At 39.5% G+C, this 260,899-nt stretch overlaps 9 protein-coding genes and 1 non-coding gene across 23 annotated transcripts; 4 read left to right on the top strand and 6 right to left on the bottom strand.

The window, feature by feature from the left end:
* Window positions 1-3,214: 3,214 nt before the first annotated feature.
* On the bottom strand, window positions 3,215-27,127 carry ddhd1a (DDHD domain containing 1a). 2 transcript variants are annotated; one of them, XM_017690917.2, is made up of 14 exons: window positions 25,972-27,127; window positions 24,826-25,002; window positions 17,122-17,217; window positions 13,308-13,436; window positions 12,695-12,842; window positions 10,044-10,153; window positions 9,730-9,836; window positions 9,333-9,592; window positions 9,161-9,236; window positions 8,568-8,717; window positions 8,405-8,469; window positions 7,995-8,167; window positions 6,482-6,655; window positions 3,215-6,290 (listed from the first exon to the last, which is right to left on the bottom strand). In XM_017690917.2, exons 1-14 carry the CDS (start codon window positions 26,792-26,794, stop codon window positions 6,106-6,108), a joined length of 2,673 nt encoding a protein of 890 aa, XP_017546406.1. In that variant the 5' UTR covers window positions 26,795-27,127; the 3' UTR covers window positions 3,215-6,105. The 2 variants fall into 2 exon arrangements, with proteins under 2 accessions (XP_017546406.1, XP_017546407.1); XM_017690918.2 differs by lacking the exon at window positions 17,122-17,217.
* Window positions 27,128-91,185: 64,058 nt separating this feature from the next.
* On the bottom strand, window positions 91,186-194,000 carry bmp4 (bone morphogenetic protein 4). 4 transcript variants are annotated; one of them, XM_017690923.2, is made up of 9 exons: window positions 193,917-194,000; window positions 192,757-192,900; window positions 192,356-192,441; window positions 192,064-192,101; window positions 142,465-142,557; window positions 123,198-123,310; window positions 96,082-96,204; window positions 95,072-95,427; window positions 91,186-92,651 (listed from the first exon to the last, which is right to left on the bottom strand). In XM_017690923.2, the coding sequence occupies exons 8-9, from the start codon at window positions 95,418-95,420 to the stop codon at window positions 91,798-91,800; spliced, it is 1,203 nt and encodes a 400-aa protein (XP_017546412.1). In that variant the 5' UTR covers window positions 95,421-95,427; window positions 96,082-96,204; window positions 123,198-123,310; window positions 142,465-142,557; window positions 192,064-192,101; window positions 192,356-192,441; window positions 192,757-192,900; window positions 193,917-194,000; the 3' UTR covers window positions 91,186-91,797. The 4 variants fall into 4 exon arrangements, with proteins under 4 accessions (XP_017546412.1, XP_017546414.1, XP_017546413.1 ...); XM_017690925.2 differs by lacking the exons at window positions 192,064-192,101; window positions 192,356-192,441; window positions 192,757-192,900; window positions 193,917-194,000 and adding an exon at window positions 158,862-158,922; XM_017690924.2 differs by lacking the exons at window positions 192,064-192,101; window positions 192,356-192,441; window positions 192,757-192,900; window positions 193,917-194,000 and adding an exon at window positions 158,323-158,539.
* On the top strand, window positions 168,023-193,134 carry LOC108423539 (otoferlin). Of its 3 annotated transcripts, none has more exons than XM_017690920.2 (43): window positions 168,023-168,127; window positions 168,536-168,604; window positions 169,856-169,929; window positions 170,084-170,201; window positions 170,300-170,354; window positions 170,553-170,684; window positions 170,857-170,919; window positions 171,004-171,088; window positions 171,225-171,384; window positions 171,492-171,678; window positions 171,767-171,953; window positions 172,644-172,867; window positions 173,753-173,861; window positions 173,945-174,128; window positions 174,261-174,381; window positions 174,621-174,721; window positions 174,851-174,941; window positions 175,047-175,163; window positions 175,276-175,428; window positions 175,515-175,704; window positions 175,794-175,918; window positions 176,028-176,162; window positions 176,263-176,424; window positions 176,522-176,641; window positions 176,728-176,889; window positions 177,044-177,206; window positions 177,852-177,922; window positions 178,025-178,054; window positions 178,366-178,500; window positions 178,649-178,718; window positions 180,212-180,339; window positions 180,447-180,584; window positions 180,673-180,810; window positions 181,464-181,591; window positions 181,732-181,902; window positions 182,452-182,612; window positions 183,225-183,367; window positions 183,546-183,634; window positions 185,644-185,742; window positions 185,858-186,099; window positions 187,608-187,786; window positions 187,887-187,987; window positions 192,724-193,134. In XM_017690920.2, exons 3-43 carry the CDS (start codon window positions 169,881-169,883, stop codon window positions 192,902-192,904), a joined length of 5,397 nt encoding a protein of 1,798 aa, XP_017546409.1. In that variant the 5' UTR covers window positions 168,023-168,127; window positions 168,536-168,604; window positions 169,856-169,880; the 3' UTR covers window positions 192,905-193,134. The 3 variants fall into 3 exon arrangements, with proteins under 3 accessions (XP_017546409.1, XP_017546410.1, XP_017546408.1); XM_017690921.1 differs by lacking the exon at window positions 192,724-193,134 and adding an exon at window positions 189,642-192,008 and having other exon boundaries at window positions 180,242-180,339; XM_017690919.1 differs by lacking the exon at window positions 192,724-193,134 and adding an exon at window positions 189,642-192,008.
* Window positions 193,323-193,408, bottom strand: trnay-gua. The gene is given in 2 exon segments: window positions 193,323-193,358; window positions 193,372-193,408. It is a non-coding gene; the product is annotated as a tRNA-Tyr (tRNA).
* Window positions 194,001-195,225: 1,225 nt separating the features above from the next.
* LOC108423542 (sorting nexin-14) lies at window positions 195,226-210,913 on the bottom strand. Of its 4 annotated transcripts, XM_017690926.2 has the most exons (30): window positions 210,677-210,913; window positions 210,401-210,539; window positions 208,405-208,525; window positions 208,089-208,162; window positions 207,896-207,974; window positions 207,772-207,815; window positions 207,591-207,678; window positions 207,313-207,397; window positions 207,055-207,211; window positions 206,887-206,962; window positions 206,747-206,791; window positions 206,507-206,587; window positions 206,004-206,118; window positions 205,743-205,898; window positions 204,876-205,000; window positions 204,502-204,560; window positions 204,040-204,066; window positions 201,115-201,247; window positions 199,212-199,398; window positions 198,961-199,044; window positions 198,766-198,866; window positions 198,522-198,633; window positions 198,366-198,406; window positions 198,128-198,247; window positions 197,880-198,003; window positions 197,572-197,736; window positions 197,215-197,310; window positions 196,302-196,393; window positions 196,146-196,202; window positions 195,226-196,029 (listed from the first exon to the last, which is right to left on the bottom strand). In XM_017690926.2, the coding sequence occupies exons 2-30, from the start codon at window positions 210,529-210,531 to the stop codon at window positions 195,991-195,993; spliced, it is 2,814 nt and encodes a 937-aa protein (XP_017546415.1). In that variant the 5' UTR covers window positions 210,532-210,539; window positions 210,677-210,913; the 3' UTR covers window positions 195,226-195,990. The 4 variants fall into 4 exon arrangements, with proteins under 4 accessions (XP_017546415.1, XP_017546416.1, XP_017546417.1 ...); XM_017690927.2 differs by lacking the exon at window positions 204,040-204,066; XM_017690928.2 differs by lacking the exons at window positions 208,405-208,525; window positions 210,401-210,539; window positions 210,677-210,913 and having other exon boundaries at window positions 207,591-207,667; window positions 208,089-208,165.
* Window positions 210,914-212,051: 1,138 nt separating this feature from the next.
* syncripl (synaptotagmin binding, cytoplasmic RNA interacting protein, like) lies at window positions 212,052-220,825 on the bottom strand. 5 transcript variants are annotated; one of them, XM_017690929.2, is made up of 13 exons: window positions 220,663-220,825; window positions 219,061-219,219; window positions 218,329-218,447; window positions 217,203-217,310; window positions 216,768-216,881; window positions 215,642-215,818; window positions 215,368-215,503; window positions 215,029-215,234; window positions 214,756-214,905; window positions 214,550-214,671; window positions 214,059-214,443; window positions 213,804-213,830; window positions 212,052-213,511 (listed from the first exon to the last, which is right to left on the bottom strand). In XM_017690929.2, the coding sequence occupies exons 2-13, from the start codon at window positions 219,206-219,208 to the stop codon at window positions 213,470-213,472; spliced, it is 1,734 nt and encodes a 577-aa protein (XP_017546418.1). In that variant the 5' UTR covers window positions 219,209-219,219; window positions 220,663-220,825; the 3' UTR covers window positions 212,052-213,469. The 5 variants fall into 5 exon arrangements, with proteins under 5 accessions (XP_017546418.1, XP_017546420.1, XP_017546421.1 ...); XM_017690931.2 differs by having other exon boundaries at window positions 214,059-214,422; XM_017690932.2 differs by lacking the exon at window positions 213,804-213,830 and having other exon boundaries at window positions 220,663-220,824.
* A 4,351-nt stretch (window positions 220,826-225,176) lies between these two features.
* Window positions 225,177-226,371, top strand: cga (glycoprotein hormones, alpha polypeptide). Its single transcript, XM_017690727.2, has 4 exons — window positions 225,177-225,285; window positions 225,444-225,545; window positions 225,711-225,898; window positions 225,994-226,371. The coding sequence occupies exons 2-4, from the start codon at window positions 225,449-225,451 to the stop codon at window positions 226,066-226,068; spliced, it is 360 nt and encodes a 119-aa protein (XP_017546216.1). The 5' UTR covers window positions 225,177-225,285; window positions 225,444-225,448; the 3' UTR covers window positions 226,069-226,371.
* A 1,332-nt stretch (window positions 226,372-227,703) lies between these two features.
* On the top strand, window positions 227,704-240,908 carry znf292a (zinc finger protein 292a). The gene is made up of 8 exons (XM_017690936.2): window positions 227,704-227,857; window positions 231,339-231,493; window positions 231,625-231,703; window positions 232,063-232,198; window positions 232,392-232,594; window positions 233,332-233,468; window positions 233,908-234,046; window positions 234,192-240,908. Exons 1-8 carry the CDS (start codon window positions 227,705-227,707, stop codon window positions 240,462-240,464), a joined length of 7,275 nt encoding a protein of 2,424 aa, XP_017546425.1. The 5' UTR covers window position 227,704; the 3' UTR covers window positions 240,465-240,908.
* Window positions 240,909-241,931: 1,023 nt separating this feature from the next.
* Window positions 241,932-254,362, top strand: orc3 (origin recognition complex, subunit 3). The gene is made up of 20 exons (XM_017690729.2): window positions 241,932-242,028; window positions 247,500-247,554; window positions 247,651-247,748; window positions 247,848-247,992; window positions 248,126-248,230; window positions 248,325-248,479; window positions 249,442-249,575; window positions 249,664-249,823; window positions 249,926-250,039; window positions 250,188-250,321; window positions 250,663-250,726; window positions 250,868-250,984; window positions 251,096-251,175; window positions 251,389-251,522; window positions 251,880-251,968; window positions 252,076-252,173; window positions 252,590-252,731; window positions 252,846-252,962; window positions 253,062-253,141; window positions 254,203-254,362. Exons 1-20 carry the CDS (start codon window positions 242,005-242,007, stop codon window positions 254,306-254,308), a joined length of 2,151 nt encoding a protein of 716 aa, XP_017546218.1. The 5' UTR covers window positions 241,932-242,004; the 3' UTR covers window positions 254,309-254,362.
* Window positions 254,363-257,175: 2,813 nt separating this feature from the next.
* Window positions 257,176-260,463, bottom strand: LOC108423545 (akirin-2). Its single transcript, XM_017690937.2, has 5 exons — window positions 259,769-260,463; window positions 258,914-259,057; window positions 258,464-258,613; window positions 257,975-258,046; window positions 257,176-257,846 (listed from the first exon to the last, which is right to left on the bottom strand). Exons 1-5 carry the CDS (start codon window positions 259,938-259,940, stop codon window positions 257,836-257,838), a joined length of 549 nt encoding a protein of 182 aa, XP_017546426.1. The 5' UTR covers window positions 259,941-260,463; the 3' UTR covers window positions 257,176-257,835.
* Window positions 260,464-260,899: the final 436 nt, after the last annotated feature.

Raw genomic sequence — 260,899 nt, 5'->3', positions numbered from 1 at the left:
CAGTCAAAACTGCTTAAACTGCTGTGTGAAAATAATAGCCATAAGGTATAAGAAGGCCAGTGTAAAGGACACTAAAACACACAAGTTTTAATGAATTCAATTTCAGAAAAAAAAGTAAAATAGAACAGCTCTGACAACTGACGTGAATAAGAAATGTATTGAACATTTCTTAGATCGCTTGTTGGTCCATTAACTGTTCTCTCGCCTACACAGGACTACATTAGCAGGCCTTCTCAGATGGGACAGTACAACATGAATCATCAGGACTGTTGGCTGCTCCAGTGCAGGGCCAGCTTCAGCTCAAGAATGCGGGCTGCAGCCTTGGACTGCATCAAAGCGATTTATAACCTCTCTCCCTGCTGCTCTGACCCCCTCCGCAGCGTCTGGCAACACAGCCATTGCCTTTTATAGGCCCTGTTTTAATTACAGTGTAAACAGTGAGTGAGACACAGCACAGGAAAGTGAAATGGGGGCTGTGGACGAGGAAAGGCCTGCAGGAGGAGCCCAAAGAGTCAGTCTCTGAATCACACCGAAGTGGAAAGACTGCCACATAGAGGAACACTGATGTCACACACTGGACAGAGAAAATGCATCATAAAAGTATTTTGTTCTTCAAACCAAAATATGTGCTTTGTGTGGTAACAAGCAGTTCAACTAGAATCATTCCAATCAAGTAAATAATTTCATTAATGAAGCGAAATGTCAGTTCAAATCTCAGAAGATTTCAGATCAGCTTTCACTCTTTTCTGATGTTTAAAATTTGGGATAAACCTTTGAGGATGAGAAAAGTTCACTAATCTTCTGACTGTCTAACATTTCACAGTACAAAACATACAAAGAAAGTAAAGAGATTATGAATCAAACAGGGAGGTGTTAGTAATAAGTAGTACAAAATTCATACATGGACTCAGCAGTGAGCAGGAGCAGAAAACTGAAACAGCTCACATTTTGGGCTGGGCTAATGGAAAGTTCAGTGCGAGTATCTTTAAAGAGACCGAAGAAAAACATGGAGCGTCTTGCCATCTGCTGGCCAGTGGACTGATGTAGTCAACTCTGTGCTAATGCTACTACACCAGTGTTTGCTTTGGACTGCAATTTGTTGTTTCAAGCATGTGACATTGGTGATATCCACATGATGATGCAGTTTCAGCAAATGAGGTTCACTATGCTCCAATTCATCCCCTCCTACAGCATGAACTTTAGCCCTCGGTCACAGGAGCTCCAGAAAGTCATTGTTACAGGGCTTTCTCTTCATCATGTGGCAGCTGTATGAAACGTCGTGAAACAGATGAAACAGCAGGAACATCTTCAGAAAAAAACAAAATGTACAAATACCATGTGCAAAAAAGCAAAACCTTGGCTATAGCATCTCTTATATTTGAGGACTGAATAAAACAACATGCAAGATTAAAGGTGCAGCATGTAAGACTTAGTGGCATCTAGGAGTCAAGCTGGAGATTGAAACCAACTGAATACTCTTCCCTTTCTAAGTGTGTAGCAGAATCTATGGTGGTCGTTTCGTTTCTTTGATGACAAGGATGTACCTTGTCTTGCTTTTTCTTGTGCTAAATAACAGGTATGTTCCTTCATTTGTCAAGATTGGCAGCCTCTGTTGAAAGAGGACGCGCTTTTTATGTAGATAATTATGAAAGGCTCATTCTAAGCTAACAACAACACAATTTGGTTATTACTATTAATGGTAGCATGTTTTTTATACTATATTGCATTTAGAGACAAAAAGTCTAAACCTGAGTCCTTCAATACACTGTCTGATGCAAATGGCTGATATGTTAGCATTTACTAATTGGCCTATTGCACAATTCTAAGTCCCACCTCTCATAGCTACTGTGGCTATGGTAAAACTTTCAGCTCCAGACGCCTGATTGTATTCTCATCATCTGTGCAAACAGGCTTAAAAGTTCAGAAGCACAAAAGAAAATTTAGATGCATGATTCTGAAAACTATGTTAACATTAATCAAAAAGTTTCAGTCAATGCAAATTTTCATGTCTAATATGGAGGAAGTTTGAATAACTGCGGCTGCCCCTTCAGATGAGCTAGTGCTAAGTCTAAGAAAATCTTGACATCATTCTGTAGTGTTATTTCTCACTAGACATTATATTAAAATGTGTTAGCAAATGCATTAACCCAAATAAAGTTTACCTTACCTTAATAGTCTTCACACGGAGCAGTGAGTGAATAGTTTATTCAAAAACTTTTTTATATTTAGGAATGAAACCTTTCAGCAGGATAACATATGTCTGAATACAATGTTCCTAAGTAGCTTTTCACCTCTCTTAGCTTAATGACTAATTTACTACCACCACCATTCTCACTGCAGGTTTGTTCTGATAAGTTATGTTAAAACGTTTTTTCACTTGATAGAGAATGTTGCATATTAATGAGATTGTGATTGGCTGAGAGGCATGTCAATTATTGTTTTGTAAACAGCCAATTGCCAGAAACATTTTATAACTTAATGAAGTACAGTTCTTTTTAATTAGTCTATAAAAATGGGACAGCTTGTTTCCAATTCAGCAGGATGAGCTGATAAGCTGTCAGAGACGTTAAGGAGACACAGGAGTACATCAAGTATGGTGTGCTAGTCACTTAGGATCTGCTTTCATTTTATATGAAAGACTCAAACATGACACATGAAAGTGTAGCAGTGTAGTTTGGTTTCTATTACGGTAACAGCTCTATTTATCTCTCCAGGCATTTTGAAGCCCTGAGATCAGAATTTTTAATCAGTTTAATGAGCTTCTGCTACTAATTGCTGAAGGTTGTTGTTTATATTCTTCATGTTAATGGCCACACTGAGCTTTCAAAAGTATCCTTCAGTAGCTTCTGGAGGCATGAACAATCTATTCATAACCTGAACGACCACAGTATTTTGAAAGACTACCAAGACACCGTGGCTCATTATCAGAAATTGCAGGCAGTGGTGCATGTCTAGTTCATTGGCTTTTATCATCATGAAATGCACAGGAGGCCTATCTGAGTAGCCTCAGTTTAGACAGTCTCCTAAATATTTTGAAAATATCTTTCACTGTGGAATTCTGTTCATCCCACACACATTTCAACACTCCTCACTTACACTACTCAGACAACTTTTTTCTATTTATAATCATTGCTGAAATGAAAAAATGGGGTTCAAGCAAAGGACAACAGCACAGTATGAAGAAATGTATGAAGAAAAAGAAGCAGATGCTGTATTCAAAAAGGTAATGCTTTAATAAACTGAAATAAATACAGTGTTATTCGGATGGCAGTTTGAATCCATTACAGGCATGGGTTATTGCACAGCTCTCTCTTCCAAGCTCAATGCCTCAATTGTGTTTAAATAACAGTCGTTTGGGACGCTTCCCGTGTTTCTGGTTAATCAGTAACCAGTTGTGGAGGACAGCTGCTGGACTTTTTGACTGAACTGTACAGAAGATGATGGAGAACAGTATATCTAGGAGACCAGCCACCAGCCTCACCATGGACAAATCATAGACAAACACGATTCATCAACATTCAGAGATGACCTGCTAAAAGGTAAAGGAACAATAAAATGGACTGAAGTGATAAACATGTAGCATAGATACCACGATTCAAAAATCTCAGACAATGTATTTTCAAACATCTCCCAAAAATCCAAAACTCAGGCATGCATCAGAGCAAAGTGCACATCTTACAGATGTTGTGTTGAAGCAGAACCCCCTACTATGTTGGCCTTAAACGTCAGTGTGCTCATATTAGTTGTCTGGAGGAATCATTTGGCTCTGTGCTTTGTGTAGGCTTAGCTCAGAGTGGAAAAAAGATCATTGAGGCAAAAAGCTTACTGTGAAACTACAAAGAAGTTATTGTTTCAAATTATTCCATTAGCCAGTTGGCATCGCTGGATCATGCAAAGATTCCGAGGTACAGTGCAGGGAAATTGCAGCAATATGGCCAGAAGAACAATACATTCAAAACAGATTCTGACATTTAAATGGAAAACAACCACAATACAAGTGACTCAGCAAAAGTGTATTCTCTTCATGTCAACATAATGCTATATATAAACTATTAAAAACAGCAAAGCATATCTAGGGGGTCATTAAATCAGCTCTGTGCAATTTATAGAGTACAGTACGTGCAAAGTCCGGTGCTTCATTAATTTCTGTATCTGCCAACAACAACAACAGTGAGTAATAAATAGCTCTGCTTCATCCAGAGCAGGAGAAAAGCCACGTCAGCCTCCCAGTAGTGTACTGGCTCTGTGGTCCTCAGAGGCAGCCTGGCCATTTCAACATATCGACACAGGATTAGTACCTCCCTAACACTAATAACTAAGTGCGCACAATGACAAAACCAAAATGGGTGTTGTCTTGACATCACATAGGATGCATACTGCAGCCCTTGTCTTGAAATGTTCCAACTGTGCAAGAGGGTAACAGATGGTTGACCATGATGAATGTAAGGAATGGTACAGCTCAAAGTTCTCTGGAATTTCAAAGACAATGTGGAAACAATGCAGACTAAACAGAATAGACAATGCCTGTTAAAAGTTAGTTCCATTTCATTCTTTACTGCTATGGTGAAATCACCTGGGTCATTCTTTTCTCTGTGCATATCTAACTTCAACATGTCAAAAGGTGCTTAAAAATGGGTGACTGAAAACTTTAACGTGAACTAAGACTAGCTCTATGAGCAGCAGGTTTTTTAGACAGCAGAAATGTTTGGCCTCCAATTAGAGTATCACAATGACGAAGGGGTATCACTATCAATCCCACAGTCAATAACTAAATAGATATAAAATATATATATCTCTCTTTTTATTACTATGGGTTTCAATGTAAACAAAATAGTGCCTGAATATCACACTTTCAGCATGAGGGAAAGGGACATGAGAAAGCACTGACAAATCTCTGAACCCAGTTATATAGTATACACACAATCTCACATGACCTAAAGACTTTTACACTGCGTGAAGCATTTCTGCAAATCAGTTCCTTTAACTCCACTCTGCATTTGGCTCGGTTTAAAAAGATTATGTACAATGAAAGAGGAGGGGGTACTTATTAGAGCTACATAGTAGTTCTAATTCCTCAAAGTAACAATGCACCAGCACACAGTAGGCTTAATTCATCAACACATGGTGTGATTCATTACTCAACATACTGTAGGCAGATGGCAACAGGTTAGATTTGGCTACAAAAAATAGGACAGCAGCAATTTCCTCTTCAACCTCCAAGCAAGGCAGAATTACACAAGACCTTAAGCACTACTTGGACTTGAAAATGCCATGTTAAATTTTGTTTCACTACAGCACCATCTGTAGGATATGAAAAATGCTTATTATTATTTATCTCTTTATAGAAAAAGGTCATTGCTTTTTTGTTGATGGGTCACACCAAGGCAAGTTCATTCTTCTCCACTTTGCAATTGGTTTCAGAGTTAGTGAATAAAGACATCCAGTATTCTCCAGGAATATTACAGTAAAAATAAACATTTTAGTCTTCATGTACTTTTCCAAAAAAGAACACACAAGACTTTCCAAAAAAACATTCAGAGATATATCTGTTTAAGTAAATATGCCCATGCTGAATGTTGCACTGAATATTTGCTCTGTAACTGTCTTTATAGGTGAATACATTAGATGTTCCTCCTCAAAAATCAATAACTTGAAGTGTCCTGAAACTTAAAAATACAAATAGAACCAGACAAAAGGAACAGATACTGATGGGAGAATGTGGTCCAGTCTTTCTGTTAGGGTCTGCTTTGTAACTACAAGGCCTTGAACTAGGTTATGTCACTGGTGCTACTCAAGCTTTGTGAGCTGGACTGAGGATCAGGGGTAGCAGAGATAAATAACTTGTACATTGGTCCTGCACAGCCCAGTCCACTCTAAGCTGAGCAAAGCACAGCAACAGTTACAAAATGTTCATAGAGCTATAAGTATATGCCATGCATCTAGTGTTTCTCCCAGTTAATGGGTTAATAGGAAGGGTTGCTGCATGAAGCAAGAGGGAGTTGGGATCAGTCTTTGTATGACAAAGAAGCATTTGCATCAGAGGCAAAGTGAAAGGAGGCGTGTGCTTGAGTGCTTCCATGCTCTGCGAGTGGACATATCACAGCGTTACTCAGGGTCAGGATTGTCTTCAGATGTCTGAGATGAGCTCTGTGATTTATAAATGAAGGTCAGCAGGAACAGAGCAACGTCATGAGAGGTCCAGTAGGCTGTGTGAGAGGTGACCGCAGACCAGTAACGGCTCTCGACCAAGCCCTCTCGCAACTCAAAGTCAATACGATGCTCCATCTCCACTGTAACAACAAAAAAACACATTGTTATTGCTATAGAACAAAACATCATCAAGCTGACTTTTACTACTGAATTCTTGGCTGATAACCAATGCTATCACATAATGATGATGGATCCTTTTATCAGCAAACCATCCCATTTAACCAATACGCTCTCACGTGTGAATATTTCACATGCAAATGTATGCACAGACCTGCAGTGTCAATGATGGTGGATGTAGACTGGGACATGGTGGACAGACCATATGCAGACTGGCTCTTCTCTTCACTTTCCACTGCCCCAGAATCCACTCCTGATGGTTGGCTACTGGAGCGTGAGAAACGGGAGAACAACATTCCTCCAATGCCTTTTCCAATGCTGGCTGCACCTAGACATATAGCAACAATAAAATTTCAGAGACAAGTCACGTTAATATTAACTAATATTAAAACATGTTAACACTTTAATATTAAGCAGTTTATAACAAGGCATTTACCTGTATTTTCACAAAATTCTTCACTTTTAATATAATGTCCAGCATTTCTCTTTTGGCTTATGCTTGAATGGCAAAGAAATTAGCTATGGTTATCTTATGCTGACTATGTTTATCTCACTGCAGAATTTGTGCATTATATTCTTATATCACATACATCACAGTAAGTCACAGGTTTCTGATGTTCTTCTGTTAACATTTGCTCATACAATGCCACTTATAAATGGACCAATAAAAAGATGCAAAGGCTATTTTTCCATCATTCACCACTAGATGGCTCTGTTTCCATCTGCCCATCTAATTCCTATGTAGCTCTGAAGAGAAACAGGGAAGCAAATGTTCTGACATTCACCACAAGATGGCGATAGAAATTGATTTAGACATAAATTTTATGACACCAAACGTGCAAGTGCCATAGCTTTTCTTTGTATATTCAATAACATAATAAATAACAAAGGCTGGAATGTGAATTCTTATCATCTTGTTAGAATGTGGATTCTTATCCTCTAGTGACAAAGTCCTCTAGTGACAAAGTCCTTGGTGTTGCAGGCGTTGATGCTGCAAATTGCAGCAATACACACCTTTATAAAACTATACATAACTCAAAAGGTTTATAGATTTTATATTTCATTTCCCAGTTTACTAAAATTCTCACATTCTTTCTGACAGAGTTTCCGCTCTTTCCTCTTTATCATGCAAAATTTTATGTTTTTTTGTTTTTGTGTAAATGGGAAGCTCAGGCTGCGTAATACCAGGGCATCAGAACTCTTGGCAACATACTCATTCACACACACCAGTGTTTAAAGGTTTGGAATCACTTAATAATTACTGTTATTTTATTCAATAATTATGTATACTGTGCAGATTAAAATACTATATCCTAGACATCAAAGTATTTCAAGCTGTTTTATTCAATACTTAAGACTTTTGTTTGAAACATCAAGGCATTATTAAATAACCCCACTTTTCAAATATGATGTATTCAGGAGGTTTGCTTAAATTTCTAAGCTTTCTTATTTTAGAATTAATTGCAGCTTTGTTCGTAACTGTGGATACATCTAAAAATGTATGTGAGTAGGACCATCATTATGGAATCCTTTCATACATTTATTTGAAACCATTTTTAAAAATATTTTTTATTTACTGAAAATTTCTGAATTGTAATTCCAAACATTTGAACACTAGTTTATGTAAACTATACATGTGTAGAACAAGTTAACAAGTTCTATTATACCCAGTATGCTGGCCTTGCCGAGGTTGGTAATGGACTCGCCATAGTGTCTCCGGGTCATTACAGGTGACGTGCTGGGGCTAGGAAGGCTCTCGGTGTCTGAAACTGGGTCCTTCACTGGGTTCAGAAATGTTGGTTTCATTTCATCATATGGTGTGGGGTTAGTGGTGTTGCACCTACAGAGACAATTTAAACATATTTCTATTTATTCAGCAATATATCACTGCTGAAATTGGACATCATAACAAAATGAGGAGCAATCAGCATGATGATGTGTGCAGCTTTACCAGATTTTTTGGACAATTAAAATGAAAAGCATTTAAATCATAGTCTGGCAAGTAAACAATTAAATGATCTAATGCAAAAATGGCAAATAAAATCCTTGTTCAATACCTTCAGCAGGTAACACTCACCAGTGTATTTGTACAGGTGTAATATTGCTATAGTGCTTCAAGACAAGAGGTTCCAGTCGATAGGCCTGCCAAACAATAAACAGATGAATAAAAACACAAGTGAAATCACTGTCCCTCACCACACAAAACAGTGCTAATATTTCATATTAAGAAGCTCTCTCACCACTGGGTCTGTGGGATGGAAAATGTTGAAAAGGCGCTGGCAGATAGATTTGGGCATGATGTGGTCCTGGTATCCAGTGTTGCCGGGCCGAATGCCTCGCAATGCCAAGAACACAGCCAGAGGAGAGCCCATGCAGAAGTAGTTCTCTACCTGTGGGATGGAGATATACGGATACTGAGAGCTGAACAATGAGCTCCACTAAAGTTTTAGGGCAGGTAATATTTTAATTTTACTATAAAAAATGTCTGAAGTATAGACTTTAGACTTTGTTTGAGACTAACACTGCTTGGAGAAGCCTGCAGTATTGATAATCCTGTTGGTACCACTGTCTTGGCCAAAAGTTGTACCATCATCACCACTATAACATCAACAAAGAATCCATTTACATATAATATTGTCAATACTTTTCAGAAACGAATGACCTAGATAAGGTATGCCCAATCTTATCCACAAAGGGCCAGGTTTCATTCCAAACAAGCAGGAGCTCACCTGCTTCCACTTGTTTAATCAGTTGGTCAGGCTTCAAACAACTGGTCAGGTGAGCTCCTGCTTTGTTAGAATGAAAACCTGCAGTCACAGCGGATCTGTTATACCTTAAACTTCAGTGCAGGGGGGGCTAGAGGTTTAGAAGCCTCCAAACCCTGAAGCTGATCCTCCAGTTCTCGCAACCTGACACAACAGTAAATACAGTACAAGAATAAGAATCTTAAATTGACTTAGACATGCATTTTGTAGAATTGTCAGCATATTGCGATCACACAATACCTTTGTCGGGTAAGGTGCACTTGCTCCAGCAGGTGCCGCTCCTCATAGCTCATCCAGCGCAACTCCTCCTCATCAGGCTCCTGCTGCTCTTGCAGGCAGAAACGCACAGGGTCCCAGCCCGTCATAATGTCATATGCGATCACGCAGCCCAGTGAGTGGGAGATGATGGACACTTTGCCCCCCTTTTCCTCAAACTCAGGGTTCCGAGAGCAGAACAGCGAGTACAGGCGGTTGAGTTCCTGGGTTAGCCCTTTAGTTATCTAGACAGGAGAGAAATTTGGATTGGAGCATGGTAAACAGGCTAGAGGATCTTTAGGACTTTGCCCTTTAACGTGTACCAGTGACAGTGTATCAAAACACTTCAGTATTTGACAATGACACAGAGGGTAAAATGTACCTCATCTCTGTAGAGAGGACTAGTGTAGTACATGATGTCCATGGCACTGCTGTTCAACAGATCTCTTAGCCCTCTCACCTTATCTGGGGTGATGGAATCGACTGTATCTATAAGAAAAGCCCAACATGTCACTAAACACTTCTCAAACACCTCTCTCTGAGAACCGCTGTTACAGACACTAGCTGTATCACCACATACCAAGTAAAGATTGATAGTGAGGAGCAAGCAGATCATAAATTAGCATGTATGTGCAGGTGTTAGTGACAGACAGCCAAGTGCAGTTGCTGTGGATAAGAGCTGTTTGTGAAATATACCTCCATCCAGCACCAGCTTGGAGCGCCATTCTACTGGCAAAAACTCAACATGCTCATCTGTGTGTTCTGCGAAGTGTTTTTCCTCCATTTTCCTCACAGCCTCTCGCAACCTGCAGACACACACACACCATAAAAATGCATGCTCAGTAACAAGAGCAGACATATACATTGGATTTACAGTTAACAGAAATGCTTCAGAGAAAAAGCAGCTGTTACTTTGAAAAAATATGTATTTACTAATATCTTTACATTAATAAGAATGTTGCCGTTAAGATGACAGTGATGGTGCCCCTGCTGACACTTTTGTTACAAGCAAAAAAATAGAACACAAAAAATCTCCAAATCAAGTGGTCACCCAGGCCACATAGTCTGCATTTTCAGTGGCCAAAATGTGATATGGTGTGGCTGGGTGCACCGCACCTTAGCCAACATCTACCTCAGTAAGATTCATTTTCAGCCTTACTAAAACATGGTTTCCTTCATTCTTTATGGGTAGCCTGCTGAGCGTAATATACATGGGAGAAACATGGCAGTTCCAAGAAAGGCTTTCATACAGCCATTGCCAAGTCTAATCACGCACAAGCGACAAGAGAGGAAAAGACAACAGAAGGGGATTGGGTGTACGGTACTGGACTGGAGTCTTAACAAGCCTCTGCACAAAGACATAGTCACTGGGGCTTAGGGCTGGAAGAAGAGACAGAGAAGTGGACGGAAGCGAAAAAAAGAGGAGAAAGAGGGGAAAGGCTATGACAATAATGATCTTTGCTCTTTCTTGCAGTAAAACGAGTAATCTGAGTCCCCCCTCCCACCAGGGAAAGAGAGCTTAGAGCCTGGATTGGTCTACTTTACCTTCTTAACACCCTAATCTCTAAGCAGAGAGCAGACATTAAAACCCACTGACCAGCAAACATCACCTTCTGCCTGGCTCCCAGACAGCACAGCAACAACAACCAGCAGTACTGACAATAACTGCAGTACATTTGTGTTCTTCTTTGCTAACACTAGAATGCTAATGCATAATACTCTTAATAAATAAAAACCAACTGGCACTGTATTGTAGAGAGTACCAGGCTTTCAGGTTTACTCGTCCAACTTCAAATTTAAATTACAGGCCATGTCCCCTCATTTTTTAATATTGGTGTTTTGATCTCTACATTTCTATAGGGAAAACATGTCTTGTCCTGTTCAAAGACATCGGCATGGTACACATCTCACAGAAAAGGTCTGTTATTATGTGCTGCCGGGAACCGCCTGGACTCCTAATGAAAAACAAGTCAATTATCCTCACCTGAAAAGACTTCATTTCAAAGGTCAGCTTTGGGGAAACTAACGAAACACACCAACAAAAAGGGAGAGGAGACACAAAGCAGAGCTGCAGGTGGCTATAACAAAGTACACATAGGAGAGAAATGTTTAGAATGGCTCAGACCAAAAACCAATAGCCTCAGGTGAAGGGCAGCTACACTGTTGTTTTGGGTAAAAAGGATTAGAAAGTGAACGACCATAAAGAAGCAATGGTAAATTACTGTTACCAAGCTCACCAAAAATGTTCTTGTTGTATGGTTAAACATTCCACATATAATGTGGTCAGTTTAAGCTTCCAAGCTTTGTATAAGAAAAGCATATGTCTGGACTAGTTTGAACCAACACGTTGTTACCTCCACCTGTTCATGAAATCATCACAGATGTACATCTTAGGAATGGCTGGAAACAAGCACATTCCAAACAAATGTTCTCTCACTAAAACCTGCCAGACAGGTCCCACACATCTAAATACAAGACTTTACAAGCAAGCTGTTCATGACTCATAAGTAAAAAAAAAAATGCATAAAATGTAATGCCAATACTGACTGATCAAGTGGAGGGTGCACTTATCTACCAGCAAAGATTTGTAGTTACAAAAGAACACAATAAGATAATAATTCAATATCATAAACACAAAAATCAGCAGTGTATATAAGGTGCTATGCACCAGATTAACTTGTTTGAAATCAGTGTTTGAAATCAGTAAACACTACATAACATTGGAAAAAACAAAACAAGCACAATACAGTAAACAAAAGAATTTCTTGTTTTCAAAAAAGTAGGTGATATAAGCTGGTTAGAAAAATACTTTGATACCTCTCTGATGCACCTAGCCACTGAAAGAATGTTAAATTTCATCAGCATCACCTCATTTAACTTAATGGAGCACTGATCAGTCAAACTATGTTAAACTATAATATTGGGCTGCCACGAGGAGCAGTTTGAAAATGGTTAAACAAGCACACTGATACAAATAAAATCACTACTTATTGTATTGAATGTTATTAGTATTTGTTCTAAGCATATTTGGAGCTTTTTAAAACAAAACAGATCGAGAAAGTGATACTTTTTATCCTAATTTATGAGCAACTGGCTACTGGCTGCACTCACTTTTTTTGCAGAGCTGCTTCATCTTAATGTCACTCCAGTCAATCACATCACAGTCTCGACCCAATATGAACAAAGTGCAGTCACTCTTTTACATTTTACTACCGTGTTTCACTTAAACATACTGAGAACAGCCTAAACATAACCCTCAGTCTATGTCTTCTGTGAGGACAGATTACGTACAACACTGGTGTATAAACATAAACTGCACACTTCTCTGTCAAGTCATGACTACTTACATTCCTGTGTTCTTGATTATGCGATCTTTATCCATTTTCTGTCCAATGCCATGCACCACAAATACAATATGTGTTGTCTGAGGGGGCTTATCTTCCAGAGAGGCCTCTTCCACATATCCACGATGGAGTCTGGTGCCACTGCTAGAGGCTTCAACAACAGCAAAAAAAAAAAAATTTTATTTAAAAAATTTTTTTAAAAATTAAAAAAAAAAAAATAATTACAATTCAAAAGCTGCTCCATGGGAGACAACTACCTATGTTTCTAAATTGGCCTGGGAATCGAACTTCACCATGTGAATGTTACTCCTACTAAAAGCTTATATGAGGACATTTTGTATTACACTGTAAGCATGTTGATCACAAAAATGGCACCTCAATTCTGCGCTTTACGTCTATGGTCTAACTGGTGTACCACATTACTACACTATCCTAAGTCACAGCAAGCCAACAAAGGGATTTGGTGGCCATCTGGGGATTGGTTTGTGTGTCAGCAGCATAGACAGTTAAAAGCTGCCAGATCCCTGAATAGAATAGAGCAGTGGGTTACAGGATGTGTTGTTGAGTGGAGAGATGAGCTCAATTAGAACATGGTGGTGCATGTGTAAACACTGACCTTTTGAGAAGCCTAGCTTCTGAGTGACAGTGCGGGCGATCTTTGAGGTGGTGGCATCACTGTACAGATACACCTCATCGACGCTGTGCCAGTCAACGTGGCTACGACTCAGTTTCAGGCTGTGTATAGCTGTGGCACACAGAGCAACAGAGGGAATACACAAGGTAGAAGGAGAGTAAGAGCCAGACAAATGGAGAGTGGCAAAGGGAAATGGAAAGGAAAATAATAGATCACAGCCCACTGAACTCATGTAACATGCACTATTGTAATACAGTCATTACCCAGCAAAAGAAACTTGGACATTGGAGTAGAAGAAGCGGCTTTGGCCTACTCAATGTCCTGATATTTCAATTCATACTTGCACTGCACACATAAGGGGAAATGCTTCGTTCTTAGATGATTCACAGTGACTTAGACTCAGTACCAGATGCCTTGAGTTCCATAAAGATATGTGGTTATCTTTTAATCTGGAGCTGAATATAATAATAACTGGTTTGTTGCAGAGACTCTCATCACTTCACTGTCTTCTTCTTTTTAAACTTTATGACCACCCCTCTAGTTGGTCCCTCAAATAAGATCCTGTAACAAGTCCCTGTAGGTAGACAGTGAAGCATTTAGAAGTGCCAACAAAATATACATTTCATACATTTCTGAATGGTGGCTATTACAATGAACAATATTATTATGGATTAACTTAGTAAAGCCATTCAACATACTTTGTTTAAGCTTGCTGATTTCAAAACAAGGCATACTCAAGTTAGCTAAAAGGTTTGATGCTACACTGAGGTCGCACCAACAAGTTGTGCACTGGGGAGCAGTTTTTACCCAATGCACAGGCATCTCTATTTGAATAATTTATCACTGATGTCCTATGTGGCTTTGAATAGCTGGGCAAAAAAAAAAAGCATGGATGTCTCTCAAGAAGGATGGCTGATTCCACAGCCATGGCTCTTATTTACTCAGGCCTGGAATTCAAGGCTAATAGAAATCTGACTGGATCCAATTTCAGCTATAGTGTACCAAGAGGCAGGAACAACGCACGTAGGAACTGAAATATCACACGAGAGGGAACTGAAAAGCAGTCATCCACTCTCTCTCAGAAAACAGAGAGACATTAATAATAAACAAAATGACACTGGAGGAGTAAATAGCATGAAAAGCACTTGAGGTGTGAAGGTGACACTGGGTCCTCAGCTCACCGCCACGGGAAGAAAGCATAGTCACCAGACGGCCTGCACTCTGAGTCACTCAACCGGGATTAAACTTGAAAACTAGAGCTCATGCCAAAGACACACTACGAGGACAGATGTTTTAGTTTCCACGTGACTACGCTAGACTCACCACACTGAACAAGTAAAATTGACCTTGAGAAATCAGTCTACTGCATATACATCTGTGATCTGTTCCATGAAATTAAAAGATACAGCAAATGCACAGCATTATGGAGAAGTCTCAAAGACAAAATAAGAATGGCTATTTTTGTATTCTAATGGTTTTGCATGTCAGCATTTCTACAGAACACGCTGTTCTAATTATGTCCTTCATTACAGGTGAGCAGGGTAGACCAGGATGATATGGGAGTGTGTGTTGCTACTCAAGTCTCTCAGTGCTGTTATCCCTGGCTCTCTGCCTCACAGGAGAAGGAACTGAATCGAATGGGCCCTGCATGTTATTTAGCATGGGTGTCACGTCGGTGTCAGATACTCTTTTCTTGTTGGTGTGGAAATTAGCTGTGGGCCCTGAGCAGTGAAGGCCATGGACAGTAAAAAGGAGTGCTACTGAGTGAGAACTTAGTTCAGAGAATTTGTCTCTCTTAACAAAGGCATCTAAGCAAAGGAATGTGGCACTTCTTTGGGAGAGTCACATGGTTTGCTACATAGCAGACTTCTTTGTATGCCTGATTCTTTTGGACTGGAGCTTTCAACCTACACAAACCCAGCCAACTAAACCCAAATCATGAGCTATTAACCCTTTGGAGGACTAACTTTTTTCTCTTTTCCAGTTCCAAGCGTTGACTAGAAAAGGTTACAAGGACATTTAGAGTTTTAACTGAAAACAATAACAATCCATTTCATCTTCATTTGTCAAACTAGAATATATTGAAGACAAATCAGACATGACAGAATCTAGAATTTACTAATAAACATACAGGATACTAAACACAATCCACCACACATCTAGAAGTACGCTGTAAAACAGGATGTTCTTAGGGAATAGTGAGGCTAAATTGCTGCATATGCTCTAGCAGTCTCAGCATTAATAATGGGGGAATGTACGAATGTATACTAATATACTAATAAGAACTAATCCCATTTTACAGCACAACAGGGCACATCAAGGTCAAACATGAGACTGAAAATCTGAGTTTTCAGAATACAATTTAACAGAATCATCTGCTTTATCAGATATATAGATATATACAGATGTATCGTTTTCCAGTATTCCTGAATGCATGTTTGACTCTGTTACGTGCCAGGCAGTGAGAAGAATAAATCTAGACTATAAGCACAGAATCAAAGCATAGAGGAGAAGCAGCAGTGATCTGCAGAGGTAAGAGGCTTAGCAGGGGCTTCCCCAGCACGACCAGGAAGTGTAGGGAATCGGAGGTCTTGCTTTGTTTCTGATGAGAGTATTACCCTACTAAACCAGGGCAAAGCTCCTTTGCACCAATTAATGCTGGGAGCATAACAGAACGGGCTATTGTTTGAATCCTCTGAGCTACGTTGTCTTCTTTGTTCACATGGGAAAATTACAGTACATCAATTACACGGAAAAAACTCAGGGGGCCTATGAAAAATCTCAGCAATGTAATTCAAGCAAAAGTCCCAGCCCACTGTGAGATCCCCCCCCCCCCAGTACACAGTGTTTGAAGGAAGGATGAGGGGCCCAAATGTTGCTTCTCTTGACTTACATACTCAATACTTTGTGCTGTTGGGTGCCACAATTTATTCACTGATACAGAATAGACCTCTGAAGTCATGTGTCATTCAGCTGTCCGTCATTGTCAAAACATGTCACCATGATTCCCTGTGGTAACAATAACGTTCCAAGGCCAGTAAGTTTTGTCCCATGAACATTGTTCTTCTGAGTTATAAGGCCGTTTGGCAGTCAAAATGTGAATACTGCTACATCCATGTTTAAAGTGGACGTACTGGACATACTGGATAACATACTGGATTTAGATTTTTTTTTTTTTTTGCACAGGGTATGACAGCTGTGTTCTGGATCTCCGGAGGCCAAATACAGAATGATGAACTTCAGAAGTCTATGTGCCATCTGACAGACAAATCACTTTAACATGGTAGCACCGCACTCTTCCTGGTTTAAGAAGAACAAACCTACAAAATCGGTTGTATGCAGAGCATAAGGGCTTCCTCATAAACCCAAGAGAGCAGCCAACAAACCAAAGTGACAAACCTAAATCAGAGGAAACTAAACCTACAGTAATAAAACTGCCTAGGTCTTAGATCTACAACTAGGCCAAACTTAAAAGGAGAACAGGGCCAGTGCTTTAGAAGTCTACAAGTAGCGCTACAACTTCTAGGATTAGAAATTTACTTGGAGATTAAAGGCCTGCAATAATTTTGACCAAGTACTACAAATGTTGAGTTCTTCTATTCAGAAAAACAAAAACACTTAGCTCAATCCCAATGTATGGTGGACCTCTAAGCACCAGGCCATGATGTAGCGGAAAATAAGTATACGTGGGCCTCGTTCTAGAGCTAGCAGGCACAGCTAAAGGGCAAAGGAGAAAGTCCAAACAAAAGATAGGATCCAAGGGGAGTTGTAGGCAAAGACGCTGGAATTACAATACCTTGGCAACGCTTTCGCTTGTGACTTTTAGCACTCGTCTGATATCCACTCCATTTGAACAGAAAGGGTAGGTAGAAAGGAGGGAAGTGGGAGAGAGCTAACAAACCAAAAACAGTAAGTGGTCATGGTAGTGCCAGGTGTCACCACTGTAACACTATAAGCTTCTGCAATCTAATTCCTGGTAACTCTCTGTACACTTGGCTCTACAAGAACAATCTTTCATTTAAACTTCAGCAGAGCTATTATTTATTATCTAAATTTGTTACAGGTGTGTTTTTCCATAAGACTACAGCTCTTGTTAGGTGAGGTAACAGCCATTTCAAGACTAAATGCTTGCTGTTGTCCATGATAGCAGCACAGAATACAGGGTATTCCTCTACGTGTTAAGTGTATGTTAATAATGAGCACAGAGCACAGAGCAGGACCTGGTGTAATAAAGAAATTAATGGTATTATATATTGTAGCCCTTTAATGAATGAAAGGGCCTTTTGTACTGACATTTATTTTCAGTTCTTCTGATATTAAGATGATTTAATATTAAGACAGCAATGAAACAATGAAAACACACAACACAGTATTCAAAACTCTGTGAATGACAGTCATCTGAAAACAAATACAATTCCCACATCACATTTTCATTGTTCTAAAATAGTCATTGTTCTCAGATATTTCAAGAATCTACTATTTAATATTTCAAAGGTTTAAAAAAAAGCTTTCTTGTCTAACATCAAACCAATATCCTTTAATGTCAACCACGTGTTCAGCCTAGAGATGCATGATGATATCAGAATATTCAGTATCTGCAGATATTTGCTTACAAAATATAGTGTAAATGTAAATGAAAATGATCAGAAATATGCATCAGCATATAATCATCAATAAACACTTTATTTCATGACTTAATGAAATACTTCACACAAAATGCTGACATACTTCAATACTGAAGTAAACCTAATAGGGTTCAGTAAGCATTCTTTAAAGAGAGCAATCCCTTGCTGTGCAGTTGTTTTAGGAACTATTATCACACACACACACACACACATACACACACACACACACACTCTGATCCTTATTGAATGTGGAAGTGTAACAGTCATTTACATCACAGTCATTGCAACAATTACCCTAAAACTGACCTGTGTATAAGGGAAGCAGAGCTTCCAGTGTGTCCCTAACAGACAAGTCACCCCTGCCACATGAGCTCAGATCACACCAGGCCTCTAGTCTCTCAGCTCCAGGCTGTTATACGAATGTGACAAGTTAGCTAGTGCAGTATCATGACCATTAATTCATAACCTATGTGATGAATGCAACAGCTAAATAAACAGACTTCCCACAAAGATGTGCAAGCTGATTTTAGTTACTTGACTACTACTAAATTCTAAAATCCAAATAACCTATCAGACATTATTTTACTGTACAGTCAGCTGTAACTGTAAATAGACTACATTAGTAACATAATGAGAGTAATCAGCCGAGCAAAGACAAGGCACCACTGCCATCATTCTGAAAAGGTATGTGATAGTGTCTAGAAACTACATTCCTGACAAGCTACTATTATTGTCCATTAGATGCTGCCTTCGAAGAAGCTTTCAGACTTGCAAATTACAACAGTGCTTCTCTCATCAGAAAAAGGAGACAAAGTAGCTGAGAGTATCAATGGAGGCTTCAGCCTCAGGAGAGCCAGAGTGTTTGGGATATTTAGCAGATCAATGTCAATATCTCAACTGCACAACCCAAGCAAACATAGAGGTGTACAGTTTGGCTAAAAGTAAGGGTAAGATTACTGCAGTCTACTACAACATTTCAATTGCTTGAATTTACTACATACTGAATATACTCTAGTGTATACTGATTATGGCATTTAAAAGGGATGTAGCTTCACCACTATATTGACACCAGCTTCACCAGGTTTTCAAAAACACAGTATCTCCAAAAAAACCCAGACACCCCTTCTAATTAGTAAATTCAGCTACTCCAAGTTGTACCCACTGCTGACACATTAGTTCAATTGTGCACACACAGCATATATTAATCACCATAGAAAAACACTGCCAATAGGACTGGACATGATTCCAAATTCAACATGCTCAATGTCAAGTGTCAGCTAGAGGGGTACAAAGATCCTTAGCACTGGGCTTTCAAGCAGTGGGATTTCAATCTCTAGAATGACGGAGCACCATCGAATACATCTGGGATGAATTTTAGAGTCATTTGTGATCCGTAACTAATCATCCAACATGAACACTTGACCTCCCTAATGCAAGACACCTAACCCCCAACTGCTCCCCGGGAGCAGCGGATTGGGCTGCCCACCGCTCCGGGCAAGTGTGCTCACTGCCCCCTAGTGTGTGTGTGCTCACTAGTGTGTATGTGGTGTTTCACTTCACGGATGGGTTAAATGCGGAGGTGAAATTTCCCCATTGTGGGACTACTAAGGGTCACTTAATCTTAATCTTCTGGCTGAATACAATCAAATTATCAGAGCAATGTTCCAACATTTAGTATGAAGCCTTCACAGAAGAATAGAGGCTGTGATTGCAGCAAAAGGGGAATAAACTCCCTATTAAAACGGTTGATTTCAGACCAAATGTTGGATAAACCTCTGGACATGATGTGTAAAAAAAGAATATTTATGTAGGTGGTGGAATATCTGTTTTATTTTTTTTGAGGTGGTTGATCCCCTGGAAACCGCAATGCTGATTGTTAGCATTCGTGGTTTTTGCACATTTTCCTGTGAACTTTATACTAAGTCATGAAGCTACTCAGGCAAACACCAGCTATATAAGCTAATAACAAAATGGCCAATCAAATGTTTCATATTGCCTCTCAGTCAGTAAACCGCTATGGCAAGCAGTGCTACCCAGAGGGTTCAACTGATTACACACTATGTATGCGTATAAGTGTTGTAAATATTACATAATGTAAATATGTATAATAAAAATTACAAGCAATACAAAAACTATAGCACAGAAGTTGAAACAAGTCTGCTAAATAGAGGCTAAACTGACTGGAGCACAGGTTACATTGCTAATCTTACAGTTTTCTTATTGCAGCATAAAAGCAAGTTGTATGTAAAAGGGAGTTTGTAGGTATAAATGTTATCATGACAAATATTCTGTTTCTCCAAATGTCTTTTCTTTTCTCCTCTCTGTTAGTCTGTCTTATTTATCAATTAAAATCGATTCCCATATGAGTTGAAGTCCTACCCAAGCACTAACCATCTATAAAAAGGGGTCACTCTTGGAGTTATTTTGTTCAAATATATGGTTAATTTATGGGCCTACAACATAATGAGCAATGATTATTTTTGTATATGTATAAGCAAGGACATTAGGTGAGAAAAGAACATGTGGCCAAACAACACCCACCAGGTACACTAAGCTTAACAGTAAGCATGGACAAAATTAACTTTTTTTCCGTGCAAGATAATGTAGAATACTGGATTGTTTAGTTTCTATTACTTCATTTGTTTCTATAATACATACATGCTTACAATAAAGACATACTATTCTGTTTTTTAAAATGTCTCTGATGCAATGATTGGTTCGTCACTTTACCCTAAAAATATTTCATGTAGCAATTTAAGTGGTTTATATAACTCAAATAAATACTTTCAATGGAACAATGTAAAGTAAAATATTTGTTTAGATGTACAAAAATCAATATTTTACATCAATTCATACCTAAAAACACTTCAAATCAACTTCTCCAATGTTCCACTTTTTAGTGTTGTTTACTGATCAGCCAAAGAATAACAAACCAATAACAATAAGGAACACTTTGTGGGGAACACTATGCGGGGGCATTCTCCTGAACACAGACAGATGTCCCCCTTCATGTACATATAAATGAATACAAACATGTATAAACATACGTGAATGAAGCAGTTTATTAGGAAATTTTATGGGCAGCAATTATCTGGAACTGCTGCTGCCAGTGCGGTAGATCCAGGTGAGTAGCAAGTAGGCCACAGATGTGTTAGATGATAAATCTATAATGATACACATTGCCAACATTCTTTCCTGTGTCAACAAAAATATTTCAGATGTAAATACAACCTTGTCAACCTTCCCATGATCGATGTAATGAATGTTTTCAAGGCTCAGCCCACAGCTTAACGTGGGAGAATGTAGGGCACATGCTCAAATGTTCTTAAACACATTAACCAAAAAGTGTTACAGGAAAGTATAAAGGCTACATAAGGAAAAGTTATACACAACATACTGTCTGCAGAAACTTCCTACTCCCCCAAAATCAGATGACACATACAAGTTTAGTGCTGATTTAATTTTAAATTTCCTTTTCATTACTTTTTGATCAACAGTTCCAGTATACTACCACTGCTGTTTCTCCAGTTCTGTTAGACTACACAACAATGCGTTAATATCTGTAAAATTAGTAAGAAAAATATTAGGATAAAAGGCAGACCCAGCATCAGGACATTTTCACAGTAGAATTAATCTGTTAAATCATTTGAATACTTTAAACTACACAGTGGCACCTTTGCTAAATAAAAAGTTTGTGATGCTCACATATACAAAAAACATACACATAGATAGAATGCCTGGTTGAGCATCAATTTGCTACTTAGGCAGATTCCCAATTTGAAGAAACTGGATTTGCAATTTAGAAAATGCTGGCAAGGTCAGTCAATGCAAAGCACTGTGTTGCCAAAGAGTTCCCATTTTAAAACAGCAGCTTACAAAGTTGTGAAATGGCAGGAAGTAAGAAGACTACATCCATCACATCTCCATTAGATCTGCTGACATTAGCACTATCCCCAAAACAATACAGGTAATAATATCCAAAACACTTCTTGCCACCCTGTAAAATGTGAGACAATATAAAAAACTACATTTACTGTTACTTCATTTAGTGAGCATAGCATCATAAAATGAATAATGCTTCAATTTCAGTAAGGTTTAAAACTTGTCAGCTAGGAGATTTAGGCCTACAGTATCACAGGGGACAGCACAGCACACTGCTGAGCACTAGTCAAGTACATTAAATCCTGGACATTAACAAAAGATTGTGACATACTGGGTTTTATGGATCAAATAAGCACAAAGGCTTTTTCAAAAGAACCCAGGCATACTATAGTACCTATACTACAATCAGGAAAAAGGCCTACATCAGCTGTGTCTAAAAGTCTGTCATTCTAGACAATGAGTTTTGCCATATTCTCCTGTGTTCCATGTGTAATCAAGTTATTGCAAAATTTACTACAGAGCATTATTACAAAAAAAACCAGAACAGAACTTTTACTGCAATGAGTAATGCAATGGGCAGTCTTTTTTTATTCATTCTACAGCATTCATAATAATTCATAAACAAAAATAAATGTTATATATTTCTCTGCAATGCTAGTCCAGGTACATTTAGTCCCAATTTCTATATTTTGTAAGTGTTTAGGTAACGACATCTGCAACTGTGCACATGAAAACACTGAGTATGAGCCCATGATTCCCATATTGGTGCATTCCTACTTTTAGACTGCACGACACTGTCACGAAACCAGCAGTTATGTAGTTCTTTGGCTAACCTAATGACTTATACAAGCTCTTGTTACAGACACACCCATCTGCTTTACCCCAGTGCTAGAAAATTGACAGACTGGAACAGATGAACAACACTGCAGGTCTGTATGTGGGCTGGTAACAAACATGGCCCCAGTGTGAGCCCGAGAGATGGTGAAAAATGCTCAGACAAAGTAACCAAGGCACTCCTTGAGAGGCCCAATGAAGCCGTTAGCTGACCCTTTCTTGTGATTAAGCTTGCAGACATCAAGAGTAATTACTGCTATGGAATTAGGTGAGTGAGATTTAATAGAAAAGGTCCCCGGGTACCTCCAGGCACTGTTTAAATAAATGAATCATGTGAGACTATGAATACTCACTGGGTGCATGTAATAAAGAAAGAGTGACAAAAATAGGGAGTTTCCACACACACATGCACTTCTCCATAGCTTCTACCACCCTGACTTCCCTTAACAGAAGAAAAAAAAAAAACGAGTTACTTTGCTGAAGTGCTGCTCTTTAGAAAACACAGCTTAAAATAGCTGAGTATGACAGCGTACTCACAACAGGAGAAGGCCCATTTTAGACCCTGTGAAATGACCCGTCAATTTAATGACAGATTTTTAAGCTTATATGCTTCCTGCATCCATTTCTTGTCTAGACAGAAAGCTTAATCTTGCTCCATATGTCTGAGATCCACACGGCATGCCTATATTATGACAATAGTACTTATATCCTGGATAAGTCCTCCTTAAAAAGAATACAGCACCTATACCTAGGTCTTAGTGCTTCACTGGTCCCACTGTGTGCACTGCAGCAGTGATGCATTAGCGCAGCAACGTACCAGCCATATGTCTTCTGCTACATTAGTCCCTTGTTGGCCAACGGAGAGGCTTTGTTCAAGCACAGCTAGCTCTATTCTCTGCTGCTCAAATAGCTCTAGGTGCTGGTCAGCACATCCATGTTACACTCTTTAACAGTCCATGAGATACACTAAACAATTTTCAGACATACTGGAATATTAAATCTTTTCAATTCACTTCAATTAACAGATGACTGGAAGTAATGCTGTCAACTGCCTGCATTAAAGTATGTTTCAATAATTGAAATGGACTATTTTTATACGACCTTGGAGGAAATTAATCATAGCAGAAAGGAATACATGTGCATGAGACTGGATCTGTATATAAAACATGCCTACAATGGTCACAGCAACACATAATTGCCCCCTGCACAATCTTCTTACAGTGGAAAAAGGATCATGTCTATGAAATACCATGCGAAGGCAACTACATATATGACATAAACATTCACCCACACTTCCTTATTTAAAGTACTCAATAGCTTCAGGGTGAGTAGATATGACCTTGCACTGCAGAGGTCTCAGACAGCTTACAATGATCCACAATAGAAACCTTACCAGCCTAGAGTGAAGTGTTACTCCATGATTTTATTCACATAAAGGACACCACATTTTTGTTTTTAACATTCAACAAGATTTTACTGCAGTAAAAATAAAGAGGAAGAACATATCTGACTCATTTTAGCAAATCTCAAGTTTCACTTGAGAAGAAATTCATTGTTTTCATTCAAAGACCAGCTACCACTTCAGTTACTAACATGATTGCTGGTGTTATTGTTGACAATACTTTCATTTCAGCAATATTTTTAACATTTTGACAAAATACCCCTGAATGAGCCCATGGCACAATAAAATACTAAATAAAGATCCGACACAATTAAAATGGCCACAAACAACTTCAGGTTTTAGGATCCAACTTCTGCTTGGTTGCAGCATTCACCATATAAACTCCCCCCATTCAAAGGGGGCACTGTGAAGTACACTGTCGAGTAAATTAACTAATGTCTGCATCAACCTTTTAATGGAGTGCACAACTAATCCAGACAGTATCTACCCAAATCTCATTTAACAGCTGCCATCCCATCACGGCATAATACATTTGATTCACATAAAAAACCACCTAGCTTTACATATAATCAGGTTTGAGAATGTGATATGGGAGAAATGGGAATTTTCTTATACTATCGCGCACACACACACACACACACACACACACACACACACACACACACACACACACACACATACACAGAATGGAATGCTCTCTTTCCCTTAATATCAACCTCCTTTAATGTGCTAACACATCAACTATGCATTTTCTTACCATCTTTGGTGTCCACTGTCTTGACCACTACATCATTTTCAAAACTATCCTGCATCTGTTGGCCCCGGAAACAGGTTAGGTGCTCTTTCTCAATGAGGTCACTTTCGTCCTCCTCCATGGGCATCCATGTGCCATCTATAAACCACTGGCCCCTCATCACTGGGATGTGATCCTGCTCTGTGGGGATGAGACACAACTTCACTTAACAGAACATCAACAGAGAAGTCCTATTATATCTCATTAGAAATGCATAGAGATGATGGTTTAAATTAAAGGTGTTTCATCCAAATGCCTACTAACTAGGGCACTACAAAAAAAATCACAATTTCTAACCTTTCATAAACAGAAATTGAGTTTTCTTACCACTGGAAAGTCATTCAAAATGCAAGAAAAGTTTTACCACTATGTTGACAATTCATTACTGTCCTAATAAGGTCCCAGGTACTGTGGATAAGGCCTGTGTAACCACACTTGTAAGCTCTGAAAGCCCTTCATGTTATTACAATGTCATTATTTATTAATATAGACCTTGCTTTTAGCATGCTCAAGTGTGTAATGATGGACATCAATGAACGCTTGTGACCTTTTAAACTTGATCCTAGAATTGCCCACTAATCTCAATGGTCAGTATGTCAGCGAAGCCAAGCTGTTAAACCCAGAGATTACAGACACCATACAGCATCTGGCAGAAGAGCATCCTGCCAAAACACTCCAACACTAGGGTGTTTTATGTATATATTCACACCTATATTTTTTAACTACAATGGCCATTTGTGCAGCCTTTGTAATGTTCTATACTGCCAGAACAAATATTTACAGGAAGGTCAAAAAAGCTGAGATCATTACCAACAACTAACTTGTTTTCAGAAATTATCAAGAACTATTACAATTTACTAAACTGATACTTATTATTAATGCCACTTTAGTTAAACTGAGATTAATATTTATTGAGAAAAATGTCACCAGAACACTGATTACCTTCAAGAACATCTGCAAAGTGAAAAATTGATATGAAAGGCTCTGCTCTAAAAAAGACCTGGAGTACTGTGCATCCTCCAGGTCTGCAGAAACTTGCATAATCAGTGCCAGACGGAATTCAAGTTGTAATTAAGGCAAATTTTAAGACATTATGACTTAAGTACTTACGGTTCCAGTACACAGGATAACACTCTTTCTCCCTCACATCCACCTGGTAAAGCCCTCCTCTGACACACACAGCACCAACACTAATGCGGATATCCTCATCTCTTTCCTCGACTGATTCAGGTCTCTCCACCGAGGCCCCTTCGCTTTGCCCCATGGCTGGCTCTGGCCCACATGTTCCCACCTCACCCAGCACATTGGTCATGTCCGTTTCCTCACTTCCAACAGCGGAAGAGCCTTCCTGATCGAGCTCTACAGGATTTAGTTCACAGAACTTGCGGTACATGAGCTCGATGTTGAGAGAATCGTGGCCCACAAACGGCTTCCACGTCTTCTTGTCTTCCTTATAAAACCACCGGACCTCCTCTGGCCCGAGCTCCGTGACAACCTCCAAACGGTGCCTGGAAGAAGCGCATCCGGAGCGGTTTCTCTTCCTGCTTTCGAGTGGACTGACGTTCCCGTCACTCTCGCTGTAAAGCAGGTGATTGGAGGCATCGGCGTTGGTTATGTAGTCGGTGGCGGCGACGGGTGCGTCGGCATCGGCGTTAGTGGAGCTCCGGCTAGGACAGCCAGGGTAAGGCTCCTCCAGGCCTGGGGTCACGCCGTCCGCAGTAGCTGCAGCGCGGTGGCGGCTACGCAGAAGCGGCGGCAGGTGTCTCTCCACGCCCGCCTGCACAGCTTGCATCCCTCTGCCAATGGATTCGTCATAGCAGCAGACGAACACATCATTGCCAAGGTCCCAGTCACTGCTGCCAAGAGAGGAGCCTCTGTTCTCAGGACTCTGCGGCGGGCTGATGAAAGGGGTCTTGCTCGTAAAACTGCTCATTACTAGCTAATGTTAACACTACTCACTATCCCGTCGAAGAGACCCAGCCTTTTAGCTGCGAACGCTAAAGGACGGTATGTTGTCATAAGCACTAAGTAGCACTACGCACCTATAATTTATACAAAGCTATCAATCAAGCTCTCAACAGCGCGGTAACACTGTAACTAAACTTATTTCAGTGTGAAAATGTAAAATATGTGCCATGCTAGCAGGCTAACATAAGCTTTTTAACGCAGCGTCAACTAGCGACCGTTCAAATCTGTCAGACTGACAATCTGCTTCTCTTCCTCTCACTGTACCTCTCCCTGTCTCTCTCCCCCCGCAGTGACCACCTCCACCTACAGCTGTGACACTGGAACCTTCTCTGACGGAACTTTCTTGATTTTGCCCCACTCCGGTCCTTTTATTTGCCCTCATTGAGAGTTCTTGCCCCGCTGTCTGTCGGACTTTATTCGCGAATTTCGTTCGTTTCCAAACAGCTCGCCGGCTCGTGCGGGCACGAGCGCGTAATCCCTCCCGCCTACGTCATGGCGCACGCAAGCCCAGTTTTCATTTTCCGACGGGAGCGCGCAGCGCGCTTCCTAGCTGCCACAGGTGGGAAAGGTATGGGAGTCTGTTTATGGACGGGATTTTTACAAGCTTAACCACACTGGATTTATTTCCACTCAAGTTCTCTTACTATCAAGCCACAACTCAATCATATAATACCAACCTTTGATTAAATGGAGACTTTTAAGAAGTGGTTTAGGGGAAATATAAAGCAGGTGGAGAATTAGGCTACTCTTAGGGTCTCCAAAGACCAACGGATATTTATATGAAGGAAAGCACATCGCCTTTTGAGTGTTTAGGTATTCTACCGATCAATCTCTGCTTTCTCACTGCGGATATACTTACATGTCCTCATGAGGGCGCTGTTGGCCTTGTTTTGATGCCGTGCCCCTACAGCTTTGGTGGCGGCGGAGGATGGAACGATTGACTTAAACCAGAGGTGCACAGCTCCGGTCCTGGAGGGCTGGTGTCCAGCACAGTTTGGTAATTTACCTGCCCAAGCACATCTCATTACACTCATCTGTTAGTTTTCAGGTTTAGTAGTTGTGTTTGAGCATGGGGACCACCAAACTGTGCTGAATACTGGCCCCCAGGAGTTCTGCACCCTGTCTTAAACCGTAGGGGTCCAAATTTGAACATGCACATCAATTCCTCACTTTTATATCTGTGTAACTTATGTATTAGTTTCACAATAGCTACTGAATAATGAATAACATTGAAATAAGAATTCTTAATAATAATAATAAGAATAAGAATAAGAATAAGAATAATAATAAGAAGAAGCTTAAGTGGGTTCAAATAGGCGGCTTTGTTGTAGAAGGCAACACAAACTGGAACTCATATTGTATTATCATTTGTTTGCTGAATGAATGACTGGACATATTTATTCTGAATCAATATGATATGACATTACTTTCTGTGCACCAGACTTCTCAAATCTAGAGCTCTTTGTGCAAGGCCCCCACTTTTGGGCTGCTAAGCTGAGTTAGCTGTGTCAGATGTATCCCCCTGCTGGGGGGGATACATGAGCTGAGCATTAACAAGCAGTCTGTCACACATCCCGCTCTACTTAAACAGGCATACATCTGGGCAGACAGGTACTCGTGGCAAATTATGCTCTAGAAGGTCAGTGTGAAGCATCTTATCAGCCATATTTTAAGCAAAACTGGGTACTGAACTTTGGAGAAAAGCTTTTAATGTTCCTTTTCTATTTCAAAGTTCCTTGTCTCAACTCAACCAGCCTTTGAGTGCATACATACACATCTCAGTCTCTAGAACTATTGGGTTCATATGGGTTGCATGCAGAGAAACGAACGGATGTATCTGGTTAAAGTGTTTACATGATCTGAAGGCTTGGTGTGGGTTGCAGATGCTATGCATCCAGTCTGCAACTTCACTCCATATGTAGACCAGCAGTCCGATTATATCCATCCATCACTAATACTCCAACGGTGAAGCAAGTTCCATGTTTATGCAGTAATAGTGAAATTAATCATCAGTGTCTACATTCAGATGTCTCATAATCCCGCTAAACAAAAAATCTGTGTTGATTGATTTATGACAGAAATCTAAGGTTACAATACAGTACATGTGTCCTTTGCATTCTAAATGTACAGGCTTTCTGCCAATAGCAGACAGCAGATATCCGGATAGCTAGCTAGATAGATAGATAGACAGCCTCTGCAGGCAACTTCAGCACAAGAACTTCATAGATTGTGTTTTTTTCATGGCTTAGCAGACACACACACAGGTCTAAGATCACCACGCACTTTGCAACCCACTGGCTGGCATGATAAATAGCACACCAGCATTGGACACTGGAGCAGTGAAGGCTCTCTGGAGTGATCTTGATGACTGAAGGATGAATCTGGTTTTGGCAAATGCTAGGAGAATGTGACCTGAGTGGGTGCAAAGTACCAGTTATAAAATTTAGTGAAATAGGAATAATGGTCTGGGCTGATTTTCAGGGTTTGGACTAAGCCCCGCAGAGTTTGGTGCGGAGGAACTTGATTGGCCTGCACAGAGTCCTGACCTCAACTCCATGCAACACTGTCAGGAAGAACTGGAACACCGAGTGTGGACCAGGCCTGAATGGAAGTGAATCCCCACAGCTGAGTCACAAAATCTAGTGAAAACGTTCCCAGAAGAATGGAGGCTGTTAGAGCAGCAAAGCGAGATAAAATTCATATTTCCACCCATGGTTTTGGAATAAGGTCTTCAACAACCACACATGGTTATGATATTTAATTTGGATATGATTTTCATTGGGCCATGTAGTGTAGATGGGTGGAAATGTTCTATCCTCTTCCTGCAGCAGCAACAAAAAAAGACTGGACAAAATGTATTAAAAAAGTATTAAATATTACATAATTTACAAGACTCTGGATTTACTAATGTGTGCTTGAACTCAAGGGAATCTTCACATATAGCTTACATATAACTTGACTTAATTCTCAATGATGCTTTGATAATGAATCTTATACAACTGAACATACATAGATGTATACAACTTTATATTAATCTGTATTTATATCTGAAATAGAGCACATTTAGTGTTTGTGTATGCTTGATGTCTGTGAGTTGACCAGGTCTGTGTGTATACTACATGTACTTGTGGGACTGTGTTTGTGCATGTGTGTGCGTGTGTATGTGCGTGTGTGTGCTTGAGTGGGTGCTTAGATGTGTGCTGGGACATCCGATCTCTCACTCGCCGCACGCCACACTTGCTCGCAGGTGGTCCATCCACGCTCGGGGGCTGGCTGCAGATTTAATATTTCATAGGAACGCAGCATGCCCTGGACGCTGTCATTGAGTCCACATGGCCAGCCGGAAAGCACCTCTGTGAACACTTGGCTGAAATATGCTGCCTGCCAGCAGCCCCTCCAACAGCGTCCTCACTAGCTGGGCCTCACAATTATAAGCTAGCCATGCAACTACAGATGTTGGCAGATGTTTTTAACTCTTTGGCTTCCAGCTATCTTCTTCACTGTCCTGCTTACAGTGGTACCTTCACTGTTTGCAGTTTCTGGGAGCAGTCCAAAAAAGGGCTGAGGTTTGTGCAAATATTGCAGTTTCATTAAAAAGGATCCTTGCTTAGCTGGCAAAGCTATTTTTAAAAGTAGGTGGTGATGACTTTCTTGTCCATTGCTTAGTGTGCAGATGTCCTATAGTGCACCCGGTCCTTGTTAACTTTGAATTTTAGAAGTGTCATCTTAACATCAAAACATTAAAATCTCCAGCAATATACCATCTTTTTTTGGGTAAACGAAATGCTGTTTGGATGCTAGAGTTAGGTGCTTTATTGGACATTTTATAAAAACAGCTCTAAGTCAAGATAAGCACTCAAGAGGCAAGAAAGGAGCATCGGCACAATCCAAATAGTGGTGTAGTGATATCAGTTGGAGGTTAATTTTTAATTAATAGTCATCATGCTTGCTGTATTTAAACTCTGCAAGTATTCTAGTACTATTTGTATTTCATTGTTACATTGTAGTTAGAAACAAAAGGGCCAAATTCTTGAACCACCCGATGGAAAATTGTCCAATCAAGATTATTTTTTCTGTGGTATTTAGGTAGATACAGCTATGCAAGCTCTTCTACTGGTTAGACCTTCAGAAGCTGGACTGAAAGCCTGACAGATTAACCACTAACCTCATTAGGAAGTGACAGTGTAATCAAACAATCATAGTTTGATTTGGAACCAATTTTGTGAATAATTCACTCTAGGCCTTCTGGAAGTCTAGATACATCAATGACAGGTGGAACCTGACCAATGCATTTCAGTCAGACGTTAGAAATGAAAAACAGCGGCAGTTCTATACCGGTGCTCTTTTTTGATCTTTACTGTACTTTAGTACAGTAGCAGACTAAAACAGCTAATACAATGTAAAGTAGATTTTAATATATATGTTAAAACACTGAGTGTATGAGCTTCAAATGTACAATTATTCTTAAATGAGTAAAAATGTTCATGTGAATTGGTGTTAGCTTTGTGCTAACATCCTACTAGGATACCATAGGAGCACTAGCAGAAATTAGAAGTATTTTAGACATGTCTTTTCCTTGTTTATGGCCCTAAGGCCTAGCTCTAATACTGTCTCTAAAATGGTTCATCCCTGAGTTACACTGATTACTATCCAGCATCCTATAAAAAGTAATATTTGCAAACAGTAAGTGTGTTTCAGAGTTAATGGTTGGTTAGTGTAGTGGTTAACACCTCTGCCTTCTATGCTGTAGACTGAAGTTCAATCCCCACCTGGGTCAGCACACTACACTATACCAATAAGGGTCCTTGGGCAAGACTCCTAACACCGCTTTTGCCTACCTGTGTAAAAAATAATCAAATTGTAAGTCACTCTGGATAAGAGCGTCAGTCAAATGCCATAAATGTAAATGTAAAATGTGAGGGAGATGTCAGGCACAATTTGAGGGGTTCCAGGCTGTGTGTACAGCTCCATGCATTCCAACAGACATGCACACTCTACTTATGATACACAATATAAACAGGAAACATAGACCAAATGCATTTACAGCACAGAAGTCTGAAGGATTAGATGAAGTTCAGTACCATAAAGAGTCTCTAGCCCACAGTTCCATCAATGCACTGTATATAATGTGCTGAAAGCAATGTCTCAGCTCTGTCTGAATGCATGTTCTAAACCTGCACATTGAGTGTATTTGGCAGTGGATAGAGTGGATTTGGCGGACAGGCTTAGTTGAAACGCACACCCTCAACATGGTCAGACCTAGTTTGCATGCATATGTTAGGAAACTATTCAGGATCTGAAGCAGATCTGGGGTCTGTAGCCCTAATTACTTGTACACGTTTATGTACAAACGTAGGGTTTAGTCAAGCTCTTTCACAGTCGATCATGTGCTGACCAGACTGCTCAGCTGCCGCACTCCACACTCACAAAGTGTGGTGTACTAATTTTGATGTGATTTGGAGAAACATCTGGAGCACACTGTCTCTCTCTCACTCTCTTGCTCTCTCTATCTTTCTTCACTGTTACTTAATGTTACAGACCTGTAATCACATTAGCACACACGTTTTTCAAAATGTTTGCATAATTCAGTTGATAAGATGTGAACAAAGTCATTCAGACTGGTTTGATATGAAATGCGTAATTCAAGAGAAACATACAGAAAACAGTTCACAATGGGAACCGGACGTGTGAAGTGGTTAATGCCTCTAGAACCTTAACAAAGTTTTTACATAAAATGGTTATGAACACATTGCCTGTTGCACATCATTTCCAATAATCTTGAAACAAGCTTTTGTCAGGTTTGAACATAACTCAGATGCTTGCAGGCCACACTTAAGTAAAATGGGTTTATTAACAAAGGGAGGATCCAAAATCAAGGTCAGCCAGTCCAAAGTCAAAAGCAGAAAACAAAAACAGCAACCATATGGGAAGTCCAAAAAGCAATGTCCAAAATCCAGAAACAAGGTCACACCAGAAAGAACAACAATTCTGAAAGGGCAAGGTCGAAAAATAAAAAAGGCAATAGTCATACACAATAAGGCAAACAGACAGACAGAAGGCTCAGTAAAGGAACAAGGACAGTACTTCACACCAAGACTGAGCTAAAGCCTGGGCTTATGTATTAAACTAACAAGCACATGGAACAAGGAACAGGTGTAGGTAATCAGTAGTCAGGTGAGGCAGACTGGTGTAGAGTCATATAAGGGAAGTCAGAGATCATGTTATCTAGTGTGGGGTTCTGGGAAATGGAGTCCAGAGGTTGGGAGGCAGAGACAGTGGGAACGGAGGGAACTGTGACATTTTTGACCAAAAACATATTTTTTTAGTTGTATGTTGGAGAAGAGGTACATAAAGGGTGTTGTAGGGCAAAATAGAACCAAAATAAAACTTACTTCCCAGTATTTGACTATTATCAACATTACATAAAAGTTTATCTGCAGTTTTTTTATAGCAAATACACTTTTGTAGCAAATTCTGGCTTAGTACATTTCTCAGTGGTGTGCCTTTTCATAGCGAACCACTCCAAATTATTACTTTCGCAACAACTGAATTATGCAGGATTTTTTCTTTACATCAATATGTAAGATTTTTTTTAATGCAGTCAAACTCTAAGATAAAACACGCTTGATAGAGTTCCCTGTGTAAACAGTCTTCACTATCTTTGATGTGTGTAGTGCGTTTTTGTGTTTTTTGTGTTTTTTTCTGTAATGAAAAACTTGTTATTTGAAGCCATATTGAACCAGATGCCGCTGGGAGCTGCAGAAAAATACCAGTGCAGTAAATGACTGCATGACTGTAGCAACACTGACAGGCAAATTCACAAATGTAAGGCTGGAAATTAAATGCTTTGTTCAGTTTCAGCATTGATGGTTTTAATTAAATCAGTTTTGTTTGTGTTTTTTGACTTTTTAACTTTTTAAGTCTTCAGTCAAAGTCAAGTCGACCTTAGCCGAGTCATTGACATGAGTCCCCACTACTCAAGTGTAGCTGTGAGTTTCCACAGGCTCCACCTGTCATTAATCCTTTCATTAAGCAACATATAAACTATGTTTAGTCCTTTGAAAGCACATCAAAGATTGCATGACATGATTATTGCTATTATTATAGTAAACAGGCTTATTTTTTGGAGGAAACAAATGGCCTAATAATGTGCAGTTGTCTTACATTTCATATGTAAGAGATAATTTGTTTATAATTTGGTTTGGTTTTATGTTTTTATTCTGCAGAAAAGCTTCCTTTACATCATATTTTGCCAAGATGCTCTACAATGTCATTTGTGTGATGTAGAGTATTAATTCCTCACTAGTGTTCCACCAATCTCTCAAACAGCCCTTAACAGCTCATATGAGCAATGAAATCTGGGTGGAAATAGAGTGGTGTCAAAGAGACCCGTATATCATAGAGGTGTAACGTGTGCACACTGACCCACAAGCTACACTGTGCACTGCACTGAACATGACCCTTCATTGTACAGGAACCAGGCACAGCATCTGAAATACTGAAGTCGGATAGTACATGACATTATAATTCCTTTTTTCATGGGAGAGAGCTTTGAGTAAACAGCACACTTGTTGCTGTAGGATGGAGGGGTGTTTTTTTGTGTCACACTTGTTGAGTGAACTCTCAACACTGACCCCCACTGGCTCATTAACACTATTGGACTCTACTACTGACATGGCTAACCCCTTAAACTCTAGGCTGACCACTGAGTTATTAATCTTAAAGCAATTTTCCAGCATTTTTCACCTAATCTTTATCTGATCAGCTTGTAGAGTACTGTTGCTTATGATGCACAATCATTTTGATGCATTTTCTTAGATTTCCAGAGGAAAGACATTACTTATAAGATTCTTAGTGAAGTCTTGAATCTCTGGGGTGTGAGTCAAAGTTAAGTCTCAAGTCCCAAGGGAACGAGTCCCAATAGAGCCTCTGGGATGTCATTCCAAGTCAAACCTCTGGGCCGCTTGTCCGATTTGGGTCTCTGGGCTGCTAGTCCGAGTCAACTGGATGGGATGTCAGTCAAGCCTCTGGGCTGCTAGTCCAAGTTGGATCTCTGTGATGCTAGGCTGAGTCAAGTGTCTGGGGTGCTAGTCCAAGTTGTCTACAATATCATGTCTCTGGGTTTCAAGTTGAGTCCAAGTCTCAGGGGTACCAGTACAGCCTCTGGGATGTCAATCCGAGTCAAGCCTCTGGGTTGCTGGTCCAAGTTGGGTCTCTGGGATGCTAGTCGAAGTTGGGTCCTTGGGGTTAATTTTTGAGTCTCTGGGTTGTGAGTCCAAGTTGCGTTTCGGGTCTCTGTGGTATGAGTCCTATTTGAGTTAGAGCAGAGAAGGTATAAAGGAGAAGATTGGTCACTGGCTGAAATATGAATGGGAAAGCTCACAATGCTCAACATGGTGTCTGTTTACAAGGAAAGTCCTGACCTTCAATAAAATGATTCAATCAGCTTACTGTTCAGCCCACAATCAACAAAATCTCCCACTTATTGCGGAGATTTGCACAAATGCAGTAGCCAGAAAAGGAGAAAACATCTAATGTTTTGTGTGTTATTTGATAAAAAACAGTACAAACAGTTTATTATTTTAAAACATTAATATGCTTTTGGTTTCATGAATATCTCCCCATTCTAACAGACAGGAACCTGCTCTTCTATGAATGGAAATAACTGCAAGTTTTGTTTGTGTTTTTTCTCAAGCTGAAATTTGACAAGTGCTCAGTCTTGTGTCAGATCAAGTCATAAGTAAGTCAATTTGCCACTACTGAGTCTCCAGCCATGTCACTGACTTGAATCCCCACCATATGAGTGTAGTGGTGCATTTTCATGGGCTATGCTTGATTGCCATGGATACCAGAAAACCTTAGGGAAAGTAAAAGAAAACTGTAATTGTTTTTTGTCGCTGTATTTTTTAACGAAACAGGTGTAGTTTCAGTGTAAGTATAAACAGATATTACATTTACCTTAAATTTACCTTAAAAGGCATATTTCAAGCATTTATTCATGGTTGATAGCAACTGCCCAGTAGCTAGAGATTAGGTTGAAAACGTTGGAGTATTCCTTCTCCAATAGCTGCTATGGATTATTCAGTAAACACTGCTAAACTAAAATGTACAGCACCAACTAATATGTAAGACAGCTCCTTATAGCTTAAGGGGTTAAGTCCAGCCTGCAGACCCCATCCTCCCCCTCTCTGGGCCCGGGCCGCGTGCTGGGAGGTTGTGCAAGTTCCCTCTCGACATACACACGCTCCGTAGAGGCGCCGCGGCCAAAACAAGCAGGTGTCTGCTGATCCCGTGGCTCCCTTCTCTACTCCTTCCAGGGAACCCTCCACGTTCATGTGATTTTTTAATTAGGGAAGTCATTGCAGTTCTGGCAATGGCTGGCTTCTCTGAGTTGAGGCCTAGCAGCTGTGCTTTCTTCTTCTTTACTCTCTCTCTTTCTCTCACTCTCTTTCTCTCTCTCTTCCTTTTTCACCCTCTTTTTTTCTCTCCCCCTCTCTTTCTGCCACATGTGGGTCAGCGAGCATGCCCTCTTCAGTGTGGCATGAGGCCCATGGGAAGTTGTTGTCCTGTTCAATACCTGGGTTTCAAACTGATCTACTCACACTGAATGACCTTTCCACTCACAGAAACGCCAGGGTCAAAATAGATGGTAAGAATATCATATCACAGCCTATAGTGTCCGTTTTATCTTAGATTATGATTATAGATCAGTTACACTTTATTGTCATTAACTGACATTTTATTAAATATCCATAAAATAAATAGTTGGGTGGAAAATCAAGTTTACACAATTTTCCACTTAGCCCGATGTAATCAATTAACTAAGACATGCCTAGAGTCCAAATTGTGCTTCTTTAGTTTAGAATGGGATCTGAGAGTTTAACATAACACTGGAACTCAGTAGTCACCCAAGTAGCCCAAACTGTTTCTGTAAAAATGCATCACACTTAAACCCCATCCAGGTCTGAATTAAGGCTGCACTGATTTGTTGGTGTGGTCTAGGAGACAATATGACCTACTGTGAACTTTAAAAATGAACAGAACCTCACTGCTATAGGCAGCCGTCTCACACAACGCCAGGGCTGGTATTTAAAAAGTCATTCAGTCATAAATTAGAGCGCTGATCAGATTCCTCCATATTTATGATGGCAATTGTCACAAGAAACGATTTGCGTTATTTGGGTGACTATTGAGTTGTAGAGTTTATTAGCAAAGATAGCTTTGGAGCTCCAGTTTTAAACTTAAGAAGCAAAATTTGGACTTCAAGCATGTGTGTATTGCTTGCTTGTTCACAGTAATCTAGTGAACAAGCAAGTTTTATTTCTTTATTTTAACTCTTAATTCTTGCGTTTCCCAAGTAAAGGACCTATGAGCCATGGTTTGAGTATCCTCTTTAAGAATTCTTCTGAACAGAGATGTTTCTCCACAAGAGGGCATCATGTTCAAGGAAGTTGAGAGTTCTTCTTACGATGCCATTGCCCAGCCACCTCCTTTGTACGATGGCAGAAGCCATAACTATGCTTTAGAGGTGTACATCCATGCTACACAATAGGATGTCAGACAGGTGAGCTTATAATGATGTTTAAAAGCAAAAAGCAAAATATCTCAAAGCTCCTTCTTATACAAATGTGCACATGCATTCAAATACATACGAACACACACATGCAGGCATACATGCTTATACGTACACACACACACACACACACACACACACACACACACACACACACAAACACACACATACACAGACATAGAGACATGTTTGTTCATGCAGTGGGACGCTGTGTTTTCAGAAGAACAGCAGGAGAGATGGAGAGGAAGAGAGAGAAAGGGGGGAACAGAGGTTTTGGATGTAGGGGTCTGCAGATCTGGTGACCACATGTCTCTGCTTTTTGCTCTTTTGCTCCATGTGTAGTTATTGCTGGGTTGGGTTTCATGCTAAACATCCACGTAGAGGCTGAAAATAAACCCTGCGAAAAGCCGGGGGGAGAGCAGGGGCGGCAAGGACAGGAGCAAGCCTGGAGACCCCCCGGACCTCATAATTCATCTGATATCAGCCCCCTACATGCATATACACAAAGGCATGCAAACATAAACACATGGCTGTAGGAACATGAACACCTCACAAACACAAATTCAGTGCTAATGCTGGCTTCTCTTTAATGACTGACAGCTTGTTTGTTATTTTGTCTGTATTGTGGTGAGCTTTGCAAATGGCCACTATCCTGCAACTTCAAATTCCTAATTTGTCAATTTAACCAGGAAAAGGGGTTAATTTCTTCATAGTGAGGAGAGACGGACTCATCTGTAATGGTGTGTATGCTGGAAGTAGTAAAATATAGTTTCATCAGGCAGTAAAACATGTAAAGAGACAGTTAATTACCTTCCTAACACCATGTCTTCTATAACAGAAAAAGAGCCCTTTCCAAAAAAAGAGGTCAATCTTTTAACTGGGGAGGAGCAGAGAACCACATCAAACGCTGCACACATATGAATCTGTCAGCAATGAATAACCATCACTACAGTAGCAACCTGCAGCCTGAGGGAGGCCTGTCAATTGACTCATAAAAGGCTTTACCTGCCCAGAGAAAGCACAGCACAGCAGAGCTCACAGCCTTTTATATTACACAGAGTGCATGGCTCATGTGTGAATCACATTGTAATAGGAAAGAACAAGAAATAAAGAAAAAAGACTGACTCCTTTAAAAAAAGCACTCTCTAAAAGAAAAAGAGCTAATCCCCCCATGGAGTTATCATGACTGTGTTTTTACCATTTTATTTCTTTAAGAGTGTATTACGGTCATCATAGGATCTGCAGGTGTTATTTGTCTTTTGTTGCAAATGTATGTGCACATGGTCGCTAGATGTTAGGGTACAAAAAGATGACCAAATTCACATTATTCATATTCAGCATGGCTGCATCTTTGCCATTTTACTTTAATTAAACGGGCCTGTTTAATGGAAAACTGGATTTTCCCGGCTTTTTTTTTTAAATAATCAAGTTTAATGCAATATGTTAACATTGTTATAGTTTCAAAATGTACTGTTTGCAGTCCAAATGTGAAAACAATGCTGCAAAAAAGCCTGTTTGGAATAAATGTTTCTGTGATGTCACAAAAATCAGTGTGACAGAACTGTGGATAACTCAAAGACCTAAGAATACCAGCAGCTTCTTTAATTGATTTGCAGATGTTCTTCTTTTCATGTATTTTTCTCAGTAAAGGCTTCTTGACAGCTTCACATCCCTTCCAGTGTTGGAAAAAACATTTTGCACTTATTGTCCTTTGACTTTCTCCTTCCTGACTTTCAGGAATCTAATCTCCTCTGAAATATCCCCTGAAACATGAAATTTAACAGATGAAGGTGGCACAATGAATTTTGCACAATACTAAATATCTGCTTACTCAGTCTGCAGTTCTTTAGTCCCACCCATTCACACTGAAGTTATAAAGCGCATTTCAGCCCATACAGTTTTACAGTGAGGCAAAATACAGAGCCAATCAGAAGAGGTCATTTACATCTGTCAGTCTTAAAGGAACACAAACTCGTACAAATGGCATAAGTGGACCATAGAGAAAAAAATAATAAAAGAAACTGTAGAATATGGGCTCTTTAAGACTGAGAACATGCTGAAATCATAGGGCATAGGACCTCCACGTGTGTGTGTTCATTTGTGCTTATGTACGTGTACTTGGCCACTACATGTGAATGAGTGTACATAAGGCTTTGGGCCACTGTGGGGTAATGAACCTGTCTGTCTCATGTCAGGCAGCTGTCAGAGGCACATCTAGCCCCATCAATATTGTCCATATGCCTGGACCGAACACACATGTTTTGATTACTGACGGGAATGTCAGGAGTCAAGTAGAACCTCTTAAAATGTGGCCTGGAGGCCAGAGGTCACCCACTAATGAGTAAAAGCTTTTTCTTTTAGAGTGAGGAGTTTGGTGGGGTATGTTGGAGGGGAGGAAGTGGCCCTCTGCGTGGGGTGTGAGGGATGAGAGGGGGGCACCCATGTCCAAAAGAATGTGCAAAAGAACAACTGTTGGCGGGAGAGGACGAGGTGATCAGCGAAAGAACGAAAGAAGTGGAACAAACAAATCAAGCAGAGCCGAATGATCACGTGAAGCAGGAGTGACTTTAAAGGGGGCACTCCTACCTAAAACTAGCGTGTAATATGTTATTTGTTGTGTGGGTCCCTTAGCCTCATCAGTTTTAAAAAATTCACTGTTTTATATCCTTTTTGTGCTTTCATCTATCAGTGTTCACTCAGTATAATACCTAGCATGCATTATGGAAATTCATAATACAACCATTAGTGATGTCTCAGACATCCAGTGATGTACCACTGATGTGGAGGCTGATAAACATAGACATGATAATCAGCTTTGTAGCAGTAATGTCAGCTGGAAAAAAAAATGTTTACCTCATATTATTCCTCCTGCCTTGAAGATACATCATCAGAAGGGAGTTTCTCTAGGTCTTAAACTGGACAATCTCACTCCCAAGACTATTGTGGCACCACTGTAGGAGGTGAGTAAGCATGTTTACAACATATGTCGCAATGTTTACATTTTTCATTTTGGCTGGAATGTCCCTTTAGGAAAGTGAACAAAGAAATATCTTCCAAATGATCTCATCATGGCTACATTGTAAATGTTTATATATGTGAAGACTGACTTGAACCAACATTTCTTCTCTTTTTCATTTAAATCAAACTGAAACACAGAAACCCAAATATTCCGTCATGTAAAAAAGGGTACAACATCCCATTTGAGTGACAGCAACAAAATCAATGATAATATAAAACCTGAGAGGCCTGAGAATACATAAAATTCATTAATTCATTCATTAAATGTTCATACAAAGCCAATTCCAAAAATGTTAGCACAAAGGATAGAATGCGTATAAAAACAATGGTAATCTGTAAATCCTTTTGTAGTGTTCAACTGAGAACAGTACAAAGACTAGATATTTGTTTCAACCAGTTGATTTCAATGTTTTGTGTATATACAGTATATGTCATTTGGGAACTGAGGACACCAATTGTTGTAGCTGTGAAAGTGGAATTATTTTCCTCTATTCTTGCTTGATATAACACATATTTCAATGTATATCAAGGGTTTCCGTTGTCAATATTGTGCTTACAATGTGCCACACATTTGCAGTGAGAGACAGGTCTAGACTGCAGACAGGCCAGTCTGTCTCCTACACTCCCTTACTACAAAACCACACTGTTGTAACACATGCAGAATGTGGCTTGGCATTGTCAAGCTAAAACAAGCAGGGACATCACTTAAAAAGACGTCATCTAGATGGCAGCATACATTACTTCAAAATGCGGATGTACATCTCAGCATCAATGGTGCCTTCACAGATATGCAAGTTACCTGCTGATCCACCCCCATAGCATGACAAATGCTTGCTTTTGAACTTTATGATGGTAACAATCAGGAGAGCTCTTTTTTCTTTGGCCCAGAGAACACAACACAGGTTTCCACTTTGCGTTAGTCCATCTCAGATGAGTTTTAGTTTGAGAAGTTGCCAGCTACTCTGGAGGTTGTTGACATATGGCTTCCACTTTGCATAGTAGAGTCTTAACTTGTATTTGTTGATGCAGCAACAAACTGTGTTTACTGACAAGGGTTTTCCAAAGTACTCCTGAGCCCATGTGGTTATAATCATTATTTCATCAGTATTTTCATCAGTATATCATCAGTATTTTTGTTTTTAATGAGAGATTGATGGTTACGGGCATTCATTTCTTGTTTTTGACCTTGCCCTTTGTGCACAGAATTTTCTCTGGATTCTCTAAATCTTTTGATGATTTTATCCAGGTTTAGTGTATGTTTAAAAATAAATTAATTTTTAAAGGTAAAACACTATTTTTTGTCTTATTATATTTTATTGTATCAGCTTTTTTGGAATTTGGTTTGTATCTGCAATGAATTGCCCCAAGTATTTGAATTTTCTGGACCTTGGGGTCTGAGGCCCCCTAAGGGCCCTGGCAGTCAGAGGCCCCTGGGCATTGACCTAGTCAGTAATCCATCCCTGGCTATACCTAGTGTTTAATGCGCATGTGAACACGTTTCCCAGTCACTGCAACTATCTGTCTCTGCCTGTACTGTTAATAGTGTAGCACTGCCAGCACAATATTGCAGTATTTCCTTCATGTGACTCTCTCTCTCATCTTTGACTCACAGTAGCTCCTTGCAGTGAGAGGAGCTAGTCTATGTACCTTGCATATTTGATTTTACATGGAAACCCCAATCTGAGGCACTCTTGATTCAATCACACCTAATTAAATTTTCCCTCTCTCCTTCTCCCTCTCTCTTTTTCTATCTCTTACTCTCTATCTCCATGTCTCTCTCTCTCTCTTTCACTCTCCAAGACTATCTCTCTGTCTTTCGAAGTCTTAAAGCTTCTTTTTTAGCAACACATTTCTTTTGAACGTCCTCACTTTCTTCTCCCTCTCTTGCCTCTCTCTCTTGATCTCTCTCTCCAAAAGTTTGTGAAATCTTCCCCTCTTTTGCTCTCTCTCTCTCACTCTCTCTGTCTTTCTCTCTCTCTTTCTCCCCCTCTCTTTTCTCTCCCTCTCTCTGTCTTTCAAAGCCTCAAAAGCCTTCTTTTTTTAACAAAATGCTCGTCTGCATGTCTTTTGGGCTTTCTCTCTCTCTCTCTTTCTCTCTCTCTTTCTCTCTCTCTCTCCCTCTTTCCCTCCCTCCTTGCCAGACGCCTTGACCCTGACATGCTGAAATTGATTCACAAGAAGCTCCCAGCGCCCCTCTCTTCTGTCTTGGTGGGTCTGAGGCAGTATATTACAGTGGCTGGGGAAAAGGAAAAGAAAGCGGCTCTTGTGTTGGGGAGTTAACCTTTAGCGCCGCACCACTGAGGAACACTCTGAGACTCGCTTTGTTCCCCGGTGTCTGGTCCTGGTCTGCCAGAGCTGTCTCGGCCCGACCGAAGCCCTGCTGACCGTCCCTCAGATGCACATGAGGAAAATTTCACCCCTGTCTTGGGACACTTCCTCCAGATGTTGCGTTCCTAGGTTTTCCTGGATGTCCATGTGAGCTTGTTGTAATTAGACAGGGATAAACAGGTCTGTAAAAAGAGATGATGATCATTTAAGTAGGAATGTGTCTCAGCTTCATGAGCCTGCAGCCCGTAGACTCGATTCAGTGACTGGGACTCAAGTTGCATGTTGACTTGCTTGACTCAGACTCTTGAATACCTTACAGTTCAACTCAGACTCGAGTCTTACGGTTCTTGAAACTTCGGCCTGAGAAAGAAGCACGAACAAAACTGATTAAATTAGGACAATCAACCTTAGTGAATGCAACCTTTCTTCTCTAGCCGCATGTTTGACTTTACAAGTTAGTTTTGCTATTTCATTCCATGCTGTTCCCCTGTTCTCCTGTTTGCAGTGATGTCAGATTCAATGCAGCTTCAAATAATGAGACTTTCATTATAGAAAATCTTCTAGTCTGAACAGAACAAATGCTACATGCAGTAAATGCTGTGTGAGGCTTTGAAGTGGAAAACAGGATGAAATGGATGGCTAGCATGTAGTTTGGATAGCAAGGATGCTATCAAGAGCAACAGCGATGACACTTTATTTTGTGTGGTCTTGTTTTTTAAATAGAACAAACACTCAATGGATGCTTATTAACATGTCAAAAGCATAAGTTTTAGAATTTGGTTTTGGGTTGAGTTTATGCTTAGGATTTGAGCCAGGATTAGGGTTTTAAGTAAGGTTGGGTAAGATTAGGTTTTGCATGATGAAAGTAACATATTAACGTTACATCTATTTAATGTGAGTAATGTATCAACAGAGCATCTACAAGATATTTACTTCAGTGTATTGAGATGCTTCACTCCTGCTACTTCACTGATATGTTGTTGATGTGTTACTGATATTTGTTAAGAGTTTATTAATCATCTACAAAGGACCACTCCAAATCAAGTGTTAGTGGATCAGTTACTAGATTATGCATATGCGCTATTTAAATTACAGACTAGCAAACAGCACTGTCCTTTAAGATTTTTCTATAATAGAAGGCTCATTATTTGAACTCACATGAAACTTGACAGGTTTTTAGTAGGGTCTGCTTTTGTGCAGTGGAATGCCTGCTGCTAATAATGCATTTAAACTTAAATTCTGTGCTAAAGAGCTTTAGCACAGAATCAGTTAGAATGAACAAGTCAATTAGTGAACATCTCTACCATGAAAAAGCTGTGAAGGTTTAGGACCTAAAGCACCTTTTAGTAGTAACAGTGAAATTGTTGTTGGCTGGGCCAGAGGATAACCTTCAGTAGTCTATAGACGCAGTCTCCATGGGAAAGGCTTTGAGGCTTGTTTTTTTAGGCGTTTTCATGCCCACGTGTACAGGCCAGCTCACTGCTACTGAGACGTGAATATACCCTTTTCAAAAAGCAGCTAATTGGCAACGGAAGGGCATAAAGTTACAACAACAGGAAGCAGTTCTCTCCACAGTCTCAATATTGCACCTGACCCTCAAATCCATGTTTCCTCAAGCAGAGGCCAGCCTCCAGCCGAGTGCAGAAAAACTCTGACATTCAACCCACTAGTGTAAAAATCACTTTTTTAAACCCTGTGGGACATCATACAAGAGATCTCTTTTCTTTCACCCCCCTCCCCCTTTTCCCTGCTACTAATCTTCTGAGGGAGAAGAAGGGAAAAAACACATCAGATGCGTTTTTGAAAATAAATGCCCTACCTGTGTAGAACATCAAGGGATTTCCTCTGGCCTTTCTTTCACTTTACTGACACAATGAACAGGCAGAGGGCACCGGACATTTCTGAAGAAAAATACCTGCATAGATTCTCATGTAAGCAGGACGTAGCAATAGAGGCGGTCTTTGTGTGTGAGCACATGTATGTGTTTGTGCGTGCTGCCTGTGTGTGGGAGGCTTCAGGTGTTTCAGATGTTAACAGTTCTCATCAGGTCTATTATCCTAAGGACACTGCCACAGTTTCTCTCTCTAAATTTTAGCCTAAGGCCTCACTTCCCTCAGAGTGGAGCTGGGAGATTGAAAGCGCACATTTAAACTGACACTGTGATCAAAGCTGATGAAAATCTTTTTAATTTTGCCTTCTGCCTCTCCATTTATCCCACTTGTCCCTTGACCTCACTTTACCATGAAAAAATCTAATACATAAAGTGATTAAAGGGCCCATATCACGAAATAAAAACTTTATTTAATAAGATTCCTTTTTAAAATAGAAAGAATTTGAATTACTGTGTAAAGATTCGTACAATATATCCTGTCTGCCCATGTATTTAAGCAAAGCTGCAAAAAACATCCTGTTTTGAATTTATCATGGTTGTGATGTCACAACCATCAATTAATTTAAAGGATCACTCATTCAGGCTACATCTTGTAGGCTGGCCAAAGTAATAAGGAATGTTCTGATGGGGGCAGGTAGGAGGTGTGGCTGTTGTGTAGGAGAGCTAACATCTGTAGTAGAACGAAGTGTAAAGAAACCATATGTTTGACTCTCTAAGCTTGTTTGTGCTGAGAGCAAGATACAGTCACTAAACCATTAGTATGTGCCAGCCAAGCATGCAAATGCATGGTAATGTTAAATGCAAAAAATCTTACAAATCACTCATAAGCTTTTGTTTACCAGTTGCATTCCTCTAACCTGCTAATATATATATATATATATATATATATATATATATATATATATATATATATATATATAATTTGTATAGCAGCTGATTAACACTTTAACACCTAAAGCTAAAAGTGGCTGACTTTATGTGTTTGACTGTAACATAGTGATTAAGTACACTATTGATCTGCTGTGATTCAGCTATTTCAGTAATATTAGATATTTACACAATTTCCCAATGTTTAAGGTGAAAGGTTTGCAAATGCATAAAAATATATAGACTGAAACAATAAGAATAAATAATAATTAAGAAACATAAACAATCAACCACTATAACAAAGTCACTGGAAACCTCTACAGTCTGTGTATATAGGCCTGTGACCATTTTTCTCAGGACTGTCAAGTACATTTACAGCATTTTGCTGACGCTCTTATCCAGAGCGACTTTCAATTTGATCATTTTTACACAGGTAGACCAAGGTGGTGTTAGTAGTCTTGCCCAAGGACTCTTATTGGTATAGTGTAGGGTGCTTGCCCTGGTGGGGGATTGAACCCCAGTCTACAGCATAGAAGGCAAAGGTGTTAACCACTACACTAACCAACCACAAGTAGGTGTTTTTGTTTATGCTCTTATTGGTCATGTATTAATATTTAGCTGTACCAGGCCACACCACAGTCTAAAGTGTGAAGTTTTCAAATGTGCTAAAATTCACTAATAGACTTTGAACCCTCTACAGCTATATCAGGAGTCAGGTTTTAAAAACAAAGCGATATTGAAGGGTCTCAAGTCAGATCTTTGCCTCAGTTGGATCTACTGGATGATGCATTTGATGATGTAAGACTCTTATTATCTGGCAAGTGATGAAAACAATAATGAAATGAAAAATTATGAAAAAATGGCCACTAAACACTGATCTGATAATATACTTAGTAAGCAATACTCCAGATGACTCCACAAATGTAGTATTGATTAGGTCTGAGATTTCAGAGGATTATACAACACACAGTACTGCATATGGTATATGGTTAGAAAGCTAGTTTAATGCAGAATTCTATATTAGATTGTTGATATGCCACATAGTTCTAAAGGTATTTAAGCTTAAACTGTAAATATAAAAAAGACTACTGAATCATTCACTAACACAGAACACTGTCACTAACACAGGTCCTTTAAGGTCTCAAAAGCACTCTAAGCTCCACTTCATGTTCTGAGGGCATTTATGTGGGCCAAGCATAGGCAGGTGTGTGTATCCGTGCACATGTGAGTGTGTGCGTATTTGTGCATTACGCCCGTCTGCCAGGACTCAGAGGAATTCCAATCTCTCCAAGCTCCTGAAGAGCCACACTTGAGCTGTGACCTCATTTGTGAGGTGAGCACCTGCAGAGTGCAAACAATTATCCTATTAGTGTGGAGAGGTGGCCGCCCCAGTCCCCCTGTCCCACCTCAGCCCTGCCTCTCCTCCTCCGCCCCCTCCTTCCACCACATCAGAAGGCAGGCTGGAGAGCAGGAGGCTGGTTTTGGAGATCAATGGCCTTCTCTCGGTTGACGGCGCTCAGACAAAAAAAGCTTCTCTCAGACGGGCCGGCCCTTCCACACCTGGACGGCAAGAGGAATCACAGGGAAGCAGCTCAGGCTTCAAAGAAGAGACTACCACCTGGGCCCTGAGAATGCCCAGCCATAATCACCCACCCTCATATACACACTCACACACACACACACACACACACATACCCATATATGTACACATATACATGCTCAAGAACCCAAACACATACATTAGAGGTGGCTGACAGTCAAGGTTGGGTATTAAGCGCCATTGCTACATATATAGTAAACTTGATAATGTTTAAAGTTAAGCTTACCTTAAAGCTGACATCTTCTACTAGTTTATTCCAAAAATAAGATGAATTAAATGTTCCTCAGTAACACATTTCTTATCACTTAGATGGCCTAACATTGTAGTGCTTTGAAAGAGGAGAGTCTAAAGTGTCAACTGTCCATGCAAAGTCTCCAAACATAGTGTGACAAATAAATTACACAACTAACTAAGTCCATCTTTTCCATTTAAGTAGGTGGGCTTAATGTAGTTATTAAGATGGCACTAAATGTATCTGCTTGTTAGTTTAGTAGTTTACTTATCATAACCTATGATCATAGAACTGTAGCAATAAAGCAGATGAGTTAGCCTATGTCAGCATTCCAGGTGTATAGTTGATAACATTTAAGCCATCAAAAGGTACTCTCTGAAAGTTGCAAGTTAACATTAGTGTAACAAGTTACAGTACTGATGTGTGTCATGATTGAATTGTTGAAAAATATGAAAACAGATTATCACTACGATATTAAAAAGAAACAACTAGGCATAAATATGTGGACTTTTCAGTTGCACAATTTAATTTTCAGTGGTTTATCTACAGATAAACAGCCTATGTTACTTCTTGTTTTGTTGTAGCACATACAGTGTATAGCATAAAAAGCAGCTTTAGAAGCTATAAATCACAAAAAAACATGATTTAATCAGATATTGGTAAGTTATTTCACGCTCGTAAGAGATTCTGGCATAGTGCCGACTGTACAATTTCAGTCAATATCAGAGTTACGTTTGTAAATACCTAAACAGTCTTTCTGATGCAACTCATATTAAAACACATTGTTAGCAGCAGCAGTGTTCGGGACCTAACTGGGCCCTCTTTAGGCTAGCCCAAGCTTTCTAAGAGTCTGACCATAAATGACCAGTGCCACACTGATGAACAAATCTCAACTGGCCCAAAGTGGGTTGTACAAAATGGGCCAAGGCCATACCACTGAGCAAATTTCCAATGGTCTAATGTAGGATGCCCACAATGGGTCATTGGCATAGGGCCAATGCCATGGGGCCAATGCCACAGCAAAAAAAAGAAAATCCCCACTCGCCTGATATGGGCTGTGTACAATGGGCCTGTGCCATGAGACTGATTGACTATGGCATATGTGTAAATCCCCAATGGATCAATGTTGTTGCCCACATTGAGCTCTCACTAGTCCAATGTAGGTATGTTTGCTGGGAGAAGAGATATTGTATAATGAATTTAACGAAAAGTTAATATACCTACAGTATTGTTTTGAGGATAGAAATAACCTTTACATTTTTCCCATGTTTCTGTCATTGGTTGACATTGAAACAAATGTTTGAAGTGCAGACTTCAAGCTGCTGAAACAAAACGTCAGCTGAAGGTAATTACATAACTCACTATGTAATTAAATATATATTTACATATTTATATTTTAATGCTATAGCACAATAAAAATAATAAGTCTTGACTTCTAAGGGTTAAAGATATTCCTCAAGTAAATCCTCCCTCTTTTCGGCCTAGTAGATACACTTTCCCTCCCTCACACATACTCCCTGACACACACGAACACTTGTTCATCAGTTTTTGGTGTATGTTTATGAGTCAGTGAAATACATTGTGTATACACACCAACATACTTCCACAGAAACACTGGCTCAAGCTCACCTCACAGATAAGTATGTTTAATCACACACACACACACACACACACACACACACACACACACACACACACACACACACACACACACACACACACACACACACACACACACACACACCAGACATTGGTGTGGCTGGGAACTTCACTGTAACAGTGCAGTAGGAGCTGTTTGAAGCCAGCTGTCACAACCTGACAGGCTGTTGTTTTAGAGGCCTTTGGTATGGCCAAGGGGCCGAGGGGAGAAAAACAGCACTAGGAATGTGTACAAGTCAGGACCCAACAGTAAATCCGTCGTCCGCTTCCTTTCCCCCGCTACAGACGAGAGCCAGTGAGCTCGCCCAGAGGCGGGTGGGGGGGTGAAGGGGGACGGGTTTGTGGGAGCGGCCCGCTGTTCTACGCACTGGACGCACCAGCTGAATGTTTACCACGGCCCAGTGCAAATCTGTACCCAAAAGAAACACAGCATTCTGGAGAACAGGGCTAACTTAACTGTACATAACACATTATCTTCTTATGATAATGCATTTTATGTAGTAATTAAGGAATTTATAATGATACCTGTACAGTGACAGGTTCCTTGTACACCATATTCCTGGCAAATAAAATAGACACTCTCATTGTTATACTGTTTTTAGCTAGCCTATAGAGCAGGGGTGCCCCCTGAGATCTATTACCCTTTGAGTTGATAATGATTTTGGGCTGCATTAAGTATTAAGTATTGAGATGAGTATTAAGGGGACCTGTTGGCTGCAGACATGTTTTTCATGTATACCTTATATTTATAGATTTTTGATAACTCAAAATACTTTTTCTTGTTGATACATTCACAAACAGTACTCACACTGTTATAAAATCACAGCTGATTTCTTTATTTGTATCATTTTTCCTTGCACCCTTGCATTTATAATGTACGGGTCATATGTACTCTTATGTGAACCAACAGGTCTCTGATCACCTTCAGTTTCATTAAATTATGTAGCACAATGTAAAGATGAAGGCAATCTATCTAGCTAGCGTCCACTAGCAAATATTTACCCATTTACTGTTACATAGTAAAGAAAAAGATCATACAGTTTTATTCAACTGCAAAATATAGTTTATCACACCTTTAACTGAACATCACATTACAGCAGTTACATGTATTTATATCAGTCGTTAAGGCCACACAGATGGCAAATATCTTTCAATTCTAACATTACATAATGAACTAGATAACTGAAATACAGAACACCATCATGGTGGGGAAAAAATAATTGTGTAAAATGAAATCAAATATATCTTTGGGGTGCAAACAAAAAATTATAGATGAAACTGCAAAACTCCAAGGACTGCTGGGAAGCCCCACCTCCATCACAACAATATTCAGGGATAAAGTCAGCAATGTCATTTCTTCTTATCACAGAGTAATGAAATGCAGTTTCTTCTACATTATACACAGAACTGCAGCAAACAGTGCAGACAGACAATGAATACAATAAATATAGACAAACTAACCTAACCCTGTACAACAAATCATTCTCTACAATATACACTAACTACAACTATACAGCCACTGAGCAAGGAAAACAGACACAATAGACCAGCTGTTTATCCACAGCAGCAATAATAGTTAATAGTGCATGAATCTTTTTGTCAGTGCACTGGCTGCTTAAGATTGCACAAAGTACCGTGCACTTACCCAGCATGCTCTGCAAATAAAAGTCAATTACTGAAAAATCAGACATTTTAACCAGTGAGGGCTGGTAATATTATTGAATAGGAGGACTTAATGCAACATTAAGTAATAGACAATAGTAAATTTTGGACTGCCTTTTTTCATTGGTCAGAACTGAAACAAATAAAAGGATGCAAGGCCATCTCACAGCTATTGGGAAACAACAAAAATCTGACAGCAGAGTGTGCATCCCTGCCAATATTATTTATCAAATATTGAGACATAGGCTTTAACCTTGTTAGTGTCATCCCTGTCTCATGGAGTTTTGTAGTTTTTCCAGATGCCAGAAGTCCCCTAGCCTCAGTCCTGGTTTAGGCTAGCATGCAAAGAAGTAAATTCATCTCACACCAAATAAACCTTGAAAGTTTGCAACCTGTAATAAAATCATGTAATATTATTCTACCTTGTAAGTCAACATTGTTCTTCCGCTTCTGATGTTGCCTTCGTCAGCGTTATGCCGAATTCTGACTCACCGGTAGAATCCATCTCCCCCTTGCACTCATCATGCAGGCATATGGACTCCACAGAGCACACATAGAAACAACTGAATCATAAGTGTTATCTGTAGGGTCCATAAGTCTGCATGACGTGAGGTCGGATTCTGTGTCCTTCAACTCATCAACAAAGGCACATGTACAGCTGTCTATGAGGGGCTCAAAGCACGATTTGTAGTTATGGCAGCGGTGTAAAGGTAAAATATACTCTGTGTTTGTAGGGGGACCCCAAGAGCAAAAAGTACCAGTTCTCACATAATGCTGCTTTTAAAAAACACTAGTCAATAGTACACACACTGCAGCATTAAATTTGAAAGCCCCCTACTAGCTACAGTGATGAATCAATGAAATGAGGCTAAATGCTTAAATGTTGATAATAAGTGAAATTTTTTAATCCCACAAATGGGGAAATTTCACCTCTGCATTTAATCCATCAGTGAAGTGAGACACCACATACGCACTAGTGAGTGCATACACACACTAGGGGGCAGTGAGCACACTTCCCTGGAGCAGTGGGCAGCCCTATCCATGACTCCCAGGGAGCAATTGTGGGTTAGGAGCCTTGCTCAAGGACACCTCAGTCATAGACTGCTGGCACTGGGGATTGAACCGGCAACCTTCCAGTCACAGGGCCAGGTCCCTAACCTCCAGCCCACAACTGCCCCCCATGGGTGCCATTAGGTAATTGCTACAACAAACCAACAGAACAATCACACTAATACACTTTTTATCAACTACAACATTAACAGAACAAGATTCAAATATTACCATACCTCTGTGAAAAAGTGATATACAAACAAAAAACATCTTTTCAAGTGGCTGTAAGCTCCATATATCTGTGCACAGCTGCTTTGGCACCTCCGTTAGCATGGTGCTAGCCTACTACTGTGGCTCCTATGAGGTGCCTTTTGGAAATTAGCATTATTGCAGTGGCCAATTTATGTTTATCTTATGACCTATTGGTGGGGCATTTGTTCTTAGGTCCACAGAAGTCCAAAATAACCAACTTATTTATGATCATTTCTTAACTGCTATTAAAATGATGTATGTGTCAAAAATGAAAACTTATTGTGATGCAATTTTTTCTTTAAAACAGCTGGAGAGCTTAGCCCCACTAACCCTTTTTATACCAGGTGAACCTGAATGACCTGTCTACATCACACAATTTTTTGTTACAGCAGTCGGCTGCATGTAAGGAACACAGTATATTACTGCAGTGTTTCTGCTGTTAACTTCTGTACTTTTACTCAAGTACAAATACAGATAGAATACTTGTACTTCTACACTGTTAGAAATAAAGGTTCTGTGCAGGTACATTTTAGTTCATCAAGGTAAGGAGGTTTAGTTCAACAGTTATGTTCCCTGACTAAAGGTACTGAGATGTACCTTTGAGGGTACCACCCCAGTGACAAGAGGGGTACAGCCCCAGCAACAGTTTACTACCTTTATTCCTGTATGCATTCTTAAAAGCTAAAGTGCAGAAGTAAACAATAAGTTGAAAAACACAGTATGAGAAACACAAGACTTTGCTAATGTGCTAGAAGATTCTAGTTCCCAACTGCCTTGAGCCTCTACTTTCCTAACAACTGCCCACACCCACAGGCTCCTCTCAGAAGAGAAACAAAACCATGTGTAATTACCCAGGTCAGAGAAGACGCTGGAGGCATGGAAAGTGTCTATGTGTGTGTGTGAGAGAGACTGTGCACACGTGTGTGTGTGTGTGTGTGTGTGTGTGTGTGTGTGTGTGTGTGTGTGTGTGCGCGTGCATGTGTGTGATGAGAGCAGTCTCTCTCTGCTACATCACTGACAGGCTCTACACACACCAAAGCTGCGCCTGTGTGACCCCGGTGGTCTGGGAAGAGCTGGGCGCTCGTATATCACCTCCTTTAACACGGCGAACACTTCTGTGCAGGCTTTGAACTGAACACGGTTCACTGAGGAAACTACTGGTGCCCTATAGGGACAGAGCCAGAACCACTGAAAATCACCAGAAACTATGTGTTGAAACTTTATGAGGCTCTCAGTGGAAAATTCAACAGATGTTAACACATTTTTTTCCTCTGAATTGCAGTTTTCAATCTACTGTATGCTACATGGATTTAGGTCCCAACCATTACAAATTATGATTATGATTTATGAGGTATAATGAACAGCAGAAGATGGTCTTGGTTAGGTTTCCTATATATGTAAAAGGAGTTCTAGTTTTAAAACACAACAGGTGTCCTCAAGTGAATGTCAAATACTCTAAACACACACTCTTTTAAAAATAGAAATGATCTCTTCTACATTGAGCACTGCTGCTGCCCTTTAGATTGTGTGAAAAGTTCATGATGAATGGACCAACAGAAATGGCTGAAAATGACTTGAAATAAAACCTCTTTACTCTTTAACTTGCATTAAGGCTAAGAACATTTTCCCCATCTCCTTACAATTTTGGAGATACAATGGGGTTTTTTGTAGAGTGACAACACAAGAGTGCACCAATTAACTAAATTCAATGAATGAACTATTTATTGTACTAATGCGCTATTAATCCACCAAGTAAGAAAGCAAAGAGTTATAACAGTAATGTTCTGGTTTAATTTTAAGATGTAGCCTCACACTTTGGAATATTCAAAAGAATAGTGTCTCATATCTAAGCCAAATGAATGTCACATGTACATTGAGGGCATAGAGGGGAAGCACTGCCCTCTCAGAAAGATCTTTCAGGACATAATGATTTAGATCATTTTAGTTAACTTACACCATTATAAATAGCTATATTAGTTCTCCCAAGGATTTTTGTGTTTTAACTCTGTCAGTGATCAGCTATCTCTAGGTATATACTGGTGTACATCACACCACCATCCCCTCTTTCATAAATACTAACTTGCAGTTCTGCTGAAGCACTGGGGAATTAATATGTTATATAATATGTGTATATATATATATATATATATATGTGTGTGTGTGTGTGTGTGTGTGTGTGTGTGTGTGTGTGTGTGAGAGAGAGAGAGAGAGAGAGAGAGAGAGAGAAAGAGACAGAGAGAGAGAGAGAGAGAGAGACAGAGAGAGAGAGAGAGAGAGAGAGAGAGAGAGAGAGAGAGAGAGAGAAAGAGACAGAGAGAGAGAGAGAGACAGAGAGATACTCGAATGATCAAATTTTACTAATTTTCTTAACCAAAGACAAGAGTAAATGAGCTTTAGTGTGAAATGTTTGCTGAAATTTTGGATGTATTGCTCCAAATATTACTATGAATTTCAAAGGTTAAATTATGTACCTTCACTACTGAAAACAGGTGACATGACAGACTTGAAAGCTTGCTGATGGAGCAACAGTAGCCAAGAAGGATGGAGTTCATGTATTTTGTTATGATTTTGCTTTATGTCAGTGTGATAATGCTGAGCCATGCCACTGTTGCAGCACTCATTAGATTGTATAATTTCACTCAGGGCACCTGGATAGTTGCAAAGTAAGGTACTTCAATTTTAACCTCAGAATTCTATATGCTCTATACATTCTGCTCTGGCACTGGCCCTGTTGTTGCCACTTCTTGCCTGACAACGCCCCTTAATAAACCCCACAGAACCACCAGTGCTTCTAGACTTACTCACTCTTACAACTTGCCAGTACTGTTTATGTAATTGCTGAACAATAATCGTTAGGATGTAATAAACGTTTAAGAGTAGTAAGACGTAATGCACTGTAAAAATAACTATTTTACGTGTTGGTTGCCTTAAAACCTCAAGTTCATTGATCAAGTTCAATGAAAAGTTTATTTTCACCTGTGAGCTCCACTTACAACATTCATGTGGTTTTATTTGCCAAAATTGGTCAAAGTTCACTTTCATATCACTATATTCCAACTGCTGTTTATCCCTTAGAATTAAACGGGGTGTTTTTGTTACTGTGATACAAAAACAGAATGATAAACAAGCTCATTTCTGATGGGCTGTTGTACCTCATTCAAAAAGGAATTCTAAGAGCTTAAACATTCCTTAGAACTTCAAAATGAATAGGCAGAACTGCCGGCTGAATAAACGTAAATGTGCCGGGTCTGGTGACGTCAAAGAAACAATGGATGTAAAATGAGTTGCTTTTGCAGCTTTTTTGCTTGTACAGACTGGGTAGTGAATGAAATGTTTAGAAACTTTAACATTTAACAATGTTTATTTCAGAAAAGTGAGGGAAATTTGGTTGTTTATGATATGGGCTCTTTAAAGGTATTGTTCTGTTAACTTACTATTCGAGGTTCAATACACTGAATTTTAGGTCAACCAGATTACTTACTTTTTAAGTGAACATTGGATCATTTTTTCAGGGTGAGTTGTTTTTGTCAGCAGTGCAGGAAAAATGTCTGGAGGGCACGGCGCAGGCATGTAAATGCAGGGCAGCTAATTGAAAGCGGGAGAATGAGAGGAGGTCGGAGTTCAGCGGCCGAGTTCTGACTCCCCTCCTCTGTCCAAAACTCATTAACACTGACAGGCGCTATGTGTGAGCAAGCACAGGGAGAAAAGCAAAATGTAAACATACAGGCCCATGGCCCTTGCCACTCCACAGTACAGAAGACAGTGTAAACACACCCCACACACATGCACACACACACATATGCATACACATGCGCACTTAAGTTGCTCTAATGAGATATAATTTGGATTTGCTGTCAAAATCCATTAGTAAACACATTCCTGATCAACTTGCCGTATGTGGAAAAACAGGGGTTGAATAATAGTCTGTTAGCTCAGTGCACAGCCTACAGCAGAAATGGTACTAAACGTTCCTGGCAACCCTTTTGGGGGGGTGGGAGTAGTAGATGCTAATGTGCTAGTCATTCAACAGCAGAGTGATGATGCACTGCCTTTTGGCTTGAGCGTTCATAATGCAAAGTCCACTGGCCCATAAATCTAAAACACTAAGAGAGCCAGAACCAGCGGGGACTGGCTGTGTGGGGCCCCCTGCAGCTCTGGCCTGGAAAGGGGACTCTGGGGATCAGAGAAGGCCCTCCACTCGCTCTCCCCTCCAGGAAGCAGGGCCCTATTTCTGCCATTCTCCCCACAGTGCCTGACAGATAATATTTTTCTGCTGAATCCGTGTCTATAATCTGCACTTCCACGCAGGGATCCCGTTACGGCTTGACTTGAGTGGCCCAGCTGTTCAAACAGAGTGATTAATTAAAGGAATTCTGTTTGTAAAACAATCCTCACACTCCCTCCTCCTTCTTTCGCTCCTCTCCTCACAGAAACACTTGGTGCTGGCCAGCTTACAGCATTATTAAGGTCCTGGACAGGCCGCTCTCCTCGCATTAAGGCCCATTCTCCCAGAGGTATCCCACATTAGCAAGACAAACACTTGAGTGGGGAATGGTGGAGGGGGGAGAGTTCGGTGAGGGGAGGAACAGAATTGTTTTATTGCTCAGCACTGAGGCAGGTGAGATCTCATGTTGCAGACTGTGAGCAGGGGTCATTCTCTCTCTCTCGCTCTCTCTCACTCTCTCTCTCTCACCCTCCCTCCCTCTCTCTTTCCTCCTGTCGTGAGCAGTGCAGGTGCTTGCTATTCATCACTCGGAGACACATGCTTAAAATCCCATTAGACCTGGGCGCGCGGTGACCCGGCTCCTTAACACTGGTCTTCAGCACGAGGGCCAGGGGTCGCCCCACCCCATCCCGCCATCAGTCCGGCTTGATCCAGCTGTCCCGTCGAGGGAATGAGAAGACAGAGGCACTAAAGAGACCAAAGCAGCACACCAGAGCCACCCTCGCCGATGCACGCGCTTTAACTTGCAGCGAGCCTCCCCTGGCAGGCGCTCTATTGTCATATAAAAAGTCTGGGATTTTGTGCTGAAAACATCTGCAGCCCCAGGAATCAGCAGCGTTAAGACAGCTGCACCATTAAGACCTGTGCAAAGAGCTGAGGGTGCTAAGAGCATGCACTTAGGTGATGGGTTAGCTTGCCTGACCAAGGACAAGCCCATCACCTGGTCAGCAGGGTTCACACTTCAAACGGTCTCTCTGCTCCTTAATCCTGCAGCAGATCTTGAATAGGACAGGACAGGAACAGAAGTAAAAGAAGGTGCCAAGTGCCCTCTGTTAAACCTGGCTCTTTCCACCCCCACCCCTTCATGATTAGGGACCAGGACAGCCAAGTCTCAAGTTAACACAATGGAAGCAATTGTGAGAAAAAAAAGAATAAATGAAGTGGGGTGGGGGGGAATCAGAGCTTTGCTGATTATTATTTTTCAGACATTTACTCGATCTTCTCAGGCTTGTCTGAAATCCACTCTTACTTCCACAGCCCAAGCAAGGAGAGAGAGTGAGAGAAGCAGGCCAGGTGAGCATGGGCTAGTGCTAAGCTGACAGACGTTAATGGAGGAAGGTGGACCTTACAGTGGAATTACCGCACACTAGAGCGGCTTACTATGGCCCTGGCTCCCCTCCTCCGGATTCTGGGATTTCTGGGCGGTGTTAGATGACTTGGACCGGATATCCCTCTCTCTGTGGCCAACGGCATTTGTTTTCCTTTCTTTGGCTTCTGAGATGGGTGGCATTCCGGCAGACCTTTCAGGTAAAGTGCTGAGAGCAGGTTGGCACAGACACCTGGGAACCCAATTGGCACAATTGGTGGCATATTTATAAAGGCTTGTATCAACACTCTGGCACTCTCCATCTTGGCTAGAGCTCCGCCTGGTGCTGAGAGGTACCATGCCCACCGGAGAGTGGAGAGGGGCCGGGAGGCCTTCCTATGCTGTCATGGACTCATGCTAGGCAACTGTCCCATATTACGGTAACCCCAACTCCAGTTTTCTTACACCCACACCTCCAGCAGTGGAAGGCCTCATCTCTCAGCTGCACTCGTTAAAAGCAGGGCATTAAAGGAAACTAAAATAATAATAATAAAAAGCATTGACACAGCAGTCTCTAGAGTAAGATTTCACAGTTTGAATACAGAGAATACCCTCCCCTGCTAACATATCTCGATGATGGGATACTTGAAGGTGAGCTGTTAGATTTTTTAAAAATAGTTAGGTCACTAGCTAATACCTTTAGGCTAAATGCAGATAGAAGCCAGAAAGCTGCTACCAAGCAGAAATCATACCGCAACCTTATAACTTTGCTGTCAGCTTGCACACTTACAACACTCAGAATGGATTATCTAGCAAAAATGAGCAGGTCAAGTGAGGATTTTTTTATTTATTATTGCACAGCAAAGTCCAGCCATACAGGTTAAGAGTTTATAGAACTACAGAGCTAGGGAAGGCAAAGAGAGCTCAAGCTCTTTATTTAGGTTACAGCTGCTAAACCTAACTAGCTGCAGTGCTGTGAAAAAGTATTTGCACCTTAACTGACATCTATTTTTGCTCATTTGTCTTTTAAATATGTCAATCATCTTTTCCTACCCTCTAACCACTCAACATCAGTTTGACATCTGAGAGAAAACAAAATAATATCTTTAGCTTTTGTCTCTTCATATTTCCCAGCAGGCATTCCTCAATAATGACTATATGGGTGGGATTATTTTTTAAACTGGGAGGTGGGGTTATGTCATTTTACCCCAGGATGTCTGTAATGTTTATGGTCCAATTACACAGGATAAAGAATCTTGTTATAAATTACAGAAGTGGGAGTGGCTTCTCAATTTACTCGTCATCATCAAAAAATTTCTATACACAATACAGTCATCTGCTCACAGGTATAAAGCACGTCCAAACATTTAGGCATTTAGGAACACTCTGGCATTTACAGCCAGCAGACAACTTTGCTACATAAAATCAATCTCTGTCTTTTTTACATGTTTTAATGTACTCAAACACTTGTGGTAGGACAGTACATATCAGCTTAATTTGGGCCACAGAGAATACAAGCAAACGGGTCATTCTACAGAACCATTCACTTTTCTTATCTACCCATAGTAGTCATTGGTGTTACTGAGCATCACTAGTGTTACACATAAGAAAGGTAACACCAGAGACGGTAACACCAGTGACATTTTTAATGAAAAATGAATTTTATAAAATGGCTGCCACAGAGCATCAAACCACATGTCAATCATGGAATATCCAATAGAATATGCAATTCAATCCATTTGTGTACAAATTTTTCCCCAGTTTCCTAAGAATAAAGTAGGTCACACCCAACTTCAACTAAAAGATTTGTAACAGGGAGGGAGGAGGCGAACGCATACGCGGAGACAAGCAAGATTTATTAAGGGCAAATCCAAAATCATAGTCTAAAAGGTCCAGGTTCACATAGCCAACACGGACAGATTGGGGGGCAGACATGACAAACCAGAACACAGCAGAACAGAACAAACAGAACATCCAACACAGACAACAAAACAACAACAAAAATCAGCACAAAGACCAGCAACCGCAAGGGGCAAACACAGGGCTTAAATACACATGGAAAACGAGGGACAGGTGGAGACAATCAGGGGCGGAGTCACGAAATGAGGGGGCTAAACCAAAACATGAACACATGGACAGGACTGGGAGGGGCCAATCGTGGCAAGATTCATATGAAATCATGACACAGTGCACTTTCCATGTGCTTTTCTTCATATATCCTCAGAAAATAGCTGAAAGGAAGTCATCTGTTTGATGACGAAACATGTTTGTTTGTTTTTTTTTCAAAATATGGCCTCACCCTTTATACATGACTGTAAGGATGAGCACTTCTGTGGTGCTTGAAATTCAATATAATTGATTTATAAACCAATAGTGCCACACTGATGGCTCAAGAAGGTGTAATTGTTAAAATAACTAATTGTTTTATTTTAAAATGTAAATAAATTGTAACCCTAACATGTTTTTCAAGTGTAATATATCTGTAAATGCTAGGGACACAAAAAAGGACGTTTCTATGGAATCACTCAAACACTTCTTCCAGCGCTTTCATCCTTTTCATCACACGGTTGAATGTTTACAAAGACAACAATCCACATGGGATTGATGTAACCTGGGGTTATTTCTACAATTTGATTTGCATGCAGTGAGTAAAAGCCACCCTAATCTTTACTCACAAGGGAGGATGCAAATGACTGACATATAGATTGGACTAAAATCAGAGAGAAACATCAGTAATAATTACATAAACCCATCTCATCATGTAAAAATAATCCATCTCTCTGTGATATCCAGGTAGATACAGCCAACAGAGCTCTTCCATTGGTTAGAACTTCAGGAGTTGAACTGGTTACAAGGGGGTTGTAATTGGGAATTGATAGGAGGATCAACCAATCATGCTACACTTCCACTGGGTGTGACCAGTTTTGCGAGGCAGTCCTAGATATGTCACTGACTGTACAAGTATTAGCCTGGCCAATGCTTTTCAGCTCTATGAAGGAGTCACTGTGAAACTGTTACAGATAAAATATATGTTCATGTTTTTTACAAGCTTTAGATTTCCACAATTAATCTAGAATGTCCAAAAAATCGGAATCACTGTTAGCTTACATGCCATTGAAAGCCATTAAAGGTGCTAGCAGAAATCATCGTTAATGCAGAGGTGTTTTATTCTGCATTTTTGACTGAGTTTTGACCTTTACAGCCTGAACTGAAGGCCCATCTCTAATAGTCACAGTGCACCACTAACTATACGACAAGCAACATATTAAACATTATTTTAATATTTTATATATGATATGCTGGAACACTCCTGTAAGACAGCACTGTTTTTAAGGGTATAGTGTATGCTAATAAAAGTTCTTCTGGCAAACAAGGGCCCAAGTCTGAACGTGTGTGCGCTGTTGATTCGGACCTGCTGTTCTCTCCGCCGAGGCCTCCCTGGAAACAGCTCAGAGAGTGTTAGAGAGAGAGAGAGAGAGAGAGAGAGAGAGAGAGAGAGAGAGAGAGAGAAAAAAAAAGAGAAGAATGAGAAATAAAAAACATCTTGAGCTGGAAGCCTTCCTCCACCCTGTTGAATCTCGGCTGCACCTGTGATGACAACCCCTCGAATGCTGTGCATGGATTGTGTAACGTGTAAATGGTGGGGGTGTGGGGGGTGTCGCAGCATTTGAATCTGGGAGAGAAGAACTCAAAGGTTTCCACTAACCCATAAAACCTAGACGAGATGCGCACAGCCGGTCAGCGGTGCGCCTATCCCTACAGTCCCAGAGGACTGTGTGCATCAGCGGTGCTCCACTCTCTGCACCCCACACCCCCACCCTCACTCTCTTTCAGCTGTGCTTCACCTCCACACAGCACGCTGGCTTAAGTCATAACAGTAACCGCGCCATAATCACATTATTGCACACATGGTGATTTTGACAAGTGGGGCGAGTCATGTGCCGGGGATTTGGCTGCACTTGTGGACACACGCACACCGGCACTCAGACACTGACACACACACGCACAGTATTTCCAGCTGTGAGCTCACCCTCCACACACACGTTAGAGCTGGGCCTCGACATGGCAGGCCTGGACGGCATGTTCGTATGCATATGTCTGTGTAACGTGCTTGCTGTCTATATGTCAACTCCTGACCTGCCTTACACTATTGTCCTTACTCAGCATTAGATGAGAAAAGCACAGCACTTCAAAGATATGGACGGCCCTCCAAGCTGTTTTTCTTTTTTTGGCAAAACACTTGAAGCTTTTCATAGCAGCAGACGTTCAGAGGAAGTGGAGAGCAAAAACAAGCAAATGCAAAGCTCATCGCACTGAAGTGGTTATTTATGACCCAAACATTTCCAGTCTTTTTTCACAATGGGGCCAAACTCCTGATATGAATTGCAGTATTTCTCTCTAATCTACAGTTCTGTGCAAAAGTCAGTGACCCATCTTGAATGGCCATTAAATACAAGTTAATTATTTGTCAGCATCGGGAAACAAAGCAGAGTAGAAAAATACACAGAAGACTCATCAACTACATGAAAAAAATGTTGTTAAATACTTACTATGTCCACCTTTTGCCTTTTGTAACAAAGGCAAAAGCTTCCATTCTTTTCAGGAGACTTGCTTTCAGTTTAAAAAAAAAACTGCAGGAATATTTCTCCATACCTCCAAAGTTCACTAATAGAATTATTTTTTCGGCTTCTCACAATCCTAATAATGCCAAACACATTCATTGATGTTGAGATCTGGTCTCCTTTATTTTGCAAATGTACTTTTTTGTCTATTTCCTTTTCATAGTAAGAGCTTCTTGACAGCTACACAGCCTTTCAGACCCACAGTGTTGAGTAGTTCTCTCAGTGGAAGGATGGACAAAAACACCTGTGGATTCTTTCAGGTCTTAAGCACGAGTGCAGCTCGACTTTCATGGGACCAAGGGATTACTTAGTTCACACGTACTGTCCATTTCTCTGTTTTCCAGTAAGAGCTGTGCACATGTGCGTAAGAAAGTGTGTGTATGTGTCGTGACAGGGCCTCAGACAGGGATAGTGTGATGACCATTCCGTCAGGCGAGTTAAGTGAAGGCAGAGACTCTGAGGATACCGTGTGAGCGGGAAGAGGTCGGCCGAAAGCAAAAATCTCAACTCTCGCTTTTTTCTCCCAAGGTGTGGCCGCGCTTACGGCCGCTCTGCTAACAAGATCAGGCTGCAGGGCGGGCCGCCGCCTGCCAGCTGTGTGTGCACATCTGTGTGCATCTGTGTGTAGCACTGTGTGTGTATAATTACTCTGGTTGTAGGAATAAAGGGCTGAAACAAGTGTGACAGCCATATTCATAATGATTTATAATCAGCCACCAGAGAGTGGTGTGTTTTTGTTTGTGCATGTGTGTGAATGTTTTTTTCCTGACTATGATAAAAAAAAGCAGAGTAAAACAGGGCTAACCTCAGGTGTGGCATCAGGGTACTCTTAGTCAAAACATTAACTGACACCCTAAAATGCTGATCTTCAGTCTGTCACTATATATGTATTCAATACTCTCACCAGGTTCTCACAAGGGATTGTTTTTGGTAAGCCATGTAAACATGGACCACTTCTTATTCCAACCAAAAGACAACAAGAGAGTTCAGAACTAAACAGCAAAAGTATCAACTTCTCCCACCAGTTCTATAATCAGTTACAGCACTGCTTCAGTACATGTTTATCGCCATAGCCTGGTTATAGTCTTAAGATCTGCAGGGAGCACAGCAATGAATGATCACAGGCCACCCTATTAAATAGGGGCATAATATTTATTAAGCTGCATTTTTTAAATAATGAAATACAATTTGTTTTCCATTAGTGCTGTCACTGTATTATGGCCACTCCAATCATTATGCTCTCCACCAAGCTCCACCTGATTTTCTCAGCCATATAATCAGTGCTTAGCAACTGTTAATGGCTATCTGCCATTATCTGAGCACCAGTGTTTGAATTTGGAGCTCCAGTTGTTGTTAAAAGAGGTACCTGGAGGATCATCCTTCCATCCATTTTCTAAGCCGCTTCTCCCCCAGGGTCGCGGGGGGGTGCTGAAGCCTATCCCAGTGGTCATCAGGCGGAAGGCAGGATACACCCTGGACAGGTCACCAATCCATCACAGGGCAGACCTGGAGGATCAGTAAAAGTGAAATGCCCCCTCACAAGATGTCCCCCGTAGAGTATGTCATTCTCTACCCATCCAAATCCTAAACAAAGTTTCATAATGTTGTTATCGTCAGTGGTCTTTAACTAGCTTCAAATGCTAAAATGCACTGCCAAAATGCCCAAGCAAAAGTGAACTGAAATACTTTGAGTCATCAAAGGTCGGATATACTTTGTCATGCCTGCTGTAGTAGTGTATCATGACCAAGAATGACTGTGTTTAGGTTTGCTGTGTTCCCTTGTCTTTGTACATTACAACTATCTGACTAATTTTAACGCAGTTGCATGCTTTCAGTGAAGGCTGCTGCTGGCTAGTGAAGTGAAGTGTTGGTTGTGTTTAGGTTAATCCTGCATTCTGTTTGATTGCTATTGTTTTGTATCACCGTGAGGTGGAAGCATTGGAATAGGTAGAGTTATGACTTCATAACTGTGACTAAACATGCAGTTTCTGTGCCATGTCCATGTAAAAACACTAAATGCCCTTCTCCCCTTCATGCGTATGCATTTGAACAGGATGCAGATGCAAAAGAAGAGGCAGAAATTTGTTCAATATGGTTATGTAAAAATTTACTTGAGAAATTACAGAAATTAACTGCCAGTGATTAAACTGTTTATCAAGCACAACTTATACACGAGACATTATAACAGTTACTTGCACTTATGCCTATCTTAGATCACAATGCTGTCAGTAAATTAATGATTGTCTTAGTATATGTCACGATTGGCCCCTCCCAGTCCTGTCCATGTGTTCATGTTGTGTTTTGGTTTAGCTCACGTGTTTTCTTTGTTTTGGTTTTTAGTCCAGCCCCCTTGTTTAGTGACTCAGCCCCTGATTGTTTTCACCTGTCCCTCATCATCCCTGTGTTGTATTTAAGCCCTGTGCTTTGCCCTTTGTTTTGTTGGTCTTTGTTTGATGTTTTGGGTTTTTGTTTGATGTTAGATGTACTGATTGTTTGTATGTTTGAGTTTGTTTGAAATGATTTGGATTTCTGTATTTTGTGTATCATTCGTCATGTCTGCCTATCAATCTATGCATGTTGGATATATGAACCTGGACTGTTCTAACTGTGACCCTGGATTTGCCCTCAATAAAAGGAGGTGGACACACATGCTGAGATAAGCGACTTTTATTGTGGGCAAATCCCAAATCAGGGTCCATGGTCAGAGAGCCAACGTGAACAGATCGGGGTGCATACATAACCAACTACAAAGCAGACAAAACACAGAACAAATTATAACAGGGGCTAGAATAACAGCAGGTGATACATCCAAACAGCACAAACAAACCTCAAACAAAGACCAACAAGAAACTCAGGAAAGCACAGGGCTTAAATACAAGGGTTAACAAGGGACAGGCGGAAACACAGGTGAGAACAATCAGGGGTGGAGTCACAAAAAAAGAGGCTGGACTAAAAACCAAAACAAAGAACATATGGACAGGACTGGGAAGTAAACCCAACAGGAGCACATGGACAGGACAGGGAGGGGCCAATCGTGACACACATTCATGGGTGGCATACCAAAAAATGTAAGGAGTAATCCAGGAGTAAGATGATAAAACAAAAAGCTTATTAACAGACACTAAGAAAACCATAAGAAATGCTACAAAGCTCTGCCCCCATCACTACAATATGCAGGGACAGGCTGCTCAAGACTGCATAAATTAAATCATCATCATCATCATCATCGTCGTCATTAACCGCTCAATCTAGATAGGGTCGCGGTCACAAATTAAATATGCAAAAAATTGTAAAATCTGACATTTTAGCTTCTTTGACAAGAAACTTTTTTTTTATCTTCCAGGATGCATGTTTTTAGCAAACTGCCATATTTAAGGAATACGGTAGAGCACTGCAATGTTTCTGGCCACAACTTAGTAAGGCAGAGGAATGAGATAATTAAGTCTTGACCACAGCCTATTAAGGTATGATCTCATTCTCATACCTTACTAAATTGTGGCCATGGCTCAATTATCTGTGGCTACGCATTAGGATCCTGTTCTTATGCATTAATACGTTATAGCCACGTTATTTTTATTTATATGGGATGTCACGAGCAAGGCTCTGTATCATTCACTGTAGAGGATGTTTCAACTTATTTTTACTTAAAAAACAACAAAACATGAAATTTGATAAGGGGCACAAACTCTTGCTTACAGCTGTGTAGGTGCTTACATGTATGAGTAAAACACATGGCACATGTAAGGTCCTACATTCTGACAAGGTATAAAAATAAGTCTGTGTGTGTGTGTATATATATATATATATATATATATATATGTGTGTGTGTGTGTGTGTGTGTGTGTGTGTGTGTGTGTGTTTGCATCATTCACTGTAGAGGATGTGTCAACTTATTTTTTACTTAAAAAACAACAAAACATGAAATTTGATAAGGGGCACAAACTCTTGCTTACAGCTGTGTAGGTGCTTACATGTATGAGTAATACATATGGGACATGTAAGGTCCTACATTCTGACAAGGTATAAAAATAAGTCTGTGTGAGTGTGTGTGTGTGTGTGTGTGTGTGTCTGTGTGTGTGTCTGTGTGTGTGTGTCTGTGTCTGTGTGTGTGTGTGTGTTTGTCTGTGTGTGTCTGTATGTGGTGGGGGAAACAGTGATATTGGTTTACTGGTTAAAATCCACATGCAGACAAAGAACATGATCAGACAGACTAATGACCAGACAATCAGACTGAGCCTTGGTCCAAATACCAAGAGGGACTGAAAAACAGGCAAATTCAGCATTCTGTGGCCTCACAGTCAGACACACACTCACTCAGACAGACAGACCTGGAGCTGCAGAGGTCCTGAGTGTTTTCAGTGTGTTTAGCAGGGTCCTGATTTATTTCAGAGACTGAGAGCTTTGGGTTTCCCCTTCCTTCCCCAGAGCCCAGCTGCTCTACACAGTGCCGTCTGGAGCAGAGCAGGGCGCAGAGAGCTGATACACACACGCGCACACACACACACACACACACACATAGGAATACCTACCAAATAAAGAAAGCAGATGTACTCCAATCCCCAAATCTGCAAAAACAGAACATTCAGACTTTCCATGCAAAATTACAGCCGACATACATCTTTCTGCTCAGAAAACGCTGACCAAGAAAATAGGAAATGGCAATTACACCCGTGTTACAATAGTCAAATCGATGGGTTTCAGCAAGAAATGCTTGTGCAAGGCCATTGATTTGCATTTTCTAATATGAGTGTTAATATCACTTGTGGTTATTTCTCTATGTTGGGCAATTTCAACATTTTGAGAATCATAAAACAAGTGTAACTGTTATTTCAGATTTTTTTTGCACAAACATACACTTACTGAGCAAAAGTCAGAGACCTTTATATATTTAATTTAATAGGCAAAATGGTCAGTTAGGACAAGTTATTCATTTTTTAGTGTCAGGATAAAGGTAGAATACATATCATGGATAGACATCTACACAGAGGCCTCAACAACTACAACTAATATCACATTTCCACCATTTGTACAACTTCCATTCTTTTCAGGAGGCTGGCTTTTCTTAGAAATCTACAGCAATATTTCTATACCTTCACATTTCATTTTTAGAAGTTGGTTGCATTTTCTGCTGCTCTCAATCCGAGTAATCCCAAACACATTCAGTGATGTTGAAGTGTGGCAGCATCTTCATTTGATTTGCAAACTTTCTTCTCACTGCCTTTTCTCAATAATGGCTTCTTGACAGCCACACATTCTTTCAGACCCATAACTGTTGGACAGAAATGGCTCTGGATTTTGTGCAGATCTGAAGCAAGTGTGAGGCTTGATTTACCCCTCTGTCTCAAAGATGAAAGCTTTTAGTATTGTTTATCTGATGGGGACAGTTTTGATGGTTTGCCAGGTTTTACATAGCAGTTAGGTTGTCTTTTAACCATTTTTTTTCACAAATTTCTTTTGACATTCCCCTTATTTAAGCAGGTGAATTCTATTATATCTAATCTCCCCAGAAATATCTCCTGAAAAAATGAATAACTTGTACTTAATTGCTGTTTTGAATGGAAATAAATGAAGGATGGATATCTGACCTTTGCACATTATTATGTCTTACCATTGCATTACTGACACTATTGTTAGTTTTTGTCCTTGTGAATTTGCACCTTATAGCACCAATATAGCCATCAAAGCTGCTTTCACCTTGACAGATCTTACTCTAATGAAAATCACGTGTGATCACTACATACACTGAACGTGTGCTATAACAAAGCCTCAGAGCTAAACCTTTCTATCGGAGGATTTCAGGGATCATGCTGGGCACGCTTTCTGCATATTGCAATGTCTCGACATCCTGCCCAATTTTTGCTTTATAGTGTGGTGGTCAAAACATGAGATAAGCCTCACACCCCAGGAATCTGTGGAATGGCTTTGTTTGACTTGCCTTCAGAGAGAAATATATTGTGACGAAGGTTAGAAATATGATGCCCATATTTGTCTCCTATCTCTCAGGATGTCAAAAGAGCCGAAACCATCAGATGCGCTTCCCTGTAATAGCTGGGCAGATAAGGTAGCTCGCGGACTGTGAAAGACTTGCCTCTTCTTTAGCTTCAGAGACCGTTATCTTGTCCCCGCCACGCAGGGCTCCTGCTCCTTCCAACACTAATCTTTGATAAGACATGAAATAAAAATGTGATGTGTAACGATAAAGACCTTGAGGCGGTCCTTATCAGGTTTTAGGAGGAGCATGAGGGTCTCGCCACCCTAAACCACAGAGCAGTACACAGTACGTACACAGGCAGGGAAGGGAGCTGCTTTCATGGTGACTGAGGATTCCTCTGTCTCTGCTGGTTTGTATGAAATCTAGCCAGAGACTGTTTTGGACACAAGCTGTAATTTCTGCTCCTTTTGAAGTGTGTGTGTGAGCTCAGATGAGTGCGTATGTGCTTGTGTTTGTGTGTACGCGCATGTGAAACACATAAACACGCAGCAGGCCACAGAGCCCTGGACTGGATGTGTATTCCAGCTCTGTGTCCTTGAGGCCACACTGGAGCCCAGCATTACTGCTTTTCCTGAGCTGGCCTATTCTAGGCTTACAGGTGGCTGTGAGGAGAGTACTTGTTGATCTTTTGCCAGACCTCAGATCCCCTAGTTTCCATTTAACCATTTTCTCATTTTCCTACAGGACCAACTGCTCTGCTGGGTATCACGCACCTGCAACAACGAGCCATGTGATGGTAAAAGCACTGAAACACAGCACAAGCTGTTTTAAAAATGTTTTGATTATTAGATCATAGCTAAATGACTACTACTGTCACTACTACTGATTATCATCATTATGTTTCCTGTAGTATTGTTTTTATAGCAACAACAACTATAAAAATAACTTTAAATAAACTGTTACAATATTTATTGTGTAATTAATAACTTTAATGTACTGACCTTTCAGATATTTAACATGCAACGAAAACTGCTGTAGCAACTTTTTTATTTGTACGAGGAAAAAAGCAGAAACATGTATTTATAAAAATGCCTCAACAACTAAATATATCATATTTTTCATTATTTTCTGTGTTCATTCTCTCTTAGAAACGTTTTTTGCATTTGCTGCCTCTCACAGTCCAAGTAGTCCCAAACACATTCAATTATGTTGAGGTCTGGACTCTGGGGTGGTCAGTCTATCTTTCTGAGAACACCAGCAGCATCTTGATTTGCAAATGTTCTTCTATTGCATCTATTTGCTTTTTTCAGTAATGGCTTCTGGACAGCTACACATCCTTTCAGACTCATGGTGCTGAGTTGTCTTCTCACATTAGAAGTATGGACAGAAACACCTGTGGATTTGTAGAGACCTACAGCCACAGTGGAGCTTGATTTTCTTCTATCTCTCAAAGATGAAAGTTTTAAGTACAGTTTATTTGCTAGTTTCAGTCTTGGTTGTCTAGGAGGTCTTGTATGGTTGATGGAAGTCCCATTTTCTCAATATCAGGGGTGCACAACTCCAGCCCTGGGGGGCTGGTATCCAGCAAAGTTTGGTGGTCTTGCTGCTCAAACATACCTAATTCAACTCCTCTGTTAATAGGCAGCTTTAGTGGGTGTGTTTGAATAGGTAAGCTACCAAACTGTGCAAGACTTTGGCCCTCCAGGACTGGAGTCGTACACCCCTGCTCTACATATAAATCTTTTAATGCATTTTTGAACTGCAGTTCTGGAAACTCCTGTTTTTTTACTTATTGTCACAGTCCAAAGATAAACAAGTATCTCCAAAATAGTAACTTTAAAGGATAGGGCAAAAACACTTTATTTTCAGAGTATAAGATATATTCAGAGATATATTTTCTTATAAGTAATTTTGGAGCATTTCTATTGGTCAAATTTTCACATAGTGTAAAGGACAGCCACCATGCTGCCATGCAGAAAAGAAAAAATATGATACATGTTTGCCTGTGGACAGTGATGTTATTTTCCAGTTCCTTATGTCCTTGGATTATCTAATCTTTTTGGAAATATCTCTTGAAAAACATACTGATACTTATTTCAACTGAAAAATAAAGGGTGGTCTTTGACATTTGCATAGTAGAGTGTATGCAAGCAGAGCCCAAATGTTAACAGATGTAATCCTAAGGGTGGTTTATGTGCCATAACTTTGTAACTTATATATTAATTCATAGCATAGTGATTCATTTATAGTAGTTTTAAGATTATTTATTGAATAAGCCAAGGGTTCAAGGGTTACATTGTTTACACCAGGTCATCCAAAAATTGCAATCACCAAGTAAATGCTGTTTTTCTCTACATCAGTACGATGTCATACGTTTTATGAATACCTCTGCCTCTGCTTGAAACCTCTCAATACTAATAACTATTCCAAATTTGTCACTGGTCGCTTCTACAGATTGTTGTGAACCCAATATTCATTGGTTATTTGGCCAACAGAACAGCTTCCCAGCCCTTAACTATACTTACTAAAGCATAGCTCTTTGAAAGTGCTACCAGTAATCTTTGAGATCTTTCAGTATGTTTTGCAACAGCAGCCAGGCTTTGGTGCAGTGTGTGATGGCGTGGCAGTCACTGCTGGGCCTCCGCAACCTGATAAGAGTGTGTGTGTCACGCCACAGAGAGTGCCCCTGGAGCTGTGAAACCTCACGCTTTGCTAGATGGACGGCTGTCAAGATACCACACCTCTGTGCTGAAGGAGAAGCATGATGTCCAAATATGATTAAAGCAAGCGTGATTTCAAAACATGATGCTTTGCCTCATCTGAATGAAAACATTGAGAGAAGGCTGGGGCAGGTGGGATGTAAAAATGTGTTTGTTGTGGCCTTGAGTTATTGCATGGAAATTATGAGCGTGTCAAGGAACGCCAGTGTGCTTTCAAATTTCACTCAGATATGGGGTGTATATCAGTATCAAATTACCTCAGCAACATAGCGGTGATAGTGATGGTGATGAGGAAGCTCCTGTGAGAAAGCTCAGCTCCATCTGATGGAAGACAAGGAGAAAAGCTCAGATGTTAATCTCCTTCCTCCTGCTTAGGTTTCACAGCTTCGTTTTTCCACCCGCTGCAGGAGATGGCCTGTTGTCACGTAATGAGCCTCATGGTCTGCTGGCAAAAATGTCATCTCAGATGGTTTTATCGGCCAAAAAGTGAACAGCTACAAGATCTGCTGCCTTGATCTCTCACCACAAACTAACAGGATTGGGTTTATCGTCATGAGTGTGGGTTGATGTGCCGAGTGTTTGTACATTTCTTACAGCAGATTAAGGCCAGGTGCTGAGCTTGAGATAAAGCGCTCCGTTCCTTTGGACTTCTCTGTCACACTGACACTTTGCTGCTAACTCAAAGCTGATGACGTGGGAACTCTTTTCAAAAGTGCACAAACCAAACTGCAATATAATTTTAATTCATTTCGCAACACATTATGTTTTGATTTAAGTTTGGCAATGGAAAAGTGCAGGCATAACTACTGAGAGCCAGGCTGCTGATAGGCGTGAGTTGAACTGAGAAGTATTTCATATTGAGCTTCCTGACGCAGATCTAAGGCCGCCAGGGTTTGAGGGCAGATTGAGTGCCATGAGGTCACTATATGATTTACAGAACACTGGGCCCCTCCAGCACTGTTGACATTAGCAACAAGATGAACACATATGAAGAGAAAAAAAGCTGTTTATTTGTGATTTACGTTACATCGTAATAGTGTTTCATATTACAAGCCGTACGGTAATGACCCTCCCAGGTACACTATCCCCCAAGTGGGTCGACTAAGGAGAGTAACATTTTCACATTTCCAGAAATCTAAAACCTTTGAGTGCTTGGCCCCACTCCACCAAGTGCTGCATCTGAGAATGTTTATGGAGTGACTCTAAGTGGGAGTCATTACTGGCCATTTGTGCCTACTTCTGTCGATAGATCCTGAACTCTGGTCCAGGATCCTGACGGGACCTAAGATGCTGGTGGTCCCAGCAGAGAGAGAAAGGGCGGGGGGGGGGGGGAGGCCTCCACCCTTTTTATTTGCTTCCACACATGTAGTCACAGAAAGAGAGAAATGCTATAAAGTATTGATTGTAAACAGAAATGACCAAACATGGAAAAAAAATCTGCAGAATTTACACTCTCTTACATTTCACACCCCTCCATTTGTCCACAGTATCCTGGACTTTGGGCTGTCAATTCTGGTTAGTGAAATGCATATAAAAACAAAAAAACATGATTTCTAAATTCATATACATTCTTATTTACATGAAAATGGCAGAAAGGTAGTTTATGATTTATTTTATAAACTACATCTTTTTTTCTAAATACATTGAAATTGATGTTTATATTATGTAAAAAAAAAAGGGCAATAATAATAAAAAAATCAGCAGATGCAATCCTGTTTGGGTATAAAAGTAACATCTAAGATAGAACTAGTCCTGCAACCCTTTAGAACTGGCTGTCTCGCCAGTGAGACAAAATACCATCACAGCTCCTTAGTGGTGTGAGCTAAAGAGTGTTCCCACCTGAATTTAGAGAAATAGCGCTAATTGCAAGCCCAAGTTTGTTGTTGTGGGTCATTTCCTTCCTATGTAGACTTACAGTTTAAATTTATCAAGAACATGCATACCCTTTTCATACATTTGACACAATGCCTATTCATTCATTTTGTATACATTTTGTTTAATCATCTTTTTGTGACGTGTCATGTGGTTTAGTCCACATTCTGCATTTGATTGGCTTTGCTTGTTGCACCTACAAATGCAAGCTAAGACTGTACTATGCACAGTGGAAGCTATAAGGCAACAACATTCAGAAATGTCGATTCTCTAGACTTCTCTGGGTTCGAGCTCTGATTAATGCACTGTAGAAACATGCAATGTGGTCTGATGAGTCAACTTGTCAGACTGTTTACTGTTTATGGACTTTGTGTTCTCTGGGGCAAGAAGAAAAATTCAGATTATTACCAGCATAAATTTCAAAAGCTAGAGTCTTATCTAGCAGATATAAATTAACTGTGTTAAATAGCGTTTAAGACTAGTTAGTGTAAAACTGTGTTAGAACAATCAGAGCATTATTTTACTGCAAAGAAGGATTATTTTATTTTTACCTAAAAATCAGTAAAAGAGCCATATGTGGCTCCTGTTGAAAACCCAGTGTATTATGAAGTGCAAAATACAATAATAAAGGCCCTACATGGTTGTACAGCTGAAAACCTGTATAATATGTATTCAGCTCCAAAAAATCCAAAACTCCAAAAGGAACGGTGAAGTTATAATACTGCTCCTGTCCCAATTTTTTTGGGACACGTTACAGGCATTGAATTTGAAATCAGCATTTGTTTATTACAAATAAATGAATTAATTGATAATAATGAATAATTATCAACAAAAAATATTTACAAATGTTACTTATTAATACAACATTAATAATAATTTATTAATAAACAAAGTTAAAGGTAAAACATCAAATAATGTGTTTTGTATTGTTTTCAGTTTAAGAATTTGGTCTATATTAAATCACTGCTTTTTGTTTTTATTATCATTTCACGTGCTGTCTGAACTTCTCTGAGATTAAAGTTTGTATGTTACCTGCCGGACTTCTATGGAAAAAGCAGTTCACATTACGAGAGCATGTTCTTTTAACATTGCAGGGAAGTGCTCTCGACAGGCTGCAGACGTTTCACGAGGGGCTCAAATGTGTTTACTATTGCCTTGCCCACAACTGGTTTGTATCAGCTAAGTTTACTTAACAGTATATTTCTCTTCAGGACATTGTGAGAGATAACCAAATAAACCTTTCAAGCCAGGAATGTTCCCTGGAGCTGACAGGTTCAAAGCCAGCAAAGGGCCCTCACTCACTGCCCTAGCCTGTTTGGGGTGCCTCTGCATTTCAGGTGAACATGTTTTACTGAGCTCCCCTTGCTCAGGGAGAGACGGGGCTCAACAGGGAGGGGATTCAGGAAGAGATTTAAGATTTTAAGAGAGCAAGAAAGAGAGAGAGAGAGAGAGAGAGAGAGAGAGAGAGAGAGAGAGAGAGAGATAGAGAGAGAGAGTCAGGCGCCCGCCCCAGCTTTGACACTTTGACACACCCCAAAGAGCACCGAGAGAATTCAAACATCATCCCTCAGATGTTCCACTTCCTCTTGTAAAGCAGGAGGAATTCTTTCATGTTACAAGTGCTTTGTTTTATTGCTATGGCCCAACAAGTGGCTCAGAGGCCTGATGCTATAGGCCTACAGCTCATACAGCTGTACAGGCCAAAGAGAGAGAGAGAGAGAGAGAGAGAGAGAGAGAGAGAGAAAACAGAGAGAGAGAATAAGAGACTGCAAGTGAGAGAGAGATAAAGGAATGAGAGAGAGAGAGAGAGAGAGAGAAAGAGAAATAAGAAAGAGAGTGAGATAGAGATAGATAGAGAAAATGGAATGAGAAAGAAAGGAATGAGACAGAGAGAAAAAAAGAGAAACATATGAAAAAGAAAGAGGAATGAGAGAGGAAAAGCAAAGAATGATTGATAGAATGAATGAAAGAGAGATAAAGAGAGTAAGATAAAGGAGAATGAGGGAGAAGAAAGAGAAAAAGAGTAAGAGGAACAGGAAAGAGGGAGGCAGAGAGAAGTGGGGAGAGACTGAGAGAGAATATAAGAGAGACTGCAAGAGAGAGACAGAAAGAGAGAGAGAGAGGGGGGAGAAAGAGAGGAAGAAAGAGAGAGAGGGGAAAAATGTAAGTAGAAACTGTAAGGGAGTGAAAGAGAGATGGGAGAAAAATAGAGAAAGTGAAGGAGAGACAGAGCGGAAAAGCAGAGAATGAAGGATTGAGAGAAATGAAAGAGATAACGAGAGTAAGACAAAAAGGAATGAGAGGTGGAAGGAAGAGGAAGAAAGAAGAAAATAAGAAAAAAACAAGAAAGTAAGAGCAAAGAGAGAGAGAGAGAGAGAGAGAGAGAGAGAGGCACAGGCTAAAGAGGGCAGCTACATCTCAGCCTGGCAGCCACTTCATCAATCCTGTTGTTATCCCAGCTGCAGCAGACCGCACTGTGGTCCTGCACTTTCAAAAAGAAATAACATGATGAGCATTCCAGCGTTAAGTGGCATGGCCCATAGTTTATGGCATCCCCTATTCTTCCTTATTAGGGCCTGATAGCAGCCCAGACCTTTCTTCTAGACATAATACACACAAGCCTCCTGTGCTCACAGACCTAACACAGGTTATTGAAATGATGACCAAGCGTCCAGATCGTGACGCCAGCAAGGTGATGACTCCAGTATGTTGTACACACATTCTGATTCACAGTCTGATTCACTTTCAGATTTAGGGGTTTGCTCCTTCTGCTGTTGATTCACTGTAAATTTGCTCCTTTTGCTTTAGGGTTGACTAAAAGCGAACATGGTGAGAGGTGTACCAAAGGACATAATAAGGCATATAGGCTGACTAAGAGGATGTACTGCTTACTATCACAGTGCTACAAACCTCATAACTGCTCCACAAAATGCCACCTAAACAACTCATGTCTTAAAGGAACCCACATCCTGCATTTTCTTATGTTTTAGCCTTTACCCTGAGGCTTATGACATTAGTGTGAACATTTGTACGAAAACAGAATCTGTCTACCTACAAAGCTTTTCCATTTTCCCTTTCTTTTAGTGTGTTATATAGGTTTTTGTGCATGTGACCATCATGCAAAGTTGCAAGGGCTCAAAGTTCACACCAGAGGGAGTAACTGTCTCCCATAGAAACTCTTTTTCTCAGCTGCCTGAAACACCTCTTTGGAATTCCAGCCCTTTCCCTTTGTTACAAGATGACGCAATCTTGTAAGACAATCCTATTTGCCCACCTGCAGGCAAGCTTGGTACACCATCATAAAAGAGCTACAAAGTAAAAACGTACCACTCTGAAACAGCATGCTTCAGTCTAGCTTGCAGAGGTAGATCGGGTCTACCAACATGTTCTACCTGGCTTTCAGGAATGGACTCTGGCTCAAACTGAAACAGCAGGACTGACACCATTGTAAGAATAACCACAGCGGTATAGGGGCAGAACTTGTAGCAGGACGCTGCTCTGGCACTTGACCAATCAGAACAGAATAGGCAAGATGACTAATCAGAGCACACTGTGCTTGATGAGAGGGGTGCATACAGACACAGATAGTAGACCCCAAAAACAAAATAATGAGTGTTCAAAATTAGCATAGTAGATCCCCTTTACACAGGCTGTTTGTGTTACTGTGCCTTTGATAGTTGTACATTTCAGAGTATATTGCCTCACTGCTTCACAATCCTGAGAGTTAGCCTATTCATTTGATAATTTGATTGATGTCCACATTGACCAAAATACGACTTAATGAAAACATGAAGGTTCATACTGTAACTGATATTTTTTATTAAAACTATCCTGGCAAGCTATTTTGTGACCTAAACATTTTTTTAATGTAAATAAGGATAAAATTACAAAATGCAGACTTTTTAAGCTTTAATATGACACCTCATTTGTCCATATTGGATCTGTACTGCTTCAGATATAGTCTTGAATTTACAATATGATTGATTTCAGGCCTGCCGGCATTAAAATGGCAGGCATTTTAAGAGGTAAGGACCGCAATTTTAACTTGCCTGTTTTCCTTTACATTATATGTAAATTTCATGAAGAATGGACCAAAGGAAATGGAAAAAAATGACTTGGACAAAGGTCTGGTTCCATTGACTTACATTAAAAGTAAAGAAGGTTTTTCCCTTATCCTGTAAAACTACCATTTTGGAGATCTGACAACAGTGATATGTACATAATCTCTGTTCTGACTGGTTCCCTACATTATACCATGATCAAAAAGCAGCCTGGGCTCAACAGTCCTTCTAACTTAAATATATATGGGCAGAGCTGAACGTCTGTGGCCTGAAAAGGCAGATGTTTGTAAAATACAGCAAATGCAAAACTGCCAAATATGCATAAAAAAGTTGGCTTTCCATTATATGGTCCCTTTAAACAAAAAGCTTGAAACTGCTCAAATGAAAAGATGTAGGTAAGTACATCAGTACTTAGGTAAAGTAACGGAGTCTTTAAAAGGCAAAAGCTTCAATCCTGGGCTCTGTATAAAGAAGACATGCTTCTCTCATATGGGCTTTTTATCTGATCCACTTGCTGCAGTCTGATAGTGGGATTTAGGGTGAGAACACCTTGGCAGCTCACTGCAAACTATTGCCTCTTGCTTTTGTTGTCTGTTCCAAGAATCTCACAACGTTAAGAGAGAGCTGAGCTGAGTCCAACATAAACGTTCCTATGGATTCCATCATTTTGTGGTCCCACTCTCTGAAGCCGCTCTTTGCAGGCAGTGCGTCAGGGTCCACAGAGGCAGAAGAGAAGAGCCTTGAGTACCTAAAGGCTTATTAAGGTGAATAGAGTGCAAAAGCTCTGAGCATTCTCTCAGTCTGTCTCTGTGCCAGCGGAGGCTTGAGTGCACCTGTGCCTGGCAGGAGTCTTGTGAGTGGGAATGGTATTAACCTGGACTTCCAGCACCTGCAGGCTGCTCCAGAGCACCGCTGCTTTTAACGTTGATTTACAGAACGTCTTCTTGCTTGATTCATTTATAATGTGCTGGGCAAGGAGGTAAAGGTTGTGTTTGCCTGTGTGCGCGCATGTGGGAGAGTGCCTGCATGTGTGTGTGTGTGTGTGTGTGTGTGTGTGTGTGTGTGTGTGTGTGTGTGTGTGTGTGTGTGTGTGTGTGAAAGAGTGCGTTAGCTTAAAGTGCTGTTAAGGCTTTCTGTTCACAGCCAAGTCTTCAAACACCATAAATTAAAACAGGTGTGTGGTTTGTTACATTTGGGCCTAATGTGTGCAATTTTGCAGCGCCAAGCCATTTCTCTTCTGCCCTGCATCATAAAGCAAGCCTCAGTGAGATGAGGAGTTTCAAAAAGAGCCTTGAAAGTGGTCATTTGAAAGCCAGCTACATGCTGCTTCTGCACAGTGGGGCTAAGATGTTGAATTCTGTTGAACTGCTGAGTCCAGTCTCTTCTCACAACACTGCCAAAGACTCTCTCCACTCTGGCTGGACTAAGCAAAAGCACTTCTATCATTTTCTCAAACACCTCCAACTGAACTATCTAGCTTGTGGCCCAGGTGAAGAACAGACATGCCACAGAAGAACACGCTGAAAAAAGGGTTACTTGATTCAGTTCAGTAATATTCACATGAATGAAATATATCACATCAACACAACTACTGTTGTTCACCTTACTTATTTTGGCAAGAATTCTGTGGATGCATTTTATTCATGTGGCAATGCATTTGAATCAAGTAAATTCAAAGCAGTACTTTATTCTGTAGTTTTTTCAAGGGTTCTTTAGTAAAGGGAATAGTTGTATTTAGAACTATTCAACCATTTTGACCTATATTCAACCATTACATGCTTAAATGTTTTTTTGCATGGTACAATCATTCTTCAGATTGATGGAGAATGCCTTATATATATATATATATATATATATATATATATATATATATATATTCTATGCAGAACCACAATGGATTCATCTATTGTCACTAGCATGACATCGTAACAATAGAATAACCCTTTTAGGTGCTATACAGACATCATAAAAAGCAATTGAAAGTGTCTTAACTATTTAAAACAGCTGATTAAGATGCTGCTAAAGTATCATGTGGTCACATCAAAAACTGTCATTTCAATCAACAGGTAATCATGCAGCTGTGATTGGTAATCACATACACATACAGACATATTTTCTATGCTGCTTATCCCTCTAGGTCGCAAGGTTATTGGCACGCAATAAGCTTTAAAAAAGTTTTGCCTAGTTTTCTAGCTTTCTACTGTTCAGTTGAAATGTGTTTAATGTCCAAATCTTGCTTCCATAGTTCAGCGCTGACACTATGAGGCTAACACTGCTAAAAAACACTAGAAAACAAGAGACACTGAAATTATCTGGTTACAGACACAATATGACGTAACAAGTTAGCTAGCCAGTCAGCTAATGTTAACATGACAGCCACTGGGACATTGGCTTATGTATGGCTAGATCTTTCTGCTTTCTTAGCATCGTTAATTCATCATTAATTTTCCTCTTAACATTTAACGGCAAAAAAGAGGCAAATGTAGGCTAAATAACAAGGTACGGATGATTTTACGAAGCTAGAACAATGTAATATTTGAAACATTAGCTACTAGACTTGCTAACTAATGGAATAATGAATGTGTTGCTGTTGATTCTTTTTGAATTGCTTTGTGTAAGATAAGCAGGAATCATGTTTCATGCAACTTGCACCCTGCAACTAGAGGGCATGAGTTTTAAGCACGTAAAGCATTTGTCATGAAATGAACTGTGTGCTACATTTTCTTTTTTTTGCTAGCTTTCTGTAAAGCTTGTCCAACCTCGCAACAGTTACCATAAAAAAATATGAGCAGGTCAGTGCACCACAACCGAAAACAATCCCTGCAACCGTGCTTTTTGGTGGTGCTCACACCACTATATCACTTAATCAAGAGGAGAATTCAGCTTGTGCCACCAACTGTAGTTAAGAAATATTTATCTGAAATGTTCGGTCTAAAACGCTCATTACTTTTGTCTCATGCTCACACAGGGTCCTGCAGAAGTGTGGACGCAGGGAGCTGGAATGTGGGAATCGTCTCGTGTCTCCCTCTCCATCCTGCTGTCCGGAGTGAATCATGCTCGTTTGATGAAACTCAAACAGAGCCAATGTAAGCAGTGCCTTGACGAGAAACACCGAAAACTGTCAAACTGTTGAGGTCCGCAGTCAAAACTGCAGCTGTGTATAACATTTTAGCGCTGTCATTTTCTGGACATTCTCTCGCTCCCCTTTCTCCTCCTCCGAAAGAAATCTTTCTTTTTTTACTCTTTTTCCCCCCCAAGCTCTCTCTCTGTCTCTCTCTCTCTTTCTCTCTTTCTCTCCCTGGAATTGATACCAGCCCATGCTTGTAAGAGTTACAGTACCCGGGCCCTAATGCACTCCAGACATCTTCACTTCCTAATGACTCGCTGTGCTCCGAGCCTTTCCGGGCATGGCTGTGGCCGCCAGCCACCCTCACACACATGGTGTCCAGACAGAAAACACACATACACACACACATATGCATACACAAGCAGGCACCTGATAATACCAATCAGCCAGGAGAAGCTTCAGGTCAGTGATTCACCCCAATGGCACAAGCCCATAACCAAGTAAAAGCATCCAGTGCAAATCCCTCATACTAAATAAAACCGCTGATAATCCCCAGAGAGCCTGTACGCTTTGTTCAGGTATCTGGTCTTCATTAAGCTTGCATCCCTCTGCACTCCTCCTATTACTGCTAAAGAGCGTTAGGACACGGTAGACTGGCGTAAAAACATTGCAGAGTAAACTTTCAGTGCAAACAAAGACTGAGAGAAGAGCAAAGAGGTGTAACGAACCTCCCTCACTAGAAGTCTTCAACACAAACACTTACCCACCATTCTGTTTCAGTCCAGCCTCTCTGCCAGCTGTGGGACGCTACCTGCTCTACTCCAGTCTGTCCTCGGGGCCTTCCTCAGCAGGACTTACTCAGCATCATGGCAACAGCATTGTTTGTTAGTGGAATCTTTCCCTCATTTCTTAATCAGTGTTAATGTGGATCATTATGTTGCCCTGTACTCACTGCAGGCTTCTAGTGGAATTTGCTCCCAGTGCATTCTCGTTGAGAAATAAAACCATGTCAAAATAAGCATCTCTGAGCAGGCTGTGAAAAAACTGGACTAAGGGTCAGAAAGCATTACCCAGCCAGATCCCTGTTTCTGGATTTTTAGCAATTTGGCTTTTTAGCTCTGGGCTATAGAGCAGGAAAAACACATCCTGGAAAATGAAAATGAAAAAATGAAGTTGTTTGGTGCAACTTTATCACAGTTTTCATAATTTGCAGCAGCGTTGCAGATGAATTGCCACATGCATCCCTTTTGAAAAGAACTTACAAATCTGTCGCAGCTTCCTCCAAGTAGTCTGGTCAAACACTCACACGGTCATTACATTACTTGGCCATTAGACAAGAAAACATTTGGAGTGACAGATTTGAGAGCTCCTTTGACACGTCATGTTTCTTCTAGTTTGTGGGAGCTTTTTCTACGGTTGTTCAAGTGTACAATGCATCATGTGAATGTGCAGATGTGAGGAACATAAATACCGGCCATGTGAGAGGTGACTAAAAACCCAAACCTACACCAGAGTCTATGTACACACAGTCAAACAACACAACGTCATGCTTTGTTTTGATGTGCTGCTTGGGAGAAAATGTACAGGCGTTGTGAAAGGCCTTCAGCCTAGGAATCACAGTTTAGCTGACTGTGACAGGTCTTGCAGTCTGGAAGGTATGAAATGAACTTGAACCTGCAACATGTGAAAGAAATCTCTACTAAATTTCACTGACTTTTCCAAGTTACTGCATGATTCAACTGTTAAAATTTAAATGTCATTCAGAGTGGTTTAATGAGAAACATTCTAATTCTAGAGAAAATGACTCAGAGAATTATTCTCAGAGAATTATTCACAATAGTGACAGGAACCAAACATCTAAGACACTAAAGTAAGCGTCTAAGTAACTACATTATTCTACAAAATTGTTATAAATATGCCAAATCATGCCTAATACATTGTTTTATATAGTTCTGCAATAAGCTTTTAGCCTAAATCATATTTATATATATATATAATACATATATAATCCTTGCTATATAACATTGACATAACTATATCATAAACATGTCATGGCAGATAACATGCTGTCAGGAAATGTCATGATAGATGTTCAGTAATATCATGTTAGTGGTGTCATGTTACCATTACCAGAAATTGTTATGACAGATACCATGATGTTTAATGTCACGACAGCTTAAGTTGCATGCTATTTTTTGTGTACTCTAGCCATCATAACATCATAACATCAAACATTATCTGTCATGACAATTAACAGTATGATACTGTTATGTTCCAGGACATAATCTGTAGTGACAACTCATGACAGCTTATGACAGGACATGTTTACAGTAGAGTAATGTCAATGTTATGCAGGAGGATTGTTCATTACTGATAGTACAAATAAAAACACAGAAGACGTGTACGCTCACTAGTTGTTTTGGATAGTAAATAAAACGGCCATATTTGTGTTGTAAACATTGTGATCTGTGGTTCCTGTCACAACCACTGTAAGGAGTCAGTAAGAGGCTGCCTGTTCCTCTACAATGCAGCATTTCCCATCAATTGACTTCATGGACACTACAACAATCAAGTTGTGCAGGAATCTTTTAACTCTATTGTCGAAGTATGAAGTGCCTGGTAACAGTGAAGCTGCACTCAACTTCACCGTGAAAGGGTGCATAGGGTCCCCAACTCTATGTTATGTCTTACCATAAATATTATGTTCTTTCCCATATAAATTTTTATATGTGAATTACAAATACAGCGTTGCCAATATAATGTAAATATTAAATAATATAATAATAACAGCTAATGTTTACAAAGTAACACCATCTCAAAATGGTAGAGGGCCTTCATTAGTCAGGCCATAATTCAATGACCTCACTTTCATGTCCTTATGTTGATGTCAAATGTATACAGCTGTGTTGTAAACTTGTGCCAAATTTGTCCTGATGCCTGTTAGTAAGTCTTACGACAGAGGGAGTGGCCATTTTGACTTGGATCTGAAAGTAGGGAAAAGTGCAAATGTATTTTCCCTGTGGGACAAATGCATCATACCAGTGTACGGATGTGAGGAACATAAATACTGGCCATGTGATTTTAGAGAGATGACTAAAGACCCAAACCTACACCGGAGTCTGTGTACATGCAGTCAAACAACACCCTGATATGATGTTTTTGGTCACTATCCTGGTACACAGATGTAATCATTTTTGAGTTATTTTACATGAACGTTTTTCTTATTTGAAGTCTAACAATAATAGATACTGTAAACAGATTACACTCAGACAAAAGGGACCGGACAAAAGTCTTTGATTCGATTTCAGTCCAGTAGCCTTCAAAATAACTATACAAAGCTAGTTCCAGTTCCGTCTCCAACCCAGGCCTTTTACTGTCTGCACGCATAAACTGACATCTGATGTCCTACCAGCAGAGGGTGCACACAATAAACCCCTATCCTACCTGGTCATTTTTAGTGCTATTGTTATTGCCACAGAACATGTCCTGTTTGCTTCAGACCAAACTTCCACATACATCCCTGTTTTTGTCCTTTGTTCTTTCATACCTTCTTCATTCTCTCATCGCTCCATGCACAATAAACACACACAGACTTGTAGTCATGCTCACGCAAACCTTGGTGCCACCACCATCAGTGGCTGTTGAGAAATAGTCTGGCAAGGAATGAAATTTACGCTGTTTTCTGCTCAAATGTAGCCAGCAAAAACATTTAGCCTTGGAAATGTACATCTTTCATCATGCACTGGAGCCACATGGCTAAGCTTATACATTTAGCATCATACCAACTAAATAATCACACACTAGCCTCAACCCGTGATAAGTACACTGTATCTCAAATTGACTTGATTATGTGATTTCCCACACTGTATGTTATCTGTAACACCAACTAATACATCACATAGCTTAAAACAGCAGTGTAGCTATACAGGGGTTTTTCTTGTACTTTTGCCCTTTCTTATAGACAATAGTAACTATTTTTACACAGCTATTTCTTTAATGGAACTCTGGCCATTACAGCTGTCCACTACAGCTGAAGCACACAGTGAGGGTGTCTAAATGCCTGCCCTGCGTCCTCCCTTCCACCGCACCATCCATCCCGAGGCAGACCCCATCTGTAGTTCACGGCTGGTGGGGCTCCCTTCCCTGCTCCAATTGTTATTTTGCTCTATATCCATCTTTACTTGTGTTAAATTCCTGACATTGATATCATTTTTGGCTGGCTCCCACACCGAAGGGAACATCTGTTTGTGGCCCTGATTGGGGACTGAGCTGCAGTCAGTACTTTTCAACTGCCTGCCTGACTTTAAACTTACTTGTCATGCATAGTGTACACAAAGTCAGACATTACACAGTATAGCAGCCCATTGAATTTTAGGTTGGCCTACAGTTAACAAAGACCATGACATGAAGAACATGAAAGAATGAAGTTAACCCCTAAAACCCCAAGGGCCCATATGTACACATCAGTTACACACTGAATCATAACTGCATATGAACTCATATTACACTATTACAAATAGAAGTGCCAGAAAGGGGTCTTTGAAGCAATGCCATAGAACAGGGGTGGAGAACTTCAGTCCTGGAGGGCTGGATTCTTGCACAGTTTGGTGATTTTCCTGCTCAAACACACCTGATTCAACTCAGCAGTTAATTACCAGGTTTGGTTGTGTCAGATCAGAGAAATCAGCAAACTGTGCTGGACCCCGGCCCTCAGTTCTCCACCCACGCCATCACAGAAGGACCTCAGCTCCCTAACGAACCTTTCTATGAATAATACTTTGAAGAACCCATTTGGTAAATGAAATGTATGCATGTGAAAAGACATTCAAATGGCCCATTTTGTAACTGAAACTGAAAACTGAGCATGTATTATGTAAGCATTTCAAACATATTGTTCACTCCCCAGTCTAGAAATGGAAAACCCAGTGGTTTTGTGACATCACAAAAACCAATTCATTTTCATATATGCCTTTTCAGTCTACACCAGTTAACATCCCCACACCCTGCAAACTCATATTAAGTTTTTCAGCCTGGACTGCTTTTTGAATCAGGCATAATACAGGACAGCCATTCAGAAAAGAGCTTATATACATGTATTGGCCTTAAGATACATTAACAGAACAGCTTGTTTAATTCTGGGGGATTTAGAGAGGTTGGAACACAATCAGGTAAAAATGAATTATGATCATAAAACCGCACAAATATTAAATATGTATGATATAATTGAGTGGACCTCGAAAGTATAACAAAAGAAAAATGTATCATATGGACCTTTTAAAGAACCTCCACATAATGTAAACATTCTATACCAGCCATGAACCATTTAGGAACTTTATTTGTACTGTGTATTGTACTGTTTACTATGCCACACAAGTAGATCCACTTTAAACATTCGAGTGTTTTTCCCTTACCTCCCATCAGCCGTAATAGAATCTATCTTTTAATTTCTCAGTTGCATTCGGGCCAGAAGACCACCTGCATGACAAATGGTTAGGTCATCTGGGGTAATAGACTGACAAGCATGGGCACACTCTGTCACTAACATCTGGCATTGCTCTTCCTGCATGGCTCTGATTCATCACCTGAAGCAGTCAGGCTGAGGCCGTCCACTAGAAGCCCTTTAGCAACCCCAAACACAGCCTGTATCCCTAACCTCCTTTGACACTTCAAAGCCTAGTCTGCCCAGAGAGGCAAAGGCAGGGCCTGGGGAATCATGGGAGACAAAGGAAGCGATTAAGAGATAAAGATCAGTCTGAGATATGACATTTCATCCCAGGCAGATCCGGTGGACACACTCCATTCAGAGAAGAATACTGCGGAGGAAAGGGAAAAGGGGTGGGCAGTTCCCCTCCCTGCTGCCCTTGCTGTCTGTCTGCAAACATGGGAAAGGGTCGACTGCTCTCCAACAAACAATCGCCTCCAGCCCGTGCTCCCAACCAGCCCCCTTCAAAAAAACAGGAGCAACAAGGTGACACGACTTCAAAGTAAGGTACGGCCTAAAAGGCACATTAAGGGGGAGGACTGCACCACCAGAGAGCGTCCGGAAAGAAACACTCGCCACGCACTGAAAGAACGACGCACACTAACCCCATGTTAACTTTAATGTTCTTTCAAAGAAAGATATAATGTTCATCTTGCCTTTAATTTTCTTTCAAATGTCATTATCAATACAAAAGAAGTGGGAGTGAAAGAAAAAAAAAACGTTCCATTGTGGACCTAATTGCCACAAGGTCAAGTTACAGATCTGGTTTCACATCCGTGCTTTCAAACGGCAGCCTGCAAAACCTAGAGCACAATCCACCTGTCTCTATCAGGTGAGCTCAGTGGCAATATATTAACAGAGGACCTTTGAGAAAACAAGTGGGCTGATTCATAGCAGGTATCAGAAACCGTCGCCTTGTTCTTTCACTTGCAGGTAAACAAAAGCTGCCGGGCGAAGCACTTCTGGTTCAACTGAACGCAAAGTATTTATTGTCTTGCTCTTTAAATCTTACAGAGGACCTGTCTCTAAAGGCAGGTTATGAGTGTCTATTTCTTTTTAGAACGTGTTTACAATGCACAATTAGGGCTTTGTTGGAATCATCTAATAGTTTAAAAAGGTTGGGAAGGATCCCATCATAGGCCCTGGAATGATTTGGCTCCTGGTGAAATTCCAGTCACACAGAGAAGGGAGGCAGATGCAGGACCTGAGAGCTGCACACCTGTTGGAAAGGTTACGAGGGAACGCTGGGGAAAAAAGGGAGAGGCCAGTGGACAGTTAGAGGGCAGGCAGAGCCAAGGGCCATATTTTCATTAGCTGTACCTAATGAAACTGCACGGCAACTGGGAAGAAAGCCCTACTGCTGGGACTCACTACCCGCTCCGAAATTACACTGCCACTCCAACAACAAAAGGGGCATTCCGTCCTCGCAGCGACATCAGCACTTAACACCCAGTTTCAACTCTCAGCATTTCCTCTCCACATGGAAATTTCCACTCTGCCAGCTCACAGGTAGCATGTGTCTGTGTTGAGCAATCGAGAGCAAAGTACAGGAAATGCTGGCCTAAGTTGGTGCTTGTATAAAGATAGTAGAGGATGATGCTAATTTAGATCTTTGAACTATTATTTTTATTGGTTACTGCTGGAGCTGGTTTTCTATGCCAGCTTTAAAATGCCAAATAGAACTTCTTTAGGCCAGTACAAGTAAGGGTCACCCTTTATTTTTATAGTTTCCTGTATAGCTACAAATACTTGATTGTTAATAACTGTCTGGTTTAGCTTAGTTGATTTTAACACGGGTGGGGTTAGAAGTTCAGAACATTTACCAAGCATCTAGAGTGGCCCACCAAAATAAAGTGTAAAAGAAAGAAAGCTTTTCTAAATGATTCTTGACTTATATTTTAAAGAAAAAGGAAAAGTTCATATAGATCTCAACATTATGTGCTTTAAAATGTTTCTCCACTCTCTCTCGACTCATATTCAGAATGATTCTTTGAAACACTATTCACTGAAAGGGCCTGACTGATATGTGGCAATAATTTGTGCCTTTTGTTTTTTTGCTCATCCCTTTGAGGCGATAACAAGACAAAACATTTCACAGAGTTTCACAGGACAGCTCGATATGAGGCATTCTTTGTTTACCTATACAGCAATAGAGGCTAAACTGGTGATGCTGGACACAAAACACCATCATGATGAGCATTACAAAACTATATAAAATGAATCTACATCTAACCTTGAGCGGCATGTTATCACAAAAATATGGTTGTTTTAAGGAATAGAACTAATTAAACATTATAAAAATAAGAGGTGATAAACAGAACACAAAACCAACCCACTTTACAAATATATTATTAAAAACTGTTAATTTATGTTGTTTAACTTAATAACTGACCATTGAAAAGTGACAATAATATTAGTCAGCAAAACACAATCAAAGCAAAACTATTGGAGTACAAAGTCAGACTATATTAATGATAACCAGAATTGTATATTCCAGTAGTTTTACTTATACAGTATTTTACTGACTGATATAATTGTCTATTTTTGATGGTCAATTTGGGACCTATAATTGGTATCAGCAACGGTTGGGCTCTAATTGAAAAGATCTTTAAGAAACCAAATGCGGTTTTTAAGGGCAGACATCTTCAAAGCCTCACATTGAATCCAGCTTTCAGTCCTGTATTTTGTTACCACTGGTAGTTAAGGAGGAATTTCACCAATTTTTCAAAATGTCTGTATAACAAATGCTTAAGACATAAACAGTCATTCTGCCTCTAAAGCTTTGTCACAGAAAGTTATTACAAGCTGCCTGACACATAGTTTTGATGTAAGATTTTGGTCTAAAATATGTATTTTTAACATCCATTCATAGCAGAGAGACACATGCAGGGTGTTGTAAGGCAAAATAGAAGAAAGCTGTTTTTAGATTTAGCACTATTTTCAGAGGACACATCTGCTGGTTATTTTGAATAGTAAACAAAATGGCTATATTGGCACTGTACACATTAACTAAACATATAGACATATTGTAGACATCACCACCATTGCAAAAACCATTGCACATTAAAGCACTCTACAGACTTTGTTTACATCTCAATGTGAATTGTACAGAAATTTAATTTAGACTTTTTAAAATTAATTTTTAGCAAATTTAGCACTTTTTTATGTAACTGATTGGCCATTTAGTGTCATATCTGACTGCAAAGTTCTGCACTAAAAACTGCATAACATCCAGAATTGAAGATCTTTATTCTATGGCAGTGCTTTATACTTTCATGTTTAATGATTTCAGAGGGATTGAAACTTCTCACAGACCTACAGGTGTCACAAATCCATTGAGAGTTGCAGCAAAGCTAATAGATATCCTCTTACTGATCTGGCTTTGATTTGCCAGGCTGAAAATAAGTCCTCCTGACCAGGTATTGTCATTGCATATGACCGAAATATGCCTCTGGCCATGACCCCTTCACCTGGATAAGTCTTGGAGGGTTAGCAGAGCTACTGAGATTAGATGGACTGTCCTCTTGTGAGCTAACTGCAGCAAGGCCATGTTCTCTCTTGCATGACGGCTCACAGCTCCCCACGCTGAGTGTGTGTGTGTGTGTGTGTGTGTGTGTGTGTATGTGTGCGTGTGTGTCTCAGGTACAATGCTGAAGCACAGAGGTGTCTCTCAGGAGCAGAGGTGCAAGCGAGGGTGAGAGTGTGTGACACGGATAACCCCCACAGATGGAAAGCGGCCGCTTCTAATGTTTCACCCCCCTTGGCTCGCACTCCACACACTTGGGACCATGTGTGAAAGCGGCACAGTGAGTGGGAGACTGAAACAAGAGGCTTTGACCTCCAGCTGCACTGACATCGCCTGTCAGCACCCAACTCACCCCCTCCCCAACCCCTCCACCTCCAAATAAACCCCCATCCAATACCTAGCAAGGAGCGGCTCAAGGGTGCACGAAGAAACAGGTTTTGAGCTGCGGACCGCACAGAGCGACGCCCCCTTTCTCAACAACAGGGGCTTTTGAGTGCCCAATCTAGCATAGGAAAGCACTCTTTTATCTGAAGCGACCGCTTTCAAACAAATCGAGCGACTTACTAAGCTGAACCAAGTCAGGTGCACTGGTGATATTACAGAAAAGAGTGAATAGGGGGAAAAGAATAAGGAAATATTGGAAGTTAGAGAAATGGTTGGATTGGTTAGAGAACTTCAGCTACACAAAGGGCAGTTTTTTAGTTACAACTAGTACAAACTAACAAAAAGCTTTTTTAAAAGCCTAGCAAAAGCCTTAGGTGGGATAAGTTCATCCAAACACAAGTGATGTCATTTTTCATTCTTAGGAGGGGGTTAATTGTTTATAAACTGCTAAGCTTTAAAGCTGAATGTTTGGTTAAAGGCCTCAATTGGGGTCAGTTAGTCTAGTAATGTCAACAGACAATAATGAGCTTATTGTGAGTGTGTGAAAACAATACAAGACAAAAAGTCATTGTGATCACAATGGGCCATCCAGTTACAATAATAGAAATGGGGTAAGCCATGAAAAAATATCTGTATCTTATATAAACAGGGAGTTTAAGGAATCACTGAAATTAGCCAGGTGTTCTGGAAGCTTTTTAAATGTTTTTAAACCTTATAACGTTCACCAATTCCCTTAAACGATTGAGCAAGTACCAAAAAGATGGACAGAAAATGTCCTTTCAATCCAAACTTAAAAGCATTACATACGACTCTGTGGTTTAACTTACATAAATGTTTAGATTACAGCAAGTCGTGGTGGCTCTCACCATTTTAACTAATGCGTGCCCTCTTCATGAAGGCAAGGTGGGATAATGAACTGCCCCACAATTACCATAACTTGCCGATGTTATCTTCAAGCAGTAGAGCAGTTGAGATGTGTGTAATTGCTCTGTCAGCCGGCTTTAAAGTGCTCCCCTCTGCCCTCAGCCACTTCAAAATGAAATTCTTCTCTATGCTTCTCATCTATGGAGAGAGAGAAGCCTGTGTCTGACTGGGAATCTTCAGAGAGAAAGCTTACACTTTACTGAGGGGCGCAAAGGAAGAAAAACTCTTACAACGATGTGGTAACAGAACTCTAAAACATTTTCTACTACAGATTTGAGATGACAGACCGGTGTTAAATCCGCTACAAACTGAGGAGACAATGAGTAACCTCCAACAAGATGTGAAAAATGGGAACTGTAGGTGTTGGATTAGTTATTTATAAAGGGTATTTAGGCAATTTAAGGCTATCAGTCTGCCTTCAAATGGCATTTTAACACAAGGAGAACACAGCACTACTGTTTCAGTAGTAGTGTTGTTTTCAGCTTTTCAGAGGAAGCATGACTTCACAGTCAAATCAGTGTAAACCAGACTTTCTTTGCCTTTTTATAACCAAAATTAAATTAAATGAGCTAAAAAAAAACGTAAAAAACTGCTCACATTGTTTTAAGAACATAATTTCTACACAAGTATGTTAAGCTCCTCCTCAATCTAACACCATGTTCAAAGCTCTGCCGTTGGCTCTATGGTGGAGGATGGCCTAGTCGTCAAGTTGTAAATAAGTGAAGTAGAAATCTATTGTCTGATAGCTGTAGGTTGGAGACAGGCGTCTCATTCAGCTGGAGACAAAGGCAGGAGACAGACGGTCTAACCTTTGATTCCTTCCAGGGAGAGGTGGCAGTGTCTCGGCACATGTCTGCCATGATCACAACGCAGCACTATGTCCACAGACTTGTAAAGAAGTCTATCTTAATCAGTTTCTCTAATGGCTGTGGAGAGCCATAGACTACAGCCTGCTGAAGGAGATTATACTCCAAACTCGCTGGTATTTGTGTGCTACAAACAATGCTGTTTAAATTTCAGACGAGCTCCTCCCATTTTTCATGACCCATTTGTTAAAGCCCAAAGTGTTTTGGCCTTGACTATATTAATCTCACGTTGTCTTGTAGCGTTTCACAATTTATTTAAAAAAAAGGAACAAATTATGGGGACATCTAAAATCACATGTCTAAAAGTTGATGCAAAAATGTGAATTAAAATCAAAGTACATTTATGATTTCTTCAACTGATTTCTCACACAAACCAGTTAATCATCTCACACAGTGCTCTATTTCCGTACACAAATGAAGCATATTGCTTTTGTTCATCTGCTCAAATAGGAAGTTGGCTGGGAGGTTATGCATTTCCCATTTTTTCTGTAAATGTATATAGTATGAAAGAAATAAATATTACCAGTATATATACTTTACATTTTTGGTGATTTTTTTGTATTATTTTCTCATTTAAAACCCTTATACAATCTAATATACATTATGAAAAGTTGTACAGCTTCTTATTAATGTTTAAAATAGGGTCTCACTTTTATTTTTTAATATGTAGATATAAATATATATATTTTGTCAAAATATATGATCATATGGTCAAGGAAACAAAAAGGAGACAAACATACATCTCAACATAAACGTTATAAATAAGCGTCCAAGTGATGATATTTGGGTGTACAATGGGGCTGTTAGACATCGTGTTCATTGCACGAGTGTTTCTTAATTCATAATGGACTAGCGACAGCCACAACCCTCTACTACCATTTCTTGGTAGTTTTTCAGGACCACCCTGTCAGTCTCATCCAAGTAGAGCATTGAGATGGCACTGAGCTCAGTGGGCACGCAGCAGGCCTTGGGGATATTGCTGTTCACCGAGTTGACCAGTGTTTGTACAATAGCGTGGTTAGTGGAGTTCAGATGGTCTGCCAGAGGGAAAGGGCATTCCCCATGACAGTAGTAGGCCTGGTAGCCGGGAGGGGCCACTATCCAGTCATTCCAGCCTACTTCACTGAAGTCCACATAGAGCGCGTGTCTCCGGCAGTTGCGGTTGCGCTTGCGGCCTCGCTGCTTGGGGCTGCGTTTGGTCCTGCGCGTCAGCGGGTGGCCTTTGCCATCATGGCCAAAAGTCACCAACAGAGGGCGCAGCTGGTCCCAGTCTTCGCCTGGAGCCTGGTGCAGGGAGCGGCTGATGCGTACATGCTTGTCCTGGTGCCTCAGCGTTCGGTTCAGGTGCAGCACCTCAACGGCCAGTCCATGATTTGGCAAGCGGTCACGGGTCCAGCGCAGCACAGCCGGACTCACATCAAAACTCTCCCAGTTGGAGGTATTGTGGTGCACCAGCCGTGTGTCCAGGAGCCGCGTGATCAACTGCCCAGGCCGCGGCGGCTTTAGCACCTCATAGACATTTATCCGGTGGAGCCCCTCATTTCCAGCGTCCTCTGAGCTGGCCTCTTCGATTTGTTTTCTGTACAAGCGCAGCTCTGCTGTGGACAGCAGCTCGTCCTCCGGGATGCTGCTCAGGTTGAAGAGGAAGCGAAGTGGAGTACCAGTGGTATATGGCCCATCCGATTGCACCTGCTCCATATGCTCTGAGGGAAGAGACACAGAGGATACACAGGTTACCTCTACAAGCTTTGAAGCTGTGTTCAAAATGATCAGTAGCACTATACAGGAGAAGCACTATATAGGACAATATTACAAAAAACTAAATTCATGATTCAGTTAATGAGACGAATTAGCTGATCAGTTAATTAGTTAAAAAAGCCTTCATGAGTCTTAGAGCCTTTTCACAGTAGCCATAATATGCTATTTCCAACTGTTTTGGAAGTCCCTCAGTTTTCATAAGTCAGCAAGCAAGTTAATATTTTAAAAACATTTATCTGTCAACAGTTATCTGTTCTAGGTGAGAAATGTAGTTGTGGAGTGGTGGGAACTGCACCACCCCCCCCCCCTCCTTTGGGCTCAATAGCAGGAGAACAACATCAGAACATTTCAGTTCAATCTCCAGAAGAAGGTTAGACACCCCTAAATTATGCCTGGTTATGTGTGGTGACTAGCTATCCTCAGAGATAACATACCAAATGACACAGTCCAGTATGAGTGTTCTGTATTTGCCAAAGTAGCTATAATCTGTACACTTATTGAAATGCACCGTGGGTCTGTAAGAAAGCCATGTCATACTTCATTATGTTTTAAACACCATTATAAAATGGTAGACTTCCAAAACAGCACATTATATATTTAAGCTGCCATATTTTGGACTATAGTTCAGTCAGGCCAAGACAGACTCTTTCAACTAATAGTGCTCCTGTCTTTCTTTTATAGCAGGGGTACACAGTTCCAGTCCTGGGGGTCTGGTGTCCAGCACAGTTTGATGATTTCTCTACATAAACACTTCCCCTAAACTTCAATCAGAGGAGTTGAATGAGACATACTTGAGCAGGAAAATCATCAAACTGTGTTGGACACTGGTAGTACTGGAGTTGTGTACCCCTGCTCTATAGACATCAGTGACTTTCCCTAAATCCTATACATCAGAATATGCTGTTTCTCCACTTGGGCACACCTGGGGGACCATTTAAATTCAAGTGAACTACATTTGCATATGTGACCAAAGACCACTTAATGGATACAAAGTATGTACACATTCACCTTCAGCAGTCACAAGGGTTTATTTAGCTTACATACATGCTTCCCTATCTGTGGCCTAGATCACAAGAATCCACACTGTCTGTTCTCCCCTGGCTGTGCTGAGAAGTGCATTACTGAGACAGGCCTTGATTACTGCGCCGTGGCTGCAGTGCAAACAAAGCGGAGGGTAACTGTTCCGTGCTCAGTCTGCAGATTTCTGGCACGATCACTATTGTTGGAAAACGAATGTTGTGTCTGCCATGTTCCTGCTCAATTTGGCCCTGTTATTTCACACCCAGGACCTAATCTCGACCAGGTGGTTCTTGTTATTGGAACAATCTGTGTTTTTGATTAGATCTGCAGTTTGTTAACTGGAGACATTTATCATTTTCATCATGAATAATCATTAGCTGTTCACTCAGACAGTCTTTGGTGGCAGCGAAAGTCTGGCTGCTCCATGCTAATACTTGAGTTTTAATAAGTGTGTTTATTGAAATGCCCTTAAAACTTGAGACCTTTCCTGCACTTTATCACATGCAGTAGTCTAGAATTTTGCACTTTGTACAGTGTTTAACTGGCCATAATAAAAACATAAGCAAACCAGAGGAACCTTTTTATCATTTTTCAATCTTTTCAACCATAGAGTTAGGAAATTCTTCAACACGAAGGCCAGTTTAGAGAATTTTGCTTTCCTCTTTGTGTTCTCTGGGAGCCAAACAGGCCACATTAAGACTGGCTCCTCCCTTCCCAATGGCAGACATCTTCTCTACTCTTTCTTTTTCCTTTACTGCGCTCTGTATGCCTGTCCCTATCACTACAATCTTATATAGGAACACATATGCCCAACAAAATAAATAAAAGACAAAATAACAGGAATGCTCTGCTTGCCGTGCTGGTGCCCCTCTATCACCTTGGCACTGAAAGTTTGTTTTTCCAAGGCTCCTGGGCACTCTGTCTGCCTAAGTGCCCACATTGTTGGCAGCAGGACTTTATTTAGAAGTCTGCAGAGTAGCATTAAAGATAATTGCATGTTAAGGAAGGTCCCTCAAAAAGATCTCCATAACTGAAGGCAGAGACACACTGCTGCACAGTCTTTACCCATACTTGTTTTAGTGTTTTGAGCATATGCAATGATAAAAAGATGCATTTTATCTTTTCTTCAGAGAGGGACATTTTTTATCATTTTCATCAATATTGATTAGCAATTGAGTTAGATAATCTTAGTTGTCAAGAACTGTGGTATCTTTATAATCTCTTTATAATACAGTCAAAAATGTACAAACATGAAAATAATTTTAAGATTTTATGTCAAGCAAATTTTGACTATTTCTATTGGTCCATTTAACATGACAAACATAAGTATTTACATGAATCTTACCTTCATGATGGAATGCTCTTACAGTGTTGGCTCGGCTCGTGGACCTCTCAGGATACTCAAAGCTGACCTCCTGAGCTCCGGCCTCGTCTGCCTCGCCCGACTGCAGCCGGTAGAGGTCCAGCAGATACTGGGGCACCACCGCTGAGCGGCTGGGCCGCGGCCGCCTCTGTAGGCCAAACATGTGCAGCAGCGTGGCCTCAAAGTCCCGGAGCAGTTCATGACTCTGACCCGGGTGATGACCCGACACTTTCTTCTTTCCTTCCTCAGGTATCAAACTAGCATGGTTGCTCTCTCCCAATACGACTTGGCATAATAAAATGACCATCAGCATTCGATTACCAGGAATCATGATGTCTCTGGTGGACAATTGGTGACAAGACAAGTGGTGGAAGGTGGGGGAGGTTAGAGTAGCAGAAAAGTGGAAAAAGAAAGAGAAAAAGAGAGAGCACTATGTTTAAAGAGGTGTTTAACTCCCCACAACACAACCCCCAATTCAACAGACCCGAAGTTGCCTTATACTTCCTAATGAAAACATTTTTAATGGGTAATAATTGCTCAGTCTGGCTTGTTTAAAGGCTGATGATCAGATATCTCCATCCTTTTTTATCTACAACATCCTAAACGAATAAACAGCTAGTGAAAAAGCTTGAAAAAAAACTCTTGAATGGAATCTAGTGGAGCCATACACCACCCCCTCCTCCCCAGCAGGATGATTAGACAAATAAGACAAGAGCAGCCTCAGGGTCAAAGCAAACTCTAACTCGATAAGGAGCAGGATCCCTACAAGCCTGACCCAACTGAGGCCAAACAAAGGAGCGCGTGCCACACATTTCGGAAACCTTTAGAGCAAAAGTCAAAAAGATCCCTTTCTTTTGCCACTGTTTGGTAAGAATAACTAAGGCATAAATTTGCTCCTAGAAATCATATACCAGAGCAAGTCCAAGAAAACAGGCCCAAAAATGCAGTGTCCCTGTCACATGGCATAAATTGGAAAGGCGTGGTCCACTTACCGACAGAAAATAAAGCATGGGAAAACAGTCCATGTTTGTTGGGAGCCGACACTGGACGAGTTCTTTGAGGAAATGTTACGTGGTGCTGGGAGGCTGCTTGAGAACTTTGGAGAGAGTCTTGTCCTGAAAAAAAGAAGATAAAAGCAGAAAATTGTCACTGATTCTCATATTCAATTAATAAACAAACGCACAAAATGGAATTAAGAAAAATGAACATATTGTCGACAAAGCATTACATTAGCAGTTCCATGACCAACAGGGCAGACAGTTAATCCCCCCTCTGCTCTCCAGCACACCAGAGCTATCTGTGCTCATTAGACGTGCTATCAGATAGCACATGACAGTTCAGAGATGATAGCAGTGTCTAATTAGCATGAAAATAGAGGTGAGGCTTGTCAACAAAGGCATCCCACAACTGCTTCTCTTAACGGCTCCTGAAAGCAGTCCAGTCATCATCAATTTAACCCCTCCCTAAGAGGTCACCCAAACTGAGCAGAGAGGTGGAGTCTTCCTCATCACCTTCCTCATCACTGTCAGCACCACTAAAGTTCATCCTTCTGAGGCTATACATCCATGAGATGGAAATTACTGAACTGTGAATTATCTTTTTTTAAACTCTATATTGAAATTTTACTGAATAATAATAAGCCTATAGTTGTAAGAGTAAGTATAACTAGCACAGCGAAATTCAAATACAAAGCAAAGCAAACACACAAACTAAGGCATTAAGGGGAAAAACATTAAAGATGGCACATTGGTGGCAATATAACACAATAACAAAGTGTATCTGATAGACCGGACACTTCCAGTTATGCAGTTTTTGAGACTTTTGCATGGTTAATCTCTGTCAGTACAGTGAGGAAGTGTACTAATAATATTAGGAGTGTTGGTCAAACAAGGCCTCAACAAACAACGGCACCACTGAGAGGACAGCCCAACTCAATGGGTGAGAGCAGCAACGCGTGCATTTTGTCATCTTTTGGATTGGGTTCCGCTGGAGTGAGCCCAAGCATTACAACAGAAATGATGCATATTAACAAGAACGCTGGGTGAGTGAGTGTATGTATGAGTGTGTTTCATGAGCGCACAATTGTTAGTGTATTTTATTGCTCCATTTGGTCATTCTTCAAGCAATCAAGGAATGATTCTGGCACCAGATCATGGTGGTGACCCTTGTCTGACCCTGTATGCTCCGTTGTTATAGTGTGCGGTTTGGACAGGACTCACATACGTTCAATCGCAGAGCTCAGCTTTCCAGTGACAAGTTCAACAGAAGTGTGGGGATACAGTTTGGGAGGTAATGGACTTTTATGTCTGGAAGTGTGTGTTTGGGGGGGGGGGGGGGGGGGGGGGATGTGAGGATCATGCTTTCTTTTCTAAGTTTTGTGGATTTAGGCCCCTTAATGCAGTAACAGCTAAAATGGATTTTAATATATTTTATGTGGTAACTTGTAGTTCAACATTGTAATCAGCACAACTATAAAGATTAATATCATTAAAAGGCCACTGAACATACTCAAAACACACACATATGGAGCATATATGGACCCTTATTTAAAACCACTGTCCAAAATGTTTACAATTTTTTTGATGTGCTCAAGAATGAAGACGAGTAATGCAGGCTCTTTTGCAATGAGTGCAGAATATGGTGCAATTTGGCCTGGGCTGCTTGCTTCCTCTGGTTTGGCAGAGCGCTGTGGGCCTCACGGCGTTTGACTTCACTCTCCCTAACCCGACTTAATGAGAGCCGACTATGCACATGGCCCTTTAGATGTGTTTCCTGAGGAATTTGACAGGGAATGAGGGGGGGGAGCAGGTTACCGCAGGAACAGACAATAGTAAGGACCCAATTTTAGCATTTTATCTCTGTCACGCTTCATTCACATCTCACCAGAACGTCTTTAGAAGTCGCCGCTCCCCGAGCTGAGAAGTCTGCCTTGTGTTGTTGTCTTCTGTTTTGGGAGCTTTAGTGTGCAGATGTATGGCTTATATAATGTCTAACAGGCCTGGAGTTGTTATGGTCAGTTGTAGATTTAAAATTCCAGAATGTGCATAAGGATGAAAAGAGGGAATTCATTAAGCGAAGGGAACATTAAAGAGATTCTCTCTTGTGCAACGCATGTTGACTATAAGCAGTCAGCGCACACCTAACTTTTCACTCTATTTACATTTTATGCCTCTTTACACAGGGTGACACCTCATTTTGCCGGTGCTCCGCTATACTCACAGCTTCAAATGACCTGCTATTTAAACAGCAAAGAACAAAACTGCTCCGTATCCGTTTCCCCTTTTTTTTCATGGAAAGCTGCCTGAACAACACATTTGCAGGTGTTTCTTTTAAACCTCTCATTCACTACAAGACCCTTTTCACATGATTCTGAGTTCTGAGTGTATACTAATCAGTGTATCAAAATAGAAAGGCGGAGGAATATGTGGTCTGAGTCTGCTAACTCTTTTGCTATTTGTGCAAATAAAACTCTAGGTGACCATATTTAACTTTTTTCACCCCACCCATTGTTCCATTGCACTATCGCAGCCATACGTTTCTTAAAATACAAGAAGCGAAAATACACAAAGCCAAACATCTAGGTTTGGCAACGTCAAGTTCTCTGGAGTTGATTTATTACTGAGACGGCACTCCCCGCAGTTTGCTCTGATATGTGGAACCACTTTTAAAATGTGCTTAGTCCTTACTTTCGCCCCCCCCCCCGCAAAGAGTTTATTGCGGCCGGGGCCCAGGGCCCATCTGTACTGTGCTCTGAGGCCAGAATGGCCAATTTTCTGAAGGGCAGAAGACACAGAGCACCACAGTAAGGGACAGAAGTAAGAAAATAAGCTCTGTGTGGCCAAAATTAGATGAACAGAAAAAAATTGAAATTCTCTACAGATAAACTTTTGAAACCTTTCTGTTTCTCCAACAATGCAATCCATTATACTGTTTGATTTGGTTTCCACACAACACTAGTCTGTTTATTCTCTAAACAGTTGATTATACTGCACCATACTATGTACATTACGGTCTGTACTCTTTATATTCTTTCTAATAGTTTCATGCTCCTCAGTAAGGTATGTCTGGACCAAACCAGAAAACCACTGGCACTGCGAAATCAACACCACTTTACCCAGTTTAGCTTTTCAGCAGAAACAACCATCTTCCACATGACTCTATCTCAGTGTACCTCGTTCTCTTTATGACCTGTATGCGCTAACAGCTCAACTACAACCCGGTCAGAGCAGCATTAGCCCTCCTGCCTCCACACAGAGCAGAGGAGATCAGCAGGAGACTCGGGAAGCGCGCGCAGGTGCGCAGCCCCTCGGCCCATCTGGAAACGGGACAGAACGCGCTGCGCTTTCCAGTGAAGCTTGCACGGAGCGCAGAGACAGAGGCAGAACTGTTCTACCCTCAGCCTCCCTGCCGTCCCTCTGACTTCTCCACTCTATGCAGCTTCACCTACAGCTAAATTACGCTTCATACAGCTGCGCGAACGGGATCGAGCGCGCGCAGCCATAAGAAGCCACAAGCGTCCAGCCCCGAGAACGCGCGCAGCTCCTAAACATCCATCCCATCCATCTCCATCACACCGTCCAGAACGGAGCGGAGAGCACTCACCATGGGTAGAGGCGCGAGCTGTATCCTCAGGGCGAAGGCAAAACGGGACGGATGGGGTCCTCTAAAGAGCTTCAAAAGCCACGCGACAGAGGTCCGCTAAAAGAGGGCCGAAGCTCGCGCGGCTCATTAGGTCCGAAGTGTCCCGGGACAGAGCGCAGGCTGGTAGCTCCAGAGCAGGGCGCGCGACTCACACACTCACTCACAGACTGATCCGCTGCTCCAGCGCTGCTGCACTCTTTATGAGTCCCGCCCAGTTCAGGCCTGCGCTCTCCTCCTCCTCCACTCCCACCCTCCTCTCCCTCCCTCACCCCCCCCCCCCTCCACCGGCCTGTCCGGCACCTAAGATAAACCACCTCCCCCTCGCGCTCCCCAGAGAACACACACCGAAAATCAGAGCGTTTTATTTTTACAACTGTTACATGGCCCTCTTTTCTGACTCTCTCTCTCTCTCTCTCTCTCTCTCTCTCTCTCTCTCAGTCTCTCGCTCTCTCCCCCTTTCTCTTTGAAAGAACACACTGTGTTCTGAGTGTGTCATATTTTTTGGAATACATGGTGTAGTGCACCAGCACCCCTTTGGCCACCACATGTATCCTATTAAAATGCCTGCTTGGGTTTTTGTCGTACAGGTTCAATGCACACACATTCACACCATTCACATACCCACACATATGCATGTTCACACATGGGTACACACATACACGTGCATATACACATGCACGCTCATACACAGGCAGTGGCATGTAATGTACACATGTTGGTGTGTGTATATATATATATATATATACACACACCAACACAGGATGCTGCCCACATGACGCTGTTGGCTGGATATTTTTGGTTGTCAGACTATTCTCAGTCCAGCAGTGACACTGAGGTGTTTAATATCTCCAGCAGCACTGTTGTTTCTGATCCACTTGTACCAGCACAACACACACTAACACACCACCACCACTTCAGTGTCACTGCAGTGCTGAAAATGATTCTCCGCCCAAATAATACCTGCTCAGTGGTGGTCCTGTGAGGATTCTGACCATTGAAGAACAGATGGAAGGGGGCTTATAAAGTAATCATGTGAATTAAGGACAAAATAATAACAGCAGAGTTTTCCTCATATATCTTATTAAGATGTATTCTCGGTATATTCTGAATACAGAATATGTTACTGAACATATGGGATAGCGTTATCCTTCCATTTATATAATGACTTCTGTTTTGGCATTAAAACTTGGCTTGGCTAGAAAGACAAAGTGCAGAGATGTTTATAAACTCACTATTATGAACTATTATGATGTAGACGCAATATGATTTTGTACATTAATACAACAGTATAACACAATATATATGCACAACATTGGATAATTTTTCCATTTAAAGTATTGGACTGTGTGAGGTCTTCAAATACTCTTGTGCGCATCACAAAATCACAGTCCATCCCTGCTGATTATATATGATTTAGAATTGACAGTATTACACTTGTTACACCTAATGTAATTATTTTATTAACCAATCAAATGCGGTGCTCCTGGTCTAGTAATAGATGCACCCCCTTATCTTGCAAAACAATTTTAAACCAGACCTGTTATGACTTGTCACAAAATAAACACACAAAAATATATGTGTGTATATATATATATATATATATATATATATATATATATATATATATATATATATATATATATATATATATATATACACACATATATATATATATTCTCTTTATTGTACAATTACATTGATCTGAAGGGGCCACTATAAGTATGTAAATAAATATATATAATATATTATATATAATATATACAATATATAAGTATTGTAAATAAATATGGAATGAAATGTAATTTATTAAATCTATTATATCCCTCCACCCCACAACCCAGAAAGATAAGCGGTTTAGTAAATATGTGTGTGTATGTTTGTGTGTAGATCCCTCCATCTCCTTGGTGAGGGTCTTTAAACTAAACTCACAAACATAGTGGGGGTGACCCTAGTCAAATTACACTGTTTTGTTTTTTTTTTTGGAAAAAAGTCAATTTAACCTATTGGAAAATGTAAAATGTGATGTAAAACCTTATGTAAAACCTTATGTAAAAGTTCGGGTGCCTCTGGTCAAATGACGCTTTGTTGACTTTCATCAGCATTCAGAAGACACTTAATGCAAATGACTGGGGCTGCTGCTTGTTACACCTCATGTATGCCAGTTAATTTAAGTGTTCATTGACATACCTAAACAACCCCATGAGGCGGAGGATTACCACTGATAGCCGGGCTGTTTCACGTATATGAAACATAATCCCTTATAAATTTTACACAATGTTACTTCTTCACCATCTAATTACACCAGTGGTCCCACCAAGCCTCTTTATCAGCTCTCAGCTCCCATGGAAAGTCATCTGCACTGAGGAGCAATTAAACAGGATTTGCAGCGCTTGCATTGTTGCATGACCTTTACAGTAGAAAAGGGAGATCAGTGAACGTCCCTTATCACCAGGATCACTACGATTCTCCTTTCTGCCCACTAAAGGCCCTGTGTGTGAATGAGCCCTCACAGACACTCGCTCATTAGCATATAGCTTCCCTGTCTGCTTGACAGAGGGTCATAAGGTAACACTCACCTTTAATTCATCACCACCCTCTCCGAATCTACAATAAAGAAAAAACTGGTCACATGTCACACGTAGAGGGACAGAAGTCGACCTGGGGCAGATGGGCAAATACCATTACAGGCCTGTCATTACATTTGTTATGTAAATGAGATCAAGCAACTGCTCGCTCAGCACTATACACAGACCGTTATCAGCCAATGAGCAGCCTATAAAGTACACACACTTGATATTCATGACAAATCTTTGTTTATTAGAATCCTTGTGTTTATCATATAGATGTCTCTGTGAGTCAATGACCTGTAGGATAACAGGGAGCATTAGGACTACCGAGGACCCCCCCACATCTGGCCAGTCCAGGATGCTGAGCTTTTGCACCCTATGGCTCTGCTCATGCAGCAGCTGTTCACTTGCACTGTCTCAGCACAGGGTGCATTGCACTCAAGACACCCTGTCCACACATTTGCCCTGGCCGTGAGCCCAACTGTAAGATGGTGACCGGTTCTGACTCCCCAGTGGATCCCAGTGTTAAGAGGTTATGTATCTTCATTGGATTACTGGACATCTCTGCACTTTAGATTTTCTCTGTACAACTTTGTCAAACTGATTCTGTCACTGTTCTTCCACCATTACCACCTTCTTTATGAGTGTTTATGACGTGCCACAGGCCTACATGTAAAAGGGCTATTATAATCTTTTTTGTGTCATGTCAGCTTTTAAATCAACTCAACTTAATGTAGTCAGTGCAATATTGGTGTATATGTATTGAATATTGTGTATATGTGTATATATTTAGAGTCTAATGTGCTTATACATTTCAAATGCCTGTTGGCCTTTACATTGTCTGCAAATTTCATGATGAATGAACAAAAATAAATGGTCGAAAATGACTTGGACAAAAAAGTCTGGTTCCATTGACTTTCATTAAAAGTAAAGTACGTTATTTCCTTCTCCTGTAAAGTTACTGTTCTGGAGATACAAGGTTTTGTTCTGACAGCAGCAACATATATATATACATATCTAGATTTATAGATAGATAGATAGATAGATAGATAGATAGATAGATAGATAGATAGATAGATAGATAGATAGATAGATAGATAGATAGATAGATATAGTATTCAAGTACTACAAGGGGGCACCTAAGATTTTCACTCACCTTTGCACCTGTGTAATGTGACAATAAATGTGATTTGATTTGATTCAATTTGATTCTTACTTTTCATTGACAATGCTCATTGACATTAATGAAGAAATTTTATTAAACAGATTCTTTGACGTCAAAGTAAACCAAAAAAGCCTGAATTGTAAAAAAACAATGTAAATTGAATCTATATGTGATTCAACACACACACACACACACACACACACACACACACACACACACACACACACACACACACACACACACACACACACACACACACACACACACACACACACACACATTGCTTATCCCTCAGGGTCGCAAAGTGATTCAACACATAACTCATTATACAACTTACCTTATAATTGTGTAATTACATTTTTATAATACATTAAAATACATAATAGCATAATAATCACATAATAATGTTCAGATTTTTAAATGAGACGTAATATTTTCTTTTAGCATAAAAAAGTGTTTTCATGATCCAGTAACAAAAGTAACAGATTTCTCCAAAGTTGAGCAGCTACTACCACTGACCAAGGGTGTAAAAAATATAAAAAATATACAAAAAAGAAAGTATGAGCACTTACTCAATTACAAAACAGAAATGTGGAGTCAAAAATTTACTTGAATGAAAGTAAAGAAATATCAACATTTAAACATATTCAAGTTTATGAAAGTCAATTTAGAAGTTTTCTTTATTTGGTGGTGTAATTCAGAGGCATTTGTAGAATATGTATGAGCAGTTTCATTATGCACTATGAATTTGGTTGGATATTCTAATAAAACAATAAACTCATATGCATGCGAACTTAAATGTGCAGGTATTTGTAACGAGTACTTTGAAGGTCTGAATGAAAATATAAGGAATAAAGTATGTTTTTTTTCTCTCTTGGAAATGTAATTGAGTAAAAATACAAGTATTCAATTTCAATACTCCAGTGAAGTACATTTCCTCAAAAATAATAAAGAACAATCATTCAAGTGTTCAATGACTGCTCAATGCCATATAGGTACATGCAGATCCCATAATGGCTGTAGACCCACTGTTCCCAGCTGCACACTCGGGTATGCCTGACTAGAGGCAGTCATAGGCGACATTTATCTCAGCTGAATCTCAGCTGTTGGGTGCACTTCTGTGCACCTCAGGCACTGGTAGTCACTGCCTGCTTTTCAATCGCAGTTTGAATTGGCCTGAATTATAGGCTATGCATTTATATTTGAAAATAATGTCACAATCCAAGACGTCCCCTGTAATCATTTTACAGTGTATTTTTGCTTCTATAAGCATACATACTGAATGGCTAAACTGTGTATTTAGTTTCTATACATTTCCACACCGAAAATGACACAGACAGGATTTACACATCTGAATGATGACCACAGCAGGAAGTAAAAACACGTGAGTTTGGAGACGTAGGTGAGAGTAATGTTGATCATGCCTAGAGGTGAGGGCTTTCCTGATTTTTTTCAGTCTGTTGTTATAGCACCAGAGAGAGAGAGAGAGAGAGAGAGAAAGAGAGTGTGTGTGTGTGTGTGTGTGTGTGTGTGTGTGTGTGTGTGTGTGTGTGTGTGTGTGTGTGTGTGTGTGTGTGTGTGTGTGTAATTGAGGTGCGCTCTGAGGCGTTGACCAGGCTTAGCCTCCTGAGATCACAGAGAGATTGCGTCCCGTGGGTGGTTGCGCTGCAGGCATTGTGTGCTGGATCCCACAGCCTGGGAGGGACACTTTAGCTCCTCTCACAGTCAAATGAGCCCCATCTCTACTATTTAACTGCCAAAAGCAACCTCAATGCAAATGTCCACTACAAATACAGCAGTAGTAATATCAATCTGGAAGTGAAGTGTTTCAAACTGTATAAGCATTAGTTTTCTTATCGATTTATTGCACACTTTTAAAAACAGTTCTCCAAGGGATTCTTCAGTGAAGACAGTGGCCTGAGATCTCATGAATACTCAAAGAACCATATGAGTGCGTAAATGGTTCTTTGTCTTATCTGTAATGGAAGACCAGTTGTACACACTTGTTTAAAGAACACTTTCAAAAATAGTTTGATAGAGCACCAAAAAGGGTTCCACAATTGTTATGAGTCTTTAGATTAATAACTGAAAAATAAGTCTGAGGTGGCCATACATAAAGCAAATGCTATTTTCATTTGGCTATACTTTTTTATTATTATTTTGCTCTACTTTTCAAAAGTCATGATATAATTACATTGGAAGTGTTTCACTCTAAAAAAGCTCTATATGCATTTGTGACACCGTGGGATATAAAGAGTTTTTGAAACGAATAGCAGCTGATTTATAAAGTAAAATGGTTTTCATCCTCTAATAAAAGCATTATTAATCACAATACAGCACTGACATGTCTTGTATGCATAAAGCATACATGACTCCAAACAACCTCTATCAGAAAAAAAGAAAATTCTTGAAAGTGATCTATAATGTGTTGCAACAAACTCCTTCATATTTAATAAAATAATAAGTAATGCAATCAATTGCATTTATATTCAATCTCAAATCTGTATTAACAGTTTTAAATCTGCATTTCTAATGTTTTACGCTTGTTACAATGTCAAAAAACATTACCAAATTTGGCACAATTCTGAAAGGCTTTTCATGAGAACTAAGACTGCATGCAAAAACTTTTCAACAAACTCAAACTGTAATAAAAACCTGTTCTTCTGCTTTAGAGCACAAATGTGGTACTGAAGATTTAAATTGTTCGAGACAATTTCAACAGAATTTCCCTGGTTGTTTCAGAGAGCTACAGGCAGGCAACAGATTAGAGGAAAACACAACACAAAGTGTCTTAATAAGGCCACCACGAGCCACCAGAACAGCTTCAGTGCACCCAAGTCTCTGAAAATGTACTGCAGAGATAGAACTCCATACTTCCACAATATATTTCTTCAACTGGTGTTGCTCAGCCTTTATACATGTCAAAGCAGCACTCTGTTAACTGTTTAAATGGATCATACAGCACACCAGTCTGGAAGCACCCACGCTAATTATGTTTTTCCCTTAATTTATTGCATTTTTTGTCTTAATAAAATCTAGCAAACCCACTTTGTAACTTTGCATTTTTTCCCTTCAAACTTCTTTCATCCAGTTTTGTTTAGTATTCTATTCTGAACAAGGTTTGGGTATCATCACAGGTCTGGTGCTTTGTGCTGTAATCCAGAAACTATTCCATCGCTCTCCTGATGTCATATGACTGAACAGGCTAACTGTGTGACATCTGTTCTCGGGCAATTGTAGAGGTCATCTGAAGGCCTGTGAGTAGTAGGCAAGAGGGCAGAGAGTGAGACAAAACCGATAAATCAGACTCAGAAGTCTCTCACCTGTGAACACTTGTCCATAATCAATGACTTCAACAGCACCTCAAAGCCCACCTGAGAGAGCAGACCTCCTGCGCAATGTCATAACACACCTTACTCTTCTCTCTGTTCTCCTCTCCCCTTTGCAAGTGTGGTAAGGCACTCACTAGTGAAGACACGCGCCCCACTCATTGATCAAACGCAGCTTTCGCTGTGCCTTCTGGCCTCACTAGAACATTCTTCAGGCCTGGCTTCCTCTCAGCCACCCATAATAGCCTGAGCCGTAGTCAGAATGGCCCTAATCCCCCCAACTCAACTCATGGCCCTCAAAGCCTGTAAGTGGCAAGAGGTTTAGGTGTTCAGGAGGGAGGAGAGCAGGAATCGGCCAAACTATTTTAATCCTTTTGATGGAAATGGCAGGTGGAGTGGAGAGGTAAATGCTAAGCAAACGAAGAGGAGATTTTTAACCTTTTCCGGGTTGTTGAGTTTTTCCCAGCGCACTCAAACTCCTGTCACATCCCCCCTGTGTCAGAACAAAGAGAAGTGGCAGCTATTCCCACCTCGACGTCATAGTTTAACAAATACAATTAATTTGCTTTTAGTGGGTATGTTTCGGCCACGGCTAAGTATTTGTGTTGTCAGTGTTGTGCTTTTGTATGTTTGCTCAGTAGGAAGATTATTATCTTTAATCTAAAATACTTGGAACAAGGCACAAGATTGGATTTACATGGCCTCACTGAATTGTAACAAACATATCTCAAACATTTTGACTTGTTGGCAATTACCAAGAAAAACAAAGACCTTCCAAAGATGACTGCGATAACTGAACAAATAAATTTGTCAGGCCCTTTATCCTAATATTATTTTTTTGAAATAAATCTTAGAATTGTACCAAAAAGTAAGTCAGTTGTAGACCAAACATGTGAAACTGTGAAAAGCACAAGGTTACCTTACATAGTTACCTTAAATAGTCAGACTATATCGGCTCCATAATGACACAAGTCATGAATAGTAAGAATGTAATTTGTTATAAAGTGGCAACTGAATATAATAAGTATTTCAAATGTCTCTGATACTGTTGCTTTTGCAAAAAATTAGTATATAATAACTTCTCCAGAGACATAAAAGACAGTCCTAAGTGTTAATATAATTTAATGTAACAATGGACCTTTCCAAGTCATTTTAGACCATTTTTATTGGTCCATTCATCTTCAAAATGTAAAGGACAGCTGGCTTTATCAAATGACAGAACAAGGTTTTGATCTCATATCAATATATTGGTCACTTACAGACTTTGATATGATCCATTAGAGACTTTCATTCAACTACTCTCAGTTCTCCTTCAGCTGTCTCACTAATGGAAATGACCATATCAAAGTCTCTCTTTGGAGATAAGCATGATGCTGGTATTTCTTTGTTCTCCTCATTTACAGTTGGCAGATAGGTGGCTGAATGGATGGATTCGGCTGGGCTCCATTTGACTAAGTGACTGACAGTCTTCTAATGTCCCTCCATCTCCTGCTGTCACTGGTGCTAAGCAGCTCCTGGCAGATGTTATCAGAGCTGTCTGCTGAGGAGTGAGGTGGCCTGGGCCTTTTTTTAGTCCCCCTTCTAGGTGCAGGGAGACACTCACTGCCACAACACTGTCCAGACCTTTTCATGGAGTGCAGCAATACTGGCTATACTTGTCTGCTCTCCTCATGGGGGGTTATAGAGGGGACATTTCTCAATGGATTAAAAAGCTTTTTTATCAGGGGCTGGCCTGCCACTTGAAGACACTCCTTTAATCTGAGAGAGCAGATAGACAAGAGACAAGCAGCAGTCAGTGGAACTGCACAGAGCTGCAGTGCTGTATTTTGGTTGCTGACTTGATGATAGCCTGTCATTCAAGCCACAAGTACGCTGCAGAGATCTCAGACAGAGGTTAGGACTCTATTTGCTGCTTATAGAGACATTTTTTTCATTACTTTGGAGCAAAAAGAGGCCAGTTACAAAGATATTCAATGAAAATGGTTCAGCATAAATCTTATTTTTAGAAAGGAAACTGTCCAATTTTAGTGGGATGCTTCAGACTCTGGCTCAGCTGTAGAATTAATTGGGTTTCTCTGCACTTTTTCATCCATCAACTCTCTTTTTCTCTGATGTTCTTTCATTCTCCTAGCTTTCCTTCCTTCTCTTTGTCTTAGCCAAGCATTTTCCTTACATACCGACTTTTTGGTCTTGTCTGATCCCAAAAAGAATAGAACAGAATAGAATAGAACATGCTCCACGTCTAAAATGCTCCCTCTGAGTTAGACTACATGTGCATATGACAAGAAAAGTCCTTAAATAACATGTTCCAAATTACTGTGCTGTAAATCAACATAAAAAGCTCCTTTTTTCACATATTAATGCTGTTCCATCAGCAGTCATCTGCACTAAGCCAAAGCTTCCTAATATCATTACATGAAGCCCATAGAAAGATCAGCAAATTTAAATATTTTATACAGAAATCTCAGACCACGAATGAACTCAGGACAGTGGTGTAGCCAGAATTTCAGTTCAGAAGGGCCAATATATCCTACTGTAAGGAGAATGACAACCAACAACTAGTCTATTTCACTGTAGCTACCATAAGCAAAGAGAAAAGCTTTTGTTCAATATAAGAAATGACTGCTTAGTCCACATTCAATGCCCAGTCACTATAACAACTAATAACACATTACATTTTGTAACATTTTCATGGGCATTTTATCAGACTTTTTCTGAGGACATGTGTTGGAGCGATACTGGCTTCCAAATGGGAGAGCCTAGACCCCCTTAGGCCCCCCCATAGCTCCCCCTGCATTATGCAGGTAAAACCTTTCAAAAAACCTACTTTTTGAGGATTTATTGCACAATTAGAGAAATATTACTTAGAATGAGCCTATCAGAATCAAACTGAGTGACCTTCAGAGGCCTGAACAGTGAAATGTCATCGTGCTGACCAAATACAGATGATGTCTCCAACAAAGGTAAGAATCTGCAAAGACATTTCCTGTAAAGCCCTTTCTCATCTCTCTTTCTCGCCTCTCTCTCTCTCTCTCCCTCATTCTTTCTTTCTCAGCATATTTATTTTTACTGCGCATCCATGTCCTGAAGCGCTCTTAGCATTGCAGGCCACTGAGAGGCTCTTAAGTGGATGAGCGAGTGTTAACTGTGTCTTTTCAAACCTTGACATTTAATACTCAATATAAATCACTCCAGGGACCTGTTATTCCTTCAAGAATGTAATTACATACTTTCAAATAAAACTTGAAAGGGCCCAACAAGTTTTAAAACGCAGTGTGCACTCTCTGGACGGCAGGAAGGAATTCCAAGCAGTCAGAATATGCTAACATCCCAATGTGGGTGAACCATGGGCTTTTGGCAGGACAGCGCAGAGATCAGCACAGTGGCCAGACCCTCAGCTTCTTCTGAGAAGACAAGAAACTCAAAGGGTTTTGGAGAGGTTAAACTCAAACCGATTGAAGTATGGCCATGTAGCCCTGGAGAGCACTCTGCTGGAATGGCCACAAAACAAGTAGCAAGAAAATTTAGGGCAGTTATACTTTCAAATCTTCTCAGTTAAATGCAGCAATAAAAAAAATGAGAAGCCCTGTGTATTGGAAAAAAATCTTTGCAATAAGCATATTTATGGGGATTAACTTGTGTTCAAAGCTCCTTTCAACTGTCTATGGCTGTCAGACTGTGAGAGCAAATGAAACGTCTTCAGCAACAGAACTTTATTTCATCGTTTGTCAGTGGACGGATGTTGTGAAAGCAGCTCTTGGTGATTGATGGAGTGCTCTGCCAATATATGAAAACAGCAATAAAAAAGCTGCATTTATTAAATTACAAGGAGCGAGGAAGATGTTTATTAAGCTTTCTGTCTACTGCATGGATGTTTATTTAATCAAATTTGTTTGTAATGTCAACTGTACAGCAGTGCAATCTGAGACACACAAGCAAATACAACGCACAATCTGTGACAGGAAAGAGTTTTTGGGTGGAGAAGTACCCAGACGTCCTGCAGCACTTCTCTTATGGCAAAATCACAAATGATGCTGTAAAAAAAACAACTTATATTTGCTGGTCTGTGTAGCATTTTTTTGTTACTTTAACCTGAACAAAAAACTTGAAAAACACTTGATTAAAATGTTACATGTCCCCCAATTCTAAGAACACATAAAATTTTATTTAAATTTAATTTCAAATTATTTTTGGCAAACCAAAACCTTTAAGTTAACTGAACATTAAATAGTAACTTAACAAACAGAACAACAATCTGTGTCTTAGATTGTTATGTAACTTTACAATTGGATATTCAATCAGCTTAAAAGTTTACTTTTTAAAGTTAAAACTACTTTGTAAAGTTAAAATAAAAAAATCTAAGTAATTCCATGGCCCCCAGGGGATTTGATCATCAGGGGATCATGAGTTTGAACCCCAGGGATGTCATAGCTATCCATAACTGACAGCCCAAGAAGATGCACTAAATAATGTGAGTGAGGAGAACTTTGAGTAAACTACGAAGTTTGAGTTGAGTGGACCCTAGTGTCCTCAAGTTAACTCAAAAAAGCTTTGTGATAAGTTCCTTATTATTTTGAACTGTTCATTTTTTTACACTGTGGTGTATATTCATGTATTCATGTAACAAAAAGGCAGTAGGATGAATAAAATATATTTACTCCACTTTATTTCATATTAAAATATGAGCACTACTTAGCTCATTCCTGTCCATGTGTCTAGCTCACTGATGCTATGCTCTCACCCAGTGAGGTCACAGATTTAGGATAAATGCTATAGTGAGTATAGTGAGTGACCCAACGTCACCCGTGCTGCTAGGTAGAGCAGTGAGCAGTGTGTGGTCAGGCAGTTAGGTCATTCTGCGGCTGCCAGATTAAAAACCACCAGTTTAACCCCCCAGCATTTCCAGTCTCTCTGTGGGATACGACATATTGCATGTGAAGGCCTATGGAAAAAGAGCAACAGCAAAAGCCGAAGCCTTCTGGTCCAACCTGAGAAACATAATTAAACAAGGAGGATATTTTACTCGCTTTAAAGAGAGTCCCTCTCGGCTTCTTTCCGGACGGCATGTAATTACCAGGGCAAGTGCTGCTGAAGCTCTGGGAGTGGTCAGGATGTCTTGGCAGAACTGGGGGCAACATAGCTTTCTGTGTAAGTATGGGTCTTGGCCTTTTCTTTCTTTCTTTCTTTCTTTCTGTCTCTTTTTTTTTTTGAAGAGACACTTACTGATACTTGCTCACACAGAAATACACACAATACACACCACACCACAAATGGCCAGCTGAATCCAAGATTTTCCACCTCAAACTAAACACATAAGCCTTGACTGCAACACTCCATTACAGAGTAATGCCCTCTACAACAAGCAAAACCTGCCATCAGCTGCTGGACATGTAAACATCATCCCTACCTTGGAGAGAGAGCAAAGCCTATTGAGTAGATATAATGGGCTTTTGAAGAAGTTAGTGCAGGGGGTTTCACAAGAATTCTCATTTGTAGCAGGCCTGCATCCTATGATCTTTTTCTGGATGGCTGACTGAAAAGTTAATTTCTAGCTGGGCTTGTAATTGCAGGTCATTTTGCCTATGAGTGCAATTTCAGTTTTGATAAACGAGTTCCTTTTGCTGAACAGTGTTTATTTTCCATGCTTTGATTTGTGAGCTCCACTCAGAGGAGGGGCACAGTGCTGCATGCCCGTGTGGCCGGTCTGTGTCCAGTTTATCGGGCTGCTGCTGCATTAGCCACACAGGTTTAAGTCCTGACCTGAAGTTGCACCCTAGCAGAACCTCATGCAGAACCTGCATCTTCTACAGATGTGATGTGTAATACTGAAATCATGACTGCCTGAATCAAAGCCTAACAAAGTGGCCTAGTGAAAGATGCTGATTATACTGTAAAATGATAACTGCAGAGAAATTTGGGGGACACTATTGGAGGAAATTATTAAGGGGCATTAAACACTGTACGAGGCCTGCTTCTGGGAAAACTCCAAGCATCTTAAACAACAGCATAAAACACATCTTACAACATTCAGTGAGTTAGACTTTGGCTCTATTTGTTAAACAAATAAAACAAACTCAGTGGCAATGAGTCCTGCTAATTCAGCCCACATTGGTGCCCTCCTCCACTCAATCCAGGTCCAAGGGGCACGTTGACATGACACAAATTTTCCGCTGTCAATAAAGCAAATAAATAAAAAGGGGTGATCCTGAAATGAGTCACATGCATTAGGAGCAGTCTGTTAACAGTAAGAGTCTAAAGAGGGCTGCAGCTGTAGATCACACAGTGTTTTACAATGGCAGGACCACCGAGTCCTGGAAAGTGAGGTGGGTTGTGGGGGGAGGCACAGGGAGGAGGGCAGCACTGGGAACATTCCTAATGGCGGATACAAATTAAACCAACATTAACAACCGCAAAGTCCTGCTCAAGGGGAGACCTGTTCCCCATGCCAAACTTTTGCTGACTTTCAATCTCACCATGTATAAAAGATACTCCACCCCACCACTGTTTCCACTTAACGATGGTAGCCAAATCTGCCTGTCCTCAGGCATTTGGAAAAATCTCAAGGGCAAAGATTTAAAGGGGGGATCTACTTGACATGTTACTTTTAAACAATTGAAAAGGCATGGGATTGTAAATGGTATTGTAAACAGATTAATAATTTCGAATTGTGGACAAACAAATTCGTCTTTTCTAGACTGTTATGGCATTGGCAATAATCCTATAAAGCCATCTCATTCACTTACACAGAGTTCAAGGGGTTGACTTTGAACCTAAAGACTGTTCTGAATCCAGGCCTCACAAACATCCAGAGCAAAACAGTAATTAATACTACTTTAATTAGCTTTGACTAGGTTGAAAATGTCACAGGTGAAGCACAGGCACAGACCTAATTCTCTGCTCAACAAAAACATAGTCAAAGAAATATTCCTTCTACCATTACTCTTTAGGGTCATTGTTAGGATACACTACGGTCAGCTTTTTAGGCGTTGACATTTTGTAGAGTGGCACTTGTAAATCCTCAAAACCCAATAGAGATTGATTAATATCCACATAAATCAGTTGTGGGAAAGGCTTATTTCCACATAGATTAGTTTCATATCTTGTTGGCTAGCCCTTCAATCTGCAACTACAATCGAGTCAATGTGGTTTATTCTTGTCATTGACATCTTCCTACACAGCAGCGAGATCAGCAGGTGAGCAGAATGAAATCATCCATGAGTAAAAGCATCCACAGCTCAGGCTTCCTGCTCTGCTTTCTTTTTTTGCCACCACAAATGACTTGCTTTACAAGCGGGTGTAAGATATTATGGATGAACTTGATTTTCTGGAAGCTATAATGAAGCAGTTAATCCCCCCAGCTCCCCTCACTCCCCCCACAGTTTGGTGAGCAACACCTCCCTGCTCTCCTGCCGTTTCCCCCCGGAGCAGGGGCAAAGAAAAAAAAAGGGAAGCACCAACCAGACACAGGGGCCTAGCGGTTGCCATGCCGACAGATCAAACATGGCAGCGGTTGGCGCTGGGTTAGATGCCAAATTTGTTGCATTACTCAATCGGTTTTGCCCCCGGTGCCTCGCTTCATCTGCAGGGAGCCTTCCCTCCACCTCAGCAGGGAAGAGGAGGTGAGAAGAGGAGGATGGGGGGGTGCAATCTCTGGACCTTCACCGAGCTCTTTAACCACACGCCGGTTTTAGCCAGCTCACCGCTGTTCCCCACAGTGAGTCTCCCAGCAGGGCTTCAACTGTTAGCAGCCTATAAAAGAGGCTTTTTTATTACACCGTATCTGTTATTTATTTATCACCCTGAGTAAGAGAATCACAAGCAGTTGGCCTATGCAGCCGGCTTTTGCCAGGTCCAACCACAAGATGATTTGCCGCCTGTTCCTGGCCCATTCGTCAGAGAGAGGCTGCTAATTAGCTCTGGCTCAGTCATTGGTGGGAAGGGAGCCAAGGAGACACCTGGGTATTGACTGAGCAAAGCTGCCGCCTCCCCTCATCCAAACCCCACCAGTCTCCACTGACTGCAGAAAACATGATTAAAGCTCCAGCCTCTTGGGGTTGTTGATGATAGAACAACAAACATTTACACAGGCACCCTTGTTTCAGCAGCAGAAAGCAGAGAGCGAGTTGACGTCAGAGGAAAGCAAAGTACTGTCATGTTTACGTGGCCATTTTCATCTTGATTTTGGGTTAAAATCCCACAGTGTTTTGCCCTCGAAGCAAAGACACCTCCATCAGTTCAGCCCATAGCCTTTGTTATTATTGCTCGCATCTGCTGGAAACCAAATAATGGCGGGTGGTCACATTTCATCAAGCTGCAGGAATCAGGTTTTGTAATACGAACCATGCACCATCTTTGAAAATGTGACATCATTGCTTTTAGACTCACTTTCTGTATATTTGCCAGGGGTGAAAGGAGACATCTGGGCAGGGTTGGAGGGGTGTTGTGGAAGTTTGGGGGGCGGGGCGATGGGGGGGTGTGCTGGGGCATAGTTAAACTGAGTTTTATTTACATGCCTGTGTTTTGTTTGGGTTCGAGCATCATTTTTCAGGCCGTTTTTTTTGCATGACAGACCCATTTCACAGTAATTGCTGGGCTTAAATGGGAACACTGAAGGATGATCTGCACAATCTGATGGAATGTTGGGTTCACCGAGAGACGTGTGGATAATTTAAAGCCGCAGTCACTCCTGCTAATACGTCAAACCCTTCAGCTATTCCAAACTTGGCCCCAGGCACGACGCGGCCCCCGCCTCGTCACTAAAACCACCAGTATTACCACATCCTAATTGCAGCCCAGTCCGGAGGCCACACGCTCACCTCTCGGTGCCGAGCTGGTCCAGTCTGGTCCAGAGCAGGCCATCGAAGGCTAGCACTATCTCCCAGCTGTTAGCTGAGGACGCTGCTGTCTCGCCGCATAAATTTCACTGATATCACCTCCATCAGAGGCCCATAAAGCTGATTTATTATAAATACAGCTCTCCTGTGTTTACTGCGCGCATTCTTGCGCCTGCAACATCTTTCGAAGTGAGCACTTGCAGGTGCTCAGTGTCTGTCTTAGCGGGGCAGACTGCGGAAGAGAGGCATGCAAATGAGAAAAAAAGAGTAAAGGAAGGGAAAGGAGAGTGAATGAGAAAGAGATGAAAGTTAAAAACTGTGAGGAGGAGAGAGATAATGAAGTACAGATGAAAAAGACAGAGAGAAAGAGAGAGAGAAAGAGAGAGAGAGATAAATGAAGGCAATGGGGTAAGAAAACATGGCAGCCTTCACAGTGGTGATTAAGATGAGGCAGAGGTGATAAGGATAATGTGCTAAGTGTTAAGTTACTCGGATCACCCCATGTACAGGTCCTGCAGAATTAATCTGGGGGGGGGGGCTTGGTTACACTTGACTTGACTTACGTTGCTACAAGCAAAAGATATAAACATTCAGCCTTCCACAAGTTCAAGGATACAACACTACTACTTAGATTACTAAAAGCAAATGCAGCAGCTGTGCCTGCTACTTCACATAAATGGAAGTATTTTTTATTATTGTAGTTTATGATTGCTATTATTTAGCAATACTGTAATTACTGTATCCTAATTATTTTATTCAGCCAAATCAAAGCAGCAGAGCCTGACTGTCCCTATTTCAGCTGCATCTCGTTTGGCAGAGAAGCAGAAACCAAAGTATGAGCCCAACCTCACTGGGCTTGCTTCACCAAAAGGCAATAAAGGACGCCTGACCGCATAGTCACATATCAAAAGAGTGTCAATTTATTTCGACTTGCTATCATTTCTTTTGCGGATAACGATGCCACAGGCAAACTGAGAGCGGAGGGAAAAAAAGAGGCCTTGGAATGGTGTTGGAAACCCTTAGTAGTTTAGCAATAACAAAGGAGAGAACAGAAAAAAGGGGAAGTGCAGACATTCCAGAAATGCAAGAGAGCTGGTTGGTGTGCGGATACAGCAAGAGCTTAACCAAACCATAACCCCACAACAGACCAGAGCTGATGATGCTTATGAGAGAGAGAAAGAGAGTCTGTACTGTCCTATTAGACTCAAAACTCATAGATGCAACTACTATACTGGGTATATGAGGCATATAAAGACAAGAAAGCAGAAGAATAAGAGAAGCTCTGGCACTGTGACACAGGGCTTTGAGCTCTGATACAGGGCTTTAAGAAAATATTCAACTTTAGACCAGTATCTCTTAAACACTGCAGACTCCACATTCCATCTAAAGAATCAAGTCGTTTCCTCACTGAATTGCACTCACTATACACACAATGTGGAAAGATTGAGCCATGATGAGGTATTAATTCGAAGGGAAGGCTAAGTTTAGTTTGTTCTCATAAAAAGATCTTTAACAGCACCTAGCGTAATCTAGATCCTCTCTCTACACACTGTAGCCATGAAACCAGCCTGGATTTGCGTTGGTTAAGACAAATGATCCATGATTCCATCTCTGTGGTTGTCTCACTCATTGCTTGCATTAAATTAGTCTGCACTCTTAGAGGCACTCTTGCAGGGTGCAGTGCAGTTCAGTGCAGCACATCAAGTGTTTTGATTACGTGCACAAAAACGTGATATTTCATCAAAAAATGCAGTTTTCTCTTGCCAAAAATTTGTACTGTCCAAAATTTGCAACTTCCAATTTTTCAAGATGCAACTTCTTTTTGAGCCAGAAAAACTGCTGTGAAATCTGACCCTGACTTTTAAATTAGTATTCCAGGTTTTACACTGTGACAAGCAGCAGCGCACAGAACAATATTTTAGTGTATTTTTTCTCCTGACTCAGTAATGCTACTCATTTCAACTTTATATAAAAAGAGTAGCTTTAAATCAACACATAATTTCCTAAACCATGCAAACTTAGTCAAATAATAATCATATGGTTATTGACACTGTATGACATATTGTTGTCCACTAACATGAATGAAATTGAAAGCATTGAAAGCATTGCTAAAAGCAATTTGATTGGCTAAGCCATGTTCACATTACGAAAAATGCTTACGCTGTTAGCGGAATAATCTTTGACTGTTAGGATGCTGGCACGGAGCACTGAGTGTACTGAAAAAAATAAACATTTATGTAAAACAGCAATATAAAAGTCTAAAGAATGTTACCTTAATGGCTTACATGCCTCAAATGTCTATGTTTCAGTCAGAAGTAACTTAGCGTCAAACCTAGGCTGAATCTCAAACGGCTCTGTACTCCCTAAATAACGAGCTAACTATGGACGTTTACAAAGGCTAGCCTCTACAGCCAAATAGTGCACTATTTATCAAATAAGGATGTGGCTTCATCCTAAACAACAATTATTACACCATATTATGCACTGTTAGGGTGCATGATCCAGTATTTAAATCCTATGTACTGCACTGTGTAGGGAGCAGGGAGCCATTTGAGATTCAGCCCCAGAGTGACAAGAGGGATTTTATATTTATACTGACTATATATATATAAATATATATATATATATATATAAAGATGGATATATAAGACTCACAGTGACAATTTGGTGAGCAAAAAGTACATATAAATGAAAAACTTCATGAAATTACCCCAATATACAGCAATTGGCAATTGAATGTTCTCTTCATTCAGCACTCCATGGTTGCTTGGTAATGATACCACACTCTAAAGGAAGTGCATCTCTTGGTGGACTTGTTAATGTTGATTATTATCCATCCATCCATCCATCCATTTTCTAAGCCGCTTCTCCGTCAGGGTCGCGGGGGGGTGCTGGTTGATTATTATTAATAATACATTATTTTCTGTGTGTATTTTATCATATATATATATATATATATATATATATATATATATATATATATATATATATATATATATATATATATATATATATATATATATATATATAAGTTGATGTTGTTTTATAAAACCAATAAGCTTCCTCACTTGTTAGTAACATTAGTGTCATAGCTCCCGTGCAAAACTGAAGAAGCAAACTTCAGACACAAAAATATCAGTTTAAGAAAGATACATTGCAAATATAGTAGTAGGTACATCCACTGACTGCTTCAGTGACCAAGCCAAGGATGACTAGACACAAAAGCTGGACGTTCCCAGTGTGATACCTGGCTACTAGTGAGCATGTAGGTTGTTTTTTTCTGACCACGGTCTGGGTCAATCCACAGGATCTCTAGGGGACGGGATGACTGGAGGCCCTGACGGAGACTCCAGGGGAACGGGCATCCCTCATCGCCGTTCCACACCCAGCCTGCTGGAGTGCAAAACAATTAGGTAGTGTGTGAACAAGGCCTTGTTTATTGACTTACTGGGGAGACTTTATTAACCCAGGCTGCGTTGAATGGAAGACACCTGCTGTTCACACTCAGGCCATCATTGCGAGCAGGGCTGGAGACGGGAGGGCTCTTACGATGCCCACTAAAGCCTGCTGTTCCTTTGTCCAGGCCAACCTCAGCCTGCAATAGAACGGTTTGGCCTGCATAGCAACATGGCCTTTCTTCTCCAGCATTGTGGGAGAGACAGTCGCATTCACTTGTCAACGATGCAATTACACTAGCTGTCACCAACGTCTGTTAAAACTACATTGTGAAATTGGCACTTCTTTACTGTGATTGGCTGGGGAAGGCCCTAATTGCTTCTCTTACATGCTCTAACCAGATCCAGAACTGCCACACACATGAACCATATGCAGTCCAAGATGTACAATATAGGTAAAGCTGACTTTGATGGAAACATGTTCCACTACTGCTTTTAAGTGATTTTTTCTCATTGCGCCACACAACAGTGAAAGGCAGATTCTTCTTCAATTTTATTCCAAGTAATTCTTGACCATTTAAACCGGTCCATTCATGAAATTTACACAAATAAGCAGTAAAATAAGCAGAAAAGATGGATACAAATATGCAAAAAAAGAACAAAGAAGCAGTTATGAGAACTGATATGTTCATTAAACATTTATAAATAATTTTCTTTGACAATGTTATTTGTATATAGCCCACAAATGTTTTATACAACATTAACAGCTTGGAGAATGCAGTTCCATAGCTCCATAGCCCAATGCTGGGGGCCTTTATACCTCTCTAACTGGCACTTGGCATTGGGCATGATGATCTTAGGCTTCTATGCAGCTAATGCTCCAGAATGTCCTATTCTACTGCCAGTGCTTTTCTATGATGATTGTACAAGCTATGTGTGCAAAGTTGGACACCTGTATACAGAGAGAGAATTAGATGAGAATGAAAGAGTTGGACAGCAGCATGGCCAGGGCAGGGACGGATTTGAGACTCATCCCAGTGAGTGAGACTTCCTCTAAAGTGCATGGTGTCAATAGCTGACTTTCAGCACAACAGATAAAAACACAACGGCCTGGTTTTTATCAGCCTCGCAGGGACTAAAGGCTGTAGATAGAAGCTATTACACCGACAAGCAGGAGGCGTGTGGAGATGCGTGGGCTTATCTGTGGCTGCCGGTAAACTCTCTCTCTCTCTCTCTCTCTCTCTCTCTCTCTGTCTCTCTCTCTCTCTCATTCTGTGTGTGCATGCATGTGTGTGACCTATTATGTAGCTTCTTTGCATGCAACAATGTTTCACCATGTCTGTGTGTATTTATTTGGACATGAACAGGAAATTGGGTAATTGGAAACCAAGAAAAGACTTAGCCAAACATTCACAAATATACTTGCTTGGGACATCTATCCCTTAACCTGGTTTAAACTGAGTTCAGCTGTTCAATCTAAACGATGTTGTCTCCTTTGGCAAACATTTTGTTTTCACTCAATAAAATAATGTAATATCCAGTATCAACTTGTTCTTCCGTGCTCACAATCTAGTAACGTACAATTCACTGACATGTTCCTGGTACATGTAAGCTCAAAAGGAACATTCAATTTCCTGATTTTGTTTCTTTGTACAGATCTGAAAGGTTTGCTCCTATGAACAGTAGCTGGGAAGAAGAACAGTTGTTGCAAGTTGAGCTGCATCCTTTTCTTCCTTTGTTTCCTGTAATGTAGCATCAACATTACATTAGATCAGTAGATCAAAGGCTTGAAAATGTTACTGTTAGTGGTATAAAGTAACAGTTGTACTTTAAAAGATCACTTTAAAAAGTTTGTAGTTTCTTTAGAATTGGTGTTTTTTTTACACTTTTATCATGAAGAAAATGCGTATGTTTGAATCAGCGACCCTTTCTCAGATTGAAAAAAAAAACTGCAAACCCTTTCATCTCCATTAGCACAGTTCTAGCCCCTACTAACCAAATTAAACATTGAAATGTACAAAATTGGTAATATAGCTGTTTCTTGAAACAAATGGGACCTCTAACAACCATGCAAGACCCAGTAAACCACCAAAACTGTCTCCATCAGATAAACAGTACTTAAAGCTTTCATCTTTGAGAGAGAGGAGAAAATCAAGCTCCACTCTCACTTCAGATCTGAAACAATACACAGGTGTTTCTGTCCATCCTTCTACTGTGAGAAGGCAACTGCTACAGGTCTGAAAGCATAAGTAGCTGTGAAAACGCTGTTACAGTGGAAAGGAAACTGACAAAAATAGAGGAAACGTTGCAAATCAAACAACAAAGCAGAAAGTGTTCTAAGAACAATGGACTGACCACCCCAGAGTCTAAACTTCAACATTACTGAATGGAATTACTCAGAAGCAGAAAATACTACCAACATATAAGTCTGAACTTTGGAGGTGTGTAAAAATAGATTTCCTGCAAAACAAACAAAAACAAACAAACAAAAAAAACTGAAGGCAAGTCTATTGAAAAGTATGGCAGCTGTAATAAACACAAAGAGTGGACACATTAGATACTGGGAAAAAATAATATTAAGTCCTTGAAACTTGTTGAAACTGCATAATTTAACATTTATATGTTTTTTCCTAACACTGAAAAATGAATAACTTGTACTTGACGGCTGTTTTGACTGGTCAGTAGTCATGGCACTAAAATTAGCTCCTGTTAGCAACTGAGTCGCAAGTAATAGTAACTTTTAATAATGAGTGTATATACAGTACAAAATGGCGTGGGCCCGGACATGTTATTGAGAGCGGTCAGATAGGCAGTCCATCTCTCCCTGTGTTTAGCCCTCCGCTCTCCTCCTACACATACAGTAATTGTGGCAAAACTCCACAAAAAGTCGTTTGAGTAAAAAGCCAGGCTTGAGATGGTGTAGCACTGTGGTATTATTATCGGAACCTTCACCGCTTTCTCCTCTCTGATTTGTTTAATCTAAAAAGAGAGAGAGCAAAAGAGAGAGAGAGAAAAGAGTTTCTGTGGTGCCTTTTGAAGAGAAAGGCCTTTGAGAATGAACTGGACTAGGCCAGGGGACAGGCAACAGGCCAGATTCCAGAGCTAACGTATAATCAGCCTAGGACGTGTATAATTATATCTGAGACGTGAAAGAACAGAAGGGAGTGAGAGGGGAGGAAGCGAGGGATGAGGTACACAGTAGCAGAGGAGCCTGAGCGGCTTAATATTTGTTTTCTGCTTCAAATGTGAAGAATGTTCACGAGGGTTAAAGTCCTCTTGGTGCAGGATGTTTCTTCTTTTTACACGAATGAAGTCAAACCAAGTTCTTCATTATTCAAATAGGAAATTCAGTTATTGTACCAAGAGGATTGTTTACAAACTGAAAATATGTTGGCATTAAATACATTGCATTATACATTGAGGTAACAAATCACATATATGTAATCCTTTGATTACACCAAATTGTCTGGCAAAAGTTCATTAATACATCCATGTGCAAAAGTTTGAGTGCTCATGGTTAAATGACATGGTTTGTTGATTTTTTTGCTTGTTGATTTAAGCAAAAATGAACTAACACATCCTTTACAGGGAAAACATTTACTGTTTATTTGCTATATTTATACTGTGGCCTGTGTAGAAATTATGGCATATTCAACTGTATTTAAGTGTAGTCAAGTATGTTCTCTGTACAGGATGTGTTACCTTATTTCACTTTGAAAAAGTGGGGGTGCCCAAACTGCATACGACTGTAACTTATTTCTACTTCCTTCACATAAACACGTGCACTTTCCCATAGAAGGTACACACACCTTGACTCTGTCCTCCCACACACCAACGCACTGAAAGTTCTCAGTGGTTAAGCAGCCACCACAGTGGCCTTTAATCCAGCACTCCTGCCTGCTGCCTGTTAGAAGGCTGTGCAGCGTTTTACTGTGGCGGACTAACAAACCAGGCCTGTGGTCACCAACGACTCCAGTGGCCTTCCCTGAAGAGAAATTGATTACAGCTCCTGTTTGGAAAACCAAACGACTCTCAGGACCTCTTATCTGTAATTGGAAACGAACCCCGCTCCCTTTGTGAACGGTTGCACACCAGCAATCGGCCACAAGCCATGAATACCTGTTTTCCTTCTCATCACCTGGTAGAGTTTAAAACTGGCCAAGCCTCTGTTTCTCACCTGATGCACTCCCTCTAATTTTCCTTGCCTCTGGTGGGGGAGGGCCACGAGAGCTGAGCTGATGTCACACCATTTACGCCAACTGTCGCGAGAAAAATTCTCCAAAACAGCAACTGTAAGAAGCAAAAAGCAAGAAGGAAAAATGTTCGTTTACCTTTAATGTACATTCATGTAACAAGATTTTGTTCCAATTCATTTTGGTAATGTACACAGAGTAAAAGGAAGCTAGTGTTTTCAAACTTTTCAAAAGCTTTTCGGAGCATATCGTGGTACTTCTAGAACACTAAACAAGAAGGTACAGATTAAGATTAATTGTAGAGAGCTTGGAAACGGTTAATTGAGGTAACATATTAGTTATATGATTAGTTTTGTCCTGTAATAAAGTAACGTAACACGTTGTCTGCCCTGCGATGGCTTGGCGACCTTGTCCAGGGTGTGTCATGCCTTCCGCCCGAAGACTGCTGGGATAGGCTCCAGCACCCCCCCGCGACCCTGACGGAGAAGCGGATTAGAAAATGGATGGATGGATGGATGGATGGACACGTTACAGTTGAAATTCTTGTAATCACATTACAGTTACTGACATGTGTTACTCTTGTGTCTCCAAGAGAACAACGTTAATGATGTGCACTGCAATGAAAATGCAATATCTCTGTACAGATAGTCCTGCTTGGCATGTGATTTGCACATGTATGTGCTACCTGCATCACCTGACTGCGTGATCGATTGATTTTAAGCAGTTCAGCATCTGACACACTCGCATAAAACTGATGGTTAAAGATGCATCTGCTGATCAAGAAAAGCCCCAATCTTATCTAAACAGACCAGACTCAGTTCTCATTCAGAAACAGCTCTGTAAGCTTTACACTTTATCCTTAAAGATTTCAAGGTAGCTGTTTTTGGACAGTGTCCACTGGCTAGTTTCTCAGATTTCAAAATAGCATCAGCTGGTCATCATTTTAGCCAGCTCTGTCTTGTTTAAAGACAAGAACAGTGACATGTGACATTTATAAATAAAGTGCCGAAAGGACTTTTTTTCTTGTGTTCTCTTGTGTTGGAAGAAATTTGTATGGGTTTTAGAGAAACAGAAGTAAGGAGTAATGAAATCACTTTGTCCAGAAAGTAATAAGTAATCCTATTACAGATTGGTAGACGTACTTAGTAATTTGTAATGGATTATTTTTTTAGAGTAACTACCCCAACACTGCATGTAAACAACAAACAGTGCATGCAAACTACATGGCTGAATAGAGGCCTATAGTGCCATTATCTTCATGTATTGATTTTTTTTCTCTTGTTCCTTATTATGCTTACATAGTTTATTTGTACAAAATCATATAAGAAAATCACTGTACTCAGTTTCTTTTAGCTCTCTTAAATGTGACACTGCTGTTTTGCAGGTACATTTACATTGTTACATGTAACAATATTAGATTTTTCTGAGCTTTGATAAGTTGGATCTGATACTTGTTCAGTGTTCACCAAAGAAACTCCTTGTGTGCTCTCCTTGTAGTGAAGCAGTGTTGTTTAAGTGCTGACCGTATCCATGATATGCTTAAAAAAGCGAGTTGTGACGTAATTTATCCTGACAACGATAAAATATCGTCATACTGCCCTCCCCTATATTACGCTACATTTTGCCATATTGCCAAGACTTACTCTGTTGCATTATAAATGTATTATGTAACAATCCAGGTAGCCCCTCTAAATCTGCTCAAGACAGGCTTTTTCTCCACACTGGGCTGTCATCGGAGGCTGATGGATCACATGTAGGGACTGTTTAGTGTAGTGGTGTGTGTGTGTGTGTGTGTGTGTGTGTGTGTAGTGTGTGCGTGTATAGGCCACAGACGGGGTCGGCGGCAGGAACGTTAATCACACCTCTCCTGTCAACAACAAAGAGTCAGCCTCCTCCAGCAGCAGAGCCATTAAAAAATTCTCTGCGAAGGTGTCAAAGGAAAATGCGCCAAAAACTGATGATGCAATTTAGGAAAGAAGGGGTGGGGAGAGAAGCAGCACTCAGAAATAAAGCACACTAATTACATAGCAGGGTCATAGGCCAGCACCATGTCACTTTTAGTAAGCTTTTAGTAAGAGGCAAGAATAAAAAAAACATTTTCATCCTATCCATCCTCCAGGGAACAGTGTTCCTCCAGGACCTCAGAACAACATAAAGACAGGACCAGTGTTTACTGGTTCCCACAATAAACTCACCAAGACAGTGCAGCACCATACACTAAATCACAACACAATAAATACAGGTTAACAATAGATTTGGATGCAGGGCAAGAACAATGAGTATTGGAAAAGAGTAAGACTTGAGTAGATAACAGCAGCAAAGGCTAGTGCAAGTGATGGGTAGAACACTCCAGATAGCAGTATAATAATAGCAGCATAATAATATACACTACTGTGCAAAAATACAGTCCACCCTTCCTTTACTTTCATTTCAAGTCAAAACAGCTGTTAAGTACAAGTTATTCAGCATCAGCGGGGAAAAAAGCAAACGCATAAAAAACAAGCAAACAGATAAAAAAAAACAAAAAAAATAAACACAATTTTCAATTTTGTCAGTATTTAATGTGTTCACTCTTTTTTATCCATTTTGGCAGACTTCCTTTCAGTTTTTCAAAGAAATCTTTAGAGACATTTTTCCACACCTCCAAAGACTTCCTTCAGTCAGGTTACATAACCCCAGACACTTTCAGTGAGGTTAAGGCCTGGACTCTGGGACTCTTTGTTTATTTTGCAGATTGTTTCATCTTATGTCTGTTTCCTTTTCTCAATAACAGCTTCTTGACAGCTACACATCCTTTCAGACCCATAGCACTGAGTTGTCTCCTCACAGCAGAAGGACGGACAGAAACATCTGCAGATTTTTTTAAATCTGAAGCAAGACTGGACCTTGCTTTTCTCCTCTCTTTCAAAGATGAAAGCTGTAAGTACTGTTTATCTGATAGTGATGGTTGTGGTAGTCTACCAGCTCTTATGTGGTTGTTAGGAGTTTCATTTTCTTGATATCTTTATCTTATTCTTCATCTTATTTCTCTGTATCAATCTTTTGTATAACTCCTTTTTTCAATTGTTATCCTTTGACTTTCATCTTCCTTAGGGCAAGTGGTTTATTATCTAATCTTCTCAGAAATGAATAACTGAAATGAATATGAATGAATGAGAATGAATAACTTGTGGTTATGACTGTTTTGGTTGGAAAATAAATGAAGGATGGTCTCTGATTTTTGTATAATATTGTATAATACCAGCAACCTAACTAGGTGGGAACGTAAATCTTGTCAAATGTCCGGTAGTTCAACCAACCACTCTCTTCATGAGGTGTTTTGATCCTTCATTAACCACTAGATGTTGCTATTTTTGCCAATGATTGCAAAAACATGATGAAATTCAATGTAAGATTCTACAGATTCTAAACTTTTTAATAAACACACATTCTAAATTTTCAATCCACACCACATTTGCAATTGTAAACAGAAGATATTTTGCTGATTTTGTATTTTATGAAAAGTTATGGTTAACCTTTTTTTAACATTTTTGACATTGCATGATATCAAAACAGAAACAAGTCAGTGCTGTTTATACAGAATGTAAATTAAAACATAATTCATCACATAGCTCACTGTGTTATAAATATTTAATTACATAACTGCATTTGACTAGTTAGTAATATCTTACAATGTAACAACTGTGATAAGATCTGAAAATGTTGTATTGTCTGTGAACCCGTAGCACATTAACCAGTATAGGAATGAGTGTGGTGCATGTGAAGGGGCAGATGGAAGCTGGTTTAGTTTAGCGGAGAGCTATAATAATAGCAAGCTGCTGCATTGCTGCTGGGAGACTGGGCAGTATCACTGAGTTCATTTACCCTCAGTGGCTGCTCCAGCCAGTGAGATGTTCTCCCGCCCTCTTCTTTCTGCTTGTGTTTGGCCCGTACAAATGTGTTGTTTCAAGCTTCAGTGACAGAAACTCAAGACTTTCACTGAGTGACCAGACCATGACCTTTTCCTGGGTTGTGTTTCGAAGGAAGGAACACATTTAGATGTTTTCCTGCAAAAGAAAACATCGTTGGGATTTGAGGTTGTTGTGTACCATTCCCTAATGTCCACACAGCAACAGATCACAAGTGCATTCCTCAGCCATTCAGACTGTATTCCTGACCTACAGTCCCCAGGCCTGCAACCTCTGTAACTTCTCTCGTTATCTCTCTCAGACAAACCTATTTTTTAATTTTTTTTTTGCTCTGTCCAAGGCTAATATCAAGGTCTCATTTAAAGTAAAAACCATAGATAATTTATTTGACTCTCCACTGTGATTCCATTTCTAAAAGCCATGTCTCTCCCTTCTCTCTTTTCACTTCTCTTTGAATCAGATGCCAAGAATTAAAAGGCATGTCTTCTTCAGACACAGTTACACAAAGCAGCTGGTCAGTTACTTTGCCTCTTTAACAAATATGTCCAGATTTACATCTCTACTCATAATCAGAGACCGCAGGTCCTCCCACTTTACCCTTAAGCTAAACAGATCCCTCTAACGGCTTATTGGTGCAGTGTTTCACAGCACTTTACTGGCATGGAATGAATAAGAGAGGAAGCTGATGGGCTGTAGTAAGCCTGGGGCAGGAAGTGACATAAAGGGAACGACTCCGCACAGCAGTTGTTTTGAATCTGGCAAATTCTTCTCAGGAACAAAAAAAAATGAGAGAGCAAGAGAGGGGGAAAAATGTAATTTGATTAAGGTAATTGCCCACAGCAGCATTTGCAATTCTAAACAAGTTTCATCCATCCCCCAGCCTCAGATGTAAACACTGTGTGCCCTTCGACCTGTGGTGTAAACATCTGGTAAGAGATAAGTTTTCACCCTCACTGGCAGAGCGGCTGACATGACATTCATAAACACAATTTGATCTTAAAAGCAACATCCGGTAAATGACCTCCCCACCCACCCCTACACCCCCACCCCCCCTCGATCTCTCTCCCCCTTCAGTAAGCGCTATGTGTGACACAGCACTGCCAAAACATGCGCAACTTCAACAATCCCAATCAGATTCTGGTTTATTTCACCTAAGATGTTATGTTACATTGTTCTCGGTGAGTGCACACGTTCGACACGTTTAAACAGACTAAGCAAACACATCAGTTTTTTTTCTCCAATTTTTCCCCCAACTCCCACCCACTAGCTAGGTCTCCCAAATTATCCCACCAAGCTGGTAGAGTGAAGGCCGGCATGTGCTTCCTCTGAGTCAGTGTGAAGCAGCACCACATCTTTTTGAATTTCTGCTAATTTAACATCATCGGACAAACACAACACACTTGGAAATGAATGTCAATGCTAGCAGTTCTATGACATAAGTGAACTAGCAGCATCCTGCCCACCGAGAGAGCGAGCACTCTTGAACAGATGGCTGTGGCATCGCTAGGGATCAAACTCATGACTTCCCAAAAACATGGCTAATCCTGAGATGGTTGCACTACTCTAAACCTCTAAGCATGCTAGACTATTAACTGTAAGATGTTTGGAGAATTATATTAACTTTCTGCAAAAAGTTACTGGAAATCAGTGCTTTAATGGTACTGCTAAATGAAACATCTGTGCAGTAGAAGGTTCTTGAGCAGTTGGTTTCATCTTCTTAAATACACTACATGACAAACGTATTGGGACACCTACACTTTACACTTACAGGAGCTTTAATGACATCCCATTCTAATCCATAGGCATTTATATGGACTTGATCCCCCCTTTGCAGCTATAACAGCTTCCACTCTTCTGGGGAGACTTTCTGCAAGATTTTGGAGTGTGTCTGTGGGAACTTTTACTTATTCATCTAGAAAACAATTTGTGAGGTCAGATGTTGGATGAGAAGGCCTGGCTTGCAATCTCCATTCTAGTTCATCCTAAAGGTCATTCCATGGGGTTGAGGTCAGGGTTCTGTGTGAGCCAGTCAAGTTCTTCCTCACCAAACTCACCCAACCATGACTTTATGGGCCTTGCTTTGCGCACTGGGGCTCAGTCATGCTGGAACAGAGGAGGGCCTTTCCCAAACTGTTCAATGTACAATGTTGAAAGCATAGAACTGTCCAAAATGTCTTGGTTTGCTGAAGCATTATGAGGGGCTAGGCCAACCCCTAAAAAAACAATCTCATAGCATTATCCCTCCCCGAACATTACAATTGGCACAATGCAGCCAGGCAGGTAATGTTCTCCTGGCAAACCCAGACTCATCCATTACACTGCCAGATAAAGAAGCATGATGTGTCACCCCACCTGCGCCTCTCTATCCAGCACATTGTCATTGTGCTTGGTGATGTAAGACTGCCTGCAGCTGCTCGGCCATCAAAATCCATGTCATTAAGCTCTCGGTGCACAGTTTTTGTGCTGATGTTGATGCCAGAGGAGGTTTGGAACTCTGTAGTTCAGCAAAGCATTGGTGACTTTTGATCCACTCTACGACCCTGCTCTGTAACTTTACATGGTCTGCCACTTTGTGGCTGACATTCCTAAACACTTCTAATTTTCAATAAAATAAACTCATCTGATAGTGAAATATCAAGGAGGGAATATATTAGCAAACTGACTTGTTGCCATGGTGACATCCTATTACAGTACCACACTCAAATTCAGTGAGCACTTTAGAATCACTCGTTCTTCCACAAATGTTTGTAAAGGCAGACTGTATGACTAGGTGCTTAATTTTATGCATGCGTGGCAATGGGACGGAATGAAACACCTGAATTCAGTGATTAAGAGGTGTGTCCCAATACTTTTGCCCATTTAGTGTATGATATCTCGTAAATAGCTTTAGAATGGTGGGTGCAAAAAGGCTAGAATGAGGAAATTATCATTGTTTACAACTAAAACAGTCTGGTACCACTTTGTTTTTGTCTGAAATTGATGTAGAACCTATTGATTTCTGAGGACTGTTCTCCATATAAGAGCTAAACGATCATCTGCACATCACAACACATGTGGTGATCAAAGGGATCCAAGCGCTTCATGCCTTTTAGCACCTGTATAGGCCTTTTAGCACATAGAACACAAACGACAGTGAGTTTTTATTGTTCAAAATACCCGGAAAGCAGTACAATTTTTGACATGACTTCAATTGCAATAGTTGTTGAAATCTTTCTACAATCTTCATCTTTCAAGGGTTCTCAATCCTGGTCCTGGAAATCTATCAGCCTATTTGTCATACATGTGAATATACAAATACATTACATTCTGAGTAATTATGTAGCTCTTAGAATCTGAAGGCATTTATTTGGCCCCTGAAGCAGAACTGTGGCCCCATTAGTGCCCAACCTAAAAAAGCTCCAATAACTAAATAGCAGGTTGTTTGGGGCTGCTGATTCACAGAATCATTCGACTGGGTTTGTCTTTCATTTGCACATTATATTACACATCCTCCATTAAAGCTATTAACACATTGAAAGGCTTAACGCTAGGACAGAGTGGATTAATGTTAATGTTAAATGTATCCATTCCTGATGTGGCCATTTGAGAATCGATCCACTCATAAAAATAATAATACAAATGTGCTGTTTTGGCATTAGCATATTATTTCCTGGGCTTATTACATGTTAAATGAAAGTATTATATGTACTATATCCTATCCCACACAAGAAAAAGTATTATAAATAGTGCTGTGCAGAAATCAGAGACCACCCATCATTCATTTTTAGGTGATTTCTGGTCAAAATTGCCATTAATTACAGGTTATTCATTTGTACAGAGTCAGGAAAAAGCAGAAAATATGTTTAACAGAGAATCACATAGAGTACTCAATAGTTTAATAAAGCACGACTTGTTTCTGTATTTAGTGTTTCCACCCTCAAGCTTTATCAGTTACTTTCAAGAAACCTGTTATCAGTTCTTCAAAAAAATCTGCAGGATATTTTTCCAAGTTCAGACTGAGAAGTTGGTAATACATTTTCTTTTCTCAGTAAGGGCTTTTTGACAGCTATCTTTTGAGTCCCTTAGCTTTGAGCTGTCTTCTTACAGTGGAAGGATGGACAGAAACACTTGTGGATTTTCAGATCTGAAACAAGAGTGGAGCTTCATTTTCTCCCATCTCTCAAAGATGAAAGCTTTAAGTGTTCAAGTGTTTAATTAGAGTTTTGCCCTGCCTCACACAAGTGGATTATCTTCTAACAATTCTCCTCAGAAATATCTTCTGAAAAAGGAATCACTTGTACTTGTAGGCTGTTCAAATTGGAAATTAAACAAAGTGTAGCCTCTGACCTTTGCACTGTAAGTCTGCACAAAATCTGTGTCACATTTGGGCATGAAGACATTTAAACCTGTAGACATGGTGGAGTTCAGCTACAGGCCCAATCCACCGAGAAGCCCACCCCCCTGCTGATCCTCTTACACCTATGCAGCAAACAAACTAACACAGACCCCCTGATGGGAAGACGACCCAGGAGGAGCACATCTGGAGCCCTGCCTCATAAAAGCCACCGAGTGATGGAGACAGAGAGAAGGAGAAGTGAAGAAGGTGGGGCAGCCAAGGAAGAAGGTAATTAAGATGCACAAGTTCGTGGGCGGCTCCAGCTGACTCTTATCATGTCAGAGAGGAAGTAAACACAGAGCCATTCAAACAAGCCAGAGAGGTGACTGGGGCGTGGCAAGCGGGCAGACGAAGAGAGAGAGAGAAAGAGAGAGGCAGGCGATGGGCTGTAGAGGGAGGGCCTCCCTCACTGACCGGACCACCGCTGAGTAAAGGGGCAGGCTGTCAAGACAGATGACTTCCTATTTCACTCTGATTATCCCCCTGAGGCTCTCCAAAAACCCTATAAAAACCTCCTCATTAAGAAGAGTCGCTTTATAGGATCTTAATGAGTCTAGGCCACAGAAATAAGAGCGGGGGAGAGAGAGAGAGAGAGATCTCTTTAGCATGTGTTCTAGTTTACTGCTCCACCTACCTGTGCACTCTGTGTCTCAGGTTTTTGGCAATTGGGTGTAAACTTTCTTCTCAAGGACATTTCATTTGGTCAATGCAGGATCACATGAATACATGACCTTCAACTACCCCAAAAATTCTTATGAACCATTTTATACTGATGTTTATCATAGTAATAATAATAATAATTAGTAACACGTAATATTATTATTATTATTATTATTATTATCATCATCACAGAAAGTAGAAAACAGTTCTATCTAATATACATAAAAGGTCCACCTCACATGTATGGAGAGCATAAAGCATGAATGCAGTATGAGAAAGCACACTTTACCAAATTATTAATCGTAAAACTTGTTAAAGATATTTTTTGTAGTGTTTTTTCTTTCTTGTTTTTGCAAAGTCCCGGTTTGGTTATCCTTTTTAAAATGTAAAGCCCACCAAACCTGCCAATCATTTAGTTACATCAAGCATATAAAAGTAATATATAATCTATTAACGTGTAAATTAATAATATATAAATAACACAAATTGTCATAGACTTTAAACTACTGGTAAAACAGTAGAAAGTTCTGATGATGAGCTATAGATGATTCCAGCTATAGATGATTCCAGAATAATTAAGAATGCTGTACAGCATTGAAAACAAGCTTACAGTAAACTCAATATCCAGAATGTCTCATATTCAAAATGTGGAGGCCAAGTCTCACTGATCAAATAGCTATTCATAGTAATTTTTTGACAAGAAATTACAATATAGACAATTTCTGTTTATTTTTTAAAAACATTTGTTATTTTTCCAGTGTCATAACTTCTCATTGCTTCCAAAGTACAACACCATTTCTAGTTGTGACACTGTACAGAATGTAAATAAAAATAGAATGCAATGATGTGCAAATCATGTAAACCATATTTTTAAAGACAACAAATTAAATGTTGAAACTAATAAATGTTATTCATTTTTTTGCCCATTTTGAATTTGATGCCAACAGCACACTGTGCGCTGAATGGTTTTTAGCATGGAGGACACGGTGTCCATGGTTTCCAAAAAGAATTTCAAATGTTGATTTGTCAGACCACAGGACACTTTTCCACTTCAGTCCATTTTAAATGAGCTTGGGCCCAGAGAAGGCGACAGCATTTCTGGATCCTGTTTATATATGGTTTCTTCTTTGTGTTTTAACTTGCATTTGTGGATGCAGCGACAAACTGTTATGACAGACAGTATTTTTCAGAAGTGTTCCTTAGCCCATGCAGTGATTTCCACTCATGTTAAGAGGCTTCCACTCCAGAATCATGTCTGTCTTTAATACAGTGCCGTCTGAGGGCCCAACGATCATGGCCACCAAATATTGTTTTTTGGCCTTTTCCCTTGCATACAGAGATTTCTCCAGATTGCCTGAATCTGAATGATATTATGTACCATAGATGATGAAAAGCAAATGTTCTTTGCTATTTTATGTTAAGAAATTTTATTCTTGAATTGTTGCACAACTGAAGCCTTTCGTTGCCCCATCCCTACTTTTTTGGAACATCTTGTGGACCATTTAAAATGTGCATATTTTTTCAAAAACCAATCAAATTTCTCAGTTTCAACATTTTATGTGGTGTCTTTGTACCATTTTCAATTAAATGCAGGGTTTTAAATGATTTGCATATCACTGCATTTTGTTTTTATTTAACTTTTGCACAGTGTCCTAACTTTTTTGGAAATGGGGTTGTACTTTAAATTGTGAATAAACCAATGATTTACATTTTGGTGGCTGGTTTATAACATTTCAATCTACACTGTAAGTTATTATTAAATTACAGTTATGTAATATCACCAGTGATCACAAATATGTTAATGGTGGTATATGTTTAACTTTAATAATATCTAAAATGATCAATTTTAAAACTTCAAACTATCACATAACAAGCCCAGACATTCTCATTCTCGGGTAGGTATGAGGATTGTGCAGGGGAAATTATGAAGAGTTTGAGAGTTGCAGACTCCTAAACATTCAAGTAACTGGGGTTTCTAAATGCATGTTACATGTGTACAACTCAAATCCAAATCACAGAAATTACACACTTCCCTGTGCTCATGTTAATCAAGACTAAGCACTGTTTATTTCCTGCCTTTGGAGCTTTTTCATCATCACGTAATTGATACCCACAAAAGAAGCTTTTCCTGACAAGCAGCACTCAAACATTTGCTAAGAAGAAAAAATGGGGTCTGTAATGCTGAAAATCTTAAACTTCAGCTTTATTCATCAGCCTTAAGACTCATTATTCAGTAACTATTATTAATTGTTATGTATTTAAGAAAGCAGGGAACTGAGGCCCACATATTGGTCTATGAAGTAAAATAAAACTGTTATAAGTAATGGGGTGATGTTTGAAGCAGCACTACAAATCCCAGAATTCTGCATTCTATGAATAGAGTTAATGTTACTTACATTATTCTCATATGCCACTCATCAAGTGAAAACCAATAAACATAAATTGCTATTTGCTCACTGCTGACTCTCTCAATAGATTATTTAAATGCTTATGCATGTCTACAATGTCTTATTCCTCAATCGCATCCTATATTTTCCACATTTCTGATGTTCAACACATGCCAACAGCCTTTACCTTCAGCTGATAAGATTGCACAGCTATGTTCTTACATTCACCTTTAAAACCTCTTGCCTATAACATGATACCAATTACATTGCCGTCCAAAGGAAAACATGCATCTCCGAAATAGTCACTTTCCAGAAAAAGGCAAACACATTCTTTACTTTCATGCAAGTTAACTCCGGCTACTACTCCGGGCCATCCAATCTCTGTACTCCCGGAGTGAGAGCTGTGTCCGTACACTCGACATTAAGTCAGACTCTTTCAGTGTTAGTGTTGGACTCCGCCAGGGTTGTGCCTTGTCTCCACTCTTGTTTGTTATATTCATGGACAGAGTGTCAGGGCGTAGCCGAGGTCAGGAGGGCATTATGTGTGGAGGCCGGAGGGTGGCGTCTCTGCTATTTGCAGATGATGTTGTTCTTTTGGCCGAATCACATGGATGCCTGGGCAGCATGGTGGCGTGGTGGGTAGCGCTGTCGCCTCACAGCAAGGAGGGCCTGGGTTCGATTCCCCGGCTTTTTGTTGAGTTTGCATGTTCTCCCCGTGTCTGCGTGGGTTTCCTCCGGGTTCTCCGGTTTCCTCCCACGGTCCAAAGACATGCAGTCAGGCCAATTGGACATGCTAAAGTTGCCCCTAGGTGTGAGTGTGTGAGTGACTGTCTGTGTCTGTCTGTCTGCCCTGCGATGGACTGGCGACCTGTCCAGGGTGTATCCTGCCTTCCGCCCGAAGACTGCTGGGATAGGCTCCAGCACCCCCCCGCGACCCTGACGGAGAAGCGGCTTAGAAAATGGATGGATGGATGGACATGGATGCCTCCAGCGCTCGCTGGAGCAGCTGAGTGTGAAGTGGTTGGTATGCGGATCAGCACCTCCAAGTCTGAGTCCATGTTCTTGGCCCGGAAAAGGATGGCATGCCCACTCCAGGTAAGGGGAAAGGAGCTGCCCCAGATGGAGGAGTTTAAGTATCTTGGGGTCTTGTTCACGAGTGACGGGAGGAGGGATCGTGAGGGGTCAGTCCTGGGACAGGCGGCAGCAGTAATGCGGTCACTGTACCAGACTGTAGTGGTGAAGAGGGAGTTGAGCCAAAAGGCAAAGCTCTCTGTTTACTGGTCAATCTACATCCCAATCCTCACCTATGGTCATGAGCTGTTGGTAATGACCGAAAGAATGAGATCGCGAATACAAGCGGCAGAAATTAGCTTTCTTCATCGGGTGGCGGGCTACACGCTATGTGATAGAGTGAGGAGCTTGGTCATCCAGGAGGAGCTCAGAGTAAAGCCGCTACTCCTCCGCATTGAGAGGAGCCAGCTGAGGTGGTTCGGGCATCTGATCTGGATGCCCCTTGGACGCCTCCCAGTGGGGGTGTTCCAGGCACGGCCTACCGGGAAAAGACCCCGGGGTCATCCTAGGACCCGCTGTAGGGATTATATGTCCGAGTTGGCCTGGGAGCGGCTTGGGGTACCCAGGAATGAGCTGGAGGAAGTTGCTGATTCCCAGAGAATCTGGGATTCTCTGCACTCCCAACTGCTACCGTGACCCTATCTGGACTAGTGGTCAACGATGATGATGATGATGATGATGATGATGATGATTTGATTAAAAGCAAGTTTGAAGCACTTCTTTTGGTCCAATCATTATTAAATTTACAGACAATGGGAAGAACAGCTGCCATACTCAAATGATATAGAAAAGAAAAAATCACAAAAAATGGAGAGGCATGCTTTTCTTTGGATAGTAATGATATGTTTCATGCTTTGTTATCTTTGTCACTTCTTCCCAAAACCACTGCAGCAACTTCAGTGGCTATGAACTCTTTGCATGATATTTCACATGCGTCTCCAATGTTGATTCAAAGAAGAATTAATGGTTTTCCGGTGTGACGGGTTAGTCCTTAGTGATTACCTGAGTGTAAACATGAAATGTAGATGGACGCATGAATCCATCAATCACACACTGTGACAGGCAAGTAACATGTATTTCAACCCCTCTTCCTAGCCTCATAACCCCAGATGTGAGTCATGCATGATCTCGTAATGAGATGCAATGGAAAGGAAAATGTTTTAGGAATTCAGGAAATGTTTGAACCACATTTTTGCACGGAAGTATTGCAAAGATAGGGAAACATTTTGTCGCTGTCCAAAGAAAAGCAAGTATTTCCAAAATAATAAGTTAACAAAACATTTTACATAGTTTTCTTTCAACAATGATGATATATAGAAACATCAAATTTGATGTGTCAGCAAGTTCGTGGACCCATCCATCCATCCATTTTCTAAGCCGCTTCTCCGTCAGGGTCGCGGGGGGGTGCTGGAGCCTATCCCAGCAGTCTTCGGGCGGAAGGCACGATACACCCTGGACAGGTCGCCAGTCCATCGCAGGGCAAGTTCGTGGACCCCAGAGGGTTAATTTAGGAGCCATATCTGCAGACATGAATAACTATTGCAAACAGGAAGAAAAGTTGAAGAGCCTGAACAGCCTGAATGGAAAATACAATAGAAGTCTTCTTGCATGACTACTGCTTAAGTGTTTGATGGCTTATTTGTTACTGTTGCAACAAGTAAGCATTCTAGTAAGAGAGTCAGCAGTGAGCAAACACTACCTTAAATTTAGCAATTTTCTGAACTGAACTTACCTTACCTTTTTTATAGTGTGCAGAATTATGGGGCTTTTAGTATTGATTCAATAATCACCCTATTTGTGCTTTCACAGAGCTCAGATGGACTTATTAAGAAGCAGCAACCACTTTCTCACCTGCAGTAAAAAGCCCATCCTGCTTTGGCCCAGATCTGGAGTTGATGCCAAAGCTGCGGATTATAGCAGGAGAGGGGCTTAAGGCAGCTGCTATGAGTCCAGAAACTAAATCATGAAGTGCCCCTTGTTTTCCATCCAACAGAGGCCTGGCCAACAATGCATTGTAACAAGCCCTGCTGATTACGATCGGAGCTCAAAAAAGAGTCATCACAATAGGCTTCATTTAGATGGGCCGCAATAGAGACAGAGCGAGTCAGTATTTTTCAATTAGTGGAGAATGTGTTAAAGTTTATAAACTCCTACAGCAGTAAGTTAAGACCTGACTGCTTTGTTGGATCCAATTGTTCATGTCTGTGTCCAGTTGTTGAGCAGGAGCTGGGCTGGGTTGGCAGGCTGCAGGCTGGAGGGCCACAGGGATGCTGAGTGGAGAATGCTTGGAATGTCCAGCCCTGTTTACAGCCTGGGTTGCTTCACACCTGCAGGTCAGGGGGCTATCACCAGCCCCCCCACCCCTTTCCCCTCTACAACTAAACTCCCCAGCCCCCCTCATTACACCAGGGTCAAGCTCAGAGGTGACCTAATTAAAAGCTCATTACATCACAGACAATCTCCATTAGCATGCCAGGTCGGGCTGTTAATCCATTAGAGCTTCAGAGGCTCCTGGACCAAACTTCACATTCCAGCAGTCCTGCATTCACCACCTCAACTCACATATACACACACACACGCTGTCTCAGTAACAGATTTACACACACATACATTACCAACACCCCTACATCACCCATCACCTGCCTGACCACTCAAGGAATCCTTCAAAGCACAAATGCGCTATGCATGCATGCACACTCATTACCTGCTCTTCACTGTTCAGGTCAGTTGCCTTAGCTAATCACAAGGGCTGTGAGAAGTTCTACATGGGGCTTAGCCTCACCAGATGTGATCTCGGTACTACAACATCTGAGGACAGCTATGAGAAATTTTGGAAATTCAGGCATGTGCACAGATAGACCCCAAGGGGGCTTGAGCTCCTGCCTTCTTGCCTTTAGACTGAATAAGCACCCGCTTTGTCAGTGTGTATAATAATTGTGTTTTACATGGCCAATCTTATTTTAGAGGAAACCAAACATAGTTTAAGAGAGTTTACCCAAGGCAGCCAAAAACCTAGCTTTATTACCAAAACAGGGACTTGAACTTCAATCTGAACCCTAATCAGACGTGCAACTCTAATTAAGAGCTCCACAAAGCTTACAGCCCCAGGTTGTTACAATAACAAACATTTTGTTTAATGAGATATTAGTGCTCTTTATTGTCAATGTTATGTTTGGTTATTGTTCAAAATGACCACATTATGCAATGTGAAACTTGCTTAAAGGGATTTTTAGTGGTTTATCAGAGAGATTTCAAGTGCTGTGGTGATGCAAAATAAAGGTACTGTGTATGTACATTTTTAATTCATCAAGGTAAACAGAATACCTGTACCCTCAAAGGTATAACAAGTGGTTTAAAGGTCCAATTGCGCACCTTAAATAAGTTTTTCTCAGGAGAAAATTATTTGTGCATGTTCTAAAACAGAACAATAAAATAAAAAGCCTGTAAACGAGATGGGGTGTGGAGTTAATACAGCTAAGAAAATATTGTTTTAATGGATTATGGTACAATTATGTTCCCTGACTAAAGATATTGAGATGTAGCCTTGAGGGTATAACCTCAGTGACAACTATGGTACTGCAAAAGTAACAGTTTTGTATCTTTATTTCTGAGAGTGTATAGGTGCTGGTACTGCACCAAAAGGCCACTCAAGAGAAATGCTGCTCATGCTTGGCCAACCACACCTGCCTACTGATGGCTAAATCAATTTTCTAAATAATACATATTCTAGGTAATTAACTGAGAAAAGTAGTCAATACCATACAAAGTGCAGCTATACTACATAAGCTCAAAGTTCAAGTTCATTTTTACACTGTTTATGTATGTCTAATGGAATACATTTTAACATAATTCATGAATTTATAACATTTGGCATCAGCTAACTCCTCAAAAACTGGCTACTTTGAACTGTAAGATGAAGAATACAAGTTAAATTACATAATTTAAACATAGTTTTGATGTTGATGTAACATATTTCAATTATGTTGAGCCAATGGACACATATGAATTATACATTATATATGTAAAACAACCTTTAAGCAACTTTTTTTTCAGGGTAGCGACACTATAGAGGTAAACCTACCAAAACATATTGGGAAAATAGTATGTTTCAATACATAGCCTACATCTTAGTCATAATTATATGACAGTCAGAAATGAGGAAGTATCCTATGCTTTATTTTATGATAGTGTGTAATCAGAGCACCTTCACAGCTTCAGTGTTTATCCTTAACAATATGAAATAGTTCAAACATTTGAAAAGCAAAAATAGTTAAAATGCTCATTCATAGTGATAAAACATTGCTACTTATACTGCCATTGAAAAATCAAGCTCTTGTGTTGTGGCCTTTTTAGAGTGCTGTTTTTTGGCATTGTTTCGTTTTGCTTCTTGTGCACTGATTTCCAGTTCTGTCTCAGGGGCAACTGCAGAAACAGATTCAAAATGCTCAATCAGTGAAAACAGTGTTAATGAGCCAACGAGAGCCAATGCTGCAGTTCACACTGTACAAACTACTCACTGGCATCGAATGGCCTGATCATGTCCAGGTGGCTAGGTGTATCATGGTCCTTATTGATTGTACTAAGCATGGAGTAGTGGAATTTGGGGTCAGGTTTTAGAGGGAGACTTATTTTGTTGCAAATAAAGTTTTGAAGTTACGAGATCACATCTGGCCCTGCAAGACTACATGAGGCAAAAAGGGGCACCCCAAACACCCCTCCCCGCCAACTGTTTCACATGTGTAACAAAAAATGGACTAACCCCATCATACTTGGCCACCATCATTGTCTGCGTTCAGTCATGAGTGTAAACCTACCATCTGTATTGCTATTCTAAATCCGGAGCATCATATGGCTTTGCGTTTGAGTGATGTCAGTGAACGGCAAATCTAAAACACACTGATCAAACAGGTTATGGTTTTCTGACATAAACCATCTCATGGCACTCTAACTCCAGACCATCATAACTCTCCACATGCAGGAATGCACTGTTGCAAATATTAAGGGTTAAGGTTCACTAACGCAGGTGCTGCAGAAGAGAGGAAGAATGACAAGTGGTGAAATATTGACCGTATTCAATCCAGCTGGAGAACTGTTACATTTTCAAACCACACACAAACACACACGAAGCGGTTTGCCTATTGGCAGTCGGACATGGACAGAAGCAAGGATGTTAGCTAACTATAAAGCCAGCGAGAAGCTTCCCTCCTCTCTTCCTAGCATGAAAGGGAGCATTCAAATGAAATGTATTTCCTATCAGGGGAGCCAACACACAAATCTTCAGCGTCAACGAGGTTTGGGCTGGTCCCACACATTGGGCCCCTTTTGAAGACTTATGGAGAGAAACAGTGTCAGGTGCCTCAGGGTTTTATATGAGCAGGCCTCTGTAAAAACTTTACCTGTGTGTGTTTGGACTGCTGCGTTTAGTGTGAGGCAAACTCAAACCATGTTTGTTCTTCTATTTCTAACTACACCTGCAAAAGATGCCATTTGGATCCAAAACAAATTCTTTTCCCCACAGAGAGCACTGCGGGGAAAAAACATGAAGATGAAAGCCATATATCTTACTGCACTTTCTTTGGCATGAGCTGCATAAAATTATAACCTTAAATACTTTGGGTGTTTTTTTTTCAGCAAGCTGCTCTGATTTAAAGGTACTCTTTAAGGAGAAAAAGGAAAGGCTAAACAGTAAAAATGTGAAAAATCTTCCTTTTTTTTTGCAGTCAGGAGACCGTCGTACTCACTTCTGAGCGCACAGCAGGCAGCCCCTGTCCCTAACCTGTCCTGCTGAGACTGTTGAGGTTTTGTTAAAGTGGAGGGCTGTGCACCTGTGTGTTGAATGCGTGTGTATTTATCTCCTGGCTGGGGACTTGGCCATACAGATCCACTCTGCCATCTCTTTGAACCTGTTTCCCCTGGTGGCTCCCCGACCATACAGCACTCAATGCTTTGTAAGTGACTCCATTGTCAGGGGTAGATTGACTAGAAAAGGGGGTCGGCCCAGGGAAGAAAGGCATGATAAAACAAAAAGAGAGCGAGAGAGAGAGCAAGGGAGAGAGAGAGGGAGAGACTGGGAAAAAATTCTTTGAGGTCTGATGAGGGCAGGAATGGATCAAAGTGCCCTGTGGTGACCTGCGGCCTTTGTCCTTCAGAGTGGCATAGCTTTGCTGAGCCCATCTCTGGAGGCCGACTCAAGCCACTGCCATATCCAGCTACAGGAACCTATCGGCCTTAGGGAATGCACAGTTGCCACCAATACCTCCAAACAGCCATGACCCTCCACTCCTACACTTTCTGTCCCAACTCCAAAGGTTAAAATGGAAAAAGGTGGACCAGCTGCAGACCAGCCTGTTATGCTGAAACCAGCGAGGAATAAAGCTTTGATTCAGGATACCTAGCAAAAAATGACATCTTGGCAGGTGAAAGCATTTTAAATATAAGCAATATATCTAACATTTCTCATTATGACATTTTTGTAAGATTATTATAAGATTATTTGACTTATTTATTGGCCTTTATTTGCCTTCATGAAATGATTTTATCATCTTACCAAACTGGTCGATCATTTTATTTCTTTCAGGCCAAGTTATCTGCCAGTACAATAAGATCTTTTCAAAATTACTCAAGCCAAAATGTCTAGAAAAAAAAGTTGAATAGCCTTAACATTTTCCAACAAGTCTTATAATGAAAAGTAGTAGATATATTGTCTATATCTAAGATAATTTCACCGGCCATGTAAAGACAAAAAACACTGAAGAAGCACTGAACAAGTGTTCAGATAAACTTCAATAAAATTTGGTTTATTTTGCAATAGAGAGAGAAATTTATTTTGCTTTTATTTATAAGGTCTCACCTTGAATCCATAATTCAACTGAATGAATCCCCCTTTTTTCTTCCCCAGTATACTCCAGGGTCCTGAGCATTCACTGCTGGGAGATCCACTCACCTGTAGCAGAAGAAGAGCATATTAAACCCAATAAACTGGCAAGTGACTATAAGAACATGTTCCAAGGAACCTTGATATGACCTTGCATTGTCAGAACAATCTGTAGACATAATGAGGCCATAAATGTTATAATGATATGTTTTGTGAAATAGTAATAAGACTGGGACTCTATTCTGAACTGATATAATAATATCTAACAATACATAATACCTAATGTGAGTTTGATGACAAATTACTGGACCAGCTATTCAATAAATGGTTCCATTTGTTGATCAGAGTATAAATAGACTTATATCCTTTCATCAAGAGTAATGCACAATATACAATTCGCATATTTTGTCTAAATCTAAATCAAACAAAATTAAATTTTGCTCCACAGGCAGAAGTGATGTTTATCATACTCTGGGTTTTTTTCCTCAGACTAGAAAAACTCAGCAGCTGTTTAGGGCCTGGAAAGTCTTAAAGCTTAGACAAATACACAGTTTTGACACATGGTAATGATGTATGCAGATGTTATACGCTAACAGTAGTATTACCTCCTCCAGCACAGTCATGTGACTCGGTGTCTGTTAATGATGCATTATTTTATTGATTGAGATACCAGGTGTAACAGAGGTCTATGATAACATTGCTCTAAAAATGAAATGGAAGGATCTTTTTAAAGCTGGTTAAAGAGAACCACTAAGAACCTGAAAAATACAATTTTCAGAAAATGAAAACCATTTTGGAGAGGCTACGATCTGATTGGGAAATAATGGATGCACCACAAGCCTCTGGTTGCTGATGAATGAACAATAAATTGTGTTTAATAAACACCACTTGCTTTGAAGCCCTCACCGGGGTATAATGAATGGGCCGGAATATAAGTACTGTTTGGGGGGAGAGAGAGGGAGAGGTGGGATATATGTGGAGGAGAAGGAGGGAGTTGGGGAGGAGAAGGAGGAGGAGGAGGAGGACCAGGGATGGGGGTTTTAAGTATGTTGGGAACGAAAGCACACAAATTGTCCAGCTTTCATTAGTGTGGTGAGTGAAGACTCTGCAGAGGGCTTGATTCCCAAGACTCTCAGATAACAAGTGGCTTCTCACACTGGGGCTTTCTGTTTCCTCCTAATAAAACCAAAAAAGAAAAAGAGAAGGAGAGAAAGAGAGAGGGAGATGGAGAGGGTGACTGGCCACGGAGAGAGAAAGGGGAAAGGGACCCCCACAGCCAACTGTTATCTGCCTAACACTCAGTCATTGTGGAGGTATTTTGGTTTATTTTCTCTAAGCCCAATGAATGGCTGCCGACAAGGCATTTCTGATGGCTTTGATAAGGGCTCCCTCCCTCTACCAATGCCCCCCTTCCTTTAAGTTAACCTTGCCTCCAAGAGCCATTAGTGAAAGACATAAAACCGAGGGGCAGCAGAGAAGTCCTCGCTAATGCACGCAGGGGTTAACTGGCACTTCCTCTAAAGCAAACACAGCGAGAAGAAACAGGCCAGTCTGAAATGCAGAGAAATATTCACACACCAGCTCTAAACACAGAGCTCGACAGTTTAACTTAAACCCTTTCATCTGCGCACTGTAACAGGCTCTTCCCCTTAAACGCTTATTTTTGACGAATGTTTTAGGGAGCTACCAAACAGCCATAGCAGTGATGGTATATGGGGCCCTACAGGCATTTAATAAACACTTTTTGCCCGAGGCCACCTGATAATTTACCTACATGTGATGCAGCAAAAGGTTTCACAAGAGCATTTATTTTGCATCTTCAAAGGAGTCGAAGAGCCGCTGGGCAGGTGCACTACCGAAACAGGGCCAGATTCTCAAGGCCCTACCTCCTCTGGTCCTGGAGAATGACTGTTTAACGCTACATAAAAGCAGGAGTGAGGGCAGCACCAGTCCCCAAACCCTTACTGCCGCCTCTTCCTTCCCCATGAGCCCAGCCACAGTGCAGCCTCTCTCTCTGAATGGCCCTACCTGACTCTAACTGGCTACAGTGAAGAAGATGGCCAGATGGCACTAAACGGTAGGGGTCGAATTCTGACAGAGTAGTTCTTTAGGAAATGATGATTCAATTTTAGTAGATTTTTTATGCTAAAGCCAGATTCAAAGCAGCCATTAAGTACAGTGTTGTTGATGTCTGGACCCTGGGGTGGTCAGTCCACGGTTATGAGAACAACAGCAGTTTCTTTTTGTTTCTCAGTAACAACTTTTTGGCAGCTACACATCCTTTCGGACCCACAGCCATAGAGTTGTCTTCTCACAGTGAAAGGATGGAAAGAAACACCTGTAGATTTTTCTGATCTGAAGCAAGAGTGGAGCTTGATTTGCTCCTCTCTCTCAAAAATGAAAGCTTTAAATACTGTTTATCTAATGGTGACAGTTTGATAGTCTTCCAGGTCTTACACAGTTGATAGGAGTTCCATTTCCTCTGTATCTTTTAATACATTTTCTATTGTAGTTTGGGAAAAATCATGTTTCATGTCTTTAGACTTTCCCCTTAATGCAAGTGGATTATCTTATATCTAATCTCTTCAGAAGTATCTCCTGTTAACAGATATGTACTTAATGACCGCTTTGTCTGGAAATGGAATAAGTAAGCTTTGCAGAGAACTGTATGTTGTAAAAATATGCATAGATGCATAAATATATATGCATAGAATGTGACTGAAAAAGTTACTTACATAGTAATGGATACAGACAACAACACACTAAGCTTATTTTAGTTTTACACTTGGAAGATGTCGGAGAATTTCATTTTGGCCACATAATGCATGCATAATTTACTGAATATTATTCTAATAAATTATCATCAATGCTGACATTCCAAAGTTGTTGCAGTTGAATCACCACCTTCAGTGCTGATACACTGCTGATACGTGTTTACACCACTGCTGAACAGCAAGGACTTCTTGCTCAAGCTGCTTCTCATTTGGGCTCCATTAGCAAGCACTCAAACACATACCACCAAACTCACCGCACTCACAGGGGCTGTCTGTCCACGTCAGATAGCGGCAGACAGCCTGAGAGCAGGGAGATGGAGCTGAGTGCTACAGCTGTTGGGGGGGAAATGCTGGAGAAGTGATAAACTGTGACCTTTCCCAATTCCGCTGCATGTCTAATGGCTGCCTTCACTGGCCCTGTGCGAGGTGTCTGTGTCTGGAGAGGGGGTATTTTTATCTGCTGCACAGTGCCCAGCGTCCAGCCGGATGGTGTGGAGAGTTAGAGCTGGCCGGCTGGCACGCAGCGCTGGCAGTGCTCAGGTTCCTGATAGCTCTCAGAGTTCTTTGATGTGCTCTGCCCCCACCCTCAGCCTCCCCCTCTCAGGAAATTGCATTCTGTCCGCTGCCACAGCAGATAAATGAGGCAGGAGAGGGGCTGCACACTGTCACCAGCCGACCCGGCCTGTCGAACAGCACGGCCTGCAGTGTGTTAGCCGCATGCGGCTTCATCCGGCAGCATCGCCCAGCAAGATCAGACCTACACAAACACTCGCACATATGTACACATACCCACATTGAGTTTTAGCTTAATTAAATGCACATTACATAACACATATTCCATGAATGAACAATTCATGCTTGCATTCCTCCACAACATCAGAAACTAAGTTTAGTAGAAAAATGTGAGACTAGCAAGAGCTTTTAAAGTTTTGTGATTGTAATCACTCTGCTGTATTCAGTAAGAGGACTTGCTCAGGCCTTAGGATAAGAGAGCAGTGAAAATGATGCATGAAATATTTTAAAGGAAGTATGTGTGACATCTTTGCGAGATTAACAAGCAATTTTGATTAGTGTTTAATGTACAAGAGTTTAGGTAATTAATGAGTAATGAGCCTCAGTGACATACATCCACTTCAGCCAGTGACTATTTATTGTCAGTTGTCATTTTTTTCATCTACATTGTTTAAGGCTCCTGTCAGTAATAACAGCAACACTTTATTGCTGCAACAACAGAAATTCCAAAATAGTAACAACAACAATAAGGAAGGCACATTTACCAACTTCTCTGTTCGTCAACACATATCCAACAGTCATGCTAAACATATGAAGTGTGTTGAATACTTTCTTTCCTTTCAACCTTTTACACTCTGACCCTTTTTTCTTACATCCTAAGGACTATTATTTGGCAAGTGCATGTTCAACTATTTAAACTGGCTGATGAAAACAATTATTGTGAAGTTAGAAAAGTGACAAATTCAAGTCTGAAACTGCAAACTCTAAAAGTTTCAATGGAATTTAAGAAGTTAGTCTAACTAGTAACTTACCGGAGTTTTGATTTTGCTAAACGTCAGGTTTAGATGCGTTTTTCAGGTATTTATTGTTTTATTTTTTATGTTTACAAGGTCAGCTTGCATTAAAAGTTATTCAAATATTGATACAATAAAAGTAAAAATTACATAAGGGCAGCCTCTAACCAGCATCCAGAGAAGGACGATGACACCAACTTTCTGATAACAAGTAATACCAAGGCTAATATCCTGATACCTACATTGATACAGTTCAAAAATACTGATGTACATTCAGTTCACTGCTTAAAGAAAATATCTAGTATTAATACTGTCATATGAAGATCGATTTGCAAAAATATTTGTGTTGATTCACCTGTCAGCTTCTGATTTAGACTGGTACAAGTACACAAAACCAAATAAATCTCCTGAAATGTGTGATACTAACTGATTTGAAGCTAATTGCCTGTTGCTTATGGAGTAGTCTGTGATAGACAGACAGACAGACAGACAGACAGACAGACAGACAGACAGACAGATAGATAGATAGATAGATAGTTTATTGATCCCAAAGGAAATTTAGCCATGTCTAGCAATTTAGCAATGCAGTGTCCACTGACACCAATGTTCATGTAGAGCTATTACAGCAAAAGACAGAAGTTAATACAGCTCAGATATTTAGAGCATGCAGTTGGATGTCCACAAAATCTAGTTGCTTAGTTACTTGTGTATTTTTTAGTTGTAATTACTTTTTGGGGTCAATCACATTTATTTACTTACATTGAGTGATGTTAAAAAGCAGTTCCATTAACTGAAAACATTTGCATTTAGGTTTTATATAATCAGAATATGCATATGCTCATGTATCTGAACCTGAACCAGTAACTTCTACAAACTTGGAAAGTCAAGGAAACACACGCACACACACACACACATACACACACACACTCCTTCTGGGTCGCGAGGGGTGCCGGAGCCTACCCCAGTGGTCATCGAGCAGTAGGCAGGAGGATACACCCTGGACAGGTTGCCAGTCCATCGCAGGGCAATGTCTGGGAAACTGATTATATTAATTATTGTGGTGTAGAGCAATGTGTAGAGCTAATCTGGAATGGATCTTTAAAGCTTTTGTTTTTTTTTCTATATTTCTCATGCTAACTTTATGAAGGCACCTCTCCAGCTTCATGATGCATGATAAGGCATTAACTAAGGTCAGCAAGCTGCCAAATAAGAATGAAAATTAAGAAATATAGTGTGGTCAGTTGTCATTGGTTCTTCGACTCCTGCCCTTGCTGGCCCAGGAAAGTGTAGCTGTTGATTTAAGAATTATTCTAAGTGGTGATTGAAGAGAGTAAGGCCACCAGCATCCCCCTGTTCCACTCTAGACAACCCCCCTCCACCACCACCACCACCCAAAGCATGACTGGGTCTCTGATTGACAGGCCATGAAGATACACTGACATGGTCCTCATTTCCTTCAAGTGCTATGCCCCCCCTCCCTGCTCCCAACACCCCTGAAAAAACACACTTGAGCCTGAGTGTTGCAGAGCAGGAAGTGTCCTGGGGAGAGAAAGTTTGGTTTCGGGTCAGTGTGCTCCGCTGGGAGAGAAGGTGCGTTGGGGGAGGTGGCAGCTGGGAATTTGGGATTTGGAGTTTAGAGAGAGAGAGAGAGAGAGAGAGAGAGACAGAGAGAGAGAAAGAGAAAGAGAGAGAGGTGGCGGGAGCAGCAGAGGGCTGACCTGAAGGAATGTTGGAAGATTTTTTTGGGGAATGGTGATGGCGGGGTGGGTGCTGCTGCTGTTTGGTCCTGAGAGGAAATATTAGCAAAGCGAGGAGGAAAAGCTGGCAAATTAACTTCTCACCCTTTCAATCACACCCAGGAGAGTTCCTGTCCCACTTCACTTCTGCCGATGTGGGTCCAATTTTTCTTCCCCTCATTTGGTCCCACATGACGTAAAAGACCCTGCACCCTCCCACTGACCCCACAGAGCTCAGACGTACTCCCCAGTGACCAGAAACTCCAACACAGTTTACAAATGGCTAGTTTTCACAAGTCATCCTCCCTGAGAGAAGAACTTTACATTTATTTTAAAAAACTGCAAAATCACATTCATACTTTGTCAAAGATTCAGTACCAATTACGGTTACAGAAACATAAATTCTGCAGGGATACATATATGATCACACAATATGGTCAATACTTTCCAGGGAACAAAAGACATCATTTTAGAAGACGAGGTGAAAATGACAGCAGATGGTCCGTTATAGCTGCTGTTTGCACTGAACCATCCATGTGGTTCTGTATCATGACATGCTAAGCAAGAACGACTTGGCGTGGTAACACATTCAAAGCTCTGTCCTCCACTAGGCCGCTGCATCGCTTGTTGGTATCTACCCTTTGTTGCCACCATCCTCCTGACTCTCCCTTTCTACGTGTAAAAGATTAAAGGGGCACTAGCTCCTTCTCAGGTTGCCTTCCTTGAAAATAGATGATGAGAGTCATTCTCCAAGACAAATGTAACTTTTCGGAACGTTCTAAATCTGTTTAGGCACATTTAATAGTGTCAATTATTGTGGGGCCAGACGAAGGACTCGGGGCTTTCTTTAGCCAGGACCCTTAATAACATTCGATTCAATGAGAAGCAGATGCTGACCTGCTTGGTCCCTTTGAAAAAAGACATTTGAGTAGCTCTGCTTCTAATTTATGAGCCTCCTTCCACATCTGGAATTCTTTATAATTAAAACATAAACCCCAAAGTTCTACTTCCACCTGTCAAATGTTGAGAAGATGAACACAGTAATGGGCTTCTCCAACCTGGTGGAGAGTCAGAGATTTTTTCCCCCTTACTCTTTTCCAGGTTGAAGAGGTGTGACCTGGCTGTTGTAGTTTGTTTTGATTGTTTTCCTTTAACCGCTCCTGATTTGAGACTGTTGATCTTGACATGCTGACAAGATTAAGAACGTCTCTGATTCCACGCCCTTTCTATCGGCAGCATAGCACCGCTGTGATCCAGTGTGCCACTTTGAATCTAAACGCTCTTAATTGTTCTTGAAGGGCCCTGTTAGTTATGTTGCAAACGTTTTCAGTGGAGAGTTAAATCCTGTTTTATGGTTCAGAAAGTAAATGCCCCGTGGAAAGGAAGTCTTTTCTTTTTTCCTCTCCTTTGAAAGCGTATTGTCTCAGAAGTTCGCTCAGTGGTGTGAGAAAAACTGATTGAGCCAAAAGTATAAAGGAACTCATGACTCATAACATGATGGAAACATCCGAAAACAGATTTCAGATTTAAAGGTCCCACACTGGAATATCCGGAAACATCACGCTTAAGCTTAAACGATTTGCTAACCCCTTTATTAGCTAATACGAAGAAAGGGGATGGATTTGCTATGGCCAGTGGATAACGTAATTGGTCATAATAGGGTTTGTTCTCTCAACAGATCACTAAGGACCTACAGGAGTTTGAATTTCCGCCTGCGTATGTATGTGTGTGAAAGGCTCTCAAATACAAGCCCCCTTCATTAAATCGAATTAAGATCCAGCACCCAGCAGATTAATTTTCTTTGTCTCTCTCTTTTTTTCTCCCTCTCTCTTTCTTCTCCTTCCCCGAACATGGGACAAAAGCAGCTGTGAGAGCGCTCAGAGATTGCGGGGCTTGCAGAGAGCAGCTCGTGCAGTTAATCCTGCTGTGAGCGTGGCCATGTGGACAGCATTCCTGCCATTTTCTCCTCTATTACGAGATCACCGTAATTAAGTCTTCAGCATTAACTCGGCAGTCCAGTCTGGACAAGAGAGAGTGCTAATCTACAGCAGCTTCCTGTGGCTACTGGAGCTGGTGGGCGCTCAACAGACTGATCCTTACGCTCAGCGCTGAATAGAACCTGGAGCTGGTTGAATTTCTCACACTTACAGGACGGAGGAGGTGGGGTCGGTTGGCACAGTCTTCACTCTGTGCTGTATATCACAGAGATGCCATACTTCAGGATAACCCAACTAGCAGAAAACGAAAGATGAACAACTTACCTACAAAACAGACCCTTTCAATGTTTGTAAATATTTCCTATTTGGGCATTCTTGACTAAATTCATGCCATGCACTGCCCCAATATGAAGTACACTGTATTTGAGTGAATGTACCCTTTGTAAAATATTACTCAAATATTACTCTATTTATTTATGTAAATTTAACAGAAATAACTTATATTTTCATCTGAAGGGAGGTCAGAGGTAAGAAAAAGTGTATTTAAAGCTATAAGTAATAAAAATATGCTTGTGACTATAGCTTTACATTCGAGCACACATGCCAACCAACCCGATACTAATCAGAAAACATAAAACTGTATTAGTTTCATGTTCACTAGCTAGCGTTATATATCCTTCACTTTCAAATAATATATCAAAATATAGCCATGTCTACTAACTCAACATCTCTGATTAGCACATCCCTATGACATTTTTACTCAGGCAGGCTGTTTGCACAAAAGCTGTGTCCCAATTCAGGGGCTGCATCCTCGAAAGGATGTGGTCTATGAAGGAGTGACTTCAAATGCTGCCACAGCACTGGTGGGCCACAGCACTGGTGTTCCCACCCCTACAGTTGCATCATGAAATGCTGCTCCTGTCAAATTCTTTTAAAGTTCTTTAAAGATCTTACAAATCTTTATGCCTGCTCCTTGCTTCCTAAAACAAAACGAAATGTTGGCATGAGTTTTGCTTCAGTCCACATTGGCGTATTTAGCATTTGTACTGTTAGCTATTTGGCTCAGTTTAAACCCAATACATACATTTAAAAGTGAACTCCTAAGCTGCTGTACGCTCCTCTGCTGACTTTGCGTGTTCTTGAATCTTCTCCGGCTAGCAATGAACCTCAGGACATGTTGGCTGGTGAAGGATCCACACCATTGGAAAAGAAGGACATATTTCTTGGCTGCATCTGAAGGAGCCTTCGCAAAGGAACAGTCTAGTTGTGCAGCTTAGTTGTTCAGCCTTCAATAGCAGCCTCCGAAGGATGCAGCCGCTCAATTGGGATGCAGCTAATAAAATTATCCCCACTTTAACAGACTGTAATATTCAGAATCTCTTGATAGATGAATATTGGTCACATTTTAGTGAGAGCGCCGCCTACCGACCTGGAAGTCCACACTCTAAGTAATCACAAATAAGGCATTAACAACATATACCCTCTAGAAAGCCATGCCTTACAATGCTTCTTCTGTCCACCCTGCCAAAGGACACATATAATTATAAAGATGACCAATCCAGCAGGTCATCCAGAATTGTGGATAACATGAACCTGACCTAGACCAGCATAAATAAGCGCAAAAAGTAAAACAAGCAAGAAAAACGATTACAAAACTATACAACAATATAGGTTAGGCTGAATGACAATAACCAAGACTTTTTCTTTTTTATTCATCATAAATGCAGACTGGATGAGTCTGCACTCAGTAATATTTCCAGCAGCACTCTCCACAAATCGTCTGAAGTGCTATTCAGAGACATTTCATCCAGAGGCTTGGGAGACATTATTTCCTGTGAGTCTGAAATCCCATCATCTTTAAGATGAACGGTCAGGCCCCGGCTGTGAACTTTTTTGTATTCGTTTTGGCAAATGATCTGACTGTCTTCCAACTTTCTTTAGTGTTCGAAAGAGAAGTGTGTGAGGTCTCCAAATTTTGTAACACTTTAAAATCAAATAGAGTGCGTGATGGGAAAAATGTGCGAAACAAATGTCGGAGAAATGGACTGTCCAAAAGATCTGCTTTTCGTCATTACCTGTGAAACAGTGATTGAACAAAAATGCACACAATGCAGATCCACCTATCTAACTATTAAATGAGCTGCATGTACAGCTGTTGTGTTTAGGTGTGTCAGAGTTTATGCAAAGGTCAGTATGACTTCAATCACAGTGAGGTGAAAGCACTGTTATTCAATGTATTATATTTTCTGTTATTTAGAACCCAAAGTAAACATGACTGCACAGACAGCAATTTCTGCTCTTCAAACAGTTGTTATAGTTACATTTACATTAAGCTGCCTTCAAGGACTTTAAATAGAAGGCTATTTTCAAAAGTATACACACTGATGTGCAGAGATTCTGCTCCAGCTTCAACTGGTACTTATACTGTATGACTGACTGAAAATTTCCTGTGCAATCTGACCAGACACTACCGCTTATTTAAAAAAGCAATACCGAGTCTTCCTGTTCAGCTCAGTGCACCTGTCTGGGATAAAGATTGGCCTGAATATCTGTGCCTGAAATGTTTGTTAGTCAAACAGACCCACAGTGGACACTAAGCTGGTGTGCTGTGCTGAATGATGATAAGTAGACGAAGACAGATCATGGCTGCCCAAAGCGAGGCCTGTGGGCTAAAGTTGGCCAGCAAGGACATTTGAGTTGGCCCGGCAGAAGGTTGCCCCATCTCCCCCAATGAGAGAGCAAACATTTTTATATAACTTCTTATTTTTATTTTAGGATTTGATTTCTTCAAATACCTTTCATAACAGAACAACAGTCTAAAGTTATATAATAAAAAAATCTATGACCCTTAACACCACAAAGTGGTCACTAACTAGAGGAGATTCAGGGACCACTGGAATGAAAGGACCAGTTGAATTTTTATGGGAATATAAAGACAACAGTCTTTCACATCGTCACTGTCCAAAGAAAAGCATGCAACAAAATAGTAACTTTGTGAGAGAAAAAAAAGTTCTCAACTTTAAATCTAAGTTAATGTTAAGAAAATTTCTTACAAGTAATTATGGAACATTTCTATCTGACCACTCATCATTAAATTTGTATACAATGGCACAGACACTGTCCTGCCATGTTCAAATGATGAAGAAAAATAACAACAGACAAAATTGGAGATATGTGTTTTTCTGGGGACAAACAGAATATTTAAGTAATCAGTATTTAAAAAATACAAAATCTTCAACATTATGAAAGTACACATGCTCCAAAGTGTCTGAATAGGTTGACAATTCTCTGAAAATGTAAGCCAAACAAACTAGCAAGCTCTTTTGTCTTTTTGGCCCTCAGCCCATCATGAGAAACTTTGGTGAAAGCCAACTTTAGTTCAGATGATGATTCACACAAGCAGTTTATTGAACTTTATATACAATTAAAGGAAAAGAAGAAAGTGAATTCAGTGGCTGTGCTCGTCATATGTTACAATGTTAAGAGGCTATTTATACTTAATTTAAGAACTGCATTGATTCAGCTGGAACTTGTGAATTATTTGGAACTGTTTTAACATTCTGACCTGTCCAGGGTGTATCCTGCCTTCCAACCAATGACTGCTGGGATAGGCTCCAGCTCCCCCCGTGACCCAGAAGGATAAGCAGCTTAGAAGATTTTACTCTAAGTAATTTGGGATCATTTCTCTTGGTACATTTGTCATGAACTGTATTTCTAATGTAAAGGACAGGGTTTTTGTACTGTGTAAAAATTGTAGAGAAAAAAAAAAGTTTTTAAAGGTTTTGATATAATGTGTGAGCCCACAGAAGATTTGCATTGTATAAACAACAAAAGGCTAGGTAAGTTTATATGGCAGGCTTTATACACAAAGGCAATGCAAAGTGTATTACATAAATGAAAGCAAATGAAAAACAGCATAAAATCATACAAAGAAAATATATACATGCAAAGTGTGGTTATTAAATAAGACCAATAATTTGTTTGTAACCTCCTCAAAATAAGGAACTTCTTAAAGACATAATGTGTGATGGAAAAGAGCAGAGAGAAAGCGACAGAGGGAGGAGAAAGAAAGAGAAATGAGGCCGAGTGTGTACAGTGGCTGGGACAGATGGAGTGAGAAAGAGAAGGAGAAAGAGGAGAAAGAGAGAGACCCCTCATACAGAGGGGCAAGGGAGGGAGGCGGGCCCCCTTTGTGGATCATTGGCAGATAATGGACTCATTAGTGCGAATGTAGTTTAAAAGGCTCTCGCTCTCTAAACAAACAGAGCAGGCACTGAGGAGATGGACTTAAGGGCCCAACATGGTGGGAGAGATAATGAGCCCCCACCTCCTGCAGGCCACTCTGTTTAGAGGCCTACCAACGGGCAGCCTTTTTCAACCCAACTATTATTCCACCCCCATCAAGGCCAACTCGGAGGACCGCCCAACTGGCAGCTCATTTCAACCTCAACCTTCTCACTACACTTCTCATGTCTTCTGACAGCCGTGTACAGCTTAGAGTAGGTGCTGGACTTAATATTGCCAAACAGGGAACAGGCAGCCATTTTGTGGGGATACATAGCACCTAGCACCTGTAGTCTACCTTCTGGAAAAAAGTAGTCCTAGTTAGGTATTGCTGAAGCACATTTACAGTGGATTTGGAAATAGTATCCAGCCACACTGCTAGAGGCCACGGAGGAGAAACCCTTGAAATGTGGCATTAGCTCAGAGTCACTCAAGCAGTTGAGTAAAAATCAAAGTCGTGCTCTTCCCTGCTATCATATAGCAACATGTGCAGCTGAAGTCCTTGACCATGAACACGGAGCGATCATATAAGTAGGAACAGACAGAAAATTCCTTTTTAATCAGCAAGAGTTACCACAGGGCCCAGCCATACAACAATTGAGACCGCCACAAGATTTACTGTGAGAAGGACGAAGGAGCTACTCCCATTACAGAATGTTTTCCTTTGTTTGCCTTTATTAATGCCAATATATTACTTTAAAAAGCAGGGGTGCATTACAACCAGAGCTGTACCCGGGGATAATAAATGGAAGCATTGTGAGGGCCTGAACGTTTTTGTTCATCTCCAGCTGCTTCCCTGCTCATCACGCAGCGAGCTAACATGAAACACACTCACGCTACAGCCTCATTTCAGAGACATCTGTCATCCATTAAGGACACCGGCCTCAGCCTCTGAGGGATGGGGTCCGATCTTTTAAGTCTTCCAGAGTGTGTGTGTGTATATATGTGTGTATATATGTTGTGGTTTGGGGGGGAGCGGTGCTGAGGGGGTGCGCCTTGAACCAGACATAATTCCTTTAGGAGGCAAATGCCAGCACTGAAGTTCTGCAGGTCAGGGCTAAGGAGGAATTCAGCCAGAGAGCACCTAGGCCACTGGGGAACAACATTCCATGGCCAATTCTAAGTGTGCCCTTTTTCCCAAGAGAAATGTTTATGCCTTCAGTGAGTCAGATCCATTAATACAAAACACTTCCTACCTCACTGATATCTGCAGGTAAGTGGTGAAGACCCTGAGGTTAGGGCAGAGCATGTTAGTAACTACACTGTTAGAAATAAAGGTACTATATAGGTACATGATTCCTTCATCAAGGTACAAACAATGTAAGTGTACCCTCAAAGGTACAACAGTGGTTTTAAGGTCCAAGGGTGTACCTTACATGAGTTTTTCCTAGTGGACAAGTAGATATTTGTACCTTTTCATAACCAAACGTTTTAAATCAGAACAATAAAATAAAAGGCCTGGAGACGAGACGGGGTGTGTGGAGACAGTACAGTTTAGAAATTATAATTTCAATGGATTCTTGTGCAATTATGTTCCCTGAATAAAGGTACTGGGATGTACCCCTGAGGGTACCACCACAGTGACAAGAGGGGTACTGCCCCAGTGACAGTGTCGTACCTTTTTTTCTGAGAGTGTACAGCCATATAAAAAGCGCATCCCATACAAAAAATCATTAAAGCAAATATCATTAAAGCAAATGGGGGACATACTAAATACTAGGAGATGCTAAAATTCATGTTTAAATTTCCAAATATTCAACATTTCACTCAAATTATTTAGCTGCTAATGTCATTCATGATGAAAAACTTACTATTTAATTTTAAAAAAAGGAACAATAGAAGCCTGTTCAGTCGTCTCAGACTTGTGTGTGTGTGTGATGTGTGTGAAAATATACATAAAGACATAGATATTTGTTATTGATGCACTATGTAACAAAATTACTTTTGTAATTTTGTTATACTTTCCATTCTTTCCATACTTTCCTACTTTTGTCATACTTTCCATTTGTCTTATGTATTTTTTCATGTACAGTTACGCTACACATAAAATAATAATTCTTCTAATTTGTCCTGTCTCAACTCAGTTCTTGTTTTAAGACAAGCTTACCATAGCAACTCATAAGTCATGAGTGCAAATATACTGTATATAAGTGTAAAATAAAGACATTAGGGCAGTGTTAATCCAACCAATGAAATTACTGCGAAAATGCTCATTTGGGTTTTTTAGTTTCTTCAATGACAATGAGAATTTATTGATGACAACATAATAAAAATAACATTATAAACAAAAATTACATTATCAGTGTTTTTTTATTTCTTTTTTTAATTATTTAGGCTAAATATATTGCCCAATCAAAGCCGTGTGTGTTAAATCACACAATGCATAGCAAATAATAATACAAATTGTAAAAACACCATTTTATTGTTATACTCCTTTACAGAATTATAACTAAGCTAGCGTTGGTTTTGATTCTCACACTGGGTTTAATGCTACATATGGAGATCAAACTTGCCATGTATGTTGCAGTTTTATGTGATCCCTTCAGTAAACTCAAAGCATGTCTCCTAACACTTTTGGAGGAACTTGTTAGCCTGTTAACTTCCTGGCTCAAACACGGTTTATCCAAAAAGAAGTGCCAGACAGACTCTGCAATGTCAGCACAGCTGCTGTGCTGCTTAATGCTGTATTTATTGAGCTACAGTTTGTTCCAGTACTGTTAGACAAATGTCCAAATCTTTTCACAGGCTACAGCTATTTGTCATTATAGTTCATAAAATGGAGTTCAAAGGACATAAGTTTGTCAAAATTATTTACCTGAAAATCCCCCATGCCCCCCCCCTGCAGTGCAACCGCTCAGTCTGCGGTGTTGTCGTTGTAGTGACAGACAAAGTGTGAATACTAGGCAGTTTCAACACACAATGGTTCTTAGCCTAGCTTTTGCACACAGTTAGTGAGAAAGTGTTGGGTGGTATCCCACTGCATATCAGACAACACACAGAAGCATGAAACCCTGTAAGCTAAAGGGATAACGGTAGTCCAACTTTAGCCTGAGAAGCTAATCAGTAGGTGCTGCTTTGGCTAGGGCATGACTAGCCACTCATATCTAAAACACCATGTACCAGCTCTGCTGAAGTTTAAACCACTCATAAAACATGATAACAGAAGCATACGAACCAGGCTGAGCTCATACAACCATACAATGTTTCTTTTTACTGTCTACCATAGACAGATTTCAGATCAGAGTACGCTAGCATTAAAGCTGCCAAAGAATAAGCTGGATGGTTGATATATAGAGTGTATGATCCAAGTGCACTGTGCTGATGTTCTTACTCAAACATACCCCTCTCTCTCTCTCTCTCTCTCTCTCCTCATAACACACATGCATACATACACAACAGACATGCACAAGAGACACTTCATTAATCTCTGACACTTAAACTGCGCCACAGTCTGTTGTAGCAACACGTTTACTTTTATGTCAGGTGAAAGTGACTAATACTGAGACTAAGCACCCAAAATCCAAAATGTTCATCATCACCCACAAGTAATAATTTACATGGCTTGTAATTTTCATACCGTCTTCTTTGCTTCTGACCCCTCCATCCACCTCATTCCTGTCTCGTAAAATGGAATTCCCAGTATGTTGGAACACATCCTTCGTATCTGGCTCAATTTTGACTTGCAAACATCAAAACTTACATGAATGTTACTAAACATGTTCTGTTTAAAAGTCTTCTTCTGATGAAAGCTGCTTCAGATTCACTCACAGTTAAAACATTTCCAAGGAGAGGTCTCAAAAGAGATAAAAACCAGGCGGTGGCCTGCCCGTCTTATATAAGGGTGTGGTTTACTGGTGAATGAATGTAAAAGAGCTAGAAGAGAAATGTCACAAATGTAAACAGAAACTTGATTTGAATCTGGATTCATATCAGATTCTTAGAAACTGGACATACTGAAAGCAAACAAGCAAGCATTACTTTTTCTTTTTTTTTTTACTTTTTACGTTTTCTTTTGGTCCTCAGCTGACAAACAACACCTCAGCAACATCAAAGCTACTTCTTTTAATAGGACAAATACAAACTGTGAGTCATGAAGACAATTACAGCAATACTTACTAAATAAAACAGTAGAGCTGGAACATTGCATAAAAGCTGTCTCATCCAAATTCATGTTGTCAGCTTCTAGTCTGCTGTGCGGAGTATTTATAGAGCTGATAAATATCGACGTGGGAGTGTTTACAGTACTTAATAACGTTCTAGGAATGACTCAGCAACTATCCTTCCCTCAATGTGGTCTACTTCAAGCAACCAAATGGACAACCCCCCCCCCCCCCACCCCCCCACCACCAACACACACTAATATTGCGCTCAGGCTCCGGTGAGGTGGGATATCAGACGTGAATTGTGGAGATTGAGGGGGGTGACTGAATCACAATGGGCAGGCAGCCCTGGAGGAGGTCATTAAGGCCAAGCACAGGCAGCACAGCACAGGAGTCAACAGTCCAATGACCCACCTGGCACCTGGATCCCAGACGGCCAGGAGGAAATGGAGCCATTGGGTGGGAGACAATCCAAAGGTTTGCTGCTAGGGACTGGTGCCCCTCCACTTATCACCCCTGTCTGCTATGGTAAGCATGTCTAGGCCATCTTCTTGCTATGACATCAACACCAGATCTATATCCACTCCCCACCCCTGACCCCAGTGCCTGGCTTTAGAGTTAGAACAGTATAAAATCATTCATTCTATTGGATATCATTTATTCTGAAGGTTTAGGTTAGTTTGTGTGGTGGTGGCATACAAACAATATATTTTATAACACTTATCTTATTCCAATCAGTTTAATTTTGTGAATTTAACCCTTTGTTGTATGTAAAACTTTGTACAGCATGGTTCAAATGATGTTTTATTGATTTTCTACGTGAAAATAAGTACACATGTTCAATGGAGAACACACTTCTGCATTTTATAATTATCTTTTTTCAGTAGGTTAAATTCTACACTACAATTTGTACAAAAATGCCATTTTGAATGGCTCCATGTAAAAGTAGTTTTACATATGTTGAAAGTTATGAAAATCAATAAAAATGTCATTTGACTGGAGGTGTCCAAACTTTTGCATGCCACCTTAACTGTAATCATAAAATTAATTATGAAGTGATTTACTTTGAGTGACACTGATATTTGATTACATTCTGTATCTACACATTTGAGCTTGTATTTCTGACATTTTTCTGTTTCGATGTACAAAAAATACAAAAACATGACAAAATATAAAGTTTTTTTCTTCTGAAGAAGAACAAGACTGTACACACAATGGCAAATTTAAACAATTAAAAACCACTCTTCTATTTGAAACACTCTTCTATTTGAACTGCTCTCCTACTCGCTGACTGTTGCATGGATTGAAAGTTTAGAATCCAGGCTTTTGGCAAAATTCCTCCGCTGGTTTCAGTGAGCTATGAGCGAGAAATAAACAGTCTAATATTACAGTATGCTTTTGTTATCAACGGCAATAATTGCAGTTCTAAGAGTTACACACGACATTGTTACTGAGCTAATGCTGAACTAATGAGCTAATGGACTCTGGCCATAGTCTCCTTTCAGAGTATACATATTTTCCTCGGGGCAGAGTGAGAACAGTGTCTGGAAGGAACATCCACGCTAAAGCACCGCTGCGTTCAGGCATGGCGGACAGGACTGTTCAGTTTGTCACTGCAATTGGGTCTTATTTCTGTTGGGGCCCTGCACTGTCGTGCCGAGATCGATGAGAGGGATTTCCACTCCATCTCCCAGCATCCCTGCCGGTGCAGTAATGGCCATGCGGAGACATCAAGCACATTCCAAGGCCTGGCCCAATTACGGGCAGATGAGGGGCAGATCTCTTTGTTTAAGAACAAAGCCAGGAGTGACAAAACTGGTCTTTAAATGGAGCTCGCAGCCATGGAGGTAGAGGACTCAGCAGGAGGGGGAGGTGACCAGCTGGTTATAAATATCTATTTGGTCAGTTACTGGAAGGAAAATTTGCAGGTTCTTCATGGTAGAGTAATCCAGGTGGTGGGCCATTGCAACACACTCCATAGAGAGAGAGGGAAAGAGAGAGAGAGAGAGAGAGAGAGCGAGAGAGAGAGAGAGAGAGAGAGAGAGAGATTGAGAGAGAGAGAGGGGAAGGAAAACAACACAACCTGTTTAAGGTAGACTTTGCCAGGAAGAAAGAATCTGACAAATTTTACATATGAAAGCCACGTATCAGCTTCAATTGAAAAGGCAAAGCGTGAGAGCCAGTGGTCTGTTTATCACAAAAATTATGTAATTTATCTTTCTTAAATTGCTTTTATAAATTTGCCATCACATCAATTAACTTCTCTTTTTGCTCTTTCATCATGACCTCAGGGCTGTGATGCTTCGAAAAACATCCCAGATTAGATGACCTCATCCAACTCTTTTTTCTCTTAGAATCTTAGATCCTAGATTACACCATGTCTATTTCATCTTATGTATTATATTTCCTTTTATGTATTTCATTTTTTGTTTATTTTTACCTGTCTTTTTTTGTACACACATGGTAAGTTCAGTTTTGGAAGACCAATGAATTTCAGATGGAAAGAACATACAGTAACATTTCCTGGAACAACCTTTTCACAATGGACACTTTAACACTTCAGTTACTGACTATGACTGAACTTAGTGGGTTTTAAAGCTCAAACATGCTGGTGAGGTTGAACTGTTAGAGCTGCTAGTTTATGAGCTCTTGATGCAATGAGTCTTGTGGAGAGCAAAATTAAGTCACAGTAACATAAAGATGTTTGCTGCCATCTAGTGTCAGTAGCACATTATATCTTTACACGTGCCAGACAGCAGGCATTCATTTTAAATACCTTGCACTGTTACGGACAAGGAGCTAAATTGTAGTCCTGTTCTGGTTATGTATGAGATGAATATAGCTGTTTGAGCAGCAGTATTAACTGTAACAGGACAGTTTCTGAATGTTTCAGGGCCCTAAGCAACATCCTACCTGAGGCCTCTTAACCTACCCTAACAGGTGGTTCATACATTTTAATCAGCAATAAAATGTAATACATGCAAAGGCAGACATAATAAAACAGTAATTAGCTATAAAAACAGGAAAAATAATATTTAAAGTACCTGCTTAAAAAAAATTGTCTAAATACATGTACAAATAAATGAAATAAAGAAGATTAAGTGACCCTTATTAGGCCCACAATGGGGAAGTTTCACCTTCGCATTTAACCCATACATGAAGAGAAATACCACATACACACTAGTGAGCACACACACACTAGGGGGCAGTGAGCACACTTGCCCAGAGCGGTGGGCAGCCCTATCCGCCACGCCCGGGGAGTAGTTGGGGGTTAGGTGCTTTGCTCAAGGACACCTCAGTCATGTACTGTCGGCTATGGGGTTCGAACTGGCGACCTTACAGGGCAGGTTCCCCAGCTTCCAGCCCATGATTGCCCCAATAAATAAAAATAATAATCAGAAGAAGAAGAAAAATGAAATAACTGTGGGGTCCCCTGTGGCAGAGGCCCTGAGTGACTGCTATATAGTAAGAAATGTCCCTGAACTGTAATTTAACATCTTTAGCTCTCTGTAGGGATGTGCAATACCACCAATTTTTTATCACCAAGTAATATTAAGCCTAATATCTCAATACTAACACTAAGACAAAAAGTCTTCTTGTGCATGCAAAAAGGAGAAATCTTTGTGATTTCTACAGTTAATAGTGGTCAATACAGACTACCCACAATAATGCGTTCAATCATATTCCTTCTCTGCTTTCAGTTTTTCTATCCTGCCCATATAGTGTACAGCTTTAGAATAAAAATGTCATCTCTATTTAATATATCTTAACTGCCTGTGAAATACCATCATTTATAACAAAAATCTCCCTTTATATGTCTGTTTAGGTGGTTGGTGCTTGTCTGATGATGAAGTACTTTCTGATGTTCAACTTTGGCAAAAGTTTAATATCTAAAAATATGTGTGAGTGTAAATGTACATATTTAAATCTAAAAAGATGCGTGAATATGTACATGTGCAGATGTCTAGATATTCTTACCTGCATATGTATATATTCACACATCTTTTCATTAATTCTTTTCTATGGATCTTTATTATTCTTTATTCTATATTCCTATTCTATTTAATTGTATTTTTATTTTAATTTTACCTTAGTTCAATACTTATTAACAATCTATGTCACATGTTACATGTCATACATGTTGGCACTCACCAAGACAAATTCCTGGTATGTGTAACATACTTGGTGAAATAAAGTGATTCTGATATTGAACATTACAAAAGCAGCACATGCAGAATATGGAAAATACTCACATTCCTTTAGCTGCTGAAGCATTTTTCTTGGATCTTAGAGAATAATAATGGAGGTCTGCAACATTGCTATTTCATCCATGTAGCATGTAATGTCCAAGATCCATGTGTCTCTCTGTTCATTCCCCATTGCAGCTACTCTGAGTCAAAATGATCATGGTTACAAACTGTTCAAGTACACGTTACTCTTAGGTACAACTACAGGCAGACTAGACAGCTAAATATGTAAATCTGTATTTTATGAATTCATTGTACGTCTTTGTAGAAACATACAATAATAAATTGAAATATGTAATTGGAAGTTAAACTGACTACAAAATATCTACATTTTGTGCCTCTTATTTTGTTTGAGGCAAAATAGTTTTCAGTGAAATCTACAATTATTGAATGTGCATTACAGTGCTAATAATCCTGTTGTCATACGCTATGTTTGCAATAAACTCAGTGTGTTTGCCATATACATAAACCATTAGTATCTGAGGGCTGTGGATAAAGTGGTAGAACTCATAACTCACAAATGTGAGGATCATCTTAACTGAGGATGATCAAAGTGATGCTTGATCCACCATCATAAAGTGATGTTTGTGCTGCAAAGCTGGGGACATTAATGAGCCATCAGCATGTGGTTTTTGAGCTTAAAACCTTGCCTTGCCTGATTTTACTAGGTTTTATTACAATGTAAAATTAAATTATACTACTTCTGCTTTTCTGATGCAGATACTGATCCCAATATTGAGACCTGGAGTATCAGCCTATACTGTTAAGATACATTTTTTTGGCAGTGTCATCTCTAATATATGAACATTTCATAACTTGTAATTGTAAGTTTGAATGTTTTGACAATCTAAAGCTTTACATCCCTACTGGCCCGTCGCATTATTCTATTTAATTGGAAGGGACACAATGTCCTTCTTAAAGTTGGAGAAACTGAAATATTCAACTAGAGGATCTATTCAGAGATTTTATGGTTTGTTTGGAATGGTTTGTCAGCCATTTTTCAATTATTTCCACTTGGAATTCCCCACCAAAGACACTGGAATACACCTAGGTACGGAATAACTGTCAGTCTCTGTAAGTCTTACATATAACAATTTATTAATTTGTCTGTTGTTATTAGTATTATTATTATAAGTATGATGTTGCTGTGCGGGTTGCTGGTAATGTTATTATCGTCTTTAAGATGTCCTTTTGTTTTGTTATTATTAATTCATTTTATTTTTATTTTTTTGAGTATGTCTTGTTGAATGTATGATGTTTGCATTTAATACAAAAACCCAATAAAAATATTTTAATTATTACTGACAATCCAAAGCTTGAAATTCTACTAACACAGACGGTAAATCTTGGCCAGTAAATTTGGAAAATTCACCAAACTTGCCCATAGTGCTGTCGCCATAAACTTAGTATCTGGCTTATTATTGTGGCGAGTGCTTAAGATTTCGCCAAAATACTATTGGGTTCTTGCACTGCACACCCTCTCAAAGCACAAGGTAAATATAGACAAACACATATAACAGATATTTATCATTAAGCTGACAACACAGGCCTGAAGGAACAAGGAGTGACCAAAGAAGAGGGACTTGCTGCTGCACTATAGACCACAAAGAAACCACCAGAGTTAGAAATGTGTTGGGGTGTCATATTACATTACAGTCAGATGGTACACCCACAGAGGCAACGGAGCACAAAGAGATCAGGATTACGAGTCTACAGCCAAGAAAGGGCTTTCGACAGTGCATGGATAAGATTGCAAGGCTGGTATCAAGTCATGCTGTGGTTCACCCTAGATGACATTGCAAAAGGTGTCATTCTGTAGGCTCGGTTGCAGGTTCATGCATATTCATCAATCAACCCCATTTCTCCAGCAGTAGGCCTGAACAACATGTGAGAAAATGTAGAATCAAATAAAGAAACTGATATTGGTGATGATGGAACATTTCACATGTTTCTGTTACAACAGTTCTTATCTCTCTTCAAGTATAGTTATGCAATAATATAACTAATAATGCAACTGTAATTGAGGAACTGACATTGCTACAGTGTTAGTTCCAGGAACTGACACATGCCGCATTTCACAAGTGTCTGTTACATTAGGTCTTTTCTCTCACCAAGTATAGTTATGCAATAATGTAACCCTTTTATACTGTCAGAGGTATGTTTGCTGATCATGAGTATGTGAAAGCTGGACACAAATACACAGATTTAAAAGAACTTAAATCAGAAATTTAGCATAATGGTGTTCAGTACAAATATATGAATTCATACCTACGACAGACAAAACAATTAGTGTAATAAAAAATGACTCAGTAATAACACAGCTTCCCTTAGCTGTATAACGATAGCACACTGGGTCTTTTAAAGAGTTTTGAAATACAAATGTCTGGGAAATCAGGCACTGCAACTAAAGACTCTCCCATGGAGTCCACCTTAAACACACATGAGAGAGCGGAGTTCCTGCTTTGAAGGACTGCCGACAGCAATGAGGTGGTGACCTGGTTTGGAGCAATACAGGGGACTGCAGTGAAATGCTTCCGTGTACCGTCTGGTGTCAGGTAATTACAGCCAGAATCTCTCAGCTAGATTGTCCTGCTTGTGTCAACAGGAGTATCAGGCACTCAAACTAGCATACATTCACTGTGTGACTCAAATTAAGGCACAATAAATAGAAGTATAAAAAAGATCTAAGGAGCTCAGAGGTTGGAAAAGCGTATTTTTCTCAAACCTAAGGAGAAAACCACAGATTAAACTCTGATTTATAGGAATATATTATTTCAAGGTCCCTCCTCAAAATTCTGAGAAAAAAAAAGGGTAATAAACTGTGCTTTTTGGGGGCCTTTTCAGTATAACCATGATCATACTCTATTCCATTGCATTTAAGTATTTATTCATTTATAGCCTTTCTAGTTTTTTATTATTTAAAAAAGGTTAAGCTATGAAAAGGTACAAATTTGCACCTTTCCACTGATAAAGTGAAAGCAGTGAACTTTTAAAATGCATTCAAGCTACATAATTGGATCTTAGGGACCATGTTGTACCTTCAAGAGCACATTTACAAAGTTTGCACCTTGTGGGACAAAAATGGACCCTTCTTTCTGAGTGCTGTGGGCCTGCACTTCAACTCTTTACTCTCATTACTATATAACTTGGTTGTGTGAAAAGGTTTGAGCACCTGCAGTCAAGTGGCATTTTGTTGATTTTCTAAGTGAAAATAAATAAACATACACTTAAATATTTCAGCACATATTTCTATTCATTTTGAGTTTAACATACTGGAAAAAATGAAACATGAATGAAACAAATGAAAGGTGTGCCACAATGTTTGCACAGGCCACATTTTATGTTTTAGTTTTATTCCAATATGTGAACTTCACCAAACACACAGTGTGCAAAAGTGTGTACCAAGTAAGGAATATGTACTTCTTTTCACTTGGAAGATCAACAAAACATGTCATTTGTCCTGTGCACAACATTTGCATGTGACTGTACATATAATTTTTTATAGTAGTTACATGTACTGTAGTTATTAAATAATAACTGAATAGTAAGTATTGAGTTTCCCATGAAACTGTGTCTGTGTGAAGTTTTGCTCCCCAGTAAATAATATATTCATAGAAAAGTTCATTATAAATAGGAAAAAGACGCAAACTCACTAGTTATGCTCTTCACTTGAGCTAAACATGAATACACTTTTCTTGCTTAATGAGACTGTAATGCTCACATAGTGAAGACAACACATGCAGAACTGATGGGCACTGATGGGCACCCATTAAAAATGAACGACATTTCATCGGATACAGGCAACCCTAGACCTCAACGTATACCTTACAAACAGAATGTCTTATTAATGAGGCGAGTTGTATTTGAGTTTTCAAAAGAATTGCTTTTGAATACCAGCTGTTAAAGCATGTTTCAATCAAAAGATAAAGATGTGGGCTTTTTACTTAAAGCTGTGTTTCAGTAGTTTGCAAAAAGTAAACGCTATCAATACACGAGCCTAATTCTTAATGTGAACAGTGACATCTATCGTCTGTGCATCCTTTTGAGCCTATGACAATAGTAGAAATCCAAATATATCTTCTGCCTTCAACAGCTGAATGGATTATGCTGTAGCATTAACTAAGTATAATTTTGTAAAACCAAGTTATATTGGTAGATGTAATGTATCGCATTACTGGAGACGTGAATGAAGGCTAATGACCTTGCATTGCAGAGTAGTACATGACACCATTTTAGGGTGGCTAAAGAAGGCCAGCATGTCTGCACCCACATCCCAACTGGAACAATACATCCTCAATAATTAACAGAGGAGACCGTTTGACTTGCTTTTGTTTTGATCAAAAAAGGGTCAGATATAGTAATTCAAATGTGAGCACTACTTTGCATTTAAAAAAAAAAAGCAACTAGTGTTATGCAGATGGATTTAATCAAGCAGACACCTTGTCAAGACTGTTTTCCATGTACACGGCTATCAGTTCTGATAGTTTAGCTGTGTGTGATGGAATCTTGCTGTACATTCTGTACAAATTCCTCAAGATCTTTTTAGCAGCGGTCCAACATGCAGTACATGTTAACATGGGATTTTTCATGTGTATATCACACAGGACAGACGTGAGACACTGAGAGCTGAATATTCTTTCAAATTTGCTTAGCGAGATGTTTCAAACTTACTGAAAAAGCTCTGAAGTTTTGTGCAGAAGAGAGAAGAAAATCATACATGTGTTGCATTTGTTAAGATACCTGGTCATTGGTAGCCCAACGTGATGTCTCTCAATAGGACCTAGTTCTAGTTACCAGTGTCTCATGTTCAGCTCTCATACACTATTCATTAATGTATCACATCTCTCTTGCCCAACTCCAGCCTAGAACCAAACCAAACTCTTTTTGAGTTACGTTACTTTTGTGGCCTTTCTCTTTCTGTCAAGTGAACGTCAATTTTGACTATGTAGAACAGTTTGTTTGTGAACATCCTAAGCACTGGAGCTTCTACTACCTGCAGATGATCTGAAGAGCAGAAGATCTGGCCCATTGCACGGTATGTACACTTTGTTTAAAGCTGTACTGGACTGTTTTACATGTGTGGTTCGTGTCACATTGCCATGCAGCTACGTGGTAGTTCTTAACCTTTTGACAAGTAGTTTTACCTCATACTCATTAGAAAATAAAGCACTGTTAAAGTTATTTACATTATGTATGCCTTTTGTAGAGTTCAAGCAATTCTAAACAGAAATAGATGTGTTTCAGTAGCAAACAAAGTCTGAAAACAAGCAATTGCTGGGAAACAAGTACCTTTTAGTGAAGTATGTAGGGTTATTTGACAGTATATCATATACAATAGTTCAGTAATAGATTGTGGTCTGTTTCTTTGGTGAATAAAAATAATATTAAAAATGTTTTTTACAGATCACAAAATGATTCTGATAACTCTCTCCATGTGAATTAGGTATGTTAGTGGATTCCTCTGTAATTATACACTTCTGAGGCAAAGACACTATTCTCTTGGTTTATGTAGGTAAGTACACAAATGCCTGAGTGGGACTATTTACCTTCAAATCTTAGGTCTTACCTTCAAATTATCCATATGTTCCTCTACAATAATACTGTGAATCTTAACTGGCTAAGTGACTTGTTTTATTAGATATTTATCAACGGTGTTAAAGTTGTTTTAATTCACATCACATCTTTATGTTTTTTTTATCTAATTCTATTCTGTGCAAAACACATCAAATCAACAAATATGCACTTCATTATTTTGATTGTGTAATTTTCTTTTGAAAAGTATACCCTCGTTATTGATGGATTAAGTTCATCCATTTTAATTATTAAAGACCCTTTGAGGCCAAATTATCACAAGATAGGCTTGTTGTGTCCTGAGCGAAAATGCCGGTGTGAATAAAATAAAGGACAAAAGGATAAAAGCTTGAACTACATTTATTCAGTTCAAAGCATTTGCTGAAAATTAAAACACTTTCAGTCTTCACTAAAGAGATTATCGTTCAGCTAGAGGAGGCTTCTGATGTTTTGGTGTCAAGCTGGTTCACTTAGGTCAAAAATTCAAATGATTAATCCCTGGTTCCTTGTAAATAAGAGAGCTGTAAAGCGGAAAGGTACCAATTTTTCAAAAAATCTGCCTAAATCAATAGGTGAGATGTAAACAAAGTCACTCAGAGTGTTTTAGCATGAAATGGTGCATCGTTGAGAAATATACCAACTCAGATGTCTTTAAAGAGGTGGTGATGGGAACCAAAAGTTGCAATGTCTAGAACACAAATATAGCCATTTTATTTACAATGCAAAGCCACCAGTCATGCTACCCAAGTTTTCTGAGTTTTTAATGTAATGTCTATACAATGTACGTAATGTTAAGAATGGCAAAATAGTGGTAAATCTGAAAACAAGATTTATTTGAGTACTGTTTGCCTTATAAAACCCCATGAGTGTATTTAAAAAAGTCCATTTAAGGCCAAAACCTTTTGCAAAATGATCATGATACAATGTTTTAAACATCAAACTACATATACATGCAATAACTTTCTGTGAGCTTGTACAGACATTAAACTCATCCAATGTCTGTTTTAAAATATTAAAACATTTAGGACAATGTCTTGAAACAAGAGCGTGTGATTTAGGGGTTCATAGGCTGCATCTAGTAACACCTGAGCTCATTCAGTATGTTCATTACATTGTTAGGACATTATAAACACCTAAACAACACAAGACTGCTGTTTCCTCAGTTGCATGTTCTGTTCTGTGTGACCCTCAGAGGAAAAAACACATCTTTCTCAAGTATGAAGCGTGGAAAGTCTCGTGCCTCCAAGGATGATGGGAAAGGCCAAGGTGAGAGCTATAATGTTCCAGGGCTTTTCTTCAATCTTACCAAGCCTTACCAGATATTTCTACTAATGTATACTTTATCTGACTTACACCTACATTAAAATAAAAATTCAGTAATGAAAAATTCTACTAATAAAAGTATATTCTAAATTCTAAGATGAGCCAGCCATCCTGGAGACGGAGGACTTGGACAGAAGCTTTGGCAGAGGACCAGACCCTGACACAATCTCACTGGCCTCTGTTACTGCTGTAACAACCAATGTCTCTAACAAGAGGTGAGCATAATACAAAAAATAAAAGTGAAATAAAAATATTAGCAATGATTTTGTATCAAATGTCAAATAATCATATTATTTAATTTCAAATATTTTAGGTCAAAGCCTGATATCAAGATTGAGCCTAGTGCTGGAAGACCAATGGATTTCCAAGTATGTATAACATAGTTCATTAAATAAATATCTATTCATAAAATGAGGGCTGGGACAAAATACATCAATAAATGTTATTTGTGAATTTAACTGCATTTCATCAGATGAATTAGCCGGACTGAGATGGTAATGGCTCAAACATAAAAAGAAATGCAAATAAATTCATTATCCCTACTCATGTAGACTAATACTCTCTAGATAAGTGTGACTGTCATAGAGGCCAGACAGCTCGTAGGGCTGAATATGGATCCAGTGGTCTGTGTGGAAATTGGTGATGAGAAGAAGTACACCTCAATGAAGGAGTCAACCAACTGCCCTTATTACAACGAGGTAATATTGCCCATGTGGAATTCATGCCCTGCTCGCATATGTAATCATCACTAGATGATTCCATTTTAGTTGTCACTGAACATCCTCAGCATTTAAATAATGTGAAGATTGCTTGGTTTTCTTTGGGAATCTATAGTGTAATCATTTAATTCAAATTTCACTTCTTTTCCAGTACTTTGTCTTCGACTTCCACCTCCCACCTGATGTCATATTTGACAAAATCCTGAAGCTGTCAGTAAGTTCACTTTTAAAGCCATCTAAAATGCTGTGTAATCACCCTGTTGTAGAAAAATGACCATTCTTCACATTCACATCTCAGGTAATCCACTCTAAAAATCTTCTGCGAAGTGGAACAATGGTTGGAACCTTCAAGATGGACGTGGGAAACGTTTATTCACAACCCGGTACAAGAAGATAACATTTCATCTGCTTCATAAGCATATTTTACTGCACAATAAATGTAAAACTAGGATAATCTTTCCAGCAACAAAAGATGGCCGAGTGGAAATGAGAGTGATTACAAGGTTCTCTCCTATACAGATCACCAGTTCTACCACAAATGGGCTGTGTTGTGTGATCCTGATGACATCACTGCAGGGTGTAAAGGCTATATCAAATGTGACATTGCTGTGGTGGCAAAGGGTGATAACATCAAAACTCCACACAAAGCCAATGAAACTGATGAGGATGACATTGAGGGGTAAAAAGGAATACAATTTCAACTCTCTCAGAGAAAAAAGGCTACAAAAATCTGTGAGAAAGTGTATTATGATCTTTTTTCATCTATATCTTTTTGGTGTGTTTTAGGAATCTTCTTTTGCCAGAGGGTGTTCCAGCTGAACGTCAATGGGCACGATTCTATGTGAAAATTTACAGGGCTGAAGGGCTACCCAAGATGAACACGAGCATCATGGCCAATGTGAAAAAGGCTTTTATTGGAGAAAATAAAGATCTGGTTGATCCATACGTTCAGGTGCAATTTGCTGGTCAAAAGGTAAACTTTTTAATGTTGGTGTTGCTAATATTCATTAATCCAGGCATACAGTGTAATATGAAGTTGCATTTTCTTTTCTGTGCTGTAGGGTAAAACATCAATCCAGAAGAGCTGCTATGAACCGATCTGGAATGAACAGATTATTTTCACTGAACAATTTCCACCACTGTGCAAGCGCATGAAGATACAAATCCGTGACTCTGACAAAGTAAACGATGTGGCCATCGGAACTCATTTCATTGACTTACGTAAGATCTCCAATGATGGAGATAAAGGTGAGTCTTACAGTTCCTGTTGACCTGTGTATATTTGGGTAAAATGTATAACTCATTTCCACAGAAGGATTAAAATGGAACTTTCACTTGTTTTAAACGTCCTTCAATTTAACTATGCAGTTTTTATGCTGATGAAATGTAGTTAGGTCAATGTTTATATAATTTACCAAACTGGAAGTGAACTACATATTCGTCTTTATAGGTCAGCAAGCAAGCCAACATTTCTAAACACATTTGTATTTTTTGAAAGCTGCAGTTGTGCTGTCCATTTTACCTCTGAATGCTTCTTATCCTTCCCCTTTTACTCCAATTACTCACTAGCAGCTCAACACAGTCACAACATTTCTGCATAGTCTCTATACTACTTAGACAGTAGTAGTTTTCAGTCATTAGCATATCGCATCTCAAAATCCCTTCATACTCAAAACAGACAATATCGCTTAAAATAAGTTAACTAATTAATACACACTTTTCAAGAGTGTTATTTCTTTAAATATGAAGTGTTTTTACTATCTTCCGTTGCACTTACTGTTTTGCCTTTCACTTCATTGTTTACTATATTCTTAATTGCTTAATGTGGATTTATACACAAAATGTTTTTATGTGACAAAAATTATACTTGTATATTAAATGTTAATAAAGGAAATACCAGAATAAAATTCAAGGACGTTATCCTGTGTTGATCCCCAGGCTTTCTCCCAACTCTTGGACCAGCCTGGGTCAACATGTATGGTTCAACACGGAGCTATACCCTGATGGACGAGTACCAGGACCTGAATGAGGGACTTGGAGAGGGCGTCTCTTTTCGGGCCCGGCTGTTGATCAGCCTGGCTGTGGAGATTCTGGACACGTCCTCTCCAGAAGTAATGAGCTCTACTGAGGTGCAGGTGGAGGGGGTGCCCAATATTTCTGAGGTAAGTGATCCATGGATGTCGGAGGTCGTCACTGGGCAATTACTGTGAATTATTGATACCTTTTATTTAGTCTTTATTTATTGGTCCTTTTTTGTAACAAGACAATCTCCTACACAGTGGGGTATATAAAGGTTAGGTTTCTTCCTGAAATATGCCTCTGTGTTTTTATACTTTTAAACATACCAGTTTCAATCTACTTTTTTTTTTATTGCATATTATGTCATGTTTTAAATCTGTGGTGTCTAGCATTGTGTGCTTTAAATATGAAAATAAAAATTATCATAATAGAATCATCATTCTGGAAATGATTCGCTATACTATAAACGCTTTCATAGCATCATTACAGAAACATAAACGTTTATAATATTTATAAATATTGTTGTGTCCAAAGAAAAATGAGTATCTTCTAAACAGTAACTTTATAGGAGAAAAAAAAACCTCTTATGTCTTAATGTAAGTTAAGAGATTTTATTCCAAATGATTTTGGAACATTTCTATTGGTTCATTCATCACAAGTTTTTCACACAACATAAAGGACAGTTGGTGTTAAAATGAGATTGAAAAATTTAAATAGAAAAAAATGGAGATACATGGTTTTATTTGGACAGCAATGATAATAATATGTCTTTGTTGTCGAATGCTGAGTTTAGAACCATATTTTAGAGAGGCCACAATGTCAAAATTGGTGATGTCATGATTAAAAAAAATGTAAAGATTATTTATGGTGTATCTTGTTCTGCACAATACATAGCTTGATTGAGCCTAAAGATGAATGCATTTTTCATATCTCTTATATCTCTTTGGTTTCTGGCATGCTGTACACATAAGTGAGAAGTTGAAAATACTAAAAGAAAGGGTGCTCTGTGTCTGTTCCTCTAACCCCAGAATGCCACTGGGAAGAATGAGGAATTTTTCCTGTTTGGAGCATTCCTGGAAGCGACAATGATTGACAGGAAGATTGGTGATAAGCCAATCAACTTTGAAGTTACAATAGGTAAATAAGAATCTTTAAAAATATCATTCAGGAAATAAGAAACATTAAGAAACTACTTAAATGAAGTGTCCTGTCTATACAAGGAAATTATGGGAGTGAGGTTGATGATACCCCTACCAAACCAAAAACAAAGAAATCGAAGAAGGGTGACGGTGATGACGAGGAGTCTGAACTCATCCAAGGCTCAAGTGATGAAGAAGCTATGGATGATGGAGAACTGGTGTCAATCTCCACCACTCCACCAATGAAACCAGTCATCACTGACAGGTCTGAGTGGAACTAAAGAAATACTCATCACACTGAAGTCACAATTACAGTGTGATTTAACACCTAATCAACTGTTTTGAACTGTCATCATGTGAGAGAGTTAGTGTCAATACTTTACTGACAATTCAACAGGAACTACTTCCACCTCCCATACTTTGAGAGGAAGCCATGTATCTACATCAAGAGCTGGTGGCAGGACCAGAGAAGGAGACTATACAATGCCAACATAATAGACAACATTGCAGATAAGTTGGTAAGTGATAAAAAATTTAAATTATTTATTTGCAAAATGCCATAGAAAAACAACATTTCATTGTCTGAAGAACCCTTAAATTAGTATAAAACCTCAAATATGGTTGTTTAGGAAACCAAAAGTGGTTCTTCTATGGCATCTCTCAAACAATGGCACTTTTTTAAGAGTATATGGCTTTATTTCCTTTAATGTTTAGATATGCCTGAAACTAACTCTGAAACTTTCCTTTTGCTTAAAAGGAAGAGGGACTGAACGATGTTCAGGAGATCATCAAAACGGAGAAAGCTTTTCCTGAGCGTAGACTCAGAGGGGTTCTAGAGGAACTGAGCAATGGTTGCAGGTTTGAATATTGGTTTTATCAAGTTTAACTTTATTATGTTTAAGCTGACAACAACCAGGTTAACACTGCACCTGCATTATAAAGTATTTGGTATTAAAGAATTAAAAAAAAGCTCTCAAATTGTTTCAGTACCTTTCTAACAGTGGCAAACAAAGACCAAAACCAGGCAGGGAGGACAAAGTTGGACCGTGAAAGGCTGAAATCTTGCATGCGGGAGCTGGTACAGTACTCAAAGGAGCTCCAAAATTCAAATTTATGTTTGGCAACAATTTCATGTTTTAGTTGATATTGATCATGATTTTCACTACATCTCTGAATTTCATAGGAAAACATGGGTCAACAAGCAAAGACAATGCGAACTCAGGTGAAGAAAAAAACAGTAAAAGATAAATTCAAACAGGCACAAAACTTCCTCCAGAAACTGAGGTTCTTGGCTGATGAGGTACGATAAAAACATAAATGCTAATTAAGTGTATAAAATTGGTCATCATGAAGTCTAAACCATAGTAGAAACTATTACAATTTTCATGTATAAAAAAATTATTTCATCACAGCCTCAACACAGCGTTCCAGATGTTTACATATGGATGATCAGCAATGGCAAGCGCATTGCATACGCTAGAGTGCCCTCCAAAGACATCCTTTATTCTAATGTGGACGAGGAGACTGGGAAAGATTGTGGAAAAGTTAAGACCATTTTCTTCAAGGTGAGTTAAAATTCAAAGTACTGACTTGTCAAATCATTTTTTGCATCACTATCATTGAAAGTATAGCTAATAACTTCTGTCTCTAGCTCCCAGGTAAAAAGGGGTTTGGGTCAGCAGGTTGGACAGTGCAAGCAAAGACAGAGATGTATCTCTGGCTGGGTTTGAACAGACAGCGCAAGGACTTCTTGAGTGGGCTACCAAATGGATTTGAGGAGAACAAGGCTGTTAGGGGGTCTGGCATGCAGTCATCACCCCCAATCAGCCTGATCTACACCAGTAAGAAGCAATCCCTGGCTAGTTTTAAGATAAATTCAGATGAAATCATCAGTTATTTAAGACCTGTGATGTTAACTTGCTTTCAACAGTGAAGCAGATCTTCCAGCTGAGGGTGCACATGTACCAGGCAAGGAGCTTGTTTGCAGCCGATAGCACAGGTCTGTCAGACCCCTTTGCCAGAGTGTTCTTTTCTACTCACAGCCAGGTCACAGAGGTGAGGCTCTCCTAACCAAAATGAAACTTTTTGCAGTACTTTCAGCTGTGCTAGAAAACTAAGAGGCATTTAAATGTTCAAATTTAATCATGCAATTCCTACTTTTCAGATTCTGAATGAGACCCTTTGCCCCACATGGGATCAACTTCTAGTATTTGACAATGTTGAACTGTATGGTGAGGCCAGTGAACTAAGGGATGACCCTCCAATTATCGTCATTGAGATCTATGACCAGGACACTGTGGTATGGAATACATTCTTTAAACAGTATGGCATTATCTTATGCAAATGTGCTTTCTCAACAGTTTCTAGGGCTGACCGTCCAAATTTTGCTATATTCATAGGGCAAAGCTGACTTCATGGGCAGAACATTTGCGAAGCCCATAACTAAAATGTCAGATGAGCATTATGGGCCGCCACGTTTTCCTCCTCAGCTAGAGTACTACCAGGTCTACCGTGGCAACTGCACTGCTGGTGAAATGCTTGCTGCTTTTGAACTGCTGCAGGTAATATGACTATGAATATGAATAAGGATCTTTATATTGTACTAATTTAATCTAAGATAATAAAGACCAAAATGAGATTTTTCAACTAATCTTTCAGATTGGACCAGGTGGAAAGGCTGACTTGCCCCCCATTGATGGACCAACAGATATGGACCGCGGTCCAATCCTACCAGTCCCCATTGGTATTAGACCAGTCCTGAGCAAATATCGCATTGAGGTGAGAGGCTTGAGAAGTGACTGTAGGAAAATTATAGTGTAACGTCCACATATTCCAAAGTTTAACAACTGAACTGACCATTGCAGGTTTTGTTCTGGGGCCTAAGAGACCTGAAGCGAGTAAACCTTGCCCAGGTTGACAGACCACGTGTGGACATAGAATGTGCTGGGAAGGGGATACAGTCAGCTCTCATTCAGAACTACAAGAAAAATCCCAATTTTAACACTCTGGTCAAGTGGTTTGAAGTGGTGGGTGTCAACTGATGACTGAATCCTAACACTGGATAATGACAGTATATTAAAGACTTGCTGCACAGCATTGAAATTTATAAAGTAACACTCAACAGCAATGACCCCCGCTGGCGGAAGACTAATAATAATATCACTCTATATTGTCTACTAGGACCTGCCAGAAAATGAGCTTCTCCATCCTCCTCTTAACATTAGAGTGGTGGACTGCAGAGCTTTTGGTCGCTATACTCTGGTTGGCTCCCATGCAGTCACCTCACTGCGCAAGTTCATCTACAGACCTACTGACAAGACTGTCAACAACTGGTCTACTATGGGTGAGTACTCCCAGGCCCTGATCAATATATCACAGCTGTGTCCAGCAGCTAAGGCCCGAATTTCTACTGTGCTTCACCCTTTTTTCTGAAAGTCCTCAACGGATATTATTCTCAATAAAATATGGCAAAAACTATTTTGCCTTTAGCCAAGCAATTAACAGTAGAGCGATCAGCATTGGGTGTCTTCAATTGCACCCTTTGTCCATACTGGTACCCTCTGTGAATTGTAACCTTTGGAAAAATTACAGAGTCTATAAAATTTCCACACTTTGAGAACACTGAAATTAACCCTTTTATAGTTAGGGCACAAACTGTAGTAGTGATACACTATCACTCTTAGCAAAAAAAGGTTCCCCAAAAAAGGTTCTTAGTGGATTCCTTTTTGGTGCTATGTAGAACATTTTTTAAATAATTTGTGACATTTATAGAACAGGCTTTTCATCATACAGAAAAACCACTGCCTATTCATTGCCTTTACTAAACCCTTGATTTATGTATGGAAAACGCCTAAAACAACTGGGTCAATTTCAGACACACCCACCAGATTATGTCAAAGTGATTATTGTTTGGTAAACAACAACAAACAAAAAACAAACCATCAAAAACTAATTTAAAAAGTCATGACATTTTATATTTGATCTACAGAGGAAATTGTGATCCACACAGAACCAGAAGCTGCTGTGAAGAAGATGGAGACAGTAGTCAAACTTGACTCAGTACGTACCTATTATTTTTCTTCCAGCAAACATCTTGTCAGGAAACAGGAGGCTCTTTATATCATAAGCATGCAATCACCTTGTGTCTGTTTATCCCAACAGGCCTCAGATGCTGTTGTTAAGGTTGACATGGTAAGTATGTGTTACTGTATTATTGGTTTACACACCTGGTAAGTATTGTAGGGCTCTACATATAGTATGGTTAGGCCTACATTACTTTCCATTGTGTTCCTTGATGACAAACAATGCAAAAATTTAAAAGAATATTATAAGAACATCTCCAAAGATGCTCCATCTGTCTAAACATGAACTACCCTGAATTTTCCTTATAAGTCTGAGATAACAATGACATTGAAAGTGTTCTGCTTGTATTAAAACATTTATTAACTAAAGCAGTTAACTGAATTGTCAATGACTTATATTATTCTCATCTTTTATGATAGCCTGATGATGAGAAGGATGGAAAGGGAAAGAAAAAGAGAAAGAAAGGTGGGGAGGACGTTGAGGAAGAAGAGCTTGATGAGAGCATGCTGGATTGGTGGTCCAAGTACTTTGCTTCCATCGAAACGCTCATGGAAGTAAGAGCCCTACATAAATTTCATTGTTTTAATGAGAAGGGTTAACAGAGCTACCTGGTGGATTTTCAAATAAATCAAAGCAAAATAACACAAAAATAGGTTTCACATGTATGTGTTCAAATTGAGAACTGTGTTTCTTCTTATGTAGATAATAAAAGCCCAAGAAGCTGAGAAAGCTGAATCAGAGGAGAGAGAGGACATGGACATAGAGGGGGCAGGTAAAGACACAAATATCCCTCATGCCTTCAAGCAATAAGGAAGTCCCATATACCTAAAACATTCAGTTCAGGAAAAAAAAAACTGTACTATATAGTACATATCAAGGAAATTGAGAATAAAACTGTTATTACTAAAATGTTATTCCACAGACCTCACTAAATAACTCCCCCTGCTAGCTACTAATATCCTTCTCTCTGATTATCATATGATATCAATGATATCAATGATTTATGAACTCTAAATTAAACTAAATTTTAAAATGATCATCTGAATGCCTCCAAACAAATAACTGCACATTTTGTGGAATTCTGTTTGAAATTTCCAGAAAAGTCCATACTGACTTTTATCAGAGACTGTCTTAGCAGGAAAATAAGACAATGCATTTGAAAGTGCATTAAAAGTACTTGTCATAGTCATTACACAAAAAAGTTATGTTTGACAAAAAAACAAACTACGAAAAAAGGACCTGCAAAAATGGCAAAATAATCACACTAACAAAAAATAGCAATATCAAAGAGGCTGTGTGTACATACCTGTGCTGTTTGTGCATGTTTTTGCATTTTATATTGTGTGCTTAGAGACGATAAATGTGTTATCGGTCATGTTATTCACGGACATCTGTTTCAGTACATCTTGATCTATCCACCCCCTACCCCTGCCTCCCAGCTTCTCCTGAACTCAATTTTAAACAGACATGAATCTCAATCTACCATAATGTAAATGGTTCTTCTAAACTCAGGTATGAAACTCATGCAGCATGGAAAATTAGTACATGCCAGCCATGAAAGTTGACCACAAGCTGTGACTTTAATTACAAATACATTCATTGAAACCTAAACTTCATAAACTGAAATATTTAAAATTGGTTTCAGTGTTGTGATAATTGTCTATAATATTTCATAACATAAATTACATTATACAATAATTCATTTTAACAATATTTAATAATAATATAACTATAATATTACATCATGATAATATGATGTTTTAAGTTATATTTTAAGTTATTAATATACATGTTAGTTAATAAACACAATATAGATCTTAAATATATAGTCATCCGCGAAAATTTGGGCACCCCTGGTCAAGTGACGTTTTGTTGATTTTTGAGTGAAACACATGCTCTACACAGATCACACTTTTGCACATTTTATTGCAAAATTACTGTGTATTTGGCACATTATATGTGCCTATTATTATCTGGCCCAATATGTTAAACGCAGCAAATAAAGAGAAACTGTGCAAAATGATTTTTTAACTTATTTTCACTTAGAATAAACAAAACCTCTACTTTGACTGGAGGTGTTCAAACTTTTGTGTAGAATGTTTGGAGCCTTTGTCTCAACTAAAACAGTTCAGTTGGCTCCAATGCAGAGATGATATCTCACTTAGTTTTTTGATGCTATGGTACGGCAACTTTCATGAAGAATTCATGTCTTGAGTGTGTTGTGTGCACCCACTTTTCCCTCCTCCCCTTCTAACCTACAACCAGATATCAAACCTGATGATTCTAATATGAAAGGGGCCAAGAAGAAAAAAGGAAAAGCCAAGGACAAGAACAAAGCTGGGCCAGGAGAGGGACCACCAGAGAAGAAAAGGCCCAAAATTGACGAGCTAAAGGTAAATATTTAGTGCTTACTGTTTTACTGGTAAAATAAAGAATGTGATTTCATCCTCAGGTACAGTCATTATGAAACAGTCTCAGAGATCTTTCTACTTCTGAACAGGTTTACAACAGAGAGCTAGAGAACGAATTTTATCACTTTGAAGACTGGCTCCACACATTCAACCTTTACCGAGGGAAGAGCGGAGATGACGATGAACAAAATGCATCAGATGAAGACAGACTCATTGGCAAATTCAAAGTAAGTCTAGGGGAACAAATAAAGAGTACGCTTAGTTGCTGTTCTTCTTCTTTTAACCCTTCTAAGTGTCGGATGTGGTTCATTGCAGGGCTCCTTGTGTATGTACAAAGTGCCCATGTCAGACGAAATGAGCAGAGAAATGGGCATCGATTCCAACATGGGCTTGTTCCAAAATATTCCACACAATGACCCAATCAATGTTTTAGTTCGAATCTATGTTATTAGGGTACGTATATACTTATTAAGATACCTAGGCAGCATTTGCTAATTAAAGAGAAATTCCATGCATTTTTAAAACTTCCTACATATTTCTGTGGTTGAGATGTAAACAAAGTAATTTAGAGTGGTTTGAAGTAAAATGGTTTACTGTAGAGAAATTTACTAACTCAGACTAACACTAAACACTAAGAAAAAAAAAATTTAGGGACATTTTTGCCTGATAATGCCCTGCACGCGGGTCTCCACCATGAATGGATTTTAAAAATACATTTTAAAATGTATTTTTAAACTAAACAATATCTCAGACATCAGGCGGCATTTCACAACCAAAACAATATCTCAGACATCAGGCGCCATATTGTACAGATCGTATTAAGCGGCGTTTACATTTCATATAATCACTTTCTGTGAGGTAGCCTTTACAGCCATTAAACATGTTGGATGTCTAGTTTCAATCACCACTGCTATAAAATATTCTGTCTCTTTTTACCTGGAACAGTATTCCCTGGAGTATTTCACATCAAACCTCTCTGAATGACTCTGTTTATATTCTAATCACTAAATTATACAGAAATATTGAAAAATCCATGGAATTCCCCAAGAAATATGTTTGATCTCCTTCAACTGTGAAATCTGAACTGTGAAATCTTAACTGAACAGGCTACAGATCTGCACCCTGCAGACATAAATGGGAAAGCAGATCCATATATTGCCATTAAGCTGGGAAAGTCAGAGATCAAAGACAAAGAAAACTACATCTCTAAACAACTAAACCCTGTGTTTGGAAAGTGAGTTTGTGATTACATATTATTATGCATTCACCTTCAGTTTAAAGTGAGATTAGCATGGATAGAAAAGTACTGATATAATATTGGAAAATGAAGTTAATTTGCTACAAAATTAAACTTCATATCCACAATCTTCCTAGATCGTTTGACGTTGAGGCAACATTCCCAATGGACTCCACCCTCACTGTGTCCATCTATGACTGGGACTTGGTTGGCACCGATGACTTAATTGGGGAGACCAAAATTGATCTGGAGAACCGCTATTACAGCAAGCACAGGGCTATATGTGGTATTGCATCAAACTATGCAATGTATGTGGTAATCTTCAAGAACTCACACACAGAAATTACCCTGCAATTTAATCTAACTTCAATGCATGATTAAAAGAACACTCTGTCCAAAATACATGCAGAAGGAAATCAAGCTTATAGCTAATGTTATGGCTATAAGTAAATATCATGTCTTTATTTTTAGTCCATACATCCATGGCTATGCTTTGTTTTTATTGCAGTGAGGATTCCCAATCGCTGTACTGCATAATAAAAAATAATATATCAAATGCAAGTCTTCGGTCAGAATGACTCGTTATGCTGATAGTATTATGTATTTCCAAGAGCTAACATGTTAAAGTTAATCTACAATTCACAGCATAATAAATAATAATATAATATATATAAATTATAGCATTTTAGGGTATATGTTATGGCATCATAGTAAGGAGGAATTACCATACTTCCATATAGGCTTCCAAATGTCTATGATAATTTCTATTTTATATATATATATATATATATATATATATATATATATATATATATATATATATATATTTTCATCCTTTCACCCGTTTGTTTCTATAGCCATGGCTACAACGTATGGAGGGACCCAATGAAGCCAACACAAATCCTAGCAAAACTTTGCAAGGATAACAAACTTGATTCACCTCAATATGGACCTGGAGGAAGAGTGAAGGTGGCAAACAGAGTTTATACAGGACCAACTGAAATTGAGGATGAAAATGGTACATATAAAAAACACCTACTTATTACTTATCATTTTTAAATGATTTATTTACAGCATAATCCTCGTAGATGACTGTAACATTTCTTATGCCTTCATATAAAAGTTTTTGATTCATTATTAAGTTTTCATTCTTTTCAAACCATAACATGTAGGCAAAGGGGTGGGTTCCTCAAAATAAGGTTAAAGCATCTAGAGATCTACGAATCTGAAGTAGGGAATGTATCACCAACATGTTCCTTCTGGCAACTTCCTTTCTTTGTTGCTCCAAAATTACAGTGTGTACATGCTTAAGTTCCTAACTTTTCCTCTGGTTCGCTCTGGCACCAGTAATGACAGACTCAGAAAATGAACATAATAACAACGGCTTATCCAGCCAATTAGAAAGTATTTTTTTCTCAGCATGCAGTGGCAATGCCATATCTCCCAAAAGGCCTGACATAAAGTGCCAGTATGAAACCAGACTATTTGAAGTGATAATGTGAGTTTCATGTATTAACGCTAACACTTATTTTAGTCTTAACACACACCATAAATGTTAATGATAAGTACAGTATGCCAGATGACAAGAATTTGAGTAATGATTTTGAGTAATATGGATATTTTCTCACAGGGCTCAAAAAACAAACAGATGAGCACCTTGCTCTTGCTGTCCTTAACCACTGGGAAGACTTTCCACGAGTAGGTTGCAAACTTGTCCCAGAGCATGTAGAGACAAGACCTCTACTGAATCCTGATAAGCCTGGGATTGAACAGGTCAGTGACCAATCTCTGCTATTCTAACACAATAATAAATACTCTTAAAACTGTTAAAACCCATACATATTTTAAAATTGATTCTATAAAGGAATCACCCTAGTTTTTTAAGAGTAGCTGACTAACAATCTACTTCATATACACATTTCATGGTGTATTCATCACTTTCACTCTGTAGGGGAGAATTGAAATGTGGGTGGACATGTTTCCAAAGGATATGCCCGCACCAGGACCTGCCCTTGATATTTCACCAAGAAAACCAAAGAAGTAGGACTTGATACTAAATTACTGTTTTTGCTTTGAATTCCATGATTGTTTCTATACAGTTGAATGCAAAAGTTTGAACACCCCTGGTCAAATGACATTTTGTTGATCTTCTAATTGATAAAAAGTTAACAAACAAAGAGAATAATGAAATATGACATTTTTCTGCAGTTAGTGCAAATTCTATTTACATATTTTCTATATGTGGTAACTTATTTTTACTTACAAAATTAACAATGTCAAAGTAAACAGGGCACATTTCATTTTCACCCCCAATATATTAAATGCAGTGAATAAATAGTAATTGTGCCTTAAAATATACATAAATGTTATCTCTACACTGTGTGCACAATTATTAGGCATGTCTTATTTTTGAGGATTATTTTTATTAATGACCAACTACAGTGCTCTCAGTTAATCCAAAATGGTAATAAACCTCAGACATGAATGTTTAAGAAAGTAAAAGTGAAGTTTTGGCTTTCTAAGGAGAATATCTATATGTGCACAATTATTGGGCAACTATTATTGTGCAGAATTATTACGCAGCTAAATGAAAAACACACATTATCCCATCTCATGTTTTTATTTTCATCCGTTTAAGTGAGAATTATAAAAAAACAACTCAAAACTTTCCAATAAACATTTCTGACATATAAAAAAAAATCAGTGACCAATATAGCCACCCTTCTTTTCAATAACAGTGATAAGCCTTCCATTCATGGAGCCTGTCAGTTTCTTGATCTGTTGACGATCAACTTTTTGTGCAGCAGCAACCACAGCCTCCCAGCCCCTGTTCAGAGAGGTGTACTGTTTTCCTTCACTGTAAATCTCCCATTTAAGAATTGCCCACAAGTTCTCAGTTGGGTTCAGGTCAGGTGAGGAAGGGGGCCATGTCATAAGTTTTTCATCTTTAATGCCTTTACTGGCGAGCCATGCAGAGGAGTACTTGGATGCATGTGATGGAGCATTGTCCTGCATAAAAATCATTGTCTTTTTGAAAGATGCAGACTTCTTCCTGTACCACTGCTTAAAGAAAGTGTCTTCTAAAAACTGTCAGTAGGCTTGGGAGTTGATTTTGAGCCCATCTTCAACACGAAAAGGTCCAATCAGCTCATCTTTAATAATACCAGCCCATACCAGTACCCCACCTCCACCTTGCTTGTGTCTCAAAGTGGAGCTCTGTGCCCGTTACTGATCCAGCTACGGGCCCATCCATCTGGTCCGTCAAGAATCACTCTCATTTCATCAGTCCATAAAACCTTTGAAAAATCTGTCTTCAGATATTTCTTGGACTAGTCCAGACACTTCAGCTTATGTGTCTTGTTCAGTGGTGGTCAGGTTTCAGTGTTCCTTACCTTGGGCATGTCTCTGAGCACTGAACATCTTGTACTTCTTGGTAGTCCAGGTAGGTTGCAGTTCTGGAATATGACAGAACTGGAAGATAATGCGTTCCTGGTAGCTTCATGCTTGATTCTTCTCAAATCCTTGGCAGTTAATTTGCATCTTTTTTTCTCAACATGTTTCTTGACTATTTGCAACAAAACATTTGATGGTTCTGTGATCTCGCCCCAATATCTTAGCTTTCAAGAGTGCTGCATCCCTCTGAGAGACTTGGTAATTTTTGACTTAGTCAGTTAAATCTCTTTTTTGGCCCATATTGCCTAAAGAAAAAAGCTGCTTAATAATTATGCACACCTTGATATAGGGTGTTGACCTCCTTAGGCCACACCCTCCCTCATTACACAGTTACACATCACCTGCTATGCTTAAATCCATTAAGCAATCAAGTTTATCCAGCTTGGAGTTAGAAAATATGCCTAAAAATCATATTATGTTCAAAATACTCACTTGCCTAATAATTGTGCACACAGTGTAGATGTGATATGGTCACTTATTTTCATTCAGAAAATCAACAATACATGACTGTAAGCCTCATTTAAATGGGAAAGGTGAATATACTACACAACACACACACATAAAAAACAAATTTTCTGCTATTTGCTTTTTGACAGGTTTGAGCTCAGGGTGATCATCTGGAATACAGATGAAGTTGTCCTGGAAGATGATGACATATTCACAGGAGAGAAGTCCAGTGATATATTTGTGAGAGGGTACAATGCCTCTGCCTTAAAAATACTCTGTACTGTATCCACCATTGTTGTCACTACAGTTCACATCAAATGATACACTTCTAATACGTTTGAAATCTGAATCTGGGTTTTCCAGATGGCTTAAAGGACAACAAGAAGACAAGCAAGACACAGATGTCCACTACCATTCCCTAACCGGGGAGGGGAACTTTAACTGGCGCTTCATTTACCCCTTTGACTACCTAATGGCTGAAGAGAAAATTGTCATCTCAAAGAAGGAATCCATGTTCTCCTGGGACGAGACGGAGTACAAGATCCCTGCTCGTCTGAACATACAAGTTTGGGATGCAGATCATTTCTCTGCAGATGACTTCCTGGGTAAGATACTCCTTCGTTTGTCAAAGTTACTGGCAGGGGGTGCAGAGGTTAGCACAGCTTTACTCCAGTCCTGGGGATCCACTGCCATGCAGTTCCAGGTATTACCTTACCCAAATACACCTGATCCAAACCATGAACTAAATATCAATTCCTTCATGATGTTTGGGCAGAATAATACTTTAAACTGGGCAGGTGGAGCCCTGGACTTAACCCTTCAACTCCTACAATACAATATGGACAAAAGGTTTGGGACACACCTCTTAGTCATTGAATTCATGTGTTTTGTTCAATCTCATAGCCAAAGGTGTACAAAATCAAGTACCTAGCCATGCAGTCTGCCTTTAAAAACATTTGTGAAAGAATGGGTCATTCTAAAGAGCTCACTGAATTCAAGCGTGGTAGCATAATGGGATGCCACTGTTGCAACAAGTCAGTTCACAAAATTTCTTCCCTCTTAGATATTCCAAAATCCATTCTGAGTGGTATTATTGAAAAGTGGAAGCGTTTAAGAACCACAGCAACTCAGTCACAAAGTGTCAGACCATGTAAAGTTACAAAGTGGTGTCGGCAAGTCCTGAGGCACATAGTGCATAAAAGTTGCAGGTGCTCTGCTGACTCAATAACTGCAGAGTTCCAAACCTCCTCTGGCATTAACATCAGTACAAAAACTGTGCATTAGGAGCTTCATGGCAGGGGTTTCCATAGCCAAGCAGCTGCATGCAAGTCTTACATTAACAAGCTCAATGCCAAGCTCAGTGTTGGATGAAGAGGCGAAAAGCATGCTGCCACTGGACTCTGGAGCGGTGGTAATGTATTCTGTGGAGTAACAAATGATGCTTCTCTATCTGTCAGTCTGATGGACAAGCCTGGATTTGGCGAACACCAGGAGAACATTACCTGGCTGACTGTATTTTGCCAAATATAAAGTTTAGTGGAGAGATAATGCTATGGGGTTGTTCTGCAGGGTTGGTAGAGGCCCCTTAGTTGCAATGAACAGTTGTGAGAACTATATGCTTCTCACTTTGTGGGAACAATCTGGAGAAGGCCCTTTTCTGTTCCAGCATGAGTGAGCCCCAGTGCACAAAGCAAGGTCCACAAAGGCATGGTTGGGTCAATTTGGTGAGGAAGAACTTGACTGGCTCACACAGATCCCTGACCTCAACCTGACTTCTTGTCCAACATCAGTATCTGACCTCACAAATGCTTTTCTGGGTTAATGGGCAAAAATTCCCACAGACATACTCCAAAACCTCATAGAAAATCTTCCCAGAAGTAGTAGTTATAGCTGCAAAGGGGGAACCAATTCCATATTAATGCATATGGATTTCAAATGGGATGTAATAAAAGCTCCTGATGGTGTAATGTGTAGGTGTCCCAACACTTTTGTCATTGTAGTGTATTCCACATTTAAGGCCTACCTTTAATTTATATTTGTGTTATATTTGCAGGTATATGTTTCATAATAAATTAATTATTATCCTTATATGAATGTTTGTGCTTCCATTTAGGTGCAATCGAACTAGACCTGAACAGATTTCCTCGCGGTGCAAAAACAGCAAAACAGTGCACTATCGACATGGTTCTTAATGAACAAGACATGCCAATGGTTAACATCTTCAAGCAGAAAAGAATCAAGGGCTGGTGGCCATTTATAGCCAGAGATGAAAATGATGAAATGGAAATCACAGTATGTTGATCAAAAAAATCTGTCACATGCAGAAACTTGGCATTCATCCAATACATTTCTCAAAGCCCAGTCTAACAGTCAGGTTACATTCATCTTTTAGGGGAAAGTAGAAGCAGAGCTGCACCTCATGACAAGTGAGGAGGCAGAGAAGAGTCCTGTTGGCGAAGGGCGCAATGAGCCGGAGCCTCTGGAGAAACCAAAGTAAGAGCTGATCATATCTTTCAAAAATGATACATGTATTTATAGAGTTGCGTTGATAAATGCTGCATTGTAAAACCTTTTTGCCATCTGTGGTTAACGAAAGTGATTTTACAAATCTAGAAGTAGTAACTGTTATGATAAAAAAAAAAAAAAAAAACATGTAACCAGTACAAGACACATGGAAACTTTACCACTTTCAGTCAGTGGAGTTATATAATAAGGGCATAAATTAGCACATTTAAGTTGATAAATGAAAGAAAATAAAAATTGTAATGATATAATTGTATAAAAAAGTTAAAAAACTAAAGAGTTAAATAATAATAACATAAAACACAAAGTCAAAGTAAGACAAGAGCAATTCTAAATAGGCTAACAATTTAAAACAGATAGGCTCATTATGTAAACGCATCAAACAGAAATGCACTTGAGGAATGACCATTTTTTTCATTCAATATCTTTATCAACCTACTTTATGGTAGGTAGTATTCTAAATATGTCATATTTTGCTATTATTTCACTTTTACGTCACACTTCAGTGACCCAAAAGTAAAAGATATGAAGGCTTTATTAAAGGCTTTATATCTTTTGAAACAGATACAGAAAAATCTTTGTTCTGCCTTTAACTGTCTTCTTTCATCTTTAATACTGTACTGTTACATGACCTGTGCTTATATCTAGCACATATGTTGAAATGCATTGCATTTTCAAATGTTTTTAAACCATATTACTCCACTAACTCTCAGCAAAATCTAAGACTGTATAACTGGACACATGCCCAATGCAGACGTACTGGACCATAGGCATCGCTCTAACTCGACTGAGGGAGTGATGCAGCCTACTAATGCAGTCTAGAATTTTTGTAATGAGATGTTAATCCTTTTTCAAATGCATGGAGACAATCGGTAAAGCCCTGCAAGATGCAAGACATGGCGGCAAAGCTCATATACATGGAAAGAAGACTGCAGAAGTAAACACTAAATACAATTACCTAGCAGTCACATAGAAGTCAAAGTCAAGAGTCAAAGTAAGACAACAGTAATTCTAAATAGGCTAGAATATAAACACAGATAAGCTCATTATGTAAACGCATCACCAGATATGCACCATTTTATGGAAGTACTTTCACTTGAAGAAATGACATTTTTTTCGTCCGATATCTGGATTTTTATCTACCTACTTTTTATGGTAAGTAGTGTCCTAAATATCATATTTTGCTAATATTTCACTTTTACGTCACACAACAGTGACCCAAAAGTAAAAGATATAAAGGCTTTATGAAAGGCTTTATATCTTTTGAAACAGACTGCAAGTATATGCTTTGTTTCAAATGTGTTGAGGGAACATCAAATTGTTACTAATAACATCTCTGTAGACAGTGTGCAAGTAATCAGCTTAATTAGGTACACTCCAGCTGAGATTTCAACATCAATTCTATGTTGGAGCAAAAAACTATATGTATAAAGTTAGTAAACATTCATTTATAAGTTTATAAATTTCATAAATATGTCCAATATTAAACAGGGCCACCTTTTTAAAACCTTCTAAATGTGACATAAACAACAAGAGCTGCAACTGTCAATGTGCATAAATTTATTCTGAATTCCTCATTATCCTGAACACTTACTGACCAATCATTCTTTTCCCCCCCCACCAGTCGCCCTGACACAACCTTCCTGTGGTTCATCAGTCCACTCAAAGCAATCCGATATCTCATCTGCAACAACTACAAGTGGCTGATCATCAAAATTGTGGTGGTTCTGCTGTTGCTGGCAATGCTGGGTTTATTCATTTACAGCATGCCAGGATACATGGTGAAAAAGCTACTTGGTGCCTAGGAGGCAAGGATGCTAAATATTCACTTTAAACTGGCCTCACTTTGAGGCAGCCCCTTCAAGACTGAGTAGTAGTGATGTCACATCCAAGATAAAAATCTGCATACTGTATGAAACCATACAGTATGTGAAAGTATACTGTATGTCTGCCCTTCACAAATGTGTTTGTGTATATGTAGAGAGATACTGTACGGTGCAGAAGTCAGAGACCACCCTTCAATTACTGAAATTCTAGTCATATTAAGTACAAGAAGCCTCAACAACTAAATATTATGTCAAATTTCTCAGTATTTAGTGTGTCCAACTTTTGCCTTTATGACAGCCTCCACTTTTTTGAAGAGACTTGCTTTCAGTTTTTTTCACAGAAATCTGCAGAAATGTTCCAGACCTACCAGTTGAGTCTTTAAAGTTTCACTTTCTGCTTCTCACGATCCAAATAATCCCAAACACAATCAATGATGTTGAGGTCTGGCCTGTGGGGTGGCCAACTCATTGTTTTGAGGAAAGCGGCTCCTTCTTTGTTTGATCTGCCGTTTTTCTTCTTTTGTATCTATTACCTTTTCTCATTAAAGGCTTATTAACCGCTACACATCATTTCAGATCCATAGGTTTGAGGTTTTTGAGGTGTGAGTCTTCTCACAGTGGAAGGACGGACAGAAACATCTGTGGATTTTTCAGATCTGAAGCAAGAGTGGAGCTTGATTTTCTCCTCTGTCTCAAAGACGAAAGCTTAAAGTACTATTAATCTGATGGTGGCAGTTCTGGTGGTCCATCAGATCTTGCATGTTTGTTGAGTGACATTTTTTCTATATTTTATAATAATGTTTTGAACCCCAGAAACTAATGCTTCACTTATTTTCCTTGAACTTCCCTCTTCCTTATGTAAATGGATTATCTTATAATGTAATTTCCTCATAGGTATCTCCTCAAAATGAATAACTTAATGGCCATTTTCACTGAAAATGAAAGAAATGAAGGATGGTCTCTGACTTTTATACAGTACTGTACATCTCTGGTTGCCCCTAATTTTGTTTTTTTGCCCAGGTATAGACACTGCTAATAAGACGAGCAGGTGACAACGATGAAAAAAAAAACATTCACAGCTGTGTTTATTTGAGGACTACTGTCCTAAAACCATAGGCCTTTAGTGCAATGTGTGTCATGAAAGTATGTAGTGTCTGTATATTCATTAAGAAACATTTAAAAGTAACTAAAAAATGCGTTTTAATATCCCTCTTTACAGTGGAAAGCAACTCAGAAAGCCATTCTGTCAACATTTAAACTTGAGTAGGTGTAATAAGACATTAAGATATATTATGTACGATTAGACTGAAGCGTGATTCATCCTGCTATAATAAATAGAAGATTAAGTGATTCTTGAAAAGTCTGTCTCTTTATATTGAGGTCTCTTTTTATAGAGGTAAAAGGGAATGTCTTGAGGACCAGTACCAGAACTGTTCTTATATAATGCCAGGATTTTAAAAGGGTTGTATAACAAGTGAGTACAATATACTGAAACAGACTTTTCAATTATTGATTTATTATAGCACTATAGCACCACAAGCATTTTTCTTATTTAAAATTATGCAAACTTTAAAGAAGCTGTCTATAAGCATGGCTTTGCATTACTGCCTAGGGCCGACGAAATATAAACTTGTAATGAGGAAATAATCTGAGGTAAGCACAGTGTAGAGTAATGATTGATGTACGATTACACTGAGACATTTGAAACATTTGAGACATTTGCTGAAATGCACATATTTAGAAGTGTTAGTGTTAAAGGTGTTGATGTGTGACTGAAGAGAGACCTACTATACTCATAATTGACTACAATTATCTGGGAGAAACTGGTCAGGTCAAAAAATTACACCAGACGTTCTTCTCTATTCATCAGTTAGAGATGTACAACAGTATAGACTCAACAACAGTGTAGCCTCCTACATGTGAGACTGCAAAATACACAAATCTTCTCTGAAAAAGTTTAACTGTCCTTATGAAAGTATTACACTTATATAAATGACTGGTCTGTGCTTGACATTGCAAACGTTTTGTATTAATTCAAGGTTTGCACTGTATTTTGAATGTTTATAGATAAACAGACTCTGTTTGTATTTCATAACTGGGAGGTGATACTTGTGTGCTTTGTGTGATGTACCTAAAAGAATAAACACTGTTCCTGTATTTATTAATCTTTCTGGACTGTTTCTACAAACACTGCTTTGTCTTCCAGAAACAAACACTTACTTTCTGTTCTGATCATCTGCTGTCACCTTCCTCTGCAGCTGAAGAATGAAACACATACAATACAAATTTTTATTTGTAAAAAGTTAAAAAAAAAAAAATTACTGAATAATACACAATTATGAACAGCCAGAACAAAGAGCCGAGTTCTACACAAACTTTTAATACTAAATGCTCCTTGTTCAGAAGACAGATATGTTCAAAAACATATGGAATACATCTGCTTAGGAGGCCTAACTGTTTCAGTAACGTTGGGGCCTACATAATCAGAATAAGACAAAGAATGTGTACATACCAACATTAGATAGAAGAGAAAGAATGCCTTCTCAAATCATCAAAAGTATAATTTGATTGTAGATAAACCTGGTAGAAGCACAGCAGCTGAAAAATAGAAGGCAAAACAGTTATTTTGATGATTACATTCTACAGATGTAATGTACAAACCACTAGAACGCTACAATATTTGTAATCTTTAACAAATAACTGCCATGCTATGTTTATTTAAGGTGCAATGTGTAAATGTAAATTGTGCCGAGTGTACATTATTACATGCTAATATTTATGATAAATAAACATGATTCTGATTCTTAAATTCCCTTTATTTCTGCAATGGCTCACAAACAATACTAGGCTAAACACTGTGTAACTCTTTTGTTCCAACAGTCGTCCGGACACAACATTCCTGTGGTTCCTTACCCCACTAAAAGCAATCCGGCACCTTGTCTGCAACCAGTACAAGTGGCTGGTCATCAAAATCGTTCTGGCTCTGCTCCTGCTTGCCATCGTGGCCCTGTTCCTCTACAGTATGCCTGGCTACATGGCCAAGAAACTTCTGGGAGTCTGAGGAAGGAAAGTGGTACAGTTTATTTTTGCATCTAATGAAATGCTGTGTTGCAAATACGTATTTTGGCTTCTTTTTACAAGGAAAAGGCTTGTCTAAAATGCCGCAGTCAGCATATGTTGTGTTTCCTCTCTATGTTTTAAAGCTACAAAGTTTGAGCGTTCACACTGGGTGTGTGTGATGCCTTTAATTTCTGAGTTAACTGAATAACGTTATAGTGCATAAAATGAAAACTAGCTGACTGTATAGCTGGATTTTGCTAAATAAACATTTGTATCATGTCTGCTCTTGTGGTTATCCAACACTCTGTTACACTCTGCGGACAATTAAATGCTGATTTAAATGGACTTGAAATAAGAATCCGTTTTTAACAGCGGCAGTAAATTCTGGGTTTGCTGCGATAGTTGTGGCCAAAAAGGGTTCCTTCGAGCCGGATTCGAACCAGCGACCTAAGGATTTCTATGTATCCGCTACAGTCCTCCGCTCTACCAACTGAGCTATCGAAGGCCATGGTAACGCAATGTCAATGAACTATTATAAAGATAGTTGTGGTGTTTCTGACAGGTTCATGTCTATATTTTCTGCTTAACCCAGCGTCGTTTAAAACGCTGCTTTATTTTGGCTTGACGGCAAATTAGCAAGGTTCATAGCAACCCATGTAACTACACGTCAGCTCAGCATTTCTAGTCAAAGCTAGCTAAGTTAGCTAGCAGTTAACATTAGCTAACTAACCTAACCTGGCTGCAGACTATCACTGAATGACTTTATTGCTGTTTGTCATTACTCTTACTTATTAGTTCTACGAACAATACAATTAATTCTTTTAAATATTTGCAACAATTATGAACGCTGATAGTTAGCTAGGTTAACTAACTAGCAAAGTCGTTAACGTACATGTTTAGCTAACAACCCTTCTTCACCAACAATTAAAGCTAACCTATCTAGCTAAATATATATAATTATTTTGTTGGTTTTACAACTACAACTAGATGACTAGCTAATATTTTGGACTAACCGTCATTCAGTACTTCGTAATCCCACTCAAATGTGTGTTAAAGGAACCGACTGGTTCCACAGTACGTTACTATTAAGACCCCCATGCGCACTTTCAGAGATGGGCGAATTGATATTATCGATAACTTACCTTCGATCCTATCATTTACTTTTACGAATCGATACTTAAATGGGAATTCTACCTATTCTTCAATTTATTTATTTTTTTTCATAATTCTGTCGATGTAAATAAACTCATTTAGAGTGTACAGAAAGTACAGCCTTAGATTTCCTTACAGTGGTGGTGATAGGAACCTGGGGCCCATCTTCACAAAGCTTTCCTAAGAAAAACGTGCAAAGGTTCTTAAGACAAAAACCAAGAGGTTCATAAGAATGTTCTTAAATGCAATTCTAAAAAAAAAAAGCAAATATTAAAATAATCAATTATTTTCTTAAGAAAATGTTCATTCTTTTCTTATGTAGGCATTTTACCATGTACCATAAACAATGAGATCCATTTTGAATTTGTGTTAACTTTTATTTCTGTTATTTATCCCAAAACGGGACAAACATCAAACCCAGCGTTTAAAAACCTTTAGCAAACAACAGCTAGAGGTGATGGTGAAAGAAACGTCCAACTGGAAAACATGCTCTTTGGAAAGGAAGAGACGAGGAAAGGCACGAGTAGCACAGGTAGGGTCCATAATAGATCTAGACGCTTACCTTGTCAACTGTTATGGTCCAAGTGTGAGGCTATCATAAGGTTAAGGAAACATTTAAGAATATAATGTTTTCAGAAGTACCACTTGTTCTCAGAAATATTCTTACAAAAATAATTGAACAGATAATTATTCATAAGTTATTTTTTTTCTTTTTGTTCATAACTTCTTCTTAAGATACACATTTAACTTTTGTGAATCTGGCTCCAAGGTTCCAAATGTCTATAACACAAATAAAGCCATGTTGTTTACTTTCTAAAACCACCTCTAAATCTACATATCTTCAGAGTTTTCTAGTAAACTAGTGTAGAGTCTGAAAAAAGTTTTCTTTGGGGACTATTTTCTCTTACAATGCCCTGCTTGTACCCTTTTGCCATAAATTAATTTAAAAAAAAGGCATTTTAGGCCAAAACCTTACGCCTAACCTATCTTAAAACAAAGCCTCAGGTATCATGCTAAGTGTTCATAACCATCTGCTATAATAACTTTCTGTGAGGAACTGTTAGAGGCATTAAAGTTAGCAGATATTTGGTTCCTATTACCACCACTGTGACCCATTCTGACTCCAAGTTTCTCTAGAACATAGCATTTCACACCAAGCAACTATGAATCTGTTAACATCTTAAATATTTAATTATGTGGAGTTCCTCTTTAAATTACCAATCCCACATGTAGCTAGTACCCCCTTTTCCAGGGAACACAATGTGGCTTTAATTGAATATCAAAATAAATAATCTTGCAGAAATTTTTTTTGGCTTTGAAAGACAGTAATATAAAAAGGTTTTATTAGATATATACATCAACACCTGAACTGTTGAGAGCAATCTCTGAGGGTCCAGTGATGCTCATCTGCTCACATTCAGGTCAGTGGCTCACTTGCTCAGTCACTTACAGCTGTTTAGTGTTAGTTTGATTAGGCAAAATACAATTGATCATTTAAGCCACGTTCATAAATAGGGATACATCAAAAATTTACAGACACAAATATCTTACACTCTATTCAACCAAAATAGCAAACATAAACCAATAATTTGAAGCTTTCACACATCTTTCATATTGGTTGGTTTTTACAATCCTTTCCTTCAATGTTTGAGTCTGTTTTTGCTGTTCATGATTCATGATCAACAGTTATTTAAAACTCAAAAACATGATCTACACATGGACATTTCAGGCCTGTTCAGTATGTTCATTCTCTGTAGTGAAATGCATATCAAGCACATCTCTCAGACATTTCATGCTTTGAGCCATAAGAGAAGATTACACATAAATACTCTCTGAAATACACTGTATGTGTGTATTTCTAGTCCTTCTGATATTTATACAGGATGCTGTACAAGCAAGTGATATAAGAGTGTTTCACCATCCTTTTTGGCTCTTCTACATCCATGGAGCCACGACAGAAGTTTCTCTCTGTACCTGAAATTCATTTTACAAGTTAAGATTCCAATTTTTTTAACATTTTACTACATAACTATGACTAATTATTATTGCTGTTTGGTAGTAAACATTCAGAGGCATATAGTACAACTTACTTTATTTAGTTCAGGAAAAAGTTCTTGGATTGCTATATCCAGCAATATATATGTCAACTGCAAGAGAACATAGCCCAGTTGCTATGCTGTTAACTTATTACAACATATTTATATTATGAGTATTCATGATGATGCCCAAAATATATGACCACTTACCTGCTTGTTGAGAACTGGCTGTTGAAGACCATCAAACAGAAGCCGTATCCCCTCATATTTAGCATCCTCTCCAATACATTTACCAAGAAAATCTAACACAGAAAGCACCAAGTTCACTTCTGGTCACAACATTTATTAGAAAACCATTTTGTATTATCTGAAGGAGCGATGAGAAATGACAGATCCAGATATTAATAGCTCAAATCACATTACATGGTGATTTTATTTATATAGTTATTTATTTATATTTAAGGTTAAAAAAAAAGTACTTGTGGCATGTGCAAAGGTTTGAACACCCTTCCAGTTTTAAAGTCTCAGAACTTAATTGACTAATTAGAACTGGTTAGACAGGTCAAAAATTGTCATTAGGAGTTGTCAGCTGATTATGATCTCATCATTATTATCTTTAATGAATGATTTGACTATTTAAACCTTGTGCTAACACTCAACAACCATGGGCTCCTCTAACCAGCTGCCTGGGGACCTGAAAATCTACAACAGAACATTGGGCCTCATTCACCAACCGTTCTTAAGACAAATTCTTTTCTTAAAATCCAGTTATGCAGTTTTCACAAAGATTCTGGAATTCACCAATGATTTCGTATTTGGGATTTGTTCTTAGATAAGAACAGAATCTACACACACTCCGGAGCACAAGGGTGTGAACTGTTCTGCGGTTTGAAGAACGCGTTTAAAGAATATCTCAGAACCAAGAAGGAAGCATTTGCAAGCTGTGATATCTGCAAAATGTGTTACTAAGTATTGACTTAGTACAGCGTCCAAATTTCTGCACATGCAACATTTTCTCCGTTTTTCTATTTCGTAAGTCAATCAAATGCAAAGTTACTGTGCATTAACATTTGCAGAAAAATGTTATTCTGAAAATGTTATGTTAATTTAAAAACTGGGCAACCTGGAATGTAATTCCTCATTTCCTCAAATGTCTTCTTGGCTCTTTTTTGCTTGTCTTCTAAAGATCGTGGCTCACTGTTCTCACAGAATACAGCATCTAGAGATGCACACATTTTGTCACCAAAACACACAAATACATTGCTGTAGTGTCTAGAATTTTAAATGTAATGGTATACTGAAATTGGTCACATTTATGATGGTGGTAGCTACAAAGACTTTTTAATCATCATGTTTTTGCTTGGGACAATAATGAGGATACACTATCGTACATAAAGCTGAGGCCTTTTTAAAACATTTTATTTCAGCTACTTCTTCAATAGCAGATATCAGTGATCCTTTTGTGTTTGCTATTTGTTACCTCTGAGGAGGGTTATGAGTGAAACCACACGATGCTCCTGAAAAACCTTGTCTAGTTTGTTCTGCAGGTAGTAGTCTGTATACGCTTCTAGTGTGTTCTTGAACAGGATACGCCCACCCATCAGTAAGTGATGCAACCAATCAGGTATATGAAACACCACTCGACCTACCAAAATTGAACAACAATAACAGGAACATTAACAGTAATAAAGCAATTCTAAATGTACTAGTTCTAGATAAATTTGTACAATTGTACAGTTACATGTTGGTAGAATTTTACTATAGTTGTGGCTGTTTTACACCTCTTACCTACAAACATCAAGTAGTCATATACTCCTTCCACAGTGATCATCTCCATGAAGTAATTTTGGTTGTGTCTCTTCTCTGTGACCTCAGAACGGTTCGCATTGTTTTTATATAGATCATTGAAAAGCTAAAGGATAACAAAGAGAATTTAACATCAAAGATGCTGATTCACAAAACATTCCAGTGAGAACTGAGTATATTCATGTGTTTACTTGTCTGCAATCTAATTAAATAAGACGGAAGAAGCTTGCCTTTTTGTTGTTCTCAGATGTGGGGCTGAGAATAGTGAGCTCTGGCCGGCTAGGCTTGGGCTTTGGAGATTCACAAGAGTTGAAGAAAGCCTGGATGAACGGCTCTAGGTGCTGCCCTTTCTGAAGAGAGAAAACCGAGAAAGTAGATGGAACTAAATATCTTTAAGAATTCCCTTATAAACAAAAAAAAAAAAAAAAAGAGTAGGTCACAAGCCTGCTTTGTTAGTAAATAACTAACCTCCTTGATCAGTTTGCTAGGCACAGATTTGATTATTTTTCCTGTGAAAAAAAATAGAAACATTACGTCATTGCAAAAAAAGCTAAATGGGTTCATTCTATTAAAAGTTATTGACTTAAAACAATGACTACTGTCACCCATAACGAGATGCAGTACCAAGATTGACATCAGGTAACATCTTGTCATGGAACTGGGACTCCATGCTGTGAGGGGAGAGGAAGTCTGCAAGCAGCTGACTGTTGCTCAGTTCAGGATGCTGCAGTAGTTTCTGAGGTAGAGAGAAAGAACACACATCTACATTTAACGGTTTACATGGTGGACATAATCCCTATCACGGAAACCCTCATTCACACAATAATGAATTTATATACATCACTATTAATAATATTATTCTTGTTACCTGTAGATATTCTTCAAATTCCTCACGCTTGGATGTTAAAAACTCATAGTTTTTTGGCCCAATTATCCGCTTGGAAGGAAGCTGTGCATCTGGGAATGATCCTGTTTCAAGATAAATATTTTACATCTTAAACAATTTTTAAATAAAAATAAAACTAACTGCAAACCCACTACCTTCACGTCAAGTTGTACTTACCATGAAACTCTGTGAGTTTAGATTCAAGAACATAAAATTCGAGGTATCTCCGGTACACAGACCAATGTTCCGTTTCATGACCCACTGAAAAAACAAATGGCATTTATAGCAGTGACTAACAGTAAAGTTCACAGACAGTGCCACACATTTAGAAACTACTGTAGAACTGAAATGTCAATCAGTGTGTCATTATTTAAGTAACACAATTAAATAATTGCGACTTAAAACAACTCAGATGTTTTGAGCTTCACCTGCTCTCCTGTCATTCCTCTCCACATCAATGCAATACACTGGAATCCTCTCCTTCTTAACCTCGTCATCAAATAAGTCCACATAGGGGATGGTGATGCTCCAGGCTGATAGGTTACGAGGAGTGCTTGGGGTGCTGATGGCCTCCATGGGTGAGTCATCCTCCATGACCATGATGGCCTCCTCTACCTGAGTGATCAGATTGAAGAGAAACAGTCAAATCAGCAGTACATATTTAATGTTTATTTTACACACACACACACACACACACACACACACAAGCTACCTCTGAAAAGTCTGCAATCATTTGAAATATTAATAATTTCATTTGATAATTTATACAGTGTAGTTCAAAATGATATAAGTTAGACAACAGGAAGTATTTTATTTAATATTTAAAGTTTGACCAAAAATCAGGATTTATAATATCAACAGTTATATAAAGAAAACAATAATTAACATCTACAAATATCGTTCACACTGTTTAATATTCCAGAAGTAGTACATACACTAAAGGGTGAAATATAAAATGAGAATAATTACTATAACGTATCACACAACTACTTACTATAACTACCATAACTACAAAACTAGCTAGTCAACACTTTTATAATAATCTTATTATATATTAAATACTAGCAAATATGAGGCCCACGCATGAAGTGTTGAAAATGTTAAGATATCAGTTATATGTCTGTATCAATATAACACCCCCAAATTATTTACATATTTAAATTTTACTTAATTTTTTTGTCTCATGTTCAGTGATCATTGTAGTTCTACAAAGCCAAAATGATGGGCAAGTTGTCCATGAGTGAGCCAAGACTGAGCTAGATATAGCTTGATCATCTACTCAACTTGCTAACTACTCAAGAGCTCCCAACATAAACTAGAATGAAAAAGAGAATCAAACCCTTTATGAGATTCAAACACCAGAGGCAGTGCTGCTGTGAAACACTGGTAAATCAGCAAAAAGGAACAAAGTTATTATTAGGTTCTTTCTATGAATCAACATCAGTGCTTGATAACTGCATTCTTAAATTCGGGAACTAAATGTAAAGCTGCACTATGTAACTTTTAGGGATTTGGAAAACCCTCTGGTGGAAATGGACCCCTTCTCTGAGAGAATGAATCTTATGATTATGAGAGCATATCCGAGTATTAAAAGAGATCTCAGTCAAAGCTTGGTGAAGGACATGTCTTCAAAAGATGGAAGTGAATTATCTATTATCGTCATGTCTTCATGTTGATTTTGCACTTGAAGCCTGAACACTGAAATAGACTCCTTTTTTGTACTGGTGTGTGTCACATTAATATATAAAAATGTATCATGTGGTCTGAAAAGCGGCAAAATCCGACCCAGCACCTCCAATATTAATGCTACCTTTCTCAACTTTGACCAAAAAAATCGTACAGTGTTCAGACGATACTATATCATTGTGGCATGCCCCTGTCCCCCTGGCCTCGATGGCAGCCGTGAGAGAACTTCCATCTTGAGCGGGCTTTGTCCCCACTCGGAGCTCAGGCCCCGCCTTCCTGGGGGACGGGTGAACACCACAACCACTTTTTGAGTATCAGCCAATAGTGATCAGATAGTAGCTTTCACAAAAAAAAAAAAAGATTTAAAAAGCTATTTTTAATTGAAGTACTTCACTAAAGACGAGATGCTGACTATCATGCTCAAACACTCACTACCCAAATGCTCAAACACTCAGCTACCCAACATCACTTCACATAATTTGAAACTATGCTCTTTCATGGTAGATTTGTTACAGGATATTGGCCTGATACCTACCGGTATTGATATACCTATCTCTGACTATATGTTCTTAATCGTGTCACGAATCTTTCCTAAAGAGCTGCCATATCTGAAAAGAAAAACAAAATACTGTAAGGCTTACTAACCATATCATCCTCTCCCTCTGCAAGTCCATAAGAGGGCAGCATGGCCCCTTCCATTGTGGTGCTCTTGAAAACCCCTTTAATTTTACTGCCAATGCGGCTAATACCAAAAGATTCTCCTCGCTTGGATGTATTCCTAAACAGAACACACAAGCACACAATCACAAAAACATACAAAGAACTTGGTCATAATGCTTAAGAGGGACATAGTTCATGCAATTGCACATGCATACAAAGTTAAGTATGCACACAGAGACCAGAATCACTGCATTACTCAAAACGTTGAGTAAAGAGATTTCTAACAAAAATTCCGTTGATTCAGGTTGCATTCAACCTGAATTCATGCAGCAGATGGCAATGACACAGATGAATAGCATTTTGCCAAAAAAGACAAGCTTCAAAAGATGAGTGACACTGATAAACACACACCAATGCACATCTGCATGTTTTAAACAGAAAATGTTAGAAAGAAAATGAGCATTTGTACTCAAGGACAAATTCCTCATTTAAATAAGAAGGAGGGCTTTGAAAACATCCATAACCAGGGATGATATCAGAACAAATGTTATATCTACACCTACACCATAAAAAGTCACTGCCTTTCATATGGCAATCATGCTGAGATATCCAGACACAAACACACAGGGACACCAATTATCACAAAGGCCCATGCGCACAGGGGCGATGGGGCTTGTGATGGACCCTGACTTACTTCAGCGCTACGGCTCGCCAGGCATTAGAGCCGGATGGAAGGTTAACAATGGATGAAAAGTAAGGGGAGACAGATGCGAGTGAGGTGCCGGGAGAGATGGAGACAGATTGAAGGTTGAAGGTATAGTCCCAATCAGTAGAGCTAGAGCCCAGAGACCAATGGAGCACCAAAAGGATGGACACACATACACAAAGCATAGTCAATGGTATGAGAGACAGACAGGATTAGGTGAGGGGGCCAGTGTCGTTGTGCAGGTGTTTCAGAAACAGGTAGAACTTGTTTCACTGTATCAGATTTCATTTAAGTAGAATTCCACAGATTTCTCTACATTTCTGCATAATTAAATCATTGAGATGTAATCAAAGCAATTCAGGTTTCATGTGAAATGGTTAGTTGTGAAGAAACATGCTGGCTAAATTGGCATTGATGGGAACCAGAGGTCACAATGTCTCATATAGCTACAACACATACACCGATCAGGCATAACATTACAAACAAACTCCTTGTTTCTATGTTCACTGTCCATTTTGTCAGTTCCACTTACAGTATAGGTAAACTTTGTAGTTCTACAGTTACAGACTGTAGTCCATCTGTTTCTCTGCATACTTTTTTAGCCCCCCCTTTACTCTGTTTTTCATTGGTCAGGACCCCCACGGACTCTCACAGAGCAGGTACTATTTGGGTGGTGGATCATTCTCAGCACTGCAGTAACACTGATGTGGTGGTGGTGTGTTAGTGTGTGTTGCACTGGGCTGAATGGATCAGACACAGCAGTGCAGCCAGAGTTTTTAAACACCTTACTGTCACTGCTGGACTGAGAATAGTCCACCAACCAAAAATATCCAGCCAACAGCATCCTGTGGGCAGCGTCCTGTGACCACTGATGAAGGACTAGAGGATGACCAACACAAACTGGGCAGCAGCAGATGAGCTATCGTCTCTCACTTTACATCTAGAAAGTGGACTGATAAGGTAGGAGTGTCTGACAGAGTGGACAGTGTGTGGACAGTGTTTAAAAATCTCCAGCAGCACTGCTGCACCTGATCCACTCATACCAGCACAACACACACTAACACACCACCATTACATCAGAGTTACTGCAGTGCTGAGAATGATCCACTACCCAAATAGCACCTGCACTGTGTGGGTCCTGACCAATGAAATTCCAGATTGAAGAGTTTTATTGTCATATAAACAGGCAGTTAAACTGTACAATGAAATTCTTACTTTGCTGTTCCTCCATTCACCAAATATAATCTTAATATAATCTAAGAAGACAGTAGAAAAAAATAGAAAATATAAGAATAACACTAAAACCAATAGTAAAAAAGTACAGTTTTATGTGCAAAGTAGCGCTGGTTGCAGAAGCAACACACAAAGACGTCTGCCACGGTGGGCACCATCTATCTTGTTTGTGATATTTACAATGCAACTATAGCCATCCTATTTACTTACCAAAAATAACCAGTGAACCATCACATCTGAGTTTTTATATGTAATGTTAAATAATGCTAATACAAGGTAAATCTGAAAAAAATGCCTTAACACCCTGCGTGTGCCTCCTTCCTATGACTGCACTTAAAATACATTTCAGTCCAAAAACCTTCTCAGTACTATCATAAAACATTCTGCAAGGCAGCTATAAGAGGCATTAAACTCTTCAGACATCTGGTTCCTATCACCACCACAATTTGTGACTTGTTACGTTTCTCTAGAACACAGCGTTTCACAGCAAACAATCACTGAATTATGATTTTTCTTTTTTTAATTGGTGGAATTCCCCTTTGGTGTTATTCTGCCGATCGCACTGCCTAAACAATATGGTACAGCAGTTAGGCACTAAGCCCCATTGTCTGCCTCCATTTTTTTCCCATTTCAAGGCATGTTCAGGCAAAGGTTTTCCATGTTGGTGAATGAATCAGCTACCACAATTTGCGTATGACAGCACAATTTACACAAAATGAGGCATTCAAATTCAAACAACACTGGCGATCTGGCTCTGGAGGAAAAGTGGCTTCAGATGGCTCGCTAAAGTCACATTATAGGACTTTTATATGTGAATTGCCAAATCAGCGGCAGCTGCTGCTGCTGAGGCTGTGACATCCAATTGATAAAATCAACTTATTCCCCTATGAATGCCAGCAAGTATCTTGCGTGCAGCACTGCGTGGACAATGGAGAGCTACTGGTTGAGCATGATGCTGTTGGCATACTCACCGGATGTCATCCAAACTCACGCTATTTCTGAAATAATGGGCAAAAGGAATTACAACTGGCCTCTAACACTAAACCCCATTGATAAAAACAAAATAACTAAAATAAATATGTATGGCTATAGAAGGAAAGAAGTGAGAACATCTAGGTTGTGTACTGTTAAGATTAGTAAACCATTTAACAAACATCCAGAAAACAGAATGATACTGGCGACACTGGCGAGTTATGAAAATGATAGGTAAGTAGATATAAAAAGACTTTTTGGACACACTATAGAACAAGAATTCAAAGCTCAGCCAGTGCATTCTGTTGGGGTGGGGGCCAACAGGCTTGGGTGACAACACACAGTTGAAACAAACAAATTTGATACAGAATTAGACTGATAAGTGACAAAGAACAAAATCTAACTGAAAGTAATTCTGACTTGTGAATAAATGTCTGTTTTACAGACTACAGCGTACCCACCTGCTTAGTCTGGAGTTTCTGGTTGGGGATTCAGCCCCTCTCAACAGCTGCCTAAAATACTGAAACAGAAACAAAAATTGATGAAGTGCATACATTTGACCACAATCATACCAGACAAGGTAATCCTTAAATTTCAGTAGTGTACAAATACAAAATGCTACTTCAATCTAAACAACACGTTACAGACTTCAGACTACAAATCTCTCATAGCAGTAGGCTCAGTGAGACGGTACTAAGCGCTTGGCATTGGACCAATATAAACTCATTAGATCGGTCATGTGGCAAGAGGTGATGGCACTAGCAGTGAATGTGTGTGCTGTGGAGTTCAGCAGAGTGTGTAGAGGTGAGAGTAGTACATGGCCTTCTTTCATTACCTCATCACTGTGGCAGAACATGGGAGTAAAGACATTCTCCAACAGGGAAAGAACATGTTCATAAGCCTCAAACAGACAGCGCATAGTCTGCAGTTTCACAACGCCAACATACGGGCCCTCTGCGACTGGTGGGAACAGAGATCATCAGACATGAAGTCAAACCAAATCTATCATTTTGTCATTCATCACATTTGTTTTTTATTACACATACACAAAAACTTTACCGCAAACAACCGCTGAACTCGTCATACGGGCACACATTTCAAGTCCTCACTGTCATAACTGCATAACTTACATATCAGTTTGATACTAGTTACTAGGGGTGAAACAATGAATCGGAAGTTTACAAACAATCAGCCCCAATCAACAACTCATTCCAGCACTGGAGCCTGACCGACAATGAGCTGACCGATAATACTGGCTCATATTGATCCCTCATGGTTTTATTAATATCTGCAAAAATAAACAAAAACTCTGTCTGTATAGCACTATTTAACTAAAACTATTGGGGTATAAAATAGATAGAAACAAAAAAGAAATATAAAATTATAATCGTATTGGCCGGTCCCTTTCTAGTCTGCTCATGTCATACACTGCACTCCTCAGTACATTAACATGGAAAGTCATCATTCTTCTTCATTCTTCTCATTTTTTTAAATATCATGAGAATCATGCGAGTATCAAGAATTCAATACAGTTTTAAAGAACTGAACTGAATCATGGGCTGAGTAAACTGTTATACCCTAGTACTTGAATAATTCACAGTAGTTACTGAATAATAAGGTAGACAGTTAATTACTGAATAATAACCATCCATGGCTAAGAGATCAAAACAACAAATCCTGAAGCAACAAATAAGAAACTTACTGTTTTTAATCTCCTCCACAATAAAAGGGTCAAAGCGAATTTTGTCAATGCTCTCATCAAGGCAGTACGTTTCATATATCTTTTTCACCTCCTCGTGTAGCATTAGCTTTTCAGAATCAGACAGTTCTGGACGTAGGATCTTATCGTTGAATTCTTCTGAAATGTGGGAAAAAAGCGCAAATGAGTTCAACAAGATCAGGAGAAACACACTATACTTTTTTTTTTTATTTAAAGTGTATAACTCTGTCTGTGACACCCTACCCACAGTGAGGCAGAACTGGAGCACATGAACAGCTCCCTCTTGCTTGAGGAAGTTCATAAAGCGAAACAGCAGGTCCTGCTGTTCCCGAATCTCTTTAAGTTCTAGTTTTAACACCTGAGAGAAAAAGCAATGTACAACTTAGCAGTCTGGATCAAACACTACCTGTAGGGTTAATATATTTAATCTTTACATTTTTAAGACATTTAGATAGTAATCATTCAAAACTATTATAAAAGGGAAATACAATATAAGAAAGATTCTACTTCTTAACTTTTTGTACTTGGGGTGTGAAAGTTAACTTTGCAACTGTTCACAAAATTCATTCAATGTGATATAGCGGGGCTTCGATTCAATATACTTTCAACAGAGCAAAAATACGTAGTTAGTGAAAATGTGCCTTAAGGTGTCCATTTTCAGTTTATTAGAGCGTTCAACATTATGAAAGTACAATATTAAAAAAAAAAAGCTGCACTATATTTCAAATAGTTCAAATGGTGCTTACTGAAGACTTCTTGCTGCGCACATCTGCATATTTCTGCAGGAACGGGACAAGTGCAGAAGCAGGTTCGGTGGCAGCCTCTGGCTAAAATGAGAAATCATACACACATTATCTATACACATACATAAACTAGGCATGAATAACAGTTTTTTCAGTAATTTTTAGAGGCTCCTTCAATAACACTCAGTTCTCAAGTTCTCAATAACACTAACAATAAAACTCTGCAACCAAAATAAACCTTACTGGAGAGTTGTCAATAAAAATGAGCAGTAAGTGGTTCACAGTGTCCTAAAACAGAAAAAGGAACAATATTTTAGGTCAATACAAAAAAAAAAAAAAAAAAATCCATCAATCAAACTGGCTACTTGTATGTTGACACTCACAGGATCAGCCAAGTAATCCATGGAGGGAAGGAAAACAGAGCCAGCAAGAACTTCTCTTATCAGAAGAGTAAGAGATCTGGAAAACACACATTGGCATGCAGAAATAGGACAGGAAAAAGTAAATGAAAAACTGCCAACACTCATAGAGCTTAAACAGAGCTACTTCACCTGCAGTCAGTGGCTTTTGGAGGCAAGATGTATGGGAAGAGCATCTCTGTAAGTTTGCGTAGGTACAGTAGCTCATCCCTTCTGCTGCGCAAGGCCACATGCAGGTCGGGACCATATTCCTCTAATGCAGCCTGCTGCAGATACTCAGAGTTCTTCACTAAAGAAAAAAACAAAGAAAGACAAGGTTGAAGGTTGCTATTCAATCCACTGAGCCGAATCAAACTTTATTAGTCAGTTTATTTCTTCAGAAATTACCACCTTTTTGTCTTGCTTTGGCAATAATTTCGATATGTTTCATGGCAACCTTTAGCAGTTTGAGTGTTATTAGAGATGGAATATCTACCTGTAAAGCAAAACACAGTCTCCTATTAGCAACATAAGAAACCATTACGCACTACCTGATGTAAATTATAGACTTGCTCTACTAAATAATGAATTGCTAAAAACTTTAAATATGTGTGCAGATTGACCAAAAAACAGAGCAAATAGCCAGACTGACTCTAGTGAAAATGAAAACCACTGAAATAGTACATTACTCTCTGAGCTCGGCGGACCAGCACTGCAGCTACAAACCGCAGAGTCACTCTGAGTTCATCCACAAATGCCTCATCATCTGTAATGTCCCTATCAACAAAGATTCACTTTAAAACACTACATTCTTACAGTATAAAAAGCCATGTATTAAAGTCTTGACAGAACACAATAAACGGCACGTACCTATACCACGGGTATACAAAGTTTTCAAGGACCAGCTCAAGAATCTGAGGACAGATAAAACTTTATAATCACTTCTATCAAAACATTTTTATTAAACTGAGGCTACATTCACATGTCCTCAAACCTCTGAAAGAGATGCATCCACTTTGGAGTGCACTTTTAAATCCAGCCATGGCTGATAGTTTTCAAGAAGCAGTGTTGGTCTAACAGGAGATGAAACAAATCAGTCACATTTGTAACATGGTGTATGTTACATGGTGTATGTTACACGGTGTATGTTAATCTGGGCAGGTAAAAACGAAACACTAGTATTTTACCTGTGTCTTTTGCATTTCACTTTCCCACAGACAGCACAACTGTGAGCCAACGGAAACAACTCTTGCAGTTCTGGCTGATAAAACAGATTAAGTAGAATAAACGTAGAGTACAGCTGTGTACTGTCATAATCTCTGAGATTTGGCTTTCGGGCTAAGTACACCAATACAGACACCTTTACTTTGTTATCAATTTCAGATCAATATGTTTTCGAAACCATCTTTTAAATACATTTACAAAATGTTTACAAAATTACTGAGTTAATAATCATATTACAATGACGTGTTGGATTTTGTTACCCAGTCCTATCTGGCTTACCTTTTTCTTTGGTTTTACTGTTATGAGAATATTAGGGAGCAGGGTCTCTGGCCCTAATGAGCAATAGAAAGTAACCACTCCAGCTAAGAATGACCAAAAAATGATGATGACGTGAAGATACCTGAAAGATGAATAGAAATACACATAAGCAAAGCTAGAGACCACAAGAAAGACTGCAATGTACATATTATTCACATTAATGTAAAGCATGGCAAAAAAGCACGATAACACTTACTTCAAGACTTCATATGCATATTGTCGCTGTACAAAGAAATACATGCATCTGTTTTTGTTTCAGATTTTTCGTTTTCAATATCATGTGAGCACAGTAGATTTCTTTTACACTATGTGAAATCTTCATGACAAATGCACCAACAGAAATGCTCTAAAATTGTAAGAAATAAAATCTTTTTACTTTAGTATATATTAACAGCAAAGAACGTTTTAGCCCACCTATTCTAACAATTTTGGAGGTATTTGTGTTTCTTTGGACAGTAATGATATGCATCATGACATTTAGTTTTTCTGAGATTTGGTAAGTTGGAAAGGCCAAAAAAGAATCAGTGGTGCCACGTTTAAATTCACAAAAACATTGATTGTTATTCAACTTTTCACATGCTGTAGTGCACTTAATAAAATTGACCAGCAGGTATGCTCTCTTTGAAGAGAAACATGCATGTGTTCTTCATCCCAGAGGAAGGAAAAATTCTAAATGAGATGCCCTCTTAATTGCATGTACTCTCCTTGGCATGCTTAAATCCTGTTTGAAATCAGAGTGAGACTCAAGCCACTTTCTCTTTCTCGTGGCTCCAGAGAATTAATATATGTCTAAACTGGAAGATGCATGTCTATACTGACCCCACACACAGTGAGGAAGATGTTCAAGTGGGTGAAGAATCACAGCTTGGGAATTGCAGAAATTAGTCAGGACTTGGAGTCAGAATGTCTCCCAAACCACAAATCAAACACTACCTATATAACTACAAGTTTTTGGCTGGGGGAAGGTGTTGTTAGAAAAAAGGCTCTGCTGTCAAGAACCAACAGAGTCAAGCGCCTACAGTTTGCCAAACGCTACTAGAACTTTCAGTGGGACCATATTCTATGGTCAGATGCCACACTGTGAAGTGTGGTGGTGGATCTGTGATACTGTGGAGCTGTTTTTCTTTCAAAGGTCCTGAACAAGTAGCAGCAGAAATAAAATCAAAACCTGACTGCCTCAGCCAGGAAGCTTAAACTGGGCCATCTTCCACCAGGACAATGATCCAAAGCACAGCTCAAAATCAACACAAACATGTTTCACTGAATTAATGTTTGCCATGGCCACCCATGTCCCCTGACCTAAACCCCATAGAAAACCTGTGGGATGAGCTGAAGATACCAGAAGGATCTAGAAGTTCTGTATGGAGCAACAGTCTCAGATCTTTTGTCATATGTTCTCAAGCATCATTAAGCATTACAGGAGAAGACTCAGAGCTGTTAATTTTACCAAGAGAGGCTGCACAAAGTATTAAACAAAGGGGTGTCAATTGTGGCACACATAGGTTTGAGAAAAAAAATATTTATTTCATGGTTAGATTTAAGTTTTTTTCTTCAATCCTTATTCTTCAAATAAAGGTCAGATTTGTGTTAAGATTTTGAATGAAGGTCTGGAAGGATGAGCAATAATAAATGCTTCTAAGGCCTGTTTTGCTCATGTTTACCAGATATGCCATTGTTTGTGGAAGGCAGTGTAACCTTGCCACCAGACGTTCTAATAAAATAAAATACTTATGTTAATCTTGTCTATTTTAAAAAGAGTTCAGGAGAAAGAATACAGATATCAGTGATCCTTCATTAATACAATATTGAGATCTAATTTATTTCTTTAACGCAATCTAAAGAAAGTCATTTTTCCTCTGGGCTGTCAGAAAAACATACTGTGACGAAATACATCACGATAACCATAAATATCGCCATAACCGGCCACCTCTACAATGTAAATCAACTCAGTTGTTACCTGTTCAACAGGACAGTGGCTAGGAGCAGAAGGACAAGCAGAAAGCAGAAGACAGGATACTGCCGACCCACTTCTCTCACAAGGTCCACTTTCAGCCTCAAAGTTGCTAAAAACGCTCTCAATGTGGACATTTTCGAAGCTGCGAAGGAGAAAACTGAGTTAAGGTGGTCTGTCCTTATTCTCGTTTGTCAGATAGTTAACTAACTCTGGCAAAAACATAATATGGCGAATAATTCAAAGTTACGTTACTGCAGTGGCTCAGCTAGTTAACCTTACCTGAGTGAAGGCGCCTCAGAGAGCAGCTCCAGCTTTAGCTTCGTTAGCTGTTGTTTGTTGTGGAAAAAGCATCACTTGTAGTGCAAGCTAGCCACCGTTAGAAGGCTAAATGTGATTATCGAGTGACCACACTGTATGAAAACGAAGTATTGACAGCATTTGGCCTGTCCAGATGCCCCTTATAACGGGACCACAACAGACGCTGGTGTGGGATTGGTCCCAGACTGACGTCACCTCCGGTGCTCGGTAGACGCTGTTCAGTTTTCCACCGTACAGAAAAAGAAAACGCTGACAGAAAGCGTTCAGTGTTCAAACTGGGGCGAATGTGCTGGATTGTGATATTAACGGTCATACATGTTTTCCCAAAGTATGTAGACACCAGTTTAGCCAACGTTTTTTATGAAATCAAGGTTATTGATACAGAGCGTGTCCTCCCTTTGCTGCAGTAACTGCCTCTCCTCTACTGAAGGGGCTTACACTAGATCACCGACCGGTGGGGCAGTATGTCTGGTGCAGGACCTACACTCAGCAGGACAGTAGATCTCCAGGTTTGGTGTCCACTGCACTAGAACATTGCTTTGATGTTTGCATTCAGCCAAGCATTAGTGATGTCAGGTACTGATAGTGGATGATTAATTCTGGATCACAAATGGCACTCTAACTCTTCCTAAAAGTGCTAGAAGGAGCTTCATTACTCCATCGAATGCAGCTCCACTGATTAAGAGGCCAATCCTTGGGGGGGGCTTTGTACCCCTCAAGCCAGCACTTGGCATGGGATCTCCAGAGCGTCCTGTTTTATTGGTCAGTGCTTGTTTTTTTTTTAGTTATACAAGGGGTTTGTGTGCACAACTGAATGGCTGTGTCTGTAATGGGAGAACCATAATGTAGCTGAATTCACCAATTAGACGTTGTGAATGGAGATTTTTGGACATGGATTAAGCTTAGTCTTGGACCTCAACTCCATGCCAATAGGGTTTGACATTAGAAACTACATTTAGTTTAGGCTTAGGATTGATCTTGGTCTACCGAAACTGGCCCATGGCAAATGAGACTGTGTTTAGGCATGTCATCCATGTGAATGACAGGTATTCTTTTATTGTTTCATGCCAAAAATATTTGTAATTGACAACCTATTTACAGCATTTACTTCTGTTCATTTAGAAAGAATATACCAACAGGCAGCAACTGAAACTGGAATAAGCAAGTATGCAACCCTAGTCTTCTCCAGCGAACACACAGGTATGGCATTTTTTCCCCCCTAATAAAATTACACATTACTGTCTGAAACACTTAACGCCAGATAACATTCTCTCACATGAAGCCAGGTAGGTAACCTCCATCACAGCTATTACAGTAAACAGTTTTAGGACACAGATAGAAATCAAAAACTTTATTACAAAAATAAGTTACACTCACCTCATTTTACAGTATAAAACAATTTATTTGCAGGAATGCAAAAACGTTGTTGGCCACCAACAATAGTTTAAAACTGCTAACATCTTGTCAAAAGGTTGTAATGATACAGCTTCATCAAGAGGGAGTTAACTGTGTACAAAACCGGTTGAATGGTTCAGTCAGCTGTTTGCTATATATGGAATATAAACCAAAGCTGCAGCATCCCTTTTTCCACTGAATGATCCCATCCCTTCCCAGTGAACACAGCCACAGGCTCTTGTGCACAGGGTGCACCCTGTCTTTACAGAAACACAGCTGGCCCAGAGTTGAAACATGATCATTCAATTTCATGAATCATGATTAAAACAAATCTTAAAACAAAAAGGTATGACATTGCAGGGCATAATTCTATGGTCTTTACAGAGCTAGTTATCCAAAAATGGTTTTCCACTTTAAGAAAAAAGGGACACTGCAGGGCTTACCAAAAGCAGTTGATGCCTTTGTGATGTTCAAGCCTTTACAAAAGTAACATTTTATTCCAAAACTATCATACAATCATACAACCAGTAACTACATAATCTGAAGAAGCAAGGCAGCTAATTCAGTTCAAAATAAGACAAAAGCAGGGCTTGTTCAGGCTCATCATATGAGATTATTTTGCATGCCCAGTTTGACTGTTCGCAGTGTCAGAGCAGCAGCAAAATGACTATATTACATTAAGTACATCTTTTGAGCAGCTGCTCTAATGCATATTTCATAGAAAACAAGCCCTGCTTTCATCAATATAAGTTTCCCTATTTACAGTACAGGCAGGGTAGTTCAATCCTCTGTACTGAGGTAGTTAACCAACCCTTTAAAGACAAGTTCTGAAAAGAACCACTTTCCTGGAATGCCTGACTTATCCATGCAAGGTGGTTACACCAAAAACCTGCAGATGTTATGTCCTCCTCATCCAAATCAAAAAATTTAGATAAACATGGATATTCCGACAATAAAATTACAATTAGCACAAAAATATACATTAGCATCAAGCTCCTTTGAGCCACTTCAAACTCAAACGTAAAAAGTGCAAAAAAAAAAAAAAAAAAAAGAGAGAGAGAGACAAATGTTTTAGTATCCTTTAGGAAGTCTGAACCTCACAAATGATTTCAACTGGTGCAATTTGTAATTTTGGAGCACGTTTACAGGGAGTAGCATGTGACGTATTTTGAATACAAGACTTTATATGAATGCAGACAGTCCAAGGTACAGAATTTCCACTGGGTTCAGCGGGGGTTCAGGGGTGGCAGTATGGGAAATATGCTTCCGTAAGGCTGGAATATCATTGGACCGTTGCCTCGACCTTACCATCATATCCATTGGCAGCTTCTGGTGTAACCCCATGTAGCAAGTCAGTCTTCACTGTAACTGGTCAGGACCAGCCTCGACCCCCTTTCCCTGCTGGAAAAGGGAAAAAGGTCTTTTAAAAAATAATTGTTTATATTTTCTTTGATTAACAATTACTATGTCATAACTGATTGGTATAAGCACTTTCTTGATTAATATGAATAATTTGATGAAATGTGTAAAGTCACAAAGTTTTCATTAAAGCCCAAAAATTAAGCAATAATTTACTGAAACGGTATACTATAAATCTTTAAGGATTCTCAAGACTTTTACTATGCACTATATATTCAAAGCAAACAGAACACTGACTCAGATGAATAGACAGATAAAAAAAAAACACGCAAACCTTTGGTCCATTTCTTCCACAAGGTGCCTTGTATGTGTTAGCAATTTGAAAAGGGGGAAATAGTCAAAAAATGTATTTTGATCAATATCACTGAGTGAAATTAAAGCACAAAGAAAAGGCCGAAAGCAAAGACAAAGCTAATGGCAAATCGTGCTCTTCAAAGACTAAGCACAGACATAAGCACAAAAAATATGGCCATCCGTTTTAAAACCTCCTGCTAGTTCACCAAACATGTTCCCCCCACACATCACATACCACACGGCCTCTCTGCTGAGCTCCTCCTCTGGACCCGCGGGCACCTCTGCTGGATCCTGGGCCTCCACGCTGGGAGTAACCAACTCTTCCTCTAGCCGTGGCTGTTCCACGCCCCCGGGAGAGCGCAGACCCACGGCCTCCTCGACCGCCTCTTCCTCTGCCTTGGGCTTGGAAGTCTTCGTAGCCATAGTACGGGTCTTCATAGCCTCCTCGGTAGTTGTGATAGTCATAGCCATAGTAATCATAGTAATTCTTGTAGCCGTAGTAGTCGTGGGGATATGAAAAGCCTCCCCTGCCTCCTCTTCCTCTTGCTCTTGTTGGAGGAATCATGTGTGGTGGGCCATAGTAATAATAATCATCATACCTGGAGGAGTCCCAGAAATGCCTTGTTGAAAACACAAGTAATTATATTTAAACAGCAACAGAATGCACAACACATTTCAAAAAGACCATCTTTAATGCTTTATCTGAGTGAACTGAGGTGATCTTACATTTGCGTTTTAGCTGCTTGTCTCTGAGCCTTCCGCTCCTTCCTCTTCTGATCAGGTGGTTTTGCAAAGACTATTTCGATTTGTTCACCTTCCAAATCTTTCCCATTCATTTCAGCTAGGGCCTATTGAGAAATACAAGGTGAATCCAGAGCACAACTGTGTAAAGCACAAACACAAGCAACGCAATAGCAAAACTAGAAAGTTACCTTAACAGCACCATCTCGTTCCTCAAAGTGAATAAAGGCATAATCTTTTAGCTTCTTGACCCTCTCCAGCTTGCCAAATTGGCTGAATGTCTTTTCTAAGAGCTCTTCTGATACAGTGCTTGCAAGGTTTCTTACGAAAAGAACTTTAACCTAAAAAAAGACAGGACAAAAACCAAAGCACAACATTCACATTAAAATAGACACATGAAATGCAAAAAACATAATATTAATAAACTGTTAGTTATGAATCTTTCAGCCTGCTTGCTTGTTTACCTTTGCCATAACCTCTGGGTCAGGGTCCTCAATCGGGTCGGCCCATTCCACAGTCACCACATTTCCCCACACCTTCACCTTGCCACTCATCAACCTACGTCGTGCTTGTGCTGCTGTTTTGTGATCCTCATACTCCAAGAAGCAGAAGCCTCTATTTTTCTTCTTGTCATCAGGCTGATGATATAAAATTACATCATTCAGCCCCTCTGAAAGAAAGCAGAGAGAGGATTAAATTGGCAGCTAAATTTTCCTGAAGTAGTCTGAATATTAAAACATACGTTTTATACGACATCTTTAAATGTTTCACAAAGTAAGACTTGTTACTCATCCATTACCCACCTGTAACTTTGGCAAATTCCTCTACTATCTGCTCCTTGGTTTTGCTCTTGGGAATGGATCCTACAAACAGTCTATTATTGGCGACAGAGATGCACACGCCAATGTGTTTGCCAGGGCGTATTTCATTGTTGTTACACTAGAGAACATACCAAACAATTATACAAATACATTAATATACTACATCATTAATCACAACCTAAAGTCAATCTTTTTTTTTTTAAGTAAAATATTTAAGTGAGAATTAAAGAAAGAAATAAATGGTACTATCCCTTACCAATTTAACTGCCTTCTGGGCAGCCTCTTTAGTGCAAAAAGTGACAAAGGCATAACCCCTGTTCAGGCCACTAAGGGGGTCCATCATAAGACGCAAGTCCCATATGGGTCCTGCTTTTTCAAACAGGGGGACCAGCTCATCCTCAAAGAGATCTCTTGGGATTTTTCCAACAAAAATCTAAGTAAAAGAAACAATACCAAGATAAGATAATCAATTTACTGCATTGAAATGCCACAATGAAATTTATATTAACAAATTTAATTTACTACACAATCCTCCAGTTGCTTTCTATTTTCTCCTCACCTGCAAATATGCACAAGCCTACAATAATTGGCAAAGCACAGTTTCATTTTATACCAGCATTTTTTTCAGTAATGGCAATGAATTACTTCAAGTATTCATTGTCAATGAATACTTAATGTACACAGAACAAGTGTACTTGATCTTGAAAGTCAAAAGGTATTTAATTTTAACTACTACTCTGTGAAAATAGGGCTGGAATAACTTGTCCACTTGATTGACATCAACCGAAACAATTATGCAATATTTAGATCCCCCCTCCCCCACACAATCTTTTTTTATCCAAACTATTGATTTACAAAAACACAGGCTGATCAATATCCCATGAATACAGAACAATACATGAAAATACTGTAAGAAGTTTGTAACAACATACTGCTTATGCAATACTAAACAAATAAGGGGGACAATCGTATTGTCTGTAAAATCCCCTAAACAACTGGCTATCATGCTATTGACGTTTGTCACATGAAGGACTATACATTCTGGCCACCATTCACCTTTTCACTGTTAATATGCCATAGTTTCACTATCATTTTTTTCTTTAACTACAGAGTGTAGTTTTCTTTCTGACTAAAAGATAGTTACCCATGACATATGCTAGAAACAAGAGGCTTTGGGCATCATGATGAAGAGGCTGTTCTGTAAAAACTCTGATGCATTGCCCCCGTTTTTCAGAAAAACTACACAGCTGTACAGATAGTGACTCACCAGGACACAGAATAATTCAGATCGTATATTAACAACATAACATAATTTATTCCATTGCAATACCTGGTTTGTTAAGGGTAAGGGTGTCTCTTACTTGCAAGGATATGCATCTTACCTCTGTGCCAACTGAGGGCTGTGCACCTGAGTGGGTTGACTCTGGAGGAGGGCCACCATACTTTCTCTGACCTGTTGTCACATCAAGTGTGTATCCAGTTCTCTCAAGCAAAGCCTGGCAAAATAGGAAATTGACAGTAAATCACTGGAATAACAAAAAGACCAACAAGACTTGCTCACACATTTACCCTGCAGATTTATGACATTTAAGGCACCCAGCCTTTAATCCTGGAGGGCCACAGCACTGCAAACTTTAGTGTTCTACTTTATTTAACATACTAAACTCAAGTGAAGAGCATGAAATGAGAACTTCATGAATTAAGTGTGAATCCACTCCCCAAATCATTCCCAGTGCTTCACAATATCGCTATCTCCAAAGAAACCATTTAGATGGAACGTTAGAAAAAAGTATCAGGCAACCTACAACCAAACTCACTTTGATTTTTGCCTCATCTGGTCCTTTATTAGAATCTGACACTTTGGTCCCCTGCTTCTCCCTCTGCCTGTATGTCTTCATAACTCCACAGAGAAAGGCACTTTTGTTCTGTTGGCAAAATTAAGGAGCAGGAAATAAACAGTGATGAATATGCACTCTATATGCATACACGAAAAAGAAAACATCAAAATAGAAAGCTTTCAAATTAAAACTATTTGTACTACAACCTAACAACTGCATAAATGTCCCATGTATGTCTGAGCTAATCAGATGCAGGCAAATTTTGGTGCTATGATTTTTTCAAAAGCAGTCTGTTCATAACACATTCAATTGGTGAATTAACACAAAAATAAACATTGTCTTTAAGCAAACTCAATGAACATGGCGCCTACTGAATTAGGTCCATGAACTGTCCTACATGTACTCCTGTGAAAGTACTATTTCGCAGCACTGATTATAGAAACAATAAAAGCACTTTTATCAACTTCATGATCCACACATCAGCACTTCAGTGCAGCCTCACCGCCATAGATATCCCTTCTGGACGAATGAGAAGAAATACTATGAAAGTATGCAACAATATGTTCCAGAAAAATTGATTTTGAAAAAGGAACAGGAAATTCTGAATAAGAGTACATCATCTGAAGTGTGCCTATTACATATGCATGCTTCAGAAGAAGCCTTCCGATATTAATTTGAACTTCACTCATTAAAAAAGTACATTTGTTTTCACTGTTTTACTCAGGTTTTTTCTACCTCAGTAACTGCTGTGTTTATGTATGTCATCTGACTGTGTGACTCACAGATCACAGCATGTTAATATCTCCATCTTATTCCACTACCTCATGTCCAGAATGAGTGCCGTGTCAGCGCTGCACTGTCCTGTCTGTTTACTTTGTCTAATGTCTGTTTAATTTATTGTTTCTAGTTTAATTTTTTGTTTGCACACTGTCTGCACGTTCGCACTTTTTGTTCCTTGTTGCACTGTGTTGGTCCTGGAGGAACATAATTTCACTCCACTGTGTACTTGTACATACATGAAATGACAAAAGACTCTTGACTTGACTTAAATTCATGTATGTAGTGAACATAACCACTTTAATGCCTAGTTTTCCCCAGTACATACCTGAACATGTGAAAGGTCACTGTCTTTAAACTGCAGGAGGACTTGCAGAGCACCTTCTTCGTTGAACTCCTTTAGAGCTTCAATTGCCCGATCATCAAGATCACTGTGTGAGACCAGACCTAATTGAAATATGCAAACATAAAACAATGATACGATGGTGATTAGTCACTAGCTCATTTTTCAACTTGCATTAATAAACATCCTACACAAAGTAATATCATGCGCTTTTCAAGTAACTGGTGTCAGAGTTTATCAGAGAAATATCCAGAATTAAACCCACCTATGTAATGGTGTAATTTGACAGTCATCTAGAACCCTTCACCATATCAAGCTAGTCCAGTGACTTATGAAGACCCATCACCTGTCTTAACCACCACCACCTGCTCTACTGTTCCTGCATATGTCCAGCACACTTGCCCTGATATTGTATGAGGACAATCCTCAGGACTGCTTAACCTCAGCTTAAAGGACCTAAACATGAAATTCTGTGAAATTGCCACCCAGGACACCCTGTCTCCTCCATATCTCTATGGGAAAAGATAATATTCAGAATAGCCAATTTTCTTTTATGCAAGTTTTTTAAAGCACTTTGTGACTGCAGTACCCATTTTGGAAGGAAACCACAAAAAGTTGCTTTAATGTTCCAATTCCCACAATTGTATTTAAAAGCACATGCAATTATAATGAAATCTGAAATGGGTGAGAATATGCTGAATGTTCAACGGGCCTTACCTGCTACGTAAATTTCATCTAGTTTGACAGCAACTTTTCTAGGTAACCCAGCGTCTAATAATGTCTGGAAGTGTTCTGAATGGGTAACTGCAGCCGAAGTCTCCATTGGTTCTTCAGTACCGTTTCCATTTATATGCTCTGTGGCCATGTCTCCGTTATCTGTGCAGATGCAATGAGCCAAATTAATCCAAACTGGTCAAGGAACCTGTTGCCTGACCCTGTGCTTATTCTCTCTCCGTCTATAATTCTGGGCCATCAATGCAAACTGGCTCCAGTTTACTTCGTAGACAAATCCCTAGTCTAGTCGTACTAACCTGAACAGTCAAACCTAAACAGGGCCAGTCTGCTGCAGGTACAACAAAGTCAGATTTAAATAATAGCTACGAGAACTGCTATACATACCACCAAGAACACATATCTTTAGATTTTTCACCCCAACTTTTTTTATATTAATGTCCTCTTTTTTCCCTATTAACTGAAACCGCAGACTTTACCGACTGATATGTCGAGAACACAGATGCACCACAAATTCTGCATAAATAATGAAAGCGTTGCTAAACTGGCTCTTGTGCCGAGCAGCGCCAGATTTTACACGTGTTCTTTGGCTAGGCTAATTTCCGCTCCTCTAACACTAGCTAGGCGAGCATGTGTCCGAGGCTCCTAACCTAGCAGCTGAAAGATAGGAGTCCACATTAGCCGCCTCCTTTTCAATAGACTCAAAGTTTAGCACCTAGTAATTGTCTTTTACTGTCAATTGAGTCGTTTCGGCGAAAGCTGACTGCTCCTCTGTTAATATTTGATCAGTTAGCTTAGCTAACGTTAGATTAAAACGTGGTTCGCTTAACCACCGTATCGGCGGACATCTCAGAGTCAGCACCACTTTATTTCATTCACACGATGAATTTCTGTAGCTACGTGTAACAAACAAAGAGCTCAGTGTCAAAATGACAGGGCTCTGCCCCCGTCGCTGCCCTCTTTTTGCCGTCTTGCAATGGTGCCAGAGCGTAGCCACATTAACAGTAGCTATCCTGCCTAATCTAGGCCGGGACACAAGAGCAACGTGGACACTCAACTTTCAGCAGCGCCGTTAGCCGCTAACGCTGCAGCTCGGCCGTTTTCTGACAGCTAGCCACCGTAAACCGCGTCGCCGAAAGACGCTTGATTTAAAACATATGTGCTTATTTAAACCCTCCTCGCAGTGACAGGGTAAAATAACACTTTTACAACTTTGTACGGTTGTTGTTAGCTCGCTAGCTAGCAAGGCACAACTTCACGAGGAAATAATGTTAATCGTGCAGCGTTAGCCCGCAAGCCGCGCCGAGAAATCGGCGCTTCCAAAACGAATCGCATTTGGGCTGAGGCACCAAAACTAAATACTGCACATTAAACTGAACTTGGGCCTAAGTGAGCTAATGCTAGCTAAAATTAGCCCGATGTGAGCTGGCCAACGTGCCGCCACACAGAGGAGTCCATTTTCAAAAAGCCGGTCTGTGAGACGCGCCGACCAGTTTCTACCGACTTTTGTTTGAAAACAAAAGATCATCACTACTCCACGCTAAACTCTAAACAGGCTCTTGCTCGAGATGAAGACGTTGCTCGTACCTGCTGCCGGTTAACAACTTGAAACTGTAATGTACGGATGGCTCCGGAGGGAAACGTGTTGGGGGGAAAAACGAAAAAAAAGTGACCGAATCCCTCGCCGTTGGTCCGGCTCCACTCTTACACTTAGCTAGGAGGATGCAAAATGGCGGCCAGCATCACGCCGCCAGTTTTCCTTTTTTTCCCTCTCAGTCTGTGATGTACGGGGTTTCTCACACACCCATCCACGGGACTCCGGCGCTTAAACAACACTACTACAGGCCGCGCGCTCCAGTGCCTCAAATGCACTGAGCCCCTACAGCGCCTTCATGAAAAATTGCAGACATCGTGTTTCCTTGCAATATTTTTGCACTCCCTCGCAAAGTGTCAGAGTCCATTGCATTTGCAGAAGAATGCAAAATTATTGCGAGGGAACGCAAAACCATTTACAAGGGAAGGGAATTTATTGCGAAGGAACGCAGTCATGTTTTATAAACTGAGCTATAAATGCAAAACCCTGAACTGCTATAGCATGTCTCCATGTTTAGCCCCCTTAAATCTAAGTTACAGTTATTTTTTTAAAATGTTAAACCGATTTGTTAATCACTGGTTTCCACAAAGGCTAAATGAGAGACCCTGGAAAAGCAATAAATATAACACAAATACACTTGTAAATTTCTGTATGCTGTTTTGGACGTTCAGTTTGTCGATCCTGTCTTGAAACGGTTACACCCTTAATGAATATATTAAATATGGCCAGTTTCTAGCGCAGGATACTTCGGAACAAGTATCAAAACTCACCTTCAGTTAAAGAGATTATAGTTTTTTTGATTTTTGTGCTTGTCTATGTATACTGAAATCTGATTTTTACCCCCTCTAGGGACTGTGTGTAGGAGATCTATACAGACTTTTGGACAAGTCGTGGATCTATCTCTATCTATTTAATGCTTTTGTGTGATGTGGGGATGTTAGTCGGGCTATGCAGCTAATCATCATTGTACAGTGCTGTAGTGATATTGTAAAGGTTCAGTCTCTTTTTCATGCCTTGTGCACTATTAACTATGATCAGTACAATCTCTGAAATTGGAGACAGACTTTTGGATTATAGATTCAAAACCAATCTGATCTTTTTCAGATTAGTAAAATGAACTAGGGGAGTGGTTATGGATGGTGTTTTTCATAGATTAGGGCTAATCTGTGCTTTCACAGCAGCTCTTTTATATCAAGTCCCACTCCAGCTCTGGCATAGTAGTGGTTACTTTATTGCCTCCATGGGGAAATTCTACCTCAGTGAGTCACACTTGTATGTCAAAAGAGGGAAATAGCAACATAACACATTGACAGTGATCAGTGACAAATCATACATGCGCAGGCCCTAAGGCACACATAACACAGTGACACATTACGCGTGTCAAGATATATTCCGCATGTCCCAAGTACATTAAATAATTAAACAATAATTAAACAATCGTGATATGAAAAAATCGTTTGCCCTGTGAAGCTGCATAATCAAAAAGCTTCCAATGCCAATTGCCTTTATATTTGTATTTACTAAAATGATAGCAAATGAAGGAGTTCATGTCACAGTTCTGATGGATATAAAGGGCCTTCTGTTACTGAAAAAAATGTGTTTTTTTTTTAAATAAAACAGCAATATGTAAACACTGATACAGTTTCAAAATGTACCATTCACTCCACAGTCCACACCGTCTATCCTTGGAAACTAAGCTGCAGAAACAGCCTGTTTTGAACTCATTATTTAAGCGCTGAAAAACCAAATCATTTTCATACATCTGCCTATTCCACCTCCTGCAGTTTAATCCCACTCATTCACAGAGAAGCTAAGGAGTGTTTCATCCTGGACCTCTTATTATACAGGGCAGCCAATCAAACGAGCTCATTTACACATATCAGTTTTAAAGACGCAGTAACAATAACAATGGCCTGTTTAATTCAACGTGATACAGTACATTTGAGAAATGGTCATATGAACTTGAATTATGACTGTTTTTGGTAGAGAAAACAACACAAACCTCATGAGGGGAAAAAAAGTGGGGAAAAATGTACAGGCCCTTCAAATTAAATTTAAAACATGCGTCCTATTTCTGAAACAAAATTCACAGATTTATCTACAGTTATAATTTTCTCTTGGCTTCAATAGCAGAGGCTATGATAATATGCTAGATCTAAAAGGTATATAATTTAAAGGAGATGTTAAGGAGATGTCTCTGGTCAGAAAAAAATGCTTTAGGTCTATGTATGTTCACTGTGGTAATCATGTTATAATGTTATTGTTAATGTTAATGTTAATTATGCTCATTGGTTTCTTCCTCCTTAATGGACAGATGTGTAGAAAAGTAAAGGTAGATTTAAACCCAAATTTGTATTTTTAAAAATAGGTTTTAGAAGTGTTTAGGAGTTTTTTGTTTTAAAGCATGATTTTCTAACAGCACATTTAATCATGATTATGGTAATCACTGTTTTCCCTGCTATGCACCATTGCTAAATGGTACTGTATCCGTTATTGAGGAACAGAAGTAATAAAGAAAAAGCTGGTGCCTCCTTGACACTCAATAATTACCATTTTTTTCCAATCAGAGCTTAAATCCATTATGCTAAAATGTAACACAGAGAGGTTTTAATGTTTATGTATGCATGTTTAGTTAATTTTATGTTTATTCCCGGTCTGCTACTCTTTTTGTGTTCCTTTATTTGTTAAAAATCAAGGCCACGAGGGTGACCCGCCCTCCATTTTAAGAATCAGTAGAGCATAACCATTACCACAATGCCGAAGGGAATCCGACGGTCTACCTAAATTGTAGCAAAAACTATATTTAGAACAGTCAACTTCTAAACATTTACTTTATTGAGTCTCATGGGAATATAGTAAAATCTATCAGGTGCAGGCCTGACCTACATGGCGTCTTTGTTTCAAAGCCCTTTGAAATAAAGACACCAAATATTATGACAGGCAGTTACTCATTATTGCCATCATGTGGACAGAAGTGTTCATTACCATTGCTGCCTGACACTGATCACAACGGCTGGACTCTCTGAATCTAAACTGTAGATTCAAAAACATCTCTGAGCTCTACTCTTCAATCTGGCTTCCTTACTTAGAGCTGCTGGTCCGACTGCAGCTCCTGCAACACTAACCATAGGTATGTGAACAGCCATATCTGGGTAGTTTACAGCAACTTCCCCATGAGCCTTCTTCTACAAAAGGTTTGATATCAAGCATGGCTTTGAAGCAGTTCTCACGTAAGGAACTGCATTTTAACTGCTTGGATGAGGCTTCTTACTTGTCGTATGCAGAAAATAGTTTAGAATTGAGTTTAAATGGTTCAGGTTTTAATGTTTGAAAGTGTTTTTAACTGGAGAAACATTAGTCAACCAAGTATGACGTTCAGATGTGTTATGTGAGGATGTCAATTTGCATGAAATCCTGAGAAGCCAAATAAATCTTTTAACCTTAGATACTGTGTTCCATCTGCCACAGTGCGTATTAAATTTCATCTGTCTCAGGACAGACACTGGTCTCCTACACAACCAAGGATAAGTGGATTACCGGCAATGGAAAGATCAAGAGATAACAGGTCAAGCAAATATTCATCCTGGGTATATAATACCATGAGTGGGACAGTAGAGGTGGATATCAGTATTAATTACAGAAATGATAAGGGAAAAAACATTTCAATTTGAACCACATGAATAAGTTTTTACACAATTAACTATTCATGCATTTTGATTCAATAGTATAGTAGCCTATCTCGTGGCAAAAAGAATAAAGGTATAAGTAATATGAAGAGCAGTCTCTATATCTTCTTTTATCAACCACTTTTCTTGAATAACCACAACATGAACTGTATAATAGTGTATAAGTGTGTAATAAATGAGTAAATTCAGTAATAGTACAAATAATACAATACTTCAATAATTTAACAATGTTTATGATCAACAACTAAATTTAGCATGATAATTTTTTATACTTGTATTTAAAATTACATTTTGATTTGTTATTGCTTTGCTAAAAAAATAATAAATGTTGATGTGACCAAAAGATTGAACTTAATAGGATAAATATATTGCTAAAGCAATGAATAATCATTTATGAATGTATTTGTCTTACTAATAAATGCATTATTAATAAACTAATAAAGTAGCCATACGAATTGAAGAAAAAAAAATCTCCAGTGTTGGGCTCAGGTGAGGTCAGAGAACACATAGACCATGTGCAGCATATGGAGGACAAAGTAAATGTAATATTTCAGATGTGGATGTCAAAGTGTTCAGTATTTTCCACCCCAGACTTACTCTGCCTATTACTCAAAAACGGTCTACATCCAGATTATGTGTTCTCTAACAATGTAATCCACACCTAGCGTCCACAGTCAGGTATGTATTATTAGTCAGGAATGTATTATCATGTTCAAACATTGCCCTCTGCAGTGCATATGCAGTGCCTTTCATTCACATAATGGACCTTAACATCATCTGAAGGACTGCGACTCACACTACGGGGGGAGCACTTTTTTTGGATTTATTCAACTAACAGACATACGTAGGCAGGAAGAGGATGGTATAAAACCCTGAGGTGAGTCAATGAGGTCTCTATTGGAGAAGCTCCTGAGGTGAAGAAGACCAGAGGTAATATTTTCTAAATTGATAAACTCTGCCGTACTGAGATTTTGTAATGGTAAACTTTTATTGCCATTAGATAATACATCAGAAATGTGATTTGAAACGTTCTGAACTTTGTTTTCAAGCAGCTATATGTTCTACCCTGTTGATATTTCTTTTTACAGCTAGAATGATTCTGATGATTAAATCTGCCGGGGCGATCATCCTTTTGTTGTCAGTTCTAATTCAAACTGGACAACTTTATCTAAACAATGACGTCACTAACTGTAAGTCCATACTTTCACTTTATAGCACAATTAAGTATGTGTAAAAAAAAATACTACTAATAATAATAATAACTACTAATAACAGAGCTGAACGAGGTTCAATTGTGCATTGGTATTTTCAGTGTTCATTAGGAACTGATTTTACCTTACTGTTGATCTGAAAAGTTGGCTGTGAGGAGTGCAAACTCAAGGAGAACAACATCTTCTCAAAGCCCGGCGCCCCTGTGTATCAGTGCATGGGATGCTGCTTTTCCAGGGCTTACCCGACACCTCTCAGGTCCAAGAAGACCATGCTGGTCCCCAAGAATATCACATCAGAGGCCACGTGCTGCGTTGCCAAAGAATTCAAACGGGTAAAATTAATTAAAATAAAAAGTGCATTTAGTTCCATTACAGAACTATCACAATATCCTACAACACTCATATTCTCCTTTTTCTGCTCCCGCAGGTTTTTGTCAATGATGTAAAACTAGTGAACCACACAGACTGCCACTGCAGCACTTGCTACCATCATAAATCCTAGATATCAAGCCTTCAAAGGCACACTTACATGCAGACAAGGCAGTCGATGCTTGCTTGGCTAGTGTTGTGAAGACGTCACTTGACTGTAAGTTATATTGCAAAAAGGCATTGTTGCTTATGTGCAGGTTAAATGTTCTATGCTTAAAATTCCATTTGTTATCAATGTTAAATTGTTATTCTCATTGTTTTAGAGAACTAGAGGAAAATATATCATGACTATATGTGATCATGTTTAGTTGGGAAATTCTGGTCTTAATTCCAATCATGGGTTTTCAAAATAAAGCCTCTGCTGCAACCAGCCGTAGTTTGTTTTCTCCCACCTAAACTCATTTCCTTGTTTTTAATTATGTGCTTCATTAATTCCACTGTTTTCCTTTAACTGTTTCTGTTGTACTAAAGGGAATAACATTAGCCACACCAGCCATGACAAGTAGTCTAAATGCATTCATAGCCTTCTGGTATATGGGCATAAGGGCACTGGATAAACAAAATATTATTGGCTTGTTATTTATCATTTACTTATTATTTTCCTAAGTCCTAAAACTGTCCACAGTTTCATTTCTTCTTCCATTACAGTTCAGCAAAATAGTTTACTATAGCACAGGCCGTGACTTAGCATTTAAACAGGATCTTCTGAAATGCCCTAAAAATGCAACCGAAATGGCCATCAATCACACCCTGCGAAATCATATGCTAATTACAGACCAAAATAGGCTGAGCAGACACACAGTCTCCAGTCAAATTAAGCTATTCACAACGAGATTCGCTGACAATTTCTGCTGCAACCAAAAAATAAAGGAAACATTTGAAACGTCTTTGTTTTTGGAAATCGTCTTCGCAAGGCCACGGAGTCAGTAGGTCAGTACGAGCCGAATCCCAGTTCACAGAAAAACGCTTGCGAGTTCGACTCAGTTCACTGAACCGATTCATTAGTAATGTCCAAGTGAATGAATCTAACGTCTGATTCAACAACACATTTTTGTTCTAGGGTGGAGGAGGGGGTACAATTATTAGTGAAGTCAGTCTTACTCTCACTCCTTCCATACATAAGGACCTTCGACGAGCGGGGCTGATATCCGTATAATGATTAGTAAATTCAACTTCATTCTAATTCTTTTTATATACAATTACTTTCGATTCAGTGAGTCTGATGCCCTCGTTGATTAGTCAAGGTGTAATGTGTTCAATACACTATCGAAAAATTTCGGACACGTCTAAAAAAGTATAATAGTGGAAGTAAAAGAAACAAATCAAAATATGAATTTTCTATTGCTTTGCTAAAACTATCGGGAGTCCAATGTGACTTATAGACTTACTTCTACGCTATAAATTAAATGATAAAATAACGTTTAAGTCACATGGTTTGATCGATTTGAAAAAAAAAAAAAAATTCAGGCGAGCTCGGGAACCATGTGGACCATGTGGAGTGCAAACGAATTGTAAATACACATGTTAATTAATGGGTTAAGTATTTTCCACCCTAGTAAAAGTCTTAAGCCTATAACAAAGACGTAAACATTCCGCAGATACCACAAAAAGGTTCGATTCAGTTCAAGTGACTCGGTTCGACCGGTTTATCGAAGAGAACCGGTTCAAAAGAACGATTCGGACACCGCTACGCCGTGATTGTGGCGAAGATGGCGGAGGAGGAGGCAGCCGAGAGAGAGCGCGGCACAAGGGGAGAGACGGCGGCCCTCAGAAAGCGCTTCAACGACTTGAACGCTGCTTTACGGGACAGCGCCGAATCACCGTTAGATGCCTCCGCTAGTTTCTGCCAAGAATTCTGCCAGGTGTGTGAGTTTTTTCGTGCAGGTTTTCCCCGTTTTTCCTTACTGCCCTTACTGCTCCATCACTGCAGAGAGGTTAGGTTAGCTTAGCCTAGCCTATCCGGCTAACTGCCTACCGCACTCCTGCAGCTCGCTGCCTGCCTGCCTGGCTGAGTGAAGGGGGAACAAAAATCGCCTCGGCATTGTAGCAGCTCCGTCGGCCGGCCAAGCCTGCGTGCATGTGTGCTTTAGCAAAATGACGACTTAATACGATCCGTTAGCGCACACCGCAGCAAAGATTGGGGCTTTTTCGCTACACTGTTTGTTATTTTATTGTCTAGAAAATCGTTAGCTAGCAGGAGGGCGCTGCAGGTAAAGGCTGCCAAGCCCCCTCGGTGGTAGCTGCTCGGCTATGTGGCTAGCTGGTCTTAGCTTTTTGTGGCACCTTACGCTAATTGCATTGATAATAAGGGAGTGTCTCAGCCCAAAACGCGGTCATGCACTCAGCCTTTTTGTACCGCGATGCCCTTAAAACGGATCTCGACGTTATTTGTGAGCTCCAAGCAGCAGCGCCTTTACAACGAAATGGAGAAATCCGCTCATAAAGCGCTGCTCCTGCAGTTTCCAGAACTGCCGTAGGATGCATGGCCGAAAATGCAAAGATTAATGCCAAATGTTCTAGCTACACATTTTTTTCCTTTGCACATAGGCTTTTTCCCCTACATCATGTGAGTCTGGATGATAGATGATCGTGTTTGTATAAATGGATGCGGTGACCAGGTGGTTGAATTCAAGGATGTTTGGCAGCAACTACCGAGCTCTATTGATTCTGCTCCGCAGAAGACACATTTTATAATTAGGTCGAGCTGGGCAGAGGATCAGGGTTGGGCAATATGGAGATTCATAAGCTAGCATATTAATTGACATAATAAATAAATAAATAAACGAACAGCAATGCTCCTGTTAAGGGTATTCATTTCACATATTAACATTGTATATGAGCAACCACAAACATGTGCAGCAGAGTCTGTAAGTAATTAGGAAGTGACACAGTTTGGGTTGTTTTGGCTCTGTACTCCACCATGCTGGATTTGAAACGAACGTGAACACCGACTGAGGTTAGACTTCAGGATTTAAGCTTTCATTCAAGAATATTTACATCTGTATTGAGCCAGCCATGAGGAGTTGAAACCCATGTGCTCACTCACATCATTTTGAAATGGGGATGCACTGATCATGAATTTTTCATGACTGCTTTTGTTTATGGCTAAATTGACTTTTTTTTTTTTTTTTTTTTTTTTGTGGCTGATTTTATTTTTCTTATTTAAGTCCAAAACTCGTACTGTGTGGGTTAGGTTCAATTAACACATAAAATAGAAATGCATTTACCTTTTTGTTAGCCAAACTTGCAAAATAAACATTTGCTTTTTAATATTTTTAATTTTAAATCAGTTGCCTATTTACAGATCATGAAACAAATAGTGCTGACTATTTAGCACAAGAGGTCATGTATTATGTTATGACATTTTGGTACAAATGCAGTGCAACACTGACTTACATTATTCATGTGATGAAACTGCAAGACCGCTCGGACAAAAAAAAAAACACAGCAAATTGGCTGATTGTCAGTTTTATGTTCTGAGCAAAAATCAACTGATTAGCGATTCACTCTTGGCCATTGAGACTGTGCATCTCCAAAAATTTGCTAAGCACAAATTTTTAGGATGCATTTTCTGACTCATTTTTTATGTTTTGTTAAAACCTCAGTGATTAATTTGTGTTGATGGATAAGTGATTTTGAAGTGGGGTCTCCACTGCTCTTTATAAACTCTCAGGATATTTTAAAAGCTTGAGGACAAGCTTTCTTGGAAAGCATAACATGTGAGAATCTTTTGCCAGTTGTGCAATTAGGGTCGTATCCTGTTAGCGAGCCGCCTCTGCCGTAAACTGGAAGGTACCTTGGTGACTCCACCTCTCATTTTGTGTTTGAACCTCTTTCCACTAAATGCAAATCACCCTTACCAACACACACTGCTGTGTGATGGTTTCTGTGCTCTGTAAATCATAGTTCCCGGAAACAATCCATGATGGCTTCAAACTGAAGGAAACATTTAATTTTGTTTATCCATTTGTAATAATTTCATACAAGTTGTTGAAAAGAATAACATCTGACATATTTCTAATAAAGGTGGTGTTAATCATAATATAGCATTAATATTTCTTGTGTGTGTAAAGCCCAATCCTGACAACACGCATCATTAAAAAAAAAAAACAAAGACTCTTGAAAGTGGCTTATAATGTTTTGTTTGTTTTATATATTTGTTTATCTATCTCTCTACCTATCTGTCACTTTTATCTAAAGCAACTTTAGTTTGTGGAGTTGTGTAACCTAAAAGAATATAAAGAATATTTCTTAAAGTCAATGCAAATCATAAAGCATTTTTCTTCCGCACCATGATGTTTTTGGGTCTCTGTGCATTTTCTCTTGGCGATTGGTGGAAGGGAGAGATGGAACATGATAATGATTAGTATTATTCCCCGCCTTGTGCACAGTGATGTAATCAAAATTCAGAAAATGTTTTGGAGTCGGGGCAAAAGTCGTATTTTGAAGAAAATTGTCGGGGAACTTTTTTTTTTGCCTTTTTATTGAAAACATTGACTTTTGTCTTTTAAATGATGTGGAATGATCTGAATCATTCTTAATATGACAGTTGACTTAACACAGAATTAAACAGGGTCAAATTTGCCCTCAAGTTGATTTAAGTACAGTTGTAACTACTGAAATAAATGTAAGCAGTTAAATATACACAGGATTTTGTGACCCAACTTTTGTACGGATGCTATCAGATACTGCTTACTTTTTGTAGTCCTGACAATGAGTGTTATCAACAAATTTAACACTGGAATCACAGTAAAGAGAGATCTTAATATATAATACTGTATTTCAGTCACAGTAAGCTCATGCTGCGTTGCTTGCCATACCTACTTAAATGATCAGCATGAGACTGCTGTGGTCTAGCCTTCTTATTTATCCTCTGTCTGAACACACGTGAAGCAAAACATTAAAGTTTGGCATCAGGGCCATTTTTAACTGGCCACCCTGGGAAGACACAGTGGAACAGTGAGCCTCTGTAGCACAATTCACTACAATAAAAAAAGGGGGTTTTAGTTTGGTCCTTGAGTCTTAAAAGCTGATTCACATGTAAACAGCATTTTAAATCATGCAAACTATCCAAAATTTATTGCTACTTTTGAAAGTACTAAATGCAAGCATTTGATTTTGTTCTAATTTTTTGACCTATTAAATGAAGTATTTTCATCTATTAAATACTGTTTGTTGCTTTAGTGTGATGGTGGTTTGTAGTTTGGACAGGTGCTTATAGAATGCTAATTATTACACCACGAGCAACGTTTGATTTTGTGTCAAAATTTTCCCGCAGCGACAGACTGCAAAGTCATGGGATACCAGAGTACATTGTTTTTTTTTTTCCTCATCTGTTATCAGATACTTGTGGAATATGGAGGCCAATGGAAGTCTGAGGAAGATCCACTGCCTTTACTGGAGATGTACACAGTGGCTATACTATGCTTTGCCGAAGCCACCCCCTCTCTTTTTCCCGAATGTGAACATGTCACAGTTGTACTTGAAAAGTTAGCCTTGTAAGTATGAATAGCCTCAGTGTGTTGTTCTGTTATGTTACTTGGCCTACTCTGGATTTTTTTCATGTTTGAATGTTTTATTATGCAGGATTTTTCAGATATTGAATGACTAAATTGAAATCCATTTTCAGGACTTGTCTGGATTTACTGCTATCACACTCCGAGAAGGTCCCAGGTGCCTTATGGGAAGATTTTCAGTCCTCTGTCAAGGTTAGAAACAATCTACAAATATTGGACCTGAATTGCCTTGTTAAAGCGGTCATGTGTTTTAGTAGTCCAGCATAATTTCTCTATAGATAAAGATGCTAATTTATTTATAGTATAGTTTATTAGGTGTATTGAAAATAATCCTTTGTGATGTGGTATTTTGGTGTCTTTGTAAAGTGAGCACATTTATTGTCTGTATGTTCACGAAATGACAAAGGACTTCACAGAATTTTCAGTTAGTTTCCCAGTCTGTTAAATGACTAGTAGTTGTAAATGTTGGAGGTGTTTATTTGGTGCTAAGCAGCAGGAATTTAGAAATGGATGCTTTAGTTTTTCTTGCACTCATTGCGGTCTTCTCACAGGTGGCGCATGGTATCCTTGGGGCAAATGGGAATTTTCAGCTTAGCACATTGATGGTTCTAGCTGAAGAAAGTGGTGTTTGGAACAATGCCACGCTGTGTAGCCTTCTGTCAAACAGTATGCCAGATGCTGAAAAAGGTAAAACACATTGTTGTGTGTTGCACTTATTTATTTACCATTAATCTGCTTTATTTTCTGTGTGAATCAGGAGTGTAGAATACAGCGCTTACTGCTTATGAAGTTACATACATAGTTTCACAGTTTAAGAATTACAAATGTGGTTTATCTTGCATGTCCAATTAATGTTCTGGTTCATTTTTGTTGTCCACAGTTCGTGAGTTTCTGACTCGTGAAGGACCTACACTACTCGACATGCGTATAAAGCACCTTATTAAACAGAAGTGTGTTGAAAAAGCTGCAGTGCTTGCAAAGACATGTGCAGAGTTTCCAGAATTTGGTGGAAAGAAGAATTTCAAACAGATCTACCTTGTATGTCTGTGTGAGACAATGCCTCAGCTAGAGCTCATGCAAGAGGTGAGTGACGTTTTCTGTTCAAAAGGGGTCTTTTTTTTTTGTTTTTTTTTATTCATTGTTTGTTGAGGAGGATTCTGTTGGTAAATATATTGTAATACTGGAGCAACCATCAAAGAGAAATATCTACTTCATGGTTCTAAAGTAAAATAACTTTTGTTAGCTGGCTGTTGATGCTAAGTCAAAATCGTCACCAAATTTCATAGCAATTGGTTGACTTGCTTGCTTGAGCTAAATCCACATTTAATTGTTTTGACTAAGCATATTACTTTTGAGCAAAATGTTTTTGTTACACTATTTAAATGGTATAGTAAAATCATTACTCTGTGATCTCTTGTTGGCCTTGAAAACACGGTGGCCTTTTGATCCTGAGTTCTGGGACTGGAAAACTTTGAAGCGTCATTGCCTTTGTTTCAGTTTACCCTAAAACCTAAGAATTCCACGTGCATTTAAAGTATTTATTTTTCACAGTGTCGTTGTAAGTTTTGTTTGCAGGCTTCACAATCAGGTCCTCTTATATTGGAGAACCCTTTTTTTTTTTTTTTTTTTAATTTTTTTTAAGCATTTTGTTTTTTTTTTTTATAGGGATGAAGGTATGATATTGGTCACCCCTGGGCCGCATGCATCTGTTAAGTTTTGAAATGCTTTATTCTGATTGGTTATTGAGAAAAACAAAAAAAAATTTGTTTAAGAAAGTGTGTGTGTGTGTGTGTGTGTGTGTGTGTGTGTGTCTTTTTCAGATAAAAGAGATGGACTGCAAAGATGCTCTGGAAATGATTTGTAACTTGGAATCTGAGGAAAATGAAAAAGGTGCCCTTAGCCTTTGCACTGCTTTTTTGAAGCGCCAACTTCTCCAAGGGGATGTTTATTGTGCCTGGTATGACCTCAAATTTGATCTCTGTTTGGTTTGGCCAAATGCATGTCTCGTATCTGTTGCTGGTATGTTTTGTTGCACAATATTCATAAAATGGTGAATTTCACTTATGATGTGTAATGTGCCAAATAGGATACTTCGGCAATGTCTCTCTTTCTGTCTTTCCACACTGACACTTGAAGTAAAAAGTAATATGTTAGTTGTTTATGGAAGTTCAGCATGTTGGGGCTGTCTGTAAATATACTGTGGCTGGGTTGTCAGTTGCTAGTTCAAAAATTGAAAAGTAGGTAATTGGTAATGACGTAGGTTCATGTTTAGTAAGATTTAGGATATACACATGCAGTCTTTTGAATTAGTTGTGTATCATTATGACATTTCCTTTGACAGCTTATTGACTCAAACTTAAAGAAGTTTTAAGATTGTCTTGTGATTCTGTTTGCAGGGAACTGACGTTGTTTTGGAGTAAGCTTCTAATACGTCTTGAGTCAACACAAGCTTTTTTGGATCAATGCCGACTGTTAGCACAATTGTCTGGGAGTGTTTATCACATACTTCTCCTCATCAAAGTTATTCAAGCAGAGGTCAGGGTTCTTTTCTTATTCTTTTTTTTTTTTTTTTTTTTTTTTTTTTTTTTTTTTTTTTTAATCATTGCTTTTGAGAGCATATTTATATTAATGTAATGGGTATTATTGTATTATGGTAATATCATGCTTTTTTCTTTTACAGGTCCAGAATGAAGGACTTCCGGTGTGCATTGAAATGTGCATTCAGGCTCTAAAAATGGGCGTGAGTGGCACTGAAGATTGCAGTACAACTATTTGCAAAACTATCTCTTGCTTGTTGCCATTAGATTTGGAAGTAAAACGAGCTTGTCAGTTAACAGAGTTCCTTGCGAAGCCCACTGTGGATTCTTACTATGCTGTTGAAACGCTGTTCAATGAACCTGATCAAAAGATTGAGGAGGAAAGTCTCCCGATTCCAAATTCATTACGCTGTGATCTCTTGTTGGCCTTGAAGACGCAGTGGCCTTTTGATCCTGAGTTCTGGGACTGGAAAACTTTGAAGCGTCATTGCCTTGCTCTGATGGGGGAGGAGGCATCAATTGTGTCATCCATTGACAAGCTGAATGACAGTGAGGACAATGAAGGACTGCTGGACTCTGAAGACAGAGATTTCAAACATCTGGACTTTCTCCTCGGTCCAACAGATGAGTTTCGTGACATTGAAGCCGAAAGGAAGAAAAAACGAGATATGAAAAAGTTGAGAGAGAGGGGATTTGTGTCAGCAAGGTTTCGCAACTGGCAAGCTTACATGCAGTATTGTGTATTGTGCGATAAGGAGTTCCTCGGGCACAGGATTGTGAAGCATGCACTCAAGCATGTTCAAGATGGTATATTCCGCTGTCCAATATGTGCTAATGCATTTGAAACAAGAGCGATTCTGGAGCCTCATGTAGCCACACACGTAAAACAGTCATGCAAAGAACGACTCGCTGCTATGAATGCAAAACAGAAACATCCCTCAAAATCCTTCTTGGGTAACAGTAAACAAGACCGCATCAGATCTGTAAAAGTTGGGCTGAACATGTACCCTAACTTTGCAGGATCTTCAAACACTATTTCTAACCCTGCTGGAAAAGTCAAAAGTAAAATATACTGTCCAAAACCTGGGAACCCTGTACGTGATGTTGAGAACACTGAAGACTGTTCCTGTCCTGTTACAAGCTGCCAGAAAGTTTTCAAGTATTTCAGAAACTTGGTTGCACATGTTAAGGCCCACAAAAATGAAGAGGAAGCTACACATTTTCTTGAAATACAGAGCCAGAGAGCAATTTGTCAGTATTGCCGTCGACAGTTTGTTAATGTCACTCATCTTAATGATCACTTGCAGATGCATTGTGGTGAAAAGCCATATTTTTGCATTCAGCTGGGATGCAAATGTAGCTTTCACTCTCATGCAGAACTTCTCATGCACAGAAAAGTGCATACAGAATTCCAGGCACAGTGTATGTTTCCAAACTGTGGGAGAATATTCAATGAGGCTTACTTACTGTATGATCACGAAGCACAGCACTACATCACATTTACCTGCAAAAACAGTAACTGTGGCAAGGTTTTCTACTCTCTGTCTCAGCTGAATTTGCATCAGAAAGACCATACAAAGCAAGGGGATACTGATTCCGATGACTCGAGATTTCAAGGTGAAGTACCAGACCAGAGATGCTTCAGTCTAGATTGTTCTTCAAACCAAGTTGAAGTTCAAAATGATTCGACTGAACTTCAAGTTCAACAACCTGTTGAGGGCATGTTAAATTCTATTCATGACTCTGTTAAAGAGCCTGAGTGTTCTTTCTCTTTCACAGCTGAATCATCCGTTACACATGATCAGTCGCCAGCTAAGGATCCTTCTGTTGCGCATTCTGATGAGAAGACCCAGACTCCAGAAACAGCTTGTGTGAAGCAGTCTGGTGTAGATGGTGCAGCCCAGTTTCATCTTGTATCATGCTACATTAAATTGGAACCTATTCGAATCAAGTATGATGATCCTATTTTCTTGAACGCTCTTAGGAGTTCTGATTCTGTGGCTCAGTCACTGTTCCAAGATAAGAAGCTGTTTTCCTTTACATGGAAACCGCACAAATCTCCTCAAAAGACATCTGATTTACAAGGTCAGGTGACGCCAAATGCAGGTCCTGAGTCAGAGGCACAGAATACTCTGGCAAACGGAGAAGATGGTCTCATTCATGCTTGTCCTTTTGAGACCTGCACACGGAGATACAGCACTACAAAAAGTCTGTCAAGACATGTTAAAAATGTGCATTTTGATGCATTTGAAGAGTGGAAACTCTCAAGGAAGTACAAGAGGATTGCAGAAATTGCTGCAAAGAAATCTGATCACAAAAATGCCAGTTTTCAGACTCCAAAGAAAAAAATAAAACCATCTAACATGGCAAAGCCGCAGCAGTATCCAGAAACCAGTCAAGTGAAGTTTCCAGACTCTGTGACTACAGAGCATTTTTCACCTCCTCCTGGTACTATCAACGCACAGTCTCTTGGTGCCAAATTGTGCCCCAAGTTTGAAAACTCTCAAAGTGAAGCTCCATTAACTCAGCCTGCATTAATGCAGTCACAGATGTCTCATTCATGGACCTCAAATTCATTTGATGGCTATAATTCAGACTACTCCCTTCAGAATCACTTCCCTTCAATGATCATACCTGACAGTTTGCAGAATTACCCTTTATACGTGCCCAACACTGATCTGCTGTCAGAAAGAGAAATGGACTTTACTTCTTCTTTAACTGATGATGGCAATACCCATACCACAGTAAACACAGATTCGCACTCAAGTGTGCTGAATGAAGCCTCTAAATATGTGTCAAGCTCTCTGAGGGTTTTGCATGCTCTAAATGGTGATCAGACATGTGAGATGGCACAGGGATCCTCAAGTGAAGATCTTGGATACATGGAGATGAGGCAGAATCATCACAATGTGATTCCTCCTAGTGTCAGTGATTTACATGCATCTGTGTCTGAACAGAATTTTAGTCCTTACTTTTCATCTTACCCAGCAGAGACATGCCCCAGTTCAGTACAGCCACTGGACAAGACGGACAAAGAATTCACAGTTAACAATACTGATCCTTTGTTTTCGTCAGACATGAAGAACATAGTTGGTCTTGCATTACCATCACCTGTTTGCAAGGAGGAACCAGAAAGTTTCTCTGTTTCAAGTGTCGACACAGCAGCACTGCAGAATGAGCAGAATCCTGATTTACTTGCTCAAGAAATGTCTCCAGTCCCAACTGAAGGCATATCTCCCGAGGACATGAGTGTTACCGGTGTTGATGAAAGCAAGAAAGCAAAGAAAATTAGATCGTCAAAGAGGACAAAGTGGCCTGCAATAATAAAAGATGGAAAAGTCATTTGCTGCAGGTGCTACAGAGAGTTTTCTAGCACAAAGTCACTTGGAGGTCACTTGTCGAAGCGTTCTCAGTGCAGACCAATAGATGAAGTAGATCTCACTGCTGACTTGCCTACATCATTTCTTGATTTCCTGAATGATCCTGATATTTCAACTATCCAAACATCTCTTACAAGGAATGATGTGCATGGCCAACATTCAGAATCGGATGTACTTAACAGTGACAACTTTGCAGAGATGCATAGCCCACATTACAATGTTCAGAATGGTGATCTGTCATCAGCAGACTCTTTCAAAATGACATTCATGGCACCTCCTGGTCAAAGTGGAAGTTCTTCAAACAGACCATCGCTTACAGATTTGACAGCTGGTCCAGATACTGGTACCGAAAGGAGTTCTGAGGCCGAAATGCTTCCTACTCACTTTGGTGAAGATGGTAAAATTTTAGAGATTGAAAGAGCGTTGCAACGGCTAGATTTAGTAGATGTGCTCACCCAAGACGCATTAAAAGTTGGGACAACTGCCTTGCAAGACACATTAAATGTTGGGACGACTGCCTTGCATAATCTTATGCCTGACACTGAAATTGCCAAGAAGAGAAGTACTGAAACTAAAAGTCAGGGAGACGCTGATCGTAAGAACATCCTCAAACCCTTCAGATGTAGTGAAGAAGGCTGTATCTATGGTGCAATGACGAAGGAAGCGCTGTTCAAACATCTAAGCAGGGTACATGACTTCACTCAGGACATGATAAATGAACTGAAGAAAAATCCAGACAAATTATCGCCATACACCTGTCATTTGTGCGCAAAGACATTTACTAGAACCACAGGCCTTAAAATCCACTATAAAAATGTCCATCACTTATCAAAGGAGGAGCTGTCTCAGTTGAAAATTGGCCGCGAACGTAAAAAAAGAGAAGATTCTGTCTCTGATTTAAAAGATTCAAGTAACAGCCTGGCCAGTAGTCAGACACCCAGTTTTTCACCTGTCTGCGTCGCTCAATCTACATCAAGTGCAGTTTTTAGAGTGGCAGATCCTGCTGCTTCAGGAAGAGAAATAGCAGATTTGACAAGAGAAAAGCAGTGCCCTAAACTTGAACTTGTAACTGACAGACCAAGCTGTATTGCTGCAAATGTGCCACAGAAAAATTCTGGTCTTGGTTTGATACCAGAAAAAGCTGAGAAATCACTACAAGTCCCTTACCATACAGGAGATAACCCAAGTGTGCAGTTTGCATCCACTGATGAAAAGCAAGAGCTGTTAGCTGGAAACTCTGTTCCTCCTGGCAAACCCAGTCATTTGGGACAAACTGGCAAAGCCACATCCACACTTGTTGGAGAATTCTTAGCAGAAAAAAGGGAAACGCCAAAAAAGAAGAAATCAAAGGGGAAGGTAGAGTCCCTTCAAAGAATAAAAATAGAGAAAAGACTTCAAGACGACGCTGATTTAAACGAAAAAGGTGATGACATCAGTCTGTACAGACCATACCGCTGTGTCCATGAAGGATGTGTAGCTGCTTTCTCTATACAGCAAAATCTGATCCTGCATTACAGGGCAATGCATCAGTCAGAGAGTGCAGGGGAAACGAATAAAGAAAAAGGTAGCACTTGTAATAAAGCTGAGGGTGCTGTTCAGGTCCATGAATTCAAATGTCAAGTCAAAGAGTGTTCAAAGGTTGTATCCAAAGTTACCAGCTTACTAAAGCATTATCTTTTGCTTCACAGATGTACGCTAGAAAAAGCAAGTGCTTTGCTGTCAGGTGTTGAGGTAGGCACATTCCAGTGCGATCAGTCGAAATGCCCTGCTTACTTCACCTGCCACCTGAAGTACATTGATCACATTAAAAATGATCACAAGGCAATAAGAGTCTCAGCAGATGGTGATTTTGAGAGTGTGGACCTCACATTTAAGTGTGAATGTGAGGGTTGTGATAGGGTCTATACCACCAAGTCAAATCTTCTTCGACATCTCATGAAAAAACATCATGCAACCTTTGAAGCCATTAAACAGAAACAAAAAAATGGTGAGGGAGAAAATGGACCAACAAAAACAGTCAGTGCAAACCCCAACAATGGGAAAGAAAACATTGCAAGTAACAAAATTAAACTGAAGAAGAAAATGGCTAAGAAAAAGGAGGAAAAAGGACGTAACCATTGGACAAGCTTTGGGAAGCCTTCGCTCAAGTCCTTGGAAGAGGCGTCTGCCATGTGCACCGGGAAGTTTCCTCTGCAGTATCCCTGTATGATTGTGGGCTGTGACGCAGTCTTGAGTGCAGAGCGGCATATATTCAATCATTACACCACTCATGGGCTCACAGAGCGATACATAGAGGATCAGAGGAGCCATTTCATATTTTGCAAGAAGATGTCACGATTGCGGCTCAAAGACATCAATAAAACTGACGATGCTTCAACAGTGACTGCTGAGGCTGAAAAGGCTGAACCTGAAGAAAAAACTGAAGAAAACTCATCGATTAGGTCTCAGGATCCAGAGCCTCCTAAGCCGGAGCAGCCAGCTAATGAAAACTCTTCAGCTGTAGCAGTGCCACAAGTGAAACGCAAAAGGGGGCGCCCACGAAAAGCAGAACAGATGCTAAAATTCAACCCAGAAAGAAAACAAAGTCTTCGGAACAGTGCTATCAATATTAACCGTGTTGCAAAGCTTTCAAGACTTACATCAAAGACTGCTGCCCGTCAGGAGGCGTATGCAGAGGGTGGTGTTGCACAAAAGCTTTTCAGTCCTTCAGGCCTGGAGGCATCAATCCTTAAGTTATTTGAGGAATCTCCATCTAGAAACACTTTTAAGAGGAAAATGAGTGAAAATGCTCGCTCTGGCATGCCGTTAAAACGACAACAGTTAATTCGCCAACGAAATGCTAGAGTTGGCTACAAATACTCTGCGGTCCACAAAAAACGAAATATTGTTCATTTCAGAAATCCTCTCAAGTTGGAGTCTGTGAATAATGTTAAGATTGTTGTGGATGAGAGCCTCTCCGATGGTGCTGATCGTCTGCTGAAACAACTTCAGGACATGCGGCCAATGGTCATTCTGAAGAAGTGGCTGTGCAGTTGATGACTGGGTTTGAGACTGTTGTCTCTGTCTCTATTCAAAGCTTTGCACTCAGGACAAGATAACGTTACATGCTGCAGACAGGTTACATCAGATAACATTTTATCAGCGGTTTTCAAAGCATGATTTAATTTGATTTGGGGAGATTGGGGGGGAAAAAAGGCAAATTGTTATACAAAATATTGATTTTAAATTTTGAGATACCGTTATGTACATTAGGATTTAAATGTTATGTAGAAACATTTGTATTTATAACGTTAATTCTCTTTTAAAGATTAGCGTTTGCTAAATTTAATATTTTACACACATGCTGAAATGTTTTGATATATCCCTATGGGATTTTTCTTTTTTTAAGTATATATTTATTTTTTACTTCACTGTAGTGTATAGTAATGTATATGTCTTCCACATGATATTCAATAAAAGTAACCTGAATGCTTTCTGTAATGCTGTACTTTTTTTCTTCATTTTTTTAAACGTGTAATTTCATTCCAGATAAGGTTGAAGAGCCACACTTTAAGTATTTGTCAAATTATAATTAATTGTTTTACATCTTGATTTCAAGTATTATTCGGTTAAGCTTTATCTTTAGCTTTCTTCAGTTTATTTACTACTGATATTGCAGTTTAGAGGGGAAAAAAACTGTAATTACACCGAGACGAGCTTAGACACATGACTGCTGTACACTATGTTCATTTTGATTCACTTGCTTCAAAAATATAATTTATATATACAAATTTGTGGTGTGAATACAAATATTAGATTATTTTCCAAAAGCTATTTTAGATGTTTTAATTGATATTTCCATAATTCCAAATAAGAACTGAATAAATTGATACATAATGTGCTAATTATCTGTTTACATTATTATAGATGCACACATTATTTTTAAAGTTATCTGGAAAGGACTTTTATTAGAACTTTATTGCTGATGTTATACAGGTTTCACAAAAAAAAAAAAAGCTTCATGTCCCATTAATTGTTTCAAGCGCGAGATTGAACAGGTTGCATATTATAACCATTTGGTACATTTATATACAGCCAAATTGGTTTCATATTATTGAACATTTATTTAATTTTAAACTTCCCAAAAATATCACATATTTAAGGCCCAAGTGCTGTCCCATTTTGTCCCAAATTTGCAGTTTGAGCAGCAGTAGTGGTATCCACTCTAATGAAAATGCAAGTCTTATCGACCATTTGATGTTTTCGTATAAGTACTCTGCTCAGTCGTATTTCACTAAATGGCCGGATTCCTTCCACTCAATTTTCCCTTTTTTGGCTCAGGAGTTGTTACAAAATAAGCTGCTCTCCGTCTCGCAGTCAGGTAGGTGGAGAATCTGAGATGGTTGTTATAAACACACTGTCTTCAGTTTAGTCACCGACTAGGAGAATCTGTTTTAAAACTAACCCTTATTTTGAATAAGAGACGTGGTGGGCACTTTTATTCAACATTTAGCCGGCAACGTTGCCTTTGACGTCATTAGCGCGGGAAAAATAACAGGAAGTGACGACGTGTTCTCCAAATTGTCCTGCAGAAGAGATGAATACTTCATCAGTGTCGAAGGTAAACAACTTGCGTTCATTGGACTTGTTTAGAGATAAAATTGAAACAACCAATTGTAGGTTTTGTTTCACAGAAATATCCCTCAGTTCAGACACGAAGCCGAAGTCAGCTTCTTGTTGGAATTGTTCGTTCCACCTTAAATGGTGCGGCAGATACAGTAGATGCGTTCTGGCGCCCGAGTCGTTTTAATAGTAACTGCTGCATCATTTAAGGTAGAACGGGAAAAATCGAGCAAAAAGCTGACTCAGCCTCGTGTTCATGCAGCCTAAAAGATGTGTAAGGGGGAAATGTAGATCTGATTAAAGAGAAGTAAAGGCAGTGCACCGAGGCTGCAGGGTTCCGTCTGGACCCTACAGAGATCAGTGGAGACAACATTCAGACACGGCTCTGTTTCCTGTCCACACTCTCTGCCTAAAATCGTTTGCTGTTTGCAACAAAGCGCTGTTTTAGCTCAGACAGTGAACCGTACTGGTCTCCCCAGTTGAGCATCTGTGGTGTAACTGCAGGACACTCCCATTTCAAATGTCCTTAGTTCTGCGCGTTGGCAGCTTTCCTGAACAACAGTAGCAGTCTTGAAAATGGTTTAAACCATAAGACTGAAAAGTGTGCTTTTAACCACTAATCATATTAAATTGAGTCTTTGAGGCACATTGTGCTGCTGTTTTATGTTTGCAGAAAAATAAATGTGTCATGTAGTAATGCTACGGTTGCTACTGCTATTACAACAACAACTACTACTACTAATAATAATATGCTTCAGATTAATATGTGAATGTAATTATACACAACTTCACCAAGACCAAATTGGATAGACCTTTTCTTATACTACAGTGAGGGAAAACAAATATTCAGACACTTTTGTTATTGTTACTTAATGTTCATGTGTGTCACATGAACGTTCTTCTGCATGTGTATTCAGACAAAGAAACTGTTTAAACTAAATTAATAGACAAAAAATATTTCCACTTCACCGATCAGGAATGACATTATGACCACCTCCTTGTTTCTATTGTCCATTTTGTCAGCTCCACTTTACATATAGGTGCACTTTGTAGTTCTAGAATTATAGACTGTAGTCCATCTGTTTCTCTGATACTTTTATTTTTGTAACTTTATTGCCATTAACACACATTGACTGGCTATTAACATAGAACAAATTCACCATGAGATCGGGGCTTCACTTAACATACATGTTGCAGGGGCAATGCATGAGCACATATACATATTCACACATTCTATAGCTCCAGACACATATTCACATATACTCAGAGGGAAGGAGGGGGGGGTAAATAAATAAAACAATAAAAAATAAATGAAAAATATAAAAAAAGGGCCCACCCCTAACTAAGGTAGACAATAACCGGTTCCCATCTTCTTATATAAACAGGTACTTTTAATTGTAGCTGGGCTGTCATGTGTTCCATCCTATAAGCATGCTTGACTTTTTGTGACCACTGTACAATTGTTGGTGGATTAGGCTTCATCCAATTAACCATAATCAATTTTCTTGCAGTCAACAGAACACGCAGTATGTAGCACTGGTCACTGGTAAACATGTGTTCAGGTAACACTTCCAACAAGAACAGTAATGGGTCCATGGGGACATGAACTTCCAGAATTTTCTCCAACTCCTCTTTAATATTCTTCCAGAATGTCTTTATTTTTGGACAGTCCCAGAACACATGAGTATAGTCTCCAAGCATACTACAGTTTCTCCAGCACTTATTGGTAGAGTTTTTTGGTTTTTGTTTTTTTGTTGATGCACAACAAAAGTTCAGACAAATTTATAAAATGGGTTTCAATATTGGTTGGTTGTCTTTTAATAATATCCCAGTTCGTGTTTTTTGTAGTATAATGTCTAATTTGTAAATATCTAAATAAGTCGTTGATGGTAGAGCAAACCTGCCTTGGAGTTGTGTGAGAGACTTAAATATATTCCCATCAAACAGTTGGTTAATTGTTTTTAGCCCTGTCTTTGCCCATCTTTTATATGTATTATCCCATATGGAAGGAAGAAATTTCATCAGTTATCACACCTTCAGTATGCATTTAATCCATACATTACTTGTTTAATTTTTTTTCCAAGATTGTTGACTTAAGAATGGAAGAGTAGGTAATGGTATTCCTGCTTTGGAATTTTGTTCAATAGAGACCCATCTGTTGTCTATATCATTGATCATCCATGCCACCATTACCGAAGCTGGGCCGTCAGTAGTAGAATTTTAGGTTGGGTAAACTCAGACCTCCTTTCTGTTTTGAGGACATTAACACTTTCAATTGGATTCTTGGTCTCCTGTTTTGCCAAATAAATTTTGATATCCATTTTCCTAGCAATTTGAATATAGACTGTGGTATTAAAACAAGTAGACACTGAAACAGAAAGAGTAATTTATAAAAAAAATATGAATTTTTATTGTCTCTATCCTGCCGGAAAGTGATGGGGGTAGTGTATCCCATCTATTTAGATCTTTTTTTATTTCTTTAATCAACTTGCCATAGTCTGAAGAAAAAAAATTTGTGTTGTTTTGGGTGTTAGAACAATACCCAGATATCTAAATCCCTGTTTGGACCTTCTAAAAGATACCAGATCATCTAGTTGGGAAGGCCATTCTCCAGCTATCATCATGGCTTCAGATTTATTTGTATTAACCTTATATCCTGACACTGCACTTTATTCACTAAGGCTATGTAGGAGGGCAGGTATAGAAGCAACAGGATTTTCTAAGAATATTAATATATCATCTGCAAAGAGAGCCAATTTGTGTTGATTATTTCCTTCATCAATTATTCCTTGTATGAGTGGGTTCGTTCATATTAGTTCAGCCAATGGTTCAATACTAAGTGCAAATAGGGAGGGTGACAATGCATCTCCCTGTCGTGTGCCACGTTCCAGGGGGAAAAATTCTGAACAATGTCCATTTACCGTTACTCTAGATGTAGGGTTTTTGTAAAATACGTTAATCCAATTAACAAACATTTCATTAAAGCCCATATAGCTGAGAGTCTTTTCCAGGAAAGTCCAATTGACCCTATCAAATGCCTTCTCAGCATCCAAGCTGAGAAACATTGATGGGGTGTCTCTCTTGGCTGCTAGTGATTGTACATTCAAGGCTCTTCTAATGTTGTCAATTCCTTGTCGATTACAAATGAAACCTGTTTTATCTGGCTTTATAAGTTTGATGTTTTTGAATTCTATTTGCTATAATGGAGGTCAGAATTTTAAGATCCACACAGATTAAACTAACTGGTCGATAAGACGTACACTGAGTCGGATCTTTGTTCTCTTTTGGAATAACACTTATTATTGCTTCCAGCCATGATCTAGGTGGATCTCCCTGCATCAAGGCGTAGTTATATACTCTACATAAAACTGGGGTTACCTTATTTGCAAAAATTTTATAATATTCTCCCGGCAAGCCAGGACTTAATAATAATAATAATAATAATAATAATAATAAGTTTAACGATAGCTTCTTTAATTTCTTCATTAATCAGTAGTGTAATCGGTAGTGTAACCATATAGGCCTCCTGTACTGTTAATCTAGACAGTCTAATTGACTCAAGGAATGATTTAATCTTTTCTTTTTTATTGGGTGCATCTTCCTCCTTATACAGCATTCTGTAGTATGTAGCAAAAGCTTCTGCAATATCTTTTGGTTGGTTAAGCAGCTGATCGGTATCCGGACATCTTATCTTGTACACTTTTCTATTGGATTGGGCTTTACACATCTGAAAAGCCAACAGTTGACTTGATTTGTTGCCTATTTCATAATACCTCCTCTTTATAAATCGCAATGCTCCCTCTGTTTTGTAAGTTAAAAGGTCATCCCTAAGGTCTATTTTCTTTCAACATGTCCAATACTTTTTGGTTTTTTGATTGTTGATGCTTTAGCTCTAATCTCTTAATTTCCCTCTCCAATTCAACCTAATTAGCAGATCTTTGCTTTTTTATTATTGAAGAGAGCGCAATAATATTACCTCTCATCACCGCTTTAGCCCCCTACCAGAGAGCAGATAGAGAGACAGTCTCAATGTCATGAATGTCAAAATACTCTGTTAGGGATTTACACATTTCTTGTTGGATTGTTTCATCATTTAATAAAGATACTGCATACTTTGTTAGTGCCTTTTTACCCTGTTCTTCAGTGGTCAGGACCCCCATGGACCCTCACAGAGCAAGTAATATTTGGGTGGTGTATCATTCTCAGCACTGCAGTAACGCTGATGTGGTGGTGGTGTGTTAGTGTGTGTTGTGCTGGTCTGAGTGGATCAGACTTCACATCTATTAGGTGGACTAACATAGTAGGAGTGACTAATTGAGTGGACAGTGAGTGGACATAGTTTAAAAACTCCAGCAGCACTGCTGTGTCTAATCCACTCACACACACAGTAACACACCACCACTACATCATTGTTGCTGCAGTGTTGAGTGATCCACCACTCAAGTATTATTTGCTCTGTGAGGGTCCATGGGAGTCCTGACCATGAAGAACAGGGTAAAAAGGGGGCTAACAAAGTATGCAGAGAAACAGATGGACTACAGTCTGTAATTATAGAGCTACAATGTGCACCTATGTATTGCATAAGGCGTTGCATAAGCTGTTGACATTGGTTGGTAGGTTTCATGCAATCTTGGTGAAGAAGCTTCCTAAAGTTCTCAGGGATAACATTATTAAACTGCGCCTGAATGGAAAAAGGTATGGAGTTGTAGCTACAACCTTAAACGTCTCTGACAGAACAGTTGGTTTGATAATATGAAAGTGGACAATTATGGGAACCACATCTGATCGTTCACTGAACAAGTGCACCATCCCAGACTAATGATAAGGAATGTGGAGTGATGTACTGGGAGATAATAGAGGAGAATTCAATCTCGTCATCCAAGAAACTGAGTCTGGGCAGAGGATAGACATTTCAAGACAGCAACCCCAGACATACAGCCAAAATAACTCAAGACTGGTGTCTTAAAATAAATAAATAAATTGCCTGCATGGCCTAGCCAATCTCCTTTCAATACCATGAAAATGAAAGGAGGATTGCGAGTGCATCAGAAGTATGTTTAGCCAAGAGGAATGAACCAAAATTCAACCACAGTGCTGCCAAAATGAATTACTTAATTAAAAACGTAACGTAGTCAAGATTTAACTGCCAGCAACGGCTTGTAAACAGTTATTCATTTGTGTCGTCTGAATTTTTAATTCGCCCATCAATTTTATTTTTTAAACATATTTTTGTTTATGCTTTTGATTACATTTGTGTTCATATGTTTTGTACTTGAGTCAACAAAATAAATAAACAAAGGTAAAAGACATCTAGATATTATATGAAGAACCATGTGTGAATATTTTTTGCTCCCCTGTGTGTTCATCCTCTTTTTTTTCTCCTCTGCATACCTTATTTATTTATTTATACATGAATGAATCAAGTGTCACAAAGCTGACACTTCATGCTTTTTTTTTTTACATGTTTAGGGATGCTTTGTCTTTAAACCAAGTTCTAAGAAGAGAAAGCGCACTGTAGGTATAGGTAAGCAGAAATATTTCACTTGTAGTCTCACTAGCCACACAGCGACCTCTTTTTCTTTTGCTTTTGTTCTGTAAACGCTTCATTTTCATTGTACAGATGAATATTTTGTGGATGGAAATGACGATTGCGGGAATGGCAGAGAACGTTTTAACATTTGTCAAAAACTTTGGGAGAAGATTAAAATGGACACAGAGGTTTGTGGCATTTCTTTACGTAAGGATCATAATGAGCAACTGTTGAGTTGTTTTACTGGGAAAAACATTTTAAATTGACTGTGGCTTTCCCTCAAACAGATCTTGCAAGATGAACTAAATGAGAAAATACTGGAAAGCCTTTTAGATTTCATCAAAAAGTGTACCTTGAGCTTCCAGTCAAGAACAGATGATTGGGCATCTCGCATGAGGGCCAGTGAAATTCCTACAGCTGCCTTGGTGCTTGGTATGTAAGCAGTGAATGTGTTTTATTTATTATTATTTATTGATTTAAATGATTGGTTAGAGCATAGGTCCATTCAAAGATAGTCTAATCAAAGTAATATGCTATAAATGTTATGCTAATCCTGTTTTTGTAGGGGTGAATGTTCCAGACCATGACATGACATTTCAGAGCCTGTCTGACCTCCTGAAGAATTCGGTCACCCCTTTTTCTGTCTCTGTGCAAGCCAAAGAGTGTACAGGTGCATCTTCTTTCTCTTCAGCATCTAATCCTGTTTGGCGACAAGCTTTAATACAGATGTGTTAAGTGCAGAACTTCATATTGTCTTCATATAGCTCTGAAGAACTTGATGCAGAGAGTTTTGGAAAGACTGATGGGTGTAGGAGTGTCTGTGGAGGAAGATGAGGAGGACTCTGGCATCCATTTACCACAGAAGAGGGTGTCTTGCTCAATCAGTGTGCTGTGTCAGTGGTACAAAACTGTTACCAAGGTAGGAAGACGCACTTTAAAACTGTCACATTGCAGTTAGATGTGTTTTAAGGGTGTTCACCATTACCCGATGCCGCGCTGTACAGTGCCACAGTATTGTTCCACACATTAGGAGAAATGAATCCTCTGTGAACACACACAAAAAAAGTCACACACACGTCTTAGACTTTCGTATGTGCTATGTATTTTGTGCTACTGGTAGTTGTAGTTAATTATTTACAGACAGCTATTTCTGAGCTATTCTAAGTATGTAGCATGTGCAACATTGAACATTTCCCAATGGTCTGCTGTGTTGGGCTGCTATTCTCCCTGTTGCCAAGCAATAGCAGTGTTTGCTAAAGATAGCTAAACGTTTTTGCTCGCTAACTATAGTTATTGGGCTATTATAGTTATATGTGAAAGGCGCTATATAAATGTAACATTATTATTATTATTATTATAGATAAAAAACTTAATTGTAATGTCATGCACTACATTGATAAGTCCCCAGCTGTGCCATCAAGCCGCTGTGTTGTATTTCTATTTAAATAACAGCAAGTCTCACCTTTAGGAAATTATGTTTTGCGTATGACTCCGACTACATGTATATCATTGCTTGCGTGAGTTTTATAGTGTTCGAGTGCTAATAGTTAATAGGTAACAGCTAAGGCTTATTCCCCCTCAGGGGAATCTGAATTATTCATAAGAAAATGAATTCTTTGTGCATTTCACAAATCCAAAATTTTACATGGTAATTCTGTTATTGTCCCAGTTAAAATGACAGTTTGCTCCACTTGTTGAGAACTTGTATAATGTATATTTCTAAAAGAATTTTGTGTTTTTTTCTCCATATCTTAAAAATGTTCATTTGTATTATAGCATTTGAGACTTCTATAGCACCAGCAATACATGCTGAAAATTCACAAAAGTCAATTCAGTGCTGAACGCACTGAGCTCATTGTGTTATTGGCTGCTTCTTTATAGAAACATGCCATGAAGTCTCCAGACAAGACATGTTCAGAGAATGGCTTCTTACAGAGTCCACCAATTGTGGTGATCTTCAAAGATTTTGAAGCTTTCAACCCACGAGTTTTACAGGATTTCATCCTTATCTGCAAGTAAGTGCCTCTGTTCTGATATCACTGTTATGATGTTATACCAGAATTTTTTAATTCAATGTTTGTTAACCACCATATTTTTGAACAGTCGGTACATCCATGAGCTTCCACTGATCTTTGTCTTTGGCATCGCCACATCGCCCAGCACCGTTCAGCACATTTTGCCACACTCTGTGTCCTCTCTGCTGTGCATTGAACTTTTTCAGTCACTATCCTGTACACAGCATCTTGCTACCGTCATTGACAAGGTATTCAGTATTGACAGTCTTGAAATAAGATTTAACATGTTTGTATGTGCTCTGATGTTTTGTGTACATTCCTTTGATATCACTGTTGTTTTTTTTCTACAGCTGATTCTGACCTCACAGTTTCCCTTCAAGCTCACTGGTAAGGTTCTACAGGTGCTGGTGAGCATCTTCCTGTACCACGACTTCTCTGTACGCAACTTTGTCAAAGGCCTGCAGGTGAGCAGACACCAGGATATGTACAGTAATTTCGCTGCTTCTCACTTTGTAGATTTTGTCTGCATCTATTAGCATGATTATGCTGATTAATCATTGTGTGGTTTTCCCTCCCACTTTATGTTAATCGAATATATGTATTCTTATATAGTTAGCCCTCTTGGAGCACTTCCATTCCCAGCCTCTAAGTGTGCTATGCTGTAAGAAACAGGAGGCCCGGCACAATGCTCAGAAGTTAAGCCATAAGGATGTGGAGATGGTCCGTCAGCTGCCCTCCTTCATGAGGTGATGCATTTGCTGTAGTCTAATGAAAGCTGGTTCAAGCTAGTCTTGATTCCAGCAACTTTCACATGTAGGCCATGGAAGAAATAGCTCTTGTACTCATAAATGGTGCATTAGTGAGTAGAATTAGCAAGTGATTATACCCACTGTTGCCTTTTTGTCCTAATAGTGAATTTCAAAAAGTTTGATGCATGCGTCTCAAACTGATTGGGAGGTTTTCATTGTAGGGAGATACTGAAACTGAGTGTCCCAGTATTCCAGATCAAATCCTGTCCCAATTTCCAGGGCATGCAAGCCATTGAGGGGTAGGGGTAATGAAAATGTACCTTTTTATTTAATTTCAGATATGTAGAGACTCAGGAACCCCAGGAACAGGTGCAGCTTCTTACCAGTGATGATCATGTTAAGGTATGTAATTCACATGAATGTCTTGAAGTGCAGTTTTGTCATATATTTTTGTTTTCCCATTTCCTATGATATTGTTTAAAGTTTGTTTTTAATTATGTTGTTCATGGTCATTTCAGTAATCATGCTTTATAACTCTTACAGGAGGTTTGTCAGATGTTACTGAAAGGCCTTCGAAAATACCATAAGAACTACTACCCCATTCTCCGCTGTCTGCATTCTCTGACCGCATCTCTGCCAAAGTATCCTCTGGGGAAACAAGTAAGAACTTGGGCTCTCTTAATGAAGTTTACTGACTCCTAAATCTCTTTTACAAGACAGGTACTGGTTCATATTGTAATGTAAAACATAATCCACATGTATGTTTTGTAGATCCGGGAGCTCCATATATCCTGCCTGGAAAAGAATGTATGGGAGACAAATGAGTATGAATCTGCTATGCAGCTTTTGAGGTAGGAGATTTCACACTATGTCTGAGCAGACTTTTCCTTGTTTTTCCTTAGAAAATAAAAGGAACTGTTAGAGTAATGACTGCTTTTTCTGTTTAAAAGAATATTTGGATATGGTTGTCTTGAGCTATTTGTTTGATAAAATCACAAATCTTAACAGAATGTATGTGTTCAGATTTCCTAAGCATTGGTACTTTATCTGTCACATGACTACAGGTTGCTGGCAAAAGATGAGCTTGTTGCAGCATTGAGAAAGTGTGCGGACATTCTCAAGCCAGGCAAGACCAAGAAAATGAAAAGTGCATTACAGCAGCTGGAAGACTATATTATCAGATTTGAGCAGCTTGACGGTAAAATATCTTTAAAGCTTTATTCTCAGTGTCTGTGCACTAAAATGCTACTCAGTCTGGAATAGAGAGCTAAACCTCTAAATTACATTTACTGATACAGTACTAAAACATTTTAAGCATACTAAACTTTAAAGATTGCAGGCTTTAAGCATTTTTAGAATAGTGAGTGGTAAATGTGTGCTGTAATACTACCTTGTAGGCTGTAATCAAATATCAGTCTTGATTCTTCTGCATTAAGCTTGCATGCGTGCTAATATATTTGTTTTTGTGAAGTTACTAAATTGCAGTTCTGATTTGCTGTTGTTTACTGTTGGTAATTGGTTCTATAAGTAACAAACTACCATGTTCTGTCTTTAGGCATGTCTATAGAGACTCTTTCTGGGGAAGAGATCACTTCGCCCGGGAAGGATCTCCAAAAGAAAACTGATCTCTTCCAACTTCAAAAAGTATGTTTTGCTGGCTCAGTTGGTATTTCCTGTCATTCTGGGACAATGTTAAGCTTCATAATCTTATCAGATGTATTTTATGATGCAAGTTTGTTTTTGTTTCTCAGACCCTCTTGGAGATGAAAGGGTCCAGAAGAACAAAAAAAATGAGTCCATTTGAAATTCTGAGAAATGAGACTCTAGATTTTATCGATGGCCTTGTGAGGTTAGTCTGTAACACTTTTAAATTATTGTGACACTCAGAAGAAATGGCTTAGTTGAAAAGAAAGTCTGCCAGAAAACAACTGAGCTGTTTTTTTTAACTGTACAAGCTGAAAATCTGCCATCTTCTGATAAGGTCCTATTAAGATTATTGGGGACAGTAGAGACTACAGTTCCAAAGGCATGCTCTGGAACAATGTGGCCTCTATGGGGAAAGCAGGCTAGAAAAGTTATTATTAAGCAAACATATGTAAGTAGTGTAATGTGACTGAGAGTTTGGGCATTAAATAATATGTAGTGAAAAGTAAATGTCAATGTTTAAACAGTCAAGAAATCAATGATGTGGTAGACCTAAAATGACAGGAAACAGCTAATTGTTTTAGAGCTTGGTTAAATGGATAAATTCTATTCTTTGTACAGGAGTCACCTGACCCCTCCAGAGTTGCAACCACTGAATGAGGTGTGCTACTACAGCTCCTCTGGGGTCCTGCGGCGACACCTCAACGCTACTCCCCGAACCTCCATCCAAACAGCACTTAGTCACCCCTTCTACTTCTTGCAGGTAACAACTTTTTCTATTACTTTTTAAAAACCGGGCTGAAGTATTTTGAGGAATACAGTTCATGGGGACACAAAATTTACACTTGCAAATGTAGATGTTCTATGGCCATTGTAGAATGAAAACCTGAAAACAGATGCTGGCACAGTCTCCAGTGCTGCTCCAGATATCTGCATTGTCTACAAGCTCCATCTGGAGTGTGGGAGGCTCATCAACCTATATGACTGGCTTGAGGTTTGAACATCTTGTAACAAGATATACCAAATGGTGAATAAAGCAGATTTCCGTTGTCCGTGCGCACATTCTATGTAAGAAAACCATTGTGTATTTCAGGCGTATGCAACAGTGGTCTCAGCTGCTGAAGGCAAGGATCCTGACGCAGAAGACTACGGCAAAGTAGATGAACTCAAGCAGTATCCTTTGTTTGCAAATCATCTATTTAAAGACCAGACTTTATTACCTGTTAGGGTTCTTTTTATCCCCCATGTGCTTGAATTCTATAAAATTTACTATGAAGACAGTTTAGAGGAGTTTTACCTTACTTTGGAAGAACATTCACTTGATGTTAAATGAATTGCTAGTCATGACTCTGTTGAGGATAAAGCAGAGAATGCTAGGTAGCCTAAGCCAGACAGAGAATAATACTGTAGGTGAAAGCCCACAATTATGCACTGTTCACTGCACTTCATCAGAAAATTGGCATTTGCGTATTTTTCTCCCCAAAATGGGTATAAAATGCTCCAGGGAGAGAAGTTGATATTATCCACACTTTGTGTATCTCGCACCAAATAACACATTCCTAAAGTGCATTGTAATGTGAGATTTTTGTTGATGGCTTCATCCTAAAGATTTTGTACCATACTCCTACAGCTGCCATCATCAAATCAACCTGGTGATATTTAATGTACTTTGTAATACTGTAATGTTTAGCTGTAAAATAAACTATTTATATTAATTATATACTCCTGAATAGGCCCATATTCTACAATGAAATGCCTTCTACAGTACCCCTTGTGGTCTGCTTATAAACATTGTGTGGTTTTATGCACCAAAAGTAGCTATAATTAATTTTTACATTACCATTTTCCAACCTCTCTTTATCCCTTAGAATTAAGCAGGCTGTATTCACTGATCTGTTTAAGACTGATATAAGATAAATGAGCTCTGTTCTGATTGGCTATCCTGTATTGTGCCCCATTCACAAAGCATTGAGTGCTGAAACACTGCTTAGCCCTGCCCATTCATACTGAATGTTTGAAGTGCTGTAGGCTGATATATGTACATGTAGGTGGATATATGTAAATTAATGGTACATTTGAAACTCTTTACAATGTTTACATATTGCTTCAAACTTTGTGTTCCAAAAAAGCAAGACAGGCTTGGTTTTCTGTTTGGACCCTTTAAGAATGAATTACTGAATGACACAACAAAGTTTTTTTTTTTCTTTCTTTGTATATTCCCCTTAACCATACAGTGCTCGTTTCATTCAATCTGTGTCTGAGCTGGAGTTCCTAGGATTTGTGAAATCAACAAAGCAGAAAACTGACCATGTGGCAAGACTGACTTGGGGAGGCTGTTAATTGAGACCTATTTTGATGATACATTTTTTCTTAATAAAATACTATTTGTGAGAATATTTTTGTCTTGCGTTTACATTTACAGCATTTAGCAGACGCTCTTATCCAGAGCGACTTAGAAGAAGTGCTTTGTCTATCTAGAGAAAGTATCTTTGCTAGTTACCAGTAGCTTACAGAAAGACAGTCCTGAGCTCAGATAGTGCTAGAAACAAAGTCACTGTAGATACCGAGAGAAAAAGGAACAGAGTTGAACACAGAACTCTGTGCCATTCAATGCAATGCAACAAAATACAATACAGTAAACTACAATACACAGTGCAATACAATAAAATATTGTTTTATAAATTATAAATTAGTCTTCTACTATAATTTAACACCCAGTACACTAAAATAGATTGGAAAAATCTGTAAAAATAGTCTGTGTAAAAGTGGTTCATAGTAAATAATGTTCTACCACTACTGCTCTATAATGTGATCATCCCCAGGTTGATGCTCATTAGTTGTAATGCAATAAAGTCACTGTTTACGTTATATAAATCACTGCTTCTCAGTCTTGTGGTTTTCTTGGCCCAGCACATTTAATTAACTGACAGTCAGTTCACAAGTTGAATGATTTGTATTGGATCATAGATAATAAGAAACAATAGGCGAACGCAACTAATTATGGAAAATGTGCTGGTATGAGTGTAGTTTGAATTTTAAATAATAATAATGATGGGTAATGAGAAGTTCTGGCGCTCAAAAACCTACATGCACAACAAAGTTGAACATAATTGCTATTTGTGTGTTCGCAGAAAACTATATTGTAGGGTTCTTGGACGAGGGAGGCCAATCATACAGCTATTAAGTGCATCAGTGAGCTGAAGGGTTTAAATCAAGATCGCAGTTACACAGTTCTCTCTCTTTGCATTGCATATGCCTGGCTATGCTAGACAAGAGGGAATGTAGTATTAACAGGGTTATGCCGAACATGTTTCATTACTATGTAGTGCATAAAAATGCAGAGTGGGCCCATTGAATACTGTAACACCTGTAGAGAAACTACAGATTCAGTAGTCATACAATAGATTACAAGCTCTCTTCTGAAGATACAGAGTGGCCACTTCTGCACTCAGTCTGGTGGAAGTGCATGTTTAGTGCATGCACGTGTCCTTGATTTAATGTCACATATGCCAGCTGACTTTCAGTCTAATGTAATTTTCTACTTTAGCAGACTGTAAAGTTATTTCCTTGCTTTTTATAAAGAAGAATATCTCCATGGTAAGATTTAAACTCAGGATGTTAAAAGCATGTCATATTTAATCTACTCTTTCTGAAAGCTCACCCACATACACATCATCATACTATTTGGCTGTACAGGCTAGAATTTCTGAACCTTCATAGCTAGCACACTATTTAGAGAACACAGAGCTGTTTGGGTTTCAGCCTGAGCTTGACGATGCTTCTGACTGAAACACGAACATATGAAGCGTGTAATCCATGCAAGTGAGGTTTTTTAGACTTTTATACTGCTGTTTCACAGTTAATCGTACCATAAGTTCTTTAATTCAGGCCTGTGATATTAATGATGGAGTTGTTCAGGCTCTTGGCTTTTCTAGCCTGTCAGCCAGCTGACCAGCCTAGTTCTATTTAAGAACATAAGTCACCAGCCCCTCGGTTTAAACAAAAAAGGGGTTCGTACTTCAATATACTCGGTGGTTCATTCAAGCAGCATGAGAATCTACAATTAATCCATTAACAGCACAAGAGTTTTTGTTGTGCTGTGGCGCAGTAATACAGAGTTCAGTTGTTGTGACATGGCCATATATTGTGGATATATTGAGGATTTTACAATGGCTTTGAATGTGGCCAGTCAATTAGATTTCAGGACCAGAACTATGTTTTATAACTGAATGTGGAAAAACTACCATTTTTCTTTTGAACAGCTAGTGATCATTTGTACTGATTAGCTGTATTATAGTGACAAGAACTGTTCTTGAACATGAGGAGTCTACACTGAAAATGCCAGAGAATAAAGATACTGATTATAGACAGGCTGTTTGTTGATTTAAAACTTCTACAGGGCTTTACAGATATAATGGAATTGCATCCACCTCCTCTGTAAGATTGATGAACTGCAGTGGAGGAACTGAAATCTAATCCTGTAACCACAACTGTGAATATAGCGCTACATTCTGTGCAGAAAATGTACTGTATATCCAAAATTGTCTTAGACACTTGAATTTGACTATTTTAAGCTGCCCTCATTGCAGACACAGGTGTTCTGCTGCACACACACAGCCTGTATAATCTCCAAAGAGCACTGCCAATAGAATGGGATGCTCTGGAACGGCCAAACATGAGCCTTAGGTCACCAAATCCAATGCCCACCGTCTGCCAGAGGAGCATAAACCCTCAGCACTGGGCTGCGGAGCCAGTGGAACTCTCTGGAGAGATGGAGCTTCATCAAATACCTTTATGAGTTGGAGGGATGTTTGTGGTCCAGAACTAATCATGGCTTAGACAATGGGTTAAGTGCTTTTTTCCAGAAAGCTTTTTATCAGGTTTGACAGTAGAGGGAAGAAATGTGATACATGATGCATATCTCTTTGCAGTAAAAGAAGACTAACTGCAAATTGTATTCAAGTCCACAAATCCTCAACATTGCATGCTATTTTCACCTGAATTGTGATTTATGAAGGCCTTCATGATTTGCTAAAAAATGTTTTAACGTGCTACATTGAGGCTGTTCTGGAATTCACTATTTGATAGCTGCTTTATATTATGCTCCCATGCGGCAAACAAGAATGTGACTAAAATGCTTTGAAGTCTACAGCCAAGGACCTCCAACATACTATTTAAGTTCACAAAACAGACTCTGCACACAGAAATCTTTATTAATAAAATGTGTTTAATGCTTGGGTTTGTCTATATCAATACATAGGAAAGCAAAACAAAAAGATCTGAGTGATGGGGAAATCTCATGAGCTCATTATATAGCATAGAGCAGTGTTTCCTAATCCCAGTCCAGGAGAACCGCAGCACTCTCTCTGCTCCACACTCTGATTTGGCTCAAGCGTTCTGCATCAGGCGTGTTAGAAGAGTAAGAAAAAAAGACCGAACTGTGTAGTGCACAGTTCTCAAGGACAGGGAAATATTGGCAAAGAGGTGTACAGATTTCTTGTTCATAATGTCTACGCACATGTGAAATGTCTTCAGAAAATAACGCATGGTAATCTGCATTGATAAATTGTACAGGCTACTAGTAACAAACACTATTCTGGAATGCGAGCAAAATGTGAGAGAAGGCTCATGGTATAGATTATAAGTAGGCCACTGGTAGAATAACAGACATAAAAGGTCCGTATACGTTTACAAGAGGAAGCACCCAGGTTCACAAGGAACAATAATATTTACTGACAAATTCTAAAGGCAGCCTCTGTCAGCATGAGTGTCACTGTAGCAGTTTTACTTCAAACCAGGTCTGTGGTGAAATCGAGACATTCAGCTCCAACTGCAGCAATTTGAAGTCGAATAGCATCTTGGTGTTCTCAAGACACATCTTTAAATGAACAGGGAGAAGGCACATCAGCCCAAAGTAATAACAAGGTAATTATACATGCAAATGAAGTGTGTGGTCTTGGGATCATTTTGGCAAGCTAAATTTCTGAAGGGAAAAACAATACTCACAACTAGCAGGCTGTTCCTCAAACCGCCGCATTAACTGATCATGCGTAAACTTCACAAAGGTGTCATATTGTTCTGTAAGACAAATCAATCCAGCATGAAGAGAGAAAATACGGCAGTGATTATAAGATCAAATTCACTTTATTAAACGTAATTGTTAATCTAGCATTGTTTATTAAACAATTACATGCATGTCTGTGATTTCTGGACAATCCATACAATTATTTTTTAAGTCCTGTAAAATCAGCCATTTTACTTTTTTAACTAAAAAATCATTTTTAAAGGACACTACACTTCATAGTGTAAAAAATACAAAGCCTTGACTTTTGCAAGGATGCAAGGTTTTATTCTTTAAATAGCAAAAACGCAACCCAGAAGTATCTTTATTCAAGAGTGTCTGCTCTTTCTACTTGATTCTATTTCAAGTTTTTTTCACCACTGGTGGTCCTGACATATTTTATGGCCCTTACATATTTTCAATTTACTACAAACCTGCCAACTTTGAAGTCATGATCTCCTCATATTCTTCTCTGACTTTCTCTTCACGTTCTTTCAAGAGACGCTCGCAAATCATTCCGACCTGCTTCAAAGTAAACAGAGGCTGTTCTCTCCTTGTTGGTGAAACAGCTCCAGAGGAGGTATCTGTAAAATAAGTTGTGTCATGTTAGACACAGTCGCTGACATAACAAATTCGTTTTCATCATGCTACAACATGAAGCTACACCAGGGTACCAACTGTACTCCAGTGGGGTTGGTAGGGTTCAGCTGTAGGACAAAGCCTGCATTTAAGAGTATTTACCAAGAGCAACCTCTGCATTTTATGGGGTGTAGTATTAAGCTGTTGTATTCCAGTCTCAGTAAAGTTCAGACAGTAATCATGTCATCAGAAAAAGAGTATGACACTGGCTTACAGGCCATAACAGCAGATTACACACCGCTCACCTGGAAAGCTGGATCCACTCAAAATAGACGAGTGAGACTGAGACTCGAGAGAGCAGCAAGCCTCGCTCTGTGGAAAGCTTCCATCCAAGTGCCTCCGTTTCTGCATGCGCTTGTACTCCTGCTTTATGTTATGAAGGATTTGCTCTGTTTAAGGAAAAATAGCCAGTGGTTTAGTATTAAATATTATATATGAGTGCAAAAGGCACCTTGTTTCTGGAAGTCCAAACACAACTTATTTTAGGTACAGCCCTGTTCCCACAGTGAATAAGCCTTCTTTCAGAATAAACTTCATTGACAACGGTGATTCACCACTGAAAATCTTTTTTTTATGATTAGATTTGGTCTTAAGATTAGATTTAGGCTCTAGGACACCAGCCCCTGAAACTATTCTTTGAAGAAAAAAAAAGATCTGCAGTAATGAATGCAAGGATATCTACATGATTCCTACGAGAATGTTAGGTTATAGTAAATTTGGACAATTACTGTAGTTTACTACAGGACACTGCAGAGGTGTTTTGGGACCAGTTTCCTAGAAATCAGATTATGTTTTAAGCCTTGGCAAAAAGAATGTCCGTTGGTGAATCAACATTGACGTTTCAGTTTGGTCCAATACTAGGCCTAATCCATGCCTGGAAAACTGGCCCAGAGATTGCCATGAAAACAGTACATCTGCGATACTGAAAAAAACAGATTATTATAAATGTGTTACACAAGCTAAGTGTCTTCTATTATTAGTATAGATCTTTTTAAAGGGTCAACTGCAAGTTTCAACACGGACCAAAACAACTGCCACGAAGTGAAAGAGCTAGTTAGCATCGTTATGTCTTAAGGAGGAGCTTTCTGAAAGCTGCGAACCTGTGGTGAGTGTGGCCGACACCTCTCCGAAAGGGGACGGCTCATGGCGGAGGTATTTTCGGGGGGATGAAGAGGAAGAGGACACCGGGGCGCATCTTCTTCTTTTCGACGAGCTGGGACTCAGCAACGGATCGAAATCCATCGTCCTTTTCAACGTAGCCCCACAAGCCATCGTAGCAAACCCAGACACGTTTAAAAGTCGGACCGCAGCAGTGTATGAGCAGCCAGAAGGTGGGGGTGGACAAAATGAGATGTCCTACTCGGTCAGAGAAAGCCACTCCGACGCCTAGCAAACCTGCCGCTAGCTAGGCTAAGCTGGCTAACTAACGTTAAGTTCCCGTTAGCTACGCCGGCCAGCCGAAGGGCCTTTCAGGCGCTTTTCCAGCTGGGTTAGCTAGCGTAGTAGCCGGTTTACGTTTCTAACAAAACAAAAACGTGCCTCCTTTTGGCCGGTAAAGCAGGTTATGGTGTTATTGTAGCTCGTCTCGGTTGTTGGGGTGAATCCGTCGCTGTAACTAAGGACGTGCTGTTAAAGCGAAAGCGCCGTTTAAGCCCACACGCAGTCTAATGAGAGATCTGGACCCTTCCAAAGAGCTTTATCTTCCACACACCGAGTTTGTTTTTTTTCTCCACATGTCGTTGACGATAGGTCCTCTCTCTTCTTCCTTTCTCTACGTTATGACAACGTTAAACACTAAACCAAAATGCCTTTTACTGCCACCTCTTGGAATGTGTCACAGAGACACTTCAGAGAACCGAAGGACCTGCGGAGAAGCGAAGCGTTACAAATCAGCAGTAAACGAGAGGAGGCAGAAACTGGGAATATAGTTCTGCTTATGGCCGTAAACGTAGTTTTGTTAATAGTTGTTTATAGACTATATATTGTTTGTATAAACCACATTTTATATGAATTTACAGAAGTATATGAAAACAGCTCCAATTCCCCTTTTTTGTTCTTTTTTGTAACACACTATATATCCAGGAGTATTATAACGCTTGTGTGTTCTAGAAATGATTGGATTGGTTTCAGGTTCTCCATGCGTTCTCCAGCATTTATTTATTGCACAGTCATGAGCCGACAGTATGTGACTGAGGTGTCTTTGAGCAAGGCACCTAACCCCCAACTGCTCC

Source organism: Pygocentrus nattereri, chromosome 10 (assembly GCF_015220715.1).
Source record: "Pygocentrus nattereri isolate fPygNat1 chromosome 10, fPygNat1.pri, whole genome shotgun sequence".
Classification (NCBI taxonomy): domain Eukaryota; kingdom Metazoa; phylum Chordata; class Actinopteri; order Characiformes; family Serrasalmidae; genus Pygocentrus; species Pygocentrus nattereri.
The sequence above is the reverse complement of the archived record's forward strand: the minus strand, read 5'-3'. Positions and strand labels throughout refer to the sequence as shown.

What these genes read in the sequence shown, in the direction of transcription:
- ddhd1a (XM_017690917.2), bottom strand. Translation starts at nt 26,794, where the DNA reads ATGAGCAGTTTTACGAGCAAGACCCCTTTCATCAGCCCGCCGCAGAGT. An exon ending in ATAATCAAGAACACAGGAAT is followed by an intron (nt 10,154 to 12,694) that starts GTAAGTAGTCAT and finishes GTGTGTCTGCAG; the next exon opens with GTTGCGAGAGGCTGTGAGGA. An exon ending in ACACCTGTACAAATACACTG is followed by an intron (nt 8,168 to 8,404) that starts GTGAGTGTTACC and finishes TTGTCTCTGTAG; the next exon opens with GTGCAACACCACTAACCCCA.
- orc3 (XM_017690729.2), top strand. Translation starts at nt 242,005, where the DNA reads ATGAATACTTCATCAGTGTCGAAG. An exon ending in AAAGCGCACTGTAGGTATAG is followed by an intron (nt 247,555 to 247,650) that starts GTAAGCAGAAAT and finishes TTCATTGTACAG; the next exon opens with ATGAATATTTTGTGGATGGA. An exon ending in TTGCTACCGTCATTGACAAG is followed by an intron (nt 249,824 to 249,925) that starts GTATTCAGTATT and finishes TTTTTTCTACAG; the next exon opens with CTGATTCTGACCTCACAGTT.
- bmp4 (XM_017690923.2), bottom strand. Translation starts at nt 95,420, where the DNA reads ATGATTCCTGGTAATCGAATGCTGATGGTCATTTTATTATGCCAAGTC. An exon ending in AAGAGCATTCCATCATGAAG is followed by an intron (nt 92,652 to 95,071) that starts GTAAGATTCATG and finishes CTCTTCCCTCAG; the next exon opens with AGCATATGGAGCAGGTGCAA.
- LOC108423545 (XM_017690937.2), bottom strand. Translation starts at nt 259,940, where the DNA reads ATGGCTTGTGGGGCTACGTTGAAAAGGACGATGGATTTCGATCCGTTG. An exon ending in GAGTGGATCCAGCTTTCCAG is followed by an intron (nt 258,614 to 258,913) that starts GTGAGCGGTGTG and finishes CTTATTTTACAG; the next exon opens with ATACCTCCTCTGGAGCTGTT. An exon ending in CATGACTTCAAAGTTGGCAG is followed by an intron (nt 258,047 to 258,463) that starts GTTTGTAGTAAA and finishes TTTGTCTTACAG; the next exon opens with AACAATATGACACCTTTGTG.
- LOC108423539 (XM_017690920.2), top strand. Translation starts at nt 169,881, where the DNA reads ATGAAGCGTGGAAAGTCTCGTGCCTCCAAGGATGATGGGAAAGGCCAA. An exon ending in TGAGGTTCTTGGCTGATGAG is followed by an intron (nt 175,164 to 175,275) that starts GTACGATAAAAA and finishes ATTTCATCACAG; the next exon opens with CCTCAACACAGCGTTCCAGA. An exon ending in CCATCGAAACGCTCATGGAA is followed by an intron (nt 178,501 to 178,648) that starts GTAAGAGCCCTA and finishes CTTCTTATGTAG; the next exon opens with ATAATAAAAGCCCAAGAAGC.
- cga (XM_017690727.2), top strand. Translation starts at nt 225,449, where the DNA reads ATGATTCTGATGATTAAATCTGCCGGGGCGATCATCCTTTTGTTGTCA. An exon ending in AAACAATGACGTCACTAACT is followed by an intron (nt 225,546 to 225,710) that starts GTAAGTCCATAC and finishes TGATCTGAAAAG; the next exon opens with TTGGCTGTGAGGAGTGCAAA. An exon ending in TTGCCAAAGAATTCAAACGG is followed by an intron (nt 225,899 to 225,993) that starts GTAAAATTAATT and finishes CTGCTCCCGCAG; the next exon opens with GTTTTTGTCAATGATGTAAA.
- syncripl (XM_017690929.2), bottom strand. Translation starts at nt 219,208, where the DNA reads ATGGCCACAGAGCATATAAATGGAAACGGTACTGAAGAACCAATGGAG. An exon ending in GTGACCTTTCACATGTTCAG is followed by an intron (nt 217,311 to 218,328) that starts GTATGTACTGGG and finishes TTTTGCCAACAG; the next exon opens with AACAAAAGTGCCTTTCTCTG. An exon ending in AGCCCTCAGTTGGCACAGAG is followed by an intron (nt 215,819 to 216,767) that starts GTAAGATGCATA and finishes TCTTTTACTTAG; the next exon opens with ATTTTTGTTGGAAAAATCCC.
- LOC108423542 (XM_017690926.2), bottom strand. Translation starts at nt 210,531, where the DNA reads ATGTCCACATTGAGAGCGTTTTTAGCAACTTTGAGGCTGAAAGTGGAC. An exon ending in GTGAAATGCAAAAGACACAG is followed by an intron (nt 207,975 to 208,088) that starts GTAAAATACTAG and finishes ATCTCCTGTTAG; the next exon opens with ACCAACACTGCTTCTTGAAA. An exon ending in CCAGTTCTGCCTCACTGTGG is followed by an intron (nt 205,899 to 206,003) that starts GTAGGGTGTCAC and finishes CCCACATTTCAG; the next exon opens with AAGAATTCAACGATAAGATC.
- znf292a (XM_017690936.2), top strand. Translation starts at nt 227,705, where the DNA reads ATGGCGGAGGAGGAGGCAGCCGAGAGAGAGCGCGGCACAAGGGGAGAG. An exon ending in TATGCCAGATGCTGAAAAAG is followed by an intron (nt 232,199 to 232,391) that starts GTAAAACACATT and finishes TGTTGTCCACAG; the next exon opens with TTCGTGAGTTTCTGACTCGT. An exon ending in GGGGATGTTTATTGTGCCTG is followed by an intron (nt 233,469 to 233,907) that starts GTATGACCTCAA and finishes TTCTGTTTGCAG; the next exon opens with GGAACTGACGTTGTTTTGGA.